General features: G+C 37.6%; 1 protein-coding gene and 1 long non-coding RNA gene across 2 annotated transcripts; one reads left to right on the top strand and one right to left on the bottom strand.

The window, feature by feature from the left end:
• Positions 1–4,280: 4,280 nt before the first annotated feature.
• Positions 4,281–198,881, bottom strand: PALLD (palladin, cytoskeletal associated protein). The gene is made up of 21 exons (XM_086746711.1): positions 197,731–198,881; positions 135,203–135,381; positions 132,848–132,914; positions 132,185–132,290; positions 131,165–131,239; positions 128,956–129,097; positions 128,616–128,639; positions 121,443–121,562; positions 120,332–120,674; positions 41,977–42,672; positions 29,930–30,065; positions 27,442–27,543; positions 26,819–26,869; positions 25,080–25,301; positions 20,225–20,374; positions 15,914–16,008; positions 10,523–10,655; positions 9,359–9,566; positions 8,515–8,680; positions 7,478–7,611; positions 4,281–6,486 (listed from the first exon to the last, which is right to left on the bottom strand). Exons 1-21 carry the CDS (start codon positions 198,786–198,788, stop codon positions 6,314–6,316), a joined length of 4,380 nt encoding a protein of 1,459 aa, XP_086602837.1. The 5' UTR covers positions 198,789–198,881; the 3' UTR covers positions 4,281–6,313.
• A 16,257-nt stretch (positions 198,882–215,138) lies between these two features.
• Positions 215,139–216,542, top strand: LOC147600960 (uncharacterized). The gene is made up of 3 exons (XR_015258431.1): positions 215,139–215,217; positions 215,301–215,379; positions 216,435–216,542. It is a non-coding gene; the product is annotated as an uncharacterized LOC147600960 (long non-coding RNA).
• The last annotated feature ends 9,156 nt before the right edge of the window (positions 216,543–225,698 follow it).

Genomic DNA, 225,698 nt, shown 5'->3' with positions numbered 1-225,698 from the left:
TTTTGATGGTGAGACGGCTCTGCTAGCAGTGGACTGGAACTGCACCCATTCTCTGCAGGTTCGTGTAGCTCTTTTGTGGGAGGCATATAGAACAGAGAGCACCTGTACTTTTATGGTTCACTGTAATTATCAGGGCAGAGTGGAGGTCATGCTAAGCTTTCTGCTATGCAGTGAAGCTGTATTGAGGTAATCTGTAAATATTAGATTAGCTACGTTAATTTACTACATGGTTTTGCAAAGCTTTTTACTAAGTTTTCTGTAAAATCTTTGTTTCTATTAGCACCATGATGCCTTTCTTCCAAATGCTCTGTTATCTGGCTTCCAGTAATGCTTATCATGTGCCTGTATCTCTCATTTAATTAAAGTGGTGTCTTTCTGTTTGGGGATTATTAATATGTGAGGTGAGTTTTGTTCATAAGAAATTATTTATTCAGACGTATTCAGCTGAAGCTGTCCATGAAGAAGTACTTTCATTGACAAAGTAATAAACTTAGTTTGGCCTCAAAAAAGGACAACTCATTTGAGCTCCCCTTACTGTATTATCCTTTGTAAACAGGAACTGCATTTCTACTGTACTAACTGCTGATTAATGCTCCTATGTTGGCTTCCTCTGACTTCCACATTGAGCTCAACCACACTTCCTGGGAGTTTAGTCCCAAGTTCTGACTTGACATTTGCCAAAAGCAGCCAGGACCCAGGACAAATCTGTACTCTGAAGCATGGATAGTGGAGATGCACTGACACCAATTTTTTTTTTTTTCCCCACTTAAGGTGCTGTGTTCTTTTTGTTTCACCTTAGGGTTGGATGCCACTTGCCCTGGGCAAAGACAGATCACTGATGTCTTGTCCTTGGAATTAGTGACTGGAAAAATTGTGACACCTCAGCTCTGCTTGTAGGATGTATAGGCTGACCTGAAATTAATTCTTTTAGAATGACAGTTACAGCAGTATCTTTGCTTTATCTTATACCCATTTTTATGTGTTGCAAGAAACCACTAATAATCACAAATTAAAACTTTGTTCTGCTTTTATGAAGTTGGTCATTTAATGGATTTGCTTCTCAGAAAAAGCTTAAAAATAGTAATTTTAAAATTACTTTGTTCTTCTATTAAGTTTTTAAACTGTGTTATGCTTTTCATCTACAGGACTTTGAGGGAGACAACTAACAAAGCCTGTTTTGTTAGATTAATGAAATCTACATTATGTAATTACACTTTATTTTCCTAGTGGAAAGTGGATCTGGAAGCTGCTGCTGCTCCATACCTGCGATGATATCATTCACATACAGGTCAAGATCTCTGGATTTACTAACAGTTGTGCTGATAGAACTACATTTTGTTTTAATTTATTATACGTTATTAAACATTAATTAGTGAGTGATCAGAGATTGTACAGCTGAAGTTAATATGGAATTTAAGAAAGGTAAAACTACTATTGTAGATAAACAGTGTATTAAAAAAATATTCAGTGAATCACATTCTGAAGTATAGTAAGGAGGAAGTGAGTTAATAATAAAAAGAATTGTGCATTCTACTATTGAATAGTGTGGTAAAACAGGTTGTCTTTTAGACAGGCCCTTTTCCATAAATGACTGACTCTAGTAGTTTCTCAAACACTGCAGATAAAAGCCATCTCCCAAATCCACCAGTTCTTAATCTGCAATAGAACAGAGGTGTGTTGCCTGGTTTATGGGAAGTCTTCTCATATGAGGTATTTTCAACACCTTTTGCAGTAGCTGGGAAAGGTCCTGTCCTTGGCAATGTAGTTTTGTGCTCTCCTTTCTCCTTTCTAGAAATATTCTGTGATGTCTGGGTCAAGAGTCATCAGCCAAAAAAAAAAATAATCTTGACTATGTTTAGTTGTGACATAACAGAACAGTTAAAGGAAAAAAAAAAAATCCATCAAAAAACCCACCCCAACATCCCAAACCGTTCAGTGTGATGAGATTTGAAGGGCTCCTGCTGTAAATGATGTAATTACTCTGAGTAGTGGCCATGTGCTATTTTTTTTTTTTTTTCCTCATTTCTTGTTCTGCAGCTGTTTCTGGACCATTTATACTGCTACAGAACTAGAAAGTGACAGCGGTTGCAAGACTTGGCCCTTCCCCAGGGTTTGCACCTTTTGCACTGCAGTTCCTTTATAAAGAAAAGAAAGAGAAAGAAAAAAAAAAAAGTCTCCTTCCTGATGCTGTTGGATTGAAGTGCCTTCATCTTCCTCCTCTACATAGCTGCTGAAATCATTGCTGTACAGGTACTGTTGCTTGTAGTCTGGCTTTTTTGCTCTAAGCATGACTTGAGCATTAAGTTCCAAACACTGACATTTTAATGAGAGATTCAGTGCAGTATGAGATTTATTTTTACATATTCATCACTTTTGTAAAAGGAGGCAAATTGTGGCTTAATTCTGAACTAGTCACAAGCTTTAAAACACATTAAAGATTAGTGTGCTGTCTGGAATAGATCGGAAATTTCGTGGGGGGGGTAGGAGCTGTGTTTTCATCTGCCTGATGTGTCTTAGGTGTTCATGGTTCTGTTCAGACAGAAAAGTGTGTGGGGCCAGGGGAGGGGCTTTCTCTTTTAGCCAGTTCAGGCGAAAGAGCTAAATGTCAGCAAATTCTGCCCCTTGCATGTACAGCTAGATTGTGAGGCAGTGAATCGGGTCTGTTGTCAAGATGCATAATCTGAGCAGGCACTTCTAGTCCACGCGTTAATCCATCCATACTGCACAGTGTGGGCTTGGCAGCTGCCTCGTACAGCCAGCGCATGTGGCTGATCCCCTCAGCATCACGACATGATGATGATCTCATGAAGTACTTACTTAGATATTAAATCCATTTGGGCTGCTTGCAGAGATAAGGATGGATTTGTCCATATGTGGGGGGATCAAAGCATTTATTAGCATGCAAAGTGAATTAAAATAGTCTTTGAAAGAGATCATATAGAAAGAAACTATGATTAAAAAATTAAAATTTAAATACTATGATTTTCAAACTGGGCTATAGTTAGATTTTGATCCCAAATCCCCAGCTGGCTGCGATGGGACAAAAAAATTGTGTATTGTTGCTGTTGTCATGAAGTTGCAGGATAAAGGCTTTGCGTGTTAAGGTACACCACCAGCTGAAAAAAATTTCACGCATGTGGGAATTCTGCATCTCACTGTTGGTGCTCTTGACAGAGGTTTCTGCTGTCATCCTGAATGTAGCTGCACTGAGTCTTTGCTTTGAACACACTTGGGCTGAGCAGCTTCCTAAATAACTCTTCTTCCTATAGCTAAACCTGAAGTCTTGCAAAAAGTTAGAACTTTTGTCAGTCCTATAAAATGATAAGAGTAAGCTTTCAGGTCATAGTATCTATCTGTAGAGTTTGTGGAGGGAGAATAAATTTCTGAAAGTTACTTTGATGCTTCCAAAAATTTCAGATTTTTGGCCTGAAAAGTATGTAGTTTTCTTGTGCCACGCTTCTATCTCTGAATTTGTAAACCCAAACAGTCCCAGTAACTAAGTAACAGCACAGCTGAATGTTTTCATAAAAACAACTTTGCTGCTTAGAGATGTGATTTACTACTCAAGTGTGTCTGTACATATATACAGAGGCAAAAAGTGATGATGACCTCATCTTAAACCAGCTCACAAGAGCAGTCTCAGTTTTTCAGTCTCTTGGCCAAAGACAGAGTTACGGTAAGCAGACAGAACTCCATTGACTTCAGCTGCAGTATCACTGTTAATGTCAGTACTCACTTAATTGCTGAGATAATTCTGTTTGTAGTGATCGATGCTTGAAATGTAAGCCTAAACGAAAAAGAATACTATTTTGCATCTTTCCTGGTATCTTTGCACAGAAAGGAAATGAGCAGAAGCTAGCTCATATTCAGGATTTCACAGTTAAATCTAAACGTTTTATTGTTTTTAACTTTGATATTGCCTGGTTAGAAGACTGTTCTTACTTGGACTGTACTCTTTACTCAGAAGCAATTGTAAGTGATGCCATATTGCAGTTACTAGACACACAAAATAGACTTTGCAGATTGTCTAACCTATTTTAAAAAAAAGCATCTTGGAGTACTTCTGTTCAGCAAAAGTTTCTCAGAATTTATGGGTCATGTTCCTCTGGTTTGTTTAAACAAGATTCTGGGTCACAGGCAGGATATTCTGATGACTTCTAGTCATTTTACATGCTGCATAAAGCCCTCATTTCACCTGTATTCATAATATTTAAAATTTCTAAATCTTACCCTTGCATGCTTCTACTGAAACAGTTAATAGTCTTTACCAGAAGGAAAACTTTCTATTTTTGTAATATTTATTGATGTTAAACCCACATTATATCAGCACAACAATCCAAAGTAATGATAATACATTTGTTTTTATAAATACAAATAAAAGGTGGCAAAATAATGCTAGTGAAGCTAAACGAAAAAGTAAATTAGCATGTCACAGTCGAGAAAAATTTGGCAAATGGTATGACATACTTTTTCTAGAATAGAATCAGATTATTCCCAGATCATGGACTATCACGTTAATCTAGATTAACGATCACCATAACTGGTCATATCCTGCACCAGAATAGTACTACCTTATGTGCTAAAGTTTATTAGTCACTAAAAACCAAAACAAACGTTGTGTACTTACAAAGCAATACACTTATAACAGTAATGCAATATATGGTGTACACAATTACAAAATTAAAAAAACAAAACAAAAAAAACCCTAAGTACAGGACTTCTGAATAACTGAACTGAGATAAAAGATTTCAACACTTTTATTATAAATAATGGAAGATACCATATATGTGCTTCATATAAGGAATACAGTGTTTTCCTTTCATAGCAAAGTATCATAGTTCGTACCATCAAATGCTCATTTTTCTTGTCAGGCCTAGTAATTCTCCCATCCCTCCCTCCTCTTCATCTGAAATTCGTTTGGTTCTAATTTAAAACTACCTAGTCATGTCTGACTTAGGTGGGGCGCCAGTTTGATGTGGATTTGCCTTGCATTCTGAAAGTAGCCTTCAGGCTTTTCATCAGCGGTGCACAGACTCTACCCATTAAAAGAGCTCTCATGTTCCTACAGTCAGGAGAAGAAAAAAAAAAAAAAATCTACTGAAGACATGTGCTATGTTAAGAAGGAAAAAGAAAAAAAAAGGCGCAGATTTGATGTTGGTTTTGTCCATCTTCATTTTCTACTTCCTCAGATCTGCAAGCTTATCACCTGTGGTGTATACTAGTCATTTAAATTCATATTGCAGTCTCAACCCATTTTTCACTTACTGTACGTTTCTAAAATCCCCATACGCATCACACAAGCTTTACACAGTCGAACGTCCCATACATGCACTCCCTAGTTTTCCGCTCACCTTAGAATTTCAGATTCTTGAATGGGAGTATTGGGAGGTTACAGACTGTCTTCAGGAACTCCGCAGAGAATTTCAACCTCTTGCCCTGTCCCCCTCCCACCCCTTGCAGGAACCTCCTGCAGCGGTTCATACTGTCATCATTTTATTCCTGTCTAGTTACCAATATTCATAGTCTGGAATAGACTTGACTTATTACATGTCAGCTCTTTTTCTTCGTTATCTTGAAGAGGTTAAATTAATTATGCTTAAAACTGTCTTTGCTGTGTGTTTGGAAGTAAGCCTCCTCCTAGATGGCAAAAAAAAGGAAAAATACAAAAGAATTTAAAATTATGGTGTCGATGCTGCTTTATAGAGTTGTCCATACTAACAGCATTTAAGGCAAGATATTTTTTTCCTTGCAGAATAGAAAGCAGTTTGCAGAGATACAGCATTTGCTCATGTTTCTCTTCCTTGTCCCTTCCTGTTTCATTCTTACAATATTGCACTTGTTCAGTGTAGCTATCAGAATGCATTGCCGTTTTAGAAGTCTAGATAACCATACATTCTAATTTTCTTTGTGATCTAATGGCCTCAGATAAAACATCTCACACCATTATGATTGTGTAGCATCTACTTATTGCTGACAAAGGCATGTGGTGATCAATAGTGTTCTCTTCTGAAAAATCTGTCTCTCTGATGTATTTTGGCCTTTATGAACAGGGTTATTTGTAAGAGCTGAAGCAACTTAGGTATAAGGAACTGGTGAATGTGATTTGTTGTGCAATGTGTACATTTCTATTAACAATCTATCTATTCTTCTAATTTGGTATAATGAATAAGGAATATATGGTTATTGTGTTTGTTGTTTATCTTTTGTACTTGAAGGTGTCTGCCTTTGCATAAAGTGACATAGGAGTATCATTGGTCAAGGCAATGGCTTTCAGTGTTTCTGCTTTCAAAGAAAATGGAAGCGGCAGCTGGATCTACAGGTCATCGCTCTCTACCAAGCCAGACTGCATTGTCAGGTGGACTGGATTCGCTTCAGGCTGGAAAGCTGCTTTGATGTCTAGTCCTTGGTCACAAAGCGCAGCGTATCGGCTGGCTGAGGGCCGCACCTTCTTTGGCTTGGTTGTCTGAGGTGGTTGTTGCCACTGAGCTATAGATTAAAAAGGAAAGAAAAAATGTTAGCCATCTTGAGCTGTGCAACAAAGCATACCAGATGCACAATCAACTCTTTGTAAAGGAGATACTAATTTCTGAGCAGCAAAAAAAAACATTACATCAAAGGTAAGTTTGTTTCATTTCTTGTTGGTTGGGTTTTTTTCTCAGCATCTAGTCTCACCTTCAAATGTGTAAGTGAAAACAACAGTGTCTGTGTTTGTTACTTTGCTGTTTTGGCATTGCTTTCCACCTTTCCTTGTGTCAGTGAGAAGGGTAACAACAAGGGGTTTGTTTCCATGCAGTAACGTTACAGTGAGAGGCCTGTTCAAGGGTGATTTGTTGTATGTGAAAGGAAATAATCTGGTTGCCATTGCCACCCCTTATACGCTGAAGAATGCTAAGCCAAGTCTTCAATTCACAAGTCCCACTACCACCACCACCCCAGAAAACATCCTTTATCATTCCAATCTCCTCCCTCCCACCTCTTAATTCTTGTTATGAGAAGACTGGCAAGAGATTTTGATTTAAGAAAACATTCACTATGTAAGGGGCTGCTTTGGAACAAACTGAATAATTAAGCAGAAAGCCATAAACACATCTACGTATGTTTCTGGCAGCTGACACAGGTGTATTACAGACTGATGTACCAAAGAATACAAAAGGTTAGGGAAGTGCTAGCAGAGCAATGGTAATAATGATCCACAAAAATAATGTAATCATGCCGTTATCTGATGTTAATTAGCTATATTTAACATACTAAGCAAAAACAGAAAGCATGCATGCTTCTTTTGCTTTAGGTATCTGAAAGATGGTGAAATATACTTTGAGAGAGCATTTGTTGTCTTGATGTGGATCGTTATTATTGAGGAGAAACTATAAACAAAAGAAAGAGAGACCAATGTAAACCATCCTGTGAATAAACTGAAGCTTACAGAACTGTTGCTTTTAGGAGGATTAATGCGACCAGGAAAATGGAAGTCACTTACTATAAACATCCAACCTGGCAGTGCAAGACACAATCCCAGCCTCATTCTTAGCTGAAACAGTGTACCAGCCAGCATCCTCCTTTGTAGCTCCCTGAATAAGCAGGCAAATGTAGCCGTAGTTATCCTGGTGCATGCTGAACAAAAGAAAAGTAGAACATGACCGTTTAAATTGCAAAATGGTGTCGGCTATTTTAAAATGTCATTATAAACAGACCCAATCCTAGTTACAGATTAGTTATGGTCGACTTCTAATTAACATGGAACTTCCTCTGAAATTAGCAAGTGGAGAATAAAACCTTGAGTATGCTGGACAGTTTGGCAGTTTAATATCCTGTATTGAAAACTAAGAAGCAAAAATGCATAAAGTAACTTCTCTTTCACAATTACAGATTAAGACATCTGGAAATCTGATTTAAGTAGTAGGGATGCCAGAACTTACCTGGACTTTCTGGGGAAAGGATAAAAAACTCAAGGAACAAGGTACTGAAATGCTCTTTGTTATTTAGCAGAACAGCAGTAATTTATTACAGTGTTGTATTGGTAATGAGTTCCTTTTCTTGCAATATATAATGAGTTTGCTTTTAAATATTCATACAAAATGTTATCAAATATTGAAGACAAGTTAATAGATCTTAGAATATAAAAAAAAAGTTGAATCGTCGTTGCTTAACTACACAGCAGAGTTGTGAATCAAGATTTCTGCTGAGAAGCAGATAGCTATACTTGGGAGCCTAGGTTTTCACCAGCACATTTCTGTAAGTCTTAGTTCTAGAAGAGAAAAACAACTACTCCACATGCTTAAAGTGCAAAGATAGTTGTTTAAGTCCAAGGCTGGAAAACAGAACTAACATTTTAACTCTGGGTCAGCCACCAGGCTGGTTCCAAGTTTGAGTAAATGCCATGAATTATTAAAATAAGTTAACATTTATGAACTGCTGTTCACAAAAAGCATTCTTAAGACCTAGGTTTTAATTTGTGTTACAGGATAAATAATCATTGAAGTTACAGATGGGGAGATTATTCTATGTCAGTCTAACCTCACTCGGTCAGTGTTGTAGGTGAGCGACTCGTTCTCTTTCTTCCAAAATATCTGAGGAGACGGCTCCCCCGAGATTCGACACTCCAGTCGCACTGGGAATCCCTCAGTGACACCTGTGTTTTGTAGCTTCTCTATAAACACAGGTGCTTTGTGTACTTCCTTAGCTGTGAAAATAAAGATTGCAGTCATGTTGACGCCAGTCTATAAAGATGTAGACTTTTTTTTCAGCTATATGCTAAAACGCAATAATGAAAAATCTCTGTGGCAGAAAGCTTAAGTGTTGCCTTCATTAATCACTAAGTCACATCAGTATTTTAATAGAGAGAAAGCGAGAGCTAATAGAGCTGAGTGGTTCCCCCCCTTCCCCAAAAGAACTGACATGTGGAATGTGAAGACTTGACGGCACAACGCTTGCTGAACAGTGCTCCTTCATATTCCATAAAAGGACGGGCTTCTATTGTAGAAGGAACTGCTCTACCGGAAGGCTGGAATGGCCTTAGTCTGATATGCTGTGGAACACACAACCATGCCATACTGGCTACCCACTGGTCGATAATGGGTCTGCACAAATTGTCGTTAAAAACCCCATTCAAGTAAATAGTCTGGTTTGGGGCCTCAGCTGCGGCAACAGCACTCTGTTATAACTGTGTACACAGATGTTACTTGTCAGTCAGCTTACGCCACAAGCAAGATGAAGGTATGACCTATAATCATCCTATAGTTCTGTTACTGCCAGGTTTCCTCTTCTTATCCCCAGCCATGTCATTTGACGGCACTCATGTTTTCCTTTTTCATACTATCCCGACAGCGCTCAGTGTGGAACCGTAGCATGAAGATGTTACCTGCAACAATGAGCTCCAGGCTGAATTTATTTTCACCAGCTCGGTTGCTGGCAATGCACGTGTAGATTCCAGCGTCTCTGGCTGTGACTGGTTCTATGATCAAGGAGTGCACGCCATTCTCACGCACCAACATTTTGTGAGAACTATCAGGACGAATTGGTCTTCCGTTAAGTTGCCAGCTTAAATCTGGAGTCGGTAATCCGCTAACCTTAAGTGAAACAGAAATAGAGGAACCATACCAAACATTGGAGGAGTCCTGACTTGCTACTTCAGAGAAGTCTGGGTTTGTTTGCTACTGCAGGTGTCCCGCAAGATGCAAAGATCTAATTCTGAATTACACATTGACTCAGTTGTATTCGTTTACTTGCTTTCTGGCCAACTCCCTGAATTCCATGATGTCTTACGGGCGTGACTGAAAAAAGATCAGTGTTCAGATACGCTAGAAGCTAAATAATAATCCATTGCAAAACAAAAGGAAAGGTGACAGCTTTTGTCTTTTTTTATTGTTTGCTCTTCACATGAAACGAGAAGATACTCCTTTCTAGATTAACTTCTTGTGGAAAGCTTGCAGACAAAAAGGTGTTAGGTGACTAATTATTGAGCTCTAAGTTCCATTCCACTTAGGTGTAACCTGGTGACAGCACCGCCTGCACCAGTTAATGCTTGGTCCGTGTGAACAGGTCTTGTACTTTGAAAAGCCCTGCCATTTGCTGTGGCTACTGCTTGAAAACAAATAGCTTCTCCCAAACATATCAGCATAAAGTCCACAGCAGTCATCGCAGCCTTAATTAATTGTGTTAGGCAAAGCCGTAAATCAAGATTATATTGTCTGAAACTTTAATGGGGGATCGAAACTCAAGTAGTAAAAGGGCTTACAATGGAGAAGCACACTGGCTTTATAGTGTGTGCTGCTTCCCTCCACACCCCAGCATAGCTGAATTCTAAAAATCAGTTTACTGTGAGCTGTGAGATTTGCCTGAAGCACTTTCGTTGGAGAGGAGGCAAACTTCTATTGTCAGCTTCCTCATAAACAGCAAGACAGATTAACCGATTGACAGTCCTGAAACTGCCAACAGGCGAAATCGCTTTACAAAGAAACTAATGTGGTTTTTGATGCAGCTAGTGTTAGAGAAAGGTTGCTGCTATCCTGTGTGTGATACTTGCCTTGCAGTCCATCCTGCACAGTTTTCCTTCCTGAACAGTCAGGTCTCCAGGAGCCTGCAGAAAATGAGGCCGGAAGAATCGTTCCTGAATTGGTTCATTTTCATCACCACTGTCCCTTGATCGAGATCGTGGTCTTAAAATAACATGAAATAAAGGTAAATTATTTTTTCTCTGCTGAATCAGAAGAACCAAAATCATTTATAAGACTGCTTTGAATTTTAAATCGCTCCTTTGACCTACTCCATATTTGCACACACACACTGTAGCATTTGTCTCAGACTGAGTTAATTATGACAGTGTACTTATTAATTCCTTTCATTTAATTCACACGTTGTGGCAAAATATGATCTAGAAAACAACCTTGTTACAGAATAATTGGTGGTATTAATAATTTATTTATACATTATAGTATTTTTGTTCAGAGTTAGTCTTTAAATCACTGAAATACAGGTAAAATAAGTCAGTAGGCCTTAACATATAGCTTTGGTTCCCCATTCCTAATGTCCTTTGTATTTAATCCCTTCACTGTTGCTAATTACACCGGAAAGTGCAGGTACTGTTGGTTAATTCTGTTTAATTTTGGGAAAATAACAGCAACTAAAAGATAACTCATCTCAGTTGAGAAGAGACTTTTCACATCAGACTTATTTTTCACATTCTTTTGTTCTGTACTGCTGAAGACCACACAGAAAATTCCGTGGATTGAAGTGGTGTGGATATTTATTCCTCATTTAACAGGTTTTTTTTCTTTGAGATATTCTTGAACATTTTCAAAACCACCAAATTGTGGTGTCAAAACAATGAGAATTTCATTTGTGAGCAATATGAAGAAAAACTTTGGTCGTTAAATTGCTCTTCATAAAGGCACTGTAAAAAGTTCAATAAAAAATAAACAGAAGGAAAAAGAACTCCTATCTTCAGAAATAGTATTAATCACCTTAAGCTTCTACAGTATCATTTAATCCATCTTCGGCATTGGCTATTCTTGCCTGTTAATTTAATTTATCAAATCTTTTTCTAAGTGGTTCCTTGTTTAACTGGATTTGTCTCCAATTGAAATTACAATTATTCAATTTGTGTGATTTAGTAAGCAAAAAAACTTGAAATAGAAACACAATTTTAGATCAGTTTTTGTCCTTGCCTTATCAGCTCCAATGGGTTCCATTCTACAGCCACCAGCGTCCTGCTGCAGTACAGAGGGGCTGCTCAAATATCCTCAGAGAGAACTTTTATTATGGACATTTTTACAGTGAAATTGTCTTTTCTGAATTCCATTTTATGTCACCTTTTGCCAGTGTTTCTGTTTTGGCCAGTGTCTGCAGTACACATGGCTGTACTGTGTTTTCTACTGCCCAGGGACATTTCCTTAGGTTAAAATGAATCATAACAAAAAAAGCTTAAAACTTCCAAGAGTTAAAACACTTGGAAAACAAGATGCTGTACTACTGTATGGAAGATAAACACTCAAGCTGCACACTGTTCCACTGAGGTTAAGTTTAATTAGAGTTGCTTGAATGTGGTTTCTTTTGTCCTTCTCTGGTGCTGCCCTTATCTCTATAGCTGCTCTGTTTGAATTCTGACTGGTCATGACTTTCACTACAGCATTATCTGTCCATGAATAGATACATTTTGACTTTTTAAATGATCATCACAGGCTTCCCACAGCTATAACTAAAGGCAAAGGGGGGGGGGGCGGGTATGGAAATCTAGCCCATACTGCTTATTAATATGGGAATGGATACAGAAACAGGGAACACAGACTGACATCTCTGCACACACTAAAAGCTTAGTAACTCTTTAGGTGCCTAAATCCACGTCTTAAGCACTAGATGCTTTTTGCCACTTGACCATGCCTAAAGCTACCTCAGTCGCTCCTGCATGACAGCTCACAAGCAATGCCGTGCTCCAGTTGATGAGTTCCTAACCAATTTTTTTTTAATGCCGACATACACGCCTCATACGCATATAGCTGGGATGGAAGGTGAGTGGTAATAAAAACTGTACTGATATCTTTTGGTAATTAGTTCTGCAATCCCGACTGGAAGTGATGGTATCTGGTCAGGTGAGCACTGCACAGTGCAAAATCTGCCTCCACAGAATTTACGTGCGTCCTGTTTAGGTACTGGTGATAAGACACCAATAAGGTACAAGTACCCAGTGCTTCTTCATGCCTTGCACAGCTGAGCCAAGTGGCTTCACCAGCACTACAGAAGTGTGCAAGTCCTTCTGAAAGCCACCATCTCACTGCTGCAGCAGCACAAAAAGGCAGCACCGATCAAAACTGCGGGGGAAAAATTTACACCAAATGAAATGGAAAACAAAAAGGTTAAGAGTTTGTGACCAAAGATTTTTTTTTTTTTCTTCTGATAGTTTTCATGATTCAAGAACATACTAAGTTTTCAAATTACACATTTGAAACCTAAATCAGTGTGCTGTTTAGTCCACAGTCAGAAAAAAAATAATGTGTTTCTTTTTACCTATTTGCAAATTTATGTCTAACATTGCAGACTACTTTTAAACCTTCACCTTGAGAAGTGAATGTAGGCTTATTTTAATTCTAAGACATTTTGTGGTTTTAAAGAAATAATAAAATGAATAGAGCCAAGTACTTCAGATATCTAGGAATGACAAATTGCAGTAGACTGGAATACCCTTGGATTAGTTGTGGGGTTCTTTGGAGCTGTGATGTGAGCATCGAATTGCGAGGATTAGTTTCAGCAATACTGACATCATGCTCTAAATGCGTCCAGGGGAGAGGCCATGGGTTGGTGTGACACAATGCACAAGAAATTTCAGTGAGCTAGAAGCTGGGGAAGATTTTATGACTGACCTTATGATAATCATCACTCATCTGGGATAAAGGAGATTAAGTTCAAATTAATCCTCTAATTGAGAGCAGGGGCAACAGGAATATTTCTTTTTTTTAAGTCTTCCTTAAATCTCATGCATTTTCTGATTATTTACTTGGGGCTCTGGCTGCAGTGCACCACAAGACAGCTTAGGTGCTACAATGTTGAGCACCGCGTCATCTAAGGGATTAAGCCCAAGCTTTGCACATGTCAGACAGTTCAAAAGTTTCCTCCCCCACGTAATGCTAAGAAGGTAAAGTTTGCAAGCTAAGCAAATTGCAGAAAAATACACTAAAAATGAAATAACAACTACGAAGAGTGTTTTAAAGTGGCTGTGATGTAGTGAAGGTGACAAAAAACAGAGTTCTGCCAGAACACATTCTGTGAGAAAGTAAAAATACTTCAGGAAAAAGCCTGTCAACAGTGTAACAAGCCATGAAGTTCATTAGGCTAATAATTACACTTGTAAAACAAACAAACAAAAAAGTTTGGTTGCTCTTTAGCAGAAAAACTTATAGAAATAATAGTGTGATGCCACAGGAGTATAATGTGTCAAAAGTAAAGGGCAAGATATGTGACAAATAGTACAGTAGAGGGGGGAGCACAACAATGTGGTGTGTTACGGTAGACAAGCCGATGGTGGGAGTTTGTCTGAGGAAGGTTTTACATCCTCACATTCCCGCAGTCTCGGGAAGAACTGGATGATGGGAGTAGTGGGAAATGTCACTGAACAGAAATAATATTGTGCTGAATGCTCAGCAGGAACAGATCTTCTGCAAGTAAAGATAGCAGGATGAGCCCTTCACATGTGATAATTGTACAGGAAATAAGAATCCCCAATAATTGCCCTAATTTTAATTAAACTGCTATATGGAAATATCTTATTTATAATTCGTTACTCTACTGGACACCCAACCAAAACAACAGTCACTGCCTGAGTGCTTGTCTCAATTAGAAAATAAAACAGCAGCCACTAGCAGCCTCAGACTAGGATTGCATTTGGAGAGACTGTAAAATGAGCCTCCCCCATTATTACCCAAGGGCTCTGCCTGTCACAGAAAGACCGACGCTCACATTTCATCCTTCAGAAAGATGCAGAAGTGTCAGCTGCTCACTGCTGTCCTGCCCATACCCATCTTCCTTTCTTCCTGTTTTTAAAGATGTTTCCCCTTTCTCACTCTGCGTGAGCTAATTCAGCTGAAGCCTGACTCCTCATGGCAGCTCTTCCCTTCAGGGATTAACAGAGACTTTTTTACCCATTATGTGCAGGTGCCAAGTGCCTCATTCACTGTACGCCAAATGGACAGAGCTTTTTCGGGCTGTTCTCACACTGCAGGGACAGCAGGATGTTCCCCTCCATAAGCAGCCTGAGCTTTGGGTTTAACAGGCCTGAATACGAAGCGTTCCAGGGGGAGCTGGTAGGACGCCTCCGTGAAAGGCACTGGGAAAAGCTTTCAGGACAGCAGGAAGCCCAGTTTGTTCCGTGCAGGAACAAGACTGACAAGATCTTTTAACCAACCAACCTTACCTCCTAGTACTTTCTAGTTACCAGAGCAGGGCAGAGAGCCTGTTTTGCATGCAGCAGTTCTACAGTACATACTGCTGCCACTGCTAATTGTTACAGGAACCATTTCTTTATTGCACATTGGGTGTACGGAATTACATCTGTTCTATGCGCTACAGTTGGACAATACTGAGATTCTATGGCCACTGTGACCACTAAGCAAAACACATCTCATCACAGCAGAAACTGGAACCAGAACCCCCATACTCCCTTGAAAGCAGCTCTGTTTGAGTAACCAAAATAAATTATTTTGTATCATCTAAAGCTCTCTAAGCTGTGCTAAATAGCCTCATAAATGCTTTGGGTAATGAAAAAAAAAGTACTTGAAGGGAAAATTCCCTTATATGGTCCAAAAACATAAACCAAAGTTTCGTATGTGAATAATTGTAAACTCACCGAAGATAAGTTTAATACTTTATTTCTGACTCATAATTCCTTATATGAACCTGAACTGAAGTCACTGAAATACTAAAATATTTGTAATGTAAAGCTAATAAACTACTTTGGCATGCAGTTATTTCTGCTTTTTCTTTAAATGAATACTTATTAAAAGCTGTAGAATCCTAGTTAGGTGAGATGTTTAAAAACAAAAAACAAAAAAAAAAACAAACAAAAAAACCCACCACCAAACAAACAACCAAAAAACAAAACAAAAAAACCCCACATAAGTGACAAGGTCCTTCCCAACAGCTGATAGTGTAATTTGAGATAAGAAGTAATTAGTGAATATCACAAACAAAGGAGGAGGAGACAGGCAAAATTAAAGATGCTTAAAAGTCACGTAATTTCAGAGGTTGCTTGTACTTCTGAGTGTGCAAGCTTTGCAGAAATCTTTAGACAGCAGAGGTCACATTTCTTCCTGAATGCCATACTTTTAACTTACCTTCTTACTTTACATTCTTTATTTTACCATAATAATTTTGCAAAACACATATTATTAAAAGAGAAAGAAGGGGGGGGGGGGGGGGGGGAAAGTACCTTCTTATATGAGGCTGACCAGAAGGTGACCAAGGACTGCGACCTCTTTGATTTACAGCTTGAACCATCAGCCTGCCCGTGCAACTTACTCTGCCCTGTTATGATGACGGAGAGGAGGAACATTAAAAGACTTAAAGCACGTAGTATTCATAAATGTGCACCCTGATCTCTTCCTTTTTTTTGCCTGCCTTTTACAGAGTCTGTAATACCAAATCATTGAAAAAAGTTTGTCAAGATACCTTCTGATACTAAACTTGCAATCTAACACAGAACAGACTGAAATAATTGTGACTATAACACAGGCATGGCTAAAATGTTCTGCTTGGAAGTTTGTGTTTTTTTTTTTAAAAAAAAGATTATTAGTACCACTGGCAATTAAGTCCTTAAACCAGTATATTGTCTACGTTATTGATGCAAGTTGGAGAGTTCTCTGCATGTGACAAGTGGACAACTAGTTCAAGATCTTGAAAACAGCAATTAAGTGTTGGTGGTTAACAACATCCACTGCCTCCAAAATGAATTGATCCACTTGATCTGGTGAGGGCACAGCTCAAAAAGAAAAAAAAACAAAAAACCCCAAAAAACCAAAAACCAACCAAAAAAAACAACCCATGAGCATAAAAACCAAAACAATTGTAAAAGTACCTAAAGGGTCCTCTCTGAAGAGGAAGCCTGGTTTGGAGGTAGGAATCACACTGAAGCACACAACTGCACTGGTGGACATGGGAAATAGTTCAGACATCTTGGGTTATTTTCAGAGAATGTTAAGTAAAACACAGCCTCTGTTGTATGCAGTCCCTGTTTTTGTTTTACTTTGTTTTTTAGAAGACAGATTGCCCACCACAAGCACTAGTGGTAACAAATTTGGGCTGAGACTGCCTGCAGCCAGAACTGCTGCCATCCAGGTCTCTGCAGACATCACCACATGAGGGGTAAAAGCATCTGGTGGTATTCATAAATATACACAACAGATACAAATATAAAAGCTATGTCTAAAACAATACTGTAGTAAAAGTTTATATACTTTTATATAACGATGTAATAATTTTAATGACTTTTCAAAAATGAGAGTTTTAAATAGCTCTGGTAGGTATATAGAAGATTCTCATCAGTCTCTCTGCCTGCGGGACTGGTAGGCGTAAGGCAACATCCACATCAGCTCTGCAGTGTATTTCAGTTCTGACTGTGAGCTCCGCACTCAAGTCTATCAGTCAGCATAAAAGTGACAAGTATTTTTGTCACACTAATTTGGGGGATGCAAATAGCTGTTCACTAACAATGGCCAAAGCCCATCGAAAAACAGTTTCACTGGTGTCACAAACAGCCTTCAAATGGCAAAGACCTTTGTGTCACAGCTGAACTGTTAGAAATGAAGTCTCTGTGTCCAGCTTTTATTCCCATGACCCATTTAGTCCACAAGAAAAATACTTGTGTTAAAAATAAGCCATTGTGCATGATTGGCAGGAATTTCTTAAGCAAAAGTTTTTTGTGTTACAAGACCATTAAAAACATCTGGAACAAATACATTTCTATTTTAGGCGCTACTGCATATTAATCTTTTTCTGGCAGGTGATGAATTTACACGTTTTGGGGTAATTTCTGCGTATCTCAATACACGAAGGCATCTCAAATGGAAACACAAAAGGACAGTAAGGCATCTGGATAGGGAAAAGACAAGCAGGAAGCCAGAGAGTTAGAAAAGTCATGGGACAAATGGGAAGTGATTAGTGGGAATTAATGAGAAGATGGTCTAGAAAATAAGGAAAAGCCAGACTGAGGACTGTGGGTGCATAGTGCAAAGTGGAGCAAAGGGGATAAAAGGAAAGAAGGTGAAAATAAGGACTCAACTTGAGCCGACACAGCTCATGAAAAGAGCTCAGTTAAGGGACACAACCTGTAACTAAAGGCCTACAACAGGCAAGGCTTTATGTTTGTCTAGGCCTGGGGTCAGTTTGCTCTGGCTTAAGTTATATGACAAATTTTACTGCAAACGCCAGAGGTGTGTTAGAAGCTTAAACCCCGATAGCTGTGCTTTACATGGCAGCAGTGGTGCCTGCTGTCCTAACTACCATGCAGGATTTCCAAGGTGTGTCAACAAGTCACTCTACAGACATAAATCCTGTAACATTAGCTCAGATTGTGAGATGGCATAACCTCAGGGCTTTTTTATTTTCCCTTTGCTTTAATAAAATCAATTTCTATGAGCTAAGAATATGTCTTTTTTGCTTTGCAGTGTGGTGGTTCCAATAGCAATGACCAAAACACAGCAACAGCCTAGCAAATATCTACCAGTCCATCAGAATCCTGATGAAGGCTCCCTTATCTTTAAGTATTTCGCTTTTCTTAAGGAAAGATTGCCAAATTTGCCTAAGTTTGTGATAGCTTTGAGATGTGGACAACTTTCCATTAGAATTGAGGAGGCTATGCCAAAGTTATTTCCACTCAGGATGACTTAAAAGAATTGGAATCCAGATCTTTGAGTGTGAAAGGCTCCTACATTAACTCACAGCCCTTCTTTGCCTCCATTGTACGGTTAAATGCACAGTAAAAGTAAGCAAATAGCAGGAGAGATAAGTATGTTTGCTTGGGAATTACACTGTGAGGAAAGAACAGAATGGGCTTGGTGAAACAGACAGATGTTTTGTTTAGGGGAGCCAGAGGAGGATGCTTCTGGTTCTCCTCCAAAGAGGGGGAGAAAAAACACAGACACAGAATTTTATCATTTAACAAAACCACTTTTTCAATCCCCAAACCAGGAACATTACAAACCCAGCTTATTTTACTGCATCTAAAAACCCACTAACAAACTAGCATCATCAATGACCAGAGCTGATAACCTAGGTCACTGCTGTGTCACTGAATGACCATTATCCAGAATATCAAGTGCTAAAAAGTAGGCTCTAAAATGTTCAGGGATAGAGTACAGTGCCCAAACACAAAGGCACTTTATTCACCAAGTTCTCTCACATTTTGGATCACGCAGTAACACCGTATAGGGAAGGTGTACACGCACTCACACAACACTTCCAGGAAGATGAACCGGATTTGCTTCCTACCTTGAGCCTATATAAATATGTATCTATTTATTTATCATTTTTAAACCTGCTGTGAATTTCCACAATTTAAATGGTACCAAGTGTAACAATACGGTCATCTATGTGTAAAAGCTCCCAGCTTGAAGAATTCCCTTGGCCTTATACCATTCCTTTATTATTTCTTTATTTGCTATTTGTATATGTAGAAGTCATGTTTAAACTACCTAGATGTAAGCACTGTAGAATCCAGCCTAAAACTGCTATTTGTGTGCTGTCTGTGCGTACAACCCCATACGTTCACAAGCACGCTGCAGAATAAGCAGAACTGACAAAGAGCAAGGCAGAAATGGCAGCGTCACGCTAAGTAACCTAGCAACACTCATAACAGAGCACAACACTCCTGTTTAGGTTAAACTCTGTCTCAGTGATACAGTTTGTTATTTTACAATGCAATTCTACTTGCTGGCCTGGTCTTGGCAAGATATTTGGTGCTACAGAAGAAAAGAACTCGTTACATCTCTAAAGTTATGTTACTGCCTTGGTTTCTCACTTGCAAATCTTTCCCCTCAATTTGCTGTGCTGTAGGGAAAGCAGATCGAAAAAGTTACTTCAATAGGATGCATGATCTGTAAGTTTAGCTGTGTCCAACACACTAGTGGGTTTCAGCTCTCGTGCTGGGTCTGCGAACAACAAATTATATTACAAAACCAGTAACACTTTCTGTGTTTCAGAAAAACATTGTTTAAAACTTTGAGATCAACACAGGAGACCTCCTCCTCACATAATAAGTGCTAGAATTTTTTGCCTTACAGAACTGCAATCACTGCCTAATGCAAACATGTTGAGGTGTGATATACACCTACTCATTTCAAAAAGTTGGCCTCACTCAGTGAGCAGTGTTAACAGAAGAAAAATTGAATTGCTGGATTGGGTTACTTCTGCTGGTACTTTTCTCCCTTCAGAGTACACATGCTCTCCGTGCTCAGTTAGGATACTGAGATGTTATCAGCTGAAACAAATGGTGGAAGAGTGATTAAAAAACAACACCCCTCCCCTCTGAAACCTCAAACCATAGGAAAAAACCTGCTGTTGAGTTGCTAATCTCTTGGAGATAGAAAGGTCCCACCCTACTCATGGAAGATGAAAACAGAAATCTAACTTAAATGCTTTATGGTGACTTCATCATTTAATTAAATCATGCATACGTAAGATGAGATCGTTTTCTGAAGATTTATGTCCAGAAGCATGTTTGCTCTGGAGCCAAACCTTCATTTACCTGTGGGTTAGCAGCCATAATAGTGTAATTCCCATCATCATCCAGGGTGGAGGCTGCAGTATGCAGAGAGCAAGTTCCGTCAGGTTCTCTTTGAATTCGGTAGTGATCACTTCGTTTAGAAATTTGTTTCCCATCTTTAAACCAATAAATCTGCAGGGAAAAAAAAAAAAAAAACAAGGCACAGCTGATAAGAGGTGGGTGCTCACTGTCATCATTTCTCAATTAATAGTGCTAACGAATCTGAACTGCTGAAAACCTCTCTGGTAAGCATTAAAAGAAAACCGGTTTGAGCAACTAGTAGAAGCGCAGAACCACGCTCCACGCACCACTTTCACTAAAACACAAGCTATGTGTCCGCAACCACTCAAAGAGAAAGACGGCAGCACGAACGTTTACCGAAGAAATGTACAGGTGTGTAAGGGCCGTACTCATCCCAAGGACAGCACAGCTCGGTGTAATCGCATGACTGAAACCACCACCATCACCCCAACGTGACAGACATCTACTGAAATGGGCAGCTTTACAAAGCAATAGGAAACACTTCAGAGCAAGTCAGCACGTAGATAGCCTTTAATAACTGTACGCCAAACTGAGAACAGTTCCAAATTGCACAGAACAGCTACATTATCTATCAAACAGAGGCCTTTTCCATTACTTTTGATACATAATTTTATTCTCTGGCTGACCTAAGATCTACTTTCAGTGAGCCAAAAAAATGATGTATGCAGAATAATATCTGATAGTAATCCATAAATTACACAAAAAACATGTATGTGTTTTTAATGCCTCAAACTTGAGGTGAAAAAAAAAGAACAACCATTCAAATATTGTGACCTAGCTTTGGGTGTTTTTTTTCTTTTTTTTTTTTTTGGCTATATTTTAAAAATAATATAAACTCCAAACTGAAATCTGCTGGAATCAAAAGAAACATGTAGTGTATGTGTGAACACACACAGAGGAATATGTGAAAAATTGTATACTGTGAAGGCTGTAGTCAGCTCCCCAGACCAGTATTTGAGTGGAATATTATTTACTTGTCATTTCTGAAGCATGTATTACTCCATAAGGTCAGTGGCGTTCAGCTTTTTTTAAGTCACTTGTGCAGATACCTACACAATTTTTAGGAGTTTAATTCATACAAAGTAGAACAAATGTATCGGTCCTGGTCGCACGACTGCTGGGACTATTCAGCATGAGGAAAACACACACATTTTCCTGAAACTCTTGAAACGGGAATTTAGGTCTTACGGTGAGGAAAGGGTGCTGGCTTTCCAGTAAAAATGAAGAGATAAAGCAAAGCACAGTTCCTGATCGGGTTTAATACGCCTGGTTCTTCATACGTGCCAACGTTTCAAAGCTCTAAATTCAGTCACTTTGAGGGGAAAGGTTAAGGATATACTTTTAAATCTCGCAAAAAGACAGTGGAGAATGTTTTAGGGGGAATGAGTGGAAGTTTCCCTTAAAAATTAATTACCACGTATGGTTTTTATATTAACAGGCATTATGTGCAACTAGAAATGATTTCATTTCCTCAATAGCTGGTTATACTTGTTTCCCATTTTGTCTGTCAGCAGCCTTGCAGAGACTCTGTGGTGCTAACAAAAGATTTAGTCATGTCTTCTCATGTGCTGACAGAGCACTTACTGGAGATGCAAAAGATATTTGATCACTTACATACACATGCTAATGGATGCTGGTAACGATAGAGCTGCAAAAAATGGGTTTTAACTTGCATGCTTTACATGTGTCATAATGTTGCTTGGAAATCTGCTGCATTAAGTAGTAATTATTTAATAACAATGCACTTATCAGAAATATCAGGAGACATGCCAGGAATTATTATGTGGAAATACATGCAAATATTAACTGAACCAGCTATCCAAACAGCATGCATATGCTGTCCAATACTTATTTCCACCAAGTTTAAAAGTGTTGGCATCACTAGGTTTTATTTATGAGTAGTAAATTCTTAATATTACCTTTATCTCACATGGAGTTATTAATAAGTAAAACACTACCACTGCTGGAGACAATGGCCCTTGCAGTGAAGTATTTCCTTTCTAGGATACCTTTCAATAAATGTACCATTAAACTACGTAAGCACTGAACACTGCATCTGGATTGCTTTTATTTGCACCAGATTTTCAGAAACCAATGTGTAATGACTAGAAATACAACAGTACATGCAGTACAAAAGGGTTTTTGATCTTGGGCAGCACAGGCATTTTTAACCACCAAGAATTACATTCAGCCATGTGAGAAGTGAGCAGTATGAGCTTTATGCAACAGTCGTGTCTCAATTAACCTTTTGTACGGCATTGTCCTAATTCTGAGGAGAAATATCCCTTAAAAAGAAGTATTCCACAATCCCTCCTATATCGCCACAGCCTCACATTTTAATGAGAAGATAGTTTTACATTACACTGGAGGTTATAACAAAAGTAGACACAGATTTTAAAAAGTCATATTTATTAAGACAGAATTTGCACATCAGTATTCGATTTACATGGCATGTTCAGGGGGGAAAAAAAAAAAAAAAATCAAGCCAATAACCCTGCTTAGAAAAATCCCTTGTAATGAATGCCAGATTTTAGAAACACTACAGTCCTTCCCAAAGCCATTCCTTGGCAGACCTGACAGAGTACTTAGAAGGGAGGAGCTTCAAGTTAGTAAATTACTTCCAGCTTTTCATTTGCCAAAGTAAAGAATTTATTCAGGGGCAACACTTCCAGCTTCAACAAATGACAGCAGAAGGGCAGCCCTCAGCCACTGAGCATTTCAAAATTGTCTTGGCATGCTCCGGCCGACAAGGGGAAGACACAGCCTTTGACATTTGCAAAGCCCAGCTAACAAGTAGCCATCCAACAGGACTGAAATTGGTTCCATCCCAAGCAAATTAACAAATCGCACAAAGCATCTGCAAGTGAATGGAATCAAGGGTCAGAGTCCCAGGTGCAAGAGCAAATCCCTTCTTAATGTGCATGCTTTGGCGCTGCAGAAAACCAGAACACTGTATCTGAATCAGCATGCATGCACATCAGATCCTCCTTTATAACGCTGGGCTTCAGGGGAAGTACTAACAATGCAGTTTCTTGGCTGTCCAACCTCTACCACCAAAACAAGGACAGCGAGGGAAAGGAGACATCTTCTTTCATCTGTCTTAAATCAGATTAAGGTGACTGTGAAACTACACCTTAATTGAAAACTGTGAAAATTAGGGAATGGCAAAGTTGACTAAGGCTGACTCATAATAGGTCGTCCAGCAACTTAGTCATAAGCCCCAGGCAAAGAGAGTCCCTCTCCAGTGCACTGTGGCTCTGACTCCAACCGACCCATTTGTCTTCCACTCTTATTCAGCGCCACAGGCTTTTCTGTAGGGTCATCTCAAAAGTAATGCTAGACATCAAAGGCTTGGTTTCAGTCAGACTGGGCTAATCTTCTCAGTGTGTGTCTTTAGTTTGAAGCAGAAGTGCTTTTTTGATATGAGTGTACTGATCAGCCCCACTTACTTTGCAGTGGTTTACATCGTGTTGTGGTCTTGGAGCACAGAATTGGACTCCTTTCAGTTGAAATTAAGCCAGAAAATGTGCTCCAAGAACACATCTAATGTGCTGCATCTGCTTCAGTCTGTGGGTCAAGATTAGAGCTAGCCTGAAGCAAAACCTCCTGAAATGCATGCAGGGATGGAAATCTTATTCCACAGATGTGTTTCTTCTGGTCTACACTACTTGCTAATGTAGACGTAGCTCTAGTTCTCTGTTGTTCCTCCTCTGCTAGCTCACAACGTCCATTTTTCTTTTTACAGTTTATGCAGAATCATACACCTATATCATTGGACATGTAAAGTCATTTGCATTTATCTCTGTTCCAAATCCTAAATATCTGTAAAACTTACACTGGATGAGAGATTTGGATGTGGCTGCTACTGTGAACATCTTATCTAAGAGCTAGGGCATCTCTGATCTTGTCTGAGAAGAAGAGCGCCCCTATCCACAAGAGGTCACTGTAAGAGCTGCAAGGACCTCACAGGGAAGATACTGGCCTTGGCAAGAAGCTAAAGAAGCTACTGCTGTTTGCCTGCTGAATAATGAGTCAGTTGATTGCCAAGTAATTTTTGAAATGGTTAAACACAACCTACCAAAGCAAGGCATTCTTCCAGACTACTGACATCACACAACTGGCACTTTCTCACTTGCTAAAAGGAAATGCTTCCCAAGCCCAACCCTCCCTCAGAAGCTCATCATTAAACCTTCACCATCATGTCTCATCTTGCTGTTGGGATATATGGGAGCTTATGGTATTTTATTAGGCTTTCCTCTAACTTTCAATAAAATCGAGTGTTGTTAGGGTGTGTAGATATAAACTCTGCAATGCTGAAGAATGCAGAGATACCGCACTGGCTCCTGAACCAGAAGCAACATATTTTTGCATTAGGATGTTGCTGTGCCTGAGCTAATTACCCCTGTTAACCTGATGAGATTGTTTCTGGGACTACTGTGCCAGCTCACATGAGGTTTTCTAGCACTGCACTGCACTCTGGTACAGATGTACCCTGAAGGTAACTCTGCAAATGACGGAAGTATTACTTTTAAGTAAAATAATTGAGATGAAGTCTCAGCAGGGAGTAACTAAGAGCTGAAGCCTCACAGTAGGATTTTTGCCTAGTATAAATCTAAATAATGCCAGGGATGTCAAAAGAGATTTGACAGTTTATACCAGCTAGGAGTCTGTCCTGTCAACAGACAATGTCTGCTGTTCCTGTAAGATACAGCCCATGGTGTCCAGGGGCTCACTGTAAGGTACCAACACAGAATTCTTCACAGTATTTCTAGAAACATTTACCCTGTTTTCTTACCTTTGGCTTTGGATTTCCTGCCACTTTGCACGTAAATGTGACTGGCATTCCCTCAAAGATTTTGTAATGCTTCAGCTTTATCTCAAAATATGGTGACATACTGTTATCAGTAGGTTCATCTCCATGTTGCACCTCGTCATCTGATTCTTCCACAGGAGATCTTTCCAGCCTGTATTCAATTTCACTGATCAATCTTTGCTCAAAGCTGGAGACTTTATACTCCTGTCAAACAAGAAAGGTACATATTAGTGTCCAGCTTCAATACACTGCTCAGCAAGATGGTTTCCTAATTTTTTTTTTTATTCTACTGATCTTTGACAATCCATTAAGGTTTTACATATAGAAGAAAATTGTATCTTGTTGAAGAAAAACACTATAATCCATGCCTCTAATAACTTCCCTATGAAACAATGAAGACATCTGGTATGAGGCAAAAATTGCATTTCATGTTATCTTAAGGTCTAATTTATAAGGGGAAGGAAAGTCATTGGTTTCTTTCTTTCAATTTAAAAAAAAAAACCTACAAGAATAGAAGCATTCTGAAGCAGTTCATAAAGACAAAAGAAACACATTAATATTTCCTTGAGGGTACGGGCAGATTTAGGGTGGATTTTGTTTCCAGATGGCCAGAAAACCATATGGTTCACATCTGCTATTTGCATAGAACTGTATTGGAGGCTACACCAGAAGGCTAAAATGATGTTTACAGCTGCCTGTAAAAAAAAAACAAAAAACAAAAAACAAAAACAAAAAAAAAACCAAAAAAACAAAACCAAAAAAAAAGCAACACTGACAGTCCACAATAGTTGCCTCCCTTTACTCCTGTTGCCATGGTCCCCTTTGTCTGGCCAAAAGTATCACTTCTTCCTTAGAAACAAAATTTGTCATTAGTGTATTTAAGATATAGAAAGAAGACTGGAAAGTTTAATCCAGTGTAAAATACCACTGTTTATTTACATTTGCTATTCAGATACTGGGAAACGCTGTGACATACAGAGTTAAGTACTTTCCTGAACTGTTCACTCTATCTGCTTCACAGTACAAAAGTCCTGCTCTCAACCTTAGTGATAACAGAGATAATGCCAGAATGTAAGAAAGCTTAGAAGCAGCGGGGGGGGGGGGGGGGGGGGGAATTAGCCAATGCTTTTGTCAGTCAGCAGAAATTCAGGCACTCTTTCAAATGACCTTTGGCCATTGTTTCTGACTTATTTTAAGACAGAATACGTCTCATATGAAGCCTCCTTCACATGGCTACCCTCCACCATTGACTCTGGCCTGGGAATGACACGTAGTCTTTCTACTAACTGGTTACAGAACCAATCATAACACTCAATAACAGTAAAAAGTGGAAGAAGAGATAAATACCTTTGTAAATTGCAGATATTTTAAAAATTTCTTTGTTCCCTGAAAGTTTATCATAGAAGTAAACCGTGAAGTAAGTGGCATATATAAGAGCAGCTGATTTGGATGCAAAGCAGTTAGTATCAGTGGATGTTAATACCACGGCAGAAGGATACTGGAGCATGCCATCACTGCGGTCAAGCTGCCTGCACTCAGACAATTAGGCTTAGAGAACAACTTTAACACCCTGAAGGGAGTGCGGCCCAAATCTCCGCAGTTACTAATGCTAGGCGACCTGTTGTTATTAACCAAGAACAGTAGAAGGGAAAGGGCAAAGAAAACACAGGAAAAAAAAAAATGGACAGAAAAGCAAGACAGAAAAAGGTGAAAAGGTTAACCTTTTGCATATCCACAGGACTCGCTACAGAAGTGCCAGCAGAATGAGCTTCCTGCAAGGGTAGAGAAAAAAAATCAAGAGGCAGAAAGAAGACCAAGAGGCACCCATGACAGTTTCTCAGAGTTTTTCTCAGGAGAACGTACTTTACGTGGCAACACGAGCAAACGAATGCTACGCATTTCCGAATAGCAACTCTGGCATCTGAACAACGGAGAACGTGCACCTGGCCTTTCAAGCAGACTTTGTGTTGTATTGTTGGTCTGCATCCAAAAAGTGCAGATTACACACATAAAGAGAAGACAGTTTCAAGATAGTAGATGTGTTTTTTCCTTGAGAGACTTCAGGGGCAGAACAGAATAGGATAAACGGAAGAGCTTAAAGCAGAGAGCAGACATTTGAGAACTCTCAACCTTATTCAGTATGGAAAAGCTGAGCAAAGGCATGTGATCCTCCAGCTTACTTCACTGATACATAACATATGACTTCTGAAAACTGTCCTGTCATCTTGTGTACACTTATTGTCTTATGTAGGACTTTTTCTTAAGAGAATCACAACGTGTAAAAAAATAAAAGAACTGAAAGAAATTTTTTATTTTCTTATGAAATCGTAGCGTTATGTGGCACCTGTATAGCAGGCTCCTCTTCTGGTTCCTGGATATTGAAGACAGTTGCAGCACTGTCTGCCCCCAGCAATCGACGAGCCATTTTCTCCTCGTACGTTAGTCTCTGAACAAAATGTAAAAAGGGGATGAGGAGGAGGGAAAAGAAAGAAAAAAGTTCTCATTTCCCATTAAGAACTACAAGGGAGATAGACAGTAAGCAACGCTTTAAGTATTGTTAATAAAAGAGAACAGCAATACGTTTCTAACAGAAATTTTCTACCGCAGTTTGTAATGCATTTTTTTTGCATTACAAGTGGCTCTTCTGGCTTAAGCAACCCTTGCCCTGACTCTGCCATTTGTTTCCATCCTCTTGCCAGGAACTTGGGCAGGAATGAGCAATAGGAACTGCTTAAATCAGCATGGCCATCAAAAAAGTCCATGTCAAATCATCCCAGATCTTACTCCTAGTTATTCTGCTCAATTTTTACATTAGAACCACACGTCAGAAAACGCTGCCAAAAACGCTAAGGAGATACTACATTACTTGATTATTTTGTCAAAAATATGACAGCTTTATAGAAAAAAATATATTCTTTAAGGTTTTTTATTTCTATTTCTTCTTATTCTTCTGGAAACGGAGGACACAGCTTATAAAAGACAATTTACACTCAGAAGGTAAAGCAAGTCAAAAGAAAACCTTAAGTGTCTAATTCAATTATTTCATTATTATTTTTCCTTCTGCGTTCAATAACACCTTTCAGGCACTTACACACTTCTTTACAATCAACTTTGCAAAAAAATGCCAGTGAACAAAAGGCAAACTCGTTACATGGTGAAATGCCTCATTTAAACAGAAAAATGAAAAAAGAATGGAAACTGTAAAAAATGTAAAACACTTAATGCTTTCATTTTAAATAAAGCTCATTTAAATTAATTTTTAAAAGATGTCATATTGTAGCTAAACCAACAGGCTGAGACTCATGAAAACTAGGTACCAGTCTTGGCTTGGTTACAAATGTCTAAGCAAGTCATGAACTTCTCTTCACTTTAATTTCTTCTGTGATCACTCCAAGTGCCCACAGCCATGATTACACAAATAGAATCACTCAAGACAGGAATCTGCAAGGCAAAAGCCTTAAGGCAAGCATAAAACCAGAGTCTACTTGGTTCAAGCTCCTACATCATCTGATCACAGCTGGTTTTTTTTCCCCGCCTTGGGCCATGTGGGTTTTCTCAGGACATTCCATTCATTTGTCCAGGCCAAACATCTCTCTCACTTTCCAAAATAGGCATCGACAGTCATGCTCAGCCCACCTCCTTTGAAAAAAATGGGACCTTGCACACTATGACAGTAATTCTGCTTAACTGCTACAGAAAACTGCCAAGCCCTATGCAGTCAATGGAGAACGGTAAGTACAGAAGCACTAGGCACTCCAAACGTTTTCCCTACTTCACGCCATTGATCTTATTAAGAACCAGGATCCAACAGCTGTGGAGTAGTCAGTCTGACTCAATAGGCTGTCTTGAACTAACAACATAGTCCACATCTCAGACATGGCAGCAAACATAGCAGACTTCTGAGCCTGGTCCCGAAAAACCTAAAGCACAGTATGTTTTGGTGACACAGAAGTATCCCACGGCATTCAGATGCTTTTGAAAACATTTCACTGACAAAACAGGGGTGCTAGTCTACATTTTTCAAATTACTTTCCTCTTAAAAGAGATTCCTGCTTCAAAGACATTTAAATCAATGCCTTAATAACTTTAATTGAGTCTTAGGAGAGTTGTTTCTCATCAACTCTAAGTAGGAAGAATTTGGTATTTTATTTTACACCTATCTTAAAATACACAAAAATTAATTGAGAACTTTGCAGCTGTGCATTTCAACTGTTTGATATACCCATTTTACCTCATTTCTTGACCCCTCAAGCAGGTTGTTAACTCCTGGTAAAATCCTCTAGTTAGCACTATAGGTTATTTTTTTATTCTACTGGTCGAAGAAATCCCACAACTGCAGGATCTAATGATGCCTGATACCTAATGCGTTGCTTCTCATTATGAACTGCCTTGTCCCCCTCTGATGTGTACTTACCACCTACTCTTTCCCTCACCATTGTCCAACCACTGGACAAAAGGTAGAAGGAGCGTGGACTGGTCAAGAGCTGTGCATGTGCTTACCGGCCAGGCATTCAGTGATGGACAGTCAAAAGCAAACGGCCTCTGAGGCTGAAAACGCCCTTGAGGTACTGACTGTGCACGCTTCTTATGCGAATTCATAATCTTTGATATCCACTTGTTAAGTGCAAGTAAAGTTGTCGAACAGGAGAAGGAATGATAGGCCAAAATGTACACTATCATTCCTTATGGAAATACAGCCTTGGAAAAGTAATTTAAAAAAATAAATACATAAAATATAAAAATAATCTACAACAATTCTTTTACATGCAACATATCTGAGAAACTACCCGTGACACCCACTCCCGTTCCCAGGGTATTTTATGTTTTTATACCGGTTGCCCGTTGTTCAAAAGGTCTTCCTTGAAGCGAAGTTTTCTTTCCAGATCCTGAATTACAGCATCTTTTGACCCTTGAATCTCTTCATCTGATGCTATCCTAGCAGTTCTGCCTGTTTTCTTGGGAAATCCCCTGCAAAACAGTACAGGAAAATTCATGAGCTTTCCTGAAATCATTGGTATTTAGGAATTTATCTGGAATAACTGCTACTAGTGATGAAAACAACATTGTGTCTTTGAAATTAGAGGTTTGGCATCTTCCTTACTATGCTAACTCACATCACTGATTCAATAGTTAGTTTGAGGACAAAATTGAAACTATGCTTTATTCGTGCATCAGTTAAAATAAGGCTCAGGGTTGTGTAGCGGTGACTGCAAACACCATACACTCAAGGAAGAAGCTGATGAGCAATGGCAGCAAAGTAAAGAGAGAGTAAACATGAAAGAGAAAGCAGGACTAGATAAGAGGGGATGGAAGATAAACCAGGTTGCTATGAAGTAGCAGATGGATAAAGATCAGAAAGATGTAAGACAAGGCGGTTAATTATTAATTTCCTGTATTATTTATTAACTAATTCCTTGCTACAGCTTTGCAATGCACAATGCATAACTTCATGTTTACTCTTCCTATCTCTGTGAACACACAGCCGGAAGGCATCATGTAAATGTGGTCTCTGAAAGAACAGCCATTCACACAGTGTAGTTACACTGGCAAAAAGCAAAATCATTCCTGCAAAGCAGTTTCCAGCAGCAGGTTTTCGCAGCGGAACAGCAACCCTTGAGTAGTTTGCAATTCGCAAGGCTAAGCTAGTCCTCATACCAGTGTGCAAGTTAGGATTGCACTTTCACAATGTCTCACTCCCACTTCCTCGAATGGCACATGGAATTTTTTTCCAGTCTGTGCCAATATTTAACACTTTTCAGTAACGTTATTGCTGGAAATGCCCAACAATGGTGGTTTCAGCAGCTGTTCTTACACAGTTGTGAAGAAATCCACATTGCTGTCAGTGTTTGAAACTTGTAGCACGCCTCATTTCTCCAGTGAAGTCACACATTATCATTTAAAACACCAATACTGATTCAATATTACTATTGGTTGGTTTGTTGTTGTTTGTTTTTTTTTTTTTAACTTCATCAACTAAGTAGAGCTCAGCCCATTACGTGGGAATGACTTATGCAAAATATGGAACTGAATCACGTAAATTGCCAAACTCACAGACAACACATGATAAAAAAAAAATCAGAGCAGCATGTAAGGGGTAAAATTCTTCCCAATACACAACTTAATAATTTAATTACCAGGACCAAAACGTTAAACAAGAACCATACAGAGATAACTAATTTTGCTGGGTATTGTCTGGTACTGTTTCTATAACACGGTTAGAGAAAATTCATTCTTCATCAAGTGCTTTCAATGGTAATATTTAGCATTAGTTAAAATTAAACAATTCACATGTGCTGTCAAAAGCCAAAAAGGAATTAAACGACTAGATGGAGAAGACAATAATTGCAAACATTTCTGTCTAAATTCCTAAAATGCCTCATATTCTGTTACTGAAATTAAATTTTAAATGGGAAAATGGTGAAGTTCCTGTAAAAAGAACTGCATTTTCACATTAAATCACAGCAGAAGAAGAGCGGACATTTGCCTAATGTCAAAAAGAGCCCAAGAACATCCCTTACCCGAGAAATATTCAGCCATTAGCTGGAGATCATCTCAGTTACCAAGCAGAACAATTCCCTCAGCATTTGGCTGGGGATGTTCTCTGTCACAAGTAACAAACAAAGTCTCCTCCACCCTGTTTTGGGGAGGAAGTTAGGGAACTATCCCATCTACAGTGAGGGAAGAGAATGCTAACAGGAAGGAGTAAGGTCTCCTCAAGAAAGAGATGCTTCAATAAGTCAAGAAATTTGGGGACAGAAAGTCTAGAGGAAGATATGGAAGGAAAATGGACAGGAGAAGGTGGGAAGAGGAGATCAGAAAGTAATGTCCCTCAGGAAGGCAGGACCAACTGCTGGAAGGCTAGTGGAAAGGTGGCATCTGTCTCTCTTCTCACAGTCTTTGCCTTCACTTTCCAGCTTCCTACCTCACCCAGCCCAGCACTGGCATGGAACTGAGTTTTGTTCCTTTTTGGATAAGGACACACACACATACACAAAAAATCTGGCCAATTTCAAGGTGGCAAATTCAAATTTGGCTTCACCTTGAAGAAGGCCTCTGCCAGCTCCTAATGGAATTTTTAAGGTAGGATGCATGTCTCCAAGCAATACATTAAGAAATAGAGTTTTCATTTCAGATTCTAACAAACGTAATACTTGAATGACAAAAAGAGTGTTAGCAGAAAAAGGCCTGCCTATGCTTGGCACTCGATAGGCTGTGAATGTAAAATGTACAGTTTACCCAAGAAAGTCACAACACTGCATGAAAAGAGGGGGACGGGCTAAGTGCTCCGAAGAGGATTTCAAATAACAAGTGAAAGCATTTTTTGAAGCATTATCAGTTATGTCTGAAAATAAAAACCCCTAAGCAAACACACCCATTTTTGAAATGGGAAAGAGCACCAAGAAAATTACAGGTCACTAAGTTCAATGTCCGTACTAAACGTAAGAAAACAATACTACAGTCCATTTCAAAACAATGTAGGATAATAAAGAAATGAAAGTTGAATCCTATCAAACCTCACATTTCTCTCTCTGTCAGGCTGATACACTTCAGTTTATGACTTCTGAGTAAGCCTTTGGGAGCTGCAGTAAGTTCCCTAGTAAATCAGGGAAACAGAATCTGGCTGAAATTTCTATTATACACTGTCTCAAAAAGAGTAGTAATGTATGGGTTTTTTTTTAAAAGCAAACTGGAAGAACACAGATCTATGAGGTCTTTCAAAGGTCTACGTATACTAAGCTCAACACTTAGCATTTCAACCTTAACAACTGGAATAGTGAAATAAAAAAGCATGTTTCTCAAGTTGGCTGATGACGCTGAACTTGCGGAAGTTGCAACTCGTTTGCAGGTAACAACCGTCATTTACAATAATTTTCATAATTAGCTTAGAGGTGGTCTAATGATTATGAGACTCAGGAAAAGTGTTCAAAGCATGACAGCAATACAAATGGGAAATTAGCACTAACATATTAAGCATCTCTCAGGAATCTGTGAGACTAAAACTTGGACAATAACATCATTATTTCAAAAGGAAAAGAAGTATAATTCTAGGATACATTAGCATAAGACATGAAACTTCATTGTTTTCCTTTATTCCTTGCTGTTGGACACTGAATCCAGTTTTACCACTGCACTTCAAGAAAAATACAGCAAATTGGAAAGTTTTAGAACAAGAAAAGTGTCACATGGTTTTAAAAGCACAGCTTTTGTGACAAGCTGTGTCAAACACACAAAAATATCTTGTTGACTTAGTCAGGAAATTATGAGAATGAAGATAGGGAGGTGAATCAAATATAAAACATCAGAAAATAGCTGGCATTCAATGATTCTCCATGTCCATTGAGGATGATAAGTAGATAACAACTTGAAGAACAACAGGCCTAGCTTAGAAAAAACAACGCACAACTTTCTTTTTGCCGCCCTCCAACAGTGACAGCTAAACACTGGAACAAGACATATAAGGAAGCTAAGGAATTTAATTATTTAAGAACAAGGTATGCAAATACTTCAGCAATGGCCTGGGGATCCCCGGTAGCTTTTAAGAGGAGAGGCAGACTCTCTCACAACCTTCCAGATCTCTGGTTATGCGCCAGAACATCCTGAGACTTGCACAGTGGGTGTGAAAGTGTCATCCAAGACCTGGTCAAGGCAACTTGCCTGAAAAATAGATCCTCTTCTCTTAACTTACATTTACAAATAAGTATCTAAGCAAGGAAGTAGTTGGTTTAAAAACAGAACTATAAAAATGAGTATTAGTCAAAATTCCTTCAAAGGCCTTTAGAAAACTCTTTTTCTCTTTTCAGGACTATTTTAAATTGGGACCAAAAAAGAAGAGGTGCACGAGGAAATGTAATTCTTCCTGCAGATTTCCATCCCCTCTTTAGAATCTCTTTCATTCTCTACATGTATACACTTTAAAATAGGTACATAAATATGTATATATACATACATACCCCTACACCAAGTTAGCTCTTAGGATATACATTCTTGAGATTTCAAAATGGCTACAAGGTAATGGCAACAAATACAAAGTCCTTGGTAAATCTATCCTCCAAAGCACAGTTCCATTCAGCTTGAGGGATGGTTTAAGTGTCAAGACAGCCTGGCATCGAACTTCCCTCAGCTGCTTTTGCAAATATTTTTCACCATCCTTAAATGCCCTCATCTGGATGAATTAAGTTCCTAAGATTTGTGTTCTTCTTAGTGACTCATCAGCTTTATTTTCATGTTTTCTCAGGGATAATATCAAACAAAACGTTCCACCAATTCCTATATGTATTTGTTTGTTCGTTCCTTGCCTGATGCAATTTTCAGAGTATATTGTGAGTAGTAAGGCAGCAAGAGATAGCTGGAGAAGGCATATTAAGATATGGACACCATTAGTCTCAGGCACACAACCTCCACCACAAACGTGCAAAAAAACCCATCAGCCTTTGAGAATCAGAAGATTTTTAAGCACCTCTGAGACATGCATCACTTAAGTCACTGAGGGCCTGAATACAGACGTAGATAAAAGCACAGAAATCTGAATTCTTTTGGTCAGAAAGGGCGCAAGAAAAATTGCTAAACCTCAGTCATCTTAATTCACAGAGATTTTTGACAGCAAAGATTTTTGCAACCCCGGTTTGGCTCCCCTTAGTTTTGAATATTTGCCCTAATATTTGTTTAGAAAGAAGGCCAAACCAGCAGTACTTTTCATGTTTTAATTACACAGAGCGCACGCTGGATGCGATCCCCTCTTTTCCTATGTACCTTTTACAGTGTAAACAAGGGCAACAGGCTGGCTGTTGTTATCCTTCCAAGAACAAATTCCTGTTTGCAGCCAACATGGCTCAGTTTCACAGAAATCCAAACCAATTCTCCGGTACTGAGGTAATGAACAGTAACTTGATTTTTCCTTCAAAACTCAAGCGTTCCAAAAATACAGCTAATTCCTGCCCACTTAACAAATTTTTCACTTACTGTAAGAACAAAGTTACTACAAGCACTGTAACAGGTCACAAACTTTGAAGCTGCAGCTACATTTTAAAATTGTTTTAGTCTGATCTTGTCATACGCGCTATGGAGACCAGGAGCCGGCTCTGTTCAGTAATGTGATGTTACACGCATCTGAATCAAGGGAACGCCTGGGGCACAGACCTGACTAAGGATGACTCGCACTAAATGAAATAAAGGTAACAAAAGTTCAATTATTTCTACCACCCAAGAACAAGTTATGAAACTGTAGTGGAAAAAAAAAATTAATAAAAATCATGCCTCAGCATTGCATAGGATCAAGGCTGTCAGGAATAATATATATTTCTGAGTAAGTCTGATCCTTCTTAATGAGAGAACAACTCCCCTACAAACTACATGACTACCTTCAAAAATGTATTTTTTTTTCTAAGGTTTCTATTTAAAAATGCATTTTTACTCATTAAAAGAAGAAATACTACTTTTTCATTCTCCCATTCAGTTCCTTCCCTACCTGAGCAAGTTATCCCTCTGCCTCATGTTGCACTGGCTACCATAGATAAATAAGTGCCATTTGCTTTTCCAAAGAGGTCCACATACAGAATCACAGAATGGTTAGGGTTGGAAGGGACCTTTTTAAAGACTATCTAGTCCAACCCCCCTGCAAGGAGCAGGGACATGTCCAACTAGATCAAGTTGCTCAGAGCCTCATCCAACCTGGCCTTGAATGTTTCCAGGGATGGGGCATCCACCACCTCTCTGGGCAACCTGTTCCAGTATTCTACCACCCTCAGTGTAAAAAATTATTCTCTTCTATAAGGTCTGAATCTACCTTCCTCTATTGCAACAGGCCCTACAGTATTTGGCTGTCAACTTAAAAAATACTACCTATTTTGTAACTGGTAATCTTACCTGCATTTCTGATTGTTACCAGTATGCCAGAACTGATAGTCAAGAAGAAATCACTAAAGCACTGATGGCTCCTGAATGTAGAAAAGGCTAGCACAGTCCTCACAGTCCTGAGGACAGGTAACTGCCAGAAGCATGTGAATAAAGGCCTACACTGGACTGAGAAAAGGTAATATACCCAAAATATTAAACTTTTCTCCAGTTACTGAAATCCTACTGGTTAAGGTCTCCAGAACTATCAAGCACTGTACCTGGCTTTTACATTCACAGACATTTCTGTGGCATTTATATCTGTTTAAAATAAGGAAGTCATAAAATTAAGCCCTCTGAAGAAAAAAAAATCTGCAGACAAAAAAAGCTGCAAAGCAGGTGCATATACCTCTCTTAGTTAAGCTCATTTATCATCTCACAACATTCTTAAGCACCTGTAAATACGAGTTAGAAAAAAAAAAAAAAAAACCTGGATAAAAACATCTTGAAAATTAAGACTTCCAGAAGCAACGACTGTCAGGATACAGTAGGTCGATTATTCTGTCTACTGCCTGTGTGTCTCCATGTTAAATCCTTGAGCTCTACTTTTGAGCAACTTTAATCGATTAGATCTGGGGCACAACCTGGATTTCAAAGTTCAAGTGGAAAAAACATGCATTCATCGTATTTAAAAAAAGCTGATATGTATATATATATTTTATTATAATCACATGCATTTACATAATAAGAAGGCCTTACATTGTGCAAGTAAGTAGTATCCAAGCTATAGGAAAAGGAGGTACAACACAATAAACCAAGAAGTTTAAAACAAAAATGCTCTAATGGACAAGAGCAATAGCTCAGGAAAATTGTGGGTTGGGAATGAATGCAAACCCTAATATTTGCTGGAATTCTTCAATTTTTCCAGTCACAGAAACACTTGTCTTCGGATATATTTTCCTGACATCCAGGGATAACTCCAGGTATGACTGAATAAGTAGCATACGGAGATGAGATGAGCTCCCTCAGAAGCAAGAAAACACCCTGACCTTTCTCCTCAGTTTGATGTTGGAATTCTTAATCAAGTTAATGCCTCCTATGTATCACCATTTTCCATCAATTCTACTGTAGGTGACCTCTGTTTTTTTATAGTTGTGACAGGCCTAACTTACAGAACCAGGAAAAGTAAGTGTCCAGTCCACACAGGACAGCAAAAGTTTACTCTAAAATGAAAGTTGGCATTTGTACTGGGAGACTGTTGAAAGCTGTAAGATAACAGAGTAGTGCAGATTTTTCTCCGTGGAGTGGTCACCATCACTGCTAACTGACACAAGGAGCATAACGGTTACTCAAATATTTGCTCCAGTGCTATTTGAGACAGAATTCTATGGAAGAGTCACAGTACACAGCTGCAAGAACAGACCAGCAGCTCTGATTCAAAGGGGGAAAAAAAAAAGTGTAGATCTCTCTCTGATATTGCTATTCTCATGATTCCCAGAGAAAGTCCTTTAAGATTTGGATTTAAGTTCTAGAGATCATTGAAACAGCAGTTAAATTTATTATGTAGTGATAAAAGTAGCTTATTTAATTGCATTTTACAAGATACTTTAGACAATCTTGTCTTCAAAACAATGTTTTATTTTCCATTTTCCATTCTTTTTCAGAAAGTAGTAAATCTAGAGTCATGCTCTTTCACCAACTCTCTACGCTCAGATTTTTTTTTCTTTTTTTTTGTGACTAAGGTAATATTACTGAAGATATCTACTTTAAGAAAAAGTATACTCTAAGGAAAAGTGTCTACTTTAAGAAAATACTGTCATTTTAAAGTTGCTTTCAAAACGATATATGTATAGCTAACAATACAGGTTTTTTATACTTAGAAATAGATTCAATTTCTCCAGATTGGATGACTCCACACTTTTTGGTAGCAAGATCTATATTCTTTTTATTTAGATATTCACTAAATAGTCACTAAATCCTTCTCATGGGATTAATTTTACTTTCACAAATGCTCATGTAAAATTTACCAATGCATGTGCTTACCTAGAACTTGTAAGTATACTTGTTTCTTTTCATACAGATATTTTTTTTTTTTTTCTACGAACAGTGAAGACCAGATTCTAGCTTCTACTGTAGACAAGCACCTCCTCCCTGCCCCTCTAGGTTTCTGGAACATTAACCCAGCTCATTGCAAGTCTTTTGTAACCGAAAGCTACCCTGAGTCCAACACATCCACCCACTCTACAGTTTTCTCCAGGTAAAGAAAGAAAGAACAGAGATCTTAAAGAATATGGATCCAATAATCTTACTCCAGCCAAGTTTTACCTCAGAAATAACTGACAAGTGTTCGTATTTCCCTTAAGTACTTAATTAGCTCTGCAGTTCCACCAGCATTTCTCTTTTGTTTAATAAAACTATGCTCTGGCAAGACAAGAATTTATCAAATCTGCCCCATTAATTAAAAAAAACCCCTGTTATTCCCAAAGCTTGTTCAGCTAACGCCACCACAGCCACAGCTTGAAAATGCTGGTCACTACAAAGTGTCTACAGCTTGCTGGAAAGAGAAGATATTTTTTTTTACTCAACTGAAACATTTACCACACAATTGTTGCAAATAAATGCTTAAATATTTAAAGGTGAATTAGTAGATACTAACAACACAAAGCTGCTTTCCATGTTTCAGATGCCCAAATAAAACATAGTAAATTTACAAGTAGCTATTCCCATCATTTGGGCAAGGCTGTAAGACTATGTATCAAAAAACAACAAAAAATCCCACCCCAAACAGGCAAACAAACCCCAGGTGCAATCCTTCCAAATCTATCAACAGGAAAGCATATGTATTTGATCAAACTGGTTTTGATAATGCTGTCACTTCCACAGAGTCTCAGTGTCCAAAACCAAGGAAAATGTCAACCCTGAGCCGAAACATCAGCGTGGTATTTACTACTCATAGGCTCACAGACAGACTACAGGGATGGAAGAGAGAGTTAAAAATGTTTTGTTGGACCTCTTACAGAACAAGAGGCACAACATCTCCTTGGATTAATTTCTCTTTTAAGTAGAACAAAGACAATACATACACTGGAAAGGAAATGCCAGAAGCAAGCTGATGGAGGGAACATCTGACGTCATGAGGAGAAATGAAGACTGTTGGTTTGTATACAACCACTGCCTCTTCCATTTTACAGAAAACTTCACTGACACTGCCTTTGACCTTCTCCAAAAATAATTACCTCCACCTGCAATGCTTATTATTTTACCTCTATTCTGCTCCTACCACAAAAGCTGTCTGAAGAAAATAAGAATTATGCCTATCAAGTTGATTCTGAGGAGCACATCTGTAACTGTACTGAGATTTCGCAAAGAAAAAAAAATCATTGAAATGGTAAAATAACCATGGTAAAAAGACCATATAATCAAAATATGAACAGTGAATTACCAACCCTGAAATGCAAAAAGATGAGGCAAGAGAGGATCCATTAAAACACTGAAAGCAGACAGGAAAACTGTTTTAAGAGCATTTTAGCTGTTAGAGGCACTTAATATGAAAGTGCTGAAGTATCTAAATGCAATGACAGGTCCAAGTCTGCTTCCACTGACATTAAAATATAATAATAACAACTCACAAAGTTGCTGTCTAAAGAGGAAATCCTACCACTTCAAACATTGTATTTGGAGTCTCTAGTAAAAAATATATTTTTTTTTTTCTATGAAAGGTATTTCAAACTCTGCCTACTTCACTTTCAGCAATCCACCATCATATTCTCCATATCATCATTATACGGCTGATCAAGAAGCACAGACAAAGCTAAATGGCTTTACTAGCATTTCAGATGCTGAGCTGAAGCAAAACTTTGAATGCTGCAATTCATTCCCTGCACCCAGCCTGTACAGCACACTGTCAGGAAACAGTATCATCCTTTTCAGTCAGTGGACCTTGGAGATCATGTTGTACACGGTGAGACTATAGGCTGAGGTTTTGGAATGCTGTGAGCCTCAGAAAGCCAAATGTGTTCAAGAAAAGAGGTTTTGTGAGGATGGAGCAATAAGGGGAAGAAGCAAAAAGTGAAGGTGGGGTTAAAAAAAAAAAAAAAAAGAACTGAGACTACAGCATAAAGCAGAAGAAACCAAAAGCAGTTAGGGGAAGGGAGGCAAGGAAAATAAGTGATTAGGAGTGGTATGAGAATGATGGGAAACAGAATTATATACTCAGTAAGACACATCAGACATTAGTAGTCTACACAGTAAAATGAAAAAGGAGAGGCCAGGGAAGAACTGGCATCAAAAGATACATAATGATAGTTTGTTTTTTTTTTTAAACCACAGTACATCTTTTACCACGTTTTAATGTTATAATTCAGATGACAAATGCTCATCGTGTATATATACACATATGTGTATATATACACACATGACATGATCCAGCTCCCATCTGGACTACATTTCCTGAGGGTATGCAGGCCAAAGAGCCAACCACCTCATCCTCAGCTCAAAGGCTGAGACTGCTGCCTTGTCCTGTGGGGGACAGACGCACCATCACGTGCGCACTCAGACCGGCTGCCAGGCTTGTGGAAAGTGAGGGGCATGGGGAAGGGGGAAAGCATCCTTGCGGAGTTGTCTCTTTGTCCAAAGATTGACAGGAATGAGGAAGACCACAGCAAATGCCTCAAGTGAGAGCACGTGTGCATGAAGGTAACAGGGAAAGAGGAACAGAGCAGAGGCTTCAGCTGCTGCTCTCACCCTCACAGCACACAGAAGGGAACTTGAAAGAGAATCCAGTTCCCATCCAGAATTATATAGCTGTACTAGAGCCCTTCCTGAAAATCAGGGGTAATAGCAGGCTTTTGCGGGCTATGCTTACCTGTCAAGCTGTCAGTAAATTAATCATGCAACTTTCAGCAGTCAGTATCAATAGAGAAACTCAGCCAGTGCAAAGAACACAGTTAAGACAGAAAATCACAACTGTTATGAATGCAAGGGCAAACTGTACTATTTATTAATTTTTCTCCTAAATCTGTTTCATGGCCAGACTCCATAATGAGCCATATGACAGAAATAAAGATAAAGAAATGCTTTTTAAAGCATATACATGATTTATTACTTTGATATGTCCACTTTCTTCCTTCTCTTCCTTTTCATATCTTGGACTGAAATAACAGAAGTTCCCACTGCAACAGTATGTAGCTGAGCAAGTCACCTAGATACCGTAGATATGTTTAGACAAACTTCTAGACAAAGTTATAAATAAGCCTTGGATACAGCTATTCTCATTTTTGTTCCTCAGCATGTCTCTTTGTTCTCTAAGGATGGAATGAGAGTCTAGTGCCAGTGGAAAGACAAACTGATCTATGATGGGAGCTGACACGCTCCAAAATACTATTTTGGCCTTTAGAGAAGACAAAAGGGGAAAACAAGTATGTGGAGTTGTTAGGGGGAGGGATTCTATTTGTTTTTATGCACTGCTTTTCTAAATCCCCTGTTAAACCCTTTTCTAAACTTCCACAGAACAAAAACTCTAACTAAAACTCAATATATTGTTACGACCACTTTGTTGTCAGATGTATGCTTTAATGCCTTATACTTTAAGAATCACAATCACTGAACAATGCTGTCTTTATCTTTACTTAATACTTCTGCACCTGGAGACATAATAGGAACAAAGACTGCAAATATCACTGAATATGTGACTTTAGAAGAACTAGGTCATGAGAAGAGTCTTCTTGGATCTCCTTCCACCACTCTGAGCGTGCAGAGTCTTTTGCTGCTGCTTTTGTATTTTCCAATGAAATTCTAATTTAAAGCTTTAGCTTCTCCTCTTTTGTGTTCCTTCTGTAGGACTCTTTCAGAATCTCACTTCTGTGAGGGTTAGAAAACTATATCCCTTCTCCAGCAAAGAGGCATTTGCAAATAATTCACACATCTCTCCCTCTCAGGTAGCAGGTAACAGCAAAGCATCCTACAAAAGTATAAAATGAAGCAAGTGCAATAATCTTCAGTAAAATCTTCAGTACAGTCAAACTCAAGGAGCTCATTAGCTGATACTTACGGAGGCGTCACTCCTTTCGGGAGGCCTAATGCGTTGACAGAAATGGGTGGTGGTTGGGATGGCAGCATGGAGCTGAGAAAAGCTGCTGGAGACTGGCTGGAATTAGGAAATCTGGGAGTTGGAGACAGGCTGTGGGAAGGTGAAGAAAGTGAAGGAAGAGGAGGGGGTGGAGGAGGTGGAAGTGGAAAGGAATCACACGCCGGATATGTTGCGGTTGGACTAAAGACAGGCGGAGGCGGGGGCGGAGGGGATGGAGAAGAAGGAGACCAGGCATACTCCCCTTCTGGAGCAAACTGCTGAGAGAAAGGTGGAACAGGCACTCTTCCAAACTGTTTCTGAGAAGCAGTTGGAGACATAGGAGAAGGAAGGCTGGATGTAGATGATCCTGAAGACGGAGTCACATAACCTGAAGCAGGGCTGATGTTCTGAGCAGCAATGAACTGCTTAGGCCGAGCATAGTTGAACGAGCTGGAAGACTGCATGGTAGGGGAAGTATGAGAGTTAAGAATACTCATTGGCACGGGAGAGGTGACAGACTGACTGGACTCAAGCTCCTGGAAGGAGGGGGGAGGAGGAAAGGAAGGAGAAGAGGGAGGATGCTGATGATGATCAGGCTGCTGTTGGTGACGATGCCACTGGCCACTTTCTTGCTCCCGACGAATTTGGTTCTGCAGCTGCTGTATTTTTATAGGGTCCCTGTAGGAAGGAAAAATAGACAAAAAGATGATCAGACATGCAGTGCTGATTGGGGAGGAGGTAAAAGTTCCACTGATCTATGGGCTAGGAAAATCAGAAGGCAGAGAAAGTTCAAAGTGTTTGCATATCTTGAATAGCCCTATTTCTTCAGATCTAAAACACTGCTACCAAAGTCTGGTTTTTGAAAAAAAGTATAAGCATAGTAGAAGTTAACAAAATCTTCAATTCTTAAAAAAGCTAAATTATAAGACAATTTGAAGACACTTAAAATATTTGAAAGAAGCAATACAGATAATACAAGTAATGGTAAAAATGTTTAAGTTCTTAACAAGGTTTCTGTTCATTTCTTGCCTGTTTCATTCAGTGACCCCATTTCAACAATAAGCCTCAGATATTTAGCCAGTGACAACTTCAACCTTGATGTCTGCGGGCTTGTAGCATCTGTGGGCTGATCAGACAGACCTAATTACTGCCATACTTTTAATGAGGTACTTGGAGACAAGGGACCAACTTCTGTGTTAGAACCACAGTGTATCTGTAGATGAGCAAAGACTACTTCCAAAAAACATTTGTAATCTAAGGAAATGGTGAACTGAGCTTCCCCATGGCTTTAGTCACACTTCCCCCAGACTTTATTCTTAACTGTAGGTCCCAACACATATCCTACTAGACATTGAATACAGCTCTGAGGAATTGCTAACTGCAGGACTATCAGCTCAAATGGAAATGAGAATTTCTTTTAGAAATGCAGACATTCACTAGTAGAACAACAAAGACTAAAAAACTAAAATGCAGGAGCACTTAAAACTGTTAAGTAAAAAAAAAAAAAAAAGGCAGTATGTTCAGCATTGAAGCAAACCAGACCATGCACTGGCTTTTTTTTTTTTTTTGTCCACAATAGAGTTGTTTGAACGACACTGAGATTAAAATTGACTGTGTGGACTATCATCTTAAAATACATCAGACTGACTTGCTTAAAAATTGACATTTTCCAGCTGGAAATCATAACTTTATCTCAATACTCCAGATGTCCACAAAGTTTCACCATGCGCACATATACCTTTTCTGTATATTTAATACATAAATACTTTATTATATACAAGAGTGTCATTGTTTATATATAATTTAGGTCCTTTAAGGAGAAATTTTATAAGTTGTTTAATGCATGGCATATGAATGTATGATTCTTGCAAAACAATATACTTTTGTTGGTAGCAACAAAATTAGAAATGGTAATATCATCATATTTTCCACTCTAAGATTAATTTTGATATTCCAACCATCTACATTTCCCAGAAAATGTTTCTGACAATAATTCTGCTTATGATCTCAAGCCAAAGGCAATTGTTTAGATAAGAAAAAGGGGAGCAAGCTTGTTTAAGGCAGAAAAATGAAAAATCAGCTATTTACATCTAACAGTTGCTTTTTTCTTTTTTGCCCTAAAGATGGTTCAATTCTAGCAACATCAGTCATCTCACCAGCAACACATATTTCAGTACTTAAAAGGAGATGGCATTTTCCTTTTTAATTCAATCAGCAACAAGAACACTGAAATGTTGCCGTTCACTCGTACATTTTATAATTCATTTATTAATGTTGACAATAGAGGCTCTAAATCCCTATCAGTTCAACTTTTCACTCCACAGGGCACTGGCTGAACCTTATCCTTCGGTTTTTCTAAATTACATAAAAGTCTCCGTTCCCTAAATGGGCTTAAGCAACTCTGTTTTAGTTCCCATCATCATTTGACTGTCTTGGCTGATGACAGAAATATTTCATGTCACATCTGACTGGAAAGAGAACGTCCTGTAAAATTACTACTTTCACCTAATTCTTTATCTTTATTCTGTCTATTTGCAGACCTACTGTCCAATACCTCTAAAATTACTTACAAATAATACTTATTTTCCATTATAATCACCCCCAATAATTTTTAATTTATTACAGAGAGGCTAAGGTTAAAAAAAAAAAAAAAAAAACCAGGGGAAATTTAGTATTGTAAATAATGTGTTGAAGATAGAAGAAACTTAGCTGCCTCCAACACTCCTATGTTTAACCAACATGTGCTGAAAGCAAGTCAGAGCGTCTTGTCTTGGGACTTTTTTGTTTTCATTGCCAAGTCACATGGTGAGGTGCCCAGCCAACAGCGTAACACAAATGACCATCTATGGCCCTGTCAATGGTAAGGGCACTACTACAGCGCCTGCCACTGAGCTGCTGCTACACCAGCCCGGGCACAAGGAAAGGCCAGATTCAGGGTATGTCTACAAAAGGTTGGCAGGCAAATATGAGGTTGCTCCGCTCCCACATGAAGCTTGAGTTGAGGCCACCGCGATATACATGTCTGTAAGTCAGGGGTTATTAGCTCAGGACAGCACTAATTCCATTTGCAAAGCTTCTGATCAGTTTAGGGTCCAGACAAAGCAAGCATATGTCTGCTTGAAAAATAACACGCAAATATAATCATTATCACATCAGTCCACATGGCAAAAAAACATTAAGACCTTAGAGAAAATTTTCATTTCAGTGGTGGAAATGCATGATCCTTGTTTGCAAAGGAATGTTCTCCACCTCAGAGCTATCCTTTTAACAGCAGATGCTGCCCTATACTTATTAATTTATTGAGTATATGTATCCTAGGGATGTCTCATTATGAAGAAGGAGAGGAAAGAAAAAAAAAAAAAAAAAAAAAAGTGTTCCTTTGCAATGACACCAACAGCAGCGGAAGCTATACATGGGTAGGTCACTGAAAGATAATACAGATAACGCTGCTGTGCCACAGATATAGAGAGCCCAGCAGGCAAAATTATAGAATCATAGAATAGTTTGGGCTGGAAGGAACCTTTAAAGGTCATCTAGGCCAAACCCCCTGAAAGGAGCAGGGACATCTCCAACCAAATCAGGTTGCTCAGAGCCCTGTCCAACCTGGCCTTGAACATTTCCAGGGATGGGGCATCTTCCACCTCTGCAGGCAACCTGTGCCAGTGTTCCACCACCTTCATTGTAAAAAAAGTTTCCCTAATATCCAGCCTGAATCTACCTCCCTCTACTTTAAAACTATTACGCCTCGTCCTATTGCAACAGGCCCTGTATATACACTATATTCTATTTACAACACTAAATCATGCAAGGGAATTGGTCTGTTACGTTGCCCTCATCAGCAGCGAAACAAAGAAGCCAATTTTTTAAAAGTTCAGTTTTTGGATGAGATTACAGGAAAAGTTAGTTTAACTGTAATTACATCCTCTTTCCACTTAGTTGAAATATATTTTGTAATCCCAGTGTTTTAAAAGGGCACACATGCTTTCAGGGAATGCATCAAGCTTGTTTGAAAAATAGAGACTAAAACTTAATTTCTCACGTGGAGTTTTTGGTTTTGCCAAATAATTAATTATAACAATATATTTACAGTTCCAATATGTACAGATTTGCCATCCACAATATTTTCTTATCAGCTACTAGAACAGGAAGGCACAGACTTTTCACCTTCACTTACAAATTTGTTTCAGTTTGTTCTCCACTTTCTACAGATTTCTAAATGTGGAGAGATAGAAGAATGAGAAGAAGTAGGGGAAAGAAGTTCAGTTTGTTCAGCAGTTAAGATGAGGGTTTGTCTGCATCACTAGCAATATCCAGTACCAGAAGATGTGATAGTGATGAGAAGTTACTCCTGGAGCACTGTTCGTGCTACACAATGTCAGTTTTCCTTTTCTTTATGATATTAAACATTGAATAGCTAGAATAATTTCTTGATATTTCAATGCTGTCTATTTAGGCATTTATTTATTTAATATACAGGCAAGTAACAAGATCCAATATTACACATTCCCAAGCATTTCTACAACCTTACTTTCCTCTCTCTCCTCTCTAAGAAGAAACAACTGAAGGAAGATACAGCAACTAATTTTTTTTTTTTTCATTAATTTATTGGCTTACTTCACGGAAATTAAGCTAAATGGAGCTAAATGAGAGTGAGCAACATTTGAAAACAGATGTTCAAAGGGATCACTAGAGACATTAGGTTTCTTAGTGGGGAACTACAGAATACTGTCTTTTTAAAAGCAAAATACTCTGACTGTATGAGAAAATAGACAGAGATGATAAGAATCCTCTCTACGGATGCCAGTACACATGGTACACTTTAATAGTTATTCAAGAATTCATGTTCTGTATACACTTGATTTAGATTATAACAGGCTGTTTCATCTTTTAATCCTGTTTTCATAATTTTTTTTTATTCCCGACGCCTTCTTTGTATCACATTGTTTTGAAAAATTAATAGAGCAGTCCTTGACTTTGAGAACTAAACTGGTAACAGCCATCTTCAGGAACCATAACTTCAAGCTCAGGCCAAGTGCCTGGACCCAGTGCTATGGAGGAAGAGAGACAGGTAGATAGTTGTATATCTCTGAAGGTCTCAAAAGGAACTGGCTACTGGATTGCAGAGTACATTCCAGCAGATGGCATTTTCAGGGATGCAATAAATCCTTCATACTGAAAGTTCACAGGTTCCCAGCATTAGGATATGTACCAACTTTAGTTTTATCTTACATTTCTGTAATTCATGAAGATCATTAAAAAAAAAAAAAAAATATTTGGAGGAACAATGCACCAAAACTTCTCCTGGGAAACACCCTGCAATTTGCAGTGCAATCATCAGCTCCTCAGTATAACCTAGTTTGTGGACTTTTAAAACACAAAAATTCATATGGAAGCCCTTATAGCCACACTGTCTTGGGAGAGGGGTTTCTCCAAAGGTAAGGGGGATGCTATCCAAGCCCTGGGATGAATCAGTCATATGAAAAACGAACCCTGTGCAGCTAGCTTCTGCCACAAAGTGTGGTAAGGCCATTCAAGTTTATTCAGTTTTTACCACACAATATACAAAGCAGACTGAAATAACCCACCATAGATAAAGAACTAAGATTAACTACATTCTTCTATGTTATAACTTCTAAATTTCTTGGTTTTGGCTCTTTGTCCTCTCTTATGATCTTAACAAAAGAAAATGAACCAATGGAAAGAAGATAGAGAAAAGTAATTTTGGCTTAAAAGAAAGAATCCTATGTATCTCATGTATGGAAGAACAACGGGCTCACTTCTGCCTCAGTTCATTCCTGAGCAAAAGCAGACTGGCCCCTTCACAACCCTTCCAGCAATCTGCCGTTTGAGAAACAGTGAGTTCTACAGAAATATACTAAAAAAAAAAAAACATCTGAAACAAAAGTACAGGAATATTTCAAATGCAAATAACCAGAATCAACCACAATTAAGCATGAGCTAATTTGAAACTAAAGCCCCCAAAGCTCTGTATTTGTATCTTGGGGTAGTGACTACTCATCTCCATTAAATCCACCTTTCAATGAAGACCTAGCTTCTAACTCAATACGAATGCTTCAGAATCATGCCAGAGCTCTGCAAAAAGGGAAAGAGCCACCATCATGTTGTATTAAAAGGCAAGGGCTCTTCTCAGGTAACACTGACTTCCATGTCAGTAAATATCTCAGTTTAGATATATATTTTATATGTATATATTTATACCTAAATTTATATATTTCTACAATGGATTGAATACTTTTTCATTATAATGTATTAATTTATTAAAGTTGGAATTTAACAGAATTCAGTTACACCTCTCTGGCTCCTTGGCAGCCCAACTGGATAACTGATAGGCACAGAAGGAACAGAGAACTGGAAGTGCTGGGGGCTGCTCTGGTTCCCTCACTAGATAAGATTCACAGGGCTTCCGCATCTGTGGCTCCTCAGCAGCTGGCATTGCACACTTGCGAGGTAGGTGTTGAGCCAGCTCTTAAACACACTGTTTAATCTGCTTCCTACAACCACAACATTTCTATTTTACTGGTACAAATGGTACTGCTTTCTAAAGTTCTTCGGAGGGTTACTATTGACAGATGTCACTGATATCTGGAATTGTCCTCTGACAAAATTCCTAATATAATTTAAGGCTTTCCACCAGACTTATCAACAGTTGTCAAAAATGACAACAACCTAAGCTAGCAGCGGATGTATTAATAGCTGTACGGAAAATAAATACCCAGAATACAAAGGCAATTCCAACTAAACTGTATCCACTGAAGGAATATTGACTCATTTTTATAAGTGTTAAAAATTTACACATATAACAAGGCAAGAAGGTGAAGTATAGGGAGAAGAGATACCCCTTTTTACAAAAACTGCAAAGTATTCAACATGAACAGCCTTCAGGCTGTATTAATACAAATACATTCATCCAAGCATCAAGCTTCCTGATGCTGAACAATCTCTTATATTGTGAGAAACAAATGTGGACTCTTAAATCCTGCAAGGGTTCACATTTATGTAAGACTAGAATTATCAGTTAAAATAAAGACTGAGAGGGAAGGAAAAACAAAAACCAGCACACGTTTGGGTTCTACTCTGCAAACATTCAGAGACATTTTTTGTCTATGCTAACAGAATTCAGGGAGGATGCAGGCTTGTTAGTACAATTTAATCCTTACATTTTAATGTAATCCTTACAATTTAATCCTAACTAGAGAGCTAGAACTAGGAACCACCTCTACCAGCTGCAACCTTTTAAAGTTTTACTACTTGCCCTTCAAAGCTTAACAATTTAAAAAATGCAGATTTGTGACAAATGATATTTTCTGTATTTCAGGTTAATCTACAGGAGTGTTTATAATTAATTTCACTGGAAGCTAACTCACTCTCAGAAAAATCAGCACAGTGCAAGAACTAACACAGGCACTGTATTATGAGCACACTATGAAACAAAGCTTGACTTCTCATCTGGAAGCTTCATCCACACAGAAGATAAATGTAAACCACCTGCATTGTACCTGCACTGTTTGTGAACTCTCTTGTAAGGAAATCCTGCTGTAATTTGGCTGTTAAAACCTTTTCTGTCTATCCTAAAAAGTGGCAGTTGTACCTGTGCCCATTTTCCATTATGGTTTGACTATCTGTGAAACGCATCAAGGCAATTTCTGTGCTAAGGAAACCAACAGCAGTGATAGTGTCAGTACCCAGCGAACACCGGCAATTCTTTCAGAGGCAGGAACCATTTTTCATCTCCGTGTAACACTGCAGGGACATTTTACAAAACGTGCACCAGCGAGATAACACATTTAGCCTGGGTACAGAAAGAGCGGAAATTGTGCTCTTGTGCACATTCATTGTTCCCAAAAGTCATAAAGACACAATACAGCTTTAGTAAAAAGGCTACACTTCGTATCTCTGGCAGGGTTAGATCAGAAGAATTACTCTGGTAGTCAAAAATCTGTCTGGCTCGGTAATTCAATAGCGCTACATAACCAGTGCACAGAATATCTATCCAGTGATGGATGGATATAACAGTGAAAAAACAACACAGGTAACAAGTTTCACTGATAAAGGAAGCAAGAAGCGTTACATTATCAAGAGGTAAATTGTAACAGGGTATTAATAGCAATACAGGTTCCGATTTACAGCTGGATTGGCCTGAAGTGTAGGAAATGATGACTTGGAATGCAGGAATGAACCGGCTTGCAAATAGGCAAACAGGTCTTCTGCCTCTGATTGCGCTCTACCATGTGGAAGGTTATATTCTGTGCTGACTGGTACATATTCAAATAAAGTATGGGAAAAAAAATATATATCAAAGTTCAAAAACAAGCACTAGCCTAAAACTGAAAGTGATTAGAAGCAAAGATGGACTGCCACCCCTCCTCTTCTAGATGTAGTACGGTACTTTTTCTCACTGCTGCCACTGGAACAGCACGTGCACAGTTGTTTTCTTCTATTTTTAAAAAGATTAAAAATGTGATATATTTGATTAACAAGATGCTCCATAAATCACCACATTTCATTTACCACTGGCCACCAAAGTTAGGAGATTTACTTATCTTTACGCCTACCCATGAACAGTTACAGTGGGCTTAAAACTGGACTTCCATGCTATCGATATTCATACTCCAGTATCTGTCAAGTGTCTGTTCTTTGGGTTACATGTAAAGATGACTGCTTTGTACTATTGAAATAGATACTTTTGGGAGGAAGAATGAACATCAATATTGAAATGAAAAAAAAAAAAAAATAGAGTTGCTACTGGATGCCCTGATATTAACAAGAGCACACAGTTGCTGTCAGAGTGTTTTTAGGAAAATTAAAACTTTAACTGTGTTTTAAAACTACTTAAAGAAATTTTGGTAGTTTAAGAGCCTAAATTCTAGGCTCTTTTACCAGCTGTTCACAAACAGTTCTGACATTTGAGCAGGTTGTTGCCTCATGGCTATTACCAGCTGATTCGTCAATAGTCTATTTTACTGAAACTTGCTGGAGGTATCCTATTCTTAAAACACCATATGAAAAGGAACCACTGGAAAGGAAATCAGTGCATAAAAACTGGTACTTACATGAAATAAACACATACATCTGAGCTTCCCCCACTACAACATCACTTACTCACTTTAGGTGTCAGCATCATCTTAGTAGCGTGAATTTTTAGTACTACACCATTCTTGCTGAAGTCCTTCTATACACACAAAAATAACCCCATCAGCAACAGACACGAACTTCTACGAAAGGCAGAGAAGCACAGCAACAGGCAGTAACAGCAACTGCTACAGACAGGAACAATCTTTCAGCCTGGTTCTCAAGAGCACTGGAAAGTGAAAGTAACACTGCGACATGACTCACAACTTTTGTGGCATCTATTCAATCGATAATCCTAACACAATTGTATCCTGTCCTCGATCCACTGCATCATACTACAGGCCTGTCATGCAATCTAGGTTGGCAATCTCAGTGAAAAGAAAGATACGTAAAAGGATTGTGTAGTCACTCCGCACGCTGCGAATTTCCTAGGGTATCTGGAGTTACTGCCATATTAGGGATTGGCACCATCCAGAGATATTTGCAAATCTGTTGGGAGAATTTTTCCTCCCAGCTGCTCTCCTAGACAGCCTTTTAAAAGCACTGGTGAAGCCCATCTCATGGATTAATTGAAGAAACAGCAGCCTTTCCCTGTTTCCCTGACACTGGTCTCTGGCACCCGAAACAGGGAACAAATACCTATCCCCCTCCACGTTACATAGCTGCTTGGCTCCAGCTGCAGTTGAGAGTTTGCTCAGGTATGGACAAACTGCTTCAATTTTCTTCCCCAAACAGGCTAGCTGATAGACAAAGCTCTGGTTAAGTGAAACAGTCACTTTGTTGGAAAGAAACTGAATATAGAATAACAGCTGAAGTGTCCTCAGTGTTTGCACATGTTGCAGCATTGCACATAAATATTTCTGCAAAGAGCTGGCAAATGCTCAATCTATTCATGCCCAGCAGGCGCTGTGGGCTACACTCATAGCAGAGCAGAAAGAAAACTCCAACACGCACTGGCAAAACAGCAGCAACAGAACATCTTGGGAAAATTAAAACGCTTGACAGCATGGGAGATGTACCTCATGTCAGCTATTGCATTTAGAAGACCAAAAAGAACTCCTTGTAGACTTGGCTGTAACAGTAGACTTAACTTTATCTGCTCATGTAGACTGATAACGTCTCTTTGTTTTATCACATTTTTTTCCTATAAGCAACTTGCATCACTTTCAGTGATACCTGCCTGATTAATACTTCTATGACTTACATTGCATCAGGAATAATCTCTTAAGAGATGGATCTCCATTCACCTTACTGGAACAATTTTGAAAATAAGATAAGAGTTTATAGAGCACTGTCACTTCTTATCTAGCCAGATAGGTGCTTCAGAAGTGTGAGTTTCGGGGCTGGAGTTTTTTTTTTGTTGTTTTTAAAAGAGATCTTCCCCAAAGTATAAAAGAGACAAGAAAAATTATCATACTCAAAATGTTGCTAAAGCATCCTTAGATATGCAGAGCTACTGCTTATTACAACTGCATAATAAACATAACTGTAATAAAGATGCCTTAGGCAGACCTTAAGGATTAAGTGGACTTGCAGCCTTACTCCATGACTGAATTCCACACCGCATGGTAACTTCTCCATTGCTTGTTATAAAAAAAAAAAAAAAAAAAAAAAAAAAAAAAAAATAGTATCTATGAGCAGAACTACTGAACCACGACAAAATCCACCCACAGCACACAGATGTCACTGCAGTCAAAATACACGTTTAAACATTCAGAATATATTCTGCTCCAGAACAGATTGAACAGACCTGACCAGAACTAATGACATTCCCTATTATCACAAAGGGAAAAAAAAAAATCCTGAAATTACACATATTTGGACATAGATGCTCAACTTGAAGTAGCTTCTTGCACTGGCAACACATAACTTAAAATAGTATTTCCCTGGTAAATAGATTAAGTGATTTTATGGTGAGAATTTAATTTTTAATTTAACTTGTAGGTAACTGTACAGTGCATTGTTCCAAAAAGCTTAAATGGAATATCTTACATATAAATGGTAGAGCAAATAATTGCTTTTGTACTTTTGAGTGAAAGTACATTCCGTAAAGATGACTCACTTCAAGTACTATTTACTTCTTAATATATCAAGTAACCATGAGTATGGGAGACTTATAGAGTAAGAACTCCTTCCCTGAATTAAGCTGTGCCTTAAGTGGTGTATAATGACATAAAAAAAAATAAGGTAAATTGTGTAATGATAAACACTTGTTACAGCTAAATACTGTGCCAGTGATTCTGAATGGCTGGCCCCTTCTCTAAAACTGTTTTGAATCTTACAATCATAGAATGGTTAGGGTTGGAAGGGACCTTCAAAGGTCATCTAGTCCAACCCCCCTGCAAGGAGCAGGGACATCTTGCTTAGCTCTCAGTGAAGGGAGTCAGCCTTCTTACTCAGAGAAAGCAAGATGAAGGACCAACTTTCATTTTTCCCAAATAAAATAGTAACCAACATGGTGCCTGGCCAAGAACAAGGAACCACAGAGTTTGGCACTTCTCCTAAGAGGACAGTAAGGACACATCTGCATTTGTGCTTTAGCTTGGATCAGGAACATGCTTTTGAAGCAAAATTTCCAACTGTTCCCACTTGCTTGTTCTCCAGTTCGCATCCTAGAGAAGCCTCTTAAGAACATGAACTGATTTCCCGTCAGGTGCAACGAATGGAACAAACTCCAGCTACTAATCTGCTTCAGTTCACGGCAGCAGATGAGAGTCCAAAGCGAAAAAACAAAACCCCAAACTCAGCAACTCTGTAAGGTGTAGTGTAGATATCATGCCCTCAGCATGTTTCTTCACTCTACAAAGCCACTTGTTTCTGTGTACTAGTTGCTAATGTAGGCTATACATACAGAGTAGATGTATAAAACAGCACAAGGTGTCTAGCTAAACCATACAAGCTGGAAAGTATTTAAAAATAAGCATGTACAGCACAAAAGATTCTGGCTTTATACCTTGTCTAAGTCTCAATTTCTGGGAACTTAAACACATAACTTGCTAGACAAATATGATAGGATGAGGTGTAATGGTTTTCAAAATAGAGGGAGGTAGATTTAGATTAGGTATTAGGAAAAATTTTTTTACAATGAGGGTTGTAGAACCCTGGAACAGGTTGCCCAGAGAGGTGGTGGATGCCCCATCCCTGGAAACATTCAAGGCCAGGCTGGATGAGGCTCTGAGCAACCTGATCTAGTCGAAGATGTCCCTGGTCCTTGCAGGGGGGTTGGACTAGATGACCTTTGAAGGTCCCTTCCAACCCTAACCATTCTATGATTCTATGAAATATGTTGGGGGAGAAAAAAAAAAAGAAAAAAAAAAAAAAAAAAAAAAAACACTCTTCACTTAATTTACAGAGTTTCTTGAAGTATTTTTAAAGTATACAGCATATTGTTGTAAAATATATTAAAAATAGGGTATCATGCATCTTACTTATCATTTACATATTCAGAGACAATATATGGACATATCCTAGACAGCAATTTTACTATTTTCTGTGTTATAGTACAGATTTTACTGTTGACTGCCTGCAGCTGACCTCCAGAATTCAATTAATTCCACTCCTTCCTTCTGCCCTGCAGTAAAAACCTCCCAGACAAAACAGACATGTCTTGTTTGTCTTCAGTTTGATCACAGGGTACTTTATAAAAAGCTAGTTACAAAAAAAAAAAAAAAAAAAAAAGTGTATTCCTCAGCAATACTCAGATTGTGATATAATGCTGGTCTGTCTTCATTTTTTTCTCCTCACTGACCTCCCTCTCTTAAATGACACCTTCTCTTTTATCTCCCTGCCTCTTCCCTTGGGCTATCACCACCTCTTTACCACTCCTTGCGAGCTCCAGAAGCGTGATCTAGGGTGTACAGTACCAAAATTCATTACTTTACCTTCTACCTCTCTTCATACGCTAGCTTCTCCAGAAAAGCATGCTTCACTCTTCAGAAAACACTGGCCTAAAATGCTCGTCTACTACAGTTTTCTACTGTGAATTGAAGGATTGTTATTCTAGGTGATAGAACCCACATGACCCTTGTGTCTCTGGGCCAACTAAAGCTACTCTGTAGTCACAAATAAAACTTGAATAATACATTGATCCTGTTTCTCATTTGAAGGAATCCTTTACTCCTTTTCCGTTACAAGGAGAAACCTCCAACACAGCACTGAACAGAAGTGTTACACAATAACAAAAGTGTTTAAATTCTTTGAGGTCAGCTAATTGATTAGACAACTCATTCAAAATATGATGGTAATTTTTTGGAGAACAAGGAATGATTAAATGAAAATCAAAAACCTAGAGACAGCAGAGAACATTTTAAAATACTGTCGTTTTTCTCCACAGAGGGCAAAACAAGGCAAAGCTATTTAAGTTCTCTGACTAGTTGTGCCACATATCAGATAAAGTGGGTGCCCAGATTTGCAGAAAGACTGAGCTGCTTAGAATTTTTGCTTGGAGGAAAATAAGTTCATTCCCCTACAGTCATCCTCTTTTGCATGCCAAGACTCTAACGAGCCCATGCACTTAGACTTACCACATCAGGGCGTGAGAACGTAATTAAAGGCAATGTTGTCTGAAGCTGTCCATTTTTCGGTCATTTCATAAACCTTCAGAGACTCCAGTTTTCCAAATGGGTTTCAAGACTTCAATAGCAAAGTTACTTAAATAATAACTAATCCACCAGGCCTTAGTTTTAAAAAATAGGGAAATAAACTTTGCTAAGCAAGAGCTAATAGCACATAATTCTCGCTGTACACTATCCAGGCAATACTTCACAGATTAGTTATGTCTGATCTTCTACACTAGGGAGAACTTTTATCCTCAAGAGCCTAATACTAGAAATGGCATCTCATGATCCAAGGTTTTTTGTTTTATTTATATTTGTCTTATGTTTAAAATCGGGTATTTGAAATCAAGAGGAATCTGTAAGGCAAAAGGCCTAGCTTGATTAACACACTTCATAATTGCAGGAAATGTTTTTCGACCCTTAGTTGACTCAAAATTTTTTCTCACGATTTTTTAGCAGCATGATCTACTTCCCTAATGAATCATTCAGAACGAATGAAAAAAGATCTGCATACTTGGAAATAGCAACAGAATCTTGCAATCATTTTGAAATCCTCTATATATTAAATAGCTTTCTATTTTCAAAACAAGCTCCAGATGTGTAAAACAATGATACTTGACTTGTGATAGGCCTAAAAGATCATTTGCCTTTTTCTTCTGGCCTTGCAGCACTTCAGTTCGCTGTCATGCTGCTCTAATTCTTCCAGTCGAAAGGAGACACACAGGGAGATGTTCTCATCATCTCCTCTTTGGCATCTCACATGAGCAGTAGTACAGCCTCCCAGACAGTCAGTGAAACCTCCAGAGTGCAGTTCAGAGCGTGTAAATTAGATGCTAAATGTCAGAATGCATGAAGACCCTCTTAAAGAAACATCTTTAGAAGTCATCCCAATAAAGCACAGGCTTTGAAATTGAGATAGGCGACTCAGATGTGAGCAGAAAACACATAGAATGTTCAACAGGAATGCAGATTAAAATAACATTACCCCAATTTTTTTCCCCTGCCCACAACTCTGTAGCTCATGAGTCAACTGCAGATCTCGTAATACATCACATTGTTTCACAGTCACACTGGACTTAACATTTAAATTTATTAATTTAAAAGTATCATTTTTTTTTTCTCATATGCATTACGTAGTTAACCAGTATGGCAGCTCTTATTTATCAGCAGCTAACAAATGTACTCTGTTACTCTTAAAGGGGAATATTCTTTTAGGCAGACTCAGTATCAGGGAGGATCCATAGTTCCAACACTACCACACCCAACCAGGGTCACCGTGTAGGAGTAAAATTAATAGAAAAGGTCAAATTGTTCAACAGCATTATGAATTAACATTGTTAGAGTCCGGAAGAAATCTTGTGATTATTTATCAACACCATCAACTGTAGAACAAAGAGCTGAACACAAAGCATGCCAAAAATTTTTGCTCATTAAAAAGGGGACTCACTCATTTAAAAAGTAGTCCTAAAGGAAAGGCAGAGAAGGTAATCAACAAAAAGATATGCCAAACTGATTTTAACATCACAAAAAAAAGCACAAAATCACAGTGTATTCCATATGAAGTTGAATACAAATATTTCAAACCAGAAGAATGGAATGTGTATGGCAAGATTGGTTTTAGTCACATAGGTGAAATGTGAAGACATCTGCATTGCCAAGAATAAAAAGACTCAGATCAATGTAAATAACTTCCTTGTACTTCGTGTTCTTTAAACAATCAGCAAAATAGTTCAATTAAAATGTTAAACAATGTTTTCCAGCATAGAAATAGATGCTAAAAGATACCCCAGAGTGTTTCTATGCACCATGAGCAAATCTGATATTTACTTTTCCCAAGTTCAACCTGTTTTATTTCAATAAGATGCCTCGAAATCTTTTTATAATTATTTCCATTGCATATAAACATAATCTCCTGGTATTAGTAAATTAGCTTGGCTAAATATAGCAAGGAGCACTCATGTTTTATGGGGCATTTTCTTTGGTATGCAGCTAATATAAATAAAACGAGCACAGTGGAGAGAAGTTGGCAGCGTTCCACTGACATTACATCACTTTTCCTTAATAGGAAACCTCTCTGCAACTTAACGTCTTGCTTTAAACACTCAGAAGTGTCCACAAAGTCTTCAGTGAGGATCATCATATAAGGCCAGTAGTTAGCTACAGGGAACTACAACGTAGAGCTGGAGCTCCTGGTACAAGTTCTAATTCCTGTTACTTCACTTCAACAGACTCGGAATTTCCTCTAGAACCTCAAAAAGCTACAACTTAAAAAGAGAGGCCTTCATCCACCGCTCAAAAGCGGGACAGACACACAAACATCTACCGTAGTTTGATTTGCTGCTTACTCTTTGTGATCCAGAAAAAGACAAACCCTCTATTTTACAGTACCATCAGTACCATCCCTCATCTCTAGTATGGCATTTTTTAAAAGAAATTAGCTATTTTAGAATATTATATGATATTCACTTACTAAGAGCCACTCATATACATTTTGAGCTTTTCACCACAAACAATAGGACTCCTTGATTGTACACAACAAAAATAAACTAAATGTGGAGCAAAATTCAGTGGATCTACATTTTTTTCCTGAGAAAAAGACAGTCCTTGCACTCATTTTCTTGCATCCATTACTGAAATTGCTTTTTGTTTCTCAGTATGACACAAACAATAAAGTTGAGCAACTAATGTAGTGTATGAAGAATAAAAGTGCCCAGAGAAATTTATGTTCATACTGTAATGAATGTAAACATAAATTCCAGTTATTGTATTTCTAATGCGCAGTTGCTGAGCAATAATCCAACTCCTGCTTCAAGTCTGCATGCAGTACTTGCTGGCATGGAATTTTATTGAGAGCATAATTTATTTAGGTACTGTCACACAGACACACAAACACTAAAATGTATTTACCACAGTACAAAAAGTCAGGGTAGGTCATTTTGTCCTCTGCTTTTTCAAAAAAAATTTGAGAGGAGTTCACGGAGTGGTTTCTACTGCTTTTAGATGCAGCTGTGCAACATACCTCTTCGTAAATTTACAGTAAACGTTGCCATGTTTACATCAGTGACTCTCAGGAAAGAAAATGCTGATCAAGTAAAGGTATTCAACAACAACAACAAAAAAATGTAAGATGGACTACAGTGAATACCACTGTGAATGCTCTCATTTAGGAATCGTGTGGTCATGCGACACCATGGATTCTCTATCCCCCTCACTCAGTAAGACCTCTTCAAATACTTCTGTGTGTCCTTCCCTGCTCCTTCACACACAGCTGTGACAGCACACCAGTTTAGGATCCTTACAGCAGAAGGGGCAAGTCAGTTAAAAGAAACCCTAGAATGTGAGTGGATTGGTGATTTTGTTTGTTGGCTGGGGTTTTTTTTTGTGGGTGGGTTTTTTTTTTTTTGTGTTTGTTTTTAAACTTGGATCTGTTCAGGTTTCAGGTTAAAGAGCAGCCACCCAAAGTGTTCTGCAGGTGGAACAGAAGGGCGGTGCTTGTCCTGGAACAAGCACCTGAAAGCTGGACCTGCCATGGCTCATGCTGCTGGCAAGGAAGGCCCTCCCAAGGTAGGGTGTGTGAAGCCATACCTTTAGTTTGTAATCATGAGGGGTAAGAAAGAACTCCTACTTCTAAATGGCAGCGTCCAAACAAGATCTTTATGTCTTAATTCACATATACATTTTTAATTCAACTGCCCTAAGATTAATGAAGTCTTTAACAGAAGTAAAGCCAAAGTTTAGGTTACAATAGGGAGAGAAAAGTTATTTTAAACTGGTCAGTGTGCACCATTAATAACTGGAGGAAATTTCACCTCCACAGCCGGAACTACCTAAAAATGTCAAATGGAGAGTATTTGTGCAACATTAACAGACTCTCTCCAAGTACACAGTACAGGCCTTCATTTCACAAAAAAATTAAGTCATGTAAATTAAGACTCGATCATCCGAATGACAAAGGTATAACTAAATATATTCACTTGACCAGCTTCATCTTTGCGTACTTCTGTTGACCTGTGAATTGGCTACTTACTAAATACTTAGCTTTTCCTTATTCTGAAACTGTATGCGGAATTACCAGCATCAGAAAACGCTCATTTCCTAAAATATCATTTTAGTAGTGGTCTAAATTAATGTTTTCAGAAATGCCCAGGGAAAGCAGAGGAATTAAGCTAGCCTCAAACTCCAGTTTTAAATAATATGGCAGCTGTATTTAGCTAACATTAATCAAATCTTAGTTACAATACAACTTCACCAAAACCTGCTGATTAGACGATACAATTCCTGCTAAATAAGTTACAATTCTCTGTTAAGTTTCAACCATGGTACTGTCTTGCACTGTAATTTTGGAAACAAGAGTAAAACATCTGCTAAAATGAGCTGTAACGGAAAAAATTCAACGGCGAGTCTCTCGCTCAACCATCCTAGCACTATTATTATGCAAGTTCGCCTACTATATATAGCAGCCACAAGAGGAACTTACATGCTAGCTGCGCATGTACATGTTGAATCTATCATCTTTTTTGTTGTCACAGAAAAACCAAGCTGCGACAGCTTTCCAAACTTCTGTAAATTAATTCAGGAATTCAAACCAGCAACCTGTGTGTTCAGGACAAAGACATTCAATTGAAACTAATGGGAGTAATGGTAACAAGTAGCTCTGAAAAAAAAAAAAATCAGGCAATTTTGGTATGAATTTCATTCAATTCAAACAAGTTTGAAAGTTTACATTTAATATTTCATCCACTTACTATAATAACTAGTTTCAATTTTTAGTTTGTGCTTTAGGAGTAATTTTTTTAAGGTGAATTAAGTATCTCAGTAATTTTCTTTTATTTGAATGGTACAGAAACAGGTTTCATAACCAGGTCCCCAGTTAAGGCCAACTAGTAGTGACAGAAATTGAAAATATCTGATTATAGCATTTAGTAGTATGACTGAAGTGAATCAAACTCCACTCCAGAAAAGCTGTCACAAAGTCTAAATATACTACATTTCATCTCAACCTTTATTAGCAGATTTAAGCAGTGAAAACACAGGAACTTTCATGCCTGGAAGATGTCCCTATACATAAGGGGGTGTGGGAGATATTCTGTGGATGTTAACTCAGTGTCCCTGGTGTCACACTGGAGTCTTTTCCAGGTTTTACAAATATTCAGATCACAGGGAACACTTATCATGGCATACAAATCCAGGTAATTTAAATAACAGTGATGAATGATATCACCTGCTTCAAAAATTAGAATAGAAATACCTTCCTATTAAAGGGTATGGCAGAACTCATGCTGTCTTCAATAGAACTTTGAAGCTATGAACAAAACAGAGCCCTAGTTTTCTTTATTCTTGACAAAGTACCTTTGCATTGAAAAGCAAAAAATCCTACCAGTGTTGTAGAAGATGCCTAGACAGCTTTTCGAGTTTACTCCCTGTACTTGCACTGCTGGTTCTACATGAAGGGGAGGGAGGCGGAAAAAAGATTCCCAGAACAAAATAGTTAAACAAATCACTTCAGCTATTGAAGATACAGCTTCATTATCTGCAGAACAAAGAGTTAACATTACTATAGCATTGTTTTTCATAAGCAGCACACATACCATAAGCAGGCATATTTGGCCGCATGTTTTGCTGACTGGTCCCCCCAGTGATGTAGCCTAGGGAATCTGTCGGAATGTGCCACAGCTCCTTCAGCTCGTGTGTTCAGGACTTCTCTCAAATAAAAGTAGGGTAAACAGGGGGACTTCAGTCTTGTTTCCATGTCCACCGGCCCTTGAGACTCAGCACCACAGGTTACACTCTGCAGTGCATTTGTGCTATACAAGGTAGGCACCAACAACGACATCATATACTAATGTACTACAAGTTCTCATAACATCAGCAGAATTTGTTTATAATACTGCCATTGAATGAAAAATGTTACAATATTGCTCAGTTTTCTCCTAAAACCCTTTTTCATATGTACATATTCACTTATATTCTTATTCTTCTGGAGGCCTTCCCTCCAATCTTCGACTTTTATTCAAGTCTCCAACACAGAATTTCTTATCATTAGCTAATTCATCAAAGGGAAAAGAAAGCACCATTCTCTCAGTGGATAACTTTTGCTGAATGACCATAGAAAAGGCAATAACACACAACTTGCCGAGATCCATGCATGTTTATAATAGTACCAATTTCAGGCACTACTAACATATTCTAGCATCTTTTACGGTTCACACTAAACTTGCTTTGTTACTGCTACTTAACGATTGACTGCCTGAGCCAAAGAAAAGCTACAAAGATAGCAATTCTTCCCAGTACACGGAACTGTAGAAAAATAAGTAATTTGAGACTAAAATATTAATTATGTGTTGCAAAACTAGTGTAAGGAGACTGCAAGCCAAAATAAATCAAATCTTGAGAAAGCTCACACAACGAGGCCTCCGAAGAAACTGTGCCACTATCAGGTCGATAACAGTTTTAAATGTCTAGAAATATTCTATAAATCAGAAGGTATCTCCTTCAACACCAATTAAGTATCACTTAGTTGACTGTGGCTTAACAACCACTTGTACTAATTTTCTGCAGTAGTTTTAGACTACAGCACTGCAGTTTAGAAATGTTGCTTTATCTGCCATTTTGGACTAGGAAACCAGAGAAAAAGGGAACAGCTGAGCTGGTTTATAGACAACATTATACAGGAACAGATACTCCTACCACAACAAGTACTTCAAACTACTTCTGTGTTACACACCTGCTCTGGAATAGAAACAGCCAAGTTTAGAGCTAATGAGGTATAACTAATTAAACTTGACACTTTCTAGACACAACTTTTATAACTTTGTGTTATTCCCAGCCATAGCCTGATTTGACATAGCCTGAATATGATGTACAATGCTACCACTTCTGATTCCTTGTTCCTCAGTTTTTGGGCCTTCAGTTTTCATTTAGTGTGTAAATTCATAAACAGCAGTAAATGGAATCCTAATTTCACTGTGAACAACAAATCCAAATATGTCACAGATAAATCTCAAGAATTAGCACCTCAGTGAGAATTTGATTAAAGAGGCAATTATTCAAAAACATTGGACAACATATACTATTATTACAGCAAACCTACTAACAGTTTCTGAAAAAAAAATAGGCACTGAGATGGTTTCATTAAACCAAAAGCACGATAGTTCAGTCTAAATACATGCCCTTGTCCCCATAACATGCCGATCTGCACATCAATGTGCAATATTCATGTGACAGGAATCTGTACAACACAAGACCTGACAATAAATAACAAGAACAGTAGGTGCAATCAGCAATTTACAGGACAGCCAATTAATTCAGACCCGAATGTATGCATTCAAGAGCATCCAAGGAAAACTTGGGAAACATTGAACGGCTGCTCAGACTGATTAGGGAAATATGTTTTTCTGAAAAGCCCCTTCTCCACCTCTTTCCTGTCCTCTTTTGTAGCTGCAGTTACCTCTACCAACTATGAGGTACGCATGAAAGCTTACACTATTCTACAGACTTTAACAGTAGTCAGTGGTTTTAGCAAATCCTAAATTTTCAAAAATGAAGGCCAATTAATTGAGAAATTCATCATATTGGTAGTTTCCTTCTTTTTTAAGTGACTCTTGTCAAGGACACTTTCCATTTCATGCAAAGCAGTGGACAACCTATAACAAAACTCTTGAGGAATCTGAGGTAATTAAACAGAGGAAGCATTTGAGAATAATCTCAACAACAACCAAAAAGATTAACACCAGTAATTTAGGAAGCTTGACAGCAGATTTCTGTGATTCTTCCTCTATCATAAAGACCATCAATGATGACAGAGAGACAATTTCCTTAACTCAGAAGCACATTAAAGTATTATTTACTTACGGCTCTGTGAAGAATTTAATCTCTTTGACAAGCTGCTTCTGTCTTGTATCACTCTCTCTATAAGGCCTTGGCATTTTTTAAACATTTCCATTAATTTAAAAGGCACTGGTCACACATTTTACAAATGTCTCCCAAATATCCCAGTTTCACTCTAATTAGCCAATCTTCCGTTACTCTGTATAATCAACTTTGCTCTGCCAGTACAGGAAATTATCAGACATACCAAACCTTTTGGGAAAAGGGAGGCAAATATTAGCCATCTCAGAGCTTTGTATGTTCATACAAATTCATTCAACCCCCCAAACCTTCATCTACTACAGATCAGCATCCTGCTTAAATGCATTCCAATTCTATTCCCCTCTGCTCTTTATCAATGAGCACATTAATTCAAATATTAGCATTGCAAACAGCTCCTCTAATTTTGTACTCATACAAGAACCCACTCAGTAAATGGAGTCTTTTGAATTTGTAGGCATTAATTCTGAAAGCACAAACATCTATCTCCTTAATCCAAAAAATGACATAATGTGAGCACTGCAAACCAGCGACTGGCCTCAGTGGCCCAAGGAGCTCTTCTGTAATTCAGTATAATTAGCTGTCTCTAGGTCACTCCTCTTTTCTAGTTACAATCTACCACCAAAAAAAGTCAAAAGAAATGTTAATTCCCAACAGGAACGTTAACTTTACAGCATTACAGAAGTACTACAAAACAGTTTTCAAAGAGTGTTCAACATGAGGATGAAACAGCCTTGCCAGGCAGTTTGTAGGAGGAGCAGACTGCAGTCAGAAGAGGACAAAACCAGAAGTATTTTATTGCCTTTTAGTAAAAGAACACATTAAGACTTGCATTAAAAATATCAATACTTTTTATGAAACAAACATTTCACTACAGAAAGAGTCATACCAATAGATAAAAACCATATCCTTGTAAGAAGTGTAGGAATGGCTTGCTTCATCTCAAGATGTGCATGGTGAAAGAACCTGAAACTAATTTATAATTATAACATTTGCGCTCACATGTTAATGCCCTAATTTATTACTGCAGTCTGTAACAAACAGAACATCCACTACTTGTGTTTCTGGGGTCTGAATTTCTTGATACTTCTGTGAACCTGCAGAATCCCTGTGATCATTTGTTTGTGAAAAGAAAACTTCCAGTGAGGTATCACAGACCAGCTGGATATGCTGAAGCTTAAACAGGCAAAGGCAAAACCCTGCTCCTTTCAAATGACAACTCATGCCCCAGAAAGCATTGCTTCCCTCCTTAAAAGGTTCCTCAGAGTTGAAATCAGATCCTTGATCTTGGGCGAACTGGGATGCATGTGGTCAGCGCTGAGCTTCACCATCCTGGGAATGGTTCCACCATACACTGGTCCATGTACCACACGCCGCGCCTTTGACATCACGACGAGATTACTGCAATATATTCCAGCTAGGGCTGCAGAGAAGGCTCATGTGTTGCTTGCAGCTGGTTGCTGATGGCAGCCATACAATCGGTGGGAGAGCAAGGGAAATGTGGCAGAGAGATCGTGATTTCTGAATCTTCTGCTTGTCCTTCTTGCTATTTCATGTGATTCAGATAAACGGACTCACATTAGTTGGCTCTTTATACCTATCCGTTAGCATGGCCACTAAATTTTCAAGTAATAGGGACTCATGAACCTAGAGTTTCATAATCAATTGCATAATTTTTATTTCTAACATTTCAGAGACACTTAAAGATTCTGTGTTTTATGGGCCAGGGACAGTCATAGAACTAACTTCAGAATCAGTGTCTGGAAGCTCACTCTGAGAAAATGTTGACACATCATTTTGGTTTTGTGTTAATAAGCACTCCATTTTTCTCTGCATCTACGTGGACAAATATGCATGCAACACTCATAATTCAGTTGTGTATATATGAAAGCAGCTTCTAATCTTGGCTTTTTTTTTTCCCCTGTAAGCTCTGTATCCTACGAGCACAAATGTTCCTGAAATACAATGGATATTAAAAAAAATTATTTTTTTTAAAGAAACAAGAGGTTTAGAGGATATTTTACTACAAAGGGAAAAATGGAAACAATCATTTTCCAGAAATTGCTGATGAACTTAGGAAAATGTTAAACAGTTAAACCTCAAACTCTCTAGCAGAAACTCCAAAAGCCACTAAAGATAAAAGAATGGAAACCACATGTAACATCCTAGAGACTCATAAGACAACATAATGTACTTTCAATATAGTTTGAACTTCCGTAGTCTCACTTTATAAATCAGATTTCATGTCTGCAGACACTGATAGAAGAGGTGTCTCTTTTTCATGTTACACACAGATCTCCAGATTTTTATAAAGACAGAAAAACTATGAAGATTTATAGGAAATCAAGACTTCCTCCCTAGAACACAGCCAAGCAGCACGGCAAACTACTTTACTGCCTTAAAAAACAGGCTACAAAGGTTATACACGAGAGAATAAACATGTGATTTTGCATGGACATTGAACCTAGGCGTGTGAGAATTATCATGGATATACGAAAATTATCAGGCAGCTTTAGAAACAGAAGAACAATAGAATTTGGCCATGTCAGATAAGTAAACATGCCCTTTCTGGTAAAGAAAACACAAAAGTCTCCAACTCCTCACTGAAAAGAATCTGCGGTTTATACAGCAAAATACAGAGCCTGCTGGCTTGTCAGTTGAGTGATATTGATGAACACCTCTGAACACCAGGCACTATTTTCATGAAAATGCCTGAAAGACATTTGTAGCTATGCACCAACACCTCTGTCAGTGTGGATATCAATACTCACTTTAAATTTTCTTTATGTAATTCTGATTTTAGGCACCTCAGATTTGCACAGAAGTACACGGCATCCTCTTGCAACAGACTCGCTATCAGTAACATAATACCAAGTAATTCACGCTTTCATTTAAGTCTCTAAAAGTTTTGACAGGAAACACAGAACACACACAAACACAGAGTGCATGAAAATATCCCATCCACAAAATATTACGACTATCTCTGGGGTTTTCAAAGTCTCACTTGTACTAAAGAATTCACTAGATCTTTGGTCACCACAAAATACAGCCATAAATCAGGATGCCCTCCTGAAACCTTCTAACACTGAAAAGAAAGGCTTTATATTTCAGAGCCAAAATAAGTACAGTGCAGCGGGCTGGAAGAAATACAGCACCGCTGGGTTTCTGTGCAAGGAGACTCTCCTTTCATTCGTGCAAAACTCTCTATGTTGCCTTGGTGAATCTGCTCCGCTAGCCAAAGCTGGCTATTAAAATTGTTTCGCGCTTTAATAGCTGCCTTAAACAAATCATCCCCAGGAGTCAGATACAGATTGTTACTTATGCTCTGTATCCACACACACACACACACACGCACATGTATATATTCACACACCATTAGGTCTATATGCACATAGAAACAGATTTGCATTATCTCCTCTCGCTAAAAAACCCTGCATTATCTGTTCTTTGAAGTCAGAAACACATATTTTACGCACATCTGCATGTACATACCCACATGGTCTCTGAAACAGAACTGCAAGAAACAAGTCTGTTTCCAGTCATTACTTTCATACTGTGATTCAGCCTATTCAGAATGATGAATTCAGCTATGGAGTAAAACTTTAAAAAGATGACAAAAGGCAACTACAGAAATAACATAATTATCCTTTTTTTAAGGACGAGTCTTCCAAGTTGTGAGTAAGGTGCAAAAATGGGTAGGAGCAAGCCCAGCTTAAAGGTTGGCCTAAAACCAGCAGGTTGGCTCTCCTGAGAAAAGTTACTGTAACACATACAAGTCTTGATTTAAACCAGATTTCTGTATTCACTGTGGCTGGAGAACTGGGGTCATACTTTTTAAATGAATCTGTAGCAGAAGAAGCACCAAAAAAAATTTTAAAAATTTAAAAAATAAAAATATTCCTTACTCTTTTTCTATCCACCAGAGCCAGGCAGGAGAACTCCTAATGAAGTTTCTCCAGCCCATCAGATACCGCCTGCATGCATTTCTTGCTCTCTGAAGTGGATTCTTCTTCATCGTAGGGGAAGAATTATTTTAAAAGTACAATTCAAAAATTAAATCCAGCTAACTGAATCTTCACTTAAATTCAATGCTTTTAAAGCAAAATTCAATATTTTTCTTATAAATGCAAAGATTAAAACAATCTCACCTGAGATCGTAAAAGCAAGGAGTTAAATACCTATTTTATAAACTTAGTTCTCTACCTTCTCCCATTATTCACATGCACACCTCAGGTACTGTGTTGCTTTAATGGGTACGGTAGCATACAAAACAAGAACATCACTCTTTACTGTGAATTTGATGTGATGGGGTTAGCTGGTTGGTATAAGCATTAACATTACTAAACCAGATTTTTCTATGTTAATCTATTTTTACATTTTATTCTCAAAAAAAAAAAAATGTAACCATGGTGCCAATTAAAACAAAAATATATTTTCCTGTACATTTCTGCTGGCTGACACATCACGTCTGCAAGTAACAGTCTTCCTCTAGAAAGCCTTCACTTCACACAAATCCAAAAGGACAAATGAGACACATGCCATCTTACGAACATTTACCAAAAGTTGGATACTTTGGCAAAGTAGTACAGCAGCTCCTGATGCACAGACTCAACCCTTCAACTAAATAACTCTTCCACATTTTTAAGGCTTAAGTACGAACTCAAGTTCACATTGCTACTTTCTGTTTGAAATATTCTATGGTGAACTGGGATACAAGATTGGTTTCCTCAAAAAGAAGAATTAGAAGAAGAGGTTTTTCTTCTCCTATGTTTTAGACCAGCACTTACAATACAGACCGTCTTCTGAAACCGACAGCATTTCAAGAGGAATATTTTTTGCTGACATGAAGGAATAAGATTCCCCTGTCTCAGAAGAAAGTCCTGGGAAGGACTGGAATGAAGTCTGAATAACCGCTACCAAAGGACAGTTTAAGATAATCTAAATTAATCCAGGATTTCATACTCAAATCACCCCTGGAGAGATACACACACTGTGCAAACTAGGGAAAGCAGATTCAGTCGTTTCCTGGCTCATCTCACGCAGGTGCACCAGGCAGAAAAAGGCCCAGCAATAAATGGAGCCCACTGTATTTATTTATTTATATAGAAATAAATGTTGTTTATCTTAAACTCCTTCCCTTTGTGGAAGAGGAAAGTACTGGGGAGTGCCATACACAATACACTAATTACAATCACTTTCTGCTTCAATAAAGGAAATACAAGCTTCCTGCCTTGGCAAGGGCTACAATGTTTTAAGCAGGTGGGAGGAGGACCACATTAAGTGTCTAGACAGCAATGAAGAAGAAAAATATTTCCTCAATGTTCTATTCCTGTGCTAATCCAGAAACTATACTTCACATATGTAAAAAGAACTGCCTTAATAATTGGTTCTCCTTATATGAAAATTATGACAGCATAGTAAGCTTTTTTGTTAAATTATGTGAATACTAAAATGTTAAATGATCTGTAAAGCTCCAGGAAGTTCTGACACCTGTGGTCACAAAAAACTCTCATCTTCACTTGCTGCAGAGTGAGAGGTTAAAATGAGTCTCCTGGGCATACTATAACTTGGTTAGTAACTACTCTGTATGTATTCTTCCTAATTCTTCCAAATGGATGTATTATCCCTATGAACTCATTGCTCAGTATTCCTGTTACTGAGTGGGAGCTTCACTCCAAAGGGAACTTTATTACTTAATCTAGCACTGAAATGCTATCTGTTAAGAAAACAGGAATATTTCCAAGATGGAAGATGATTCATGAATGCAAAATTTCATAGGCATATTTTGATTAAAGAATATTCCCAGGATGAAAAATTTCCAGCCAACAATTATGTTCTCAAGAATACATGAGACCACCAGTTAATTAAAATTATATTAATAACTCTGAAATTTTTATTGGGAAAATAAAATCTTAGGGCCACCAATTCTTCTCAGGTCAGTAAAGGTCCAGTAGGTCCCCAAATACTTGAAGACTCCTTTCTTGGAGAGTAAACAGCAAATGAAAATACATATACCAGTAACATGAAACATTTAATATGGAAGTTATGAAAAGAACAGTGCATATGCTTATCTGCATTTTTCAGACAGTTTCTCCTCACTGCACCCCACGCATTTCCCTTATCGACACATTTTCATCTTAGAAACCTGGCTTTTAAAAACCAAAGGTCTTTACCTTCATGTCTTTCAGGTTCAGCACCTACCATTATTCATAATCTACAGGAAATTATGCTACACAGAGAAAACCTATATACGTGACATCACACTGACGGATGGTCTACTCGGCTCCCAGGCGTATGGGTCCACAGTAATGCTGGCATGAGAAAATCACAAAGCAGCTACTTTAAGCAGAGCTGGTTGAAAAATGAATTTGCTGCTTGAAGAATACAATAAATTCGCATAAAATACATTATTTTACAAGTCAGATCAGTTTACTTTGCCCAGCTGAGAACCAGGTAAGTTTAAATAAGGTGAGTCTCTCACAGATCATTTTGAAGCAGAGGAATAGAAAGAAATTCTGTACAGAAAAAAAAAAAAGAAGATATCCTCCATGAAAGTGGGCTGACCAGCATCCCACAGGTCACTTCCAGCCAGACCGCTTCCCTTTGTCTTCCGACGCCCAATCCCCAACAGCTGAACATTACTCATCAGATTTACCACTGTGTCCTTACAGAAACGGAGGCATGCTGTTCTAACACAGCTAACATAGCTATTAGGAATGGCTGTTGCAGTCATACAGACCACAGAATGGACGACAAAACTGCAACCCCGCTCCTGTTTGTGGAGAGCTTAGGCTATCATGCCCTCCAGAACTGTCGTATAAGCTAAAAAAATTCTTCAGGGCAGAGCAGAGAATACTGAGTTGCTTTCTGTTGCCTGGAACTGCAGAACTCAATAATTACTTCATAGTAACTGTAGCTGTACAAAAACAATAATTACTGTAGAATAACACTTTGCAAAGTTTTATAGGTTAGAATCATCACACAGTCTCTGCAAAGAGAAGGCAGTAGACTCAGGCTAGTAAAAAATAATAGGCCCACAATAATAGATGCATCGGTACCCACAAAGATGAGCTTGGCCAAGAATATATATATATATATATATATTTATAACTGTTCTGCTCTTACAAAAAGGGGAGAAATTGAAGAACAATTTGAAGATAATAGAAAATTTTCTAGGAGTTCATTACGTATGAGAACATGTATTTTACAGCAGTGCTTTTTAATGGAATCCTGATACTTATTGTTACTTAAATCATACTTAAAATTTTCAGAATAGTTTTTCACTGGGAAAAAAGTTTGCTTGGCTCTAATAAAGCTACAAGAAAAGCTATGTGACATGCATCTGCCAACTGCTAAGAAACCTTTGCCACACATCCACCATTTCAATTTTAGGAAAACTTCTACATCAGATTGCAGTGTATGGCAACTTGGTACATTCTGACTTTGTGATTATCAGGTTTCTGCTATCTCAAAGACAAGAAAAATGATTTTTATCCAAATGAGACACTCCCAATTCCACCAAAATCCTACCTGCATATTCCCAAGAGCTTCTAAAGTTTTAAGAACACCGGTATACTTCCTACTCAATCCTCCCAGTTTCCTTTATTCAAACTCTTATCCTTTTGCCCCCACCTTTTCCCCACGAGGTTTCTCCTCTTGGCCTTGAAAATTAGTACCAGATTATTATTTCACAGACAGTCAGTTCTTTCAGGTTGTTTGCCATTCGAAAGCAGGATGCAACAGAATGTGTCTCAGAATCCAGTTCTCACAAATATTTGCCCCTCTTTTCATAGTAAAGTGGTTTAGAAACAATCAATGGACATGTGCTGAGAGCCATTTAAATTTTTATAGGTTTTTTCCATCCTCTTGTTATCAGTTCTGTATCTTAATCCTTCTATGTCTGGTATGCATTGTGAATCACTGACCAGCTCTGGATGCCTGGAAACTGTTGTGCTTCCTTAAGAACATCATCATAACTTTTCCCACTCCAGAACGCCAGTGCATTTTGCTGTACAAAGACTCGTGAGAGGGCATAACTTTCCGTACAATATGTAATACATCTTACGGAGTTAATTTCAGAAATATAAGGTTTGGTCCCAGGAATCATGGTTTCAGTTCAATACAAGCCACAGAATACTGTGGAGAAAGAGTTTCTTGACCTCAAAGCCTAATGAAACATCCAATGTGTCCGCTCCTATTTTTAGACATATGCTCTGCAGTGCCATATTCCTTAATATAAGGCTGACCTAAATGTTCCAACAGCAGACGTTGGTTTCTCTTTGATAGCCAATGCATATCTCTGCTTTCCAACTTTCTGTAAACACATCATTATAAGGAAGGCCAGTCTTACTTTTCCCAGCCTTCTTTCTAATTATGCGCCTGCTGCCAGGAAACTTTCACTTTTTTTTTTTTTTTAAATCTTCACTACTAAAGTTTAAACAAATGTCTGCTACAGGCTTGGAAAAGAAGAAGAAGAAGAAAAAAAAAAAAACTCTCTAAAACAACACCAAATTCCTTTCAACACTCGGTCATAAACATTCACCAAAAAAAGTTAGCTACAGGAGTACATCATCGCTAGGGCACCAAATATGTCTTCCTCACAGACTAATGAATTCCATAGGACCAAAACTCCCAATATTTTACTTGATTTTGGCTTAATTTTGGGAAGAAGCCATAGTAAGTTTTCTAAAACATCCACGTCTCCCGCCTGTTACCAACTCTCTTTTCATCCAGGAGGATCAGCGGGCTTCTACAGAAGGCTCCTACAAAGAAGGCTGCGAAAGCCCTCGTGTTTTACTGCTCTGTCACATTTACTGACAAACCAACCACTGACTTAGCAGGGCCTGAGCATCCTTTCTGTCCGCGGGAACACGCAGCGGGCGCCCAGCCTCGGCAGATAAAGCGCACCAGCCAAACTCCAGCGCAACTGCAGACGATGTGGCGAACGAGAAGGGGACGAAAGAAGCCGTGCAGGGGAAAGAAAAAAAAAAAAAAAAGAAAAAAAAAGAAACACTCGAAAGCAAGGCGGCCAGCCTGGCTCGATCGCCCTGACCCCCCGCTTGCCTTCACCGCTCCCTGCCGCGCTCGTCACGCACGAACAGCGCCCTGCCATCTTACCTCGGGCAGCTACCGCATACCCCAGCGCCAGCTCTCGGGGGAGGCGAGGGAGACCGGCGGCGGTGGCGGCGGGGCCGGTCCCGGGCGGTCTCCCGGGCCGTATCCCGGGCGGTATATAGGGCAGGGCAGGGCAGGGCGGGGCGGGCACGGCGCCGTGGCTCGCCCGGCCCCCGCCGGCGCCTTCACGTTAAGAGTCCCGCGCTCCCCGCCGCGCTCCGGGAGGCGTCACCAGGCCGCTGGGAACGGCGGGGAAACGCGGGGTTTCCCGCAGGGAATCGCCGGCGGGATCCTCTTTCCTCTGTTGCCCCCGTCTTAAGTCTTAATTACTCTCCCTTCCGAAGAACTGGGACTTTTGGGATACACGTTTTACCAAAAAAAAAAAAAAAAAAAAAAAAAGGCGGGTCGGCTCCCATGCTGGAAGTTCACTTTCTTCCCCCCTGGAACCCGCCATCCGCACGCAGCCAGCAGAAATGCTGGAGAAATTCCTACTACAGCAGGAGCAGGCGCTGCAGCTGCCTGGAGAGCAGAGGAAGCACCCCAGGCTCTGCCGTACGGCTGCACAAAAGCATTGCCACGAGAGTTTACATTAGCTTTTCCACATAGGAAAAGTTTCCATGATTCCCACATCATCTTTGCGTGACAGAGCAGGGTGGGTGTGATGGCTACAGGCTTTAATTTAGAGCTGTGGAAGCGATGTCTCAAGTTATTCTTCTGAACTTTTAAAGACTTCGCTGTTCTTTTTAAATAACACTTATGCCAATGCTCATCACTACCAACCAAGTCCCTGAGTTTTCAAGTTAAACTGAATTTAAAACTTTTTTTTTTTCAGAAAAAAAGGTATCATTCTATTGCACCCTTTAGTCATCTGTTTTATAAACAGTCTCCTGCGTCTTCTTCATCTGTCAAAGAACAGCATCAGAGTTCAGAGAACATTTACTGTTACCAAAATCATGCTATTTTGCAGTCTAACTATGCAAAACCATCCAGAGTGTCAAACACTTACTGTAAAGGCATTAATTACTACTGCATATTCTGCTAAGGGCGTCATTTGGAGGTAGATACTTCTTTTTCTTCTTTTTTTTTTTCACAAGGAGATGAAGACTGAAGAACAGATTTCTGCTGCTGGTTCATACCCTTCCTACTAGAACCCCCTTGGTCTGGATCCAGTGCTTTCTTACAGATTACAGGCAAACATCAGTTGTATAAGTATAGTAGTTGTATAAGAACACAACTAATCATTAGTAACATCTACTTAAACATCTGCTTAAAACAAGACAGATGATCTCAGAAGATACATCTATAAAACCTCTATTCTCAAATCCATGCTTAGTCCACAGAGGTGATCAGTGGTATCACTTGAATTTTCTACAACGTGGACAGCAAAAGGAAGTGTATGAACGTGCTGCCTTTTATCTCACCGCTATTAAACATTCTGGGTAACGGGTGAGAGACTTCAGGGCAGCTGAAAGTAAGGGTGCTCCTCTTTCTTCTTTTTGCTCCACTTTCCAACCAGTGTGTTCAGCTCAGCCCTCGATGGCTGGAATCTGTTTGGTTTACACAAGAACATCATCATAACTATTTTCTTCCCACTGGTGTGAACCCCCAAAATGAGCAAGACCTGTACCCGAGAAACTTCTTTCTACATTGGACGATGCAGAACAAGGTGGGACTGAAACTTCCCCTTCTTACTCAACCCCCTTCATCCCTTTTCAGCACCCAACTTCTCTTTAGGGGACAGAACTCACTCCACATCACACAATTGCTCCAGAATGGAACACGGAGCACAGAGGAATGCTGCCAACTAGGAAAAAGGGAGGGGGAAATAAAGCATCTCCCCATTGCTAGAACAGGGAGTGACATGCCAGATCCTGGCAGCGAGAAGACTGGCACTGCACGAGCACTGTTTCCAATTCTGGTACATGACTATGGGGAAGACGCGTGGTAGCTCATATGCGGAGTATTAAGATAGTACAAAGATAAAAAGAGCATCACTCATCACTAATCAGATCTCTATATGATTTTGGGTAAGTATGCTGGTGGAGGATAGTAATTTATCTCACAGTTCAGCCAGTAATAGCTGCAGATAACCTAACAGACACAACAAGGAACAGACTGATGAACGGCAGGAAAAGCCAACTATAGAAAAACAATACCTGGACGTCACGTCTCTTAACGGCACCTTCTCTTTGTGTTTGATTATAACAGAATGAGTTAATATTGCAGTAAAGACAACTGAGTTCTCTGGCATTTTCTTCTGTCACAGCTCTTAGATTGCACATACGTTCCAAGAATTTCGGATAATTTTATGTCTAGGCATGTATGCTCAAGTTCACTTCCTGGGGATGGAAGATGAAAGCGAAAAGACAGCTTGTGCACATCAGCTTAGTTCAAGACACTTGCTTCACTGTGGGTCCACAAGCATATCTGGGCATGGAAGGTGAAAATGAAGCTCAACTTACTGGGAACCAAACTTGAGGCACAATGCGAGATAAGGATCCAAAGGGAAAGGAAACAAAACCATATGCTTAACTTAAAACTTAATATGATCTGTGATTCTTTCTTGTAAACAACTTTGCCTAACACTCCAGCTCCAGGAACATTTGTTTCTAGTTTAAGGAGTTTCCAACTATATGTACAGCATGACTGGCAAACTAACACGAGGGAAACTAATTTACATGTAAAAAGACAATTGCACACAACTGCAATGAAGTCCTAATATTTAAATGAAATATTTAAAACGTAATGACAATTATAACAAGCAGGTTTTGGAAAAATGCAGCAAAAAAAAAAAAAAAAACCCCAGCAATTAATTTCTGTGAACTAATGGAGGTCATGGTAAATGCCATTAGTAAAACAGGCAAACACCAAACTGCCTGAAGTCATATAAGGGTTTTTTTTTTGCTAGTATTCAAACATTGAGAATCTTCACAAAATGAAGATTCATCATTATACTACCCTGTATATAAATATATAAGAATACCACCCTGTAAATAAAATGAAATTAGTATGGCTTAAAGTACAAAAACTAAAAAGGATTACTTCAGGGGAAAAAAAAAAAGCTGAAAATGCAAGGAGAAGACCTTACACAAAGCAATCACATTCTCAGCAATCTGAGAGAAACCAAATGAAGATAAAACAACCCAGTGGACTTCTTGACAGAGTCTTTCATGCTCTTAAACTACTTCAAAATAATCTGTAGTATTTAAATACAACCTTTTTGCTTGCGGTGTATCTTCAGTGAAGGAAGTGTGTTTTAATAGAGGTACATACATTGTCATCCACAACAGCTAGTTTCCAGGTGTTACTGTACTACAAGTGATTGCACACTTCTGTTTCCTTTGTTCCATTTGCCTCCTTGGTTTTTTTTCTTCATTATGATATGCAGAATTTCAGCATCCTTGCTGGTGAACAACAAAGACATTAAAAGCTACACTGGAGTGTGCAATTCTGATCATGCTAGTTAAGACCAGATCTCTCAAATTGTTTAAATCAAACCAGGATGTTTTTTCAAAAAGAAAACAAAGAAACAAAAACCCTAAAAAATTCTGAGGTCTAGGAAGAAGTTGTGATTGAGATTCAAATAGTGTTTTCTACACAGAGGAGACACATGACACAAGATTCTTTTGGTCTTAAAAACTGGAAATTAATTCAAGAATATAAGCATGCCTGTTAATCAACCCAAACAGTATTCAGCTAGCCACAACGGAGCTTTGCATCATATTACAGTCCAAGCATCATTAAGCTCAGATAGAAATGGCAGTAACATTGACATTGAAGGACTAGAAGAAGGAACTGAAAGTTTACAAGCTTTCAAACTGATTCATAAGCAGTTGACTGAATTCAGTGATTTATAGAGCCCGCAATCTGTTTTTCTTAGAATCATAGAATCATGGAATAGTTTGGGTTGGAAGGGAGTTTTACAGGCCATCTAGTTGAACCCCCCCTGCAAGAAGCAGGGACATCTTCAACCAGATCAGGTTGATCAGAGCCTCACCCAACCTGGCCTTGAATGTATCCAGAGATGGGGGACCTACCACCTCTCTGGGCAACCTGTTCCAGTATTCTACCACCCTCAGTGTAAAAAATTTCTTCCTAATATCTAATCTAAATCTACCTCCCTCTATTTTGAAACCATTACTCCTTGTCCTATCACAACAGGCCCTCCTACAGAGTTTCTCCCTGTCTTTCCTGTAGGCCCCCTTGAGGTACTAGAAGACCACTGAAAGGTCTCCCCGGAGCCTCCTCTTCTCCAGGATGAACAGCCCCAACTCTCTCAGCCTGTCCTCATAGGAAAGGTGCTCCAGCCCTCTGATCATCTTCGTGGCTCTCCTCTGGACCCTCTCCAACTGGTCCATGTCCTTCTTATGTTGCGGCTCCAGAACTGGACACAGTACTCCAGGTGGAGTCTCACCAGGGCAGAGTAGAGGGGCAGAATCACCTCCCTCGACCTGCTTGGCCATGCTCCTCTTGATGCAGCCCAGGATACGGTTGGCCTTCGGGGCCACAAGGACGCATTGCTGGCTCATGTTGAGCTTCTCATCCACCATCACTCCCAGGTCCCTCTCCTCAGGGCTGCTCTTGATCCATCCTCCGCCCAGCCTGTATTTGTGCCTGGGATTGCCCCAACCCATGTGCAGGACCTTGCACTTGGCCTGGTTGAACTTCACAAGGTTGGCACGGGCCCACCTCTCCAGCCTGTTGTGGTCCCTCTGGATGGCCTGCCTTCCCTTCAGAGTGTTGACCGCACCACACAGCTTGGTGTCTTACAAAAGACACATGGTGTTTCTTACATAAAGGAAATGCATCCCATTTACACTAGCTATGCAAAATAAGATTTGATATGCCAATCATTGTGGATTTTCAAATTTTTATTTCAGACAAAAAAAACTCTGTAAAATTATATCCCCTCCCATACTGTACTTGACAACATTCAGAAGCTTTGAATGGGGATTACTAAGCCAGGAACAGGACACTGATTTTCTTGGAAAGCAAGAGAGTTTGAGATTTCTTCAGAAGACCAGAATGCAAAGTTAGGTTTTCCTAAAAACACAAGGGACTAACTATACCTCTGAAATGGTAATTGCCAAGCATATACCACTCCAAAGACTTAGCACCACTTCAAAATCCGTTGAATCCTGTATTACAAGCATCCTGTACTACCTAACTTTGCTGGTGTCGGTAGACACTGAGGTCATAACTGTAAATGGCTTTGTTTGGTATTATTTCCTGTTGGTGAAGTTCCCAATGTCTGAACTAGGAGTACCAAGTTGTTTGTGGCTTTTGTTTTTCTCAGCACTTCTGGAAAATAAAGGATCACATGTTTCTTACAACAAAGATTATTTAAGCAAACATTTCCCATCACTTTCAATTCTGCCAATACACACCATCAAAGTGATGTGTTTTACAGACAGGAAACCATAGCTAGAGCCAACATTTGGAAGCAAATCATACTGCAAAGCCTCCAATCTATTAAAACATAATTCAACACAAATAAAATGAAAAGAGGACCTTTTCCCAAACTTCTTAATTATACACAGAGGAAAACAAAACTTAGAAGTTTCTATTGCTGAGACAATTTTCGTAAGAAAGCAGTTACCATTTTAATGGACATATATGTATATACATACATGTATGTGTATGCACATGGTGATGAAGCAACTCATGCTGAAGTCTTCTTTCTTATCATACTAATTACTTCACCTTTTGGACTAAAATAGCAAAGGTCTTCAGGGTACAAAATTGTTTAAATAGTTGGTTAGACTTACTGTGCAACCCCTATGACAGCATGGAGAAAAACTGTGGGTCTACTATATAGGCACTTTCTAACAAGGAACCGGAACAGTGACGCTTGAACAACAAGCATATAGAGAAGTTAGTTGTCCCAGTGGCTTCCTTAAAGTACCTAGACACTTCAGTACTCACATTCTTAGTCTGTTTTGACCATGAGTAATCCATGAGAATTTCCTGGCCTGCACAACTACTGGTATAGCAATGCGTATGAGCTCTGGAAATAGCTACATTAAATATAACAAAATATAACCTGGAAAAGAATTCGCTCCTCAGACCCAAAAGCATCTTGATCCAAAGCTGCCCGTTTCACTAACACGGCAAAGGAGAACTATTTTCTAAGTTTTTGTCCAATTTCTTTTCTCTCCCAAACTGTGCAGTGCAGCCCTGTATTTGCTGCCTAACTCTTGCAGCTTTTCCTTGCACTTTCATTCTCCCTCACTCTACTACTGTTCTCAGATTCTCTATTTTTTATTAATGAAATAAAATACAAGGACACTTGTAATATTCTTCTATTTTAATCAATGTATCGGGATCAGGAGCAAAATAACCTTCCCTAAAGTTTACCCTCTGTGGTTTTCTTAGTATTGTATCTATGGTTTCTTCTTTCCTTCGTAGTAAAATTGGCATAACACTCTTGAGCTATGATACTGAAATCACATTTGCAAGCATCACTATGGATCTATGACAGGTCTACCTACACTTCAGACACTTAAATTGTTTGGAGGCTTATATAAAGTCACAGGTGGTTAAAGCAATTCGAATGTCACCCGTAGGTCCTTCCCAGTTCCCAACTCAAATCTCAACATTAGATTCTCTTGTTTAATACTCCTGATACGGTAATAGTGCGTGTATTGTAGCTTTCAATTAGTTATGCTTTAGTAACTTACAGCTGTTGTAATTGGGAGGCCTGTCAGGGAAGATAAAGAAGCTGTTTCTTCTGAGTCTGGCTTCCCCACAATATTTAAAATGTTTTTCAGTAGCTGTTTATGAGCTGATCTGGTCACAATTTGAAGATCAAGGCATAACTTACTTCCTTTCATTGGGATGTCAAGCTCATAGCGCGTGTAATTGTTTGCTCTAAAGGCTGTGAGTTTAGGAGACATTCTGTTGCTAACATTTTGAAACCAGAGCAAACCAGGCCGGTATGTTAAACGTTACTGCTGAAGTTTGTGCCCACAGCTATTTAGTTTTCTCTGTTCTAGCTTTCACACAGGCAGCAGAGATCACAGCTGCTCCTTCATCTACTGAATGTTTCTGTTGTGTTGATTCTTCCTGCTCTGAATAAATCTGAAGTGAAAAGGTGAATGGTGTTCTGTGTCTTTTCCCACCAGGAATGAGGCCTTTTAAATTCAGCCCAGGTAAGCAGAAAATAAAAAAGTCCCAAGACACTGGGGATTAGGATCACAGGGTATGAATTCTATACCTATGTTTAACACAGTAGCTTGCTTGCATTTCTGATATCCCGGAATATTTTTCCATCAAGTCATTTTGTTATGAATTGCTTTTCTATCAGAACTGTCAGGATGGTTTTTTAGTACGCATTTTATCTCTTTTCTCTCTCTGCTACTGTTCTCAACTGCAAAGACACCTCAGTCTCTCAGGAGTCCCTGTATGTATGTACCCTTTCTAGAAACATTTCTAAGTTTTCATTAGAACATTGCAGTAGACAAAAATTCATAATGTGTTTTTGTAATGTTTGAAATTACCTATCATGGGATTTTTCCCCTGGCAGACTCATTTATCTCCAGGCTGCTAACCGAGCGGGCTGCCAAAGACCTCTCCTTTATACACAAAAACGGACAAAAAGCTTTCAGAAACATGAGAAAATACGACAAACACAGCTTGAGTCCTCCAGCTTTGCTGGCAGAAGATTGCCGAAGGATAACGACAAGTTCGTGAGCCTCGGTCCCCTGTTATTTACCACTTGGCTTTTCACAGCAGAAAGCAGCTTCCTGCAGAAAGACCGCTTCCCCGCCATCTCCCCCCGCAACCCAGCTCGTATTCTGAAATCCTCCAGCTCCAACTTCCTTATTTGGTCGGCGGGACTGTTCTTTGTCTGTCTGAACACCCCCAAACCGCCCCGCCACCCTCTCCCTCCCCGCCTCCCTGGGCCGCGGCCGGGCTCCAGCGGGCCACCCCGCCCGGCCCCCGGGCCAGCGAGCGGCCGGCCGCGGCCGTGCCCATGTAAGGAGCAACGTCCCCGGGCGCCGGCGGGGAGGGCAGAGGCCCCCCCCCCCTACTCCTCCTCGCACCCCACCCCGCCCCAGACGGCAGCCGGGATCCTCTGGGTCCCGCTGGTTCCTCCTTTCGTCCTTCCCCCTCCCGACAGCCTCACCTTTAAACCAGCGGAGCCGCCGCGGGTGTCCCGAGCAGCGTGCGCGCAGAGCGCTGGCAGACAGACAAAGGGACAACGAAATCAGAAAGTTCCCGTGTAAGATTCCTGGCATATTTTACATGGTTCTTTGGAACAGGTTACAGCGTGTCCTTTGGGGGTTTAACTGGTGCTTTCTGCAGGGGAAAAGCGATCCTATAACAGTGACACGTATTTTTTTTTTTTTTTTTAAAGTGGATATTTGTCATGCGACATGAAGAAAGCAAGCGAGACCAGTTTTACTCTCAAAATATCCCTAAACTCTTTTAAGTAGTATTATAAAGAGCAGCTTACCTGCTGGAAGTCGGTGTAAATTCACTAGCAGAACACTTCCTATGGTCACTACTGGTGCTTGATACAGAGTTTTAGTAGCGCATCAGGTACCTCATGAGATTTTACAGTCTAGCTGTACGCGTGTATGTGAGACCAACAGCGAGCAAGGAAGAACACTTAAATGAAAGAATTAGCCCTGCGGGTCACTGTACTTTTTGCTCACATGTTTTAGATTTAGTCTTTGTGAAGTGGAATATCGCAGGCACTTATGTGATAGTCATTTTGCAAATAAACACCAAGGAATCCTGCAGGAAGTGATTTCTTTCTTTACATTTAAGTGTGAAAACGGTGACAGTTGAGCAGAATATGTACTGAATGTATCCACAGTGACAGCTGCAACACAGTTAATATGCAGACATATCTCTATCTGACTAAAGACATTTTTGAGCTGTAACTCCTTAAAAGGAATACCCTTCACAAAGTAATGATTCAAAATCAGTTCTCTCTAAGGCAGGGTGACAAGAAACAGTATTTTGCAACAGATTAAAGAAGTTGTAGCTAAACTTTTAACTTTCTGATTCTGTTTGGGAGTCTGGAAGCATTCCCGTATTTCTCAATACGGTTCCTCAGTACTGAGTTGTGAAAAGAAGTCCTTGAATAATGCTAAAAGTTCTTCCATTATTGCAAGCTTCTGTGGATGCCTGGGTGAAGCAGAAAACAAGGAGCAGAGTGGAACAAAGAGAACACTGCGTTAAGTCACTGATGTAAAGGGCAATAGTGACTGCTCCTGAACTGCATTGTGCATGAAAAAAAAGTAATGAGGGAGAGTACAAAGGTGCATTTTTAACCACCTTCCTGTAACACTCCTTCAGCTGCACCCAGCACATTAAGCCAGTTGTATTTTCAGCTCAACAGAAAATGGACTCTGGTATTTTTATATTGCATTCTTGCCCTAGACAGAGGCCTGAACAAGTTTGTTTACTTGTGAGAAACTCTCAACCTAGAAAAACTTAAGGAAACAGCTCTGCTGTTTCTGCTATAAGAACAGCAGAATAAGAAATACATGAACTACATTATATTTACATTACGCACATAAACTACCATGCTAAAATTCACCTCAGAAAAAAAAAACAGAACAAACCCAAACAACTTACAGCAAAATAAGAAACATATAGGAACAATTTAGTGGAATTTATGTCCAGAAAAATCTTCTGGTTTCAAGTTACCTGTTTTGAGATGAATGTAATTAAAATACTCATTACTGACAAAGCAAATGCTAAAATTAAAATGCAAAATACAGAAATGCTTTAAGAATAAAGTAAACAAAAGTCATAAGGACACTTGATTGTCAAATAGTAATTTAAAACATAATGGGACATCTCTTGGTGCTCATCCTCTCCACTGCTAAAGGCTGCAGCAGTCCCGCTTTATTTCAGAACAACTCCATCATCTCCAGCAGGTGTTCAGTCTACTGACAAATAACTCACTGCTGATTCTGCAAACAATTTACTGTCCAGGCCCTGTCATCTGACATCAGTTCATCAGTTGTGAATGGAATGAATGACACCATAACAGACATGTTCAGGGTAGAAGGACACATCCTTTGACCTTTGAGGTGCTGTTCTATGTTCGCTCTTTTGCTGTTGTGCCATATTTCCCATCTGGAAATAAGAGCATGTCTCCGCTGAATGATGAACTTGCAATGCTCTCAAGAAAGCAATCTAAAAACTTAGAAAAATGCATATGAAAGCTTTGGCCTCTACCCTTGGGGAAAGGATGATCTCCCAGAGATCTGGACGTTCCTAGTCAACTGACTTTCAGTGGCAATTCCAGATCTCTCTCTGTCTGGTCAAACAAGTTCTGAAGCACAGGTTTTCTTCCTCTAAATACTCCACATAGTTAAATTGCTACCGTTGACCTCAGTGACCATCTTGCAGCAAGTGATATGTGTTCCCCATGCCATCTTCTCATTTTGGTAGCTGCCAATTTGTTCTTGCACAATTGAATCCTTCCTTCTCCTCCCCAAGTGAGCCCACTGTCATAGTTCAGCCCCGATCAGGACCAGACTACGCAGTCTCTCTCTCACTCCCCCCACCCTCTGAGAGAACAGGGAGAGATAATATAAGAAAAACGGCTTGAGGTTTGGGATAAGGACAGGGTGAAAATCCTTAAAGTTACCATTACGGGCAGAACAGACTCGACTTGGGGAAAACTATTCATTTATTTCTAAAACTAGCAGGAGAATGAGACAGAGAACAAGATAACCTCCCCCTACCCCTCCCTCTTCTCAAGCTTAACATTATCTCTACTACCTCCCCCCCGAGCGGCACAGGGGGGAAGAGGGAATGGGGGTTGCGGTCAGTTCATCACCCATTGTTTTACACTGCTGCTTCATCATGGGGGGAAGAACTCCTCACATTCCTCCCCTGCTCTGTTCTGTGGTCCCACTCATATGCCACAGTCCTTCGTGAAACTGCTCTGGCATGAGTCATCTCTTCCACGGGGTGCAGTCTCTCCAGAATGGCTCCCCCAGCAGGCCCTCCACGGGCCACAGCCACCTTCAGGCATCCACCTCCCCCGGTGTGGGGTCCTTCATGGGCTCCAGGTGGATCTCTGCTCCTCCATGGACTTCCATGGGCTGCAGGGGGACAACCTGCTCCACCATGGTTGTCACCAGGGGCTTCAGGGAAATCTTGGCCAGGAGCCACATTACTCCTCCCCCTCCTTCTGAACTGACCTTGGCGTCTGCTGCTGTTCCTCACAACAGGCTGGCAGACGCCTCTCAGGATCTTTTCACATCTTATTCACTTCTCATCTCCTCTCCACTTCTTGCAGCTGGGCTGGACCGAGTCGGGCCCAGTCGGTTGCCTGGAAAGAGGCCAGAGGGTGAGGCCTGCAAGGCCCATGAGGCCTGCGCCTCCCCCTCTGCACCTCTGCCCCCGCTCAGCTTCTTCACATCTTCTCTTCTCTTTTTTTTTTTTCCTGTTTTCCCCTTCTTAAATATGTTATCGCAGAGGCGTTATCAGGGGACATTCTGCTACCAATCAGCTCAGCCTTGGACAGTAGCAGGTCCACCCTAGGCCTGTCCGAGTCCACTAAACAAAGGGGAGCAATTTCTAGTGGTTTCCTACAGAATCTACCACCTTAGGCCCCCCCTCACTAAACAAAACCACAACACCCACCCACTCAAACTACTCCACTGCACACAGTAAATTAACAGTTGCAACTAGACAGAGCCGAAGCAGCGTCTTTCTCATGGGCTTGAAGCGCTGCCCTCAGAGAACCACACTGTACACTGTCCCACCTGCACTTCTGCCAGAGTGTACTCGTGCTGTCCAGCCCTGCATCAGTGTTATGGCACTTTTATGCAGTCAAAAAATAGAAGGCTCAGAGCAGTGGAATAGAAATGTGCCAGGAAAGATCACATCATTAAACTGATGGGCCTCAGTAGTTTAATCATCTGAATATGAAGGTATTAGGTACCAGTGCACAACCATTTATCAAGTTTAGAGTACTGGCAACAACTGTTTCAACCTGCTGCTGGGGAACACTGAATTCATAAGCTACAAAATCCTTTACTATTATTAAACACAGTATGAAAACAATAAAAAAAACCTCAGCATTTTATCAATTCAAAACTCTGAAATTCTAGCATTCAGCCTTGTAATAAAAATTAAGAATACTGGCATTGTAACATAGATGCTAAAATATTTAGTAATATTGTAAAGCATATTCAATAACACATAATTGTATTTCTCAGACTTAACATCTTAACTAATTTGTGATGTATAGATACACATACTGATAATAATATATTTTAATACAGGACTTCAACAAATCCCCTGCCAAAGTATGAGATTATACATTGACTTAACTGATAAAAATAATTCTTTACAGATCTGTTGTACCTAAACACCTGAAACCTGAACACCGTATTTTTGTTTGGAGGAAGGGGTTTTTGTTTTGTTTTGTTTTTTAAAACACAAATGATCTGGAAGAAGAGGCACATATGATGAACAGTCCCAGACTCAGCACAGTTCTGTGTGGAGTTCAACTGGTTGTCTCCTGCTTTTTTGAGAATTGACAGTTTACTTCTTTTTTCGGTAACTTTCTTTTAAACACTTACTTTTATTTGGGCAAGAAGATATATTTTGTCAAGCCTTTATCCCATGGCTACTTAGTTTCTTCAGAAGCCTTTCAAGATGGACTGTGTTGAAAACCTTTGGAAATCCAGTGGACTGTATCAACTAGACTTCACTCATCCACACGGTTCTTGTTCATTCATTTAAATAGTTTGAGCAGATCTGTTAGGTGCTACTTCTATTTACTTTTTTTTTTTCCCCCAAAAATGTCACATTAAGTTAATAATCTTGTTATTCTAAATCATACTATTATTTCCATATTATCTACTAATTTTTCAGATACCGAGCTCATCAGTTAGGTGTGCCCTGAAACTGCCTTGAAAACTCTTTTTAAAAATCAGTGCTATGTTTGCTGCCTTTAGTTTATTAGCTAAATACACTATTTCAAATTATCGTCCCAAATTGTTTTGGCCAATATATAATCTGTAGGCTTAAAAATTTTTCTTTTTCTAAACATTTTAGATAGTCTTGAAAGAAACACATGTCCATATTGAAACCAAGATAGTACTGCTTGCTGCGGATTTCTTGCAGAATTTTCATGGAAAGATACAGAATGCACACATCCAAGTGTATAGGTACCCATAGGCAGCCACACAGACACAGGCAAAGAATGGTTATTCCCAGTTTAAAATTAATCTGCACATCTTAGCTGACCATTAAAATATGTTTGCGTGGAATCACAAGAAAAGCAGAGACAAGACATTTCTATCTCGGCATTTTCACCATGATAAGAAAAACAGACAGCTGATACAAAAAAGAACTCTGCATCATGCGCTACATGCCTGTACTTACAATGTAGCATTAAGTATTTAAACATAACTGTGCAGAAAGGTCTTTCATTATGCTATAACGATCATATCTAAAAAATGTATTTTTTATATTATAGCATCACAGATTTTTGTCAACTAAATATAAGTGGGACTCTAAAAGAAACGCCATCTATTACTGAAACCAAAAACATTTGCTTAGTATCAAAACTTTGGTCAACAATATTTAATTACTGCACATTTATTGTTTGAATTGAAATGTCATTTAATCTTAATGCATGCTTTTCTGATTACAGACCCATGTGAGCAACATTAACAACATATATGTCTGAATGAAAACCATGTGCATTCATATCAAAATAGGATTGCCAGAACTTTCCGTGGAAAGTACTAAAACATATTCTGGGGAAAACCTGGATGGAAGCTACTCTGAAATGTAATGCAGTTATGAGTGGTAAAAAGTAATACATTTGACTTATATTTACAGCAGCAGCCAAGGACAATGCTCATGTATGAGAGAGTCGAGCACAAACTCATGGGAATAGGAAGTACTGTTCTCCATGTGTATAGTCGACATGTCCCATTGTATTGTATCTAGATCTGGAAAACATTTGCCAACATGTTATCATCAAAATGGAGGAAATACACAGAATGGGAGCAGAAATCACTGTCAATTGCAAGAAGATGACTGCTTTCCAGTCTGATTTTAGAGACAAAGATATGCTGTGTGAGTTTGTTAAGTGATAACTTGTCATACCTGCAAGTGGTAAATAGTAAATTAAGCACAGACTACAGTGAGGAGGGGCAGAATGAAACTAAGAAATGACAAATTGAAGTTGAATATAATGGAAAACTTGTCAGCATTATTCTGTAGTTTAACTAATCTCAGTCTGTTGGGCAAAACAGAAGATCCACAGATCAGACAGTGCTACACAGAGAATAAAGCAGCACTGTAAGAAAAAAAAAAAAACAACTCAGCAATACAAAATCATTTTTATATTAGCTCTCTCGGTGCACTGTACTAGTGAGATCTTCTTTTGTAGGAATCATGTTTATTGGGTGCTCAGGAGAAGGATAGAACTTTTGAGCAACCAAAATCCACAATAATGTGTAACAAAAAGATATGCATCGTGAAGCCTGGGACTCTCAAAGCACAACATGTTACAGACTTAATTTTGTCCTTTAGAAACCAGGTTTCTTCTTCCTAGACATTACAACATATTTAAGGAAAAAAAAATATCAATAGTAATTTGCAAAAACTGATCTTATGGGTAATGTACTCCTAGTGGGAGTTCAGAATGACTTAGCGTGAAGATTTGTGGACAAGATTTTTTATGCTCTGTTTACATTTTCGGGGAGCTTAAGTTAAAACAGTATGAAATAAGCTGCAGCTACAGGAAATGAAGGAAGAGAACCAGACTTCTCAAGAAAGATTTACATTTATATAATGGTGATGGCTATGTTTTGGCTTAGAAAAAGGAATGCAATTGTTCTAAAATACACAGAAAAGCTGTTGACTGGTGCTTCTCCTTACTTAGTGGATCATGAACCACTCCAACACTGTACACTGTATCAAAATGCTTTTTAAGAGAGCTCTTTCACCATTCTATGGTACTTTGTTTACAGACAGAAACTTCTTGCATCAGCAAGTCCTCTCTCTATATGACAACCAAAGAGACACTAAACCAGCACAACCCTCACCTATGCTACAGGTGTTGATGTTAAACCCATGCGAGCATTTTCCATAGTTACAGGAGAAAGCATTCAGACAGTTTGTTTGAAATAGTAATATGCTTATCTAAGTGTAGCATCTTCTTTTACTAAAGATGTCCACAGCACGTTGCTAAAAGAACCTGCAATCAGCTGCTTACAGTTTTGCATAATTTCCATTTGTGCTGAACGAATCCATGGCAAATATCTGATCAGAATACTTTTGATTTTTTAAGTTTTATACAAAGAAGTTCTAGATGCTTTTGAAATTGAGGTTTTTAAGTTGAAGTTAATCAAAGGGGAATGTGCTTCTTACATCCTAAGGATTTTCTAGCATATGAACACTTCTGCAGAGAATTAATTTATCTGGCAGAGGATCTTACTAGTGCCAGAAATAAGTCTTTTTTTTTCTCTACACTAAACTATGCCTATATTTGGCTAGCTCATGAGCTCTTTTATTTAAAAATAAACAAACAAACCCCTTCGTACCAGACATTCAGATTTGCACATGCTCAGTATGACATCAGAATTTCCAGACAGATTTTCTCCCGTAGGTCAGAAATCCATGGATCATACACATACGATGGTCTACGCTAGATCTCTGGACTGTACTGGCTTAGCAGTACGTTCCTATAACTCCTGTTCTGAATCACAGAGACAAGGCATGAGAACTGAAAGCGAGTTTCTCTCACCTGCATTCCCAGTGTTTACTCAAGATTATGACAGGGCAACTGGATCAGATTCCGCATGAAGGTGAGAGAATAGAGATTAAAGGGATTCATAGAATCGTAGAATGGTTTGGGTTGAAAGAGACCTTAAAGATCATCTAGTTCCACCCCCTCTGCCATGGGCAGGGACACCTTCCACTAGACCAAGTTGCTCAAAGGAGTCTCATAGGAGACTATAAAATTAACTTCTCATACTTGACTTTATAAACTTCTTTTCATGTAATCTTGGGTGATATGTATGGGTAGAAATGGATGAACAAACTTGCCCAAATTACTTTTAACTTCCGTTTTCATCCAGTCTTACATGCTCAACTTCCATGGAAGTCTTTTGACAGAGTTTGCACCATACATCTCTTTCTGGGCTTCTTACCAGTATTTTTGGGAAGCATTAAGCTTTGCATACATCAGCTATTCAGCTGAGATGAAAATAAACTGCAAAGGAGTATGGTATCATAAAACTTCATTTCCAGAAAGAAAGTACTTTTAAGACAAATTTGTTTATACTGCAGTAAGCCTGAATATTTAAATGCTACATTTCATTCAACCAGGATTACTGGAATGGTTTTGTAAAATCTGTGAAGTGTGACATAAGACTCCATGTTTTGATGCCTCCCTAAGACATATATGAGCTCTTTCTCTAAATTACTTCATGGCTATCACTACATTTTTGCTATCTGATTTCTAGTGAACATAGGGCTTTTTAATTTTTTTTTTTTTTTTGTTACCTGGACAAGAACCGCTAAAAAGATTGCACCATACATTAAAACAAAACTTCCGCTGTTTCATCTTGAACACTGGTTAAAACGTTAGCCCTCTCTCTATGCAATTCTATTAAAAACATAGTGGGTTTAACTCAGTTAAAGCATGCAATAGAATGTCCACACTTCTGTTGTCGGACAGAAATACCAATCCACAGATATCCAAAAGATTCTCCAGTTCCTTTTCTTCTCTAAAAGAGAGTTTTTGATCATTAAAAGTGAAAATTTAATAAAAAGAAAATGGGAAGCATCTTTAAAAGCAAAGTTGAACAGGTATCATGGAGCAGTCAGTGATAAGATATTCTGAAAAATCAACAAAGAAGGACATATATAGACTTTCTTAAAAGCATGAGCATTCTATTTATCTGTATAGATTTTCATTAGGTACAACAAATTTTTAAGTATGCAGTTTCCATGGTTTTAAAAAACATGCTCTGTAAAAATAACAATTTTGATTTTTTTTTTTTCATTTTACATGAATTTTTATAAATGACATTTTGCTTTTAGATGGTTGTATTAGTTTTTAAGATCCTACCTGAATTTGTAACCAGGCTTTAAAATTATGGCAGACTAAAAGAATGTGGATGGAGTGTGCAGATAACATCTGCTAACTGGTGACACACAGGTGCTAACAACCTTTGATACTTTCCCTTTTACTCACGGACCAAAACTGGACTTTTAAGTTTGACCTCCTTTCGCCCAGCAATGGGTGGGTATCAATAATGACTGACTGACAATTGTATATTTTCCCTCAAAATTCTACTATTTTGATTAAAGCAAACACATAAAATGCTTGCAGTAAGGCTTTTGCTACAATACTATATAACATGTATGGTTCATATTTGGAGAAACATAACACCTTTTGTTAAAACACAGCTCTTATGATTAATATACAGTAACATATGCTGGCTTACAACATTTTGTTATGGTTATCTTGAACTTACAGAACTAACAGAATCTTTTTTTTTGGAGGAAAAAACCCCCAAAACAGTAGGAATTCAGTAAGAGTGGTAGAGGAGGGGAAAACAAGACAGTTCCCCAATATGCTCATTGCCAGACATATTCTTGGATTACTTCTTTGCCAAATTCAAAGTAAAATCTTTTTCTGGGCTTGGCATAATGAGAACTCCCTATAGGTATCTTGTATAATGGAACATTGTTTATTTTGCTGCGAGGTCTGTTCAATTTATGGAGGGTCTGTTCTGAAAGAACTACTGCGTTCCTTTTACAACTTTATGCTCTGCCATTCTGTAAAACCTATCCTTCCTTCAGCTTCTTAGGAGGAAAGGGGGAGGTATCTAATTGTCTCTACGATATTCTACTGTGTTAGTTGAAATTGCTTGTATTTAGAATTTTGCTGTAGGATGTTTACAGGATTTTGTGATAGGATGTTTATTCTAGAAGACTTCAGAAAAATAAATTGTTTAACATACTGAAATCAGCACTTACAGAAAATACTTTACGACATGGTAGGTATACTCTCAAGATCACTCTCTGAGAGTGTCTGGACCCAGGAAAATACCACTGTTTCTAAATTGAATCAATCTTTCTTGTACAGAAATTTCTAAACCAAACTCCCATTGTGATGACCTGTTCAAAGTAAAAAACTTAACTATAAGTATCTCTCACTGATTATTTACAGAGTTATAAAATAAAAAGGCATTCCAACTAACAGTTGTCTCTAGCTGTAATGACATTTTTTTTGTATGACCTCTCTCTCTCACTAGATTTACTGCAATTTCTAGAAATTATTTAAATATTTTCTTTTTTACTGTAGAAGTATTTTACAAGTGTTTTGTACTTTAAAAATAACTAAAATCCCTTGCTCAATCATCCAATGGTTGTAAAATACCCACCCTCTGCAGAAGTCATTTACATAAGTAACACAAGGGGAAAAAGAGAGTGGTTGTGGAAAAGGTTTAGCCACATTCATTTATACATAGCTAGGCAAATACTTTGAGGGATGTCTCAATCCCTTAATAACAGGCCCCCAGCACTGTTCTGGCCTCACAGGAGAAGAGCTCCCAGCTGATGTGTGGTTGCTGTGCCAGCTTTCTGATACCCCTAAAAAAGACGGGCATGTCGGAAGATTGAAAGAAGAAAAATTATGGTAGCAGCAGGTTTTACTTCAGCAGTCCTTTCCTAGCCAGGAACCACATGGAATTGCTGCTGTGACGAAGAATATGAAAAGCCTTGTATTTCAGTCCCAGGAATTGTTCAAGGTACTCTAGGGAGAAAGACTCAATATTCACATTTGTCCCAAGAGGCTTCTAGATTTCAAGCAGCAACAATGCCACATTAAGAATCTAGCCTATGTGTGAGGAAAAGGTGAATGCAAAAGAATTACAAAATCAGAAGGAAAAGGTTACTTGAGAAAGTACTATAGATAAAAATGGTATCGGTCATGCAAAGAATGTGGGAAATTTATTTTGATTGGAAAAACATTGTAGAATTAAACTATGGTATGCAAAGTGATATAATAACAGTACTTTTTAAAAAAAATTATTTAATATTTTATTTATAATGCAGGAAGCATATTTTAGATCTTCACTGAGTATATGTAATCTTTATTAGTGGCAAATGCTGCTGTAAAATAACTGAAGAACAATCCAGATGTAACACAGCTAAAAGTTTGATGACACATGAGGCTGAATTCCCTCAATTAATTTTTGTGGAACCAGCTTTAAGCATCAGTTCAGCATCTCTAAAAATGGGACAACTGGAATCAATTTAGGAGGAGCCATGCACAGACATGAACAAATTTCTACTAAGAAATGTCTCAACCATGGCCACCTGACTACTCATATGTACCATGTCTTTTCTCAGGATCCCATGGGATACCAAAGGGAGGAAGTCCTCAGGACTTTAACTCTTGGAGGGGTGGTAGAATTGGAGAGGGAAATTCCCTAGTTTGATTATCCTCACTCTGCTACTCAGATTACAACAGGTGTTATCTGTGACTAATTCAGACGTTCATTGCAATACGTATTTGCTTCTTCAAAATGAAGTGGGATTTATGTCACAGTACTTAGACTATTGTACTTCAAAACAAAAAAAATGTGTTTAAACAGCTCCAGAAGCAGAAAACAAACCACACCAAAATGAGTCCTACCTTTTCAATAAATAAAGGAGGAAAGTCTAGCATGGTTACCAACCTCTGAACCCTTTGTTGCACAGAACCTCCCCTTATCGCTGACTGGCCTTTTCCACTGATATGCAAGGAAGTCAGCGGCTCATTACTATCATAAGTTACTTTCTTTTCCTTGAAACTTCTGTCTTATGGTTTAAGGATCTTTTGTTCCCCTCAGCCCACCGTAGGGAAAAATATGAAATTCTTTTTTTTTTTTTGTATACAGTCAGCTACGTAATTACACTGGCTCACATTTTATTAGGACCTTCAAAAAGCTATGCCTGTTTGATTTATTTACATCACTATTTCCTGGCTTGTTCCTCTAAGAAATACTGTATAGCTTCCTTTACTTAAGTATACCTTCCAAAGAACAAAACACATAGTGAAGTAGTGAAGTGAGAAAACAGTCCCATGTATACGTAAAAGGTAATATCGTGTGTGGTTTGTTTTTTTTTTTTTTTTTTTGATTTCCCAGTAAGCCGAGAAAAAACATGCCCTAAATAATGCTGCCAGCAGAATGGTATGATTGATAGTATGGTTTGATACATGGTCTGGGATGTGATTCTCAAAAAATAAAATAAGTCTGATCACTAAATGTACTTTCTTATCCTACTTTAATCAGATATTGCCTGGACAGCATCCCATACATTCTGCAATAAAATAACATCTAAATAAAGGTCAGGACTTTTGAAACAAGGAGCTGTAATTCTAGTTACTGGTCTGGGAGACTAAAAGACACCAGAACCCAACATCGCAACAGCCACTAAATCAAAGCTGAATCATTTCAGACAGAGGACTGGTAAAAGAAAAGAAAAAACCCAAACAAAAGAAAAAAAAAAAAAAGCAACCCACACTTCAACAAAGCCTGAAGGAATCAACTGGCTCTGGGCCAAAAAATGCTAATGGAACACACATTAGCTGAGAAGAAGTGAAATAAGTTTCCAAGAGTCATGGAAATTGTTTAAGATAAATACTCATTGTACGGCGAAATAAAAAGCCACTCCACTGGACCGTTTTCCAAACGCCTGATCTTGCATTCCTTGCACACCCTAATTCCCTTTAAAGTAATTATGAGTTTAGGCTATGTGCCAGGGTTATATAACTGTGTCTTAAAAGACAAATGCATAGTAGTGCAAAGCAAAAGTATATATAAACCATGGATTGGGGGGAAAAAAAAATCTATAGCTAGCAAAACTAGAAATTTTGAAATAAGAGTATAATGACAATAGCTAAAGATGAGGTACATTTCTAATCCCTTTCTCTAGAACTGGAAAATATTAAGCAGCAGGAAATTCAGAATAAAGGGGGTGAAATTGGAAAAGTTAAACAGGCTTGTCAAATAACAAAAATATTTGAGTTACATTTCCTAATCTACTTTAAAAGGGAGGAAACTAACCAAATGCCATCTCAAATTGGCTGTATGCCCACCACTCTGGTTGACTTCAGGGTCAGTAAGGCAGAGGACAGGCATAAGCTAGCATAGCTGAAAAATCAATACAAATATAGATAAAACACAGATGGAATTTATTATAGAGCAGCTGGAAATGTGAAGAAAGAATTCTGTGGATCTATACTAATGGTGCAACTTCAAAAAATATTCTCCAAGCATCAAAATGCTTTTCAAAACAAACAACTCAAGAAGTGAAGTTAGACATAGCCATACTACAGAAAACAGACTGTGCTACTCTGAAAGTCTGGCATAATATTTCTGATTGGTTTAATAATGACACCTTTCAAATAAGTCCAAACAGACTTGCTAAAAAAGATCAATAAATCCTTCACATATAATGTAACACGTGCATGACAACATCCATGAGTTGGGTAGAAAATGGGAAATTCCAAGCTGTTTATTTCCCCATTGCTTTTCTTCTAATATCCATTTTGGTTAAATTTTCAGGTACAATTTCTTGTACTGTACAATGTTTTAAAGAATTCCTGGAAACCTTTCAAGACATTCATCAATGTCAAGATTTTTATTCTTTAGGGAGTCATGTCAGAATCAACACAATAAATGTTACCATGAAGTATTGCTAGTGAGCCATTCTTACAAGAAAGTTTCCTTCTGTACCAATGCACAGGACAGACAATCATATCTCATACAGGTTTATATTTCAACAAGCCCGTTTCTAAAACACCCTGCACTAAGAGTAAAATTTAAAGGATTTTTATTAAAGATGTACTGAAGCTATCTTCCACGCTAAGGATGCAGTTTCACTGTTAGTTTACGCTGATCTAAATTTAGGCCAACACTGAAAGGGTAGCAATCTGACTGAAAAAATAATTTTTTTTTTATTATTATTTTTTTATACTTACTTTTCAACCATGTCAGCCACCTAATTCAGCTGGCCATGTGGCTGCATGGTTGCTAGTGCCTTCAGGGGAAGAAGTAGTAAGATGGGGGTTGGTAAAGACAGGTTTATGCTTTTTGCAGTAAAATACGGCCCTTGGTGTAGCATAAGCCAGTCAACAAACTACACACTGAAAACAAGATGAAGATACTAAATTCTGCCACATATCTCCTTAGGGCACCTGTGGTATCTGCGACCACAAATCAAGAAAGTCCCGAATAATGAACTTTCATACCTAAAAAGACTGAAAAAAAAAGAATTATGAGAATATCCAATATGCTTTTTAGAAGAAACTAAATGGACAGCAAGTTGACTGAGTAGCAGTCTTTTTTCACTTGTATTGGTACAAGTTTCCTCTGTTTCTCTTTTGCAAAGTTAAAAAAAGCCCTTCTGACAGCAAGGGCACAAATGCTCCATTAGATCTTGCAGTCCCACCTGAAATGGTGTAAAATGGTTTACTTAATAAATATTAGAGGTGACTAATCATATATCAAATTCACAAATCAAAACCATGGAGGTAGATAATATTTTTCAGATGCTTATGTGAATGTTGATGTTGGTCAGAATTCAGAAGAACTTATGAAAACAACAGAGCACATCAGGATTACAACAGCACGTATGTAACACTTGGGAGACAGATATGAATAGCATTTGAAGACAGATATGAATTTAAGTGATACTGTTTTCTGTAAGTGTTTCTCACATGAATTAATATGGATGACTACCATTCTTCAACAACGATAAGCAGTACCTTTCAAATTCTTCTCTGTATAGATAAAAAAAAAAAGGGCTCTGATATTATCAAATAGTACTTTTTGTTGTTGTTGTTGTTGTTCCTACAAGACATTGGTGGGATTTTAGAAATGTGGGCAGCACAAAGGTCCCTTCCCTCTTTAATCCTCCAGCTGGCAGTCCAAGCAGTAGAAGCAGATTCCTACTTGGCAAAAGAACCTGGTTTCTGCATTTCTGCTGCTGGAGAGAGAGGTAATTTGCACTACCCCACCTACTTGAACAAACTTTCCTCACTGGCAATGACCTTCACTTTGGGAGTGCATTGCTAACTATACCGGCAGAAAGAAACCTCCCAACTTAAGGCTTGTCATTCTACTCACTCAGCACCACGGGCTCTGTACTTCTGCAGTCCCATTGCAAGGTCTGGGAATGTCAGCTGCATAAAGGCAACAGAAGGCTCCATCTGGAAAGAGTCACTATTGTGTCTCCTCTGTCTATAATCCATCCTTACTGAATATGGTAATGAATTAAAACATACAATTGTGTTTAAAATTGCTCATCTCAACTCAAAAAGTATCACTTAGTCTGCAACTAAACTTATTTGAGTGCAACTGCCTTAAATCTAAACCACAGTTACCTCAGCTTCAAGCCACTGGAGAAGGACATCTGTGGGGCAGTCTGTCTGGCTAAATTTCCATAAAACAGATTATGTCTCACTGCAAGGGAGAGGGGAAGGGAAGCTATCTTGAAAGGCTTTCAAGAACTTTCCCAAGCCTTTCCAATGACTTGGCAAAGAACCCTTCAGGATATACTAAGACTAAACTATGATGCTGGGCCAGTTGTTCATGAGAGTAATTCTGACCACAAATAAACTTCAGGGATATTGCTTCATTCTTGGTCTAGAACTTAGATTGATGTGATGTCGGTCTTGATATTCTGCAGGACACTGTCAAACACGTCTCTTATTGAGATTCTTCCTTTGGGATCTTCAGCTTTTAACTTTCAGTTGTCTGTCTGATGTAAGCTGAAGCTCTCCTCTCCTTCCACCTTGTGGCTGAGCTACATAATTTTAAGATGCTTGTTTGCTTTTTAAACAATGAAAAAAGAACTGAAGGGGATTTTAGTCATCATTATATATGGCTGAAGATAGGCCTGAAACAAAAGCCCATCTCTGAACTCCTCTGGACCTCAGATTCATAATTTTCAGTTTGAACCATTTCTCAATCCCTAGTATAGGGAACCAATCTGGGAAAACGTGAAAGGGAAGTACATGAAAATAAATCAAGTGCTACACAGGTTAGGGTAGTGAGACTGCTGTGGCCCTGAAAATGAACAACCCAAGCACAGAGAGGAAAATCACCATGGCATGTCATGGCTACAACTGCTATTTGTTATAAAAATCTACAATTTCTGTGTAATGTAAATTTGCAGATTAGTTTGTAAAGTGTTAATAAATCAAAACGTGGAGGTTTTAAATAACTGTGTGATTCCCTTGTTACTCAATTCCACCAATTAGTACTATGGCATTTTTCCTTATTAAAAAGTCCTACCAGCATTTATCATCTACTAGACAGTGCATGAAAGTGAATGACTGCTTTCACTGAAAAGAGGTTAGTACAGATTGGTCAGTTCTTCCCAAGACTTTCAAACTCCTGCCAATATATTTTAATAGCCAGAAAGCAAGAAGCCTTGCTTTAAATCTTTATGCTTTGAAGATATAAGCAGACATTCACAATAAAACAAGATGGGTAACAGCTTCACTTCGAATGTGTAGGTTATGTCAGATTAATTAGAAAATAAGCATAAATAAGCAAAACCAGTGGAACTGCCATTCTAGTGCTTAATACATTTTTCACAAAAAGAAATGGAGCTTTAAAAGAAGAAGGTATATTCCTAGATCCTGAATATACTCTTGAAAGAACAGACAGTATGACATTTCCTCAATTATGAAAAATGTGGATAATAAATTCATTATTTTCAGCAATATTTTTGGCTTTTGAAATGATTACTATTTGAAGGAGAGATATAAGCTATGCTAAAGTTATCTGTATTGATATTTTGGTTTTCAGTTCAGAGTTCTGAGAGTGAGAGCTATAAGAAACCTAGCTTAGAAATTAGCAAATGACCAATAGCATTGATTTGCAAGGACATCAAAAGAAAAAGGAAAACAAGGAAACCAGGCTTCCTTGATGTGGAAATAAAATTTGAGAAGAGGGGATGGTGCATCCTGAGCCTTCTCATGAGATAAAATCATAACATGGTTTGATGAGCCACCTGCACATTGATGTACTCCTGGGTTCTGCAGACCAATAATCTGAAACAACCCGTGTAAGAGCTACCCCGCTTGCTAACCACATGGGAGAAGATGTGCGATCGGCCTCCTAATACAGCTTTCTTTGTGTTTATTAAGCAGCGTGAACAACCCCATACTTCTTTGCAAGCAACCTCTTTCACAGTGACTGGTAAGCATTTGCTTTATGACAAATGCTGGAACAGTTTTTGCTGGACAAAGAGCTTGTCACAAAGGAGAAGAATTCCAGTAGTTTGTCAATAGCTGTAATTGCTCTGTGAGGCGCTTGGTAGCTAGATCTGCCCTCTGCAAAGTATCACCATTAATATCAGACCTAACCTGATTTTGAGGCCATGAAGTCATAATTTTTAACAAACCAGTACGTTTTTTTCATGAGAACTTGGCTACTAAATGTAGTAAGTGACCCATTATTTTGAGGACTGTTTTAATTCTGGAAGCATTTGAACTTGTTCTAGCAATCAGATTAAGTTTAGAGTCTTTCATGGGTGGTCATGAATAAAAATAAAAGAAGTAAAATAGCCTGACAATCAAGAAATTACATGAAAGTATGGGCTTCCTGAATTACCTCCCTTAAGGAGGTTAAACTAAGAGACAGGGAATTACAGTATGATTCACTGTTAAACCGGAGCTTGGAATTATCTAAAGGGAAGATGAAGTAACGACTCACGCTGTGTGAAAATCAGTGGGAAGAAGAGCCTTTAGAGCCTCTTTCTAGTTTACAGTAAGTGTCTACAATCTTCCCTAGGATGTTTTTTTTTCCTAATGCCATTAAAAAACCCCCTTCATTCAGATTCTTCTCTAAAAGGCAATGCATAAACGTTCCTCATTCTGTCTCCAAGCAGACTGATAAATATATGTAAACAGATACATGCCCACAGGGAGAAGAGTCTGGTTCAGCAAGTTAGTATAATTCATTCCGAAATGCTTGACTGTTCTGTCTGGAGCACCCAGTATTTTTCATCTACCCAGGAAAATCCTTTTTTACATTGCCACTTCAGTAAAAGTAAGCCACTGTGGAAGCGTATTTAGAATCACACTTTTTTGCTTTGTGTAAACAGAGTTTTAGGGTTGTATCTTTAAAGTGAGAAAAACCAGCTGCAGTATGCAGTTTGTATCAATGCACGTGGGTCCATACTGCAGCCATCCACAAATATCCAAACATAGATACCCTACAATCATTTTTATGGCTGTTTAATATAAACACTACATGCAATTGTGCATATACAATTTTTTTTTTTTTTATTTGGTACTTTGTTTTCAAAAACAGAGCTATGGTGAGAAAAAACATGCAGACCTATTTTCAACACTGGCCTCAAAAGCTTAGGATACTGCATCTGGGTGTCTGGCATTGAAAAAAGAAAAAAAAAATCCCTTGGTGATGGAATTTTGACAGCTAACAAAAATAAAATCCAAACATTTTTGCACATGCACCAGGCTTTTGATCAAGAGCTGGGGTGATTGCATTCTTGTTTTATCTCATCTAGTTTACTTTTCTCTAATTCTGAGAAAAACACTCAACTGAAAATATAAGTTGTAGAAAAATAATCACATCAGGAATAAATGACATGTATAAAGTACAAATTATCAACTTGTGGGGAAAGTAACATTTGCCATATTTTTTGACTACTTCAACTATTTTACCTCAGTTTGTACTGTTAGATGTAATTTTTGCCTCACAATCTGATGCCTTATATAAGATTGATTTGCCTTAATTGAAAACAGTGACAAATTTTGTGCAGTGTCTCTATGGCTCCGGAATGATCATAGTTCTATATGAATTATTACAAAGTATCACGTTCATAGATGATAATGTTTTCATTACATTGTAAAGAGGTTGCTGTGTCTCACGCTTACAATTGGTCTTGGCACAACCTGATGGAGATGAACATGTGGCTGGGGACAGAGAATGGAAACTTTAAGTAAGTGGAACAGAAACATTTTCCATCAGTACTTTTGGGAATTTGTATTTTCCCCTCCTATTCAGTCACTATTCATCCTTCTAGGCACCATTGCTACAGTTTCCCATCTCTCTGCTAACACAATTGTTTGTGCAATTAGACTCTCAGGTGACAGAAATACTATTTCTGTTAAGTGATAATTATTTCTCTCTGTTACCTTAGACACACACAATTTATTTTTTATTCTTCTCTCCCAAATTAGTTACTAGTTGACCTATGAAGCAAAATTCACATTTCCGTTAGAGAAATTTTGAAATCAGTAACTGGTACTAAAAGTACACAATGCAAGATTCCCAACAGCACTGTCACTATACAAGAGAAGGAAAGATAAACTCGCACCAAAGGAGACCTGTATTTGCTAGTTTTCATAGTTATGGCGTTTGTCTGGCTTTGAGTAACAGTGGAAAAATTGAAGGAATTTTGGGAGAGGCTACTACGTTTTAAGAGACAAGAACTGTCAGAAGGGGGACAGGAGAGGGGATAGGCAGGAAAGGGAACAACACAGGACAACAAAATAAGTGGAAAGGAACAGTGCTATTACACTGCTCAGTCCCTGTGGAAGTTTCTGCAACTTTCCTTTCCAAATGAGTGAACATTTCCTCATATTTTTCTGAAGCATGGGGTGAAACTCACTGACAGAGTATAAATCAATTGCAGGTGTTTCGTCGGAGTCTGATTTTCTAGGATACTCGTTATAGCAGCTTTGTCTTTTCAGTTACCAGACCTCAAGAGACTGTAAACGCACAATGAGAAACAAAAAACAGCAACAGAAGGAGCAAGTGAACTCATGGAGAGAGATCCTGGGCCAAAAGTCCTTTCTGTTAAACCCCTTTATACTGCACTGTTGTGACAAAAAAAAACACACAACACCCAAAAGCAACAAAAACATTTCTCCCAGTAGAGCTATTGAGCAGGAGGCCACCGTCACGGGAAGAGCAGGAGTTCTGCAGCCACAGCTTCACATATGGATGTGTTATGTTGGCATTATTACCGTTAAGAACCTACTGCTCTCTGCCCCTATCCTGGTGTCAGCGTTAAGCATTTATGGAGGCATCTGCTGCTTTTACTGCCTTTCACCTGGCACAGCATCCCAGGCTGATGTCTGCTCTAAGGGAAGAAGCGCCACGGGGCGAGGCTGGCTGAGGGGAGGCCAGAACAGGGTGACAGCAGCATTGACTTACACTTGTTGAAAGTGCGTACATGAGACTACAGTGTAAACTAATCCTCTCGCATCTTTCAGTACTGGCATTTTGAAAGTAGGCCAAAGCAGAAGAGGCCTCCTGGAGTGTGTATCACTAATATTGTCTACTACAGAGAATCCATTAAAAGGTTGTAAAAAAATTCAATATAAGCTACAGAACGCTGGAAACCTTTCAGGCTCCCAACCATCTAAGCAAAGTGGATTTGCTACAGCTAGTTTTAAAGTACCTTCTTCACTTGCTATCACCACAGAATTACAGAATCTTAAGGTGGGAAGAGACCTCCAAGATCATCAAGTCCAACCGTCAACCTAACACCTCCATGCCTACTAAACCATGTCCTGGAGTGCCATGTCTACACATTCTTTGAACACCTCCAGGGATGGTGACTCCACCACTTCCTTGGGCACCCTGTTCCAGTGCCTGACTACTCTTTCAGTAAAGAAGTGTTTCCTAATATCCAATGTAAACATCCCCTGCTGCAACTTGAGGCCACTTCCTCTCGTCCTATCACAAGTTATTTGGGGGAAGAGACCAATGCCCGCCTCCCTACAACCTCCTTTCAGGTAGTTGTAGGGAGCAATGAGGTCTCCCCTCAGCCTCCTCTTCTCCAGAGTAAACACTCCCAGTTCCCTCAGCCACTCCTCATAAGACTTGTGCTCTAGACCCCTCAACAGCTTCATTGCCTTTCATGATCTCTTGGTCTGAAATTACTCTTAGCATTAAAAATTCTATGAAAGAACAAAGCTATACAGTGTACAGTAAAAACATTCTTCCAAAAGAATACTTCTCTAAGCTTTCCATGGAGTATTTGTGGGTCATTGGGTTATTACAACCGCCCACTAAAAATAGTAACTGAAAGTGTGTAATTAATTGGTCAAGAAATGACTACTGTCTGCTTTGCTTCCCAGAGCATGTTTACAGTGATTTGGAGTAACCTGCCTTGCTTTGGCAGGCTGTCTCAAACTGACTGAGCTGAACAAACCAGTTTTAAAGGGACAGCTTTACTTTACCTGAAACATCTTTTGGCAGTTTGGTAAAACAAGAATGTGTCAAATGTTGTCTGCATCTAGAGCTATAGATTTTTTCTTTTCTTTAAGAATATTCTCATATAAAAGTGCAAAAAAACTCAACATAATATAGGCTCACTGCAGAAATTGCAAATGCACTATCACAATTTTACATTTTCTGTTCTGCTTTGGCAGTCTTATTTGTCATAAATAATGTTAATTAAAAAAAAATTACTCCAGCGAGATTAGATTAGATGACTACAAACTGACTTCTAACAGATTGTGTGAAGATTGACCTCTAAATGACCGTGTGAAACCAGCCTCATCACACTCAAGACATACTGAAGATAAACAGATGACAAAGCTGAATCAATCAAATGAAGTGAGCTGTGAAAACCTCATGTGAAGTGTCAGACTTCTGAGCGATGCTTGAGTTTCCTCCTACGTACAGATGGAAGTAACCCATGCAGTTAATCTAGAAACTAACAGTCTCTCAATCTGGAAACAGTGTTTTCCTGTAGTGGAGCAAAGGAGAAAAAATACAGCCATTTTTGATAGTTTAATGGAACAAGTCTGGCTGGGCCTTAGCTGTGTAGGTCACTGACTCATCGACTGTATAGCCAAACCAACACTGTGTCTACCTCAGTGGAGAGATAGTGTTTTCTATCCTCTCAGCAACAACAAAAAATCTCTTAAACCAAAATGACAGCAAAAATATTCTCCAGGTAAATACCACAAAAACATAAGTGAACTCACATTTACCACGTAACATGCCTAGTGCAATGGCTATCATACGTAATTAGTAAACTAGTAAGACTGAGGTTTCCTCTGGAGTACTAGAAAATATCTAAGTGAAGGAATCTTTTAAAAGGATTATCATAGAAATCCATACACATAGGTATACACTCTTACCCACTATCATAACCATAGACCTAAGCAACTTCAATTTTAGATAATTTTTGTTCATTAAAGAAAGGATCTGATAACCCCATTATTTCCACATTCTAGAAGATGTGTGTAATACCATTGCTGTGAGGACTGGGAAGGAATGTAGCTGGGTTCTACTCCAACCAGCAGAAGACTAAAGTATCTTTCAGGAATTTACAGAAAGATAATTACTATGGTCTGCAAATATTCAGAAGAGATCAAGTGATTAGTATCTGAAAAGCCTCTTCTCCTTACTTTCATGTTAACATTTATAGCTCATTTCAGAGTCTTATGAAAGTCTATCCCTTTCCAACCAAAAAAATTAAAAGGATTTAGTGGTATCAAAAAAGAACAAAATCCATTTGAATTTCTGTCTAAAATAAGCTACAATATTACCGGATTTTAAAATCTATTTCCAAGAAGCTACAAACACATAGGGTATTAAGCGGATATTCCAGTGAAGTGAAAGAAAACCAGAGTCAGGTCATTGCAAATGAAAATGGGGATCTGAAAGTTTATGTTTTGGATATCTGTAAATTTTTTTACATTGATTACTGAAACAAAACTTACAAAAATACCTTTGTATTCTCAGAATAGTTTTTGCATTTATATCAGATGTAGAATACTCAATATTTTGTGTTTATAATACTTCTTTCACATTTTAGAGATAATATTTCTCTTTCACTCACTTTTCTGAAGTTTAAGTGTTTCTCCCTCTATTGGGAAAGAAAAATAACCTTCCTTCTAACCACAAATTAAAGAAGTAAAATACTTGGGCTGTAAACCAACTGTTTTCTGACAGCTTATGACAAATTCTTTGACCATATCTAAAAATAGATTCTGATCTATGGAGGATGCTAGGTGGTATAAAAGCAATTATTAGAACTGGCAACAATGTTTAAAAGCACGTGGATACCCATTCAAGCAAATGGGTACAGAGAAAAATAATTTGCTACATGTTTTCAGCAAGTTCAACAACCAGCAGTTAACATAGAAAGCTGATAAAGTTACTGTCTGAAATCTGGAGTCTTAAAAATGTTATTCTGTCCTTAAATAATGCTGTACTGCATTTTCTGTTGGCAAAAAGTTGATGTAGTTTCCCAATGTTTTTCTGAGACATTCCAGGGATGCGTAAACATGAAATGTACCAGTGGTACACAAGTTGAATACAAACAGTCATTTCCTATCCTGAATATTTCCTTTAATAAGTTACATTTATGTTGCCCAAATCTTCAGTCATTGGTTTCACAAGACATTAAAATCACACTAGTACTGATCTGTTATTACATTTTAACCTCTCTTTGTAAAGCCTTGCAGAATATCGTTATACAGAGTATTGATTCGAAATGTTTCGTACCAAATATTGCCTGATAAGGCTTGGCAGTCCAGAGCTTGCCCTTTCACTGTTTGAGTATAAACTGGGATTTAGATGTCGCTTCAGCAGGGGTTCTTAGTATGTGCATGTCTTTTTCAGGAGGATCAGATTTTATCTTTCAAAACTGCTGTTCTGTTCTGAATTTTGTTTGTCATAGAGAAAATACATAACATACTATACCAATATTTATAACAAAGAGGTAAATATTTTCTAAGTTTTACTGCTTATGCCATTACTTATGCTAGTATTAATTGTATGGTAGTAGTAAAAGAATATAAAGATACATTTATCTACCTCACATCTCACAACTTTAGGGGAGTTTCAGCTGTATAATTTCATTAATTGCTGACAGACTTTTTCAATATTTTTTCAGAAAAGTGAAGTGATGTTTTGTGAAATTACCATTTGTTCTAGTGACTTGAAAGTTTGTTCTGAATTGGCCTTATCTCATTTTGGAAACTGGCAGAATTTATTTAATGGCCTAAATCCTTATCTATCTACAATGCCTTTCTTTCTTTAAAGTTACATAAAGCTATTTTTTTTCTTAAATAAGAGTTAACTTTGCCTTGCTTTAGAAAGGCTGGTTCTCTGGCAGAAATCAGAGAGGCTTGTTTGGAAAAGGATTTGACATGCATGCTCTCTCCTGCTCAGAACTGGCAGAACAAACCTCATATAAAAAGCCTGCTACATCAAAGCCCGGGGAGCTTATCCACTCATATATTTAGCTTACTTTTCTTAAAAAAACCAATCCTTTTCCTTGTCCTTTGGCTACTTTTGATGAACTATACGTTATGCCCCATAACATTTATTGCAGATTGCACAGGTACTAGCCAAGCAAAACACCTATGTGTCAATATTTTCTTGAAGTTTCCATGCTCACTTTCAAAAGCATGTCTTAAATCCAAAATTTTAAACCTTCCAAGTTCCAGTTTGACAAATTTATGAAAAGCAGCTAGATACCCTAAATCAAGATTATTTAATTCTGTTTTTCACATTTTTCTGTCAGTAACTTGCTATTATTAATCACTTTTCATTCTGGCAGTAGAACAATACATAGCAAGGCTATGTAAAGCCTTCTTCAATGTCTTCTTTTTAATACTAACAGAGAATTGGCAGGTATATTTAAAATAGTTCTTTACCAATCAGCACAGAATATTACCCTGTATTGGGTAACTTCTATCCCTCACTTAGGTTAAACGAAAACACTTCCTTGAAATTCCCAGCTGAGTTTTTCTCGTGATATCATCCTGCTCTAGAACCATTTGTATGCTGCTAGCTTGTTAGAAATTAGACTGTTCTGAGGATAAAACATGACTCTCCTATAATGGTCCTACATTTCTTAACAACCATCTGCTCTCCACAGCTTACAGCAGAGGGCCTTAAATGAGGTGTTAATAGACCCACTATAAAAGAATTCTGATAAAAAATAAAATCTGTTGCCACATGCTGCCTACGACTAATGTGATAGTAAACAACGTGGAAACCTGAACAAGCAACACAGTTGTCTATGAAAGCAGTGGTAGGTAGCCTTGCAATATTCTGAATGCAACTAAAATCTGGACTGTCCATTGCTTTACAGTTTCTTCCTTAATGAAACACAGCATAATTAGAATTTAAATATTTACCTTAGCCATTAAAACACTGTGGAACACCTTAATTGGCTGATGATAATTCAGCAGTATCTCTAATAAGCTGTTTTATCTCTTTCTACACTTACTAAGGACAGAGAGGTTTTCTCCTCCAATTTTCCTCAATCTGGGAATATTGTGAGGACGGTATTTAGCACTTCATGATGTAATGAAATTATAAATTATGTTTAGACAATATCAAATTCAAAAAGTCATGTCTGCAGCTTCCTCCAATAAAACACATTACTGCAACTACAGTCAATTACGAAATCCTGTGAATTAGTAACAAAAAAAAAAGTCAAGTTCTCTTGTGTCTTTTGGCTTTCTACTGCCAGGGACAAGAATTCACATAGGAAAAGTAAATTGCACAGAGTAAAAAGTACAGACATCAGCATTACAACTCCAGTGTCTTATCTCAGAGACTTAAACAGCTCTGTGATCTTTAATTAAGTTAGGAATTCTCAGTCTCTCATCTATGTAAACACATGCACTGGGAAAAAAAATAAGATATTTTTATCTATACTACAGCAACAGTCAGGGTGGGCATTTGTAAGGTTTTTTTTTCCCCCTGTGACCCCCATATTCTGCATATTTTGTTTTGAGGCAGGTGTTTTAGATGAAGAACATACAATCCTTTGCTGTGGCACATCAACAAAATCCTCTGTAACTTTGATAAAGCCAGGATGAGGCTTATTACGTGATCCCAATGGCTATGGACACCGAGAGGATGCTCATGCTTATTTTATGCTGCACATTTCTATGGTGTTTGCTGATAAACAGCGCCATGTTTATGTGTTTTAATGGAAGCTGAAGGCACACAGTTCTGACTTCAGGGGCTGACTCAGCAGTTTCACTTAGACAGGCATTTACTAGATAATAAAGTCTGCAAATGTCACTAAAGTCCATTTTAGACTGTGTTGAGAGTTAAGTAAACATGATTAGTAAGGGGGCCAAAAGGGTAGTTGAGAATTTCTGTTTCTGACAGAAAACATTGTTTATCTTATATTACTTTAGGGAGGAAGAGTTTAATTCCCAGTGAGCATTATAACAGTAAACAAAAGTTGAAGTGCATCCAACTCAAAATTCTAAGCCATTTCAGCAAGTCAATAACATCTAAGCCAATATGCCAACTATTTCCCTAAGTATTTAAAATACCACAGAAATTACTTAAAAAAAAAGAAAAAAAGAGAGAAATTGAAGCACTTAAGAGGACTTCTCACTTCCATGTAATCTCCAATGACAATTTTATCTTGGAAGTAGTTAGGAAAATTTACTGATTTTTAAATATGTAATTAAAGATGTAATTCTATGCATGCTTGGAGCAATGAGTTGTCAGAAAATAAAACCAGTTTTCCATAATGTTTGCCATTTCAGTATTGTAGGTTTTTAATATTTAAGCATAAAATAAAAAACCATTTTTCTTAAAAGTGTTACAGAAGAAAATGTTACTACTGAATTCAGAAATGTGGAAAATAAAAATTCCTCCACCCTTTAGGGAAAACCAGAAACTGCTGCAATAAAACTGTTGTCACCTGAGGCTGGTTGAGCTTCCTCTCTGTTAGTACTTAATTAGCAGGTCACTTTCTCAAAGTAAGTGTGCTACCTGCCATTATTTAAACTTACCCTAAACTATAACAGCAGCAATCTATGCCGTTCTGCTTTGCCTTTTGGAACTGCATGTGCAGTTCTCTAATTCATTTAGCTACCAGGGAGAAATACACTGCTTCTGAATTACAACGTTGGATTCTTCAACCAGATCACCACTTGCATACCTACTGCTGTTCTTGAACACCTGAGAGGATTCTGCAGAGAAACAAGAATTGTTATCCAATTTGTAGTATACAAGCTGAACTAGAAAGAGGTGCCATTCAAGATCTCTGAAAGCACATCCTCCTTAGGAGTCTAGAGGCTTTAAGCTTAGTAAAGTATGTTTACTCCCTCATTCTCTTCCAAATTTAAAAAAGTAACAACATTGGACTGTAGTTGCCAACACAAACAAACCCCAAAGAAATCCTTCATTTAAGAAATCAGCTACAAGTAGAAATATAAAAAAGAAACAGGTACAGATAGGAAAGGGGGAAAATAGCAAAGGGCTTTCACAGTGCACTCACTGGCAAGGTACTTTATGAAAATCCATGAGATTAACTCAGATAAATTACCTCTTAATGTTTGGCAAGTATACTGCACACATATGAAATTATAGAAGAGTATTTGCTTCCAGATGCCAGGCCAGTCTTTAGCACACAGAGTAAGCAGAAAAGTACATACTGAGAAAGTATCCTTCTGCAGTCAGTGAGAAATTTTAAATTCCCACAAACCACTTGCACGTTCAGATATGTTTCTACTATTTTTATACCGCTCTTTACATATATTTAAAACTAGAACTGAGGTTTGGCATGTTAAATTCACATCTGCTACATTCACAAATTATGATCAGCTTACCATTTGCATGGCAGATCCTTGGGTGAAACAGCTACTTTATCAACAGGAGAATGTCTTCCTTGGAATTCAGTGGAATAAGAATTGCCAGTATATTTTTGTGTATGCACATTGAGATCATATCCAGTTCGGCATGGAGTACAGAGGAAGATCTGCATTTACCAAAGTCTTAATTGCTATATGGAAGTTCCAAGAAGTCAGTAGAATTTATAGGCACTATATGATGCTTTTTATATTAGGGAATTGTAACAGAATATAAGCAATTCTGAAGCTGCAAGCATAGAGGTTTTTTTTTTTAGAATGACACCACACTCTTTCACAGTCATATATTAAAAATGTAATATTAAGATGTAGAGAAATTATAAGCAATTGCACAAACTGAGAACAACAAAACAGGACATGATTATGGAAGAAGACTATAGGTAGGATTAATAGAGAAACATATCACATTTCCCACTCAGATCAGCAAGAAATGGCCTTGTAATGTCAGTACGATTAAAACAGACCAGCATAACCATTTAATATTACAAGGAAGAACTTATTAGTTCACTAGAAACATTTTCTGTAGTGTCTTTAATGAAACCTCTTTAGTAAGAATTTTTAAATTAAAAGTTCAGTCTTCTGTCCTGTCCCTGCCCATCTCAAGGTGAGTAGCTCTGTCTAGCTGTGTCGGAAATAGAGGTGGAGTAGAAGGAGAGCAGCTGGTGATCTTTACAAGCACAGTTGGTGACTGATCCAAGAGCTTTATTAGGATTAAACATGGACCTAAAAATCTGTATTTTCCACATTTCTGTACTATCCAACTCATCACTCCTGAATCTGAAGTCCAGTGTTTTTAATCTTAGAAGATGAAAATATAAAATATAATCTAAATCTGACTTATAAAAACAAGGCATAAAAAGCTACAAAAGCTATATTCCCACCTTAATGACTTATTAACTCACTGATGGAGACAGCAATAACCAGCCTTTGACAAATAGGAATACAGATTTTTAAAAAAACCTTACATATACCACAAATGGAAAAGCTGGAGCTATTGAAGAATAGTACATAGGGAAAACTCTACGAGTCTCACAGAAAAGGTATAAAATGGAACAGTACTTTAAAAAATAATACATACAGAAATCTCACTTTGTCCTAAACTTACTCCTGTTTAATTAAATTCATAAATCCCCGCAGTTATCTGACCCTAACTGTTATTAAAACAAAAAAAAAAGCTTAGGTATTATTAAATAATTTAAGACAGTTCTACTTCTGTTCCTTATATCATTTACCACAGGGGGCTGAGAAAGGTGAGACAGGGGAATGGTGAGCAAAATCTTGTGCTTGAGTGAAACATGAAAAATCGCAGCCATGTATGCTTCTTAAATAGTTTAGAGAAACAAAAAGAAACTACAGGCAAAAACACTACAGTGATCAACATGCTTAGGGAAAGAGAGAAGGAAAGGGAGAAGAAGGAAGGAGAAAACTCAGAAAATTTGCAGCTGTATCTTTCAAATACAGGCGAAGGAACATGCAAAGTGTCTTCAAGTATAAGTCTGTACAATACAGATGAGCTCCAGAATCAAGATAATAGAGATAAGAGAAAGACATTTCCAAGAACATGCAGGAAACCAGTAACTTGCCTGTGTAAAGGCACATGGAGTAAGGATAAATACAGAGATTTCCAGCTGTACTGAGTTAATGCTTCACATTCTTGAAAACTGAACGGATTTTATACAGTGCTTGTTACCAAACATCACATAGATCTGCTTTAATAAATCTGTGATGAGTCATAACAAGGAATTAGTTAAAAGAAACAAAAATGCAGCGCCTTCAAGAAGTCAAATGAATGTTGCCTCTCATCCTGGAAGCAAGATTTTGAGACATTTACTAGGTGTCTGATTCCGTTAACTTCATATAAGCTGATTATTTTTCTGACTAAATACACAGCAGCATTTGGTGAGGATACCTAAGGCCTGACACAAGGTAACAGGCAAGAGTTTTAGAATACCACCGATTTCAACCATGTTAGGTTCTCACAAGTATTCATAAGTGCTACGTTTTAAATATATATATAATATAAACACACACACAAAATATATCTATTTTATACACACACACTATATATAATGTATGATCAAGTCTACCAGAAGATAAAAAGGTGACTATATGTTTAGTAAACAACTGTTCTGCTTGATACAAAGGTCAACTCTTTGTCATCCGCTTGAGACATTTTTATATTACTCTGAACTGTTCTGTGTAAACACTGCTAGCGTCCTGCCCTAAGCACTGAAGTCTTTTCTGCCTTCACGAGTTCTAATTTTGAACTGAATACCCAGCTTTTGCTTCGTAGTCAAATTCTAGACTCATGCTTCCAACTTAGTATTCCTGCTAGTGCATGAAAAAGTTTCTCTGAAAGTGGTCTACCCCCCCGGGCTCTTATCATATTGTTTTTTCAGTATTCTAGAAAGTATCAAGCTGCCTCCTGGACAGACACCTACCCAAGCAACATAGCTCCCTCCACTGGATAAGCCTTTCCTGTTCTTGCCTCCATAAAAGTCTCTGTAATAGCAATAAGTCTTCTTATGGCAAGAAATACTCAAAAGCATTAATAAGGCTGATAGAACAGGACCTGCAGCACTTGCTTGGTTCTTAGGTCTTTTCTAATCGAATCTATTTAGTTTGGGCATTTGCTTGGGTGCATAAACTAGAAATATGGCTTTAACTGACTGATATATTACTATCTTGAAGCCCTGGCATCTCTCTTGATTCTGTATCAAAAATTAGCACATGGAAATTCTTTAGACAAAGTTTTATAGCACACATACTGAAGCAGACAGAAATGAATGCCACTGAGTTCCAACCTCCCGTTTTTGTCACCAGAAAACATTTCTTAACACGGGGCAGAAAATGAAAACACAGTTAATGTAATTAAATGCAAAAGATAATTTAAAAAAACAGCCTGGCATATGTTAGGAAGATACAGAAGAATAATTAAAACAAGTAGCTCTGTAACTATGATTAAACTTCATAAACTGCAGCGTCCTGTCCAGCAATTCTCCTTACATAGGTGTAAGTTTCTACTTCTGCAGGGCATTTTTAAAAGCATGGGCATGACGAACTGCAGGTAATCAGATGTTTCTGCAATAAGGTAAGTTCCAGCAACACGCTTATTAAGCCAAGAGGACACTTTAATAGTAGGTGCTGGGAGTCTGAGAGTAGCCAGCACTTGAACTTGTAATGAGTTTAGCTATTTTTTTTGCATATATATTACAAAAAAAACCTGTATGCAGTAAACTAGCTATTCAGAAGTTATCCTTCTAAATGAATCCTCAAATTACCTTCTTTTTTATATTTCTTGAAGGAAAGAATGATAGAGAAATTACAAATCAGTCCACATATTGTTGCAAATTTCAAGCTAAAGTCACATAGCTTCCAAATTCCAGTCAAACAGAATACCTGCTGTTTACCCCAACTACCATTCACATAATTATGTTTATGCCTACCACGGACTACTGAAGTGTCCATAATACTTCGAAGTTCATATTATCAAAAGGAACTTTATACCTGTATATTTATCTACCCTGACTCTACCGAACACATTTTCCAAACAAAATGAGTATTGGCAGAACTAGCTTTGGCCAGCACCTCTCTGTCTCTTAAACTGATATTTCTTGATCTTTCATTACAGTTCAGATCATACAGTTCATTACAGATCTATTTTGTACTCAGCAAAGAACATGCTAAAAAGTACTGTCAAAATCTGTACCAAAGGTACAAGCAGATTTCTAAAAGGCAAATTGTATTATGTAATATTAAACAACTTCCATGCCATGTCTTGGTTGAGTAAGGATTTCCAGTTTCTCATTTTGGATTAGAATACTAGAGTGCTGTATGCAGAGGTTTTTGTCATTTCTTGACAGATCTGGATGCCAAACGAAGTGTCACTGCAATCTTCTGTCCTATTGTTAAAAGCTCTGAGCCTGAACCAGAAGAGACCTTTCTCTAGAAAGTCACTCAGAAGGCAAAGATGACAGATATAGTATTATTGGTACTTTAAAAGCAAAGCAAACACAAAATGATGAACTCCATCTGTCTCAGACTTGAAGCTTCACCATCTACCTGCTACAAACAAAGTGAACAGTCCTGGATAATGGATTTGACTGCATAGAGGCAGAGCAAAACAAAGGCAGTGCAAAACAAAAACTACATCCCTTCTCGCCTCCCTACCTCCTTCTACCCAGCAAAAGATAATTTTTTACGTTTTCAAAATTATGTGTAGATTGGATAATTATGAGGTCAGAGATGAAACAATACCAAGGCAAATGTGGTCGTATGCAATTTTCAAAGCCCTGTAAATATGGAGTAAGCACATACGATGGGTTAATCTGTAAGGATTAGCATGCGGGGAAGTTTTAATCAGTTTGTTTGAGAACTCTGTCCTATGATACCGAGAGAATCCTTGAACATTTCTACTGGAACTCCCAATCCAAAAACCACACTGAGAATCTCTTAGAAAATGCTGCATATTAAAAAAACTGAACATGGATTTGCTTTGTTGATCATTTCCAAGCATTAAATCCATTCAGTTATTTCAGCAAGAAGGAAAGAAAAAAATCCAAAAACCAGAAATGTTTCAGAAGTCAAAATGTTTCATCTCATTGCTTTTATTTCACGATTATCATTAGATTACCATAAGCTGTTTGCAGATGAACGGTACAACATTTCCTCCTGTATTTTCTGGTTCAAAGGTGCATCATAAACTGCTGGCATAGTGATTTACTCAACCTTGTTACAGAAAAAAAACAAACTACCTCAAACGCTCAAATGCACAATCTTCCCGGCTCCCCCCAGCCCCAGTTTGCTAACTTTATTCTGTAACACTCTCTGGTTATTTATGCATTCGCAGCACTCCATATAGAGTCCTTCTAGAAGCCACTGAAAATTAAGAAGGTTCTTAGCACTTAGGCTGAACTTGCGGTCTGTATTTGTTTCCCAGAAAAAAGGCTACTCTTGGTACCTTGCGAGGAACTGGGGGTAACAGTTGCAAGAACGGTACGAGAGAGGCAACAGAGCTATGAAGCAACAGCTGGGCAGAGAAGAGAGGGAGAACCCTCCTGGAGGCACTAAAGATTTTTACAGACTTGCAGCATGTGTTTAACTAAAAACTTAAAATGCACAGACTGAAAAAAGTGGCTGAACCTGTGTCCATTTTCCTCCATTTCTCTGCTTATCCTGGATTACTTTCATTGTTAAAATACAAACCTTAAAAAACACAGAAGTCTTCTGTGCATATCATGCTGGTGGCACACAGACTACTGAAGTTTGGGGATGGAGTACACAAGACATATTTTATAACTGATTCAAGGATGTTTGGCTTTTCCTGTTAAAATGCTGATTAGCTTTTATGTAAGCAGGACGTACAGTTAGTTGCCTCCACCTACTGAAGGTCAGAAAACATCAATTCCAAAAGAAGAAAAAACCTAAAAAATACATTTCTCACCTACCTTTAACCTTATTGTTGTTGATATCCAGTGTTACAAAGAGAGCCAGACTCCTATTGCTGCAGATTTTAAAAGGCTTAAAGTTCATTTTCGATAACCCTTTAGCACTATGTTAACAAAGGCATCGGTAAAAAGGAAATTTCTCAGCAATAACTGCCACTGGTTTTGGATGATGCTATTCCTTGGTCTTGACTTAGCAATTAAAGTCACTGAAAGCAGAACACGCACAAAAAAATGACTGATTATTTTTATTTACAATTTCAAGTTACTATCTGTTCTTAGGTTTTCACTGAACTGGAGAAAAAAGTGAACATTCTACTGTCTGAGCAGGCTGCCTTTAACAGCACATCCTTTCAAGTTATTTTTGGCTATTTTGAGGCATACAAAAGAAATTGTTGACACATTTTCATGTGACTAAGTGTCTAAATGAGGAATCATGAAAGTCACAGAGATTAGAACTGTCTCATAAAACTGAACTTAGGATAATGTGAACAAACAGATCATTAATATGCAGCATCAGACCCATCTGATCAGTAGTTACAGAATTTTGAGGTGGAACTGAAATAGTTTTATATCTCTTCAAGTTCATGAAGTTTCATTAGAGCTGATATAACTTGATACAACTCAATTGTGGAATGTTCACACAAGTATTATGTATTTATACTTTTTTTTTTTAACATACTAAGTATAGACAATCCAGTATATACTTTTTTTTTTAACATACTAAGTATAAACAATCCAGTTTTCTCCATAAAATTGGGTATTTTTTCTCATAAGAAAAATGGTGCCTAAATTGTTTGCAGTTCTCTAGGAAAGAGTGATGCTTTTAGAAGTCTTCTTTTAGTTATAAGGATATATAGATAGCACGGCTTAAAGATTTGTAGGAAGATTTAGGATTTAGCGTAATTATAACTTGAAGAAAAGAGAATGATTTTTTTTTTGTTTAGTCCTATCTCTGGGTCTCCTTGCATACTTTTTTTAACAGGTAGCTGCCTCTACAGCTAGAGCATCCTACCTCATGTAATTTTTCATCTCTCCTATCTGCAATTATCAATCTAATATAACACAAAATGCTCAGAAACTTTGTTCCACTGATCTATTTTCTTTGGTAAAAACTAAACAACACTCCCTTCATTCTTTAAAACAGTGAGATACAGTGCATGATAAATAAATGTGACTTTCAACCTACATTTTGTAACACCTCCAATTTCCTCTCTTCTGTCTCCCAGTGATATCAGAGTTTTTCACAGTGATCTAAGATCACTAAGGAAGTCAACTAATATCTTGGTTTAAACTAACCTGATCTATTGCATTCAGTCCATAGGTGTGTCATGAGGCATTATAATACTTTTTGTTCCTTCTCAGGATTTGCAACTTTTGCATAAGAAAATAGATTGGGAAAATGGAGACAAAGCCCTGTTTCTTAGTATATTCTCTCATAAAGACTTCTCTATTTTTATATATTATTTGTTATTAGTAAGCCATAAATCCTAGTCTTAGTGCCATAAGCGCCTGCTGATAGCCACTGAAATGGACTTTCTTCGGAGAAGATTTCATTGGTTTATCTCTAATCCTGTTTAAAAAATAGTGGTGTGAAATAAAAGAGAGAAACAAAGGCACTACAAGTGAGCTGTTCATATATTAATTGTGAAAACAGATGTAAAAAATGCTCAGGACGTATACTATAATCAAGTGATTAACTTTGCGTGCAGTTATTCTGCTTTACATTTTAGCAAATTTTGTTAGCATTAGTTATTTCTACTACAGTAGAAAACATGTGCATATCAAAGTTTTATTGTTGGCAGACTTTATTAGCAAGATAAGGATCCAAAGGTCCTTATCAACCTTTAAAGAGCATAGCAGATGTATCTAACTCATAGACAAAACAAGTGTGTCACAGTTTTCCTATGCAGATTAGGATTGTCTTGTTCATTTTGAAGTAAAATGCTATGAATGTTTACAAATTTGAATTTTGTTCAGCCCTATGGAATATAGGAACCTCAATTATACATTACTTTACACCTTTTTTTTTTTCTATCAGAAAGTATTCTGGGGGATGCTAACCAGTGTTTTCTCTATAAAAGCACATATTTGTAATGTGACTTTTCACACTCAATTGAATCTTAAATTATTGCTTTTTGATTTAAATTATTCTTTATATAACTTCACAATTTTTTTTGTAAGAGCTGTTTTCTTTTTTATCTTTGCATTTCTGTAATGACGAAGCTTTCACTTCACACTTTTTTTTCTGTAGCAAATAAAGCTTGAGTATACACTGTACATATTTCTGATTCACAGTTCTAATTAAATACTAATAATACCTGCTTTTGTTTTTTAACTTAACTTTTGGAGAAATATAGAAAACCCACTATGACACAGTTCATTGTTGAATCACATAAAAGAGGCGGGGAATATCTTCCCCATAGTTGGGAAAGGCTCTGGTACTTTTTGTTTCATACAAATAACGACAGCAGAGCTCTACTCTGTGTGTCATTCAAACTATGCAAGAATGGTTTTCTGTTTGGGTCTTTTATCAGAAGATGCAATAACTTAAAAAAAAAAACCTTAAATAAATCAATGTTTAACATTCAAGGTGGGCATTTCTGTGGTCAGTCTATCCTAATTTAGACTCCTAAAGCAAATCACATTCATACAGATATGAGTAGAACTGGATGGAAAACACTTTTCCTACATCACGTCTTCTGATCGTTTCCAGAATGTTGTTGTTCTGCATAAGAACAAACGTGAAGCCTTCAAAGCTCCCAGCACAAGTGTCTGTTCTCTGGGCTTCAGTGGCCTGGGCTCTCTTAGGCAGACTAAGGACTTACACCTGACTTTTGTATTCCAAGGCATTAATCATTGGATTGTTGGCTACTCTCACATGTTCTTTTTCTATCCAGCTCTTCCTAATATAGTCTAAACAGTGAATTACTACTTGCATATATCAAATATAATTATTAAGAAAGTAATAATTTCATGCAGTATCTTTAAAACTCAATGCCTAGCAGGACAGGCATGACAAACATCATAGCATGAACATGACTAGGAGTACAAGTAAGTTCAACATGAAGCAAATTGCTAGCAGAAAGATCAAGTTAAGAATAATTTCACTGGTGAGTGAAAAATAGTGAAATAAACATTTTAATAAAGGGCATAAGAGAAATGCTGCTAATTTTGAAGGTGTCAAACATGTCACTTCCTACTCACCTCTTTTGAATTTATGTTAGTGAATTAACTATAGAAAGAAGGCTATCAATACCTACAGTTGCTCTCTGCATCTGCCAGGGAGAAGTATGGAAGAGAATGAATCCCACTAAGCTAATACTCTTTCTCATCGTTGTTTGTGACAGACTGGAATAACATACCAACACAAAGAGAATAAAACAGTAGCCATCTGAAGAGAAGCTCTCCAGTCAGAAAATTCTGGCACCGCACTGTAGTCACACTGAGTCTATGAACCTTGAACTGATGGCTTGTTACAAAGCCAACTGACATCACATAGGTAGCTACATCCAGTAACCAGATGAACACAATCTTCTTTTCTATTACTGCTTTAACAGGCACGTGGAAAAATAATAGTAATTCTAAGCCACTTGAACGGAAAGTTCTTCCTTTGAAACCCTGGACATGTTACATACAGTTCTACAGACCAGTGTCCTGCCTTTTTTGCAGATATTCAGACTGAGGATTGTAAGGGGTTTAAGGCAGCACTTTCACACACGAGCTACATACTGAAATTAGTCTTAACACTTCTTCGCTTAATTCTAAGAGATGCAAAGTATCTGAAGATACAATACATTTATGGGGACACTTCTGAAAGCTCATCTGTGCATTACACTAATATTGCCTGGAAAAGTCCAACGCATATTAATAACTCAATCTCCTCAAATAGGTCACAGCAGCAGAGATCAGAATTGCAGAAATCTGAGGTTTTTTGGTCTTGGTTCAACAGTTCTTCCTCTTTTATCTACATAAACTCATGTTGCAAACACGGCATGATAAAACCTTGTGCTTTTTAACCATATTTAGCATTATTGTCTTACAAATTCCATGTTAGCAAAATACCTGGTATTGACTGCTTTCCCAGTTGATTCCATATATACTTCTTCTAGAAAATTCTGTATATTATCACATTAAACTATTTTAAGTATTCTCAACACCAGACTGAGGCAACAACTAATGCTATGGCTTAAGGATTACTTAAGTGTCTGTAACCACAAACTGAGCATTTTGTAGGATTTTAAAAACACTTTTCAAGCCTGAAAACAACTACAGTAACTTTGTAGCATGCCAGCTCTTGCACTGGACTGAATTGGGGTAAATAATTATTTATAGGTGGCCGTCACAGCTGCATTGCCAAGGTGCAAACATGTTTCATAGTTCAAGAAGATACTGTCTCTCATTCTTGTTAAACTAAAAACATTAATAATAATAAAAAAACACCAAACCAAAACCAGTCCATCATTCCCAAACTCTTTGCAACTACTTTCACTGAACTATTTTCAGAGAGTTCACAGATAAACCTGTGAAGTAATTTATGAGTTAAGATAAGGTTGAAAAGAAAATAAAAGGTTCTTTAGGAAATTTAAAATCAGAGTCAGTGTTCGTCAAAAATAAAACTCACTAATGGTGCTCGGAAGCTTCAAGCTTTTGCATAGCCAATTTTACTTTAAATGTTTAAATATTTTTTTAAAAAAGGTTATAATAAACATGTTTGCTGTTATGTCATTGCTAATATATGCTGCTTCTATTATCAAATACTAATATGCTATGGACAGATACAACTCCATAGATGAGTTCTCTTCAACAGGATCACTCTCATAGCTGAGATAGCTACTTTACTACTCAGCTAATTTTAATGCAATTATTTGGTTAGCTTTGACTCAGGATGCAGTTTCCCAAATGCTGAAAGCTGATTTCAAGTCTCTGCAGACAGATATTTCTTTTCCTCCTCCTTATGCTATCACTATGCTTGGGAGCAAAATACTTGGCCGAGGGGAAGGCGAGATTTCAATTTCTAACAGCAGCATAGATTTACACTGGCTTTGGCCATGCAAAACAGGTATCCCGACTGCAGTCAAGATCAGTCTCTTGCACATCAAGTGTTGTTAATGGCAAAATATAGGACTCAAGTGCAATTGCACTAGCGATTCCAAGGTCATCAATTTGGACATCAGCCACCAAAAGGATTCTTGTAATAGCATCCCTCTTACATCATTGTATACAACGTTCACCTCTGTTTACATGTTGACTCTATGTTTAAAAACAAAACAAATTTTGCACAACTACCAGTGAACTTTATACAATGGGAAATCTATTATGCTGCCTTCTTTCCTTTATCTAGGGCAACCTCACTTCTGGGAAAGAAAGCTCTGGGGTGAAATTCGCTTTTTACTGCGCTGCTGAAACTGCTATCTCCTTTCTTCACAAATGGGTCTTGCAGCAGATGTGCTGGGTACAGGACCACCTGGCTCACTCCACATCACGTATCACCTGCAAGTTGCCATCCTCAGCAAACTCCCTTCCAGATATGTAATCACTAACATATATACTCCTCCACTCTGTCTTCCTACTTCTTCCACTCCTCCTTCTCTTCTATAGTCGTCAGAGAGTGCTTAGAATGACAAAGGGCAACAGAAAAATAAGTGGTGAATGCAGAAAGGGAATCCTTTTGACCTGCTGCCTCAAGCATGTCTTTTTGTGTACTTAAAATCAGCACATAATTGCTAAAAGAATAGCATTTTTATCTTTTGAAAATTATCCTGTGAAAACATATAATTAAGCAAGTGACCTTGCTAAGCTTGAAGACCATATTTTGTGCTTCTTCTTAAGCACATTTTTATAACTAATAATCCCTTCTGATAAATGATGCAAATGAAATAAAATGGCATTTTAGTTCCTTTGTCACACTCCAAAAATTCTTGAGGGAGATGGAAGAGAGGAGTTTGGGCAATGCTAAAATTAAGCTATAAGTTAACGGTCAGCACAAAATCACTCTTGCATAAGTAAGGTATCATCACTAACATAAGGTAAAAATGTTACTACAATTTTTTCCACTTATTTCTCTCTCCTCAAGCTTTTCATTTTCAGATTTTTAGTTGTAAAAGAGCCATTGTAACCTGGCTGACAGCAGAATGAGTTACATGTTATATATAAACATAATGTAAGAAATAATACAAACATTACACACCTGAATATCCGCTGACTACACAAAGGCAAGAACATTCAGAATAAATATAGCTAATCAGTGCTGAAACAGGAATAGCATGCAAGAATCTCAGGCTGCTATGACATTTAGGTACAGTGGCTAAGAATAAAAAGCATAGAGCAACAAACACTACCCTTACTTCTTTTTTTTTTTGTGACTTTCTCTTAAATCTTTCTACCGAATTTGGTATATATAATGTACTTTCCTTTGATGTAGCACTATAAGAAAGAACACAGTTACTCTTGTATTCAGCTCTTTAGGACATAAATCAGAGCAGTAAGAAGATTGTTCAAGGGACAGGCATAGTTATTGTCCATTATTTGTCTAACACTAAATTGCTCCAGGCAAAAATTTGCTTTCAACAAATACCAAGTTTATAGGTAAAAACCAAAAAAAACAACAACAAAAAAATACTCACAGCTTTGGTTTGGCAAGCACAGGTGGCGGCTCCTTTGTGGGTGAAAGCAAGACAGCTGGAGGTGGGGTGGATTTATCACAATTTGGTTTGTTGTTAATCATTCCATTTACTCCATGAATGGGATGGATGCCGTTTGTTTTTTTCTCAGGTGAATTGAGCTGTAGTTTAAGGGCTGTCATACCAGATCTCAACTCAGTGTTGTTTGCTTGATGGGTCTCTGTATGTTTCTTAGGAGGAAGCTCAAGAGAGCTAACTTCAACAGGAGGAAGTGGTGTGAAATGATGGAAATCATCACTGTTGGATTCTCTTGTCAGTGATTCATGACTAGAGCTTTCTGAGTTGGCTAGAAGAAATAAAAAGGAATGTCTCTCAGACAAGTCATAGACAAAGAACATGGTACATGGTACATACGTGCTGTATTTCCAGTTTGTTCTCTGCACATATTTTTCTAGACTTCCTGTTGCTGAATTAGATACACATCTGGCTATTCATTTTCTGACTTTGCCCCATGCAAAAGACACAATAAGGAACCTTATGGATGCCTCTAAATCTATTTCAGGAATCCAGCCACTAACTAAGATTGGCAAGCATGGACATCAACAGCTGAAACAGCATTTTCTCTTCCTGGAGTCTCAGCATCATTTAAGAAAAAATAATTTAAAAATGCTGAAGGATGTGTGTATACATGGCATGTTTGCAATGGCAGCTGGCTTAGTGCATTCCACAATATATGTGTAAACATACTAGAAAACTAAACATACCATGGCACAGTTTTTTATTTTACAAAAGGCATATCCATCTTTGTTAGCATAATTTCATCTGCTTTCATTTTGCCTCTGCTGCCATCTAGTCTGAGAACCCTAATGCTTAAAAATCTGCCAGGCTTGCTGCAGACATTTAAAAAAAATGTATTTTACATGAATAAAAAACATTAAACTAGGAAATGAGCCAATAAAAACCTTTAGTTTTCTTTATACAAATGCTCTGAGGTTGTCAAAACCACTGTCTTAGAGCAGCCCTTTTCTACAAGGGAAGCAGACTGATAACTTCACAGGTAAATTAATTATGTAAGATCTATGATTATATATTTCTCTTTCCCTTCGTCACATACCTGAGCAGACAATTAGTTGCGCACTGCTTGTTACTGAACCATGTTCATTTGTTGCTGTGCATGTGAAAAGTCCTGAATCTTCAGGAAAAGTTTCTGCAATTACAAGGGTACATATCTCTTCTGGAAATAAACAGAAAAATACACTGCATTATAAACTACTTAAAGGACCATGTAATGTTTTTGCATTATATATAAGAAGGACACCATAAAGTACTCCTTATACAAAGAAATGCAAGGAGAACTGCAGAAGAGCTTCCAACTTAAATGGCTTTAATGAAAATCTCTTTGTGTCTGAAACAAGTAAATTAACCAAGCTAAGGTTTCAAAAGGGGCTTGTCTAGAACAGTAATTTTGCATTCATAAGTCTGTGCAGTCATTTTACACATTCAATATCTTTATTTTTTTATGCAGGACAGTACTAATTAATACAAATCAGTGTGTTGGTTTCCATACACAATTAATACTTGCAAGTTCCTTTTGTATCTCTAAATAACACCACCAGTATGAATGTCATGTTATTCCATCTTACCCTTAAGTTTTCTGTATTTAATACATATCAGATCAAATCCCATTCCCAGCAAAACCAGAAAGTATTTTGTCATCACTTCCTATTAAGTTTTCTGTATAAACTGACCAGAATTAAAAACTCTGGATGCATAAATATCCACCTTATGCAGAAGATAATTTCTGTCTCTGTCTGCACAGCAGTGAGAAGGGAGAAATTGAAAATACAGAACAAAACAGCATCCCCAGAAACTCTTCAGAATGCTGTGACAGAGACGTATTCTGTATTTGAAATCTGTTCATTCTACTTCAAATGTTTATTCGACTACTATGCCATAGTATAGGCTTTGATTATGCCAGATCCTCAATCAGAAAACTTGTATGAAGGCTGGACTGTTCGTATTTCAGGTTGGGTCTCACAGTAATATTTTCTAAATCAATTCCATCCATTTATAATGGACACATTTAATTGTCTAGGTGTATTTTTTCCAGATTATTCAAAAAAGTAACTTATTTTATCTCTACTTGTAATAGTATTCTAATCTTTTTAAAAATTCAAAGTATAGCTAATCTAAATAATCCTAGTATTTACACAACATACCTAAATAATTTTAGACCTGGACAATGTTACATCGTGGGTTTCCTTAATTAATTAGGAGTTTCTTTTGCTGATGCTCATTTTCTAGTGTCAAAATCAAAGCAGAGAAGTTTTATAGAATTCAGTTTCATTAAAAAAAAAAGGCACATTTACACAGAATCTCACATATTATCACAAAATCAATGGGATAGAGCTAATAAAAACAAACTGAAAAGTGAGAAAAATATTTCAGACTCCAATAACTTTCACATGAAAATTATTCTGTTGAAGAGGTTCAGTAAGGTAAGCTTCAGTTCTTCTAGTTCAAAAAGGAAAACATTTTCTAATAGTTCTTTTTTTTTCTTTTTTCTTTCCTAATTTTCATTGTGGAATGGTGGACCACTGTCTTGTTTAGATGGGTACCCAAAAAAGTTATGGAATTTTTCCAGTTATAAATGACAATGAATCAAAAAACTTCCTGTACTGGAAATGGGCTAAAAATGAATAACTAAGTGTTTGGCACAGAGTTGTTTTTCAGACAGCAGAACATGCTTTTTTTATTTTTTTTTTTTGGCAACAAAACCAGTCATTCTGTGTAGCTGCAAGAGGCATGTCTGTTAATACTGTAGCACGTTGGATCTTATCTGACCCAGATGAAGATTAATGACTCATGAAAGGTCTTATCAGGAAAGTAATGGGTAACACAAGCTAGTTTTTGAACTACTGAGATCAGCTTTTTTTAGACTCTTGGTGTGTCGTAAGCAGTTGAAGCTATATTGTTAGCCACACGTGCATACTCCTGGATTGAACTGGCTCTGGGGATGCAATCTGATACATGCAGCATACTGGTTTCCTGTTCATTTAACAGCAGATTTCTGAAAGCTGGATATTTCAAGACTGCAAAAGAAAATCACTCCCGCCATGCTGAGAACTGCTGTTTGAATGAGGGCAAAGGTACTACAAAATATAACAACCAGCAGATTTCCTCTTTTCCAAACAGCAGAGCTAATTAATGCATAACCTTCATTCAGTTTTTTAAGTATGTTCAATGGTCGCATGAGAAGAGGTGATCTTTACTCTTCAGTGATAAAAGAATTCTAATGAATTGTACCATTATGTTGCTTGTTTACTGAAGCAGTATATTTGAAAATTATACAGGGTAAATTACAGTAATCCTTGCAAAAGAAATTTCAAGTAAATTAGTGGTGAAAATAATCAGAGTTTAAAACTCAGTCTTCTCAGCTGGATGAGCAAACCACAACACATTTGTTGTCAATCATGAGAAAACTGGCTAAACTGAAAACATAAAAAGCCCCTAAGAACTAATCAAAAGGCAGCTCGGGCAAAACGCATGTGTGAGCAACACATTGCCTCTGTCTTTATTCATTTTGCTCCGCTCAAACTAAGAATCACTGACTTCTAGGTCCCTGCTAAAAGGCTTACTACTGTGGAAAGCATAGAAATAAAATACTAATTTGACAAAAGAAATGTTCTTTAAAGATTTCCGTAACACACTGTGGATGCATACTGCTCTGAATCTTTTTCTAGCTTTACATCCTGACTTATGTAATTATTTTTCTTTCTATTACTGTGCTAAGTAGAATCTGATGATTTCAAGTAAATAATGTCTGTTCTACTTCCCGGCATTCATCAGCTGACAAATAATTTCATCACAAAAATGCGTTCCAGAAAGCAGCTCTGAAATGCTGTTCTCAGGGCCTTAAAACATATTTAACACTTGACTAAATGAATACAAAAGCATTCTGTTCACTGAAACATGTAAAATGCTTAGGCATGCAAGTACTTGACTATTTTGTCAGTTATTTAGAAAGAAAGATTACATTTTACAGAGTAATCCTTTCCCTTTGTGGTTCATGAGTCCCTTAGGAAGAATAATCTTTGATAAGACAGCAAACAGTTGCATTTTAACAAATTTAATCACTGTCAATGAGTTTACTTCAGAATATTATTATGTTTTGCATTAAAGGTAGAGTAGTTCTTGTATCTGCACCTTCATCTCCAAATGTGATCATTAGCTTCCTCCACTGTAACGCATATACACTCTTGGGAAATATCCACGTTCTTCTATTAGTAGTTGTTTGTTATGATGCAATGAACAGAGCTATTTCTACAGATGCAGGTTCAAAGCCGTAAGTTTTCTGCTACACAAAGACAGCAGGTAATCACAGTGGTTGTTTCCTGGCAAAAATCCAACCAAACACAACCTGCCATCTTGTAGACAACTTGTCTCTTGTTCGCCCTCTTGTTCCCCTAGCCATCAGGTGTTCAGCTCCCGTTTAATGGCAAAGCAATATACCCATCATGCAACTACTTCTCATTTAGGTATCTGCGCATCTTTTATATAAAGAGAATGGGGAAGTGTGAAAACAGAGAAGAACTGAATATGCAGAGTAGCATGATGGTCATACTGCAGACCTGTAGATGCCTTAACTTGTGATAACACAATGGAAAAAGTATTTAATTTACCTGTTTCTGATGATGACTATTGGATACACCTGTACCCAGTCAGGCAGCAGTTCTGACTTATTTAATACCCTTTATGCCACTCAATAAATGAAGAGACAGGTTTTTAAAAGATATATAGAACTGACTACATTTGAAGATACCTCAAATAGCACTTACAAAATACTGAGAAGAAAACTAAACAACAGCAAATGTGATTGTGGGCAATATAATAAGGTTTTAGGGTACAGAACCCAGGTTACAGCTTATGTAATCAATATCCAAGATGGCTGCTCTCTAGCTAGTTCAGCTACAATATATAGGAATACTGCTGTGACAGCATGGACTTCAGTCCCTAAAGCAGTGTTCAGGTTTGAGGAGAAATTGAGCCATTTCTCAGAGTCAAGGAGGAGTTTGTGCTAAAGCTTACAGTAAGGCAGTTACGATGCTGTAGATGCCTAAGCCAGCTACTTTGAAGTTGAGTCAAGTGTATACATCGAAGCTGAAATCAACATATTCAGCAACGTACTTATGATGATTAAGGTACCTCAATAAGCTTTAAATATTTACAAGTGAAGAGGAATAGCAGCAATTTTTAAAAAAATCACATAGTACAAAAAAGATCAGAGGTTTACTTTGAATTTGGAAGCATCAACAAGCAAGGACAGTTGTAGCAGTCAGGCTTAAGATGTGGTCATTGACAGGACCAAAATTCTGTAGGTATCTTGGGAGCGCAGAGTACAATTGAAAATGTAATTGACAAGCAAGAGTGCATAGGTTGATTAGGCCACATTTAGTGAAGGATAATTTTAGCCTATTTTCAGTTTTTCTCTTCATTTGGTATCTTGAGTTATAGCTCATTGGAGATTTGCTCTCTTCAAGCCCCTCTTTGCTGCTCAGCAGTGAAAGAGGCAGCCAGACTTAGTCATAATTCTGTTGTTTTCTCTAAAACTGCAAGAATCCAGCATGCATGCTGACCTGCTGAAGTTTCTGTGTTTTGAATTTAATTACCTATCAGAAAGCAGATTTTCTTGGTGTGGGGAGCCAGTAAGGATTTCTGTAACATTTGCCATATATTTTCAGTTTTCAAACATTACACAGAGATAGTGGGGGAGTCGTTGGGGGGGCGGGGGGGGCGGGGCAGGGATTTCTAAGGCAGTTACTTACTAGAGCTGAAACTCTGGAACACGGCAGCCAAACAGGGAACAAGAAAGTACAATTCAAGAGAAGTGATGGCTATCTTTTGAGATGTTTTTGATGAACATACACAGTATTGTGCTTAGGAAATAAAAGCATGCGTATGTGGCAATTCCCTGGCAATTTAAGAAAAATTACTTCATATACTTTTCTTCTTACATACCATTAGACAATTGTTTTAATGTAACTCAATACAGTTTGTGGCTGCCTCCAGACAGCTGAGTAATGGTCAAAATATCAACAGCTGGCAAATTACTCCATGGGATTTTTCATTCTCAGGCAGCCTGTTCTTTGAAGGATTCAATCAGTATAAAGTCAAAACGTCCAAGAAAGACAGAACAGGTAATTTGACAAACTGTGTTGCTGGCTTCAAGTAATCTGACTAGCTATTAATTCATACAGCAGTCTGGAGAGATTTGTGATGCAAACTGATTTCTGTCTAGACAGAAAAAGGAGTGCAAAACACATTAGGGTAGATAGAATGTACCCCAAAAAAGCAGCCAATCCCTCCCCCTTCCTTGCTTCTTAATTTCTTACCTGTGTGAGTTCATGAAACATTTAACTTTTCAATCATTAGCACTGACCTAGCAAAGGATAATCAATGTTTTTGAGCGCTATAATGTGTTTGTTGATGGTTGGACTTTGGTTGACAACTGACAACTAAAGTCACACCACAACTTGTTACAAGTTATATAAAACTCCATGGAAGTTGTAGACTTAGAAAAATGCTTAGAAATAGTCTCCATCTTTCAAAATTCTGAATACTTATCTAGCATAGGCCTGTTGGTTTCCCTATCAATCTTGCACACATATTCACCATCTGCACTGAATAGCAGTTGTGTGTTTGCTTATGAACAATTTCCTCTGAAGGTGGAATTAGAGTACTCTTAGAGTATGAATTGCATCACAAACCAGTACTGTACCTATTGTGGTTCTGGTACACACCCAGCCTCCTGTTGTAGAAATCCTTCATGACATTCTAAAAAACAGTGTTACTTATTACCAGTGTCACAACTAATACACAAAACACTGCTCATCATTTATGCGAAGAGGAAATATTTACATTTTGGCCAGTGTTTATTTACATTCCCTTTGCACGCACAGTCAATTCCTACCCAGATAAGCCAATAAGTGAATTTCAGTGGAGAGTAAGACACTGCACGTTATTTAATAGGGCTTAGTAGGAACTGCTACGTGCAGAAACCTTACAGGGATAGTACTCAGCTCAATGAATCCAGGGAGAACAAAACATCAAACTGAAACTCTGTCATAGGTTTTAGGTAGGAGGAAGGTGCTTATAAATATATATTACAACAGAATTATGAGCACGAAAAGAAAAAAAAACACAGACTGCTGTCAGGCGTTCACTATTGTTACGTCTATTAAACCGAAACAATACAGATACTAAAAGAGTACTTTGAGATGCCTTCCTGCTCTTGCCTTGCCAACTACCTTGGCAGTGGTATGTCATACTTTGATATTAAATAACTTTTCTGTACCTGTGAAAACTCAAGAAATGCACCTTTCATGTAAGGATCCACTCCCTAGTACTCTTTAGAAGGCTTCAGGTCTCCCTGTGGTAAAAGACTGACAATGCAACCCCTCAAAGTTTAAAATATGCCCCCATTGCTAAGGTCCTTCAATTCAAAGACACTCTTTGGGAATAACCAGGTCTCAGATAGAAAACTTTTCTGTTTTATCTTTCTACTCCATAATTAAAACTCTCTCCAAATTCAAGTATATTCAAGCACAACCAGCTACTCTCTTAAAGCAAGACTCGGACCGTATCACTGTCTTCTCTTCTACATGTTGCTTGACTTAGAAACATTAGAGAGAAGAACAAACACTCTCCGTCTTTTAGCATTCACTTACTATTCAAGAAGCTACCACAGCATATAATGATGTATAATGGGAAAATGAAGCAGCCAGAGAAAACCTGTAGTTGGAAAACACTTTATGCTTCCTGAAATTTAGAATTTTTATCTTGAGATAGGCTAGAAAAATTCAATGTGCCATTGTTTTTGAGGATCAGCTTTTACTTTCATTTAAAACACTTCACATCTGCCAAGCTAGGCTGGCAAAACTAGCATTTAGTGGTTGTGTGTTACGGAACTCTTATGAGTCCAATTTGGGTAATGGAATTTTGTGGGATTAATCCTCAGTGGCATGCAAATTGCTCATTTTCTGAGAATGAAGTTTGCTTGAAAGTTTTAAGCTGTGAGACTGTCCTTGCTGGTCTAAATGGGATTTACTGTTTAACTAATAAAGGAATTGATGTAAAGGACAGTGTAAGAGTATGGAAGGTGTGATAGAGAAACATTGTCTTTAAGGGGGTTTCATATTACCATACTCAGCAGAAACACTTTTCTATTTATGGCTTCAGTACAAAGAGCTAGTGAATCAAGAGATTATTTTTTTCATATGATTCTTACCAGGTTCTGTTGCAGATCGTGGCTCTGCGTATCACATCATAAGGAGGGGAAACAAACAAAAAAATGGTATTAGAGATTACATTATTAAACAACAGCATACTGAATGAACATATTATAGTGAACTACTGTAGACAAGCACAGAACCTGTGCAGACACTTTACGAAACAAGGAAGACTTAAATTGTCTGTTTGTAGCAGTAGTTCAATTATTACTTCTAGCCATTATAATCACTGAAGTGTGAGGAAGAGAGGACTCTATCCAAAACTAAATTCTGACAGACTAATTTAATGATCTTTCCCCACTCCATATCAAAAGTAGCCACTTCAGATTATTGCCTTACTTTTTTGGAGAATTCTGAAGTCTGGAGAATCTTGAATTTCAACACCCTGTCGAAACCACTTAACATGAATAGGAGGGGGTCCTCTGACCCTGCATTCCAATACCACGACTTGTCCCTCAGATGCTGTGGAGTTTTGTAGCTCCTGAAATATAACAATCATAATTAAAATGAACCAGGAGCATTTTACATCCTTAAAAATAGTCTTTTCTTCCCTTTGTATTGCAACTTGATTTTATTGTGCCATTACATTTTTGCAATAGACATTTTCTGTGAGCTGTATTTTCACTCTGATTAAATTTAATATATCAGTTATATAGACTTGAATAGGTTATTTTCAAAGACATTCTTAATATATCAAAGATAGAAAAGATGTAGAAGTATTTAATTCCTCAGACCATCACAAGCAGATAGTTGTAGTCTGACCTTTCATTTTTCAACCTTCTTCCACAAAGTGAAATGAAAATTCTGCAACTAGCTATGCATCGATTGACTTGGTCCTGAGTGAGTAGCCGTGCTGCTTTCAGGTCAACCTAGAATGCAGAGTTGCTTTTCCTCTAAGCCGTTCATAATGAACCACACAAAATTAGATGACACAAATATGATTAGGATATATTAGCTTGTGTATGGATAGCTTCTGAGACCATATTATGGATTTAATAAATTCTTATATACATGTGAAAAATTCAGGAAGAGTCTAAACCTTTGATGAAGAACTACAGTGAGGGAGGAGATGCACAGTACTTTAAATGATGTTATTGGAGATAGCCATTATTTTTGCCTTTGTAACCCATTTTAAGATTATAAATCAAAGAGGTTTTTTAACCTTACTGCCTTTTTCATTCCCTTTCCAGTTTATTAATAAAGTTTTAGGCCTTGATGCAGCAGAGCACTTGAAGTTAGGTCTAAGATCAGAGTTATCCCTAGTTCCTATTCATGTATCTCTAGTTAATCAAATACATAAGAATTTCGTTACATGGAATCTTTGGGCTGTCCCCTGAACTTTGTATAGAAAGGAATTTGTGTCAGGAAGCTGGATAAATATATTTTTTTGTGGTTCATATCTGGTTCATTTCTTTTGTACTTAAAGTTGCTTTGGTTTCGTATGTCCCAATTGGCTTAAGCCAGTTAATATTGGATTTCAGGGACAAAAGATATGAGGACTGGGAAGGAACAGTGGAGTTTTGATTGCTTTAGTAGTTTCCAAATGAGGGCTGCATTTCTCCTATTTCCCATGCTTTTTAGGAAGTTGCCTATCTCCCTACCTTGCAGTAACCACATTCTCTAACCCCTTGCATCTATTCACTCTCCTGTGATACCTGCAATATCAGTGCAGAATTTTGAGGGACAGAATCAGATCTTTCCTGACATGTGAGAGGGATATGATGGAGCCAGGTGAGACAGTTGGGGAGAACAGGGCTTACTCTTACTTATCTCTAGGCAAAACTACTTGCTGTTCCATATTAGCTTTTAGTCAGCTGTTTTTCTGAAGTAATAACCACAAATAACTTATTTTCTTCACTTTGACTTCAACGAATGGTGACTAAATAATAGTTACTGCTATGGAAATGATGGTTTGAAGGCAAAATAAGAATTATATTTTCAATTAAAGTTGTATTTTAGAAAATAGGGAAATATGCTGTCCTTTGCTGTTACCTAATTCCCAGTTCTACAGTTTGGGATGAGTGTGAACGTAAATATTGACTTAAATAATTACGTAAGATTTACTGAATAAAAGTTGCCCTTCTAGCAAGTCCATGCCTTACATTTTACAAGACATCCCAATGGAGAACATCTCAACTGCTTTTTTAACTAACATACTTGCATGGATTTTTTTTTTCTAAAATGAAGTAAAAAAGCCTGTGTTATTTGTTCTTATCAGCAGAAAATTATTGTGAATGAGGTCTTATAACGACTATGATGTGCAGTTGGTGCCTGCCTTATTTTATTTTACAAAGATTTCTCAATGGAGGACAGTCATGGGCACAAGACAAACACATACAGAATAATAATAAAATTCCACTAGGGACTTTAGTAGGGAAGAAGGCATAAGAACTTCATTGCTGCAGTGGAAAAGTATTTTCTTAGATAGTCATTAATACTGAAAAGGATAATGAAACGATCAAACATTCCTGTGTTAGAATATACCATTTTGATACTTCCTTCTGGGCTATAGGACTACAATATAAAAAACATGATAGATAAAACATACCTTTGTAAAAATGGGTGCAGAATAGATAGGCTTAGGTCCATCCACACGGTGCAGGTATGAAGTAGGGCTTTGAACCTGCAAAGCAATGCAACAATACTATAAAATGGAAAGAGTATTGGTTTCAATAATATGGCCTGCATATGTCTATGCAATAATGCAAACTCTCAGATACACGATCTTATTATGGTGTTCTCGTTTAGCACGCTTCTTGAGTGACATCACTATTTCACATCTGTTATATCTCTGAAATAAAAATGCAAGCTTTAAAGGCTTCTATACTTCCCATGAGAATTTTGTATCCAACTGTCTTTGCCTTGAAGTATTTTGAGAGTTTGACTTCTGTTAATATCATTCAAATCTTTTGCACTGAAGCATTTCTCTCTCTTATTATATCCTTTGGCTAATGTAGTAATAAATAAATCAAGGTACCTAAAAGCTTATCAAGGTTAGCCAAAGGAAAGGAAAAGAATTTACCCTGTACAGTCTAACAGAGATTTTATTTTATTTCTACTTTATGATTTATATGCAAACTCTAAGTCATACACAGTGACATTCAAACTTAGTATATGAACACCGATTTTCTACATTTAATTTCTAGAGAGTAAAATTTAATTTTCTCTAAAAGGCCCAGAGAAATTACAGCAATACTTACTTTACTAACAACATCTAAAACTTTTGCTAAAAAATACTGTAGGCATTCACTTGTATTACATTATTTTGCAATTGGATCAAGTCACTATTAAGTGATATAGCCTGTAATTTTCATCATCACCAGATCTGTCAGCTGCTCATGTGCTGTGTTGATACACACGGTGTAAGAATCCATATGTATATTTACTTTTATGCTCCAATCACTAGATATATACTTAATTTTTAAAAATCATCATTCTTAATATAACAACGTAAATTTTTACTTCAATAATATAATTCCTCAAAATGACAGAGTTTTTCAGGACTTATAAATTTTGAAATAAAATTTAAAATACTTTTACAAATTTAAAAATTGGTGTCTAAAAATACCTGCTGACTGGGCACAGAGATAGGCTGAATTACAGCTGTGGTGACTCCAGACTTTGGTGTAGAAGATCCTATTGTCAAGGAAACTGAGGTGGTTTTCTTTTGGGCCCTGAAAAATAAGAAAAGAGCAAACACTTTATAAAATCTGAAATCGGAATATATTAGTTTGTAACCACCTTGAAAGCCACCTTGTATTTTCTACATCTTTAAATATGTCATTTTCAGTTGAAGACATCGACATTGGAGGAAGTTTGAGTAGAACACAATCTTTGGCTAATTTATACTTTCACACCCAATAAAAAGTACTGATTTAAGACACAAACTAAAACGTATTTTGTTTCTTTAATTGTAGGCCTCTCCATGTTTTTTTGGAGGCACAGGGCAAGGGGATTACAAATGAAGACTTGGTTAACTTAAAGTTACTCCTGAATACGAAAAGTTGATATCAACGAAAGTATTGTCAGGGTAGGGCTAGACTTCTCTGACAGGACAAGAACATTGAAACAATCTACAGTTACAATACTACACATTTATATCACATGAGAGAAGAAGAAAAGACAAGACATACCCCAGATGCTTATTCAGATCTAAAACTACCAACGATTTTCCAGTGCCCCTTATTAGTAAGAATATTTGCACAGCTTTGGTTCTACTTTGCACACTTACTGTGGCATAGCTCCAGATTTTGATTTGAAAATTGAACTTTCACTCTCTGAATCTGTGGAACTGGCACCTGGAAAAGAAAGTATTTTCAATAATCTCACATCTTTTCCTGATTTATTTAATGTTTACATTCCAAAGAAAAAACTGTGCTATTTTTGCATTTCACTTGAAGAGCTGAGAACTCTCTGTAATAAAAGCTGATAAAAGATTGTAACTATGTACTTAGGCAGTTACAGAAATCATAACCATGCCAATTTAATTGCAAACTGCTTTCCCTAGATTCTTAGCTGTCCTCCTTCATATTGAAGCAAATATGGCCAAAAAAGAAAAAAAAATGCTAACTGCTACTACTCTACTGGAAATGTATAATTTTATTTACTTGAATGTTAAAGCTTAAAGCTTAAGCAGACACAGATAAGAAATCTTCAACCTTAAAGTAAGAGCAACAATATAGCAAGAATTTTTCAGACTAAACTTGCTACTCAAGATCTCAACAGTTCAGACTATTTATATAATCTATACATAACATTTACGTAGTGGTATTTCTTGCCAATGGAAGTCCTGATATAATGTATGTGTTTGGCAATACCCTGAAGTCACTTAAAGAAAAAAAGATGAAAGCATTTATTCCCTTTGTCTTAGTTTTTCCTGACAACTGGTGCTTCACACAACATTTATTCTAGACATGGTTGCAGTACGTACTATTCCTTAAAGGATTTGTGCATACATATGCATATCTATATTTGTAATAAAAATCATAAGCAATTAATAATCAGTATGCATTGTATAGTGTAGACTGATTCTAGGGAAACAGAGATTGGACCAAGGAACTGACGTATCTTATTCATTTACAAAGTTTAGACTACAAAAATCAAAGCAACAAGTAGCACAGGAAAGGTAAAAAGAGAGAAGCAATGTCAAGTGAGCAAAGTGGGTCTACGTGAAAGTATTTCTCCTGAGCAAAGGATAATCAGGTCTTGAGTGGCTGGGCCTGCTGCACAGAAGAAAGTACGAGGTGTCAGTGTCATCAAGACGATTAATGTACAGAGCAATGTTTATGTGACAATCTAGTTTCCTTAAAGATCACAGAGGAGGGGCCTAATGACTTGTAGAATTCTCCCTCTTTCAAAGTTACATGTTGTAAAACTTCAAAACAGCACTTCGACATAGTAAGGCTTTGACAGATCTGAAAAAAAGGATTGTTTTATTCACTGTATGTCTCTACCTACCTGTTTCTTTTTTACTGTTGCTTCTGTTATTATAACTTCACACAGTATTATATATTTGTACTGTACCTGAGTGTTACTGAAATTATGCTTACTTCTGTAAAGAAAAGTCTTACTAGAACCCATAAGATTCAGAAAAGTCTTGGGGATTTTGCTATTATATTCCAATGTGGGATAAGAAAGTTCTGAGAATAAGAAACATAATGAAATAAATCCTATAAATGCACATCTGTCATGATTTAGCTACTTTATAGTGAAAAGTTTATTGCTTTATTAATGAAAAGCTATTTAAAGGTTTTGGTATGGTATTATTCAGATTTTTTAATGAGTATTTCTTATATTAATTTGTTTTATGCTTTCAATTAATGATTTAACTTAATTTTAATGAGTTACAAAATTGGTAAAAGAATATATATTATCAGTATGTTTGAAAGATGCATGAATCAAAATAAAAATCAGTATTCAATTAATACAATCTGCCTAAAATACAGTCCTCCACTAAAAAAATTAATATAATAATTTTACTCATGGTCAAGTCATTAACTTTCCTCAGAGAAAATAATACTTGAATTATGACTAATTTTGAAGTAAAGAAATATTTTTACAATTGCTAGCAGTTGATTCTGGACACAACTAGTATTAACTTTTAACCCGTCTTAAAGTCAGTGTACCAAATATGAAGAATTACAATACATTTACCCGTGACTGAAGAAGACTCATTTAGGGCAGCCACATTTAATTGCACTGGGAGGAGGTTCAGAACTGAGACAGAGATTACTGCTATCGTGAAAATCTTTGTTGGTTACCACCAGTGAAATCTTTGATTTACAGAGGGTACTGTGTAAAAGCTAACCATATGCCAAAAGCTCTGCTTGTTCCTCTTTTTTCCACTCTTTGTCTTACTTGTACCCTAAATAAATAGCAATCTACCCACTGATTCTTGGGACATTCCTTGAAATACCTGAATTGACATGACGTGATGGTCACAGTGTGTTGTATTAAAGGGAAGCAGAGGAACAACATAAAAATACCACCAAAGCAAATCTAATCTTAACCCACAGAACCAAAAGTAAACTTCAGTTTAGTTATCTTTTCCTGTACGTATCAAGTATCTTATTGTTTCACTTCTTACCTTCAATGAATATTTCAGCTGATGTACTGTCTGAACCAATGGAATTTGAAGCCAGACAAGTATAGCGTCCAGTATCGTCTTCAAAGGCTTCTGCTATAATTAGTGAATGAAGTCCTCCACTTCCAGAACGGATCTGAATGTCAGGGGTATTCTGGAGTTCTTTTCCTTCACAGAACCATCTGCAGCCCACACACATATAGAAAGACAAAGAAAAAAAGAACATAAGAGTTTGGTTCAGGCTCATTGCACACAAGAAGACTGTTGCAAAAATCTAAATTGCTACTGAAATCAGCACATGGTGCTTTGAAGTGTTTAATGGCATTCACAAAGAAATAACTTGCTGGAATAAGCTTCATTTAAAAGGTAGTGAGACATTTCTGAATGCTAAGAAAATTGTACACACCTACAATTTAAAGCTATACCCTGTCCTGTCTTGGATGTTTTAGAATTAATGTTTTAACAGAATTAATGTTTTCTGTATGTCTTATGTACTGACTTGCTTTGACCACAGTGTAATCCATTTCAATTTACCTTTCTACTACTCTCTTCTTCCTAATACTCACCAATTCCCCAACACAGGATGTTTGATTTTTGTCTGTCATGCCCAGTCACCTTAATATAATCCCATGATATAGGTTCCACATCGCTAAACTTTAAATAAGTTTACTCCTGCCTCAGATCAGGAACATAAACTGGTTTCCTAGCCCCCTATTTTTATATATGTATATAATACATGTTCTCCTATCTAAAAGGTATGCCCAATGAATGGGTTTAGGTACAAGCAAAACAGACACTTATCTGGAGTGACTTATTATTAAGTAAAAGCACAGCCTATTTTGTTTATGTTGGATCAGTCAAGCATTTTCCCAGTGCAGGCTGCCTGAAGAGCAAGTCCATGTTCTCAGTCTGCATGGCTTCCATGAAGATATCAGCTCCCATCCTTTTTCTGCTTGAATCACCCATATCAGCTAGTTCTGTTCTCATAGGCTACTCCCTGATTTATCCATATCTCTAGCAGCCCAGCAAGTATGAGAAGTGGATAATTCTTTTTGTACAGAGGCTGCTATGCATTTTTCAAGGGATGGTAGATTGGTGAGTCACTAAAGGAAAATCATTAGGGAACAGCCTTCCTGCCATTCTCAAATTTTCACTGTGTCCTGAAAACAGATTTTGCCAAGTCTTTCTGAGCTGCAGTCCTATAAACTCACTCTAATCACTCTTCCTTCCCTTCCTCTCATCCCATAATCCTGATCTGTGCTTTTCCTCTTCTTCCTCTGCCACCCCAGAACTCAAATCTTGCTGTGGTGCGAATAAAGACAAAATGAGTGATTCTTGACAGCAAGCTTCAAAAGGGATCTTGCATTCTCTTCCTTTCATACACTTTCAGTTTCCTACTGTAGTGAGGATTTAAAAAAAAAAATATATAACCATGGAAATTTATGGGGACTCAATTCAAATTAAAAGATGACAATATTTTCAAAAATAATCTTAAAGACTTAAAATCTGCTACCAAAAAAAATTTGATATTTTTCCTTTAGTTTGTACGTGAGAGAATTTTTGCAGTTACATTCCAGTAATACTTCAGAATTGAACTTTTTTCCCCCCTCCCTATCAGATGACTTTCCCCTGCTGCCCAAAACCAAAGAAACCCCAAGGAGTTACAGAACCGCCACCTATTTAGGTGAAGTATGCAACACTACAGGATGACAGATACCACACAATAACAGGCAGTGAGGAGTCTTTAGAAAGACTACTTTAGAACTGCCTCGCTTTTATTGCTTTTTTCTTATTAATAAACTACTTGCAATTAACAGAAATAAAAAATACATTACCAAACTTTCTTCTGAAAGTATCAGACTGTAAAACTTGAAATTTCATGCTTATTTCAGAATGCAGAGTTAAGAAACCTAACTGATATACCCATAAGACAGTTCCCCTTAGTAAAACCCAGTGGGCAGTCTCTTTATAAATAATAGATCTTTCATTCCCAAAGGCAAAAAATCTTGATAGCTGCATTAAAACCATATGTAATTGTCTTCTGTAATTAAAAGACTAAGAAGTTCCTTTTCTGTCTTCTGTTGTGCCCAGACAGCGCACACAAAGTATAAGTTCTGAAAGGAACTAACAAACTTCCATTTGTTTACTCAGTAGACCCCTTTGGCCTACTTTTACAACTGTTAGGCTTGGAGACAAATCTATTCTGTCAGCTCGACTGCCAAAATTAACATTTCTCTTCCCCCTCTTCCCCTCCTTTCCTCTCTTGTCACAGGTCCTCCCTTCTCCCATTGTGAGGACCTCTGCTACCATTTCTACTTATTAGACCTTCAGAGTCCTAACCTCTGTGCAGCCCTTCCTAAGTTACATTTTAAACGATATGCACAAGAGAGAGGTTAATTCAATTTCTAGACAATCACAGACAAGAGCCTGTAATACGAGGCTCTACTTAACCATTAGTCCTATTTTTCTTTCCTTTACAGAAACATTCTGCAAAGGAGAAAACCTCTCCTCCAAGCCTAATTATTTTCTCAGATAGATCCTGTTTTTGTTTCATGCAAACTGTATGGCTTTCTACTGTCTCCCAGATTTCATGCTCACAAAATGTTTAAGAGACTGTGATAAGCATCTGAACCTAAAATAAAAAATCTATTTACATTTTTTTGCCAGACAATGTTTAGTAAGTAAACATACACAGACACAGCCATACATACATAGAGACAGCCAGCCTCAAGTAGCGGGAGCTAATCTGGAACATTTATCGGGACTGAGACTCGTTGCATCACATCAGTGATGTACCACTGAAAACGAGTCCTAACCTGCTGTATCAGACATTGTCTGCCACAGAGAAAAACACATAAGCAAGCAATTCAATATAAAATTACCCCAGCAATCATTAAGGTGATGTTTGACGACTGGGAAACAGGCCTGGTGTTGGACTGCAGTGTTTATTGTGGAAAGAAGAATCCACCTTTGCAATGGGCAAAAGCAGAGTTATTTGAAATGAAGAATATTGGAATAGATTTAGTTATATTCTCTTTCTTTTTCTAATTGTTTTTTTTTTCTTGTGTATCTACATGGTGATAGAAGGAGAGAATTAATTAAGGTGGATTTGTTTTGGAGGTTACAGCAAATTAAGTGAATTAAAAAATACTCAGTTGAAATACTTATCCTGCAATAACTTGTCAGTCACCAGTTCAGTTCAAGAGAGTTTGGGCATTAAAAAAAGAGCACAACACAGACTGAATTTTAGTTTTCCATCTTTTATATATTATGGGCTATTATAGAGCACGAAACTGCTATCTACAGGCCCCATCAGCCTTGCTGCTGTTACATTTGGAATAGTCATGGTAAGAGGATTTTCTGCTCCTAAGGACTGAAAAAAATTCAACGACAAATCTTTGAAGCATTCCCTCTTTCTACAGAGGGATCACCAAAGCAAGCAACAAATCACTATCAAAGAAAGACTGAGCCAAAGAAACCAGAAAGACTCATAGCGAGACAAAGAAAAACAGCCACAAAGTAAGTCTTACAAGAAAATTCCAGCTAACTAGGGCAGCATTAATTCATGTCCAGTCTATTCCAGCCTACTGATCCTCTTGGGAATAAGAGGATTACTATCTAGTTGTGAGAAGGCAGTAATGCTTCTGGAGAGCCAAAAAACCCCAAACCGAACTAAAACCGAAAGACACCGAGAGTAACACAGAGGCACAAATGCACTACAGATGCTTTGCGAAGAAGATAATTCCTTGTATAGAGAACATTGGTTTAAAAATACATCTATTTCACAGGTTCTGGATACCGAAAGTGATCTATTCATTTCCCTATCCCTTTGTTGCAAGTTCTCAATATCATATAAAGCGTGCAGATAGAAACAAAACAGGCAGAGAGACCAAGAAAAGGTTTTGCCTGTGTGTGTGTATCAGTCCAGAGAATAACAACTCAAGCTTGCTGCCTAGGTGCATTCCTGCGGGCCATGATAGCGTTCATACATGTTTGTAGAGAACTGTCCCCTTGAAAGAGAACAGAAACTACTGCTACCAAAAAAAAAAAAAAAAAAAAAAAAAAAAGAAAAAAATATAAATTTTATGTAACTGGAGTGAATTTTATTAGTCATGAAGCATCTTGACAAATTTCATATTACACTGCATTTCTCTGTTCTTTCCTACTTTCTTCTTCATTCTCTTTCCTCCATTTCTCTTCCTGCCTGCATTTCCACTGTACCACTCTGCTTTGCCTTTTCTCCAGCTATGCACCCTTTTCACCTACATTGTATCTACTGTATGTTAAAATGATAGCAATTAAGTATTTAATGCAGACACTGAAATGCAATCACTAGACTGAAAAGTCAATACTCCAAGGAAGCAAACCAGAGGTATTTCGGCAGCAGGGGAACAATGGTTAAGATACTCGCTTTTCATGCTTCAAAGCCTTCTTTCTTTTTCACTGGCTATGTTATGGTATGACGGCAAAACTAGAACGGCAAACAAAAAAGGACAGTCAGATGCCAGGTGAGCAGCGATTCACGCACACTGACATCAAGTAGCAATTCACACAATATGGCTTTCTTTTTTACTCTTCTTTTCTTTATCCCCTCACAACCCTCCATGCATGGAAGTACGAACGAGCACGTGTGTCTGGGATTTTAATGATTGCGAACAAAATATAAACAGAGCTGAACAGTACACTGACTAAGTGCGCACCAGGGCCTTAAGAAAAACAGTTCAAGGTTCTCCCTAATGCATAATCCTGCTGGAACTTGTGTTTTTTGAGAGTCACTGAGGAATAGAGAGGTTTTCCTTTCTGCACACTTTTAAAAGTTAATTTAAAATGGCAGCTGAAGCGAAACTTTAAGATATAGCCTTAGGGAAGAATTATAATAGGGAACTCTGACCACTACAAAATGTGCAGAGAGATAAGTTGTAAATTAAAAAGTAATTTTATCCTTAGTGGTGTTAAGTATGTCTAGCAAGAAAAGTTAAAATGAAATACTCTGACATTCCTGCAATGGCAGAGTCAGCGTTTCCATCACAATACTGTGTGTAACTTCCATTTTGCTTTTTCTCCATTCAAAGTAGGCAGTCCAACACTTCTAGACGGTAAAACATTACTACTTAAAGAATTTAACTTTTTTTTTTTTTAAAAAAAAAAAAGATTTAGAGTACACTGCAGTAGTCAGATTATTCAGATGCTTATGTTCTTTGCACACTGCTCAATTTTTGTGCAACTCGTAATGAAATATTTTTATACAATTTCATTATTTGTACAGACAATTCATAAAAGAGTTACCAAGACCAACATACATACTTTAAATATTTATATTTTGTAATCTCAAAAGAAAATTAAGATCTGAATATATATGCTGATACTTTGCCTGAACCTCCAATTAAGCATATAAAAAATGGCTCTACATGATGAAAAGCACAGATGCCAATTTTATGATGGAAGGTGTGTTACATTATAAACATTATATACTTATTCAGAATGTAACTGTTTCTTCAGGTGTTGCACAGTGTTCTCCAACCTCTTCCAAATTTCAGTGAGGACTTCACATCCAGCTGAGTAAATTGCATAATTAAGTATTTGGGGACCAAAAAAAAAAGGCAAAAGAATACCAAAAAGGTTGTATTTTCAAGACACTCATCAACATCTCGGCCTGTGATTTCCTACAAGGTAATCCTGCTCCCTCTGAAGTCAAGCTTTGCATCATGCTCTGTGCAAGGATGCAAAGAGGAGGGAGTACAGAAGGTTACAGATGTGACCGGCTGAGCCATGCGCTACAAAGCTTCCAAGAACAGTGAGCAATGGTCTCCGTTGTGGTTTGCAGGCTGTGGTAACTCCCAAGATAATTATTTTAACTTACTCCTGTGATTGGGAAAATTCCTTCCCTACATTCTTGCATAGGTTTTCCAAGTCTCTTTCTGTTCACTTTACCTGTGGGAGAAGGATTCTGCTCTGTTTCAGCATTCTGGCTGGGGAAATAAACCGAAAGTTAGTTTGAGCTTTTGACAGCTCCTGACAAGATACTCAGAGTTACAGCTGAGATGTGCCTGTAGGTCATATAATTCTCTCTGGGCACTGCAATGTTCCACATCCTTACATAGCTGTGTACAGCTGATTACAAAAGAAAAACAGGATTGTCAGACTTGATTAAAAACTAATTGTTCTGTCTTAAAATCACAAAGTTAGCTTAAAAGTTCTCAATTTTTTTCAAGTTTGTATCTTGCCTCTGTCTTTGCAATGTTGGCCTCACTTCATAGCTTTTAAAAACATATTTATGACAGAGGCTTTTAATTACCTGAATGACAGAGATATTTATGCAAGAAAATACAAAATTGATGCTAGAAAGTATGAAAATTGAACACAACATCGAGCAAAGCAAAGATTTATAATTGAATAGCTGGCCACACATCAAATATTTTAGAGAATTTTGTTTTTACTTTTTAGATTAAGAGAATTTTAAATCATTTGCTCCACAGTTACCTTTGCTTATTTTGCATTTCTCTGGCAGTGGTATAATGCATGCCACTGGTTTCAACTCTGTTATCGCTAAATCATTCTTAGGAGCAGTAAGAATTTTTGCCACAAAATGTATTTTTCTAGAGTTACTGAACACACTGAAATTTACTCCTACTACAAATTTACCAGAGGGAACTACCTCCTATTTCCTAAGGTCCTTCTATTTACCTCAGCTTGCTGTTACAAGCAAAACCATTCTAATTTAATAAAATGTCATTGTTACAAGTTGCACATCTCTGTGTTAATCTTGCGTTCTTATAAAAATCTAGAAGATATGCATGGTGTGATGCAGTAAGGAAATATGTGGATGTGAAGGAAAAAAATGATGAGATTTAAAGAATAAAACTGAATTACATTCCATGCCTATAATTAAAAAGTTTAATGCTATTTTTTTTTCTTTGTAGAAACCATAAATAATATATCAAATAGAAAAGATGGATGATTTATTTGGATATGTAATCCAAAGCTATTTATTTGTGATTAATAAACATCTCTGGCATAACGGGCTGCGTAGGAGGTTAAAGTCATGTGCACTACTGGCTACTCACTTCTGCAGGAGTAACTTTTTAAAAAACTAGATATGTTCACCATTTTTTTAGAACTCTGATTATAAGGAAAATATCTAAATATTTAATAGAAGAACAACGAAAAGCATCTAGAAACTTTGTTGTTGAACTGGCTTCAAAGCTTCATAGGTACCTTCACGACATATGGCAAAGAAACCAGGGAAGCGAATGTTGTTGTTCACAGTAGTGCGGTGTTGGGGCAAATATTTCACAAATACATCAAATGGCATCCAAATGAGATACCACATTTCAGGTAATCCTGTTTCATCATGCAGAACAAAGACATCCGTGCAGCTGTATTTATTCAGTAAGAACAGCAAGATCACATTTCTTTAACTGGCCAAAGAAGCAGTCAATATTAAAGGAAAAATATGTTTTCTTCTCTAACCAGAATGAACAAATATCTTCTAAAAAAAATTTGTTCCAAAAATATTGCTTTTGTTACAGTCAGCCTTCATATATGAAATAACAGAATGCTGAACTGCATGAATAATGTCTTCCATTTCTGAAGTCCCAAGTTTAAATCCTACTTCATATCCTATTTTGATTTATCTTTGCCTTTTGCCCCGAAAGATTTGTCTTTTTTCCTTATCTTTGTCCATCGTCAAAACACAAATTACCTTGTTACTCATGATCCTAACTGCATGTTTTCTGAAGACAAAAGCATTGCTGAGGTGTTGGTGTACCCATAGATTTCACAGTTTCAGAAACACAGAACTTCTACACAGAACTTCCTTCTCTGTATTTGGGCACACACCTGTGCTGTAAATGTGTCACTTTCAGAAGCAGCAATTTAACAGACAAATAGATGTGGATAGATAATTCAGTTTATTCTATGTTGGGTTAATCATCAGATCAAGAAAGAGAGAAAATATTGTGCAATTTAAGAACTAATTATGTATGGCAAACTGCAAACCACCTTTTACAACAAGCACATTTATTATTTACTACGCATACAGCTAGTTATTTAAAAATAACACTGTCTTTTCACTTCATTGAGTAACTTCTATAACTAGTGAATTTAGGCATATATAAATTTACAAATTATGTGTCCATGTTCATATATGCCAATAAAGAGTAGGAACAAAAACCCAATAAAAATTTATCTGCAATTTAAGATACTAAGGTTTCCATACATTTATCTGTAAGACATTTTTGAGGGCCGTTGGACTCATTAGATAACTGCAGGTTAATTTAATGACATGCTTTATAGCAGTCGTTTTCTTCAGAAAATTCAGAACTCTAATTGCAGAACAAGCAATTAACAATATTTAATGTAATGATTTCCCTACAACACCTCTTCTTAGACAGTTCTTTCACAGTTTACTATTTCCTGAAGCATTGTTTTGTACCAGACATCTATAGGAGGATATTTTATACAATCTTCTGGTTCAAAAAGCTTGAGTTCCTGGCACGTATATAGGTACTACTGCCACTTACAACTCAGCCATACATCTGAGTTATAGCTCCTAAAGTGGCTTTTGAGATGAAGTGCAGTCTGTGCAAAGATGGCTAGAGCTTCTTTGCAGATGACTACGAAATAACTCTACTGTCCCACAGGTTAGCCAGACTGAAGAAAGATAAATCAGAATAATCAAAGGGAAGACTAATACTATCCTCAAAAGTCAGAGTAGGAACCTTCTAGCATAACTGAAGAGTCAAAAGAACTCTGCTCCACTACCATTGCAATTCCATATTTCAATAATGAAAGCAATTACTCAACAAACTGGATGGCTCTGCTTGACAATGTGTCATTTTTTTAGGCTCTCATTATGTGCTGAAATTGAAATAAATTTCCTTCAGACCAAAGCCAATACTGCCTTACAACAAAACACCTTCCACTTCAGGAGGCTAAGCATTTAAAGGTCAGGAATGAAAAATCCCTTCCATTCACTTAAAATTATTTTCCTCAGATATAAGACCTCCAAATTTCATTATAAAAGCCTGCAAATATTAGGGGAAAAAAGATAGCTTGGACTGGAAGTAACAGCAAGCTGCAATGACCAAACAGTTATTTATCGATTTTTAAATATACATATATGTATGAATAAACATATAAGTATGTTTTTTCAATATCATTAAATATGAGATATGGCAAAATAATTGAATAGTTGCAAATCCCCACTTGTTCTTAGCCCCTAAATTACATCACTTCTGTTTGGAAAATAGTTGCTTGTTTCATAAATACAGTAGTAAAACCATCTGTAACGTCTCTGGGTTTCAGAGCTTAAAAAAAAAAAGGAAAGAAAAAAAAAAAGAAGAAAAAAAATCACAACCCAAAACTTGTGAATACTAATGGATTGTAATTTGGTCTGCAATTTGCAAAATTATTTAAAATTAATTAAAAAAGAAAATTCTTTGGCCTTCTGACATATTTACAAATGCAATTCTCCATAATGGGTTAGTAAAAACAAAACAAAAGCCAAAAAGCAGGACAGTAGATACAGAAAAAGAATGTTCATATAGTAGTTTTGTGGTACATTTACCTGTATTTCAGAAGACTTTATGCTAAAATCGGTAGGTGCTAAGAGCAGTGAGAGAAAGAATGAAGCAAAGTACAAGTTCAAATTAAAACAGGCAGAGTACATTCAGCTAACGTACATTAATTTCACTCCTTAACATTCCACGTAACATTTTAGCTCTCCTATCTCACCAGAAGTCTTTTTTTCTTTTGAAGTATCTTATACATTTTTAAGTCCACTGTAATATAGACAATAGCTTGTCTCCAGTGCCAATAAAGATGGAAGCAGCTTCCATGTATCAAAGCACAAAGACGGAACAGTTCATAAATGTGAAGAATGACTGCAGTCATAAAAAGCTTGACAAAAGCTGACTCTGCAATTCTGTCCCCAATATTATTGTAGACGCTTTCATTAATTTTCAATTTAATTCAGCTTTAAATGATAACCAGATATAACCTTTTATTTTCTACACTTTTAGAGTTTTATACTCTCAGAGGATTTTCACAGAAGTGTAAAACACTCTATACAGAATTCAGCACTGAACACAAGAAAAAGCCCAGTACCTGAAACACACACTTTTTTGCATTTAACTAGCTACCACATAGGAGCCCCTATAGTTTTAGGGCATGAAATGCCAGACACTGAGCAGTAATTTCTTTCTTTCTGACAGGTAATTAAATTGACTGGTTTTGTACAACTTCCTTCTTGGGCCTGGAACATCCTACCCCGAAGTCAAAGTGTGGTAGACACTATCTGCATTTCAGATTGTTCCACTAATTCACTCGGCAGTAAGTCAAGCAGACCCCTTCTGCTTGTGTCTGTAGTTGTGCCAGCAGCAATTGATTTATTTGCTGTTTTGTTTCATGCAAAGATTATAATCTCTTCCCAAAAAATCAGAATATTAGATTTCCAAAGCAGAGATGCTGCTCTGTATTCTTCACCCTGTGGCTAAAGGAACCCTTTTCCACACTTGGAAATATATATATACAAATGGACTCCAAAGATAATCCAGGAAGCTCTACCTGTTTTATTTTCTACTGGGCATCCTTAAATATTTGTTTAAACAAAATTATAGAAACATATACCATATCTTTTAAAAAGTAGTCTTAAAATGCAACCAGCCCTGTACTGAGAGTCAGTACTGTGGGAAGCATGTTTGAAGAGAGTTACAGTTTAGTGCTTCAGAAAACACAAACATATGGTATTAGAGATAACATTCCTCGTTTGATACGGACTGTTCTGAAGCTTTCAGTGTGCTGGAAGAGCCAACGACAGCAGCATACTATGCCTCCCTCATTTTATTCCACCATTCCCCCCATCCATTTTCCCCATTCTCTTAGGTTAGACATACCCTCATGTGTATTTCCAGTAAGAACATTCACCATAATTTTCCAGAGTGTCTAGCACATGGCACATCTTACTGAATATAAGCATTGGACCACCGTGTAACAACAGTCTACACAGGATCTACTGGTCCAGAACAATAGTTCCCACTCATCTGCAGTGAACGTCGGCAATTGCACAATGAATGTTCTCGTGTCTGAGGTAGCTGATTAAAAATGTTTCTCTAAAGAAAAGCTCAGTGAATAGGACTTTGAGCACTGAAACAGTAATTGAATATGAGATAATTAAGATATGGTTTATTATTGAGAAATCGAAGTTAAGCTCTTTGTCCACTGTCACCCAAGAAAGGTGAGAGCCAGGTCAGAACTCAGCTTCCACTGCCTCTAAGACCACCTTTCATGTGCTGGCCAGGCCTCTAGAGTAAGAGCAGATTCTGACCTTGCATTACCAGATAAAATTCTTATTCCATATTTAAAAAACCTAGCAGATTGGAATGAAGAGACTGATGTAAGTTATTATACAGCACTGCATGGCAATGAAGTACTGGAGTTTCATTCTTAGGGGTCTGTTTGCTTATTGATGCAGGGGGATTTTATGTGATCCCCTTCCAATAACTCTGAGGGCAGTTACGCACCTAAGTTTCCAGGGCACACACTAAATAACTGTAACTATGTTCACTTGTATTGCAGCTACTGTCACTTGGCTTATGCAGACCCAGGCTTACGTCAAATTACCACTTCTGGTGTTTGATAGGAAATTAACATGATCACAGAGGGGAAGAAAAGAAAGAAAATTAAAAGCCGTGAAGACAGTTACAGCAAGTTAAAAAAAAGGTATTTAATAATCACATGTAAACTGCTGAACATTTTTTCAGACTCAAAGAACTGTTGAGGCTTGTAGGATTAACACAATTGCTTGTCTAGCTGAAATGGAATGCATATTGTCTATGACACAAATGCCACTCTCAGCTATCCATTATAACTGTATACTTCTTTGACCAGAAAGGGATTTTGAACTAGTGTGCTGTCATTATTTTGCCTCCATGGGGAGGTGAACCTCTTACAGAACTGCCAGGCATAACCTTCCAGTGGAATAATGTTCTGAACTTTGAGGGAAGGACTGTAAAGAGTTAGCAGTAAAGAAAAAGATGGAAAGTTATAAGGATAAAATTGCATTTACGTAGTTTAAATTCTATACATAAGGTAGATTGCATTTAATATGATTGTGGTGAGTTAGTGGCAAGTTGATGGCTGACAATACAAATTTCAGACGAAGCAGTAATGCTTCTTCTCAAAACCATAATACTTAAACACGGGGAAGAAGCTGAGACATATTTTAGACCAATCACTCTAGTTCGTAGAAAAACACCAACAACATTCAATCATGGAACCGTAATAACTTGCAAATCAACAGTAAGTAAAAAGAAACCTCCATCTAGGTGTGTAGTCTAATTCATACTGAAAACATGGAAGTGGCAACTGCGGAACTTGCAGGCTTACCTTCAGAGCTGGCAGACATCTTGCTGGAGTTATGGGAGGCAGAAAGTTATTAAATCAACTATGACATATATTGCAATCACCGTGTTTTATATAGGCACAATTAAATGATGCCTAAAGAAGACAGTTATCTACATTACCGTAGCTGAATAGAAAAACCCTTTTATTTGCAGCTGCAACATTAGCTAAACTAGACCAGACTAAATACAAAATGAGACCCTGCATATCTAATACAAACCTATTTCATTCTTACATGGATACTGTTCCTAATATCATCTTGCTTTTTCTTACTTCCTATTTACTTCCAAGCCAGAGTCAGTAAATATAACTTTGTTGATGAAAGATAAAATACTTGATTCACGCAGGTCAGGTCAGCAACTCAGTAGCTGAGAACAAAGGAAGAAAGCTGTCAGCAGTTTTGTCAGTGCCTTGCATTAAGTGTGACAGCAGTCAAATTTAGTCAGCAAGGCTCAGCCTGCAGAGATGGGCATCATTCTGCAGAGTGTCACAGGACGCAGAGAACAAGCACCTCAGCACTTCACCGACTACGGTTTTCAATAGTAGAGCAGGTCCTGAATGGCTTCGATATGAACAGAGGAAACTTCCATCACTGAAGCCTTCAAGATTAGGATGACTTGTATCACAGACAGTTGCAATAGTTGACTCTGTTTCATGTATTTACAGATAACAAAGGCAGCAATCCTATAGTCAGAACAGATGGTTTGGCCAAACTTGGTGGCGTATGGCTTAAGGCTGTATGTAATATTTTCTGTCAGTGATCATCACAAGTTTCATCTCCTAAAACAGAGTCCTCATGCAAGTGCCCTTAGGACTATCAGGAAGATGAAATGTGGTTTTTGTGTGCTTCTGTGAGGTACCTGCTAATGTATATAAACAAAAATATCAGAAACTAATTCACATGACTTCTTTAAAAAAAAAAAAACAAAACACTAGCAACAACTTATACTCTGGTTCTTGGAGTTTTGTTTGTTTCTTTGCTTTTTAATCAACAATTTGCTAATAATTTCTTGTTCATAAATAAAATCAGAACTTTGTAGATAGAGATTATTCTGCTGTTTTGGGGTTTTGATAATTTTGTGGTTTGAATGGTCTTTTTTAGTAATGCCTGAAATAGTGAGGAAAGTAGAAATTCTGATCATTCCAGTTCAATTTTAATTTAAAATATTTATCTTTCTATATAGTGTTTTCTTAAGTTTTATTTATTTTCAGTTTTTCTTTATTTTTCAAATTTGCTTGATATCCGAGATGCCAATAGGAATTAAATAATCAAGGTCCAGCAATACTGCAGCTAATTTGCACCATTTTTAAACAGTTAACTTTTTGGCAGATTTTGTTCTTAACTTATGGATGCAGTCTTTGCCAAATATTTTGAATTCTCCTTCATCCATACAGCTAATTCTTGCTGTCTTGTATGCATTTTTTAATTTGTAATTCAGACTCAGCGACATTGACTACTTTCTTTATGTAGGGACAACTGGAAAATTTTGAGAAAGATATTTACAGAGAAATTCAGGAAAGGAAGTTATGAAAGCTAAATCTGAGGTCACCTATATAATCATTGAAATACAGCAAACAATCTAAAAATTAACTTTCTTTCAATAATAGTTTAATATCCAGAAGAGCCAGAGAACTTTAGACACTTTGCAAACCCACATTTGTAACGTGTTAAATAGTTTCCAAGCCTGTTGGTCTGGACTGAAACTGGAAGCTTTCTGAATTAATTTCCAGCATTAACTAGCAAAACATTACATTAGCAGTAGTGATTATACCTGTTCTGATTCATAATGTAATATTATCAAAGACATTTTTCACAGTTGCTGGTGGAAAAAAAAAAAAGGCTTGATCTCTATGTAATAGCTGTCATCTTTACAAGCAACTGTACTTTTCTTTGGCATGCTATTGCCTTATATCCTACCTTGGAGGTAAGTAAAACAAGACAGAGCAAAAAGCTACCCATTAAAAGAGCTAAAATAAGATTCGAGACTTTGGAGTCTCAGATAACATCTGTGGTGTCCTAGGACAGATTTAGAGTGTGCTGTGTGAAAGGGTCTAGTTGAAACAGCAGATAAGAGGAAGGAAAGGGTGGGGAAGGAAAATTGCCTGTCTTCAGAGCCTCAGTTCCCCAAGGCAACAAAGCTTATGCCACCATTTCCTCAGCATCCTTATAGGCAGCATCCCTTTACAGAAATTACATAGCATAGGCAAAATCTGACCAACTTACTTGGTTTATGCAAATAGATAGCTCTCATTAGGGTTAATTGCTGTATTACTGTTCATTTCAAAACCTACAAGGACTCTTTTTAGAGTAGGACTACGTATGCCACCTAAGCCAGACCTGAGGAGTAGGCATTACCTTCACCTAATGAATAATGATTAACTGATGCTATCTCCTCAGCTATCAGTTAAAGCACCTTCACTCACTCTCACTAGCTGCAAGACACAGCATGGCTCTCACTTGAGACTTTGGTTTCAGCCTTATCAGACAAGCTTATATCCATGGTTGCCGGCTGTCAATATGGCATGATCCAAAAGCATGCACGTACCCTTGCTGTGTGCTTTGGTCACTATCTCTGCTGCTATGGCCAGTGCTTGCTCCAAACATTCATCACTTCCAAGATTCTTCCCACCTACCAACATACACTCACCTAGCCAGCCATGCCTCAAAGCGTACCATCTGTATTTGTTACACACAACCATGATGAAAACTGAAATATGAAACAGTACCAAAAGCAGATTTTACTGAAAAATAAAAAACTCCATAGGAATCCAACAGGTTGAGGGTCAACATTGAAGACTGCTTTAAGGTCTACTCCTTTTTGCAATGACTAGAATTTATATATGCTTGCTGTGGCCCATGTAAATCCTTGACCCTTATTTCCTACCCTTTTCTATCATGCCTCTCTCTGTTGTTTGAAAAACTGACTAAAGAGCAGGGGTCTCTTTTACATATGAGCAGTGCAACACAGAGTGCACCAGCATTACGGTCAGAAAAACCATGTAAGTAGTCATTAAGTTTGGGAAGACTGGCAAATGCCCATATAGTTCCAGATTAATACCTACGTACTCCAAGCAGCCCTGTCAAAGCTGTCCCAGAGGTGTCTCAAAGAACGGAATATTCTGCTCTTTATATGAAGACACAGGGGTACTCCCACTTGTACTACGTAGCAGCATTTTACCACCTCTCCTTCACTCGATCTGTAAAGCACTGAGGGACTGTGGAATTTGTCAAAGACTTCAGGCACAAGATGCATCTTTTAAGATGGGGCACGATAAGGGCCATGCTTAATTTTATTTTTGGTAGAAAAACGGTACTATTTTATCCACACTACAATTAGGATTGTCTAGTATAAAACCAATTCAGGTTGGTTATGCATATTTCATATGGTGAATCTGAACACTGATGCATTAACATATCAGAGGCAGGAATGTCAAGGTGCTGTAGTACACATTTCGATCTCTGATTAATTCTCACAGCAATTATTCAGAAATACTAATAGCTTTCCCATCTGCATTGTGCACTTCAAATTTACAAAAAACTGCAAATAACTTTTAAACATTTGCATTGTAGTTTACGTGAGGCAGAAATTAACTAACAGTGATTCATGAACCCTGGTTAAAGGTTGGGGTTTTTTTTTTTTTAGTTTTTATCCTTTCTTTAAGTTAAGAACAAAGTTCACTTGTGTCCTGGAAATTAGAGGGAAAAGTAATCTTAAGCAAGAAACGAGTTAAAAAAGATGTACACAGCTATATAATTGATTATTCTATATTTTCCAGTTTCCACCAGCGAAATTTACTACCCCAATACTTAAAGATAGCAAAATGTTTATAATTGTTGTTTATTGGATTTGCCTTTGTAGAATAATATTTATATATTATTTCTAGATAAACTACCGTGTATGCAGAACTACTGTAGGAACTGTTCTTCAACTTTACTTCCCCTTCCAACCAGAGACAAGAATAGTGTTTTTTAATGCTATAATTTTTATTTGTTTTCTAAATTTGAAACTTCATGGACTCATTTTCCCATTTAGAAAATATCCATACAAAAAACCATTCACCACATAATACTCACATTTGAAGGAGATTTGCATGAAAGTCTTATATCAATTGCTATGCATCAGTTTATGGGAGAAAGGATATAATTGAGAAGAAAGAACTACAGAGTACTGAGGGAAGATTTGATTATGAGAGTCTATTTCAAAATAAACAATATGCATTAAAAGTATGATAGTACAAAGGGCCTACAATTATTACAATTGCCTCCTTCAGATTAGAGAGATACTTTGTTCTAGATAATTACAACAGCTTAATAAAGTGTTCAATACTATAAACTTTTCACTCCTCGTGAGAGCAGCCCAAAATGCTAACTTTGAGACCAAACAATTAAACTGTATACAGTCAAAAAGTCATTGTCCTTCCTTTTTACTTTTCATACTTTCTGTAATGTATTTGGAATTGAACATATTTACTGTGATTTATAACAGGTAGATCTTTCCTTATCGCTATCCTTCTCCCTCTCTCTCAAATCAGGTCACCAATTACCCTGTAATGTCCAAAAGAATTCCTGAGATACATTTGCTCTCATTTAAGAGAGGCATGTTTGTATTCTACAAAATACTCAAAGAAGCCATTTCGCCTTTTATTCAAAGGAACATTAAAAACTATTTGTTTTAACCTTGACCTTACCATTAAATGCTATGATCCCAACCCTTAGCCTCTAGGCAATTAAACAAAAACCAACCAAAACGTTTGAGTACATCCAGCCAACAACTTCCACGTTAGAAAAAAGTCTAAGTTGGAGCCATGTGGTCTCAATCAGGCAGTAAAAAAAACTCTCTGTATTTTCTTAAATGCACAACTGCAGTATGCCCATAACTTCTCTTTTAAATCATCTTAACCAGATCTGAATCACTCTCACCACAAATGATTCGGTGGCCCTGGAATGTGCTGGGGTAGACAGAGTTGCTCTGCAATGAACATTGGGACATTTCCCACTTCCCCAGTGTTAAGAGAATAGTCTGCAGCAAAAAAAAGAAAAAAAAAAAAAAAAAAAAAAAAAGAAGTTCTTTAAAAGGTTCAAGCCAAGACAAAAAGTGACATCACAGTTTAATCATTCAAGGAAAAAAGGAAAAAATGCAACTACTGCCTAATAAATCAGTGCTCTGTGCCACAAACCACAGTGAGCCAATACAGCCAAAGAACAGCTTTTCTTGCTGAAGCAAACAGAGATACCACAAGCAGCTGGCAGATGCATGTGTAATTGTATTCACAGAGAGCCACTGAGGCCATTAAACTAGGCAGACCTGGAGAAGTTGATCAATTAAAAAGGCAGAATAACCATGATTTCAGTAACAATCTGTGCATCCCCTTACACTGCACTACAGTATAACTTACCATGGGGCACTGCGATTTTTTGCAGAGGAGTGTGTATATGGCACTTTCTTTAGAGCTTATAGGCAGATCACTTAGGATCAAAAAAACCGCTTTGAGGTACCTACATCAATAGCAGCATACATACCTGGATGTATGCTGCTAGGCTTCTCCAGCGCTCCACTGGTGCAAGCAGGAACAATAGCCATAAAGCACCTTAGCTTTCTCAGCACATCTCAGAAGGAGTGCCAAAATAATACTTAGATGTAAAGTTATAATAGAGGAAGGGCAATGTAATTCCTTGGGGGCTCCTAAAAGTCAAGTTTAAGCAGCAAATGAGCAAGCTTTGCTTAACTACCTGTAGGATTCTTAAATGCCACTTCCTCTTTAAAAGTCTTTCTGCAGCCTGAAGGATTTCTTTCAGTCTTAATCACCTCAAAAAACAATTTAAACATGTGGCCAAAGTGATATGCATTTAAAACTGGAATAGGCTAGGGCCAAGACGTTTGGATCCAGTTATTAACCTTCTCATACTTCATAGATGTTGGAATGCAGGGGTTTTGGTACAGGCCCATCTCTGAACTCAACACTCATTGCCAAACCTCACAGTCAGTAGAAAATACAGTTTAACATATCAGAGCAGGAAAAATAGCATAAAGATGTCAGGTTTTTCCACCACATCAATGAGAAAAAATGTCATTATAGCACCCATGTAAATTGTGAAACTGAAAGCAGCTGTGGAGGCAACCTGACGTGGTGCCATCGGCAGGAGGGAGCGCGACTCAGGAAAACACTATTCCATTTTTAGCTCTGAAAAAGAATCTTTGCTAGTTCTAGTGTGCAATTCCAGCTCAGTGAATAACTTGCCATAAATAGAGCTAGTAACTGCTATAGAAAGAAGTGCCTTAGTACACAAAAACAAAATGTGTACTAAACATCCCCAACATCCTAACATGTTGTACACTACCCGGCTGAGTACTGTTTTGCAGTCATACCATAGTAAGAGAATTTAGTGGATTGTTTTTACCCATCACCACAGCAAGCAGAGTATTCTTCCAAATGAAGGGTGAAAGTCAGAATGGGAGTGCTTTGGCAATGAGTTTCTGAATTAGAAAAAACAAACTTACAGACCTCAAATAAACAGTTAATTGCTGTGCCTGCTATACTTTGCCCAATCACCCATTTGCTCGTTCGAGATATTTTTTTGTGTGACTAGATTCACCTTTCACAAATCCCTGATAACCAGCAGTTAACAAGGGGGAAGGGGCAAGGGACCGCTCACCTTGTCAGCACAAAATACTGGAGTAACTACTTGAAGTAGCTGATGGAGCCAGAGTTAAGGGAAGGGAAAGGAAAGTTTTCCTCTTTTCAGGTCTATTGTCCCAGTAATGTTTGTTTGTTTTTAAAAGTACGTAAGTACATTCAATCACCTGGTCTTTCCCCCTTTGTTGAATTTATTACACAGTTGAATTCTTGGATTTCAAGGGTTTCTTATTTACCACTTTATTAAGATAACCCACATAGCAAGACGTAATAGCATGCTGATAGCAGGGCTTATCAGTAGTCAGTAGCTTTAAAACAAATGGGTCCATACAGTGAATTTCCCTTGACAGCTAGATGGCATTTTTGAAAGCAAGATTTGGATTAACCTGCTGCTGTGCTGATCATTGTAAAACTTTTCCTAATGAACAGACAAGGAGATTAAAAAAAGGTCCTTGTAACAAAGCAATCCATTCTGCTAGTAAACTTAGAAGGCAGCAGTCTAAATGCTTTCATAAAGCAAGAACAGCTAATCATTTTGGTTACTGGAAGAAAACCAAGTTTCTTTTTGCAATTCCTGCCCTCTCTCAGCGTCACTTATCCAAGCATACGCTCTTTCCCCCTGTACATTAGCTTTCACTTGCATGCCCCAGAACAGTAGACCCTCAAAGCTTTTTGTTTTTAAAAACAGATTCACTTGGCTCCTAATGCTGGGGCGGTGAGGGGTGGGGGGGGGGTGTGCTCTGAATGAATGCCAATCATTTAAAACAAGTTTATTTTAGATTCCTATAACCTAAACAGCCCTAGAAAGCATCTCATCCCTTTTCACTCCCCCGTCCTCCTGAACTTTAATTCTGTTCGTATCCTCTGTGATGGAAGATCTTTACTTCCCAGGTTCAGCTTTTGTACTTAAAAACAAATGGGTTACTCTGCTAGTTAAAGTTTCTCTACAGTACACACAGTTCAAAACAAAACAGATTTGCAGAAAACCCAATAATTAAGCCATTTGGAAAGCTTTCCAGAGCTGTACAGGTACTTAGGAATTTTGCTAAAATATGTAGATTCTTAGAGTGCTTTTTGGAAAGGGAGAAATGAGGACATTTTACTAGGCACTGTTCTGAGATCACTATAACTGAGCACACACTGTATGATTCACTCATGTACTTTCCCCCCTCCTCTATTGTAGTAAAACAGCTAAAGCACCTTATTGTTTCTTGCATTTTTAGACATATTTAATGCTGGCACTTACCGTTGCGGAACAGATGGACCCCCACCCCCTAGAAAGAAGCTGATAGCTGATGATCTCTGGATCCTTTACTTCTTGACTATCCCCGGCTCTTAGCTTTGCTGCTCTAAATTCAGCCTAGTTCGCAGAAGAGCACAGAAAAAATTAACAGGCAGCTGAGTTGCCAAGTTCCAACCATGCACGATCAGCAAAGAAGACGTTCTCCCTACTTCTGACCGATTCCAAAGAACAAAGCCTGCTGGCAATGAGGAAGCGGAGTTTTAAGTCCCCTGGCTTCAGTCCAACTGTTGCTCTTGCTTTTGCTTCGGAGTACGTGAGAGTGTTTGTATGAGCTTGTAATGCACGTAAGAGATGGGGGCTGGGGAAAAAGAGGGTGTGTGTAAGGGGAGGAATGCTAGTCATATCCAAAAATAACATGAAGGAAGTAATGTAGTGATTCGTCTCCCCTCATTCTCCCCTCTTATCGCATGTAATGAGGCTGTCTCTACCCTAAGATTCTGATCTCAAGAGTAGGTAGAGAGAAAATTCCAATGTGACTTGCAACTCATTTGATTGCGCTATTAAACTGTAACTGAGGAGCTCTACACTTACAAGGACATGTCACAAAAAGCATAATTTAGTAGCAGTCTACTTGATAATCCTGAGGCCAGAGTGCATTTCACATTTGTTCGCAAACTGGAGAGAGAAAACAGAAACTACTACTGAAGTTTACTACGTGTCAGAAAAAATAGCATCACATTTGCCTTTCCAGAAGTTCCTAAATTCCAATCCTAGGTATTTCTATATACTGCTTAATGTTGATTTTTAAAATAGCAAATGTTGCAAGTTTGCAATATCATGCAGAAATAGGGATATAAAAATCTCTATATAGTTTAATTTCACCCTACTTTTCTAGAAATTTTCATAAACAAATTCCACATTCAGAAGAGTACTCTCTGTCAAAATGAACATCTACAACACAAACAAGAAAACCCCACAGAACAAAAAAAAAAAACCCCAAGGCTTCCTTCTTGGATAATCAGAAAGATATAATGCAACGACTGTCACTTTTTTTTTTTTTTAAAAAGCTTTGGAATACTGGTTCCAGTAATTGTGGGCTCCTTAAAATCCTAAAAATGGTCATCAATAAGTTAACAACAAATTTAAGGAAAAATAATAAATCATTAGTGATAGCCTCAGTATTTTCTTTTCTTTACTTTATTTAGTCTGGACTCTGTCAAATAAAACTACCTATACACCCAGAAGCAGTCTCTCTGATTACTTAAAACTTCTGGAGAATCTTTATTGTATCCTGTAGGGCTTCATTTTCAAGCAAGTGCCCTCAAAATATTACAAGCTAACACAATACAATTTATACTTTTATCATACTACTCTCTGCAAAGAGTAGTACTTCGCAGAGAGTAGTATTAGTTTTTAAAATGTTTAATTAAGACATGACAATATAAAGGGCAAAGCAATTTCGGATTTTATTTCTTCTCATGCATAATAGCTTAGCCCAAGATTTTGAGCTATCTGACCTGCTACTGGGTATTTTAGAAAAGCAAAACTGGTCCATTTCCACAATGAATTGTTCTGAAATAAAAGTGGGAAAGAAGGGAGAAAAGAGTTAGAAATTAGACTCCAGTGTGCCAGTTTCAATGATGATAGCGTAAACCGGCCACCTGTTTACACAAGACTTTGTTCCTTAGTGTGGGAGACAGTGTAGATCAGACATAGTGATTTCCATATCCAGGGCCAATACTTTTTCTGGACTGGTCTTTTTTTTTTATCCTTTAGTAAGACTAATGGAGGTTTTGATAGGAGCTTAGGTTTTATAGAACCAATATGATAAGTTTCCCTACATTCCCATTACATTAAAGAAATTACAGTGCTTTTGCAAACTAGTAGCAAAATGAATTGTTATGATAATTTTAAAAAATACAAATACACTCTATGTAAAAGGTAAATCTCAGAAGCCTATAGAAACCATCTGGAATGAAAGGAAGTTATGATGATTTAAGTTCGCCTTCCTGCATATTCACTAGAGACTGAATTTCAATATATTGTAAGGCCATAAAAGTTACAGTAAATCCAAGTTCTGTATCAGGAAGTTCACTGAGCCCTACTGTGATGTACTTTTCTGCCGATACTTTACTCTTTGGTAGCATTACAGAGCTTGGCTTCCTTTGCTGTCTTGAGGTTTGCCAGCCCAAATTTACCCTAACAAATTTCACGTGGAAGAAAAGATCAAGAAGAGATAAGATGACCTGAGGGCTTTTTAGTCCACACCTCATTGCATCTTGAACATCAGCTGCTCTGAATTTGCTGAATTGGCTAATTACAGTTCTAACTTGAAAAACATATGCTTCAAGTGGACAACAATAAGCCCACATTTAGTTTCGTTTGCAATGGAGTCTCCAGATGAAAGAGGTTAGTCCAAAACCCAATCTTAGTTCAGACATTTGAATTTGTTTTGCTATTATGGAAAAGCACAGGCCTGAGAGAATACAAATTCAGTGAAAGCATAAAATTACAACATAAACACACAAAGAAGCAAGCAAACAAAAAAGTAGTGGGGAGTTGTTACCTGCTTTCCTGTGTCTGAGCCCTGCTGTCATAACCAGACCCAAAACTGGAATGCTGATTTCAGAATTTGAAACCCAGACAACCAAAAACTCAAATAGGATATGATAAAGCAAGATTGAGTAGTTCTGTAGCTGACATTCCACAAAATTTATCCATCAAATATATCATTACTAGCATAGATATTACATTCTTGTTATTCTCTGATGTCTACATAGATGACAAAGACATGCGGCACAAAAAAAATACCCAGAATTATTTGTTATTGTGTAATGAGTGAACTAAAAGGTTGACTTTTTCAGGGCTGTCAGTTGCATAAATGATCCCTACACTGATACTGTTGCTATTTAACTCAAATATAATGTAACCTTATCACATTTAGGAAATGTATGACAACTGCACATTTGCTAATTTGCAGCTGATCTGCTCCAAGTAATAGGTCTTATTTTCTGCCCACAAACAATTTAGCTGCAAGTTTCAAATTCTGATGAACTTTTATCAGAATTCAGTTTCTAATTAAGTAAGGAAGGAAAAGAAAAGATATATATCATAGTTTCCATCATAATTGAAAGTTCATTCTCATTACACGCAGAAATGAGATGCTTTGTGGGAGTAACACTTTGATTGGTAAGATACAGCTGTCATAAATTGGTTGCTGCACAGACCAGATGGCTATAGTAATTTCTAGAAGCATTCGATAAATGCATCAGAAATTATAATCAGCAAAAAATAATACAGATTTAAATGATTCCTTAAGAGTGATCAAAGTGTTCTAAGTAATGTCAGAGTTGACTACTGGTAGTAGCTTCTAAAAAGCAAGATTTTCTCATATTACTATTCAGTAAGGGCCATTCAGAGAGGTTACGGAAGACACAGCTGGACTGTTTGCACGAAGAAGGCATTATATTTAATTTATTTTTCTCCTCAGAATAATAGTATAACATAATAATAGCCATGTGTTAAGAAGGAAAAATAAATTTAATTGCTTCTTTTGAGCACTTACTAGACACAAGCTCTGGTAAATTGGGTGATTTAACAACTTTGGTGTCTTGTACTCTGTACACACAAATGTGTTCCCAATATAGCCTATGTAAATTTGGCATTTAGCAGTAAAGGTCACACAGCGTTTGGATGTAGGGAGCACTTGGAAGACAAGGGCTATAATCTACTAAAAGAAACAAGACTGGTGAAATATGCAAAAAGTAGAACACTGAGGACAGACAGTCTGTATTTTCCTAAATCAAACATTTTCCTTTTAGTATCTACAAAGCTTAATTGTTCAACTGATGACCTATGCTGAGTTTATCTTTGATTAGGAAAACATTTAAAGGTTTTGCTTTTCTATCCATACAGCCTCTCCATGGTTTCTGTGACTACTGACCCAAGCATGCTCTTTCCTGATCAACTTCACCCTCTCCACTGCTCCTAAAGACTTTGTTCTTTTAAAAAGCGGAAGTGTTCCTGTGGCACAGGTTTAGAGAGTAACTTTTTCTCTGTAAAGATGTGTGAAGTATTTGCATGTTCTGAAATTATTTAATGCCAAAATTTCATTCTCAAAAGGGCCTAAAGAGCATTTAGACATTTTTGAAAGGGAGATTTACTCTATAGTTCCAAAGTCTTTGTCTCTTAAAGGAATAATGTAAGTTAGTATTTATTTAAAATAAATAGAACTTCCTCCCCACAAAAAAAAACCCCAAAAAACTCAAACAACAAAAAAAACCACAAAACTTTTGCAGAAAATACAATCTAAATCAGAGGAAATTAAATTTTTCATAATGCTTTTCTTGCATGAAAACGTTCATATTTGAAAGGAAAAAAGAATGTAGATAATTATGTCTATATATAAATCTCTTCCACACAACCCAAGGTCAGAATTAATGTCATACCTAAACTGAAGTTTCAAAGAAAGCACAAGCTTTTCAAATCCAATATCTATTCAAATGAACAGCAGTACCTAAAAGCTACAGCCTCGAACAGAATGCCCTAAAGAGTAACATCTGTATCATACTGACAGTATGCGTTTAGACAAGTTTGGTTTTCCAAATGTTTTATAGCTGCATCATAACATAAACTGATAGAAATATATATTTATTCCAATTACACAAATAAAAATCTTCTTCATTTGCACTTAAGCCTGGAAGTCAGTCAAACCACATTAATTATATTCTAGAGCACTAGAAGAATGTAGGAATCTTGTAGAGTATGCATCTCTCATTTAGATGCCAACAGGAATTCCTCAAAGATGGAAAAGCCCAAGAACCATTTTATTAACTATTACTTTCTAAATCAGTTGCTACATCTGATTTCAATGAAAATTAGTTTTCTTTTAGGGGGGATACATGCAGGCATCTCAAGCCCAAACAAGTCAAATGATGTATTTGTTCACTGAGTTAAAGAATCATCTGCTTCATCCATTTGTTTATTGAATCCAATGTAATCTCAGGATAAGTATATAATAATCAGCTCTGAAACAGGTTCCATTTAAATTGCTGAGAGATTAAATGTAAAAGCACCTTATAAGGATGCATGAACTAGGATAATGGTAGGGTGGAGATGAGAGGAATCAAACATTTCTAAAACTCAGCTCATCCACTGGTTTAATTCATGCATTGTCCATATGATTCATACACTGGGGATATTCTCTTGAGGCTATAGCTCATGGGAATTCTTAATTGCCAGTGAGTCTGAGAATCTCCTGTGTTCTCTGATGCATCTGTTTATCTGCAGTTTTAGTTCACCTTCATTCTCATGTTGAGAGAACATGCAAACCGAGAGTGTGGAAATAGGTTTTTATTCTCCATTACATTCTGTCAGAAAGTAAAAATCCAAGTACTTCTTTCTGGATAGTGCACATATTCTCAATCATAATTGAAGATTTTCACAAATACATGAATGATTTGAAAGGTATTAAAGAAAATTACACTCCTTCTTTCATAAGAATTATAAGTCCAGTATAGTTTTAGAGAAAGGTGTCAGTTTGTGTTGTAAAAAATAATGAACTACACCTAAAAATTATTCCAATTCTTGTAATATAATGTTCAGTGTGAATGCTCCCTAGTTCTGCCCCTGTTCTCTCTCTTTTTTTTTTTTTGTTGTTTCCTTGATTTTATTTCATGCCATTATCTGCTAATATTTACTACAGAAAATCTATGAGGAATGCCAGAAAAAAAATGCAGCGCAAACACAGCATAAAACTTCCACGGTCAGGTTACTAAAGAAACTGGAACCACAGGCATTTAGCAGCCTTTCTTTCCAAGCAAAAAGGGCAAAAAGTTGGGACAACAGACCAGACTCCAGTACCAATACAAATCTAGTGTTCTGAAAAAGCAGAGAACCTCCTATTAGTTGGTAAAAGAGAGCTTCCAGCATTACCAGTACATCTTTCTCTGTGCAAACCGATGTCCAGGATGTCAGCAGATGACGCTGCTACCACCTGACCATCAAATCAATTTTAGCTAAGAAACAAGATGCCAAAGAGTAATGATAGAAGCAGCTCATAAACAATTTTCTTTCAGTTTAAACTTAGAGAAGGTGGTTTCCATAAGGTAACAAAATAATCACTATATCCTGTACAATACACACTTTTTTTCCTTATTTTGCAATTCTAAGAATCTGTGAAGAACAGAGTCTGTGAAGAAGGACTATTTATATTAGTTCTTAGCTTACTTTATGGGGTTTTTTTTTTGTTTTGTTTGTTTGTTTGTTTGTTTGTTTGTTTTTAATATGAACAATGCCAAAGTCCTTATGTTATGATCTAATAACTGTCAGGAGCTTAATAAGAAAATGTAGCAATACAACAAGAGGTTTGTGGGGCCCAAACCCTTCTGCCCACAACATATCTCATATTCTGAAGGTGGTTTTTTTTTGTTTGTTGGTTTGTTTTTAAAAACACAGTGCTTTTTAAAAGTATAGTCATTTCCTTACCCCATTCTAGTTGAGCTTTTAAAGAATACATTTCTGCAGCCTCTATTAATGAAATGAGTATTAGATGAAGCAATCCAGCTACTGCTGCATTTCCATTTAAATAAAAATATATCTTACGATTGAAACAACAAGTATTTTTTTTTTTAATAGAATGAAATAAAGTAGCTAAGCTGGGAAGGAAAGCCTCTATTTTTCCTAATGTCCTAAAGGTTCAGTTCTTGAACTCTGATCAAGTTTTTAACCGACAGCAAGGCAGATGCCATCCCCTGAAAGTCATACAACAGTTAGTAAAAAATAAGTTGCATTTTTTGCAATAAAGCCATGCAAAACTATAACTATCCTGCCCTTCTCACCATACAATAAATCCTTCTATTCTCAGCCAACAGCAGGTTGAGAAGCAGCAACCATAAAGCTTTAAAATGGGAAGAACAACCTGCTTTTAATGAAACACAGTGATTAGTTTAAGCCAAGTGAAAAATGCTGCATTTTTTCAAGATGTGTTTACTAAGCAGTAGAAGCATTCAGCAGAGTTGATGGTTAGCCAGCATTTACAAAGTCTTGTGAAGAAAGTAGCTAAATTGAAGAAACAAACCCTTCTATTGGGTTCTGATGTTAAATTAATCAGTATGTGAGATGTTCTTATAGCCACGATGTTGAGACTTTGTTTCCAAAAAATCCCGCTATGATTCTTTGGTTTACTACTGACAGAAAATGTAAATTTAAATAAGCCAGAAATCCATGACCATCTCTGAAGACTTAAACAATATGTATGTCTACTTATTTAAAAAGAGATCTTTTTCTATCACTATGGTTGTTTTCTTTTATAAGCGAGTTACAAAGATGGCCACAATTTTTCTTTCTCACTTTTGTAACATTACATTTTGAGAGACACTATATATTAAAAAGTTGTATTTTTCTGAAAGATTAAAATATTTTCCTTATCAATGAAACAGAAAAAAGAGAAATTACATTTGGATATAGAGAGTAAGGACTGGAAATAACTTAAGGATTAACATTTGTCATAAATGAAGTATTGTTACCAGCAGAAAATGAAATTAAAAGTACATTTAAATAATCTGTCAAAAGTATATCTAATTCTTGAAATTTTAAAAAATGAAGTCTCATTCATTTACATATTCTGTCACTTTGGAGTTAACACATAAAATTTTTAAAAATAAACTATGCAATATCTCTAAGAATGATTTCCAGAAAAGGTATTTTGGCACAAACACTGAAGATTAGGTTGGGTAGGGGAAAACTTCCCAATAGATCACCTAGCAGAGAGTGCTGACTGGATCATAAGAGGGTCCCAGTTCACTCATCGCCTGGAATGGGCCTCACTGGAACATCAATCAATGCTTTTTATATAGAATCAAGCTTGCTTTGGCTGTTTGGATAGCTGTGGAGTGAAAGCTGAGTTTTACCAGGCTGCCTGCTTCACCTACTTCTGGGACAAATCCCCTTTCATGATTTGAAAAAAATCTTAAAAATGCTATTCAGGCAGATTAACTGTGCAGCAGTAATTCTTCAAAAGTAACTTGAGGTAAACCACATATTTCTATTCCTGAGTACGGAGGAAAGTCAGTTCAGGAAATGAGCTCATAGGTAGATTAAAAAATAAAAGAAAAAAAAACCCATAAAAAGTCATACTTAAAACACAATGCTATTCCCCTTCCAATGCATTGCTGAAACCTTGAAGAAGTAGGGCTTTATGTGAATGCTGACACATGGATTTGGTAGTGCTTCTAGCCAAAACTGCACCCAAGATTTTTTTTTTTTTTTACTGTCTTTAATGGGATTTTAAAATTAAGGTTTTTCTGTAGACCCTCAGATGTTTTATGCTACCAAGTACCCAGCAGGTTCTGCTTATCAAAATAGTATTTTTGAAATATTTAAAATATTCAGTTGGTTTGGAAAACCAGGCTATTTATTAAATATCAGGCTATTTATTAAAACACATAACAATTTAAGAAGTAATATGCAGTACTATTGTGTTTGAATTAAAAAAAAAAATATTCCAATGTACAGGCTATTTGTTGTTACCTCATGCCCCATTTTTTTTTTCCTTTAATTACTGATTTTCCCAGCTTGGACTGGGAGTATGGGGGAACCTAACTGCTTCTTGCGTGTAACTTCCAAAACAGTTATGTTGTTTTATAGCAGATCATATTTGCTATTTAAAAGTTATATCTGATTTTCAATCTGCTATCTCAAAGAACCATCGATTTGCAGTTTAAGACATATATATCTGAACTGCCCCTTTTTCAAGTGTATATTGCCTTTCCCAGGGAACATCAGCATACAGTCAGCAGTAATTGTAACCACGTTTATGCTGGTTGGAAATTTTTTTTTCTTTTCAGAACCCGCACATATGAAGTTTGTGCCCTATGCAAAGCTAAATTAGCCCAAATTCTGGATGCAGTATTCCCTCAGGCTCACTTTGCTTGCAGTGGCACAGAGCACTATTTTATAAATGTTCCCTAAACATTACCGCTTAGTGCGGGCCAATTCAAGGAGTGATTTTTTACCTCTATCCAATCAACCTAATAACTTTTTAATTTTACAAGCAATAAAACTCAGGCTGTTCTTCAGGGATGATTTCTTACAGATATTCACACTTTATGTTTTCTCCACCTGAATATGTGACAAAGCTGTGCTAGACAAATCACTTTCTCCTCCCCTTAAAAGCATCAGTGTCAAGCCTCAAATCTGCACCTTGCAATCCCTTCTATGCCCCCTAGCTACCAAATATTATATGCCGTGTTGACATCGATACTTTGGTCTATAAAAGGTGACTCAACAGGCAGCTGGGCAAACAAAATAATAATTTCGCATAACGATTTTTACCAACAAAGAAGCCTTAAGCTCAGTAGGTATATTATGTTTGGTTTCTTATTTTAGCAGAACCTTTAAGTAGGTAGCTTTGAAATCTCTGCTAATGGTAAATTCTGTTTGAAACCAGCCTCCAGATCAACAATTATTACACCAGAAAGAAGCAGAACTATTCAGCTGAAAAGCAAGCAAGATTGCAGTGTGGCCACTTTCAAGTGCTGTGGAACTACATCCAGAAGGCAAGCTTTCATGAACAGCTGAGATTCTCTAAGATCATGGCTTCTACAGAAAAAGGCTGTCTAACCATCTGCTGCTCACACAGTTGCAGTGCTTTTCTCGCAGTGAGTAGCATACCATGGGGGTGTTTTCTTCTTCCCATCCTTTGAAATCCCATGCTCTTTTAACTGAGGCTTTTCACTTGAGTTTTGTGTTTATATCTGGTGGTGGCAAGATGAAAGAACAACAAACAAAATCAGTGAAACAGGAACAGTGGCATGTCTTTGTTATAGGTTTTACATTTTTAAGAGATAAGCTTCCCTAACTTCATTCCATGTAAAGCACCTCTATGACAAAGCTGAATTTGCAAGGTTTTACACAGAAGAAAGTTTCAGCATACCTGGAAAAGATTAGATGAAACTGTAATATACACACATCTGGGCAATTAATATACACAGTACATTAGAGGAGCTTTTTGAACTGAAGCTTTTAAATAAGGACAGTCTTCTCCATAGAAGGCTAGTTTTTATAGATCAGTCGTAGACATATAAAGGGCTAAGCAGGAGATCATTAGATGGGAGAAGCTGAGATGCCTTGCCTCTAGTGCGCTATTCCTGAAGCATGTTAATTTACCCCCACCCCTCCCACTGTGCCCTCTTCCTAGGAGAGGGTATGGCCCTTTAAAATGGAGCCCGGAGCCCTTCTTGCCTGCTCACATCTGCTCCCCAGCAAGGTGCTTCCTCACTTGGGTGGGCTCAAGTGAAGTAGGTAATGCTGTCTACTACTGCCAGCCAGGTCAGGAAACCCAAGAACTGTGCAGGAAGGATGGAGGTGCCCTCCCGGAGGCTGCAATCTGCTCTTTAACTGTCTGTCCTACGTACTTAATATCCCTCTTGCATTTGGAGATGAAGTGCTATCAATGTGTTGTTTTCCTTCAATCCACTGTTATTTAACGGGGTAGTTGCACCCTGTACATGTGTAAAAATATCTCAGTATGGTATGAGCACCAGTAGCCAGTATATAAAAATAAAAGCAGAGAGACTGTATGTGTGTTTCATGGTAGAACCTGATCACATTTCACATCATTCTGCAATGCAACCTCTGAGCTAATTGCATGGCAAACAGGATTTATGGTGAATAATGGGATACTCCACGCATGCACTATCCCAAATGTCTTAAGCAGATATGCTGCTGCTCTCCAGTGCAGTATCTGTGATTTTTACATACGTTCAACAATAGCCTCACAAACTGGACGGCAAACTGCCCAAGCAGGTCTGAAAACACATTCTTCAAGTTTCACTCTTGCAGCATGGCCAGCTGCTCTATAGCAGCTGATGAACAAATGCAGAAAGCATCCACAAAGCATTCAAACACTCCCTGCTCCCTCACAGCTTCACTGTGCACAAAAGGGTTAAGCTAGGTTAAGAGGACTAATGAGCAATGCAGCTGGCAAGAAGTTCTCTTTCCCCTCTCACTGAAAAGCTGGCTTTTGTTTCTGCATTCAGTGAATGAACTCATGCAGCAATACCTGTTGGCAAATCAGGGCTTGTTGTATTGCTAAGATACATAGACTGCTGCCAAGTCCTTGATGTCTTCACAGATCTTTGCTACACAGATTGGTATGCCAGGGACTCAGCAGATCGTCAAGCCCACACAGTGCCAGAAGTAACATCCCATTGCTACATGCCAGTCAGCTCTCAGGACACAAACGGAGCATCTGTGTTTGCCAAAGTTCGTTCACAGCCTCCCCTTTGGATACTGCTGAAAATGACAACTCTCCGTTTAAAATGGAAGACATTTTATTTTAAGCATGTAGTAAATTGATGCAGAATTTATCATTCCTTTCCCTTCCCTCCCTGCCTGCCTACTCCTATAACAGAAGTTATGCATATTGATTTCTTACTACTTGTTGCAGTGATCCATACATGTGGGGAATAGAAATAAATTTACACTTACTTGCTTATTAAATATTTATACAATTCCAAACACTGAGGCCCTTGACTTGGTGGAAGCAGAAAGATATTGATATGCTCTAGCCCTACAAAGAAATTAAAACTTTTAGGTAATAGTGCTCCATTTTCTATAGGCAGTTTACCTGCTTTGTAAAGTCAAGGTGGGAAGAGAATGAATCCTCCTAAATTGACTAGAGTAAAATGCCACCTTAAATTATTAGACTTAAAATATTGTTATGTAAAAGGAAATTTATATTAAAACAAAAAATTGTGAGGGATTTAGAAATGCCTTCAAATAATCATGTGAGAAGTGTCAGAAGTGACAATCAAGAAAGCAGTCAAATAATACACAAACCAACATTTCAAATGCATTTTGTCTGGCCTGGACTGGTCAGCTAAATAATTTTAGCTTTTTCCACAGTCTGCCCAGTAGAACTTTATTTTACACTCTTCTGAATTGATTTTCTTTCCGATTCTTCATCAGTATTCATGTTTATCAGTGTAAGATATGTTCTTCACTAATTCACAGAATATGCAAGTCAGTTTATTCCCTGCAGTGACTTGCTGCAGCCTGTGAGATGCTTCCGTGAAATATCAGATACATGGCCATAACAGAAAAGTTGGGTGAGACACAAGGTTGTGTATCTTGTCCTACGATCACAAGATTTGCTTAGCTAAGCTTTGCAATATTAATGGTATTTATTAATGTATTTTACCTGAAAAATTTGGAAAAATGACCATTCTAAAAACTGTGTAGTATTTGCCCTCCCTGGCTGTAGTGATTTGGGTGTGCAATGTGCAGTTGTGCTACAGTTTTGGGGGCTTTTTTTTTCGTTACTGTAAGAGCATGCCTGCAGAAGGAAGTGCATCAAATTAACACTTTTTTTTTCAGCTTTCCATTTGTTTTTGAGATTAGTTTTCAGTATGTTTTTCTCAGCTATGGATGCTTAAAATTAAAAGCTTCCCTCATAACTTTTAGGTAGGTGTGTAGGAATTTATTCTAACAAAACTCAGTGCAAAACCTTACGGAACACTAAATAGCATTTACAGTATCTCCAGGTAATTTGATTTTACCTACTCACTCATTCTCTTGCAGATTTCATCCACTCTTGATTTTATCACATGCTCTCACACCCACATATTTACAAGCGCTGAGACACGTCTTTAGTGGTCAGGCCAAGGTCACTTGTATGCAACGTGGAAAACAAGGGATGCTGGCTATCAAGTCCTTATGTTTTCTCTAGGTTTCTTCTTGATTGCAATAGTGACAGATTTTTATATTCTTTAAGAGTTAACAGTTGTTATGGGAAGCCTTTTGCTATAAGATTTCTTTCTTTTGGGCTAACAGAAAAAGAAATAGAATATACTACAACCTTGTTCCCACCCTTCTGTTGTCAGAATGCATAGTCTTCCACTAACAAGATGCTGTGGTCCTGCTGAAGAGCAGGCTTTTTGGGTTTGATAGAAGCAACACAGTCTTTCATTTGGTCAGTGGGAATTATGATCTTCGGTATAATTCCAGGCCATTCTTTTAACACTTATGCTGCTGTTTCTTCTGATGCTTACACACAGATTTCTATTCATGCTTAATTCATAGAAATCTTAAAATTTGTTATGAGTTTCTACAAAGGTTATTTCTATAGCTGATAATTCCTCTTCCCTACCACCTCTTACACCTTCAGAAGACCCCAGTCCTATACTGTAGAGACTTTTCTTTACTAGGATTGATGAAAAGCAAACCCAAAACCTGCTTTCAGTATCATATTGGTATGGTTACTGCTGACTGATAGTTTCCCAACCAGTCTGTGCAGTCTGTTTTGAAAACACTTCTAGCCTGCATTAGCAGGGCAGAGCCAGGAACATAGTAGCCATTCAACATGACAATTTACTGTACTATAAAAGTACTCATCAGACAAAACTACACATACATCCATACAAAGGACCATTCAGTTTACTGTTAATACATAGTGCCAAAGTAACTCACTCCTGGTCGATACCTGTTTACCAAGTCAACACTATCCCTTACTCCCTGTACTCCCACAGAACCTGACCTGGCCTGTCCTCCTTGATGGCTCTCTGAAGGCAGGGCTCTAAACAGTCCCTCGGGCCAGCTATACTGTGGGACTTCCAGTTCCCTCTGGAAAATAAAAGAGGGATGTATTTATGGAGTGCACATTATTACTTTGAAAAAAGTAACAGGAAATTGGTAATTCTCACATATTCAGTTGAGATAACAGATGTTGGTCTTAAAAATATCACACACACACAGTTACACAGTAGCTTCCTTCCAGTTGAGGCCTTAGGCCCCTCTTGGATCATGGCTTTCATCCTATAAAGTGGACACTAGAATCTCTGTTATTCTCCCTTCAGTAGAAAAAAAAAAAATTGGTTCCTAATTCCAATTGGGAATGAAAATGAATTTAAAGTAGTGAAAATTTTCACAACGTGCAATGCCTAGTCCACATAACATCTAACATTCAGCTGGATTTTAGATTATAAGTTTACTTGCACTTCTCCCCATGGGAAGGCTTTTTGTTTGTTTCTAAATTTGAGGCAAGAAATACCTAGATCACAATATTAAACAGTGGCATTTGGCTGCTTCTGGCCAACAAAAGCACAGAGACTGTATTTCAGCTCTTCCCAATGAATGTAGGCCCTTCTAGGAACAAGATCACTGGAGCTCACTAGCACCTGCTACTACTGTTACTTAGAGGGGATATCCACAAATAATAACAGCTATCTGCCCATCCTCTTTCAAGCTCAAACACTGCTTCCCTTGTATTTTCAAATATGGCAGTGTGATATATGCTCAAATCATCCAAACGCCCACAATTCCAAAAGACAGGTTTACTTCAAGTATGCCGAGTTTATTCACTGCAATTAGTTTGGCTGAATTAGTTTATAAGATTATAAACATTTAATCTCATATACTATTGCATGTAATACAAATAGTTTTAATCAGAAAGTGAAAAACGGCTTTAAAAAACAAAGACCTAACAACCCACTATGGAATTTTCCTTTTGTACGTCTTTTCAAAGACTGAAGTTGTTAGTAGTGTCTACTGTGCCTAGGGGAGATGTTAATTTTCAATAGATAACTACCCATTTATAAGCTGAATCAACTCTCAGTTTTAATGATGCAGTCCTTCAAGCCCTATTTATGCCTTTGGAGCTTAAAAAAAAAAGCAAATGAAAATGTTTTCACTAAAAAGAACAGAGAAGGCTTTAGTAGAAATGTTTGAGTATACAATTACACTTGCCTTTTTTTTTTTTTGTTTCAATGGCACTGAAGCTTTCTGTAGCTATAAAACTATAGTGTTTCATAACAAGTCAATAATTTAAGTTCCTAATACATCCAAATACAGAGGCAAACAATGAAGAACTTGAAAGAAATACCATGGAAGTTTGTTATTAAGATCCTTAATCTAGGAACATTCCATGATGAAATTCCTTTCTTCTTCTGTAACATCCAAGCTTAATAAAAACAGCAGTTTGTCTACCTTTTAATCTAATTTTATCACTCTGCTGGTATGCTAATCTGTCATCAAGATGTAAAAATCAGAGACTACGAATGTTAATTAAAATAACAAAATTCAGTTTGGATCCAAAGGAAGCCATGAAGTTCAGGGCTTGAATTTCTGTAAGTGTTCCATGGAAAGATCAAGATGCAATATACAATGATAATTTTTGGGTAGCCATAGTGAAGTGCTGGAGAATTACTGCTGTAAGATGCCACATATTTCATATGAAAGGACGTACTTGATGTCTTGCTACCACACAGGCTAAATCAGTTTTGTCACTTAATTGGAGCTATTTCAAGCAGCCATCTTACAGCGACCATATTTATGCAATTCTGGTACAAATGACCTGCAGCATGATGATCCTCACAGGGGTACTCCATGGAAGAATATGAAAGAACAAAATGCTTTGTGACCAATGCTTTTACTCTACCTGCAAGGAAGCCTGCTGACTCCTTTTCTACACATTTTTAATTTTCCTTGTCTTTAAACACTCATTTCACTCATTTGTCTCCACATAGCCGAGACCATTATGGGGAAACTTATGAAAGAGAATTAATGTCTAATGACTGAATTGTTCATAAATAGCAACCATACATGTTAGAACTTAAGTACCCTAAATTTTATGTCACTTTTGTGTTCTCTAAAAGCATCCAAAAATGCTTCAATCTATGTAAGTCCTCTTAAGCAGAACATGTAATAATGTTGGCAAGTCCTGAAACAAACAGGCTTCTCTATAAGGTAAACATAAATTCACTTTAAATTCTGGAATAGAACCAACAGAGGCAAAAACCGCAATGTAAACAAAGCTAAAACTTAAGGGAAGTATTCATTTGAGGCAAGAGATTCAAGTAAAATCAATCTGTATATTCCCATGCTTACAAACACTTAAGTTCTACTAAAAATCTGTTTAATATTCTTTGCCAGAAGAACAGCATGGGCATTGGAGTTTTAGACCTCATCCAAGTTTAAATTTAACTTTGCAGCTCACCTTTAAGGACCCTGTGCAGAAACCATTATATCACTGACCTTTCTGGTCTTCAGATGAAGTTGGCAGATTATTTTAAGTGACCTACTGAAATAATTATGAAATCTGCACAATCAGCAGGAATCAGAACAAGACATACTCTTCATACAATGCAACAGTTTATGGCATAAAAAACTATTTTGTATCAACAATTTTTTGTGTCCACAATTTGTATAAAGTATAATTTCAGTATGAACACTGTACATTTAATCAACTGTTGTTTTTGACTTCAAGATATTAGATCTGACAAAATATGCCTCCACAATATTGTTTCAAAGTGGTCTAGAGTCTACAACTTTTGAAAAAAAAATCCTACTGTTTTTAAACTACACATGAAAAGTGGCATCTTTTGGTTTATGAATTTAAAGTCAGACAGCTACATTGAATGCCAAAAATTTTAAACTTTAAGTAGCTCTTTAGATTTAAACTCTACTTAAAATTTGAGTTTTTATGTAGGAAGAAACACTACTTTTGTACATTTGATATTTTTGGACATTTGTTACTACTATTGATACATATGTTGTCATCCCACCTATCTCTGCAAATCGTAAGCACTATCTTTAAAATGTAAGATGACCCTATTCCTAAAAGCAAAATTAAATTAAAAGAAAAGGTAGCATTTTCCCTACAGGCCTCAAGAACCCCTCTCTCTTTTCTTTGCATTGCTATAGAAGCATTTTCAGGTAATATTTATGATTAATGAGCAGTTAAAACCTAGATTCCTTAATAAATATATACAAAGATGGTAAGATATTATTCTTCATTATATTTACTAGTAGAATATACACATATTACAATGTTTACTCAAAATATATTTTACTGGGTTTAAACTGAAATGAAGAGGGAAGTCTCAAGAGTAGAAATTGTATTTACATACAAAACATCACTAAACAACAGACACCTATTAAAAAAACAAATCCATGTTTAACATTCCAAATACTTTCTGACTTATATTTTTATGGCTCATCTCTTTGGGTGCTCTAAGTATATTCTATATTAAGAAGTATATTCTGTATTAAGAAAATGTAAAAGCAGGCAATATAATATTTCATAGTTTTTTCTTCTATCCAGAGTGAAGTAAAGGCACTTTAGCAACAAAATGAAGAACTAAAAGAGGTGCTATTAGGTGGCAGATGTTAAAAGCTTATAAACAAAGGCAGTGAAGAGTTTTTTTAGTTTTTTTTCTCCAGTCACTGCGTGTTTATGGACAATAAAAGGCAGCCGAGTGCAGTTCCACTAAGAGGCCCTACAGACAGTGAAGACTTTAAATAAAACACTAAATACTGCACACATGAATCCTTGCTGAAATTACGAATAATTTAGGATAATTAATAGTACAATTTTTTTTGGTAAATATGTGTAAGCCATTAATAACAGAAAATTAAAAATGCTTCCTACCTAAATTCTTCATGAAGCAAACCTCAGCACTTTGTAATACTTTCCTGTCATAAAAGTGCCAAGTATTTACAATTTGCAGATGAGATCATACTCTAAAAACGTTTACATCAGTGAAATGGGGAGGGGGTTGTCAGGAGGAGGAATTGCAGTACAGTGCTATTGGCGAGAGCAAAGCTGGCCCAGCGTGCCCTGCCTCTCATTGGGCACTCTGGACCACTGGAACAATATTTGCTGGTTGCTATGTAGACAGAAGTCACTGCCAATTCATCCCATTAACAAGACTGAACCTGGTTCTGGTTGATAAGAATGGTTATTTTTTGAATAAAATGTGCTGATAAAATATTCCCCACAGGTAAAACTGAGAGTTCTTATGTGCTTGAGGAATGTAAAACTCATGCTTTGCAACCACTCATTTAACAGAAATTTTAATTTGCATATCATCTTTGTTAGTCTTGCTTTTTGACAGATTTGAGGGAATGATTCCTCGTGTTTTTGAAAGGATACAAAGGATTGGTTGAGTATTTTAATAATTTCAACTCACAGGTCAAATAACCATTCTCAAATAGTTTTACAATTTATGATTTGTTTTGTTTCTTTTAAAGTCAGATGGAGCAGCTGTATGTCTGACAAGCTGACTTTATGCATCTCATGAATAACGACTGAGGGTTCTGAGCTTTCAGTATTGTATTCGGAAAGAAAAGACATTACATACAAGCCTAGTACATTAAAAGCATTGCTAAGAAGTTAAGCACTAAGATGTTAGGAAATACCAAATAGCGAACACCTACTCTTGAGAGAATTCACTGAGCAGATAATGATGTTTGGGAGAAGAACGAATGGAACTGTTTGTTACCAGGTTTCACCAACATTTGCTAATGGCACAGGAAGGCCAAGAGTAAAGATTGGACAGTCTGAAAGAGATCTGTTCTCCCTCCATTTGTCCTCAACTTGATATATCCATGCCCATTCCTGTTCCACCTTTTCCATAAGCTCAGCTTCATCAAAAAACATTCAGACTTCTTTACCACACAATGCCTACTTAAGACAATTATTAACTTCTTGCAGCCTTTTTTATTTCCTTCTACATGAATATTTCGTAAGCAACTTCTTTTCAGAATTAACACTGTGAGATAAAAGGTGTTGCCATTGCTTTGCAAATGGGATTGCAAAATACAATTTGAAATATTTAGGAGTTGTTTTTTTTTCAGAGAATATGTAATGCTGTATGTATTTAAAGCAGCGTTTCATAGAATCACAGAAACAGTTTGGGTTGGAAGGGACCTTTAAAGGTCATCTAGTCCAACCCCCCCCTGCAAGGAGCAGGGACATCTTCAATCAGATCAGGTTGCTCAGAGCCCCGTCCAACCTGACCTTGAATGTTTCCAGGGATGGGGCATCCACCACCTCTTTGGGCAACCTTTTCTGTTACTTTCACATGCTGCTGAAAATGCTGACTTCAATACCTTGAATAAAATGCTTAATTTTCAGTATTCATTCAGTATTATGTTTTCCAGCTTCAGCAAAAATAAGCTAAGAACAAAGGTCCTTTCTGCATTGTACCTCTCATCTCATGAGTAAGACGGGGAGGGAGGGAAATGTGATTACATAACTATATACTATAGTGTACTGTTTAAGTGCAACTTTGTATTCTACATTTTGGGTCCTTGATTTTATAATATCAATAATTCTTTATAACTGAAAGTATTTTTATGTTTCTTAGAATAAGTCGACAGGGTAAATTCTATCATCCAGCATCACAGAAAGGTACAGAATTACATCAGAACCTTTTAGTCTACCATGAGTACTTCTGACTTACTAAATAGTGAGTGAGACAGTTGAACACTGTTGTCCTCACTCTTCCTGGTCTCATCCCTTCTATATCCATACCTTTTTGCCCAGGCAGCCCTAATCTGTGTTCTTCAGATTTCTTACCCCAGGCCCAGTGTTACCCTGACCTCTCATTTACTTTTCTTTGTATTCCATCTCCTTCCATCTGTCCCTGCTGGATTGCAGTCCAAGCCTCCTTATTCCAGCACTGCATCCTTTCCTCTTCCCCCAGTTCTCAAGGGGTTTCGTCTAATCAAATCCCAGTTTCTTCACAGCTCCCAGTAGTGGGCTCTTTGGTCAATCAGTGCTGATCCTAAGTGCACCCCACGCTCCTGACCAAAGCTTCTCTTCACACTGTCTCATTCTTTTCAGCCTACTGGAATGCATAGAAGTCTGCCAGCCTGTAAAGGCTTTAGGCTGCTTGGATTGTGTTTCAGAGATGAACATAGCCAGTACAAACATAATCTTTGCTTTAGGGCAAAATTCCTCAATCGTGGAACCGCATATAAACCCAGGAAGAACTGCAGGTTGCAACTTGGCCATCTCTGAGTGGATTTTTGTAGGAGCAGCAAAAGGCACATCTCTAGCTCAAAGGTTGCCCTGTATCAAATTTCAAAATATGCCCTAAAGAACTGGCAGGATAATATATATATTACTGGGCAGCATTTTCCTTTAATTCAGGCAAACTAAACACCTAATTTTCTGCTCATTCCTCTCTTAAAAGGAAAAAAAAAATCGCACACCCTTAGCTGTCACAAAATCCTTCCCAGAACCTTTTAATTTGTTGGGACTTTTGAAGTTAAGGTATAATGCAGCCGTAGTCAGCAGGTCTTCAAAGGATAGAGACAATTAAGGGAGGTGTGGATGGCCCCAAAGAAATAATTTATGATATGATGTCATTACAGTATCTGGCATCATGAATCTGAATGCACACAGTACTAACATGACTGATGCTGATTCTCCCATGCTATCCATGGTAGAATTCCTGCATGGGACTGGCAGAAAGAAGGAATCCCACATTCCCTTCAGTGACACCTTCTGTTGCAACATCCATCCTACTCCAGCAAGAGATGGGATCAGACTGCCTTCATGGAAGACAGTGGTTGTGGGACAGAATCTTAATTTCCCCTACCCCACAGGATCCTAGTGGTGCCTTTTTAAGTTACGTAAATATTGTGATTGTTGAATCATGTCGCTTAGACAAGAAGTATTACTGTCACATTTCATATGGTAAATGTAATGTAGGTAGTGACATTTCAAAAGCATTATAATCTGAAGTGCGCTTTCTGAAATATAAGTTATCACATAATAACATGTTGTGATAGCTTTGCCCCCATAAATAGAATGGTGGTCAACAACTGAGCAAAAAACATATTTCACTGTTCAAATTTCAGCAGCTTACCTTTTTCTGAACAATAAATAACTGTTCTTTTAAAGTCCATAAGTAATCAAAATCCTTTGAAGGTTGAAGGGATTTGAAATCCCTCCAACCATGTAGAGCCTTCCCCTCCCTTCCCGCCCCCTCTGGTGCTATATAGATGCATAAAATGGTCTCTCCACAAAAACTTCTAAAAAAATGAACAAGGTCACTCAATATAACAAACAGGAGAAGCAGAAGATAATTCCAGGACCCCTCACTGCACTTTTCAGGATTTATTACTGATGTTAACTGTGCCAAGAGTCCATTCTGTTAAGTAAAATACTGCAAATACGTTATTTTAGTGTGTTGTGGTTTAACATATGTCCTGTGTTTGCCTTTATGGTGACACATTTGTACTACAGAGTCATGAACAGCATTTGCTGCTCTCTAGTATGTATTCCACTATACTATTGTTCACTAGTAATAAAGGTCCTTCCTAAAACAATGGTATTCTGTAGTTTTCCCCCCTCTCTCCCTGTCCAACTAAAGCATATTTTAAATAAATATGGAAAAAGAGTTAAACTGTAGACTGTTTTTCAAACAAGAAGTCTGTTCTCTAAGGTGACAATCTAATTCTAGAAAGCAGTGTGAAATTAAGCTAGTGTCTCTAAAAACATATTACTTTTCAAGTTACTTGATACCTTCACTCTCCCAGAGAAAATTTCCTGCTCTGGCTGATGGCCAAAGAGATTATATAGTAAGAGGCCATATCCTTTTGCCTTTCATTATCTAGGCTATATTTCAAACTATTACAATATAATCAAAATACTTCCTTTCTAGGCAATATTTGGCCCTAACACAGATGGACATTTTTTTCCATTGGTATTTTTAAGTAGCTACTCTGAAGAAAAACATCATTGAACCTCAGCATTTCTTCATTTTGCCTTCATACTGTGACAAAAATCAAAAGTGTTCTGTTAGATCTATGATAACTACCCTCAAAGGGTTCTCAGGCTATAAGGTTTCATGAAGCATAAAGTTAGAAAAGTTGAAGGGATTCAAATACTAGATGAAAGGATAGTTTTATTTTTCTCAGCCCAAAATAGACATGCCAGAAGAGCCATTTATAGAAATATTATAACCACATACAAATAAGAAAAATCCTTTGGATACATTTAAAAAACTCAACATTTAGCAGAAATATGCCCAAGCATATGTCAAGCATTATTCCTATATTTTAATTTCCAGTATGTATGTTTCAGTAATCTTTAATATGTCATGCAGTTTGCCCCCATTGTTGTTGGATTTCTTAATTGTAATTAAAGTAAGGAAAAGCAAAGAACAGCTCTTTATGGTACTACAAGTGAAATTCCGTTGGATTGACAGTCATGTGCTTTCCTCCCAAGATTATTCACTTGATTCACTGCAGAACAAAGAAACTAACAAAGAAACTCCACTTTTTAAATAGCCTACTGTCACGCCTAAACAAAGGTGCAAATAACTATTTTATATCAAATATTACATCTGTGTTACCTTGCCACTGAAATCTCTTCTAGTTCATATAACAGGTGTTATCATTACACTTTTCAGGACTTGAATGAAAAGTTCAATGCCATGCTTCCGTGTTAGAGATTCATCTAATACACATGGAATGGGTAATGGAATAGTGTTAAAAAAAACCCCCAGTCCCTACACTCCAGTGTCTTTGAGATTTGATTTCAAATACTGAAAGTTTTTGATGCTTCCATTCTTAATGCCGACTTGAGTCTTCTAATTGTTACTAATTTTTAATTTAGTCATTGATTTAGTCAGTGTTTTTTGATGAACAATGAGGAAAAAAGCCTTTTTTGTTTAAAGAATCTTATCTTACATATCTCCTATATGACCAAAAATTTTGAGGGAGATTATATAACTAACTAGATGGTTTCAATTTTGAGTACAGGGCGGAAAAAAAGGACTAAGAAATAGTTTTTGTACTGTTCAATACATATAAATGAGCGAACAAGAAAATAGATCCAATATAATATGGAAGGCAAAAATAAAATTGTAAGTATGAAGCTATTTCCTGTGCACTATTCACCAAAGAGTATGCAAGAAAGACTTGAAAGATTGAAAACTTAATTAGCAATAAAAAGAAACAGGGTTATTCAAAAGAACAGCAGAACAACAATTTGATGAAAGACTTAACACATCTCATGCAGTAAGAACTTAAAATTGAAGGCAGACATGTTCTGCTTGTCAAGAAAAATCAACATCACTCTTGCGGACATGGAGTACAGCCTAATTCAGATGCAACTAAATGTACTAGGTCAGCTGAGGTGGTTAAAAGAAAAAGACAGCAAGAGGCTAAAGAAGAGGTAGTAGTAGTCAAAACTCCTAATTGTATTCTAGTGGAAGAAAAATAAGCATCTTGGCAAAATACCTGGCAACACATTGAGGAACTTCCCTGGTCTAACTGACAACTGAGATTCCTGCAGCTGAGTTTCCACAGCCTGCTTTGATCTCCAAGTTGTATTTGAAAATCAGACTGAATCTGAGGAAAAAAAAATAACATCCCTACCATTAGATTCTGGATGTTATGCATGAGTGGGACTGTGAAAGATAAAACTTTCTGAATACCTAAAGGAAAAAGTAGAGAGAGATGAAGACACTTGATAGACAGATATCAAGGCTTCTGAAGTCACTTGATTTCTCAAAGAGATACTTCCTCTTCTATGAAAAAAAATTGCTGTTTTTTGAAATATAGGTTTTAAGAAAAGGGAACAGGGGATAGACACAGATAGTCATGTTAAATGTTCTTACACACTCACACCCAAAAGCGTTGCTTCATTTTCTTAGGTAAATTACTAAAGTTGATTTCTAAAGCAGAATTTCCCATTAGTAATATAGATAAAAGTATATGATGAAACACTTTGAAGAGGAACTTCATCTCTTCTGTTGTGTATGATGGTCATCACATCTTCCTCTGTAGTTTAATTAGTAGAAATAAATAAAGGGCATTTCTGTTGAAAGAAAATATGTAAGCATGTGGTTGGCACAAAAGGCAGCCAGATTGTGGTATTCCTTCTAAACCTGCTCCCAGGAAGCTCTGCACTTCGGTTTCACCACTTATGAGCAGGAGATAAGAATAAGATTTTTGTCTACAACAGTGGGAGTCCTTAAAGAGATGTCAAAACCAGACTGAACTGGCGAAAAAAGAATTCCAGTAAGGGCAGTGCCTAAGGCCTCTCTCTAGCATTCCTGAGTAGTGGCTGTTTCTTCAGTTCTTTCATTTCACCCATAAATAGCGTGTTTGCATGTACTGTAGTTTTCTTGCATTGCCAATTCATGGAATGCCTTAGGCTTATATGGCAAGATCCACACACTGGGTCGCTGGTTCCTCATGTCTCCCACTGTCAGACGTGTGCATTCCAAGAGTCTTTATTAGGTGTGTCAAGAGTGTCTTTCTAAGGCATCACAAGTTGCTTATTTCACCTCTGACATTCCTTATCTAAGGAAGCGATTGCAATACTCTTCATGGGAAAACACCGATAAGCTGCCAAAAGTGCACTACTGCCAGCTACCAATATGCAAATTTCAGTAAATATTAAAAGGGAGCATTTCACTTTGAACTGCAGTAAGTTAGATATACTATTCTCACTTACGTACCTTAGAAATAGCCCTGCACTTCTTAAAGCAGCAAAGGGCAACCAGGCTAGTTCCAGAACAATGTATTTTGCTCCCAGCTTGTCTCTCAAAAACTCTTGCTGGCTGCAAAAGCAATCTTAATAGAACACCAAGTAAACTGGGTGTAAATAGAAACTAAACTTAGTGAAGACTTCTGTATCTCCACTACCATGCTTTTGTTTGCCCCATGCTTCTTTTAAGTGTATAAACCCTGTTTCAACAGTGAGTCAGATTTCAGGTTTGTAACAATCCCTGCTTGAAGCTTTAAGATTATATATACATATTTTCTTTTAAAAAAGGACATTTTTTAGGTCAACAGAGATTACTGCAACTGCTAGTCTCATTCCTGGTGCAGAATAAGGGGAATTGGCAAGGTGCTGTACAAACTGGAGTTAAGAATAGATTTACCAGGCAACACATTTCAGTCCGTAAACAGACTTCACTGAAGTTTGTGGGAGATTCATACTACGTACTACAAAAATTATCTGAACATGGGCCTTTCCTGAAAAGCAGAGTTGAATTTTGTTTTCACAAAGATTAGTATAAGTTATCTTCCTCTTAACTTGAAAATGGAGAACCAGTAGTCTAGATTGAATAACTTGCTCTAGGAAAAAAATTAACCTTTTAGATTAAAATAACTTCAGTACTTCTATTAAGACATTCAAGACAAAGAAAGGAAGCAAAGAATACAAAGAAACATTTCAGCAAGTGTACCTTTTGTAGAATGTTTCCCATTTCTTGGAATGTGATCCCCTGTGATTTTAGATATTCATTCTATACCTTAAATATAACATAATCTAATGTTAGAAAATGCTCATTTTACATCAACAATATAAAAATACATGACTAGAGATAATATATCCCTTCAATCCAACTTTCATACTCCCTTTTCCACACAAAGGTTACGAATAGATACTTTTCCAAAGGTTACCTGAAATACCAAATTAGAGTTTTTATGGAATTAAGTAAAAAGCGGGGAGGAACCAGAGGACTCCAAAACAATATTCTCTTTGCCCTATCACAGGTGGAGCATTGATTTGTCTTAATCACACATTTGTACAAGAAAAACAAATAGAGAACTGGACTTAAGTAGCAAATTTCCAAGCTCCTAAAGAACTCAGTGTAAGTCAAAGTTTTAATTTGCACTCTGAATCCCATAGAATTGCTCTAAACTCTAATTAAGCATGAAGAGCTCAATGCAAATTGTTTCTAAACTGAGAGGTTATTACAATATGCACTGGTTCATTTTTCAAAGGGTCTGAAGTTTAAATTTGCATATATAATACACGACAATGCTCTTTCTTGAAGCAGAAAAGTTATGGATAGCATTACATACATTCAATCTAGAGATGTTAGGACAGCAATGTCCACTTTCATGTGGACTCCTTTAATTTAACTGCTTTCCTGTTCCCTAGTTAGAAAGCAGCGTTTAAGTCATAGGTGAGCAAATTAATCTCTGAGATGCCAGAACAAGAGAAAAGTGAACAGTTCTCATAATATGAAAAAATAGTAGTGCAGAAAATGAGGATCATCTTTGGGATCAACATGGCTGTAGAGGAACATGCCACATTTTTGTTGCAGTTTGGACTGTCTAGCCATTACATAATGTAGAAGCCTTAAAATATATAATATCAAGCAAAATATCCATGCCTATAGTAGAGGCTGCATACAAAACCCTGCCTTTTAGTCAGTCAAACTGCACTACACTAAAAGCAACAGAGCAGACTATATGGTTAATTGAATCAATAATTAATTAATTCAATTTGTGTTTAAAATGCAAAATATTGAAGTGCAGTCCAACCTTGTGCTGTAGGCTGATGTAGCAGAGCCATCTTTCAAAGAAGCGGGAAGCAGAGTAAGAGTTTGCTTTGAATCATGATGACGACATTCAATCAAAGGTTACCTATTCAACACCATCCAGCTAGGGAAACTTTAAGATTGCATCTTCCTTCTCAATCCAAAGCATAGAATTTCTATCCTCATGTCACAGATCTGAAGAACAGTCCTTCTGAGGACAAAATCTGTGAAGGAACATAATATAGTGGGCCTGCTATAACTGTAAAACTAGGGAAGGCCTTCATTGAAAGCCAGTTTCTGCATCAGTTTATATAGGAATGTGCCATGGGTCTTCTGCCAGTCCTGGGTTCTGGAGTGACTTTGGCTGTAATATCAAACTACATAAGGTCACATGCATCCAGTTTTCAGGTTGACACTTATCTGGATTGTAGCAACAGCAGTGTTTCCTCTATCCAGCAAGAGATAAAGTTACTCTCATTTAGGTTGTGTTTTAGGTTGGGAATGGGTGTTGTTGGTTTGTTGTTGTTGTTGTTCGGGTTTTTTTTTGTTTTTTTTTTTTTTTAAAGGGAAGGGGAGCTTTAGTCAGTGATTTAGAGATCCTTTGAAAATAGAGAGATTCTAGGCTCAAACTCTGAATCACTAGCCTCTGAATTTGCAGTCAGTAGCATGTTCTAGAATTGCAATGCCTCGCATCTGCAACAATTCCCCAGTGAACTGCAAAACACCATCTCCACCTACTTCCTTTATAGGTAAAGTCCCCCAGAATTACCTCTCATCGGTTTTGTGGAAAACAGGCTTTTATAGATTCCTTCTGGCCATGTGCAAGTCTGAGGAAGCTCAGATAGAATCAACTCTCCTTCTGTCCCAGCCCTCTCTAATTAAACTTGAAAGCCCTCACCAGCGGCAATGCTGTTTTGGAAAAACAGCAGAAAATATACAGTAACCATTTACTTCTGTAAGGCTACAAGTTTTTTTTTCCTTCTTCTCCACTACACAAGACACTCACTGTACCAACATCTCAGGCAAATAATAAATTGAAAATTAAGTTGTCCATCTCTATTTTCTTTATTGATTTTGCAGATATTTCAGAGAATGCCACTGCATTGTAACTGGCCCCATTTTGGTTAAGTGAACGTACCTGTTAAACTAATCAACAGAGTATTTATGTTTTTGTTGAACTGGGTTCCACTTTGCTGTCTTACTCCCAGGAGGAAACCGTGTGAGTATTTCATTCGGCACCCTTGTAAAGAGTTTATTTGAATACAGCTTGTTTTCCTGCATTAAGAAACGCGCTTTGACTCCTAGGTTTTTAGGGTGTTTTCTTCTTTCTGCCTCTTAAAAGCAAAGCTATCGTAACACACAGGGACACACTTGACTGAAGAGACCCACCTTCCCCTTCAGAATCAGCTATCTGGAAAGCATATACTAAGGATAACAGGTTCTGACAGCATCTGATGCTATACTTGGCCCCTAATTATCATTATATTAATACTTTTTTGATTTTATCAATATGTCACTGTGAAAAAAAGACAGTGGAAGAGCAAAATGCTACGGATGCTAGATAGTGGCCAAATGTTCAACAGTCTTCTATGAAGCTTGTTATCAACTTGCACTTGTCAAGACTAGTCTATAGGAGCAGGAGGCCCTCAGTTCATGTTCGTTCAGTTAAATACATGCCTCAGCTACTCACAGGACAAATAGTTAAGTGGTCTTCCCACAACCGGTGATTTACTGTCAGACCATGTGTTATCTTAGTGGCCACATTTTCTGTGATATTAAAATAATTCATAGTTAGCTATGGGTACCTGTCTGTTGTAGCATAAATTAGAGATGGATTCTATTTGTCTAATCTTTTTCCCTTGGCCACCTGAAAAGCACAACCTTATCAAATAAGAGGAGATAAACAAAAGCTGTTCACATATTATACAAGCTGTTTATAAAGCACTGAAATGCTCAGATGAAAGGCACCGCATAAGTGTAAAGTGTTAATTATTTTTTAATATTAATGTGTGCATGCACTGCAAGTATACACTATTAATCAGATGGAACAATGAATCACTTTGATTTGAAGCAGCATGTTAGTGTTAGACTAAAAGAAACGTGTCTTCATAACAGACTTGTTGCACAAAAACTTTAGTCCTCTACTTGCTTTGACCTGCAGGTAGCTGAAAGAAACCCAGTGTTTTAGGAGTGATTCTACCTGCTAATTACTTCCAACCCCCAAGCATTTTAACTTATTACCCTTTCCCAGAGAAAGTCTGATTTATCTGAGTTCACACTAATCCTAATCTTGAGTTGAGTACTCATCTCTACTGAGCAGTATCACACTACCTGTAGCATATTAGTTAAGTAAAGTAAGATTCTTGGTGTCTAGTCTGTAATAAGCATTTTGACAAGCAGTACTTCAGTATATCAGGTAAGATACTTCTATACAGACATTTGCCCTTCCTGTAACTTAAAGGCATCTTTGTATATACAGGTGAAATTATCTAGTTGAATTATTCCTCCTGATTTCTTTCATAAAATAGCATCTCTTCTCTACCCAGATTACCTAGGTATGTATTTTAGAAGTCTGCTCATTTCCTGATTTACAGAAACATGTCATACAGATATTTATTTGAGTTTTCAATACTTAAGTCACTTACTATTTCAGTTGATTGCAATTTTTCACTATTCCTGATCAATTCTCCTTTTTTATGTCGCCTCAGACAAGGCAACTGATAGAGGCACAAATTACCAATTAAGTCTATTTCTTACATTAATTCATGTGGAAGTTTTCTAGAAGACAAAAGCTAAAAACCACTGAAGTGTCTAAGAGACAACACTTCAGTGAAGATTTATTCTGTGCAAAGCTAAACTTCCGAATTCTGTTCATTTTGCTATCTTAAAAGAAATACTATCACCTCACTACATAACTGTAGATTGTTTTTCAATATATAAAAGTGTCAAAAAAAAAAAAGGCATGTGGAATGCGAGAGCTCATGACAACATAAAATGTTTTGTGAATAAGTAACATGGTGAGAAACCATTATAATGTCTCAGAAATAAACAAAATAGCTGTTCTGCATCTTCAGAGGTTTCGTAAAGTTCTGCCTAAAGCAGGAACAGGCTTCTTTCATCATTATAGCCCTTGAACATTTCTCTCATATACCCTAAAATCTACCTAGGATTTCAATTTATTTATTTTCTTTACAAAAACAAAGAACTGTTAATTCCTTAACTTTTCTGCTCACTTTACATCTCTGTGCTCAGGGAAGGAAATACAGATATGTCGTAGTTCAGCCCCGATCGGACCAGACTACGCAGTCTCTCTCTCACTCCCCCCACACTCCGAGAGAACAGGGAGAGAAAATATAAGGAAAAACGGCTCGAGGTTTGAGATAAGGACAGGGAGAAATCCTTAAAGTTACCGTCACGGGCAAAACAGACTCGACTTGGGGAAAACTATTCATTTATTACTACAAACAGCAGGATAATGAGACAGAGAACAAGATAACCTTCATCCACCCCTCCCTCTTCCCAAGCTTAACATTATCTCTACTACCTTCCCCCCCCCGAGCGGCACAGGGGGGAAGAGGGAATGGGGGTTGCAGTCAGTTCATCATATGTTGTTTTATGCCGCTGCTTCATGGTCGGGGGAAGAACTCCTCACATTCCTCCCCTGCTCCATTGTGGGGTCCCTCCCACGGGCCACAGTCCTTTGTGGAACTGCTCCGGCATGGGTCATCTCTTCCACGGGTGCAGTCTCTCCAGAACAGCTGTCCCAGCGGGCCCTCCACGGGCCACAGCTGCCTTCAGGCATCCACCTCCCCCGGTATGGGGTCCTTCATGGGCTCCAAGTGGATCTCTGCTCCTCCATGGACCTCCATGGGCTGCAGGGGGACAACCTGCTCCACCATGGTCGTCACCACAGGCTGCAGGGGAATCTTGGCCAGGAGCTGCATTACTCCTCCCCCTCCTTCTGAACTGACCTTGGCGTCTGCAGCCATTCCTCACAACAGGCTGGTAGATGTCTCTCAGGATCTCTTTTTTACATCTTATTCACTTCTCATCTCCTTTCCACTTCTTGCGGCCGGGCTGGACTGAGTCGGGCCCAGTCAGCTGCCTGGCGAGAGGCCAGAGGGTGAGGCCTGCAAGGCCCATGAGGCCTGCGCCTCCCCCTCTGCGCCTCTGCCCCCGCTCAGCTTCTTCACATCTTCTCTTCTCTCTCTTTTTTTTTTCTGTTTTCCCATTCTTAAATACGTTATCGCAGAGGCGTTATCACGAGACATTCTGCTACCAATCGGCTCGGCCTTGGCCAGCAGTGGGTCCGCCCTAGGCCTGGCCAAGGCCCCTGAACAAAGGGGAGCAACTTCTAGCAGTTTCCTACAGAAGCTACCACCTTAGGCCCCCCCTCACTAACAAAACCACGACAAGATATTACAGGAAAGACTTACTTTCTTATTTTCCTATGCGACAGGGAGTAGATGGGCAAGGCAACTTCTTTTACTCCTTGCTTTAACTTTACATAGGCTTAAAGGACAAGCTCATGGCCTATTAAATGATCCACATTTACAGTCCACTTAACAGAGCCCTATCAAACTGTAAGACTTGTTGGAAAAAGCACAATTTCCAGATGGGTTCTAGAACAAATAAAATAAGCTCAATTTTCACTGCTGTTTAGCAATGTTTCTTCTATGTTTAGTCTGTTATAAGCTTTTCGTGCATAGCCTTCTCTACCTCCCTCAAAGTCCTGTCAGGTCTAATTGTATGAACTGAAGTCTAACATTTTCTGTCATCAGCTATGAACGTTTGCAGAAAAGTCCTATTTGTTCAATTTCATTACCCAGATCCCTAAAGTTAGCTTTCACATTGTCAAGAATGTATTTACATGGCATATTTCAGACATTACAAAGTTTTTTTTTGTTAGGAAAGAATTTTTAAAGGATCAAGTTTCAAAGTTATAATTGTATTTACTTAATTTATAATTATAAAGCAACATATTGTATTTTACAAAGGTATGTCCTGTTTAAGTAACATTATTAAACTGCTGTAATTACCTTTAAGAAACTTAAACAATGCAAGATGTGGTATCGCCTTTAGGCAAATGAGCAAACATGTCAAAGAATATTAAGCATAACATTTTAAATAGGGTTTGGAATAGCACTGCATACCTGTTGAACACTGATAAGTAATAATGCCTAATTCCAAACACTTCTTTCCATGAAAAGCCTCACTACTCCTTTTCTCTTCACGTTTCAGTAGAGTTAAAATAGTCCACGCCTAAAACATGTGGGTTCATTCCCACCTCTGTTCTACTTAGCCTCTAGATTTAGTTTTAATTTTCAAAGATCAATACCTTAAATCAGTCCATGACAAGCAGATTGCTTTTGTATTTCCTCACTGTCAGACTCCTTGACTCCTTGTCAGATGCTTTGCACAATACTGGAATGCCCAGAGACAGTATATATGATTTATACAAATAAATGCTGAAATGTGAAGTAAAAGCAGCCTCTTGGAATACTGCCTCTGGCCCTGTTTCAGCACCACTTTTGTTGGAAATCTTTATTTTAAAACTACTTCAATTAAGCTTAGTTTTTAAACTAAAAATGTTTAACATGGACAAAGCTAGTGTAGTGAAAGAGCTTTCTGAAGACATGTGGTGCCTTGTTATTTTAGAGTTCATCCAAGTCTCATTCAATTCCTATATAAATAAAAGGCAAAAGTTATTTTTTTTCTATATATGATTTCATTATGCAGATAGCAGCACCGTTTTTCTTGTTTTAGGAAAATAATTTTTATTAATTTACTTTTAAGCTTTTCACAGTAGCTGTTAGGCATAGAATCAGTTTAAAATGTACTTTGATAACATTTTCATGTAATCTTTGAGTCTTTTTATAAATACTAGTTAATAGGTTATTTATTTATGGAGCATTAGCAAGGAACTTTAGATCTGCATTCCTTTACTGCAAGGCAGACAAAGCAGAACAAAAGAATAAAGAAGTGAACTGAGATTCTTTTAAACTTTCAATAAAGTAATCAGAAATACACCGAGACAGAGACATTGGTATTCACAAAGAGGAAAAAGAAAGTAACTGAGCTAGAATTTTCTTCCTAAATCCAATTTGAATGAGCAGTTCTAGTTTCAACAACTATTCCATGGTTTTTACAATTGCCTCTTGCAACACCCATCTTCATGCACCTAACAGGCTTTATTCTTCCTATTTTCAGGATGGAAAATCAAAAAGAAAGTATGCAATTTTCTAAAAAAAACCAGGAAAAGCTATTTCAGTGTTCATGAAAAATACCAAACTTGTAGCTCTGAAGAAAGAATCTGAGAAAAAGTCTGGTGATGCACAGAGCCTGTATAACAAAGATGAGGAAATGCATACATCATGTAGTCAAAACTATTTTACAGAGACAAGAAATAAATGAAACGTAAGAATAACCCCAGTGTTCAGGATCTATAGCTCCTCCTTGGGGCTCTTACAAAAAACAAATAAGCAAACAGTCTGTGTGTCCCCCAGCCACCTCCACACATTCTTAATTTTAGATCTTTGAATATTCATTTTGTAACATCAGTGGAGTTCTCCTAAGTAATGCCTGAATTAGCAATTTCTTTATTTTGTAAGACTTTCATGAATTATCCTGTTATCAAAATCTGGACTTTATAAAGATCGTTTCACCTAGGAAGGAGCCTGGCTCTCCAGATACCCATTTTAAATACTGTACTCTGTGGTTTTAGATGATAAAGCAAGACAAAAAAAAAACCATCCAAATATAACATTTGGTTGTCATATACTACAAGAGTGTCCTAAGTGCTGTTCTTAAGTAGCACCATGACAAATAATAAAGAATCCTCTTTCCAACATCCCTATGATTCTAAGGTTAAAGGAGTATTACTTACAAGTTAAGAAAACTGAGGCACTACTACCATTGCTCAGCTATGCCACACTGGTTTTAAAGCAAATGGGTACATGATTTAAAAACACCTTGACTCCACTGTATGTTTTCCCCCAGATGCAGGGGAATGATTGTATGGACTTTCATTACCACAAAATTAATGGAGAACAGAAAATAAAATATTTGAAAGGTCCCTACCCGTGGCAGAGGACTTGGAACTAGATGATCTTTAAGGTCCTTTCCAACTCAAACTATTCTATGATTCTATGCATGTTATCCACCTAAAACCTGCAGGCCACAAATTACTACAGGCAGCCACTGCAATAGCTTAACCACTTGTGCTAGGGTATAAACACTTGCTTCCCCAATAAAGCCGACTAGTCCAGAACGCTGTCCTAAGACAAACAGAGTTAAGAAGCAGTTTCACAAGTCATTGAGGTGGCATTCAATGTTACACTCCAGACCTGCCCCAAAGGAAACTGAAACTCCAGGGTTACCTGAAGATGGACAGGCCTTATCTCAAATTATTGAAAGCAAGCAAACAAAATTCAAGACAGAAGAATGGCTTAGCGTGTTCCAATAAAACAAGAGTATAAAAAGAAATAAACAAGAAGGGAAGAAGTGCTAAAAGAACAATAAGGTCAAGACTGCAAATAACTATTGACTTGTACATCAAGGAAAAAAAAAAAACAAACCAAAGTAAAGAAGAGATTATTGATGTAAGGGTTAGGGTTAGGGTTAGTATGAAAAAATATTATTGTGACAGAAAAATATTGAGGATGTTGGCATATAATTTTCATAGCTATAGATATTGTATCTTAATTTGAATGCAAATAAAATGCTAAATGACAACACTTAGCAGATTACTGAAATAAATGTACTACCAGATTAAAATGCCTAACAACATTTTCCTATTTATACTCAGTAATATTACACATGCTGTTTATACTTTCAGATGATCTTCAATGCTGCATACACAGAAAAGCATTCAAATCTACAAAGATAACATTTTTGACCTTAAGGAACTCCTTAGGTGCAAGAATCTTCTTCCGTTCTTAACAAGTACTCTCTCTTTGCAGAAGACCAGTCAGAAGACAGATTAGCGGGATTCTACTCTGAACTGATTAGTAGAACATTACTGTAGATTCCCGTATAAAAGTATGTTTATTGGGCAAAATGGTTTCACAAAGAAAACAAGTCAGACTATGGGGAGAATACAAGAACAATGTTTATATTTGAGAGCAGTTTAACAACTCCATAAACTATCTCCCTTAGGAAATAAATGCAAAATGTTCTGGAAATACTTCTTATTTACAAAAGGGTACATAATAAAAAGAATCACTATTTCTTTAATAAGCAATTAATAACAATAAAAATTATTAAAATATTGTGAATTAATGGAATAGAAACTATTGCATAAGTTAGGGAAGTGTTTTAGATCCATTCTCACAGAAAAATATTGCATTTGATAATAAACTAAAGTAAAACCATCACAAATACACACAATAAACAGAAAATCCAGTAGACCAACAAACCAAAAGAAAAAGTGAAACATGATAGAACTGTTGTGCTTAAAAGCTGTTAAAATACTTTGTATATTAATTTATTTGAGTTAAAATGAAAAATGTAACTTCATCCTAAAACTATCAATACCTGAAAAAAGGTATTAGAGACGCACTAAAGCAAGCAGGCCTCTGATAAAGCTGTAAGGTTGATAGAGCATCTAGTGAAACACAAGGAGATGGATATGTTAAAAAAAAAAGGAAGAAAAAGCGGAGAGGCACTTTGCTATAATTGGAGTATTAGGAATTAATTTTTACAAGATTAAATGACAATTCTCAATAATAAAAATAAACCATTTGTATAGTCAATACTATCTCTGAAACCAAGTAGTACTTCAGTTTCTGCAACAGAATTGTTGTCTATTTCTATCCTCTCTCAAAGACTACTGAGCTTCATTTTAAAGTACACGTATAGGAAATAGTGTGAGAATCACATTAAGCCTCAATAAAGTATTTGCTTTTCACAGAATAAGAATAATAGATGTGACTGATAATGATTTTCAAGTCACAAGAGCCCTCTCCTGCCACACAGAGCCCATACTGACCCTTTTAATCTTTTATAAAGTATTTCTGCAGTCACTGTAGTTACCATAATGCTTATAGTCTAGTCAAGTCTGTTGATAGGACACATTAAGCATCTTATTGTTCAGATGCAAGTTTAGTTCTTGGACCTTTACTTGATCTTGGGCTAGCAAATAGACTGGAATTAACAAATACTTTATTTGTTCATTATAAAATAACTTCACTAAAGTTTCCATCTTGACATACTGTCCTGGTTTTGGCAGGGATGGAGTTAATTTTCCTCTCAGTAGCTGGTGTGTTTTGGATTTCGTGTGTGAGGAATGTTGATAAACACCCTGATGATACCAGTTGTTGTGAATGAGACCAAGGACACCATCCTGCTTTCCAAGGCTTGCTAATTTGCAGATGCAGGAAGCTGGGAGAAAGACAGACAGAATAATTGACTCAAACTGGCCAAAGAGAGTATTCCATGCCATAAACGTTATGCTCAGTACATAAGTGGGGGCTGGCCAGGGCGGGTATCTGCCTTCCTGGCATCGTTACCTCTACCTTGCTGGCTCCCTTTTGCTCCTTTGTTTGCTGCTCAGTTTTGTTTCCATGATCGCTGCTTGGGACAGGCTGTATCGGTCATTGGGATATCGGGTGGTGAGAAAACATATATTGTTCACTTTGTATATTTTAGTATCCTTATATTCTGTTATTATTGTAGTTTTCCCTTTTATTTTAGTAAATTGTCTTCATCTCAACCCACAGGTTCTCCTTCCTTCCCAATTCTCTCCCCCATCCCACTGAGGAGGGGGAGGGTGAGCGAGAAACTGTGTGGTAATTCGGGCTAAACCATCACACAAACGTAAGTGTATATAAAAATACTTAAAAGTGTATATAAAAATATTTGAAAAGCAGGACCTGAACCACCTGGTTTTAAACTCTAAGCTAAATAGGTAAGATTTTACAAATGGAAAAGTAACAGTTCTGAAGATGACAATTAAAGACCTTACACAAAAAAGTGAGAAGAAACAAGGGTTTTTTGAACTAATGATACCTAGGACTGTCACATATGTTGTTAAATATGGTCTATTAACACACATACATAAATAGCTACTCATACTTTATAAAAAATAAGTAGTATTAAAGCCTTGCTATTATAGAACTAGTAGAACACCTGTATCTCCCACCAAGGCATGTTTCATCACAACTACAAGATTTACACAATGAGAGATGTTTAAGAAATAAAACTAAATGCTACCTCTAAATGAGTTTTCCTACCTGAAATCAAGCCTAGTAAAGAAGTAGAAACTGCATCTGTGACATCCTTTACATTCCCCAGAGACTAAAATCCACTAGGTAGTTCAGTCACTGTTGTCCTGTACACCTGGATTTCCACCCAGCTGCGTAGATCTGTGTTAAGCATTACTTAACCTGACCTCCAATGTTCTTTGCAGCTGTGCCTGATTAGAGTACTGGGGGATCAGGCCCTTTATTATAGGAAGACTTTGGTGCAGACATAGTTTATTGCATGTTTTTAGACTTCAAGCTTTTAAAGGCTATAAAACTGGGTAAGTTTTGTGAAATTGTAGAAATCAAGGTAGTCTGGGTTTAATTATAAATTTAAGTATAATAGTTTACATTTGTTTTTGTATTTCCTAAGAAGAGTTCTGGATTACATGCAAGCAATGTTTTGGGCGGGGGAGGGGGGGGGGATTTTGGGTACTTGTTACAGTGAAATTTAGATAACACTTATAAGAAGAAAAGTGTTATGAGAGCAAATAGATTCCTTAAAGTAAAGAAGCCTTGTTCTTGCCATGTAGTATGTGAAAAGTGGTGGTGGTGTTTGGTTGTGGGTTTTGTTTTTTCTTTTTCGTCAATTTGCTGTTGAAGCATGAAGAGAATACACTTTGCACAAAACATTTCAATACCTGTTGTGCTACAAAATCTAACTGAGTATCTGAAAATATTTTATTGTAGCTTACAGCTCAGGGCAGACCTCAGAAGTAATTAAATATTCAGGTAGTGAGGCAAATGCTGAAGACCTCTAAGACAGTCCCAGCAGTGATTTGCTTTTGCTAGCTCAATACTAACTTGGGTATTTTAAGCACTGCACTACTGATGCACTTTGAAGGAGACCTACTGACTGGTACAATGGTTTTGAGAGAAATACAGAAAACTTCTGTTTTAACTTGTATTTTATATGCTTTAGACCTTTTTTAGAGCACACACATCCTAGAACTTCTCAAACTACCCAATACTTTGCTAGGTCTTAGGTTGAAATCCAGGTTGCTCAGTAACATTAAAATTGTTCTGATTAGTTACAAAATCTTTGTTTTTAGATATCTAATTTTCTGCTAGTAGAACTAGCAAGTTAAGCATTGAATTTTGAGGAAATGGAGTGGTTCTTGAAAGTTTTCTTTTGGGATTCAACCCTAAGGTTCTAGTTTTAAGTCCCTCTGTCAAAGTTTACTTATTTTACTCCTGTAGAACAAACTTACTTGGGTCAAGTTTTGTCACCCAAACCATATACTTACAGTTCTTTCATTTTATATGATATAGCTATGAACAGCCAAGGAACTTAAAATTTATTGAGGCCTTCTTAGTCACACAAACTTCAAATAAAAACCTTGTCCTTATACTACATTTGATAGTTCCTTTGTTTATAATAAGGTTCTGCAACCTTGTTATCCTTAGCCTTATAAGAAAGGTAGCAGGTTAAAGCAGGATTCTATCTCCAATTTGGATAGGTTGCGGACTTTGGAAAGTTTAGTTCCAGAAAAGCTATGAAAAGGGAAGGAAGCTAGTTATAAAGATTATTAGGATCCAAAATAAAATGTAATGCATAGAAAAACAATAACACACTGAACAGTCAGAAATACATAAGTAGTTTCTTTGAAGGCCTTTTACTCAGCTCTAGGTCACTTAGATGAATTCACGGCCACCAGGGCTTGATTCTGCCTAAATATCAGCTATGCTTATTACTGGGCTGGACAACTTCTTAGGTGCTGGGAAAAATAACAATGTAGTTAGTGCTTTTCTTGTCACCATTAAGCTATTGTTATTTTATCATGACTTTAGGAACTATGGCTTCTGGTTATTTTCTTTCCAGCTGAGACAAAAAACATGAAAATACCAATTGCTCTCTACTTTTTATCACACTTACCACACAGAGTTCCAAAAATATTATTTGCAGTGGCTGTGTTACTGAAACTGGCTTTTCTGGGAAAAATCAGAACAACTGAAGCCTCATTTCTGCAGATTTTATTGCTATGTGCAAATGTACAGGCCGTGGTAATCCTGGCTCATGCCCCTATCTGCATCTCCTGTTCAGCAAGTTTTGTGTGTGCTGGGTGGCTGGCTCTTGTGCCTTCCAGACCAGGTAACTGTTCAGCTTGTTCTATAGCCCTTCTTTTGGCAATAACATTAATATCCATTTCTGTTTTCTATCTTTTCAGCAGGTTTCACAAAACATTTAATATATTTTTACACCTTTTTTTTTCCTCTGGCCAATTTCTTCAGAAAACAGTAGGTATTTAAGTCTTTCCAATTCATATAGTTATGCTCCAAAGATTTTTTTCCAAAGGTATTACAAATCAGAAATTCAGTCTAATAAAACAGTTGTCCAAGTATAGCGTTTAAGAAAACTAGATTACCAAAGTGCAAGAGAATGGTCAACTAGTATTGTATTGCTAGTGTTTTGCTCCTTTTTTTTTAAAAAACAAAACAAAACAAAAACCTATAAAACTCAAATTTACACCAATATTCCTGAAAGTAGCACAAACAGCAAGCATTTTTCACTTGTGCTGCAATACATCCGTGGTTTTAAATAGGCTTGTCTTTTTCCACTGCAGCTTATTAGCTATTTACTTGTTGTTCAGGATATACTGTCCGCCCTTTCAGCTCCAGAAAAAGGAGTGATGTGCATAGGTGATATTATGTAGCTGTCTAGAAGATTCTAGTAATGTTATTATGGTCTAGAATCCACCACGGATTTTTCTGCATGCTTTCCTTATCTTCTAAAGGAAGATAGCCCCCTCCTTTCCCCAAGTCTCCCAGACAGGACTTTGGAGTCTCATGCAAACAGCATGCAAGTACGTGCCGTGTCTTTACACGGCTGGCACAGCCTCTTGAGCACTGAATGACGCTCGGTTTTTGCTCTGTGGGCTTAACAACAGCGCCCAATACCTAAAGGGCTCAATGCTTTCCCCTTGTGCAGCTCGGCGCTGGGAGGAAACCCGCCCTGCGAGATCCCAGCCCGGGCTGTGTGCGAGTGACCTCTTCAGCCGCCTCCGCCTCATTACAGAAAGGCTGCGATGCGAACTACTGACCTGCGAAAGGAGTAGGCTTTGACACATAGCTGCCATATTTTTCCTCTCTTGCAGATCCACAATATGTGCTGTTGCTAGATGGAGAATTATTAATAATTCTTAAATAAAAGCAGCCGGAGGGGTGAACCGTGAAAGCGTATTAAATTGACTGCCAAGGAGCTTTGCAAGAGACTGAGAAGCTGTCGTGAGGCATACTTGCTGCGATTCAGCAATGGTTGTATCTACAGACTATTCACATGGTACAAGTATGTGTTTCAACAAGCGAAATAAACCAAATGTTACAAATTGATTGACACTTAGAAGTATATTTGATTTTAAAATATTCTACTATTATGTCAGTAGTGTTTCTTGTGACTCATTCTGCTCAGTGATTAAGATTTGCCTTTTCATTTAATGATTCTGCAAGAGTTAAGATGCAGAAAAGCAGAGTTTACATTAAAATTTAAAGAACATAAAGCATTTTAGTAGATTTCTTATAAACATATTGATATTAGCAGCCTCTGAAATGACTACAGCAATGATGTAAAAGACCTAAGCAAGAAAGCTCCATAGCTTGCACACAAGCTTCCTGACCCATTGGCAATAACTCCTTTGTTTAGCACACTTAGATCCACAGCTTATCTTTGTTTAGAAGATCAGTTGGCTTCAGTTTGTAAGACAATCTAAGCTTGAGTACGTAACCAATGTACTCAATGCGTTGAGGTACAACTTTTTCCACCTTGTATATAAGAACAACAGAACACACCTGATGTCTCTATAAATGATCTTTTGACCCTGTAAAAATTTCAGTGTTTCAATATTCAGCTTGTCTGGGATACATTTTCATTGAAGACTCGGATAAAGATAAAGGCAATGCTGTTGTCTTCAACAGTCACAAACAAGACTCTGGAGATATTTTCTGCAAAGTAACTTTTCACCTTGGACTGAAAGCATATACAACCACCTATAGCCATAACGTGACTTTTCAAACCTGTACTTTCAAAATCCTGTTGACAAAGATCTAAAATCTTCAAACTGACTGTTTAGTCCCCTACAAATCTGTACCAAAAGGTACAAATTTTTAAAATATGTTAAAGACTGCTTTAAAATGAGAAGTTCAATTGTGGTATGTATGAAGACACTGTTTAGTGATGGATAGGAATTCCTAGGCTTGCATAGCTGCAAGGCTATGTGACTACCTGCAAGCAATCAGGGATAATAATACAAAATATTAGCAATTTCAAAGTGTTGAAAGACTTTCCAGCAAAAGATATGAAGAAATTTAAAGCTGAACAAGTGTTACAGGGAAGTAATTGCTATGTTCCTTTAAGGAAATGTTGAGAACTTGAAAAGAATTATGTAGTCTTCAGAGGTAACTAAAGAACCTTACAGGAAGTTCTGAATGGGGAACTACAAAATCTATCCTGTCCAAACAGGACTTTTTGGACAAAGTTTTACTTTGAGGATATCAAATATGGTCCATTGACTTTAAAGCAAAATAGTCGATGAGGAACTATTAAACTACAGGTATAATCTACCTCTGTGTGTGTTTTAAGCAATCGTATTAGCATTAGGGCTTAGACTTGTGAAGTGGCAAACTGCTGGTTGCCCTTAATTTCTATTAGCTTTAGAAGGAAAGGAAGACAGTGGAAAGTATTATGAGTTACTCAGCCCTCACTGATACTGCTCATGTAGCTTTTATTACTGTTATAAACACATGTTAATAAAGAACTCAACAAAAAAAAATTACACAGCAGTTACTTTTTTGCTTTGTCATTGAACAAAAGGAAATGTACATATATTTCACTACAAAGTAACAAAAGAAGTTTTGAAATGGGGACCATCTTAATGTCTTCTGGAAATGTCTTACACAAGAGGATATTTGGCTAGATTTAGAAAATTTTAGGTTATCTCATAGTATAGACCCCAAATCCCATTGGTATGGGTCTTGGAGACGTTCTAATTAATTGACAGTAAAACCTGTATCAAGTGCCTGATACACTCTTTTCAGGGGCAAATGGGGAATTCTTTCCCCTAGATTAATGAGTTAACAGTCACATAGAATGTTGTTAGAGCCAATTCTCTTTCTAATTTTGCCATATGGCTCTTGAATCAAGTAGAACTTCATTTCCCAAGCAGAAAACAATGAAACACTCTAGAGAACTAAAAGTGTGGCCAGCAGGTCGAGGGAGGTGATTCTCCCCCTCTACTCTGCCCTGGTGAGACCCCACCTGGAGTGCTGTGTCCAGGTCTGGAGCCCCCAACACAAGAAGGACATGGACCAGTTAGAGAAGGTCCAGAGGAGGGCCACGAAGATGATAAAAGGAGCACCTCTCCTGTGAGGACAGGCTGAGAGAGTTGGGGCTGTTCAGCCTGGAGAAGAGGAGGCTCTGGAGAGACCTGATAGCGGTCTTCCAGTACCTCAAGGGGGCCTACAAGAAAGATGGGGAAAGGCTGTTTAGTAGGGCCTGTTGAAATAGGACGAGAGGTAATGGTTTTAAAATAGAGGGGGGTAGATTTAGATTAGAAATTAGGAAAAATTTTTTTACGATGCGACTTATAGAACCCTGGAACAGGTTGCCCAGAAAGGTGGTGGAAGCCCCATCTCTGGAAACGTTCAAGGCCAGGCTGGATGAGGCTCTGAGCAACCTGACCTAGTCAGGGATGTCCCTGCTCCTTGCAGGGGGGTTGGACTAGATGACCTTTGAAGGTCCCTTCCAACCCTCACCATTCTATGATTCTATGATTCTATGTCAGAATTTGTTATTCCATGTGTTTACTAACCACTGCATCGTCCACTGTTCTTATGTGACTACCTCAAAGCAGATCCACTGTGGTACCTATCCTTAGGTATCTTCCACAACCAGAAGATGATGACATCCGGTGACTTAGTTAAAAGGCATGCACTTACCTGACATCAGGGACTGGGTTGCCAGCAACTCTGCATTCCAGCAATACTTTGTTTCCTTCAGCAACTTCCTGGCTCCGAAGTTTCTGAGTGAATTGTGGTGGTGAAGACTGATTCTCTTCTGTGTTGATGAAGGGGTGGCAAAGGACTGTTTCACTCTGAGTGGTTCTCTCACTTTCAGAAAATTGTTCTCCATTCAGATGAACCCCAGGTAATTTTACCTCGGACTCGGTCTCTTGATGGGGCTTGTCAAACTCCTGGTTCACTGAGGTACTTATAACTGGTTGTTTCTTTTTAGGAGACAGGTATCCACTGTCTGGAGAAGAAGAGTCCCCATCAGGACTTCGGCCTCTTGTCTTTGCTGCCTGTCTAAATATAGACGACAATTCCTCGATGAATGTGGCAGCTTTGTCACACAGCTTGTTCCTGAAAGGAACTTCTCCCTGGGATGCTGATTCAGACTTTGGGCTTGTCTTAGGCACACCTGGACCATCCTTCTCCGAATGTTTCAGGCTTCTAATGAAGCTGGGACTAGCAGCTAGCAAAGGCGAGGTGCTTGCTTGCCTCCTGGAAACTGTGACAAAACTACTTGCTCTTTGAGGTGCAGTGGATTGCTCGTTCTGATTCCCTGGGAGAATGTGACCTGCAGCAGATGAAGTCAGACTGCTTGTTTGAGGCCTCTGTAAAGCTTCTTGCTCCTGCAGTTTGGTATCCCTGAAAGAAGGATTTTCCGAAGTACTAGAAAGAGAGGCATTGAAATAATGAGTCATATCTGGTGCTGCATTCTGATCCTCCTTCATGGAACTGGCAATGGCTTTCCGAGCTATGTCAAGGCTCTTGCATATCTCCTCCTGGGTAAGGAAGGCAGAAAGTTCATTTGAAAATTCCCCATTCTGTGTGTCTGATAGGGAATCATAGAAAAAGTCATGGTAGGATGAAGCTTCTGACATATTTTCAGGATATCCTTTATTGGTGTCTCTATCTGCACAGTAAGCCTCCTTCAGCATTAAAGAAAGAGGTAATGCCTGGCCACAGCTTCTGTCTTGCATCCTGGAAGACATAAACACAATTCCTTAACAAAAAAAAAACCAACCCACTTGTCAATAAAAAACTCCCTGTTATATCCTAGTTCCCATAAGCTAGACACAAAACTGGAAGAAGAGCATAACCCAATGGTGCATGAAATACTTACCGTAAACCTTGGTTTCTGTTAGAACGGGCCAGAGCTGTAAATTGTCTGAGTGAAAATGAGAGCACTTAGGAATAATTTTTCTCACTTGATTTCTTTCAGAACTGTGAATACATCCTGAGTCTGTACATTGTATAGCACAAGCTCAATTCCACTGGGCTAATCTGAGTGATTTGTTATTTCACATCTGATTTGTTTTTTTTCACATCAATGCTATTACACTTAATTTTTTTTTCTGGTTTTAGGCTTATGATGATTTGGGGAATATATTTAATTTTCTCTTTCCCATAACATTGCCTTCCAAACACTGAACTGTCAAATTCCAAGAGGAAAACACTGTTTTAGATGAAACCATTATCAGAATCTACACAAGGACATTTGGATTAGAAAATTGAAGTTATCCTTTCTATTTAAAGTTGATAATGTGTTCAGTATACTTTTATTACTTGTGTTAACATTTTTAACTTGTTACCTTTCAGTACAATTTAGTAACACTTTTCTCAGCATTGATAAGTGGAATATCAAACTACCATGTAAAACACTAAATAAATAGATTTCACAACCTATGTATCCTCCTGCACCACGTAAGTGTATAATATGTATTCTGTACTAGTTTCACAAAGTACAGAAGCATCTATATATCTCCAGTCTTCCCACGTGATTTAGGAGGAGGATGAACATTCTCTGCCTCTGTAAAGCCAGCAAGAAACAAGACGTCAGGGAAACCACTCTTTTCCCAAGGGGAGAATCTGCCTGAAACTCTCCTTATTGAAATTTCTTTGTCCTGCTGGTCACTAGATTGCAGATGATCTAATCTTAAAAGTAATTGCTGCTTCTGCAAAGCATTTAATTAAATTGAACATCAGTGTTTTAAATTACCCTTGAAACTTGTCCTCTTATAATAATCTTTGTAAGATTAATTCTGCACAAAATTTTAAAAAATACTATATTTTCTCTTAACGGTCCAAAGTATTCCTCCACTGATAGATAGCTGGCTTGACAGTCACGAGACGCACTCGGATGTATTTTACATCAGCTTGTGCAAGCTCCAATTACCTTTAGTCACTTCAGCAGGGCTTACCCGGCATGTAGCCATTAACTGACTGATAGATTATTGGAATTCTTGGCCTGGTGTATGTATCTTTTGATATGCCTGCTTGTCTTGCCAACAGATTACAACTCAATGCATAAAAGAGAAGTATAAGGGAACCAAAGCATTTTAGGATTTGATATATGTTTTTACAGAATACAGTGATAAGCTTATTCTTTGCTGGGATTACATCTTTCTTGCCTTTTATCTGTGTTTACAGGGCAAAAAAATTTAACAACCATGCCAATCTCTTGTCAACAAAATCTAAAAAAGTATATGCAGTATAACAGACTACCGCATAGCAGCTTTAAAAGATAAATCTGAGAACCCAAGCAAACAGTTGGTCTAGAGGCTCAGCTGTTAAGGCATAAACTGGACGAATGCCAGGGAACTAAGGGTTAAACCTGGGGAGTTTCTGCCTCCTTAATGTTAGTTATTTTTAAAACTTTGTATTCAAGTAAACAAAGATGCTACTTTACTATTTAGATGATTCATAAGTATCTGTGCTTCAAATGATGTCTTTATTTAAATCCAATCCATACTGGTTCCTAGCTTGCTCACATCTCAAAGTGATACATTACGTACTCAGATAAACTTCTCTGACTTCCAACACCAAGCTGTTCTGGTATTTCAATGGGTTACGGGTTGGAGGGCAATTTCACCTATTGCTAGCCACCCGACACAATGATTAAAATTAATGTATTATGAATTGGCATCTCTCCTCCTAATATTCAGTTTTATGCTGTTTTGTTATGCTTTAGAAAAATATAATGGCTACATATGTAATAATTTTCAAAGCTGAATGTCTAAACTCAGGTAAATCAATCTGTAGCTGGGTGTTTAGATAAATTTGATAAATTTAAACATGTACCAGTTATTGGCAATTTCTAATGTTCACAAGGCTTCTTGGTGAGAAAGGTCTGGTGCCTAAAAATGGATTTATATGTCTAGCTTTAGACAGCTGAATGGAAGTTTCCAGTATAAAGCCTTTTCTTTAGCCACACTGTAATACATAAAACCACTATTCTTTTAGAGCAACTTGTAACCACAGCAAACTGGAGGTGAAGTGTTTGTAACTCTATCAATAGCATATAAGATCATAATTAGAGACTTCAAATGCTATTCCTAGCTTCTCCAAGTTAGACTACAATGTATTTATAACAGTTTTCATCATCATTACTCATTAGGTAACCTGCAAAGCCATATACTATATCATTTAAAGACACAAACATAAAATACAGTGTTGCATGCAGATCAGTCTTTAGCTGTACTTCCAGTATTACTGTGTATAAACTATTTATGGAGTAATTAAAAAATTGCTCACAAGCAAACACACATTTTAATATCATGCTGTTTAAATATTTATTCAGAAAATAATATAGATGCTCTAAGGAATAAAATGGTAAATAGTAAATTAAATATGTACTGAATTACAATAATCTCAGAAAACATTTGAATAACTAATCAAATTGAGGTGTTCAAGAGATAAAGAATGACTTATGGAAAACCATAGAAAATCAAAGGACTTATTTCAAGATAAGTATAAGCATCCTGAATTTATGGAACCCGTCCAAAGAAAAATTAGTATTTAAAAAAAAATATTACCTAAAGCCCGTCTGTTCAAAGGAATAATACAAATGAAGAAATGTATCTAGTAAGATTTTTTTAAAACAAAAAAGGCACATTTTTCCTCTGAATTTTGAAATCCTGCAAAATGACTCCCCAAAGTACAGTAATTACATTTAGCAGAAAATATAAAACAGACCTTACAATGAACAGGCCAATATGCAGTCTCAAGTACAATTAACTGCGGGTAGAGTTGTTTTTTTCCTTCTTTATCTAGGTAGGCTTAAAGTTGCTCCAGCTATTCACTAAAGATTGCTTGGTCCTCAGTAAGCATCGGGAAGACTGTGGCCTGTGTGTTACATCTGTCCTCTGTGACTATGTAATTCTTACCCCACTCATCTATATTTGGTAACTGAACTCATGTTTCAGCAGGCTGCCGCTATCTGGAATTCCAGCAGAAGCAACGGTAGGCCTAGAAGTAGCACAAAGTTCTGTGGACTTACTACTCAGAAATTCAGAGAACTTAATAATTTAAATGAGCAATTTTTGTTGTATTTAACATAGTATTTCAGGCTGGTTTAAAATATTATTCTGGAATTTTAGGATGTGATTTTTGCTCATTATTAAAGGGTCTACCACCACAGGGCATAGAAAATACAGTGCGTGAAAGTTAATTTTTGAAAAATAATGTCTTTCTACAGCATTTTGTCTTATCAGATTTTTTTTTATTTTTTAACAATAAATATAGGACCATAAATAAAATAATTGCTTTTTTTCTACTAAAAGTAGTTTAAAACTAATAGCTTATTTGTGTACCTTAAAATCTTCCAGAAAAAGAAAAAAAACATAGAATCATTAAATAATAGAATCGTTAAGGTTGGAAAAGACCCTTAACATTTTTTAGAGTTATCAGCAGAAATGTTACATCTTTTTTGTAATAATACATAATTATTAATCTGTAATCATATAACACACTGTATAAATAAATTTACCTACTGAATTTTCACATCTCAAATTAAGTAATTCTATACTCAGAAAAGAAGTATCTCCCTCAGAAATTACACACAAGATCCCTGGAAAACATGTATGCTTTAAAAAGACCCCACAACTCTGACACATGTATTAACACCGAAACAACCAAAATGTATTTCTGAGTTCGATAGCCTTGTACAGTGTGATGAGTAACACAGTCAACTCTCCCTTGCTGTCTTTGTCTTCCCTTACTTCCTTGTCTAAGGAAGTTCTTTCACCTCATTAAGAACTCCTATGAGAGTTTTTGTCTCAGAGAAGAAAAATTTTCTGTCCAAGAGCACACTTGTGCCTTTTCAGGCACATCATTTCATTTGATACTCAGTGAAAGGAAGAAGTAAAGATGAAGACTGCTGGTTTTATCTACAGACTTTGTCACAAAATTTCCAGAAATAAAAGTCATGTGTGGGTAGGATTGTTTCTGCCAGATCGGAGCCTATTGGGAGTCAAATTCTCTAGAGTAGATAGGAGAAATTGTAACTCCAAATAAATGTTCTAGACCTCTGTCCCTTCTGCCAGCATGCATTATGTCTGCTCTGATTTGAATTCATTTTGTAGGCTGGGAGTTGTTCTTAGCTCAAGGTCTTGTAGATATTGCCTTGCATTTTTTTACTAAAGTTTATTCCTTGGCAGCAATGGAAGTGCAGTGGACCCACTGTTGTGACAGAAGTGCACAAGAGACTCATAGCTTCCTAGAGGACCCAGACCATCTTTATGTGTTATTTTATGTGTTTATTTCAGTGGTTAATATAGTATCTTTCTTTACATCTTCATATAGGCAATTACCGTCCCTTAATCAGAGCTTCAACAGATTCACTTTTGAATTAGGAATACCTACTTACTTCACAATGTATACAATGTATCATTCTTATGACTTGAGATCCTTACTGTGTCATAATGAAATTAATAAAAAGGATTTTATTTCAGGTTATTTTACAGTAATTTCAGTGTGTCAAATAAGAATAGAATAGTCATTCTAAAAATTCCAGGATAAAAACTGTACACAAAGAAGGAGCTGGTCATCCAAGGGTTAACCGCTGTGTGCCTAATTTTTAAGCAGTCACCCCACAGAGTGGAATCCAGGCACTGTGTCAGGCTCCAGGCTCTCCGCTAAATGCATAAGAGTTAGCCACCTTGGAATGGGAGCCAAAAATAGCCTGCATATAAACAGCAACAAACTGCCTTAGGCTATCTTCAGCATTTTCTACAGCGGGGGGTGGATGAAATCCTGGTTCTTGGAAATACATGTTTAAATTGTCACTTCTGGGAAGAAAATATATCTGCCTGGAGACACCTGCAGAGATAATTTTTAAAGGGACTGAGCTTTTACAAACACAGTTGCACTGATGATTTGTGTAAATCAGGTATGCCTATTACTTTTTGTACAGCCTGACAGAAACATTTGTCTAGAAAGTGAAAGACCTATGTTTGATATATTCGTAGTGCCTTCAAGTGTTAATGAAATACTCGTCATAATTTGCACACTTAATAGGGTAAGGTTTTATACAGCTGTATTAAACTATGAAGAAATTTTCCCAATGTCATTGTATTAAGATTTGGGAAACACTTATATCCTTTGACTTATGCTGAGTCTTTTGGAAACTTACTTAATTTTTGATCAAGACCTTCTATTTTTATTGCAAAAGTAATGTGTATGCTCCTTTATGAAGGTGGTAGACAGCATTAAATCACTATAAAAAAATGCCAGGGGGACTAAAACTTTGGAACAATTACATATTTTGAAAGATAAACATGTGCAATAATATGCCGTGATGTAATAATTTAGCATTTACATGTAAAGTGTAAAAATTAATAATAACATAAAAACAAGATAAAGGATATTATGGTATGCTGACTCCATTTCTGTTGCAGTACTGTGACAAATTCAACTGATGAAAAGAATTCCATGGAAATAATACTTTTTGCTACTGATATATTTGATGGAGCATAGTTAGATTGGTGTCCTGAAACCTTAATGATAGTTTCTATTACTAGTCAGCCTGAGTCATTCAAAACCTTGTGTCACAAACTACAGGTTGCACAAGCTTTCCATTCCATATGATGAAGATGTTACACAGTGCAAAAGATTTTCATTGCCAATTGGGCTAAAACCAAAATATAATAACAACCGCTCTTTACCCTAGTAATTAGTGTACTTACCTGTGAAAGCAGAAAACCTCTGTTATGGTCCCTGTTATTTTGTATCTTACTCTAAATAGCAATGGGATAAAATAAAAGTAGGTAGGCAATCTTCTTTCCAAGACTTAAATTCAAACACAGGTCTGTAAACTTCAAATAAGAAACTTCAAGAGCTGCTCCTACTTTAAGCAGCACAGACAGATTGAACCCTCTTTATCAGTTGCCACAGACTCCTCCAGTTATTTTGAGTCACTAACACACATTTTTTTTTCCACTTTTGAAAGTTTAAAAAACCAATTTGTTACATAGCTAGAGCTAATTTGTGTTTTTTATAAAGTGCATTGGAAGTACCTACCTGTTGTGTATATATAAAAGTATCGAACATAGTGAAATAGTCAAGCAGTGTCAATGGTACTCAAACACCATTTTCCAAAGTTTCTGGAAGAGTTTCTTTGAGGATTTTCCTAGGAGGAAACTGTTGAAGTGCAATGGAAAAGCTCATACACATTCAGTTTTGCTAGCAGTGGTACCAGTACTCAGTCTAGAAAAAATACAACAGTTGTTAAAATTACATTGTTAAAAGAATGGTAGAATAACTCACACCTTTCTTTTACAGAATACTTCATTAACAAAGTGACTTGAGAGGCCGCAAGCAACAACAGTTAAGTAAACTTAAAAATACAACTTCCCAGAGTTACTGCAGCTGCAAATAGGAAGGGAAACCATAAAATGGAAAGGAAGGCTAATAAGCCACTCACAAAGAACTATCATGGTTTCTTAAATCGGGGAAGAGATGAAGGCTTCTCAGTCCAAGATCTATAGTATCTAAGGTCTTGCTGAGGCAACCTATCTCAGACTGAGAAACTTGTAATTCAGCTTCCCTTGTCTCAACACTGCCAGAACACTTGTAATACTATACCCTCTCAAGGTGCTGTATTTTTTAATTTATCACTAGCCAGATAGGTAAAAACTGAACTCATGGACAAATTGCCACTTTACTAGTGAGTGTCTTCAACATCCCTTAAAATCTCAAAGGAATTTTGTTTGGAATTTGTGCCCCTATGCAGTGTGATTAGTACACTTTTGCATCTGGGGCTGTGAAGCACACTGTGCCCTCGTAGGATTTAGCATGATGGTGAAGAAAGCTATTCCATCCTTGCCAATAAACAAGGGGAATAGGGTAGAGATGTTCCTGCCCAAGTTACCTGAGAGCTCGCAGTGGCCTGGGCTGTCAACCAGCCACCTGAGCGTGCGAGACTGCCAGCCCCTTTGCTTTTTGCTGGGACCCAGCATTCATCAAACTCCCTTGAGGTTCACGACCCCTTCACGCTCGTTTCTGAGCCAGCCTTTCACCTTTTTGAGCCCTTCTGCTCACAGGCCTCGCGTACGCACTCTGTGGTCCGACGCAAGGTGCTGAGGGAGAAGGGCAGGAAGGGGTCGGCACTGAGGGAGAAGGGTGGGAAGGGGGTCAGTGGCAGGCGAAGTGAGGCTGGTGCTTGCTGCCAGCTGAAGGGGCCCTGGGCGGACCCAGTGAGAGCAGCTGCCTGAGGCGGGGGAGCCTGGCAACCCCTCCGGCAGAGGGGGAAGGCGCCATGGGGAGAAGGTGGGTAGCGATGGCGGGAACCCACGGGACTGCGGCGAGCGGGAGGGTGTCATGGGGTGGCGGAGGCCGGCGGGACAAGCTCGGCTGTCAGGACACATTGCTGTGGAGTGTGGCATCAAACTTCTCAGCCAGGGGCCAGCGCGTACGTTATGCCCTGCATTGCTGGCACATTCATCGAAATTCCTCCTCAGAACTGAGAACATGCATAGACAATCCGATTTACAGGTACTGATATTTTTGTAATAAAAGTCCTTAAAAATCCATATAGGCTAGTCTTACATCTGTGCAGAAGGCCTAGAGAAGGCCTTTTCACTGCCTGATTCCATTAAAATATTTAAGGCATATTATATACTAGTATTAAAGGACAAGAAATGAAGTGTCAGTAAACTGTGGTTTCAGCAGAAAGGCCATTCCAGGTTTTAGGATTTGGGAATGTATACAAATAAGAATTTAAGGAAGGCTGTAATAGAGCCGATGTTGAATTTTGTGTTGAATTAAGAAACACATGGGAAAGGAGTGAAAGTTACAGAAGCCAGGACTGATGCAATCTCATGAAGGTAGAGAAAGCAAGGGCAAAATTTGGCAGCGAGGCACATGGCAATATATTTGAGATTGGATAGTCTAGCATGTAAAGATTTCAGATTATATGATAAATTTAAGAAATTTAAGCACTCTCTTAAATTTATTAGTGTAGTCTTACATAACTTTCTAAGGAAAGAAGAGAAATAAATTATAACTAAAACACTCAAGTGGAAAATGTGTCACAAAAATAGCATTCTAATTTAAACAGATTGATACTTGATATAATGTTTGAAAGAAGAAATCCAAACCATAAATGTTAGGTGGTTAACTTACGCGTCCCGACTGTGCAAAGCAAAACTAACACTGGTGTGATTCTTAAGTTTTCTTTTAAAGAGGTCTAATTTTGTCTAGTTTCATTTAACATAACTACCTCAACTGTTACTCTTCTCTAAGTTGATTTTGTCCTGTATTCTGTAAATGTTTGTCATATTCATATGGCTTTACCATTTCTTTGATTTTGTAAATTAGTTAGTTTTTTCCACTCCCTGTACCGTATCTGAGATGGTATCCATCCCTATACACCCTGTGTAGTACGGAACTCTTGCTTAAGTTTAAGTATGTGCTTCAGTCCCACTCACATTAGCTGTTACATGTATACCTCTGTGAAAAATATATTTCAAAAAAATCTGTGGGTTTTTTTTTTTAAATAGAAACTGTTTGGATTTATTCATATCATAAACCTCTCCTAGCTGGACAGTGAGAAAAATGCTTTATAGCAACACATAGCACCTTTTTGTGTGGTACGTACTAAACCTTTGTCAATGCAGCTCAGTTAGACGTTCCTCTTCATAAGGAAAATTATCTCCAATAGATTAATTTTAGCAGCAAGCCTATAGTGCATATTTTACACATTTATATTCACAGCCAGTCATGTACTCAGATTCCTTCTTAGCATGTGAAATGTGTTTGATCTGAGCAGGCACAGACAGCGCTGAAGTTCAATACCAGATGAAAGCCTGTTTCTTTACAAGGGGATTAACTTTGAAAAAGGAATGTGCCTCTTTCAACAAACTGTGAAATGCTGATCTCTAGGAAAATAAATATTTACTTCTCTTTTTCCTTTTATCATAATACAGCTTTACGTTACCTTTTTAACAGCTATTGCAAGCTGTCTTTTGGTTACACCAAATGTATTCCTGCAGTATGTAGGAAGGCTCAGCCTGCCACCTAAAAACATGTCTGGTGCAAGATGAGGGTAGACAACTGTGTATTGCTGCCAGAAGTCACAGTGCTAAACAAAGACAAATGTGCAAGAATGTGACATCCATACTTCTGCGAAGAGCAATCACTGCTGAAGGAGGAACACTGAACAGCTGATTACTTCCGTTGTTAACCTCAGTAGGACTATATTTTAAAAGATAGTTAAAACACAGCTGGCTATTTAGAATGAACTGCTGAGAGATTTGTCAGTCAGTAGCTTCTATTAGAGAGACACTTAGCTTGGGGATATTTTCGGAAAGAGTTTCCATGGAGTTGGAGAGACTTCAGGCCTTTTGCTTTTTTCTGATTGGCCAACAGACAGGTGCTGAAAAAGGTGGTGGCAGAAATATTCCAGGCATGGTCAATATCATATGGACAAGTAATGGCAACTTTTTGTTTTATGATAGGCTGTGTTATGTAAAAATATAGCAGAGTTTTTCCTTTCTCTCTTTCTGATGTGAAACGAAAAGAGGTCAGACAAAGCACTGAATAATGTTGGTTGAAAATACAGCAACTTGTGTTTACAATTTGGGAGTGGTGTATTCTACCATAGCACATGTTTAATGGGTGAAAATTAAAACCATGTATTTTTTTCTTTGCAAGTTAACTGTTCTACATACTTCTGATTTACAAATACATGTTTTATGTTTACAGTGCCCATGTTCTTCATGCAGAAATGTATTATTCCATTATAAATGAATCATTTACTTTTAGAGATAAATCATGTAGCAAAAAAAAAAAAATTTAAAACATAGATGTTTTTAGGAATTACATAAAGTAAGCCTCAGAACTTGGGAGAAAGCAGGACCCTTTAAGTGTCAAGGAGAACTTCTGTGGCAGCACTGGGAATCATTTTGGAGTCAATTCATAGAGCTTGGACCACCAAATTGAAGCCACTGGTTTTGTCAAAAGCAAGACTTAGTTTTTTGATAGAGTATTGATTTGGTACTTGTAAGTATATCTCTCTCTAGGCATTAGAGCTTCAGAGCCAATGACTAAACATTGTGGGGCTACTGTCCTGACACTTTGGCATTGATGGACTGGAAAAAAGGAGGTCCAAGGCTTTTAAGTAAAACGAGCTGTTAAATATGTTCTTCATTTAGGCATGATCAAGCTTCTTTTTTTTTTTTTTTTTTGCTAACCAGTGATCATTTCTGGGGGAAAAAAAGAAAAAAAAAAGCCTGCAGAGGTGAATTGAGTATACATTTAGGAGGCAGTGATGAAAAGCTGTGTAAAAATATATTCCAGACATAAAATGATAGGTTCTACTCACTGTCAAACATGAAAAATACATGATAAGATTTGTACACCTCCCTTCCTGTCCTGTTTGATACCTTGGATAGAATCAAGTTAAAGAGGCAAATAATGCAGTTACTAATGTTTTTATATACTTCAAATTCTACAGCATTAGGTGTGCACCTTGTATTGGATACTCCCTATGAAGGATGGGACAGTTAATTCTAAATTTGTGTGTTTCATAGTTGTTGAATGAGGTGTCATTTGAGTTTCAGTGATACTATATACAACAATTTTCTGGCCCTTGTATGAAGCTGGTAGTATTAGTCTAGAAAAGGGAGCTAGACTGATTGATCTGTGAACTAAAGAATTCTCTTTAAAAGGTAAAACGATACAGGTAATTATGAAAAATGTTCAACTAGTCAGACAAAGAATGTGGACCTGGGAGGAAGAAGGCCTGAACAGCCAAGACAACCACCCTTTAATAATGATGCAAGTATGCATGTGAGAGTTAAAAGCTGTCAGTGAGACAGCTGAGGGAGCACTGAAACAATGGTTCATCCAAGTGGATTACTAGAAACAACACCTTCAGACTGCTTGGAATACAATTTCTGGCTTTGTCATCAAAACTTGATGGGATACAAAGAACCCGCAGATGAAAGATGGGAGTTTTTTGTGATTCTGTCACAAAAGGCTCTGAAATTCTAAAATGCCTTATAAGCAATCTAATACGTGTATTATTTGCTTTGAAATTTGGGCAAGGGTAAAACCTGGTTATAATCCACAGAACATAGGTAATAAATCTGTTATTGAAAAACTTTTGCAATAACCGTAACTGTATTGTTGCACAGGTGGCACAGACAGATATAGAAGCAGGTCTCATGTGCCAAATTAGGATCCAACAGAATGAACCGATTTAGATTTTACTAGAGGGAGGGAGAATGGTGCTCTGAACAAAACAAATCAAACAACAAGCTGCTTAATTCACTCTGTTGCCACCTCCAAATCCTAAAATAATTCAAACAAGCTGGAGAGTTGGAAAGTTTATGTTGATATAAACAGTTTTAGAGGAGGAATTAGATAAGTTCTATATGGAATTGGGGTAATAATTATGTATAATATATTTTTTTAAAAAATACACACACATGTGCAACTGCAATATGTAAACACACAATGCTAAGTAACTAGTTAACACAAAACTTGTATTATTTTGAGGTAATTGTATTTACTGTATGAGAATATATTGCACAGTTTTGTGATCAGTGGATATATAATTTCTATGTAAACAAGCCATTATAGCATTCTTATGTTTATTTTTAACAGGGTTATTCTGGAGTGTGCGTTTTAAGTCCTAAGGCGAAGGTAATATTATGAGTAAGTCTCAGGAATCGACATTTAAAGCTTCCCTTTGGGATATGCTGTCTGTGAGTATTTAGTCACAGAGTCATTAAATCATAGAATAGTTTGAGTTGGAAAGGACCTTTAAGTGCCATCTAGTCCAACCCCCCTGCAAGGAGCAGGGACATCTTCAACTAGATCAGGTTGCTCAGAGCCCTGGCCAACCTGGCCTTGAATGTTTCCAGGGATGGGGTATCAACCACCTCCCTGGGCAACTTGTTCCAGTGCTTCACCACCCTCATAGTGGAGAATTTCTTCCTTATATCTAATCTAAACCTATGCACTTCCAGTTTAAAGTCATTACCCCTTGTCCTATCACTACAGGCTCTTGTGAAAAGTCCCTCTCCAGCTTTCCTATAGGTCCCCTTGAGGTACTGGAAGGCCTCTATAAGGTCTCCCCATAGCCTCATCTTCTCCAGGCTGAACAGCCCCAACTCTCTCAGAATTCAAAAGCAGAAAAATAATTGAAGAAAACCAGAAAATTATGAAAGGTGAAGAAGAAAAAAAAAGAGTGGAAACAATGGAAAAGCCTTTGCATTGACAACCAAATTGAACAGAATTTTAGGTCTGGAATAAATAAGTTAAAAGATTTCCTGGAAAAATGTCAAAGTAATTCTGTGAAATGTACTGCAGAAATGTCTGGTTTGAATGTCTGTTTTCAACTGTGGAAAGAACAATCCCTAGATAAAGGTAAGTGTACATATTTTTGCAGTTTCTTTGGAGGGAATGGCAGGAATTAACCGTATTAAGACTGGAGAAGAACATCTTAATAAATTTTGCGTACTGTAATGCCATAGTGTTTTCATACTAACAGCAGAGTTTCGTGTGCAGCTCAGATAACTTCAAAGAAATTAGTTTGTGGGAGAGGCATATTCTGTACTTGAGGATTTTTCTAGGCATTACAGTAATTCATCAGTTTGGCATCATCTGAGTTTTGTAAGAAGTTATTTTTCATTACATGTATATGGCAGATTATGTTGGGCCAGCTGAGTAACAGAAGAGGAAAGAATGCTTTAAACCTGCTAAGGCACACAATAGAGCTATATTGTGCTTTTTGAGAGTGTTTTTATTATGTCAAGCTTGCATATCTTACTTCATTTCTGTTCCCACTAAACTCATAGCAGTAATGATGAACAGTAAGGAGTAAAAAGGTCCATGAGTGAGATATGCATCCATTGGGTGCAATGGCCTCTCTTCTGCCTGATACTCTCCCTCCACAGTGTCAGCCAGGGGCTGTGGTACTGCATCAGGTGATGCATTGCTATTTTGTGGTTGCCCAGACCCATAACCCATTCAGTTTGGGACTGTCAACGCTGCTCAGTTGGAGCTATTTTGATGACCCCACCGCTACACTCTCTGGGAATGAAAGGAAATCATAAATAGCTTCCAGTAGCCTTTGGTTTGACCCTTTTCAGGCTAATCATTTCCATTCTTGTACATACTAGCTTCTTCTTCCTGCTTTTTGTTTTGTTTTCAAGCTGGATCACCTAACAGATAAAGGTTAGCGTATCATCAGTTAATGTAGAATAAATGGGAGTGTAACACCTTGCAGTGAAGTGGAGACAAGAGTTAGGGATGGGCTGACATCAGTAGCTATTTAACGCAGATCAGCGGGTGCCTTTAAGAGGACTGGAGGGCTGGGATGGTGTGGGACACCGAGGTAAAATGCATGCTGCACATTTGCAGACAGAATATAAATACATTTTCATTTCCAAGTACATCTATGGCATATGCTGATTTCTGTACATATTGGGACAGCTGTGAGAATCACTGGCTCCTGATTTTTGCAAGTTTCTTCCACCAGGGGAGAGATTCTTAAAGGCAAAATTATTGGATGTGAGAATCCATTACAACTGGCTTTTTTTTTTCCCCGAGGCAGAAGTGTGAAACATCTAAGAATAGCTGTTGAAGCAATGAGAAGAATCCATTCTCTACTGGATAAATAGCATGATTTACTGGAGACAACAGGTTATTAGAGAATTGCCAAATGCCTTAGATATTTTGGATTTGAGAATATGGAAGCAGTCTGGATTGTCCACAGGTTATGTCTATATAACAATTACAGTTTTTCAATTTTCTGTTTTTCCCGTATGTATTTGCTGCTGCATACTTAGTACTGGTTTTTTTTGCAAAATATTGAGTTAAAGCAACAATGTTAGCAGTGAAACCCCGGATAAAGATTGGCTTACATTGCAAAATGTTTACAAATGTTCTTAAATGCTTAACACAGCATGGTTGACTGCATATCAGATAGTGGTGCTTGATACCTTAAGAAGAACTTTTTCTGTGAAGTGTGTAGGCTTTTATAATAAATTTATTTCTCAGTGTCCTCCAGCAGTTTGTTCAAATTTAAATGACTCTCCAGCAATCCCATTCACTTCCAACTTAGGAGGTCAATAATACTCTCTGTATTATGCTTCTTATTCTTTTCACCTCAGCAGACCAACTGTGATTTTCTTTACTGCTTTGCTTAATTAAAACTGCTCCAATCAATGACAGATAAAATTATTTTCTGCTAGTTGACATGATAAGCAGGCATGTTTATCACCACCTTATCACCTTATATTTAAGGCAACCTCATCCACTGTGCCTTTGCACCTTCTAAAACTTGTAATTGACAAACATTTTTAATAAAGATTCATACATGGGATTATTATATGCCATCCAGTACTGCATCCTAATTGAGACTATATACCATGCTAATCAGCCATTTAGGGTCACAAATAGGTTTGAGATGATCAATCATCTAATCTTATCATTAGGGGTTCCCATTTGGGATGGAATTTTTTCTTGTCTCCTTTTCCCTATAAGGGTGTGTATTTGAATGTAAGTATCTTTCAGATGTCCTAATGGCTTTTAGAGTTGCTCTGAAGGCCAATTTGAAGTTCCAAAAATTGTACTCCTTTTGAATTAATTTACATTTTGTAGGCCTACCTTCCTAAAAAATACAGGTCACTGTATGCATATTTAGGAAAAGTACAAAGCTTGTGAACTGAAATCCCCAACAGAATGTTAGATAACCTCTGACATATTAGTATGTGTTTATGTTGCTCCCACATCCTGTTCTTCTATCCATTCACTTTGCTAAGTTGTTATTTTAAACTTCGCTTAGCTCTTCCTACACTGATGTCTGCACCATTTGTATGGCATTTCTCCAAATAAGTAGCTTTGTCAAGCTGGGATGCATTTTGCATTTGGCACTTGTTTTTCTCACTTTATCAAGATTTCATTTCTTTAAGAATTAAAATCTGCCTAGAATATTTTGAGTCCTTTGATACAACTGAAAAATGTACTAAATCTCTACAGAATTCAGAGCATAGTTAAAGAGAGGTTTCCATGTTTTCTTTTAGTTTGGGAGTAGCTGGATTTCAACTACAGCACATGGGCCATTACCTGCTATGAGAAGAGAGGAAGATAGGGATGCGAGGGTTCAAAGTTTTTATCCAGGTACATGGCAGGTACTACCATACAGTGTAGATGTTATTTAATATGCTTATGTTTATGGGTATTCACAGGAACACACTAATATAAGAAATAAATTAAATTCAAAGATAATCTTGAAATATTGATACAAAATTACCCTGACATATATCTTTGAGCCAATACTTACTTGAATAGGCTCAACAAAGAAAAGAGTGAAGGTGACATCTACTTTCTCATTTCAGTATTATTTATTTAAAAAAAAAAAGTGAGTGAAGCCTCAAGTATCATGGGATTGGATTAAAAATAATCAGAACAAACTGATTTTTTTTTTTTAATCTTAAATTTTCTTCTATTCAGAACTTTGGGATATATATATAGATTATGTTTTCAAGTGGTTTTTTAGGTGAGAATCTAAACACAAAATGGAGATATCCAATCTCAAAAAAAACTTCATTTTTTCTGGAACAATAAAGCAAAAATATTCTAAAGCTTAGATACTGTGAGACATGATAAACTGCTGAGGACTGATAGAAGGAACTAGGAGCTTTATTCACAGTATCATGCTTTAGTAGTACCAAATAGGAACATGGCATCGATTAAGGAAAGATGAATTTCCTTTGACAAGGAAATTCTTTCCTTAAAGAAGAAATTGGTGAAGAAAAGAAGAAAAAATTGACCCTATATCAGTGAAATGTTAGAATTGTATGTGTGTGTTCTGCTACAGAGCAGGATCAGCACAGAAGGTTCAAATACCAAAATACTCCACAAACTTAAGTTTCACCTGATTTATTCAAATAGAGAAGGTAATAAAGGATTAGTAGCAATTATCAACAGATTAACAGTAATAGCATTTAAAGCTAATGCATCTAATCATTACTACATGAAAATAAGTATAGTGATTACGAACAATACGGCACCAATTGCGCTATTAATATGTTACCATCACCCAGTTGCTGGGGAGCCCCAGTTGCAGTGAGAATTTGGAGAGCCTGTCCTGGCAATTAGGAGGTCCTACACAAGTGGATCCACTCGTAGGTGAGGTCTCCAAAGTTGCTGCAAGAAGCTGCAGCCTTTATAGTGCTAAATAAACAGCTTACTTTCATTATTCTAAAATGCAGAATCATCTGGCTTCAGTTACCCCTAACAGTGACTAGTGTTTTCAGATGGGATTTTCACCATGATACTCTCAACTGTCAGGTATGGTGTATTATTTCAATTATTTTTAAAAATATGATTATTGAAACTTGTGGCTATATCAGTATTTAAAAGTTCTACTTCTAAATTGTGAACTTTTAAAGAAATAAGAACATACAAAAACTAACACTGTTGGACAAGGGCTGACTTTGTAGAACAAATAGGCTCTTATTAGCATCACAGTTGTCTCACTGAGGAATGCATATGTACACTAATTTAGCATTTACTGTAACTATTTTATTGAAGTGACAGCTGGAAGATGTAGAATTCCAACCCAGAAATTAGAGATATAAATTATTGAGTATGTTCTCATATGGGGTTCAGGATCTGCAGCTTTTCTCCAGGCAATTTCTTTCTCTTGCACAAACATCCATACACTTCAGCACCCAAACATACACATGTTGACAAATAACTACACATACATGCATGTAAAATGCAGCTGCCCAGAAAAGCACAAAGTGAAATAATTCTGTATTTTACAAAAATGAATAATCACGCATAATTTGCTGAAATATAATGTTAGGTTTGCTTCCTTTCTAATTGTCTTACTTGTAATCTCCACTTACATTTCCTAGAAGGAACTTTTTGTCAGAATATGCCTATCATGACAAATCGTGGAGCAAAAAAAATAGATAAAATAATACAAATCCGCATTGGGATTGTATTTTAAAAGATTAGCAATAGAATCTGTAGGCTCTATCTAAAAAGCATTTCCGCAACTTCTTTGACACTGCCATGCTGCTAACTCTGCATCTTACAAAAAGCCAATGGATCTACCTAGTCTCTGGCTGGTCAGGCACAAACCGCAAAAATGAGGAAACCTCTTAGGCCCACAGCAGGCCATTTACGTACTGTTCATCTTCTGCCACCCAATGGCTATTAGACAAACTGAAATAAAAAATGTATCCCTTAGTGACATAAAATCATACCCTTTTACCAGTGGATGCTGCACTAGTTCTTCTTGTTGCCATTTTGAGGAGTTTGCCAAGTTTGTATAGCTATATAACATCTGCTGGAAAAGTAATACAATGCATTGTATTTTTTTTTTTTTTTTTTAGATGGTTACAGAAAGTAAATAAATGCTGGCAACATGCTGAGAGCAAAGAAGAAGAAATCTCCAGTTTGTTGACAGATTAAAAAAAAAAAAAGGAAGGAGAAAATAAAACTACCAAGACAGTAAATAACACTTACAGTCTTAGGCCAGATAAGTAGGGGAAACTAAAATACCTTTAATTCAAATATTAGTCTCTTTTAAAATACATCTAAGTTTAGGCACTTAATTTGCTATTTAGAATTGAATGGCATGTTTGTCTGCATCCTTAATACTTACAGTTACCCTTGATATAAATGGGAAAATAAGCATCTCTGCAAATATGGAGATTTCTGAAGATTATCATGAGAGGCAATGAACCAAGCCAATCTAACGTTTTGCTGGGGAAAAAAAAGGCTACCCTAGCTTTGCTGCTGCCCTTCTCCACTCTCTTTTCTTTCTCCTGGACCAGCTGTGTGAGCTGCCCCATCTCACACTGGCTCTGGTACTTGTCTGGCTCCTCAGTGAGTGAATTTATGAAGACAATGCAGGAGAGAACTAACTCAAGAAAGAAGTGAATAGTTTTCTACCATCTTAATAAGCTGAATCAGCAAAACAAGTGATAGAAGCAAAACTAGAAAAAGGATGAGGCTATGTGGTTGAGAGTGAGCAATGAGTGGAAAAGGAGTGAAAGAGAAGAGCTGAAGGAGAAGTATTAGGAAAAGGAAGTATTCCCAGAAGTGCATTGAACTGTCATCAGCTCACATGTCACACTAACTTGTACTTCACTACAAGACACATTTTCTACCATGGGGAAGATAGATTCAGCTACAGTTAATGAATATGGTCACCACTCCTTGGTAGCCTCCTCTAAGTCCCTCACAAAGTTCCTCATTCCTAGATACTTTCTTGCCAACCACTATTATGCAGGTGAGATACCACAATGATGCCACAGGATTCAGTGGGATATCCCACCTTCAGCTCTTCCACTAACACTCCCTAACTACATTGCTTTGGGGAGCAGCTGTGATGTTTTTGCCAGAAATTGCACAGACATACTTAGACATCTGCACACTTGCTCTTCAGATTGCATGGATAACTGTACAGATTCTGAAGAATCTCGCTTTGGCTTTGTTCTGGTTTTGTTAGTGAGGGGGGGCCTAAGGTGGTAGCTTCTGTAGGAAACTGCTAGAAGTCGCTCCCCTTTGTTCAGTGGACTCGGCCGGGCCTAGGGCGGACCCGCTGCTGGCCAAGGCCGAGCCAATTGGTAGCAGAATGTCCCGTGATAACGCCTCTGCGATAACGTATTTAAGTAGGGGAAAACAGGAAAAAGAGGGGGAGAAGATGTGAAGCAGCTGAGTGGGGGGCAGAGAGGGGGAGGTGCGAGCCTCATGGGCCTTGCAGGCCTCACCCTCTGGCCTCCCGCGGGGCAGCCGACCGGGCCCGACTCGGCCCGGCCCGGCTGTGAGAAGTGGAGAGGAGATGAGAAGTGAATAAGATGTAAAAAGGATCCTGAGAGACGTCTGCCAGCCTGTTGTGAGGAACGGCTACAGACGCCAAGGTCAGTGAAGAAGGAGGGGGAGGAGTAATATGGTTCCTGGCCAAGATTCCGCTGCAACTCGTGGTGAAGACCATGGTGGAGCAGGTTGTCCCCCTGCAGCCCATGGAGGTCCACGGAGGGGCAGAGATGCACCTGCAGCCCGTGGAGGACCCCACGCCAGAGCAGGTGGAGGCCTGAAGGAGGCTGTGGCCCATGGAGGGCCTGCTGGGGCAGCTGTTCTAGAGGGACTGCACCCCGTGGAAGAGATGACCCACGCCGGAGCAGTTTCATGAAGGACTGTGGCCCGTGGGAGGGACCCCATGATGGAGCAGAGGAGGAATGCGAGGAGTTCTTCCCCTGACGATGATACAGCGGCGTAAAACAGTGCGTGATGAACTGACCACGACCCCCATTCCCTTTCCCCCCCCCGTGCCGCTCGGGAGGGGAAGGTAGTAGAGATAATGTTAAGCCCGGGAAGAGGGAAGGATGGGGGGAGGTTATCTTGTTCCCTGTCTCATTCTCCTGCTAATTTTAGAAATAAATGAATAGTTTTCCCCAAGTCGAGTCTGTTTTGCCCGTAACGGTAACTTTAAGGATTTCTCCCCGTCCTTATCTCAAACCTTGAGCTGTTTTTTCTTATATCATCTCCTCCTATTGTCTCGGAGGGTGGGGGGAGCGAGAGACAGGCTTATTCTCCAAAACGTGGTTTCAAGTTCAACCTTAAAAAGGTAGAAGAAGGGGCTGAAAATGTAACAACTACCTGGAGGAAAGTCAGAAGAGTAAACAAATGCCAAAACCTGAAAAGAGTATAAAAGCATTAACAAACAAAATGGGAAAAAATGGGAAAGACAGTATGGAAACAGAAGACCATGTAAGTATTATTTGCCTTTGACTCTTCTGAAATGTATCAATATTCTCAAGTCCAGATGATGAAAGATACAAATAATTTTTCTAAAATGTAAATAATCAATGGTTTCTTCTCCATTCTCCAGGAGCACGAAGTGTTTTTCTGTGTCTCAGAAAAAAAGATTTTAATGATACAGTGATTCCTACAAATATCTTCCTCCTTATTCTTCCCTTTTCCAAGCTGCCTTTTCTCTGTCAAGCATTATAATACGGCTGCTTGAGCGGGACTAAATATCCAGATCTGCTCATGCATCCAGGATCAGTCTGAGATTTTTGACCTGTGATTAGAACCACCAAGAATACATTTTATCACTATACATGGAAAACTCCTTGCAGGGGAGCTGGACTAGATAACTTTTATAGGTCCCTTCCAACCCAAACTATTCTATGATTCTATCATTCTATCTTTGCAGAATAATGTTTTCCACTTCAAATAAAGGGAAGCGGATAAGACTCTTCTTCTGTATCTTTCACTTTATTTTTCTTTTCCACAGACACTTCAAAATCATCACTGTACGACTAACAGCTAATTACTAGCAGATGATCTGTTTAGACTTTTTAGAGGTAGATTATTTAAGGTATTTTTTTCTCCAAAGTTTTGTCACTGCTGAAGCATTCACTTATGTCCTTCAAAAAATCAAAAGCCTTAGAGATGTTAAAACTCTACTTTTTGTTTTCTGTGCATTTTTAAATGAAAGAGGTAAGTCTTTGTCATATTTCTTTCTTATAACCAAATGGACTGTTTCTACATTTACACTCTTGTGGCCTCAACCTACTATTTGGGCACGAATATCTATCCATGCAGAGTTCTTTGTAGGGTCAATTCCTTTTCAAATACGTTATGACATTTAGCTTTTATTACTGTGTATCTAGCTATACTGGTTGTTACTGCTTTTACTGTCCAAAAGCTTTCCAGTTGTGCTGTTCAGGCCCAAAATTATCCATGTACTTCACTTGCATAAAAAATGCTGGCTGGTGAATGGAGATTAAATATTTATGAATTAGCACTTTCTTCCCTCCCCTGCTCCCCGGCTTGTGCTTTATTTGATATCTGTATCAAATAAGCTTAAAATTAATGCTGTGTTTCCTTTGCAGGTCAGGAATTCCACATTATTAGCTAGACACTAGGTTCTAATACCAGTATCCTAACACCACTGTTGTGTTTTAACAGTGTGTTAAAGATTATGATAAAGGAAAGCAAATAGAAGTGGACTACATGACAGTTGGAAATCTGACAAGAAATATGCAACTTTATTTCATCACTGAGAGTGTCAGTGTGACAGCAACCATATTAATAACTGTTGATTCAGAATAGATTCTCAGATGTAAACCATGTAAGTTGATGATCCCTTGAGGGTACTTGAGTTCTGTGCAAGTATATTTCCTCTCTGAAACAGTAAGTATTTCTACAACATCTAGAAGCCCTTGCCAATCTTTCACAAAATATAGACCATAACCTAAGAATTTTTCTCATGTACTAGAAGATCTTTCCTTGAAAAAATATTTATCTAGAAAGATAAGTTATTTACATAAGAAACTAATATTAGGTGTAATATTATGTGTTGTCTTTCTGCTTTCTTGACCACAACGTCTAAAAAACAAGACAGCTCCCAGCACTTGATCACCAGTGACAAAAAGACTATAGACCAAAAGATGCTGTTCTGACATTGTTTTTATTGAGCATATTGTAGGTTTCTGAAATGAGGAGTAAGGTCTTTGCTATGTAATCAATAAGAAACATGCAGTATAGAAAACATATTAATATCTTCTAGAATACTCTTTTGCTAGATTAGCAAGCTCAGCAAGCTACCAAATCACATCTTCAAGTGTAAGCTCTAGAAACAGTGCAAGATAAAAAATAAATTGTCTGCAAAATCCTGAAGCTAATGAGTAGATTTGCTTTGAAATTTTGTGCTTCAAAACTGCAAAATATGTGGGCCTTAGCTTTATGTCAGCTTTGATTCTTGGAAGTTAATACACAGATACTGAAACTTGCTTGAAAAGTAATTCAGCCTAAGCTCAGACACTGTCAGGGACGAGTGTACTGATTGGTGTTAATTGCCCTGACCAGCCTCACCTGTAGCATTCCCCTACGCTCCCCCAGCTGTGGGGCTTCAGTTAAGCTCCATCTGGTTGCAGCTGGCTTGTCTTAGTCCTGTTCTTGAGTCCCTGTGTGGGGTTCTTTTGTTGACCTTGGCTTGTTGCTTTGCTCTGTGATGACTGGGTTGTTGGCAGGAGCCTTCATTGTCACTGCCCTGCCCTTCCCTGCCTGCTTGCCTCTGGCATGGTGGGACTGTGCCCCTTAGCACAGCCTCAGGGTCCCCAGGTCAGCCACCAGCTGGCAGTGGCCCTGATCCCCAGAAGCTGCACTGATTGATTGTTGTGGCTGTATCATAATGAGGTTCAATTATAGTATTTGATTTGATTATAGCATTTCATGTTTTCATCTAGCTGTTAAGAAACATAAATGTAAACTGTGTTTTTCTACAGGCAATTTGTAATGATCTCCCAGAAGATTTTTCTGCTGCATTAAATGAATTCAAGAGCAAAACAGAGAACTTTGTCCATTCCTATTGATTGCTTCTAGAATGGCTGATATGAAACAAGAATATTGACTTTCCGTTTTAGAGATTGGTAAGTAAATACTCTATTTTTAAAAGCAACCATACAGTGTAACTTTAACAAACTGCTGTGCTGCAGGAAAATTTGGAGGACCATCTGTGTGTTAGTGTGTGGTAAAACATAATCTCATATAATATCAGTGCCTTCGTTCTTTCTCTAATCAATCTTGTTTGCTTATTGTGTCCCTCACCCAGTGCACCAATAAGCATTTTGCTGCTGTTTCTGTGTTTGCATCCCTTTGGCAGTTTTCCTCGGTGATAATCATGAAACTGAAAGAAAGACCAAGGCATATTCAGGGTGATTAGTCTGTGCACTTTATGCATACGTAGCGTAGGAATAATAATGGATTTCAGCAAGCTGTCACAAATAATTTGTAGCGAATTGGTACAATTGTATTTTACCTATAGATAGAATTTAGGCCAAATCTTGGTGAACTTTTGTTAGGAATTAAAACACACATGTCTAACACCAAAACTAGTTTAAATTTTTCTGCCCTATATGTTGTGTTACACAAATTCTGCATCTGGCCCACGCTGGCCGAGAAAAGAGGCTAGGAAGCAAAGTGCAGAATTACAAGGGTAAATATATATTTATGCATATCAGGTGTCCCAGCCAAACTGAGGCAATGTAGTTTTACACAGGGTTCTTATACCCTTCAAGTGTTCTGGTACAACACAATTTGACTAGTCACTAATTAGTACATACACTATCTGCTACTAATCATAGTAAACCTTTGCAAGGTAACTACAGTTTTGCAGTGTCATCGCTCATCAGCGTTCTTGCTGCTTGTCCGTCGATCCAGATGTCCTTGAAGTCAGTCTTGCTGTAGGACTTATTTGTGATTCCAGGTGCTGGGAGAGTTTCAAAGATATGTTGGAGGGGCTAGGATGCTAGCATTACCTTGTTTGTCAAAGGGCGTCTTTTATCCTTCATGGACAGCTGTAAAAAGCGAAGTCCTTATTTCTAGGGCTGGGCTATCCTTCCGGTGTTTGCAATGAGGTGGTGTGCTTTAGTTTGCTCTACTTAAACGTGAACAATACCAAAACTTCCAGTAAAATTCCACTATCTCATTGTATGATCCACTATCTCAGTGTATAATGTAAATTAGTATATATTAACAAAGTTAATATGCTTTCACACTATAAAGACTGACTGATACAATAGTTAGGGAAAGAAATATTCATTAACAGTAGAGGCTTTTAAAATAGAGGTTTCTAAAGAAAGAGAAAAATAATACTAGCTAAAAATAGTCCTGTTTTCCCTTAAAATTATTCTCAGTAATTGCTAAAAGGTTTGAATCTTTAAGAAACACCGATTCATCCTGAGGCAAAGAACATGCTTGTGAAATCCCAGGTCAGATTCATTTTAGGCAATATTACACGTGAGTGAGTATAGACACTCTATCCAAAGTGAGGAGATATTTACCAGAGTGTCAAAGGATCTCAATCCTTAAAAAAATAGATAAGCATATTTGATTTTTTTTTTTCTTTAATTAAATGTAAGTCTTCAAGATTTTAGATGTTTTTTTCTGTAACTTCATGTTTGTGGAGGTAATGCTTAAATAACAGTAGTATGAAGAAGCTTTTTGTATGGGTTGGAGAAGAATCATATGTGTAAATATGGCTACACTTACATTTTATGTTATTTGTGTTTAGACTTCTCAGTTGATGAATGCACTGATTCAGAAATTGCATCTTACTTAATGGATTGTAATAATGGAAGAACAGCTATTTTACCATCTGCATTCTTATCTGGAAATGATTATAATTGCTTATGCAGCAGTTATAAACTCGTGCAGGAAGTGTCAATGCTGTAAGTATGTAATTAAAAGGTTTATAAGAACACATTTTGTATCCAGGATAGATATATTTCAGAAAATGAACATGAAATCCTATAGATTGTGTTTTACCACTGGTTTTGATGATATTAATGTGCTTGATAAACATATAGGGAATCTAATTTCAAAACAGCCACATGAGAAAAGCATTCTTATTTTATGAAGAATGTTTTTCTATTTAATACCAAATTCTTTGTCTTTGCTTTTACAGCCACATGCAGTTTAGTGATGATCCACAGACTTTATACCTGGAAAAGTAAATTTGATGCCCTTAAATCTGATAGTATATATCAGATCTACTTTTCTAGGAAAGTATTTTATCTAACCAATAGCAGGGCTGAGCAGGTGTCCCTGTCAGGTATACAAACACACACATGTATACAGCATGTACATATAAACATAGCTGGCCACATAGATCAACAGAGTCAGAGAAACACTCAGTACTCACTAGCTGATAAGGAAGAAGGCCCTTTACTGGGAAACATATACAGTGCAGATCCTACCAGTAGCTGGGCCAGTGCACTCGGGCTATCCAGTGGCTGGCTGTGAATCCTGGCTCTCCCCTGTTGCCTCCTGCACAGGTACTTGCATGCACATGGAAATAGGTCTCTCAGTTGAGACCAAGACCTTGTGCTCTTGCCAGTATTTGGCCTGGACCCCCTGGTAGCCAGCTTTTCCAGGGGCCTCACCCTTAGAGATGTGCATACCTGGCTCCCAGGCTACTTCACCTGCTTGCCAGGAGGTCTGGCTTGATAGTCACTAGGGATTGCACACTGACTTACATACCCTCACTCACTCCTGCTTCTGGTTCCACAGACATATGGACCTCTGTGACCCATGGTCTAACACCAGTTGCTGGTACTCAGACCTCCATACACACACATGGATAAAGAACAGGTAATCCCTCACCCAGGAAAGTGGTTAGAAATGGAGTTTAATGAGCAGACAGGACAGCCTGTACTGACTAAGCACAGATGCATGGCTTGGCAAGCATTCTGCCCAGCAACCTGTTTACATGCAATCAGCCTCTTGCTTCCTTTTGCCTCTGTTTTCCCATGCTTGTTCACCTCCACCACACCACCCACCCCACCTTGATATCTCCCTCCTCCAAAGCAAAATCACAATCAGGATTGTGTTCTAGTGCCTTGCTTACCATTGTTCTGGAAAGCAGAGTAATTGGCCCATGCAGAATGGGCTGCAAACCCACTTCAGAAATCTCACATGAATGAGAAAATCATTATGAGCAGATGCAGATCCCTAGAGTCTGAGAGACTCATTCCTTATTCCTATAAACTGAATAAGAAGTATATCAAACTCTGGCTGATATTAAGAAATGGAGCTGAAAGAGTTGAATATTGGAGAGTCCTCTGTGATGATTAGTTTAAGGAAAAACTGGCAAGATGAACATGACCGGTGTTTCACCATTTAGAAAGTTCAATGGGAAAATGCACAGTAAGAATACCAATGGAAATTATTGGATAACTCTGAATAACTCCTAATTTAAAACTTTAGCTTGTTCATGATAACTCTACCTTAACACTAGGCAAAAAAATTTTCTTCTACATAAAAGCATGTGCACATTTAATCTTTTCCTTTAGTTCTCCAGTGTTTCTTTAACTGACCTCTGGGAAATGTAGTGAAAGTTCTATGACTGGTACTGGACAAGGCAAGCAGAGAATTCCTTATGGTATGGTCTTTACACTTACTACTTTTTGAAAAATAATCAAAGCATTACCAGATTTCTTATTACTACTTTCTGTACTTTGTGTTGGTACAGTAAGGTTAACAAAAGAAATTAAAATATTCATATATTTAGTTCAGTCTCTCGGTAAAAAAATTCTCCCATTCAGACATGTACCTGTCTTTCCACCATCTGTTTTGAATTTAGGGCTAGAGTCCAGACCAGTTGAGACACAAATAATGCAAAACTTGAATTTATGCCTTTACTTTAAAGGAGAGAGCTTAGCTTACCTTAAGATAGGTGACTCCTGACAAGTAAGTGTTGGGGAATTTTTATTGTACCACTTGTGGCAAATTAAATACACATTTGTGCTTAAGTATAAAGTGATTTAATGGACAGTGCGTTGGACAGAGTCCTACTGCCATAAGTGGTTCTTCAGGGAGTCTGCAAAGATGTGGCATGAGCCAATTCCTTATACATGCTTGCACAGTCATATCATTACAAGTCAATACTGTACCTTTCTTATTTTATCAAAAGGGAATTTGTTCTCCATTATACAGAGTCGTTCCATCTCTCACATTCTATTGTTTAAGCTGGTTCTGGAGTTAGGCCTTCCTACTGCCAGGACCAGATCATTCCTCAGTCTCCAGTTACCATTGCTGAGCAGTTACAATTTGAATTTCCCCTTTGTAAGATGTCTCAAGTT

Source organism: Chlamydotis macqueenii, chromosome 4 (assembly GCF_036417535.1).
Source record: "Chlamydotis macqueenii isolate bChlMac1 chromosome 4, bChlMac1.mat, whole genome shotgun sequence".
Lineage (NCBI taxonomy): Eukaryota > Metazoa > Chordata > Aves > Otidiformes > Otididae > Chlamydotis > Chlamydotis macqueenii.
Note: the sequence above shows the minus strand (reverse complement) of the source record. Positions and strands in the feature narration are given on the sequence as shown.

Coding starts and splice junctions, on each gene's coding strand:
- PALLD (XM_086746711.1), bottom strand. CDS start 198,788: ATGTCTTCCAGGATGCAAGACAGAAGCTGTGGCCAGGCATTACCTCTT. Junction 120,675..121,442: donor GCAACTAATTGTCTGCTCAG/GTATGTGACGAA, acceptor TATTTCTTCTAG/CCAACTCAGAAAGCTCTAGT. Junction 9,567..10,522: donor TGTGCAGGATGGACTGCAAG/GCAAGTATCACA, acceptor GTTTCACTTAAG/GTTAGCGGATTACCGACTCC.